General features: G+C 43.6%; 2 protein-coding genes across 3 annotated transcripts; both read left to right on the forward strand.

The window, feature by feature from the left end:
• Positions 1-31,486: 31,486 nt before the first annotated feature.
• On the forward strand, positions 31,487-160,400 carry LOC121278412 (prolyl endopeptidase). 2 transcript variants are annotated; one of them, XM_041188806.1, is made up of 15 exons: positions 31,487-31,598; positions 36,580-36,654; positions 44,482-44,615; positions 47,587-47,717; positions 56,293-56,502; positions 62,092-62,213; positions 67,085-67,190; positions 69,442-69,633; positions 83,247-83,444; positions 94,924-95,027; positions 121,048-121,184; positions 138,431-138,525; positions 152,115-152,246; positions 158,163-158,319; positions 159,854-160,400. In XM_041188806.1, the coding sequence occupies exons 1-15, from the start codon at positions 31,560-31,562 to the stop codon at positions 160,143-160,145; spliced, it is 2,124 nt and encodes a 707-aa protein (XP_041044740.1). In that variant the 5' UTR covers positions 31,487-31,559; the 3' UTR covers positions 160,146-160,400. The 2 variants fall into 2 exon arrangements, with proteins under 2 accessions (XP_041044740.1, XP_041044741.1); XM_041188807.1 differs by lacking the exon at positions 159,854-160,400 and adding an exon at positions 152,880-152,957 and having other exon boundaries at positions 158,163-158,299.
• Positions 160,401-168,097: 7,697 nt separating this feature from the next.
• Positions 168,098-242,448, forward strand: bves (blood vessel epicardial substance). Its single transcript, XM_041187347.1, has 10 exons — positions 168,098-169,477; positions 170,970-171,078; positions 171,939-172,201; positions 208,476-208,855; positions 215,979-216,103; positions 224,965-225,152; positions 227,261-227,369; positions 231,259-231,426; positions 236,986-237,127; positions 241,188-242,448. The coding sequence occupies exons 1-10, from the start codon at positions 168,990-168,992 to the stop codon at positions 241,301-241,303; spliced, it is 2,088 nt and encodes a 695-aa protein (XP_041043281.1). The 5' UTR covers positions 168,098-168,989; the 3' UTR covers positions 241,304-242,448.
• Positions 242,449-288,358: the final 45,910 nt, after the last annotated feature.

A 288,358-nucleotide genomic window follows, 5' to 3' on the forward strand; every position in this document is an offset into this window, starting at 1 on the left:
GGGAAGCCAGAAAACTAGACCATGACTGGCATAGTTATGAGAGGAAATTTACCGTGGGAGAGCCAGTATATGTGAAGAACTTCGGAAAAGGCCCAAGGTGGTTACCAGGTGAAATAAGTGCGGTGACTGGACCTCTATCTTACCACGTGGAGGTAGAAGGCTGGATTATTCGTAAACATGTGGACCATTTAAGGAAGGGAGAGACAAATCACCGAGATTTGATTCCACCAGCAATCATGACCGGGTCTGCGTTTTCTGTTGAGGAAACTCAACCCAGGACTGACATGTATGGTGTTCCTGTAAGAGCTGAGGATACATAACTGCAAGCGCCCACCGAAGCACCTGATGTTCAGGCAACTCTGGAAAAGGATGTACCTGACAAAGAATCTGAAGTTGTGGAGCTGCGACATTCCACATGTACCAGGAAACCACCTGAAAGGCTGAACTTGTAAATTCCTTACCCTGTGTAAATATTATGTTGTCTTGAAAAATATGTACTTAGAAATATAATATGTATAGCTGAGTTAAAGGAATGTAGTAATTATGGTTTTATTTAGTGCGTAATGTACCTTTAAGAATAATATGTTAGGCAAGATCACATGATCTGTAGTAACCAATTGGAGAATAGTAGGGGCTACCTCAGAGTCAGTATAGAGATGGAGTTGGAGTTGAAAGCACACGTGTAGTTGCTGCTGAGTATATTGTAAATAAACTTAAGTTGCCACCCAGTAAGTGACTGTAGACTAACTCTATCATTAATATTCCAACACGGCCACCCTACAGTGGTTCATATGTTCACGGCTTTGGTAGTGACTACTAGATTACCCAAGTAAACATTTTTTTGACTTGCACTATTTCCATTCTGTTCATTGTAATGTTGAACACTGGATTCAGGGGCAATAAATTCTTAGGTTCAAATCCTGCCATGGTTCATATATCCTATTAAAATGAATAAATAAAAAAATCAAGGCACTTAAAATAAGGATGGTGGGAACATGATGGTAGATGTAGAAATAGCATTGTTACAAAACAAATACTCTATTTAGAGAAGAATGTAGGTTGTGAGCTGTGTAAAGAGATTGAAAAGAGGCAAATGTTACACCTGTTCTAAAGAGTGAGAAGGGATCAGCCAGGCAATTATTAGTTGGTTTCCTTTGCTATATAGTCATAGGAAAATGACCAGAGATCATAATAAGAGATAAAACACATGAAAACTTTGAAATGAATAAGCTGATCAGAGATAGTCAACATGGATTTGCGAAGAGCAAATCAAATTAGCTGAAACTTAAGAGCATGTTGTAAGGAATAGAAGGGTGGAAAGTTGTCAATGTGATTTATATAGAATTTCGTTTTTGACTCTAGTTTTTAATATATAAAAGGAATATTATATCCATACATGTCAACCCGAAAAATGCCAAAAATTGACACAGCCTCAAAAAGCTGACAGCTCCAAAACAATCTTAAGTTCACAAACAAGAGTGGAGCCATGGAAAAGCATCCCATGGCTCCTGTGATACCGCCAATGGCATAAACATGAAAGGGCACTGTGACTTTCACTGCTGATGCTATTGCACTTTGAAGAGTTGACAGCCATAGAACTTTTTAATCTCTGTCACAGCTGTCACATCTCAGGCTGAAAGAACAATGCTCAAAGTCATGGATTTAACTGCAAGAAGAACATTATTTGACCTGCCATGCTGACTAATTGCTTAACATGCGCAACCTGACCTTCACCCCTCCAGGTGACCCCATAGTACCGAATATACCTTACAGAATCTTATCCATGTACTGTATAGTATCTAATACTCAAGTCCACACACACAATCAACTATCATCATGACAACCCTCCCTTATTTGACCAAAACCAGGTCCATGATTTTTCTCACACAAGGTCTGACAGCATCTGTGGAGAGAAAGACAGACTTAACATTTTGAGTCCATATGACTCTTCAAGTCATACGGACTCAAAACGTTAACTCTGTTTTTCTCTCCACAGATGCTGTCAGACCTGCTGAGTTTTTCCAGCACTTTTTGTTTTTGTTTTTGTTTCAGATTTCCAGCTTCCGCAGTATTTTGCCTTTATCCATGATTTTTTTGCTTGATGTATGTAGCTTAGGCATTATCCCTTACTGAACATACTGCAATAAATTTTGCAAATAAACTTAAATTATTATTTCCCAACTCACTGATTAAATTAATTTCTCTATTAACGAATGTCAGGTAAGGTCAACACATCACTGTGCAGTTTCTTGCTCAGTATTTTGCTTTTAGAATTGTTATTTCTCTTTCACTATTTAACTGTGGCATCCCCTATGATAATCATCAGTATGAAATTTGATTCTCCTCATTGATCCAATCCAATTGCTTTCTTATGTACATGCAAACATCACAAACAGGAACTTTAAAATCATGAAAGCAGCGTTCAAAAATCACAAGAGTAGTGTTTGGCGTGCACCCTTTTTGTTTCGAACATAATGACAACAAATAAAACTTCACATCTAGGCACATGCGTTGTGTCAAAATTTGCTGCTTTTCAACTTAAAATCACATAGTTTTAAGTCACAAATCATTGCTCCAAACTGATTTCCAATTTCATGTTCTGTCACTAAATCACACAAAATCTTCATATCACTTTGGTGGCCTCGTCTCTCATCGTGGTCTCTCTGCTGTCTCAGGAACTCTGGCCATTGCTTTAAGGTTAAGAAGTGTCGCCATCCACCCTGGAACCGATGTTTTTCCCTCTGGAAAGCAAACTGTCTGCCTGCTGTCAGCATTGCTGGCTTGGAATCCTGGATTGCAGGAAGTCAGCTTCACCTCAGCCCCTACATCTGGTTCACCTGCTCCTGCGTCTTTGTCACCATGATACTTTTTGACACATGAAGAAATTCTATCATGCAATACTCCTTTTGGCAACTGCACTGTCACACTGTTTCCCTTCTTGGGGATGACAGTGTACGTTTTGGGTTAAAATGGTGTAAACATCTTACTCGGACTCTCCCATCCAGCAATACTTCATCACCTGGCATCACATCCAGCTCTCCATCTGTGGTCTACATAAAACTTTGCAACACCCTTTTATCAGCATCATGATCTGATCCTCCTGAACAATGTTGATGCCCCTCAGCTTTGGATTCTTGCCGTGTATTTTGCAGCCAATTGGCAGCTCAGCTGCCGTAATGTGTGGAGTTGCTCTATATTTGGTCATATATGACAGCAACACCTCCCTTCCAATCTTTGCCCTCAGCCTGAGCAATCTTTATCTGTTTCTCTATTTGGGGAGAAGTTAGGGGGGTGGCAGTATGTGAATTGCCCCTAAAGAGAGCCAGCATGGACACAATGGGCCAAAAGGCCTTCTTCTGTGCTATGACGAATCTGTGATTGGTTTTGTTATTCCACTTCCCCATTTGCCTTTGGCCATTTAAGGGTCACTCTGTGATGGTGAATGCATGTGGCTTGCATGTAATTGCAAAGGTCTGTGAAATGAATTGTGGTCCATTATCAGAATACAGAGTGATTGGTAGACCATCCACTGTTTTCAATGCAGCTGCTATTTTCAAAGTGTTACCTCCTCTTTCCAGCAGCTTATGCTTCAACTTAACCAACTTGCAATGTTGGACCACCTGATCCATTATCTGGTTATTCAGATCCATTGCATCCATCCAATGCCTGCCTCTAATACGTCACAAATTAGTCTACTGTCTCCCCCTCTTTCTGTCTCATTTGATGGAAAACATGGCCTTTGGAACGTGCCATTTGGCATTGCCACATAATGGTCCTTCAAAGCTTTCATTGCACGTTCATAATCCACCTTTTCTTTCATGTCAGGCAACAACTTGAAAGTCTCCCTCACCAAAGCACCCGCACTGGACAACAATAAGGCTTGACACTGTGCTTTCTGTGCTACCATCACCCCATCCAAAACAGACCGCGACTGTCAGCCACGCTTTCTGGCATCACCTGTCGGATCAAACGGCTCAATTCCCCAGACTGCAGACATATCAGCTCCAGCAAATACCATGATACAATCCTAAATATCCGTATTTATCCATGTCACTAATGCCACATCTCAGGCTGAAAAGTAACACTCAAAGTCACACAAAGTAACTGCAAGGACAACATCATTTTGATCTGCCATGCTGGCTAACTCCTGAACATGTGTTATCTGATCTTCAGCTTCCCCCCAGGTCAGGAGGCCCCCATATGTTGTACAGAGTGTACTGTACAGTATCTTATCCAGATACCATATAGTATCTAATATTCACGTATACACACAATCAGCTGTCATTAAGCCTCATCACCCAATGCTTGTCCCACGTGCCCTTTTTAACCGAACCTGTTCCAATAGATGCTCTACCTAAGACAGTGTATTCTGTCAGCAGTCTGTCTCCATGTCCCATTTATTTCTACACTGTCCTCCCCTGTAATCCTGCTGCACTGAGCAGGCTAGGAATGCTCACCTCCACCATGCTGTGCAACAGAAGATGTCTCTGTTTTATATTCTACTATCAATCTTATGGTAGAACTTTGAAATTTTGGCCTTCATTCAGCAGGCAAATGCCAGGTGTGACCCGAGGTTCAATACTCACCCTTCAACTATATCACCACCACCTTCTCTCATCGCCTTATAATTCTCAATAGGCTTCTCATGATTCTTATAACTTTTAGTAAGTAAAAAGCCATTCCATTCCCACTCCTTTGCACTTATTTTGTTAACCCAGTTTAAGGGATATGCAGCGTGGTGTGAAACACGAAGAAGTGGCCTGTTAGCACTTTCGACCAATGTTACATATTTGTTTTTCTTATTTTTTCATGAGGTGTGGGTGCCACTGGCTGGGCCAGCATTTATTGCCCATCTCTAATTGCCTTTGAGGAGGTGGTGGTGTGTCGCCTTCCTGAACCGCTGCAGTCCACATGGTGTAGGTACACCCACAGTGCTGGTAGGGAGGGAGTTCCAGAAATTCGGCCCAGCGACAATGAAGGAACGGTGATATATTTCCAAGTCAGGATGGCGAGAGGCTTGGAGGGGAACTTCCAGGTGGTGATGTTCCCATGTGTCCACTGCCCTTGTCCTTCTAGATGGTAGATTGTAAATGGTACACACTGCTGCTACTGTTCGTCGGTGTTGGAGGGACTGAATGTTTGTGGTGTGGTGCTAATCAAGCGGGCTGCTTTGTCATGGATGGTGTCAAGTATCTTGAGTGTTGTTAGAACTGCACTCATCCAAATGAGCGGAGAATATTCCATCAAACCCTTGACTTGTGCCTTGTAGATGGTGGACAGGCTTTGGGGAGTCAGAAGATGAGTTACTCGCCAAAGAATTCTCAGCCTCGGACATGAAATCTTGTAGCCTCAGTATTTACATGGCTGGTCCAATTCAGTTTCTGGGCAATGGTAACACCCAGGACATTGATAGTGGGAAATGGTAATGCCAAAGAGAGATTGTTAGATTCTCTCTTTATGTGTATCTACCTTTTTGTTTGCTGCAGAAGAAAATGTGGCACTGTTTTTTGCTATGTGGTATTTTCTCCCATTAAGAATATGAGGGAAATTCTAGCCACGTTTAATGAGAATTATTCCAGGGATGAGGAACTTCAGTTATGAAGGCTGAATGGAGAAGTTAGAACTATTTTCTTTAGAGAAAATAAGACTGAGAGGAGATTTGATAGAGTTATTCAAAATCATAAGGAGTCTGGACAGACTAGATAGGAAGAAACTGTTCACACTCATGAAAGGATTGAAAATGAGAGGGCACAGATTTGAAGTAATTGGCAAAAGAAGCAAAAGTGATATGAGGAGAAATGGTTAGGGTTTGGAATTCCCTCTCTGATAATGTGATGGAGACAGGCTCAATCGAATCATTCAAAAGGGAATTAGACTGTTACCTGAAAAGGAGGAATGTGCAGGGTTACGGGGAGAGGGTGGGGGAATGGCACTCGGTGAGTTGCGCATTTGGAGAGATGACGCTGACATGATGGGCCAAATTACCTCCGTCTGTGCCGTAACAATTCTGTGATTGTGACATTTATTTTAATGTTGGCGCAGTATTCATTAACTGCCACTAGATGCTTCCAATGAGCTTCAGGAAAAAAATAGACATGCATTTAACAACATTTCTTGTTCTTTTAATTAAACAGTGCTGAGAGCTCTATCATTTTGTTTGATGTCAACTTCTTTCTTCAGCTTATGAAAATTTCATCTAAATAAAAATTGTATAGGCTACACACTCATGAGTACTGACCCTGTTTACTGTGTGTACACGAGGGGTGAAATTACAATTCAAATGGAGTATTACTGCCATCTTGTGTTTTGAATTGGCCAAACAGTTCTTTCTTACTATAATAAAAACAAAAAACTGCGGAAGCTGGAAATCCAAAACAAAAATAAAAATACCTGGAAAAACTCAGCAGGTCTGGCAGCATCTGCAGAGAGGAGCATGGTTAACGTTTCGAGTCCATATGACTCTTCAACAGAACTGTTGAAAAGTCATACGGACTCGAAACACTAACTGTGTCCCTCTCCATAGATGCTGCCAGACCTGCTGAGTTTTTCCAGTTCTTTCTTACTTGCAGTTATATTCCACACACAAAAAGGGCAGAATTTTCCGTGCCCATTGGCGTCGGGCGTGTGCGATGGCGTGAGCAGACAACTTGGCCAAAAATCAGTTTCACGATTCCGTGAAACCAGCTTGCAGTCGTCCACCCAGCCCATCGACGGCAGGCCACGTTTCCATCTTCAGCTGCTTCATCCATGATCTTCCTCCATCATAAGTTCAGAAGTGGGGATGTTCACAGATGATTGCACAATGTTCAGCACCATTCGTGACTCCTCAAATACTGAGGCAGTCCATGTCCAAATGCAACAGGACCTGGGCAATATCCAGGCTTGGGCTGACAAGTGGCAAGTTACATTCATGCCACAAAAGTGCCAGGCAATGACCATTCCCAGCCAGAATGAACCTAACCATCACTCCTTGCCATTCAATGGCATTACCATCACTGAATCCCCCACTATCACCATCAGGGGGTTACCATTGACCAGAAACTGAACTAGACTAGCCACATAAATACTGTGTCTACAGGAGCAAGTAAGAGGCTAGAAATCTTGTAATGAGTAACTCACCTTCTGACTCCCCAAAGCCTGTCCACCATCTACAAGTTACAAGTCAGGAGTGTGTTGGGATACACCCACTTGCCTGGATGAGTGCAGCTCCCACAACACTCAAGAAGCTTGACACCATCCAGGACAAAGCAGCCCACTTGATTAGCACCACATCCACAAACATTCAGTCCCTCCACCACCGACGAACAGTAGCAGCAGTGTGTACCATTTACAAGATGCACTGCAGGAATTCACCAAGGCTCCTTCGACAGCACCATCCAAACCCACAACCACTACCATCTAGAAGGGCAAGGGCAGCATTGGTGGTAATACCACCAATTGGAAGTTCCTCTCCAAGTCAATCACCATCCTGACTGGGAAATTTATCCCTATTCCTTCACTGTCACTGGGTCAAAATCCTGGAACTCCCTTCCTAACAGCACAGTGGGTGTACTGACACCACATGGACTGCAGCGGTTCAAGATGGCAGCTCACCACCACCTTCTCAAGGGCAATTAGGGATGGGCAATAAATGCTGGCCTAACCAGAGAAGTCCACATCCCCTGAATGAATAAAAAATATATATTTGATGTTGGGAACCTCATTGTAATACACCAGCATATCATTATAAGGCTAGACCGCCAAACACATCCCTCCCCGCTGGATCGTCCGCCCACACTGGCGAGAATGCACCCCAATGTGTTTCACAACAGCATATAAAAGGCGTGCACTTGCGGGGCTGCATTTTGGGAGGAACTCGGAGGTGAGGACACAGTAACGTTGCGGAGCGCTCACGAGGGACGCCTGTTGGACTTCAAGGTTGAGGTCTGTGGGGGTTGGGGCAAAGGCTACCCTATGGTTGAGGTGACTTTGTTGGGAGTGGTGGGGGGTGGGGGGTGAGAAAAGGCTGCCCTGCAGTTGAGGTAACTTTGTAGTGGGGTGGGGGTGGAGGGGGTTGGGGGGGCGGGTGGGGGGTGGGTGCAAATCTGCCTGCGGTTAAAGGTAGCACACAAGAATGTGCAGGGCAAGCAGGTGGTGGGTGAGGTAAGCAGCCACACATTAGGGACACCTTATATAAAGTGACCATTCCACTCCAGTTGAGACAGTTCAGGCGCAGCCACATTGATATAATTGGAGTCAGGCCACGAGCTTATTTGGCCACTCAAGCAACACAGAGGCAACAATTTGCCACCAAGTGCTCCACAGCTTTTCACCCCTCGGGCAGAGACTGCAAAATACTGAGTGTTTTAGTGGACTGCAGAACATTGGACAACTGGGTACATTGCACAATCTCTTTGCTAAAGCTGGCCATGGAGCAGACATTGCTGGAGCTGCTCACAGCCCCTTGCAATGTCATCATCCCGGTTTGACCAGTCTCCCTCACTGTTCAAGCTAACAGTGCAGCCTTGCACGCAGGCTAGGAAAATGCCTGCTCCTGAGCTGAGAGCACAGCAGGCAGTCCGATGGGCAAAGATGTCGCCAATCGGTCAGGTGCGGGGTGGAGGTGGTTGGGGTTTCAGGCGGCCATGCAGAACTTATATCCGGCCATCCAATTGGTGGCCAGCACTCTCTGGGATGCATTCAGGGGCTTTCAGACTTAACCAAGAGAGGTTCTTTGTATACCCAAGCTAACCCAGGCACCTCTCTCTTTCATCCTGCAGGTGGAGTACATCAGGGTCATAGAGCCTGGTGAACTATCTGTGTGCCTCGTGACGTACAGAGAGCGAAGGTAACGGAGAACAGAGTGACTGAAGCACCTGGCTGCACAGAGGGAGGAGCAGCACCGTCTGGAAGAAGGGGCAGCTGGGGCTCCTGCACACGCTGCCGAAGAGCCACAGTGAGCCATCGCTGGTCGGCGCCTAGCTAGAATCAGGGTCTATAGGCGCCGCCTTCTATTCCTGCAGATGACCAAGAACCAATGTCGCCAAATACTGCACAAGCCTAGGGAACTGGTCGATTACATCTGCCAGTTACTGCAGGATTTGGCATCACGGGGACATGGAAGGATTCCACTGCCAGTGGCTGTGAAAGTGACCACGGTGCTCAATTTCTAAGCCAGTGGCTCCTTTCAGGGCTCCACAGGTGACCGCTGTGGGATCTCACAAGCCTCCGCCCACAAATGCATCCTTGAGGTCGTGGATGCCATCTTCGCGCGGGCACACAACTTGTACATTTCGCCCGGGATCAGGAGAGGCAGGATGCCATTGGATTCACCCAGATCTCAGGTTTCCCACAGGTGCAGGGTGCCATCAACTGTATTCATGTCGCACTCAGATCTCTCTCGCAATAAGCGGTCAACTATGTCAACCACAAGCTGGTGTGCGACCACTACAAATGCATCCTACAAGTCTGCGCACAGTTTCCAGGGAGTGTGCACTACTCCTACATTCTCAGTTGGTCACAGATCCCTGACGCCTTCCAGGGGCCACAGGGGCTGCAGGGATGACTCCTCGAGGGCAAGGGCTCCCCACAGAGGAAATGGCTAATGACAACCTTCCAGCGGCCTCAGGCTGCAGCAGAGCAAAGGTATAAATGAGGCTCATGCTGCAACTCGGAACTTGGTGGAGCAGACCATCGGGGTGCTGAAAATGAGGTTCCAGTGCCTGGACCGGTCTGGTGAAGCCCTGAAATACAGTCCACAGAGGGTGTCACACATCGCCATCACCTGTTGCCCCCTTTACAACCTGGTGCTGCAACGGGGAGAAGAACTGGCTGAGGAGGAGATGTAGGAGCTGGAGGTCTCCTCCAATGAGGAGAACATCAATGGTGATGAGGGTGAGGAGGTCTTCACAGGTGATGAGGACGGCAAATGTGGCCCACGCACTGACCAGCCAAGGCAGGTGCACTCAGGAGGCCCTCATAGCTCCTAGATTTGTGGAGGATGACGACAACATGCAGTGAGGAGACACCATATATCCTCACATTGGATCAGTGAACACTTGGCTCCAATCTGGCTTATGTCAGTGCACATACCCTCTGTGATAATGTTCCTGTATAGGAGATGCAGTGGAGGCCCTAATAGTCGCTCGATTGCAGGATGATGGCAACATGCAGTGAGGACGCTCCATAGATCTTCACATAGGGATGGGCAATAAATGCTGGCCCAGCCAGCGAAGCCCACATTCATGAATGAATTTTTTAAAAAGCCTCTGAGAATATCTGACTCCTGTCTGGCCAAGGGCAACTCGCCTGCGCTCAGTGTTCAGGGATGTATCATAGAGACACTGCCATTAAGCTTTAAAAGTATCTACTCCTTTGTCAGCCTCAGCACCTGAGCCCTTCAGGAACACAGCATTACTGATCACAGATGCTGAAGAGATGGGGACCAGCCCCACCTTGAAGGTGCTGAGAGCACACAGAGAGAATGATGGAACTCTGTGACGCCTGCCCACAACATTCTGGCAGCAATGACAAGAACCATCGAGGTGTAGGCATCAGTAATGTGTCCAGGGAGCGTGATGCTGGACTATCACTTTGGTCTGAAGGTTGCACAAAGCACAGGGAAGAGGCCCGGGGCTGAGACACCTGCCTTTATCTTGTGCAGAAAGGTTTCACATCTGAGTGATACGAACACTGTTGGTCAGAACAAGGAGGTATAGACAAGGGGACACTCTTGGGAGTTCATTGACAATAGTGAACAGTATGTACAAGTGATTAATATCCATGCCCAGGTTATGCAATTACATCTTCTTAACCTTCCTAACTCTGCCACTGTGTCTTGGTGCTCCCTGGGCATCCACAGCGGAGGTGGAGGCAACATGCTGACCGCCACGCCCTGTCTGTGATGACCTTGTTGGGGTTCCTCTGGAGGGCTGAGACCTGGAGTCCTGCTGTTTGGCAGTGGCACCCTCTTCAGCCGGTGGAACTGGAGCTGCTGGGGTCACAGGAAGAGGAAATTTGGGTCGGCGGACATTCCCAGAGTCACCTGGATGGATGGCCCCGGAGTGTACACCTGCTGATCCTCCTCTCTATCTGTGCTCAGGGGCCCCTGGCTGACTCCTTGAGGAGAAGGATTAGCTGCAGTGAGATTGGGCTGCTCCGCACCCCTCTCGCGTACACACTGTTGGAGGCCAACTATGGCATCAGTGATGGAGTTGAGCCCACGCAGCAGTGCAGGAGCAATGTCCTGGACCAAGACCTCCATGGCAGCGGCCATCCTAACAGTGCTGACCTCGGTGCATTGGCATGCCGGCACTATCACCTCAGCCTGCAGGTGGACGGACTGCTCCATCGTGCCTTGCAATCTGATGAGTGCAGCAGACATCCCATCCTGATATTCCTGAGATTGCCTTTGCAGCTCCAACAATTGTGACATGACCGAGTCCAGAGACTTGTCATCTGACTCGGACTCAGCAAACTTCTGGCCTCTAGCAGTTCTCCGAGTGCCGGACACCTAGGAAGTCCCTGTCGCTGCCTGCTGTTGATCAGAAAGTGTGATGTGCTCACCAGACTGAGATTCCAAGGCTACTCTAAAGCTAGGTCCCGCTGAGGTGTGTTTCTCTGCAGTGGTGGAGGGTGTGGGTGAGCGCTGTGACGGGTATTCATTGAGGGTGCATTCATATTCCTCTTCAGAGGTTTCTTCAGGGCTTGATTGGAGGCCTGGTGTCATGGCTGCGTCGGCTATTTGGCAGATATGCCTGCGAAAGCATGGGGAGATAATTGGTGCATGGTAGTGGCCTGTGGAACAGGACACATCTCTCATGGCATGGTTATCTGATGGATGTTGCACTGCTGGACCCTCACTTGGTACAGCACCACCGACCTCATTATCAACACAGGAACAGTCCAGGTCCTTGCCGGCCAGCTGGATGGCTCAGTATTCAAAGTCCATGAGGGTGGAATTTTACAGACCCATCATGACAGGGTGAGGCTGTAAAATGTGGCGAACGATTCAAACGTCCATTGACTTTGGCAGGACCATAAAATCCCACCAGCTGGAGGGACCGTAAAATTCAGCCCAAAGGCTTTCAGGCAAATACATAACATACCCATAGCAAGTACTTATTTTCCATGTAATAATATAGAAGCACAGTATGATGTTTTACGAGTAAATGAAACTGTCATTTTAGGATTAAATTTGTGTAAACTCCAAATCCAGGAGCAGAATTTAAACTGCAACAATAACTCATATTTATATAGTGCCTTCTGCATAGGAAAATGGCTCAAGGAGCAATATCAAAAAAAATTTGATTCAAGTCACATAAGGAGATATTAGAACTGATGACCAAAAGATTGGTCAAATGTTAAGTAGAAAGGAGGAGAGAGGTAGAGAGGTGGAGTGATTTAGGGAGGGAATTCCAGAGTTCAGTGGCAACTGGCAGCACAGACACTAATTGTGGATCGATTAAAATAGGGGATGGACAAGAGGCCAGAATTAGAGGAGAGCAGATATCTTAGAGGGTGTTAGGGCTGGTGGAAATTACAGAGATAGGGAGGGGAGAGCCCATGGAGGGATTTGAAAACATGGGTAAGAATTTTAAAATCAAGGTGTTGCTTAACCAGGGGTCAATGTAGGTCACAATGGGGCTCTTTCTCTAGAAAAAAGGCTAAGGGGTTACCTAATAGAGGTCTTTAAAATTATGAAGAAGTTCGATAGAGTAAGCATAGGGAGGATGATTCCACTTGCAGCAGAGTCCAAAACTATGTGCCATCAATATGCTTGTTAACAAATCCAACAAGAAACACAGGAGAAACTTTTTTTGCCTCGGCAATTATTAGAATGTAGAAGTCATTACAACGTAGGGTAGTAGAGGCCACGAGCATTTATAGGAAAGTTAGATAAGAACATGAGGGAGAAAGGAATAGCAGGATACGTTGATAGGGGCTAGATGAATGAGGGTTGGGGGAGACTCATGTGGAGAACACCATCGTAGGCCAGCTGTGTCGAATGGGCTTTTTCTTTGCTGTAAGTTCTATGCAACTCCTGTACCAGATTTGCTGCAATAAATAAGATTCCTGATTCCTAAGTAAAACACCCACTTATCAGAATAAAAACCCTTCATTTATATAGTGTTTTCCATTTCCTTAACTTGATCCTAGGGCCAAGAGTCCCGATACCCATTCATTAATGGGAAGTCATCCAGTCCTTTTTCGGAGCTTCACATGCTTTCCTGTCCCACCGTTCCTGCTTGTAATCTGTTCCACCATTCTATCACCCTCATTTCGTTGTTTCCTTTGACACCCTAAACTTTAAACTGTGTCCACTAATCCTTGAATCTGACAGAGGAACTTTCCTGAATCTAAATTCTCCAAAACCCTAATTATTCTAATGACCCTCATTCATTGTCTCCCAAGAGTTTATATTTCTTGGATCAACATTTCTTGCATGGCCTGCCTCCAAGTTCAAGAATCAGCTTTGTAACTCTTCCCTGGACTCCTTCTAGTAACTCTACGTCCTTCTGTAATAAAAGGACCAGAGCTCAACACAGTGCTCCAGATTTAGGAACTCTTTATTGCCGGTCAACAATAGCCATAGAGGAAAGTCCCAAGTTGCATCTTTGTACAGCCGTGGACCATACAGACAAATTGGTTTCAGTGTCTTCTAGTTTAGCCAAGACATTTGCTTGCGACTGCTTCCTGACAATTCCAGCTGGAAAGTGTGCTTGTCCGGTTGTCCTCTAAAATTTGAGATTGGTTTCAGCTCTGGTGTCACCAAGGTTGAACAGTGCATTGTTATTCACCGGCAAAGTTCACACCATGAGGGACGTGACCTAAGCAATAGGAGCTGGGGTAGGCCATTTGGTCCTTCAAGCCTGCTCCCCCATTCAATAAGATCATGGATGATTTTCTCCCTCAACTCCATCTTCCTGTGCTATCCTCATATCCTTTCATTCTCCTAGTATCCAAAAATCTATTGATACCTGTCTTGTGAATATACTCAATGACTGCATATCCACGGTGCTCATTGGTGGAGAATTCCAAAGATTCACAACTTTGAGTGAAGAAATTTCTTCTCATCTCAGTCCAAAATGGTCAACCTCTTATTCTGAGACACTGACCCCATTTCCTAGATTCTCCAACCAGGAGAAACACCTTCTCAGAATCTACCCTGTCAAGCCCATTAAGAATTTTATATGTTTCAATAGGATCACTTCACATTCTTCTGAATTCTAGGGAATGTAGGTCAGGTATACTCAATCTCTCCTCAGAGGGCAATCCTGTCATCCCTGGAATTAGTCTTGTGTAGTAATTACAGCTTTGGGAAATGTAGGGCTGTAGCTTTAAGAATAATCTTGTGTTGTAAGATCACATGGTCTGTGTAAACCAACGTGTTAACAGAATTGGAAACCTCTACAAGAGAGTTCTTCTTTAGTTATGGAGTTTGATGCACACATGTAGTTGCTGCTGCTAACTTGTAAATGAAGTTAAATGTTTCCACTAAGGAAAGTTGTCAGAAGATCAACTATACAACAAACTGGCAATGAGGATAAATCCGATTCGGTGCTGTACCGCACCTAGCAATTGTGAGTACCTAAGTTCATTAAAAATAAAAAATAAACTCATCCAAAATGCCACAGTTTGGCAGAATTGATCCCTTTGAGCCAGCCACAGATGATTGATCTCAATACATAGAAGGTCTTGCATTCTTCTTTCAAGAAAGTGAAATCACAGGGGAGGGAAAGAGGAGAGTGATTCTCCTGAGTATTTGTGGGAGCAAGACTTACAGTTTAATTTGAAGCTTGTCAGCCCCCAATGCCCCATATTTGAAGACTTTCAGTAATGAGTAGACCTCATTAAGGGACATTTTCAACACAAGCCTTCAGTCACAATGTAGAGATTTAATTAATGGAAAAGAGCCTGGAGGGGGAGGGGGGGTGTGGAGAATTGCTACCTATGTGGCAAAATTAAAACAACTAATGGTATGTTGTGATTTCAGTGAAATCCTGAATGACATGCTCAGAGATTGTTTAGTATGAAAACACTATTCAGTGAAGATTGCTGGCTGAAGTGAATCTTGATTTTAAGAAAGCATTAGAAATAGTGCTGGCAATGGAAAGTGCTGTAAGGGATTCACAAGCAATTCAAGGGGTGCAAAATGGCTCCGTTCTCCTAGTCGGACAAGAACTGTCAGCCGAAAGTGGCACGAAAAACCGGGACTTCACCGCAAAGTGGGAAACAGTCCCCACTGATCGAAAAATGAGAGGAAACAGCTTAGCAACTAAATCAAAAAATAACTTTAATCGACTTGGAAACAATCAGTCTTCTAGCGACTGGCAATTAAAAAATGTAGAGTGTTATTTTTATCACAGAAGTGGAAGACAATGAGACAGTGCAAAGCGAGATTTAAACAGGCCTTCAAATAAGAAACGAAGTCCGATGAAGTCTAAAGTGTAGAAGAATCTGAAACAACCAATTCTGACATTTATTCATTATTCAACATGAAAGTTGGGAAGTCAGAACGAATATTTGTTACAGTGCAATTGAATGGTAAATCATTAAAACTGGAGTAGACACAGGTGCTTCTACCACTGTAATAGGAGAACACACTTTCAGATATTTAAATAAAGGTGATTAACAATTAAATTTGGAACAATCATCTGACAAATTGAAAATGTACACTGGCAAAGAAATTCAAGTAAAAGGTATCACTAGAACAACTTTTCATTATAGACACCAATTGGCACAGCTACCAGCGATGGTGGTTGAAGGTAAAGCCTTCTAGGGCATAATTGGTTGAAGGAGGTTAAATTAAACTGGTCCAAAATCTTCCAGTTGAGAGCAGCTGGACTACCAGGGCTGCTAAAATAATATGACACCATCTTCAACGATAAACTGGGAAAAATCCAAGGCCTATAGACTAACATTTACGTGGACCCAGGAGCAACCCCTTGCTTCTTGAAAGCAAGATCGGTGCCATACGCCCTGAGAGAGAAGGTTGTCGCTGAGCTGAACTGGCTAGAGAGGCTAGCTGTCATAAAAGGGGATCAGTATACTGGGTGGGCAATGCCCATAGCCCATGTCCTTAAACCAGACCAGACTGTCTGGATCTGTGGGGGCTATAAACTAACAGTCAACAGGGCAGCCAAACTGGACAGGAACTCTATTCCAATGATTGAAGATGTCTATGCCAAACTAGCAGGAAGGACAACATATACAAAGCTTGACATGAGTCACATAGATCAGCAACTGGAACTGGATGATGCCTCCCAGGAATTTGTGACCATAAATACCCACAAAGGATTATACCAATATATACGCTTGTGCTTTGGTGTTTCCTCAGCCTGTGCCATTTTTCAGAGGACGATGGAAAGCTTACTACAGGACTACCTCAGGTTGTGGTCTACCTGGACAATGTATTGATAACTGCATTCACAAAAAAGGAACACTTGGCTAATCTAGAGGAAGTCCTGAAATGATTTTTAGAAGCAGGAATGCACCTGGAGAAGGGAAAATGCACTTTTCAAGCAAATGAAGTCATTTATTTGGGCCACCGGGTAGATGCCAAGAGGCTACATCCGTTGAAGAGAAGGTTAAAACAATAAGAGAGGCACCTGCACCCAAGAGCACCTCTGAACTTAAATCATTTTTAGGGATGATAAATTATTATGGGCGATTTCTACCAAACTTATCCACAGTCCTAGCCCCTCAACATTCACTGCTAAGAAAAACCAGTGTTGGTTTTGGGAGGCACCCCAAAAAGATGCCTTCATGAAAGGAAATCATGTCTTACACTATTTAAATTTGTTAATGCCTTATGAATAGATGAAGGAATTGGTGCTAACTTGCAATCCATCCCCCTATGGAGTGGGAGTGGTACTATCTCACAAAATGAACAACAGTACAGAGAGGCCGATAGGTTATGTATCCAGGATGCTTACCACAGCTGAAAAAAGATATACTCAGGTTGAAACGGAAAGTCTGTCAATTATTTTTGGTGTAAATAAATTTCAACAATATGTGCACGGGCGACATTTCATGATAGTATCAGACCACACACCACATTTGGATCTGTTTTGCGAGGAAAAAGCTATACCTCCCATAGCCTCTGCAAGAATACAAAGGTGGGCCCTAATTTTGTCAACATATGAATACACCTTTGTACATAGACCAGGGATGCACATAGCAAATGTCAATGTCCTAAGTCACCTTCCTTTGCAAGAGAATGATGAACATGTCCCAATCCCACAGGGGGAGCTCGTGGTAATGAAGAACTTTCTAGATTCCTCACCAGTCTGCGCCAGGCAGATAAGAAACTGGGTGAATCATGATCCCGCCCTGTCTCAAATGAGTGACCGAGTGTTACATGCTTGGTCCCAGGAACCAGTCTCTGATGAATTGAAGCCACTTTGAACCAAAGACACGAGATGAGCAGTAAAGATGGTATTCTATTATGGGGTGCACAGGTAGGGAACCACTTTTAGCAGATCACCTGAATGAAGACAATACTGCAGAGTTATCTCCATGTGTACCTATACTACATGGACTGCAGTGGTTCAAGAAGGCAGCTCACCACCAACACTAGGGCAACTAGCGATGGACAATAAATGCTGGCCCAGCCAGTGAAGCCCACACCCCATGAATGAATTTAAAAAAATGAATAAAAATCTTTGGATGCCGGGGATGGCCAGCAACATTGAAAATGTGGTAAAACACTGCGTGCAGTGTCAACAGCTACAAAAGTTGCCATGGCAGCCCCATTACACTCATGGGAGTGGCCTAGTAGACCCTGAGTGTGGTTGTATATTGACTGCATCAGTCCTTTCCTTGTAACCATGTACCTGCTGATTATAGATGCTCATTCCAAGAGGTTAGACGTTTACGAGGTAAAGTTGCCAAAGTCTGGCGCTACCATAGAAAAACTACGCCAGAGCTTCACCACCCACAGATTGCCAAAGGTAATCATTTCAGATAATGGCACTGCATTTACGAGCAATGAGTTCCAACAAGACTGCAGCATACCATCCGTCATCAAACAGACTGGCAGAAAGGGCAATACAAACATTTAAGGCAGGAATGAAAACAGGTGATCTGTTGGAGACCAAACTTGCTTGTTTTCTAATTCACTACAGAACAACCCGTCACACTATGACAGGAGCAACACCAGCAGAATTACTGATGAGGCGCCGTCTTTGGACAAGACTCAGCCTAATAATTCGCAATGTGGAGGAGAAGGTGGAGAAAAGTCAAGGGAACCAAAAAATGACTCATGATTTGCATAGTCATGAGAAGCACTGTATGTAAGGAATTTAGGTGGAGGACTGAAGTGGTTACCTGGTAAAGTACATTTAGTTACCAGACCATTGTTGTACCACATGGAAGTGGAGGGGGAGGGCTGGATCATAAGCATGTGGATCATTTAAGAAAAAGAGAGATACCCCAACAAAATGATGTTCCACCTGTAACCATTACTGAACCAGTAATTCCTGTTGAAGTTGCTCAACCAAGGACAGACATGCCCAATATCTCTGTTGGAGTGGAAGACACCGAACTGCCTGTGCCTAATGAGGTACCTGATGTTAATATGGTTCCAGAAAATGTGTTTCCTCCAAAAGAATCTGAAGTTATGGAGCTACGCCGCTCCACACGGATCAGGAAACCATCTGAAAGACTGAACCTGTAATTTTGTGACCTTTGTAAATATTGTAATGTCATGAGATAAATCTCCTTGTAAATATAAAATGTACAGAAAAGTTAAAGGGGGAGGAATGTAGTAATTATAGTTTTGGGAAATGTAGGACTGTAGTTTTAAGAATAATCCTGTGCTGTAAGATCACATGATCTGTATAAACCAATGAGTTAGCAGTATGGGGAACCTCTAGAAGAGAGTTCTTCTTTACTTAAGGAGTTTGATGTATACGTGTAGTTGCTGTTGCTGTCTTGTAAATAAAGTTAAATGTTTCCAGTAAGAAAAGTTGTCTGAAGATCAATTCTATAACATCTAGTGAACATTCATTGCACACCAACTAAGGCAAGAATGTCCTTCCTTATGGAAGGAGGCCAAAACTGTACTCAGCACATCAGGGCCAGGATTTTTACCTTGTTGGTTGGGTGCAGCGTGAGGGCCCGGGAGTGGAAGTAAAGCCAACTGTTGCCCGCGGTCATCCCTGATGTCGGTTTCACGCTGGCTGGCCAATTAATGGCCAGCATGAAATGTACGCTGCTGCACTCAGCGCTGCCAGGGTGGGAGTGGGAGGAGGGCAAACAAGGAAATCAGCGCGTGTGCACAGGTGTGGGCACAGAGCTGCTTCAGGGAACTGAAGATTTAAAAACTCAAAAATAAAAAAGTTTCTACTGTTAAAAACATGTCCCCCACATGAGCAGGGACATGTTATGAATGAAATTTTAAAAATTTTATTTCATTTTTTATTGCTTTTGGAAACCTCATCCCGTCTGTAAAAAATCCAAAGGCCACTTGGCCATTTCACCTGCCCATCAACGTAAAGGTTGGATGGGCAGTGAAAAATTTAATTCAACTGTTACTTTAAAGGCCTTAACAGGCCTGTTAATTGTCGGCAGTAGCACTGCCGACTCCCACACGTGCCCAATAACCGAAATATTGTGCGATTGCGCAATGACGTCGGGACGCTCGCCCGATGTCATCGCGCGTCACTTTATGCTTAAGCGAGTCGCGCACGTGCCCGCCTGCTCAGCAAAAAATCCTGCCCCAGGAGTGATCTTATCAAGACCCAGCATAATTGCAGTAAGACTTCTTTACTCATATACTCCAATCCCTTTTTAATAAAGGCTAACATATCATATACCCATCCTAATTGCTTGCTGGAACTGCAAATGAACTTTGCATGATTTTTGTGCAAGAATGCCCAGGTTTCTCTGAATGCCTAATCTCTTAGGTTTAAAATAATGCTTTTCTACTTTCCTACTAAAGTTGATACTTCACACTTCCCCACATTATCTTTCATCTGCCAAGTTCTTGCACACTTTCTTAACCTGTCTATAATCTTTTACACTTTCTTTGCATCCACCTCACTGCTTACTTTCCCACCCAACTTTGTATCATCAGCAAACTTTATCCCCTCATCTCAGTCATTGATATAAATCGCAAATAGCCAAGGCCCAATTATTGATCCTTGTGGTACCCCATTAATTGCAACCTGCCAATCCGAAAATGACCAGTTCATTCTTACTCTTTGTTTGCTGCCCATTCCTGAACCTCAGTATAAAATAATATATTTCCTTCGATCCCAAGGGCCCTAATTTTGTGTAACAAGCTCTTGCATGGCACCTCATTGAATGCTTTTTGAAAATCCAAATACGTTACATCCACTGGATTTTCCTTATCCACCTTGCTAGCTGCAATATTAAAAAACTGGAACTGATCTGTCAAACACAATTTCCCTTTCATGAGTCTGTCTTGCTGCTTCCCAATCACGCAAAGGCCCAGGTCTCTTGGGTGATGTACAACATGGCTGGCAGAATCTGCAAAACTATATGACAGCTCAAGTCAGTTCCATAGCAGCAGGAGGAAATATTAGGGCAGATCAAAACAATTGGTGAATATTTAAATTTAAATAAAAACTATTTAAATTTAGAACTTACTACTTACTATGCAACATCAGCCTTTAACTTTCCTGTATTTCATTTTGTCTACAATCTCTTTAATTTTTCTAACGTGTGTGGATTTTCTTTCTTTTGATAAGCAAAATTCAAAAATCACAAGTGGCTGGGACTGAACCTCAAATTTCATGGTGCTTTTCTTTTTGATCACATCAAAAGTCAGACTTTCCGTTTTTATACATTGGTAAGTATATGTGTGTGGTGTAATTACACTTCATAAATTCTGCTGTTGCTATTTATTTCTTGGGTCCATATAACAGACGTACCCATTTATTTAACTCTCACTTTGCCAAATAAACAAGTGTCCCATACAGTTAACACAGCAAAATCTATCCAGCTCAAGGATTAATGTTGCTGTACATTAAAGGGACTTTTCAGGCTAGTAATTGAGTATTACTAACAACAGATCCTTATACATGTTGTTCATGAGAAACAAAGTCAAGCATCTTTCCCCCTTTGGTTTCGTTGTGTAAAGTATGATGTTTTCTGGAAGATTATGTATGATTTTCAAAGCTTGTATGAAGCATGCGGTGTGAATAATTGTACTGGCTAGAAAACTGATTTGAGATCAAGAGCAACTATAAAACTAATTTGAGATTAAGTCCTTAATATGAAAGGTTAAACTGGCATTAGGGAATACTCCATGGGCTGGATTTTATCGTCTCCCAACGGGTCTGTTTTCGGTGGGGGTGGGGGCGGTGCACATAAAATACAAGGGATGACAAGCCCATCACCTTCCTGCCCACCCCCAAGGTGTCATCCATCATACGGTGGGTGGGCAGACACAACAATCGACTGCCTGCGTGGCACATTTAAATAAATAATTAAAGTTCAATTGAGCTTGTTTACAAGCCAATTGACCAGGATACTATGCTGCCCATACCATAACATGGTTGACATGGGCAGGCAGGTGGAAGTGGGCAGTCAGTTCTTTGAGGCCAAGTTGGCAAAAAGGTGGGTAGGAAGGGGCCACATCATTCGGTAGGGCACCCTGTGTGCAGTGGGGGTACACCCCGCAAGATGTCACCCCCCCCCATCTGCCCTCCAAAACCCATTGCTTTCCCTCCCTGGGCTTTCCTCCCTCCTCCGCTCCCTGGGCTCTCAGATCCCTCACTGCCCTAAAAAGCCAGAGACATACCAGTCTCCTTGCAATCTCACTACTGAGATCTGGCACTGCTGGAACAGCTAGGTGGCCTGCAGCTCTCGAGGGTAGGACTTCCTGTTCATTGAGGGACGCAAGCCCCACTGTGAACCTGTTCAGCCAACCACCAGCACGTTATGGCTGTGGACGGGCTCCTTCCAGGTGCGTGGCTACTGGCTGACTTTCCTTCTGGGGGCAAGGACAAGCAGTCCCCCCTCCACCCTGTAAAATCCAGCCAATGTATCATTTCAAAAAAGAGCACTAGTTCTCTCAGTAAGCTGGCCAACATTCATTTCTGAACCAATACTTACAGATAGACGAGTCATTGGTATCATTGATGTTTGCAGGAGTATTGTTGGCATAGGTTGATTGTCAGAAATCTATGTTAGGATTTCAGAATGTGTTATGAGCAATGTTGGAAGCTCTGTCAATGTTATTAATCAGAAGAACAAGATATTGCACCAGGAGCACCAAGAGCAATGAACACAGCAAGATCAGAATTGGAGCTAATATGGTGATGAGATCAGGTCATGCTAAAAATTGGGTATTGGGTGACAATATTCTAAAGCAGCAATTTCCACAAGGAATCAGGCATATATATTGGCCAGGATACAGGGAACGTGGAGATTTTTTAATTTTATTTGTCTCCAGGGTGTGAGCATTGCTATCAATGCCAGCATTTTTTGCTGAAAAATAGCATGTGACCTTTTATGTCCACCTGGTGCCCCAGAACTTGCTGTGCCCCTAGCCAAGCTGTTCCAGTACAGCTACAGCACTGGCATCTACCTGGCAATGTGGAAAATTGCCCAGGTATTTCCTATGCACAGAAAATAGGACAAATCCAACCCAGCCAATTACTGCCCCATCAATCTACTCTCGATCATCAGTAAAGTGATGGAATGTGTCATCAACGGTGCTATCAAATGGCACTTGCTTAGCAACAACCTGCCCAGTGACACTCAGTTTGGGTTTCACCTGGACCACTCGGTCCCTGACCTCATTACAGCCTTAGTTCAAACATGGACAAAAGAGCTGAACTCCAGAGGTGAGGTGAGAGTGACTGCCCTTGACATTGAGGCCGCATTTGACCGAGTGTGGCATCAAGGAGTCCTAGCAAACGTGGAGTCAGTGGGAATCAGGGGGAAAACTCTCCACTGGTTGGAGTCATACCTAGCACAAAGGAAGATGGTTGTGGTTGTTGGCGGTCAGTCTTCTCATTTCCATAACATAACTTCAAGAGTTTCTGAGGGTAGTGTACTAGGCTCAACCATCTTCAGTGACTTCACCAATGATCTTCTTTCCATCATAAGGCTGATGATTGCAAAATGTTCAAAACCATTCGTGACTCCTCAGCTACTGAAGCAGGCCATGTCCAAATGCAGCAAGACATGGACAATATCTAGGCTTGGTTTGTCAACTGGCAAGTAACATTCGCCCCACACAAGTGCCAGGCAATGACCATCTCCAACAAGAGAGAATCTAACTATCACCTCTTGACATTCAATGGCATTACCATCGCTGAAACTCAGCATCCTGGGGGTTACCATTGTCCAGAAACTAAACTGGACTAGCCATATAAATACTGTGGTTACAAGAGCAGGTCAGAGGCTAGGAATCCTGCAGCAAGTAACTTACCTCCTGACTCTCCAAATCCTATCCACCATTTACAAGACATAAATCAGGACAGTGATGGGATACTCTCCACTTGCCTAGATGAGTGCAACTCCAACAACACTGAAGAAGCTAGTCAGCATCCAAGACAAAGCAGCCCACTTGATTGGCATCCCATCCACAAATATTTATTCCCTCCACCATCTACGAACAGTGGCAGCATCTACAAGATGCACTGCAGAAACTCACCAATGCTCCTTTGGCAGCACCTTCCAAACCCATGACCACTACCATCTAGAAGGAGAAAGGCAGCAGAATCATGGGAACATTACCACCTAGAAGTTCACCTCCAAGTCACTCACCATCCTGACTTGGAAATATATCACCGTTCCTCACTGTTGCTGGATCAAAATCCTGGAACTGCCTTCCTAACAGCACTGTGGCTGTACCTACACCACATGGGCTGCAGCACTTGAAGAAGGCAGCTCATCACCACCTTCTCAAGAGCAATTAGGGATGGGTAATAAATGCTGGCCTAGCCAGCAAAGCTCACATGTCGTAAATGAATGAAAAAATGGATGGGGCCTTCCAGAGACCCGCCCTGCCACCTTTAATAGAACTGAATCCTAATCCTAGCCCCTTTTTGGGACAATCCTAGATCAGGCATACTTCTCAGCTGACCACAGAGATAAAAGCAAAGAACTGCGGATGCTGGAAATCCAAAACAAAAACAAAGACAGAAATACCTGGAAAATCTCAGCAGGTCTGGCAGCATCAGTGGAGAAGAGCACAGTTGACGTTTCGAGTCCTCATGACCCTTCAACAGAACTAAGTAAAGATATGAAAGGGGTGAAATATAAGCTGGTTTAAGGGGGTGGGGGTGGTGTTGGGACAAGAAGAGCTAGGTAAAGGGCCAGTGATAGGTGGAGATAACAAAAGAATGTCACAGACAAAAAGACAAAGAGGTGTTGAAGGTGGTGATATTATCTAAAGGAATGCGCTAATTAAGAGTAGAAAGCAGGACAAACAAGGTATAGATAGCTCGAGTGGGGGTGAGGAATACTAAAAAGGCTAAAAGGTAGAGATAAAACAATGGGTGGAAATACATTCAAAAATAATGGAAATAGGTGGGAAAAGAAAAATCTATATAAATTATTGGAAAAAACAAAAAGGAGGGGGCAAAAAACGGAAAGGGGGTGGGAATGGAGGAAAGAGTTCATGATCTAAAATTGTTGAACTCAATATTCAGTCCGGAAGGCTTTAATGTGCCTAGTTGGAAGATGAGGTGCTGTTCCTCCAGTTTGCGTTCAGCTTCACTGGAAACCGCATTGGGAGCAACGAATGCAGTAGACTAAATTGAGGGAAGTGCAAGTGAAATGCTGCTTCACTTGAAAAGAGTGTTTGGGCCCTTGGACGGTGAGGAGAGGGGAAGTGAAGGGGCAGGTGTTGCATCTTCTGCGGTTGCATGGGAAGGTGCTGTGGAAGGGGGTTGAGGAGTAGGGGGTTATGGAGGAGTGGACCAAGGTGTCACAGAGGGAACAATCCCTACAGAATGCTGCCGGGGCGGGTGAAAGGAAGATGTGTTTGGTGGTGGCATCATGCTGGAGTTGGCGGAAATGGTGGAGGATGATCCTTTGAATGCGGGGACTGGTGGGGATAAGTGAGGACTTATCTTTCTGGGAGGGAGGAGAAGGTGTGAGGGCGGATGCGCGGGAGATGTGCCGGACACGGTTGAGGGCCCTGTCAACCACCGTGGGTGGAAAATCTCGGTTGAGGAAGAAGGAGGACATGTCAGAGGAACTGTTTTGAAAGTGGCATCATCAGAACAGATGCGACGGAGGCAAAGGAACTGAGAGATTGGGATGGAGTCCTTACAGGAAGTGGGGTGTGAGGTGCTGTAATCGAGGTAGCTGTGGGAGTCGGTAGGCTTGTAATGGATATTGGTGGACAGTCTATCACCAGAAATTGAGACAGAGAGGTCAAGGAAGGGAAGGGAAGTGTCAGAGATGGACCATGTGAAAATGATGAAGGGGTGAAAATTGGAAGCAAAATTAATCAATTTTTCGAGGTTCCGACGAGAGCATGAAGCAGCACCGAAGTAATCATCGATGTACCGGAGAAAGAGTTGTGGGAGGGGGCCAGAGTAGGACTGGAACAAGGAATGTTCCACATACCCCATAAAGAGACAGGCATAGCTGGGGCCCATGCGGATACCCATAGCCACACCTTTTATTTGGAGGAAGTGAGAGGAGTTGAAGGAGAAATTGTTCAGTGTGAGAACAAGTTCAGCCAGACAGAGGAGAGTAGTGGTGGATGGGGATTGTTCGGGCCCCTGTTCGAGGAAGAAGCTAAGGGCCCTCAGACCATCCTGGTGGGGGATGGAGGTGTAGAGGGATTGGACGTCCATGGTGAAGAGGTGGCGGCTGGAGCCAGGGAGCTGGAAATTGTTGATATGATGTAGGGTGTCAGAGGCATCACGGATGTGGGTGGGAAGGGACTGGACAAGGGGAGAGAGAAGGGAGTCAAGATAGCGAAAAATGTGTTCCGGGGGGCAGGAACAGGCTGACACAATTGGTCTGCCAGGACAGCCCTGTTTGTGGATTTTGGGTAGGAGGTAGAAGCAGGCCGGCCAAGGTTGGGCGACTATCAGGTTGGAAGCTGTGGAAGGAAGATCTCCAGAGGAGATGAGGTCAGTGACAGTACTGGAAACAATGGCTTGATGTTCAGTGATGGGGTCGTGGTCCAGGGAGAGGTAGGAGGAAGTGTCTGCGAGTTGACGCTCAGCCTCTGTGAAGTAGATGTCAGTGCGCCAGACAACAACGGCACTACCCTTGTCAGCGGGTTTGATGACAATGTTAGGGTTGGACCTGAGAGAACAGAGTGCAGCAAGTTCAGAGAGAGACAGGATAGAATGGGTGAGAGGAGTAGAGAAATCGAGACGACTAATGTCACGCCAACAGTTCTCAAAGAAATGATCAAGAGAGGGTAAGAATCCAGAGGGAGGTGTCCAGGTGGAGGGAAAATATTTGAGGTGGGTAAAAGAATCCGTTGAATGGGGAGAGGACTCCTGCCCAAAGAAGTGAGCACGGAGATGAAGGCTGCGGAAGAAGAGTTCAGCATCATGCCGAGCCCGAAATTCATTGAGATGAGGGTGTAAGGGTATGAAACTAAGTCCTTAGCTGAGCACTGAACATTCAGCGTTGGAGAGGGGAAGGTCAGGGGGTATGGTGAATACACAGCCAGGGCTGGGATTGGAAGACGGGATGCGGACAGAGGGACAGGCAGGGGTGGAGGGTCCTGAATGGGTGTTGGTGTCGATGAGTTGTTGGAGGTTGCGTTCCTTAGCACTTGAAAGAAAGAGAAAAAGTTTCTTGTTGAGGCGTCGGATGAGACGAAGAATAAAATGAAACTGGGGGCACGGGCAGCTTTGAAAAAGGGTGTGGCAGTGCTGCTGGAGGGAGAGGTTGAGTGTGTTCATATGGCGGCGCATGACACTGAGTGTGGATCTCAAAATGCAACAAGAACAGCAGTCCGAGAAATGTTTTAAGTCTCAGAGATACCTGTAATCCTGGGTGGGTTCGAAACTGAGGGATGGAATTTCAGTTGAAATCCACGTGGGGTAAGTCGGAGACGGAGACAGTCATTGAGAAAGGAGATATGGCTGTGAAAGCGGGTTTTAGTAAACACCTTGTCAAACACCAGGAGGGAAATGGAAAGCAATGAAAGTGAACAAGGCAAAAGAGAGATACCAAAATCCTGATGGAGAGTAGACCAAAACTTCTTCAAGGTAGGCGTTCCTTGAAGAGAAGTGGCAGTCAATTAAATACAGAGATAAAAGCAAAGAACTGCGGATGCTGGAAATCCAAAACAAAAACAAAACCAGAAATACCTGGAAAAACTCAGCAGGTCTGGCAGCTTCTTCTTCCTCAACCGAGGTTTTCCACCCACGGTGGTTGACAGGGCCCTCAACCGTGTCCGGCCCATCTCCCGCGCATCCACTCTCACGCCTTCTCCTCCCTCACAGAAAAATGATAGGGTCCCCCTTGTCCTCACTTATCACCCCACCAGCCTCCGCATTCAAAGGATCATCCTCCGCCATTTCCGCCAACTCCAGCATGATGCCACCATCAAACACATCTTCCCTTCACCCCCCCAGTGGCATTCCGTAGGGATCGTTCCCTCTGTGACACTTTGGTCCACTCCTCCATAACCCCCTACTCCTCAACCCCTCCCACGGCACCTTCCCATGCAACCGCAGAAGATGCAAAACCTGCCCCTTCACTTCCCCTCTCCTCACCGTCCAAGGGCCCAAACACTCTTTTCAAGTGAAGCAGCATTTCACTTGCACTTCCCTCAACTTAGTGTACTGCATTCATTGCTCCCAATGCAGTTTCCTCTACATGGGAGAGACCAAACGCAGACTGGGTGACCGCTTTGCAGAACACCTTCGGTCTGTCCGCAAGCATTACCCAGACCTCCCTGTCTCTTGCCATTTCAACACTCCACCCTGCTCTCATGCCCATATGTCCGTCCTTGGCTTGCTGCATTGTTCTAGTGAAACTCAACGCAAACTGGAGGAACAGCACCTCATCTTCCGACCAGGCACTTTACAGCCTTCTGGACTGAATATTGAGTTCAACAATTTTAGATCTTGAACTGTCTCCTCCATTCCCACCCCCTTTCCGTTTTTTTGCCCCTTTTTGTTTTTTCCAATAATTTATATAGATTTTTCTTTTCCCACCTATTTCCATTATTTTTAAATGCATTTCTATCCATGGTTTTATCTCTACCTTTTAGCCTTTTTAGTATTCCTTCACCCCACCCCACCCCCACTAGAACTATCTGTACCTTGCTTGTCCTGCTTTCTATTCTTAATTAGCACATCACCTTCAACACCTCTTTGTCCTTTTGTCTGTGACATCTTTCGGTTATCTTCACCTATCACTCGCCCTTTACTTAGCTCTTCTTGTCCCACACCTCCACCCCCCCAACTTAAACCAGCTTATATTTCACCCCTTTCCTATTTTTACTTAGTTCTGTTGAAGGGTCATGAGGACTCAAAACGTCTTCTCCACCAATGCTGCCAGACCTGCTGAGTTTTTCAAGGTATTTCTGTTTTTGTTGTCTCAGATGACCACTCTCACTTAAGGTTGTGAAAGAGGCTTCACAGATACTTAAATGGGTCTAAAGAACTGATATACCTTGCCCTGAATGAAAGGAACCACCAGAGTCTTCCAGATAGCCTTTTTAACAAGTTTTAGCAAGATTATAAGGGTCCGTGCATCTCTCCTCAATCATGTACCTCTCCACTGAAAAGTGTATGGAGATGATTCTCGAGTTCGTATACAGAAGCCCAAATAAGGCAATATATTTTCCAGATGATATAAAAGTTTATTAAAGAAGCAAACATTTGATGCCAACTGCAACATTGATAGTTCTGGGAAAAGAAAGTTTAATCTTGTTTCTAATAGAGAATCCACGTTTAAATAATGCTACAGGGAGATATTTATGATATCCATCAATACTTAAAGTATGTTACCTTAAATCCCCGAGTAGAAAGTTACAGAGTTTAGCAAGAACCTCTATCCCAATTAAGGGAAGTGAACTATTGCCACGACATTACAGTAGCTCTACCATTAACATGAGAGATGCTGGAGTAAGTCCAACATATCTAAAAATGCTACTGTGTGGTTCCAACATTTATACCTTTAAAAAGCTGAAGCAGCAGGAATATGTGAGCATACATGCTTGACAACATCCTTCATTTTAGTGAACACTCTTCAAGCTAACAGGATACTGAGGGAGGCAGGTTTTAACTTCTTGCTAAGCAATTACCTCTCAAGATTAGAACTCAAGTTTCCGGATTTAGTTGATAAGTGATTTAGGGGCATCCTTCAGGATTAGGATTATCCATTGTTAAATTTGTGATATCTTAGAATTTATCAATGCCTTACTGAGATGATGTATCCTTATTAATGCCTTACTGAGATGATATAGCCATGATTTTCAGGAGCCAGTTTCTGTTTTTTAACAACTGCCTTTTGTTGGAGGATATACCATATCTTATGCCACATGATTTTGGTGTCCTTGAGCACATAATTATGCTCAAATATGTTTATGAACTTCTGAACCCTTGTCCAGTAGATGAACTCTCCATTTTAATTTTTAATCCCTACTTCATAGGATCTCTCTTTTTAATCCATGTAATCATACTTTTAACTCTTATAATTGTTTTATTATAGCTGGATTCCTTCACAGGATGGTGAGCTTGGAGGCATCCACTTAGGAGTCGCCTCCTAGCAGATTGCGCCGCCAACCTCACTGCCAGCAAGTATGGGCTTGGGATCCTCATTTGGTCCTGATGTTGGGGTCCGAAAGCCCACAGCAAAGTCCAGCATTTTGGGTGACTAGTCTTGTAGAATGGAATCACACAAAAAAATACAAGTACAAAATTTAAGAATACACATCTAAAGAAAGGAACTCCAGAATTCAATTATACAAAAATATTAGAACAACTGTGTGAACCTGTTGCTTTGTTTCACTAGTGGTCTACAGGTGGCTGAATCACTGAGGTTTTACAGATTAAGTGTAAACTTTGGACCACTGGTCCAAACTTGCCTCTGTGATAGATGGTGTGAGTTTAAACCCCATATTCTAGGGTGACACATCAGTACAATAATAAGTGAGTGCTGCATTATCAGAAGGGCCATCTTTCGAAGATATTAAAGCCTGTTTGAATGTAAAGGATCCCATGGCAGGATTTACAAAACAGCACACTTGTACTTCAGGGTGATTTAGACAAGCTGTGTGTGTGGGCAAACACGTGGCAGATGCAGTATAATGTGGATAAGTGTGAAGTTATGTGCTTCGGTGTGAAAAACAGAAAGGCAGAGTATTATTTAAATGGTGATATATTGGGAAATGTGGATGTACAAAGGGACCTGGGTGTCCTTGTACACCAGTCAATGAAAGTAAACAGGCAGGTGCAGCAAGCAATTAGGAAGACAAATACTCTGTTGGCCTTCACTGCAAGAGCATTTGAGTTCAGAAGTAGGGATGTCTTACTGCTGTTATACACTGCCTTGATGATACCACACCAGGAGTATTGTTGCAGTTTTGGTCTCCCTGCCTAAGAAAGGGTATACTTGCCATAGAAGGAGTGCAGCGAAGGTTCACTAGGCTGATACCGGGGATGGCAGGACTGTCATATGAGGAAAGATTGGTTTGATTGGGCTAATATTCACTAGAGGTTAGAAGAATGAGAGGGGATCTGATTGAAACGTATAAAATTCTAACAGGGTTAGATAGGCTAAATGCAGGGAGGATGTTTCCCCTTGTTGGGGAGTCTAGAACCAGGGGCCACAGTCTCAGGATACAGGGCAGGCCATTTAGGACTGAGATGAGGAAAAATTTCTTCACTCAGAGGGTGATCAACCTGTGGAATTCTCTACCACAGAAGGCTGTGCAGGCTGGGTGACTGAGTATATTCAAAAAAGAAATTGATTTTTTTTTGGATATTAGGGGCATCAAGGGATATGGGGAGAAAGCAGGAAAATAATGCTGAGATAGAGGATCAGTCATGATTATATTGAATGGAGGAGCAGGCTTAAGGGCCGAATTGTCTACTCCTGCTCCTAGTTTCTATGTTTGACTTCTTTCCTACATCTAGCTAACTGCCCACGCTGTCAAAACAGAGATGCTGGTCAATTAAAAGAAAATTTTGCATTATGCCTTTCATGACCTCAGGACATCGCAAAATTCTTTACAGCCAATGAAGTGTGTGGGACCTTGCTGTGCACAAAAATTGGCTACTGCACTACTGGCCGTGAGACGTGGAAGACGTGAATGAATAATTGTAAGCTCTTTCTGAATTTGGGTGCCTGTGACAATTAACCTGTCAAAATTACAGTGCATGTCCCGGGAGGTTTGCAGGGTTGAGAGCTTTGGATGCGGAAACCTTGCATTGAAGAGGTTAAATAAACGTGTGGGAATGATAGCAGCCCACACGTGAAGCTGAGACGGAGTTAAGCCTGGGGAAGGGTGAGGGGACTCCGCTCCTCTGATTGATCGCCTCCTCCCGTCTTCTGGGCGGGCACTTCCGGCAGCGCGAACGGTGGGGAGGAAGGAAATCTGAGTGACGTGTCAGCGCGCAGCGGGTGGAGCGGCGGGCGGTTGGTGCACGCGGGTCCGGACAATGGCTCACAGTTACCCGGAGGCCAAGCGGCTCGAGGTGGTGAGTAGGGGAGGGGAGGGGGAGACTCGTGGCCGCCTGACCCCGGCCGCGGGGGCTTTGATCAACAACAAAGCCGCCGGCTTCCGCTGGGCAGCGGCTTTCCAGGAGCTGGGACTGGAGGCTTGAAGCGGATTGATGTTTACAGGAGGGGAGCATCGTCCCGGGGATGGGGATGGGGATGGGGGTGGGGGCCTAAGAGAGAGGACGGGAGGGGAGGAGTGAGGAGGGGGAGAGAGGGGAGGATAGGAGTGGGGAGGAGGGAGTGTTTTGTCCATCTGCTAATGTGTTCCATGCTTGGTTTCACACGGTAGATGGATTAAACACCAACTGTTGTGACCAGAAGGTGTTATTCCCTGTAGGGATTCCGTGTTCCACCCTCTAGTTGCACAGAACCAATTTTTCTTATGTCTTATTTTTTTTTCCCCCATTCCCCTTTGGAGCTGCCAGCATTTCGCTATGATGTGTTTCCGCAGACACTATCCGTGAGTAACTCAGCCACACAAACTCCCAGATGTGTTTATTGATTGATTAGTTCTGAGCTTGCAATCACAGCTGGATGGCAGGATGAGCATTATGATCTGCCATTGTTCCTGCTCCTGATGGTGACTCCTGCGGGAATTGTTACAGATACGGATGCTCGATGAGGGACAGATTGAATTCGGGGAGGATGCGTCTTGTTATTATCCTTGCTCACGTTGAATTATGATGACTACTTGGGTGAGATTGGCAGGTACCTACCTACCTGATGCTTATTCAGCTGCACTGAAGTAAAGTCAAAGTGGAGTTGAAGATGAAATCTTGATTTGTAGACTTAAGGAAACAGTTCAGATGCTGACGATTTGGAATGATGTCTGCCTGTGTTATGTGAAATCATTGATGAATACACTTATACAAACAGGCAACTAGCTGATTTTGGGAGAAAATGCTGAATAATTGTTTGGCAGCAAGAAATTTATGATCAGAACTGGGAGTAAGAATACTGGGAGTTGGAAGTAGAATGTGGCCTATTTTGTGATGTTGCTGGTTTTCCCCTCTGAAACCAATATGTGGAAAAAAACTTGAATTTGTAAGGTGTCATTGACAACTTCAAGATACCCAAAGCACTTTACAGTAAATTAAGTCTTTTAATGTAGCTGCAGTTGTAAGTTATTTCATTAAAGCCATACTAGTATTTCTCCTGAACAAGAATGTGGTTAAAAGTAGGAATGGAGGAAAAGAAATGCGGCAAGTTTATTTTGTGTACAGTGTCAGAGGAGTATTTATAATGTCATGTTAGAGAAATTGAGTGAACCTGCTTTTCAAGTCATTCCAGATCAATGGTTGAAAATCTGTTCTCCTACTAATTAGAACCTATAGTAAAATGAACTCCACCAGCTTTACTCCATTTCATGGAGTTTGTCCCTGGGCCAGTATTGTGCTTCTCATAATAACCAATCGAGCTGTAAAAGAAAAGGGAAAATGGATGTCAATTCCCATTAAAAAGCAAATAATAAATCCAGCAGGTAGTGGGTGCTGGAGAAAGGTGCAAAATGTTCAAAGAAAATATTAAGAGGTGCAAAAGGCAAATTAAATTCAACTCAGAAAAGTGTGGGCGATACATATTGATAGGAAGAATGAGATGGGATAATATATGCTAAATGGTAAAATTTTAAGGGGATGCAAAAAGAGTGTGACCTGGCAGTGTTTGTGCACAAGTCTTTGAAAGTGGCAAGACAGGTTAACAGTGCAGTTAATAAAGCATATGGGATACTGGGCTTTTTAAAATATAGAGTACTAAGAACCAGGAAGTTATGTCAAACCTATATAAAACACTAGTTTGGCCCCAGTCAAAGTGTTGTGTCAGTTTTTGGGCACTGCACTTTAGGAAGTTCTTGAAGGCTTTGGAGAGTGTGCAGAAGAGATTTACAAGATGGTTCCAGAGTTGAGGAATTAGTCATTCGGATAGACTAGAGAAGCTGGGGTTTTCCTCCTTGGAGCAGAGAATGTTAAGAGGATGTTTGATAGCAGTGCTTATAATCATGAAGGGCTAGATAGATGTTACCAGTAACTGAAGAGGCCACAACTTTGAGATTGGCAAAAAAAAATAGATGACAGGAGGAAAAATGGTGTTAATGCAATGAATGGCTAGAATTTTGAATGCACTGCCTGATAAGGTGGTGGAAACAGATTCAATAGTAACCTTGAAAAGGGATTTGAATAAATACACAAATAAAAATTTCAAGGATTTGGGGAAGGAGTTGGAGAGTGGAATTGACTGGATTTCTCTTAGAAAGTGCCAGCAAAGACTTGATGAGTCTAATGGCTCTGCTCTACTATTCTGATTCTTAAGAATCCAGAGGCTTCAATGCAGCACAAATATGCCTCCTGCAAAAATGATATATTTAAGTCAAAAACAGAAACAGAAATACCTGGAAAAACTCAGCAGGTCTGGCAGCATCGTTGGAGAAGAGCACAGTTGATGTTTCAAGTCCTCATGACCCTTCAACAGAACTAAGTAAAAATAGGAAAGGGGTGAAATATAAGCTGGTTTAAGGAGGGGGGGTTGTTGGGACAAGAAGCCAGTAATAGGTGGAGATAACCATAAGATGTCACAGACAAAAGGACAAAGAGGTGTTGAAGATGGTGATATTATCTAAAGGAATGTGCTAATTAAGGGTAGAAAGCAGGACAAACAAGGTAGCTCTAGTGGGGGTGGGGTGGGGTGAAGGAATACTAAAAAGGCTAAAAGGTAGAGATAAAACAATGGGTGGAAATAACATTTAAAAATAATGGAAATAGGTGGGGAAAGAAAAATCAATATAAATTATTGGAAAAAAACAAAAAGGAAGTGGGGGGATCGGAAATGGGGTGGGGATGGAGGAGAGAGTTTATGATCTAAAATTGTTGAACTCAATATTCAGTCCGGAAGGCTGTAAAGTGCCTAGTCGGAAGATGAGGTGCTGTTCCTCCAGTTTGCGTTGAGCGTCACTGGAACAATACAGCATGCCAAGGACAGACATGTGGGCATGAGAACAGGGTGGAATGTTGAAATGGCAAGCGGCAGGGAGGTCTGGGTAATGCTTGCGGACAGACCGAAGGTGTTCTGCAAAACGGTCACCCAGTCTGTGTTTGGTGTCTCCAATGTAGAGGAAACCGCATTGGGAGCAACGAATGCAGTAGACTAAGTTGGGGGAAATGCAAGTGAAATGCTGCTTCACTTGAAAAGAGTGTTTGGGCCCTTGGACGGCGAGGAGAGAGGAAGTATAGGGGCAGGTGTTGCATCTTCTGCGGTTGCATGGGAAGGTGCCGTGGGAGGGGGTTGAGAAGTAGGGGGTTATGGAGGAGTGGACCAGGGTGTCATGGAGGGAACGATCCCTACAGAATGCCGCTACGGGGGGGTGAAGGGAAGATGTGTTTGGTGGTGGCAGCATGCTGGAGTTGGCGGAAATGGCGCAGGATGATCCTTTGAATGCGGAAGCTGGTGGGGTGATAAGTGAGGACAAGGGGGACCCTATCATGTTTCTGTGAGGGAGGAGAAGGTGTGAGGGCGGATGCGTAGGAGATGGGCTGGACACGATTGAGGGCCCTGTCAACCACCGTGGGTGGAAAACCTCGGTTAAGGAAGGAGGAGGACGTGTCAGAGGAACTGTTTTTGAAAGTGGCATCATCAGAACAGATGCGACGGAGGCGAAGGAATTGAGAGAATGGGATGGAGTCCTTACAGGAAGCGGGATGTGAGGAGCTGTAATCGAGGTAGCTGTGGGAGTCGGTAGGCTTGTAATGGATATTGGTGGACAGTCTATCACCAGAAATTGAGACAGAGAGGTCAAGGAAGGGAAGGAAAGTGTCAGAGATGGACCATGTGAAAATGATGGAGGGGTGGAAATTGGAAGCAAAATTAATCAATTTTTCAAGGTCCCGACGAGAGCATGAAGCCGCACCGAAGTAATCATCGATGTACTGGAGAAAGAGTTGTGGGAGGGGGCCGGAGAAGGACTGGAACATATATATAATTAACATATATATGATATATTTAAGTATCCAATTTACTACACTGGAACAGAAATCTAGCTGATACATCATTACCTTTGTGTGTGATAAGGAGAGCTGTACTTTTGACTGTCACTGATCTTTATTTTTTGATGGAATGTGAGCATCACTGGCTAGGCTGGCATTTATTACCCATTCCTAATTGCCCTTGAGTAGGGTATGGTGAGCCACCTTCTTGAATCGCTGCAGGCCAGTTGTGTAGGTACTCTTATGGTGCTATTAGGGGAGGGCGTTCCAGGATTTTGACAAAGTGACAGTGAAGGAATGGCAATATAGTCCCAAGTTAGGATGGTGTGTGACTTGGAGGGGAACTAATCAGGTTTGTTTTTACTGACGAGTTGCTTTGTTACCTAATTTTATTCTTGTGTACTTGTTGAATGTTGATAATCAAATACATGTTAATGCATGGAAAGATTACATTTGTATTTTGCAAAATAATGAACACTGGCTGGTACATGGCTGCTTGCTTTTCAGCACTAATTTGTTCTGACTGTACCACATTTCTAGGCCCTGAGCATCCCAAATTGGAGAAGTCACATCTGGTAAGAGGAGTAACCTAGTTGAGTATTTGCTGAGGATTATAATGGAGGAAGTACAGAGAAAGATGGTGCAAACTTGACATAGGATTTTTCATTGCACACAGCAGTTCCTGTAGAATGTGGGATTCTTCTATATTTGTATCTTGATGAGTGAATGTAGATCAGAATTGCAGTTTGCACTGTCTCTGTTATGTGCTCTCATGTTATAGTTTATTGTGAAGACATTCCTAAAGCTATCTGAATTTACACTATCTGGGTGTATGGGTATTGTCCTTTACAAACGGAGCATAGGCACCAGCTGCAGTTGCAAAATTAAAATTTGTTTGAGGTATGTTTTCAGTACAAAAAGCAATCTCAAAACTAAAGTACTTAACATAGATTTTTGTTCATTGTAATATTATTTGTATTGTCAGATTGATGACTACCATGGCTATAAAATATCTGATCCGTATAGATGGTTGGAAAACCCTGATAGTGAAGACACAAAGGTAAATATATGTTTCTGTCACTTTTAATAACGTCCACAGGGATATGTTTGATATTTTGAAAAAAAATTCTGTAAAACTGGTACAGTTATATTTTCCATGATATAAATATTATACATTGTACAACTTGCTTACTGGACTTTAAATCAGGCAGAAAATACTGCTGCTTGAGGAAATTAGAAATGTAATTTCTAACCACAGTTTCCCTCTTGATCGATATTGATGTTTTTCCACTGAATTTCTTCCCTTTTTGCTGGAGATGCTGATTCTTGCTGGGATAAAGTTTTGTTGGCACCAGAATATCTCTGCATATCTAATCCAAGTGGACTTTCTTAATGTGAGAGACTAGACAGTGAAAAGTGGTTCACTCAGCAGAGTATTGCAGTCAGCCCAATCCTCATCACTTATTTACAGTTTTCAGCATAATCACTAAATAGAGGTTATATTGGGAGTCCTGGCTTGTTTTGATACATCTCCAGATTTTCTTTGCTCAGTGATGCTATAAGCCATTTACAGCTCATAATTGCTGTGCCAACCTGTAAAGAGTTCACTCAGCATGGACTGGAATTGGGAAAAAGGTCATTCAGTTTTCTTTAACTTAATACCATGCTGAGTATTGCCTTTATCCTGTAGACCATAAGATACTGTAATTTATAGAGTAAATCAAGAGAGATGTGTCCCTACAACCACACCCCCCCCCCTCCACCTCTCTGTCTCTCTATCTCTCCGCCCCCCACACACACACCTTAAACCAGCTTATATTTCAACTCTTTCTTGGACTCGAACTCAAGTTCTGTCGAAGGGTCATGAGGACTCGAAACGTCAACTCTTTTCTTCTCCGCTGATGCTGCCAGACCTGCTGAGTTTTTCCAGGTAATTCTGTTTTTGTTTTGATATGTTTCCCATGGCAGAAGAATGACATAGGTAAAGTCGATTGGTAAAAGAACAAGGCAGGATGAGGGGGAGGAAACGTTCTGCAGTGAGTTATTGGGGTCTAGAATGCACTGCCTGAAAGGTTAGTGAAAGAAGATTCAATAACTTTCAGAAGAGAATTGGATCATACTGGTGGGAAAATATTTACAGGGAAGAGTGTTCTAATTGTCCAGCTCTTTCAAAGAGCCACCAGAGGCATGATGAGCTGAATGGTCAGCTTTTATATGTCATTCTGTGATTTTCAAACCTGAGACTAAGGTCATGGCTAACCGGGCATCCGTGATCCCCGCACTCCTGTATTCTTCAGAAACTTGGACAACCTACAGCAGGCACCTCAAAGCACTGGAGAACTACTGTTAGCAGTGCCTTGGCAAGATCCTCCAAATGAGGTGGAAAGAAAGGCAGCGCCCTCTCCCAAGCTAACTTGTCCAGCACTGAGGTGCTAATCACTCAAAACCATCTCTGCTAGATAGGACATATCAGTCATAAGCCTGACACCAGACTCCTGAAACAACTGTTCTAATTTGAACTCAGTTGTGGCAGCAGACTTCCAGGAAAACAGTGGAAGCACTTTAGGGATATCCTCAGACCATCCCTGAAGAGCCCAAACATACCCATTGACTATGGGAGACCCAAGCTTGTGACTGGCCAGAATGGGGAAAGCGCATTTAGGAAGGCACCGAACACAGAGAGACTTTGGGAATGTGCAGAGCCGAAGTCAAGGCATTAGAGAGAGCGTGCAAACCTCCAACCAATCAATCTACCCAGCCCTTCAAGCACAACCTGCCCCACACTTGGCAGAGTCTGCAGATTGCACTTTCAACTTATCAGCCTTCTCAGAACCCATCAAGTCAGAGTGGAAGCAAGTCATTCTCAATCCAAGGAACTGCCTAAGAAGACAACATATTAGATTGTTTCTGTTTTATTCTGAGGTATGTTCCAACTGTAACCTGCCAACAACTGCCTTGTTGATTAGATGCATGAGCTCCTGTGGCAGCAGGCTGGAGGCAAGTCTGTGTTTCTTCACCAGGAAAACACCTAGATTTCAAATGATGCCATGCATAACACAGAGAAAACTATAACCTATTTCAATAAAATGTTTTCATGTCTCTTCTAAAATAGTGAAGGGAAGAATTTCAAATCAATGTGCTAAACTATTCATTGCTAGTGTCCCATTATGACATTTAACAGCTCTGGTTTTCATTTGTGCCTACCTGGAGTTAATATAGCTAAGATCAGAAATCAAGCTTATCACAGGTGGAAGGGGGTTTGTAGAGGGTTGAGGTACGTAGTGACCCATTGTTGAACCATAGAACCATTCTTCTCTACTGCAATACTGTACTCCAACTGCTCATTTGGGATCCAGAATTCACAGTATTATTTCTGAGTGGGCACAGTAAAACTTTTAGTATTCTGTAAACTCAGGTCAGAGCTGATCAACATTTTTAGCTTGTTTATTGCATGTACCGCAAATGTCATAGTATAATTCGACCTTTGAAGCCTCCAGAAATAGTTCCAAAAACTGGGTGGACTGATATGCTGAGTATAAAACGTGAACCATTGGTGTGGATGGTTTCCATTTTGAAAAGTCGGAGGGAAAAAAATACAACACCAGTAATTCAAACCTTCAAATTCAGTATCTTCAGCACCTGATGCAGAGTTCATCGAATTCATTGAGTCACTTTTGCGACGGCATCACCGTAAGGATCCCACTCTGGATCAGATTTAGCACTTTCGGTTTCAGAATGACCCCTCCACTACAAATCATCTTCCTCTCCATCCATTGAATCAGATATTCTGCATTTTCTGAATGCTCTGATAGTTTATGCACTAATGGCATCCAACGATTTGATGATGAAACTACACACATCAAATGGGGCGGCATGCATATTTCCATGCTTTGTGAAGGTTTTTTCTCTGTCAGCCACCTGTCTGTTCCATTCAGCATGAACATGATTCCTGAATGGCTTGTTGAGGCACACATTCTAAAGCTTGAATTATGGATGTTAGACCTCAGATATAACTGCAATGTGAGTGTTATTTCAGAATCACAGAAAATCACAGTGCAGAAGAGGCCCTTCGACCCATTGAGTCTGCACCGACACATGAGAAACACCTGACCTAACCCCATTTACCAGCACCTGGCCCACAGCCTTGAATGTTATGACATGTCAAGTGCTCATCCAGGTACTTTTTAAAGGATGTGAAGCAACCCGCCTCCACCACCTTCCCAAGCGGTGCATTCCAGACTGTCACCATCCTCTGAGTAAAAGAGTTTTTCCTCACATCCCCCCTAAGCTTCCTGCCCCTCACCTTGAACTTATGTCTGCTCTTGACTGACCCTTCAACTAAGGGGAACAGCTGCTCCCTATCCACCCTGTCCATGCCCCTCATAATCTCGTACACCTCGATCAGGTCGCCCCTCGGTCTTCTCTGCTCCAACGAAAACAATCCGAGTCTATCCAACCTCTCTTCATAACTTAAATGTTTCATCCCAGACGACGTCCTGGTGAATCTCCTCTGCAACCCCTCCAGTGCAATCATGTCCTCCCTATAATGTGGTGACCAGAACTGCACACAGTACTCCAGCTGTGGCCTCACCAAGGTTCTATACAACTCCAACATGACCTCCCTAATTTTGTAATCTATGCCTTGATTGATAAAGGCAAGTGTCCCTTATGCCTTTTTCACCACCCCACTAACATGCCCCTTTGCCTTCAGAGATTTATGGACACATGCCAAGGTCCCTTTGTTCCTCAGATCTTCCTAGTGTGTTGCCGTTTCTTTGCAGGCATCTCATAATCTTATCTGCTGAACATGTACCACACTTATAAGCTTCATTCTTTACATAGTCCGCCAGGATGCCTATTCTACGCATCAATCCATAACTTCACTCCATTCTCATCCATCCAACTGTTATGGGCATGCATAAAAACTCCTGCAGGGAACTTGATTTTTAGCATGTTTTTACATTTGAAAGTTGTCATAGACTTTAATTTCACTCCATTGGCCATGAAGTCTAGTATCACCATGAATCTTGTTGTCTTATGTCCTGTGGCTTTCACAAGAACTGGTTGTAAACCTTTCAATTCAACAAATCAAGTGGCTGGGCATATCGAAATTCATGGGCATTTCATCCCTGTTGCTGACGTGGCATGTTGGGGTTTTGTCGCTGTCTGATGATAAATCTCTGGAAACTAGTAATTTTGCCATCGAGGTCTTTTGGTAATCCCTGAGTGATCTTGGACTATTGCTGCAATATTAGACACTTTTTGATCCGTAAAATGACTACACCAGCTAGCTGTTGCTGGGAAATCTTTGCTGGACTTGATTTGTCCCATTTAAGTGCATATATATGCTGTGCATTGCATTTCTAGTTACATTGAGACCATTCTGACGATTTTCAAGGGCCCATTTTGATACATGCTTCTCAAGATCAGACCAGTGACTGGTCCTTGCTCTCGTGGTCTTGGGCATCTTCAGGGAGACTTCCTCTTATTCTTGCAGCAGTTTTTCACTAAAACTGAATTCTCTTGCTTCAGCACAATTATTTGACCAGTCAGCAAATGTTATAACTTTTAGCTCGAAACCATCTTCATACTCCATTTTGTTGGAAGGCTCATGTTTCTTTGTCATTTGCCACATGGGGTCTGCTCAGCACGGGCATGTCTTAAACTCCTGCACAACTTTCCAGTACAGCCCATATCACTTGCTCGATCCTTTGCATCCAGTTATAAGCTAAGTAAAACATGCATTTCTTGGTTGAAAAATTGAGACTGACTACTAATGTGAGCACAGCATGTTGTAGCTGAGAAGGGGGATCAACTTAGACAAGGTACATGCAAAATCATGATTTTTGGGGCTGGAAAAATGGGATTGCACGCTGGGTCAACTTTGCGCAATTTCTACGGTATGTTTTCACATGTTTAGATGCAGGTGTACTTGTGACTGAATGTAATTGCATATTTCAGAAATAAAATTCCATTCCTTCAAATTTGCGTGAATGTTATGGTTGTGATGTTATTATAAGTGTAATATAGCCCCAATGTCTCATCAGGCTCAGCCAGCAAATGGGGGTTCCGTACTTACTTATTTTTTCACGGGATATATGCATCGCTGGTTAGGCCAGCGTTTATTGCCCTCCCCTAACTGCCCTTGAGAAGGTGGTGGTGAGCTGTCTTCTTGAACTGCTGCAGTCGATGTGGTGTAGTTACACCCATGGTGCTGTGAGGAAGGGAGTTCCAGGAGTTTGACCCAGTGACTGTGAAGGAATGGCGATATAGCTCCAATTAAGGATGTTGAGTGACTTGGAGGGGAACTTGCAGGTGGTGGTGTTCTCATGCTTCTGCTGCCTTTGTCCTTGAAGGTGGTAGAGGTCATGGGTTTGGAAAGTGCTGTCAAAGGAGCTTTGGTGCGTTGCTACAGTGCACCTTGTAGATGATACACACTTCTGCCACTCTGCATTGGCGTTGGAGGAAATGAATGTTTAAGGTGTGGACGGGGTGCCAGTCAAGCGGGTTGCTTTGTCTTGGATGGCATTAAGCTTCTTGCATTGTTGGAACTGCACTCACCCAGGCAAGTGGAGGGCATTCCATCACAAACTCTTGACTTGTGCCTTGTAGATAGTCAACAACTTTGGGGAGTCAGGAAGTGAACTACTGTCTTCAGAATTCCCAGCCTCTGACCTGCTCTTATACCCACAGTATTTATATGGCTGGTCCAGTTCAATTTCTGGTGAATGGTAACCACTTCGTTCCCCTACCCCCCCTCCTCCCCTTCCAGCATAGTGACAGCGGGGGATTCACTGGTGAATAGCAGAAAGCTTGGCTGATCCCAACCAGGATGGCAGTGAGCATGCCATAATTGGCCTCTGGCATTTAAGAGAAAATTAGATGTGATTCCTGTTAATTACTACCCAGCAGTCCCTGATGGATGTGAAGGTGTTTGAGGATATGGTCACAGCCAGCAATGATGTCTCCTGTGGTTGAAGAGCCTGTCTATACTCATCACAGCGCACATGTTATTAACAGTGACTTGGGTGAGGGTTATTTGTAACCCACAAGAAATTGCCACCTTTCAGAGGAGAAAAGAAACTTGTTGGAGAAATAAAACAGCCTCATAACAAAATTATATTTGTGCAGCTTTATTTGCCGTAGAATCCAAGTCATACGATTTGTAAAGTATTGTCATCTATTTAAGATAGAAATGTTAAATGAGGGCTACTATACCTTTTTAAAAAAAACTTCAAAATAAAATCTAGTACTACATCCTAATTGCAGCAGAAGGAAATTATAAACGTGAGTCTGCTCAGCCCACATTAATTCACTCATCCATGAAGATTCTACAGTCCACCCTAATGCTACATTTATTTTTTTTAAATGCTTGCTCCCTTTCACCTCCATTTATTAAATCTGGAGTCAGTTCCACTTGTCAAACACTTGCGTGCAGACTATTTCCTGATATCAGCACTGCAATTGCCTATGTCCTACTCTTCCAATTACAAATGGGTATGAAATTACAGATGTCTGCTTTTCCTCTTTTTGTAAATAATGCCCTATTATCCTGTTTCAATCTACTCGAACAAATGCTCATTTATCCACATCTTTTTCCTTTTTTTATTATGCTCCAATTTTATTTATTCCACCAAAGTGAGAAATCCCGAAGGGTTCAACTGTTACTATATTAAGGTCATCATGCACATAATCTTTTACATTTTCAGGAAAGCACACCTTATTAAGATAATGTTGCTGACGTTGCAAATGAACACCTGGTGCAAATGTTTTGCATTTTGAAAATTGTGTGATACTATGCTGATGTATTTTGTTCGAAATATAGCCTGGGATGTCTTTGTTCCTTCCATTATTTAGTATAGCCATTTGGAGTGGAGTGTGTGTACATTTCAAATGTTTGTTTGAGTATGTGAAATTTAAATATCACTTTCAGCTCAAAATTTTTCCTTGGCTTGCTTTTGAACCTGTAATATTAGCTCTTTTGTAATGCTAGGTTATATTTTTGGGTATCGAATTCACAGAATCACACAGTGCAGAAGAGGCCCTTCGGCCCATTGAGTCTGCACCGACACGTGAGAAACACCTGACCTACCTATAATCCCACTTACCAGCACTTGGCCCATGGCACGTCATAACATTCAAGGCTAAGTGCTCATCCAGGTACTTTTTAAAGGATGTGAGGCAACCCGCCTCCATCACCCTCCCAAGCAATGCATTCCAGACCGTCACCACCCTCTGGGTAAAAGAGTTTTTCCTTACATCCCCCCTAAGCTTCTTGCCCCTCACCTTGAACTTATGTCCGCTCATGACTGACCCTTCAACTAAGGGGAACAGCTGCTCCCTATCCACCCTGTCCATGCCCCTCATAATCTTGTACACCTCGATCAGGTCGCCTCTCAATCTTTGCTGCTCCAATGAAAATGACCCAAGTCTATCCAACCTCTCTTCATAACCTAAATGTTTCATCCCAGACAACATCCTGGTGAATTTCCTCTGCACCCCCTCCAGTGCAATCACGTCCTCCCTATAATGTGGTGACCAGAACTGCACACAGTACCCCAGCTGTGGCCTCACCAAGGTTCTATACAACTCCAACATGACCTCCCTACTTTTGTAATCTATGCCTTGATTGATAAAGGCAAATGTCCTATATGCCTTTTTTTGAATTGACTACAGTTTGTTTTTTTTGTAACTCTAACTGCCCACATAAAATGTTAGAGATGCATAAGTTAAACTGTTTAATTGAGCACTTTTGCTGTCTATTTCAAAAGGTAAGATATGTATTTTTGTTCATGGAGAATTAAACTAAAAGGACGCCACATACATCTTATACGTGGTTCAATGAATTTGCCAAATTAAGTAATTTTCTGTCCTGAATTTACTTTAGGCTTACGTGGAAGCTCAGAATAAATTGACATTACCATTTTTGGAAAAGTGTTCAATAAGAGAAAAGTTCAAAGAAAGAATGACAGAACTCTATGATTATCCAAAGTACAGCTGCCATTTTCGAAAAGGAACAAGGTACAATATGTTACAAAACAAGGATATTTTTCAGTGCTAAATTTTAAATCTGCATTTTATTACCCAAAACAAATTGAGATAAACTTGACATTGCGCATTTGTATATTCAAAGCAATTTCAGTTTTTCAGCAACGCAAAAATATGCAGTAAATTTATAACTGAACACCAGATTTGCGTTTCAGCTTTGGGGCTATTTTCTTAATTGTTCTTTGCACGTGGATAATGTTGGCAAGGCTGCATTCTGTCCATCCCAATGTGCCCTGAGAAGATGTTGGCAGGCTTTTTTGGAAATTATGCTTCATGAGGGTGTTTAGTTTTCTCCTTTGTAGAGACTCTTTGTACAACTGAATGGCTTGAAAGACTATTTGGAAATTGCCTAGAAGTGCTCTGGACAATTGCACTGCTTTGGGAACCATCTGAAAACGTGATTTAAATCACAAACTTTGGATGGTTCTGCTGGGGTTATACCAATAGTTACCCAGAAAAGGTTAGAAAAATTAAAACCTCTTCCAACTTCTGAGTACCTATTGTAAAGACCCAGACTGACCCCACGGGACTCCCTCCACTACTCCCCCACCCCACCCCAATCCCCGGACCTCCGACACCCCTGGAACTCCAACTCCCTCCCACCCGCCCCCCTCGGGCCAACCTTCGCCCTGAACTCAAACACCCCAGACCTCAGACCCCCACGCATCTTGGAAACCCATCTCCCCCACCAGACCCCTTTATCCAAGTTATTAATATAGATCATAAATATTTGAGGCCCCTGTACTGATCCCTGTGGTACTCCACTAGTTACAGTTTGCCAACCTGAAAATTACCTATTTATCTTGACTTGCCATTTCCTGTTAGTTAGCCAATCCGCTATCCATGCTACTATATCATCCCCAACACCATAAGCAGTAACTTACGTGGCACTTTCTCAAATGCCTTTTTGGAAATTCAAATACACATGTACTGGTTCCCCTTTATTCATCCTGCTTGGTATATCCTCAAAGAACACAAATAAATTTTTCAAACATTATTCCCCTTTCACAAAACCATGCTTACTCTGTCTGATGGTATTATGATTTTCTAAAAGTCCTGCTATGCCCATAATAATGGATTCTAGCATTTTCCCAATGACAGATGTTAGATTAACTGGCCTAGTTTCCTGCCACTGTGCCCCACTCAGGTAACCTGTCCATATCACTTTGCACCTCCCTGACTTGTCCTCACAGCATGCATTCCCACCTAGCTTTGTATTTTCAGCAAACTTAGATACATCACTCAATTTCTTTGTCTAAGTCAATAATGTAGATTGTAAATAGCTGAGAACTCAGCTTGTGGCACTCCACTAGTCACAGCCTGCATGCCCCATTTACCCCTGTTCTTTGCTTCCTGTCAATTAACCAATCGTCTATTCATGCCAATGTTTTGCTCCCAGCCCCTTGAGCCCTTATTTTGTGTATTAATCTTTTGTATAGCACCTTATCGCCTTTTGGAAATCCAAGTATACTATGCCCATTGGTTCCCCTAGTTACTAGTTACATACTCAAAAAAACAATTTTTAAAAATTCATTTACGGGATGTGGGTGTTGCTGGCTAGGCCAGCATTTATTGCCCATCCCAAATTGCCCTTGAGAAGTGGTGGTGAGCTGCCTTCTTGAACTGCTGAAGTCCCTGTGGTGTAGGAACACCAATGTTGCTGCTAGGGAGGGAGTTCCAGGATTTTGACCTAGCGACAGTGAAAGAACGGCGATGTATTTCCAAGTCAGGGTGGTGAGTGGTTTGGAGGTGAACCTCCAGGTCGTGGTGATCCCATGTATCTGCTGTCCTTGTCAAACACACTTTTCCTTTCATAGAATCATGTTGACTTCGTCTGATCATACTATGAGGTCTTTGAAGATGAGAAAATGTGTGTTTTATCATGACTTTTTTTTCGGCATTCCTTTGAGAAAATAGTGCATTCATTTCAGTCGTTCACCAGACATGTCATGAGACCTTGATGTAATCCGTAGTTTCAAATCTTATACTTTTTTGAGATAGACCTTAACTGAAAAGAGAAACCAAAAAAAGAAACTGAGAAAGCAAGCTGACCCTTCCAATTTCTAAGGAAACTGAGATTGGAAACCAAATGGACACATGAGCCATGTGAGATGATGATGATGATGATTCCAGTGGTGCAGTAGTATATTGAAGAAGACAGAAGCTAGATACAGAAGCTGAGAATAAGCAAAGATACAATTGCTGCCATTGTTTATATTACTTGAAGGTAACATTGGTGGATCTATGCAATCCAGACCGTCGTAAGCAGAGTTGAGGTTCTGCAGACATGTGCCATTTTTGATAAAGACCATGATTGTGGAGCTCTGCTTTTGTTACTGTCAGTTGGGATCAGGCTAAATTCTAGAAGAAAAGGAGCTGAAATTCTTCATGAGGGAGACAGTTTTTTTAGGACTTTGTGACTGAGATTGATGACATGCTGAGTGAACTGCTGAACCAATTCACAAGATCTGTTTTAGTTGTATGTCAGTTAGCGTGTAATTTTTAATTTATAATTGACTGCAATTTGCTTGTTAATTCATGTTTAAGTTATGTTGATTCTGGGTTTAGAATACAAGAAGCTACATAAGATGGTATTTAGTATCTGTTTTTGTTTGTATAGTATAACTTGTTTTGTTTAAACCATGGAATCTTATGGCTTCATTCTTTGATTTTAAAAAACTGTTACTGGTCTCTACCAAGATTGTAACCATATCTATTCTTATAACCATCAGAATGACCTGATATGTTTAGGCTATTCAGTCTCTTGTCAAGATCTGAATGTAACCACTTTTTTGTTGCTACGAGACTTCCCACTCCTTGATTAGCATTAGCATCCATCTGCAGCAGTTGATAGACAGCAGTGGTGACTTTCCTTGATTATGTGTCAGAGTGAAGGTTTTGCAACATCTGAATTTTTTTCTTCATAAATTATTTTCTTTCACAGGTATTTTCACTTCTTCAACACTGGGTTACAGAACCAAAGTGTGATGTATGTCCAAAATTCACTCGATGATGCACCTCAAGTTTTTCTTGACCCCAACAAATTCTCAGATGATGGAACAGTGGCTTTGAGAGGTTGGTGTTAAACACCCTTGAGGTTACTTTTATTTACTTGATAAAATTATATATCTGTAAGAAACACAAGGTAACATTTTAACATAAAATGCTGTAAATGCATATCAGGCTAGACAGCACCTGTGGAAAGAGAAAGATAAGGTCAGTGTTTCAGTTCAATGACTTTGTCAGAACCATTTATACAATTGAATTAGTGTTTGCGTTATAATTGAGTTTTTTCATTCATGCAATTTTTATTTTAAATATAAATTTCCTGAAGATTAATTATCTGAAGTCAGCCTAGTGGTTTATGGATTGCTGGGATCTCATCTCACCTCTCCATGGTAAGTTGTGAAATCGGATTCATTAAAAAGTCATTTTGTAGGCTAGTGCTTGGAAATTGCAATGAATGATTGTTGTATCGAACCTACTGGCTTGCCATACTCCTTCAGGGAAAGGAATACGCTTCACTTGCCTGGAAGAGTGCAGCTGCACCAACATTTAAGAATCTTGACATCATCCAGAGAAAAGCTACCAAATTGATTGACACCTAATCCACCAGCTTAAGCATAACTCCCTCCACCTTTGGGCGCAGTGTGCCTGTAGGGTGTACCACCTACGAGAAGCAGTGCAGAAATTCTCTGAGGCTTCTTCAACAGAACCTCCCAAACCAGTAATCTCTGCTTTCCAGGCAGATGAGAAGTACAGGCACGTGGAAACTCCACCACCCACCACCGCTCAGTTCCCTTCCAAGTCTCACACTGTCTTCACTTGGGCATATATCATTGTTCCTTCATCATGACTGGGTCAAAATCTTAATTTTCTACCTAACAGCACTGTGGGAATACCTTCACATTGATTGCAGTGGTTCACGAAGGCTTTTCGGAGCAATTGGGATGGGCAATAAATGCTGGTGACGCTTAAGCCCCATGAATGAATAAAAATAAATCCACATCTTTGTCGATGTGCTCGCAGAAACGGTTTCTGAATTTAATCTAAATTGTTAAACCACCTCAAACAAAAACAAAAAATGCTGGAAAAACTCAGCAGGTCTGACAGCATCTGTGGACAGAAAGACAGTTAATATTTCGAGTCCATATGACTCTTCAGAGCTAAAGGAGAGTAGAAATGTGGTGAAAGATATACTCTTTAAGGGAGGTGAAACAGGTGGAGCTGGATAGAAGGCCAGCGATAGGTGGAGTCAAAAGAGAGCTTGCAAAAGATTTCATAAACAAAAAGTCAAAGAGTTTTTAATAGTGGTGGTACTGGCTAAAGGAGGTGCTAATGGTGACATTAAGAATGGAAAGTAAAATGTGATGATGGCAGGACCAGGACAAGCACTCTGGAAAGTGACAGAGGGTCCTAGTGAGGGAGGGGACGCTGGTGGGAACAAAGGTCGAAAAAGCTAAAAGCTGGGGATAAGACAATGAATAAAAATGGAAATAAATTTAAAAAATAATAACAATGAAAATAAGTAGGGGGGGAATAAAAAATTCAAAGTAAAAAATAAAAATGAATATAGAAAAAAGGGGGTGGGGATGGAGGAGGGAGTTCATGGTCTGAAATTGTTGAACTCAACGTTAAGTCCGGAAGGCTGTAAAGTGCCTAATCGGAAGATGAGGTGCTGTTCCTCCAGTTTGCGTTGAGCGTCACTGGAACATTGCAACAGGCCAAGTGGGCACGAGAGCAGGATGGGGTGTTGAAATGGTAAGCGACAGGAAGGTCTGGGTCATGCTTGCGGACAGACCGAAGGTGTTCTGCAAAACGGTCACCCAGTCTGCGTTTGGCCTCTCCAATGTAGAGGAGTCTGCATTGGGAGCATCGAATGCAGTAGACCAGATTGAGGGAAGTGCAAGTGAAGTGCTGCTTCCCTTGAAAGGAGTGTTTGGGCCCTTGGTGAGGAGGGGGGAAGTAAAGGGGCAGGTGTTGCACCTTCTGAGGTCGCATGGGAAGGTGCCGTGGGAGAGGGTTGAGGTGTTGGGGGTGATGGAGGAATGGAGCAGGGTGTCCCGGAGGGAACGGTCCCTATGGAATGCCAACAGGGGGTGAAGGGAAGATGTGTTTGATGGTGGCATCATGCTGGAGTTGACAGAAATGGTGGAGGATCATCCTTTGAATGCGGAGGCTGGTGGGGTGAAAAGTGAGGACAAGGGGGACCCTATCATGGTTCTGGGAGGGAGAGGAAGATGTGAGGGCAGAGGCGCGGGAGATGGGTCAGATACAGTTGAGGGCTCCGTCAACCACCATGAGTGGGAAACCTTGGTGAAGGAAGACATGTCAGAAGCACTGTTTTGGAAAGTGGCATCATCAGAACAGATGTAACGGAGGTGAAAGAACTGAGAGAATAGGAGGCGCATCCAAGGGCCCAAACACTTTTCAAGTGAAGCAGCGTTTCATTTGCACTTCCCTCAATTTGGTCTACTGCATTCGCTGCGCCCAGTGCGGTCTCCTCTGCATTGGAGGAACACCTTCGGTCTGTCCGCCAGCTTAATCCAGACCTTCCTGTCGCTTGCCATTTCAACACCCTGTCCTGCTCTTGTGCCCACATATCTGTCCTTGGCCTGCTGCAATGTTCCAGTGAAGCTCAACACAAACTGGAGGAACAGCACCTCATCTTACGATTAGGCACCTTACAGCCTTCCAGACTTAATATTGAGTTCAACAACTTCAGACCATGAGCAGTCTCCTCCATTCCCATCCCTTTTTGACCCCCTTCCCCCTTTTCTATATTCATTTTTATTTTTTAATTTTAATTTATTTTGTTTCCCCCCCACTTATTTTCATTTATTATTTTTAAAATTTATTTCCATTTTAATTCATTGTTTTATCCCCAGCTTTTAAGCCTTTTCGGTCTTTATTCCCACCACCGTCCCCTCCCCTGACCCCATCCCCACTAGGGCTCGCTGTCACTTTCCAGAGTGCTTACCCTGGTCGAGCCATTATCACATTCTGCTTTCCCCTCTTACTGTCACCATTAGCACCTCCTTTAGCCAGTACCACCACTATTAACAATCCTTTGACTTTTTGTTTATGACATCTTTTGCAATCTCTCCTTTGCCTCCACCTGTCACTGGCATTCTATCCAGCTTCACCTGTTCCACCTCCCTTAAAGGGTATATCCTTCACCACATTTCTACTCCCCTTCAGCTCTGAAGAAGTCATACAGACTCAAAACGTTAACTCTGTCTTTCTGTCCACAGATGCTGTCAGACCAGCTGAGTTTTTCCAGCATTTTCTGTTTTTGTTTCAGATTTCCAGTATCAGTATTTTGCCTTTATCTTAGTGCTAAACCACCTGCTTGCTCTGACTATTATTTACTCTACATCAGCTGCTATCAATATAAATTGGGCTCTTTCCGCACCACCTACTCTTTTGTTTCACAAACAGACAGCAGTTTCTAAAAGCAGACTCAATCCCTTATGAACAGAAACCTGTGCTGTGTGCTGCGTAGCTTGATCTAACCTCAGTTGCAATAAACTGTTTATGAAAAACCACGGACGCACACGACAAGTTGTATACTGATACATCACGTGGATGTTACATCTGGCAACAGGGTTAAGGACGTGCTGGAATGGGTGAATAAATTTAGGGGAAGGGAAGGAGAGCAGCCAAATTGTTGATGCTAGCAGTATGGTGGGAAATCAAACTCCTAGCCTTTGTTTTTCCATCCATTCATGTTCATGGATAGAAAATTTATGTAGATGTGTAGTTTCTTGCTATGTGCTTTTGGAGATGCAGAAGCAGAAAATGTATCCTTTTGTGGTTTAAGGCAGGAATGAAAATAAAGGAATGCACATGGAAGAAAACAGTGGGGAGTACATATAAGTGCAAAAGGGTCTGTGGATGGGTCAAGAAGTAGATTGATGGGCTAGATTGAAGTGGTAGGTTTTAAAGAGCCAGGAGATGAGCCTACTTATTGCTGAATTCCCAACTTCTGCCTTTCTCTTGTAACCATGCTGTTAATATGGCTGGTTTAGTTAAGGAGATGGTGGTGTAGTGGTAATATTACCGGACCCAGTAATTCAGGGGCCAATGCTAATGTTCTGGGGACATGGATACAAATCCTACCTTGGAAGCTGGTGGAATTTAAATTCAGTTAATTACTCTGGAATTAAAGAGCCAGTGTGATGACCTTTGACTTGAAATCAATGCAGTAAGAAAAAATTGTTATTTCTTTAAAATATCTGTGGAATCTCTAATTGCTTTTAAGAATGCTTAAGAAAGATTTTAAAAGAGTTTGTATCAATTCTAAAGGGAGCAATTGCATTTTACTTGGATGATAAGAAATAGTGGTCCATGGGACCTGGTGACCCTTGATATGGAAGCAGTACCAACAGGAAGGAAGTTAAGACTAGAAGCTGTGTGGCTGGAAGACACAAAAGAGAGCTGCACATACAAAGGACAGCTACAAGCAGAGGATTTTGAGGGTGAAGGAATAGGTATAGACACACACAGAAAGCAGACAGAGACAAAGAGGAACACTGAATTCTTGTGAAGAGAAGGAACAAATCACACTCAGAAAGAGGTCATTTTTTCTGTTCGTCAGAAAAGGGGAGACAAACTCTTGGAGGTACTGTGCCAGCTGGTTAAAAAGATCTAAAACCTAGAAAGCTACGTAAATAGCTCAGAGGCTAAAAAGCTGGATGTTTCCCCTGAAGTGGTCAACTGTAAACTGAGGTGTTATTAGTTGGTCAGTTGAAAAGGAACTCTGGAAAGCTACACTGTCAGGACTGTCATGACCCAAATGGAGAGGGTTTGTAGAAATATCTCTTGCCACAAGTAATCATAACTATGAAACTCAGAGGTGAAAGCTGTTGTCAGATAGGACTCCTGACCTACCCTGCATAAATAAAGAACAACGAATTGTATAGCTGTGTTGTCCCACATGTCTGCAGGAGTTACGTGGGTGCTTGCGGTTGTGTAAGGATGTATCTTTGGTGTACCAACTAAGTGAAATTTATCTTTTTATTTGAGGTATCATTTGCTTGTTAATTTATGTTTAATTTAAGTAGGTTCTGATTCGTGTTAAAGTAAAAATGACAAAACATGAAACCTTGGTAATTTCTTCATTTGGGGGTCGTTTGGTAAATTGGATTATTTTGGTTTATGGTTTCCTCAAGGGGATCATAACACTAGTCTCTGTAATGATGTTCATGAAACTCTTGGGATTGTCATAAAAATCCGATTGGTTCACTAGGGCTGTGGCCTTGGGATATGAGTTCAACTCCCTCTTCAGCAGCTGGTGGAATTTAAATTTAGTCTCAATAAAAATATTGGCAATCGAAAGCTAGTTTCAGCAATGATGACCAAAAAGCTTTCATTGAATGTCGTAAAAACCCACCTGCTTCACTTATGTCTTTTAGGAAAGGAAATCCGCCTTCATTACCTGACCTGCCCTACTTGTGACTCCAATATAGATGACTTAACTGCCCTCTAAAATGGCCTATCAAAGCACTCAGTTTATACCAAACCATTACAGAAAGTCAAAAAGGAATGAAACAGGATGGACCATCCTGCATTGAGCTAGGCACCGGAAAAGACAATGGCACACCGTGTCCAATCAATCCTGCAAAGCTCTCCTTACAAACATCTGGGAGGCTTTGGCCAAAATTAGGAGAGCTGTCTCACAGCATGGTCCAGCGATAGCATGTCATGGTCACATCACCAAATCATACCTTAAAACTAATGTCCTAGACACCATCATCACCATTCCTGGGTACATCCTAGCCCACTGGCAGGACAGACCCAGCAGAGGCAGTGGCATAGTAATACTGAGTTGGTGGGTAGTTGCTCTGGGAGCCCTCAACATTGTCTGCTGACCCTGAGAAGTCTGATGGCATAGGTCAAATACTGGAAAGGAGTGAAGATTATATCAAGTAGCTCCTTGTGTAAATTTCTTCACCACCTGACAGGCCCAGTGTTGTACCCTTCATGACTTGGGCCAGCTTGGTCACTGGTACTGCTGAGTTGCTCTTTCTGGCGGGTGCTGAAATTCCCATGGTGCATTTTGTGCATTTCCCTCAGAAGTCTTCCCCAGATGATGTTTAACAATGAGAAGTAATGATTTATCAGTTGAGGAGGATGATAGGTAGCGATCAGCATGAGTCTCCCTGACCTTTGTTGAACTGCAACCATGAGACTTCATGCAACACAGAGCTGATGTTGAAGTTTTTATATATAGTCATTCCAGGACTGTGAGCATTGTTGGCAAGGTCAGCATTTATTGCCCATCCCTCATTGCCCTTGAGAGATGGTGGTGAGATGCCTACAACTGAGTATTTATGAAATTTATTCTAGATTTTATTAATTAATTGAATTTACACCCTTCCAGCTGTGATGGTAGAATTTGAACTTGTCTCCAGAGCATTAGTCTGTGCTTCTGCTAATGTTACTTGAACAGTAACATTACCATGATGCTAGCATCCCTGATTCCTAGAGCCAAACCCACCCAACTATACAACTATGCATCTACCTTTGGTTGGATATGACTGAATGTGACTCATCCCAACTTGGACACCAGTTCCCAGATTTCAGATCCCTTAACATTTTAAGGACCTTAATTAAATCACCCCTCAAATACAAACCAAGTTTAAGTATTACTTCCTCACTTATATTCCAACTCCCTTGAGATGAAGGCCAAAATTGCATTCACTTTTTTGAATGCTTTTTATACTAGTGCATTAGTTTTTAGTAATTTATGTACATGGACACCTAAATCCTCATCGACATCTTAGATTTGGAGAGATGTTAAGGAAATATTTGTGTTTCTTTGGCCCAAGGTGCATAACCTCCATAGCTCTCCAAATTGAACTCCACTTGCCATTATTTTACTCAGTTTATCTATGTCCCTTAATCTGTTGCTCTCATTTACAGTGCTTATTGCTCTTCCTAACTTCATGTCATTTACAAACTTGGATATACACCTTTATAATAGCTGTGCAATACCTCGATAACTAACCTCAACAGTGTCCCAAGAGTGCCCTCTGCCTTGCATATTGCGCGTCTTCATTATGTCAAGTGATTGCTAAATTAGCACTAATACAGCATTTGAGAGGTTTATTTTTTGATGTCGATATAAAATTGCATCAAGAAGGTTCAATTTAATTTAACTGTTGAAGCGTGAACATATTCATTTTACTGATTTAGAGCAGTAGTCCCAGTAATGAAAGGGCACCATTTGATATACCTCCCCAATTAGACTTTAAAAATTCTCATTGAAGTTTTCCTTGTAAATTTACAGAATATTGCTTATTTGTATTGTGTAATTTAATGCTTAGTCTGTCACATCAGGTTTTGTCTGCTGCAGGTAATGTTCATGGCCAGTGGCTGCACCTATAGTATAATCAGTGCTGTGGATCAGTTCATTACCCAGTTCTCTGGAAAACTGTCAATTTGATTTATGATAACTATATTTGATCATCTTGAATCAGCATTAAAGGCTCATTTGGGCTTTGTTTTGTCCATTCTGACCAATGCTTTGTGTCCCCTTTAGGCATATCTAATAAACTAAATTGTGTTCTGATAATATGGTGGCTGGAGAATGGAGAGCAAAGAGTAAGAGTAAATTGATGTTTTAGAGATTGGTTTCAAGGTAACCATATCCCAACAATCTGATAATTGGGATCTGGTTTTATTGGAAACTTGGAGGCATGAACTTGGTAAAGATTGTTATTTATCAGTAGAAAATGGGACTTAATGAATCACTCTTTTGGAAAGTCAGCAAAGATGTGATGGATGAAGTGGTCTCCTATACTGTGAAGTTATATGATTCTATGAAATAATAACACCAGGAGTGACAAGCACTTGAATTCCTCTAAGCTGCTATAGAAACACATTCAGTGTCATGATCTGTGATCATATCATCTAAGAATGTTGTGTTGAAGAAATGTCACCTCTTGTCCTAAGTGACCAGGAATAAAACTACTATGGGCACTTTTGTCTGTAAAATGTAAATTGAATTTTGTTGGTTAGAATTTTCGTTTGTTAAAAAATGGCTTAAGTAAAATATTTGTTTTGACACAAATGTAACTTGCTTAAGTTATTCTATAGTCTTTTAAGTAAAGATAAAAATTCTAAGATTTAGATTAAAAGTACTTGTATAATGGCATGATAATTTAGTGAGTTTATTTGGAAAATAGCTGGGTATAACTGGGTATAGCTGGCTTGATTCCAAGTCTCGGCTGAGTTAACTGATCTCAGATCAGTGCTGCAGTTGGCTTCAACCTCTTTTGTTAGGAAGGGCAAATATATACTGTTCCCACTCCTGAGCACATTCGGTAACTATTGCTGGAAGTATCTAAGTGTGGACATCTGTCAAGGACAAAATTAGGTGTGCTACCGCCCCTTTAAAATAGCTTGAGGCTGTTATGAATAATGGTCATTTGGTAGAGATGTCAGAGTGCCCTCGGTGCTTGTGAATTTGTAGCTCAGCAGGCATGGTGAAAACTGGCCAAAATAATTTGGCTTGTTTGACCCTTTTTGAGAATGTGTATTTTACAAAATTCTTGAACATCTGCTGAATAATCAGTTCTGCATTTTAATCAGTAACTGCCGAAATAATCTAATCCTTTCAAGATTTATTTCCATCTGGTTTCAGGTTATGCATTCTCTGAAGATGGTGAATATTTTGCATATGGACTAAGTACAAGTGGGTCAGACTGGGTAACCATCAAATTCTTAAAAGTTGATGGTGCTGTGGAACTTCTAGACACCCTGGAAAGAGTGAAGTTCAGCTGCATGGCTTGGACCCATGATGGAAAGGGAATATTTTACAATTGTTACCTGAACCAAGATGGAAAGAGTGATGGTAAGTTGAGCTTATATTGGAAACTATTATTAAAATGGCAGAACAACTTAACCAAATGCTTTGTGGCCACAGGTATAAACATAGGATATATCTAACATATTTCAGAATGGTATAAATTAAATAGAAATAGCAGTGATTTAATGGAATGGTATGGTTAAAAATAAATTAGGGTGGTCACTCCATGTACTTTCAATTCAACTTGAATACCAATTAATGTGATGTCAGAAGGGAAAATTCACTTTTTTAATATGTATGCTTTACAGGATGTTGATAATGGGAGATTCAATTATGGTAATGCTATTGAACCTCAAGAGGCGATGGTTAAGTTCTCTCTTTTTGGGGATGGTCATTGCCCAGTGCTTGTGTAGCGCGAATGTTACTTGCCACTTGTCAGCCCAAGCCTGGATATTGTTCATGTCTTGCTGCATTTGGACATGGATTGCTTCAGTATTTGAGGAGTTGCAAATGGTGCTTAACATTGTGAAATCATCAGAGAACATCCCTACTTCTGACCTTATGATGGAAAAAAGGTCGTTGCTGAAGCAGCTAAAGATGGTTGGGCTGAGGAACTCTTGCAGTGATGTCCTGGAGCTGAGATGACTGATCTCCAACAACCACAACCGTCTTCCTTTGTGTTAGGCATGACTCCAACCAGTGGAGAGTTTCCTCCCCCCAATTTCCATTGGCTCCATTTTTGCTAGAGCTCCCTGATGCCACACTCGGTCAAATGCGGCCTTGATGTCAAGGGCAGTCACTCTCACCTTACCTCAGGAATTCAGCTCATTTGTCCATGTTTGAACCAAGGTTGTAATGAGTTCAGGAGCTGAGTGGCCCTGGCAGAACCCAAACTGGGTGTTAGTGAGCAGGTTATTGCTAAGTAAGTGCCACTTGATAGCATTGTTGATAACCCCTTCCGTTACTTTACTGATGATCGAGAGCAGACTGATGGGGTAGTAATTGGCCGGGTTGGATTTGTCCTGCTTTTTGTGTTCTGGACAACACGCCTGGGCAATATTCCACATAGCTGGGTAGCTGCAGCGTTGTAACTCTTGAGTCAAAACTAACTTAACAAATCAAAGGACAAATTAAAAGGCAGCCACTTCAAGGAAAACTGCAAAAACAAAAGACAAAGTTTAAAGGAAAATTACCAACATTAACCCAAAATGTGAATAAGAGGTTTGATAAAACACCCCAGTCCCGGAGGTGCCCACTGAGCACAGAAGGCCTCCACGGTGCCGGTGGACACCACGTGCTCTCTCTCCAGGGATACCCAGCTGCAGAAGAGGGGCAGACAGCCGGGTCGGACAACCCCTTTGATCACCCGCTGCCTGGACCTGTTAATGGCCAACTTGGCCAGGCCCAGGAGCAGGTCCACGAGGAGGTCCTCCTCCCTCCCGGCATCTCACCGCACCGGTGAGATACAGTGTTGTAGATGTACTGGAACAGCTTGGCTAGGGGGGTGGCAAGTTCTGGAGTACAAGTCTTCAGTACCTTTGCTGGAATATTGTCAGAGTCCATTGCCTTTGCACTATTGATTGCCTTCATCCGTTTCTTGATATCACATGGAATAATCAAATTGACTGAAGACCAGCATCTGCGATGCTGGGGTCGTCTGGAGGAGGAGGCTGAGATGGATCATCCACTCATTACAATCTTCAGCCAGAAGTGCCAAGTGCTTCAGCCTTTCTTTTTGCACTGATGTGCTGGGCTCCCCCATCATTGAGGATGGGGATATTTGTGGAACTTCCTCTTCCAGTGAGTTGTTTAATTGTCCACACCAAATTTACGACTGGCTGTGGCAGGACTGCAGAGCTTAGATCTGATTCGTTGGTTGTGGGATCGCTTAGCTCTGTCTATCACTTGCTGCTTATGCTGTTTGGCAGGCAAGGAGTCCTGTGTTATAGCTTCACCAGGTTGACACCTCATTTTTGGGTATGCCTGGTGCTTCTCCTGCAATCTTCATTGAACAAGATTAATTCCCCTGCCCTGATGGTAATGTCGAGTGGGGAATATGCCGGACCATGAGGTTACAGATTGTGTTTGAGTACAGTTCTTCAGTTGATGGCCCACAGTGCCTCATGGATGCCCAATCTTGAGTTGCTAGATCTGTTCAAAATCTCCCCATTTAGCACGATGGTAGTGCCACACAGCACAGTGGAGAATATCCTCAATGTGAAGGCGAGACTTCACCTTCACGATGACAGTGCAGTGGTCACTCCTACCGATATTGTCATGGTGAGGATGTGGTCAAGTATGTTTTTCTCCCTTGTTGGTTCCCTCACCACCTGCCGCAGACCCAGTCTAGCAGTTATGTCCTTTAGGTCAGCAGTAGTGCTACCAAGCCACTCTTGATGATGGACATTGATGTCTCCACCCAGAGTACATGTTGTGGCCTTGCCGTCGCCCTTGCTTCCTCCAAGTGGTGTTCAACATAGAGGAGCACTGAAGGCGGGAGGGGTGGAGTTTGCCCATGATGTTATAGTTAAGAAGGAAGAGTGTGATGGATAAACATTGTAAGAGAGGAGGTATTAAATGGCTTGAAATCTTTGAAATTTAATAAATCACCAGGCCCAGCTGAAATATATTCCAAGTTGTTAAAAGAGGCAGAGGAAATTGCAGAAGCTCTGACCATTATATTGCAGGAGTGGTACCAGGGAATTGGAGGACTGCTAACATTGTATCGTTGTTTAAAAAGAAGAAATAATGTCCATTTTTGCTCATTCACTTCTCAATCTAGCAAAATTAACCTTCCCCCAATTTTAGAACCTTTCCTGCTATTTTATCTTTGTACTTTCCTGTAATTGCTCTAACTGTAACTGAATTATGATCGCTACCATAAAAGTGCTCTCCCACCGATGCATTTTCTACCTGCCCAGCTTCATTGTCTAAAACTAAATTTATAATTCCCCACACCCCCCTTGGCTTGTCACATACTGGTGATAGAAGTTCTGTGAATTCAATTTAGGAATTCTTTGATCTCTGTACCTTTTACACTGACAGTATCCCAGTTAATATCAGGGTAACTGAAATCCCCCCCACTATTATTATTTTGCATTTGACAGAAATTTGCCTACAAATTTACATTTTTTCATCTCCCTCCTGCTTTTTGGAGGTTGGTACTATGCTGCCAGAAATGTGATTGCCCCTTTTTTGTTCCTTGCTTCAACCCACATGCCTCATTTGATGATCCCGCTAACATACCATCATTTCGCCTAGCTGCAATTGTTTCTTTAAGCAATATTACCACTCCACCTTTTTTATCCCTGTCTCTATCTTGCCTGAAAACCTGAAATAGATCTAACCAACATCATCATCCTAGGCAGTCCTTCGGGATTGAGGATGACTTGCTTCCATTCTGGTTTGATGGGTCCTAAGATGGCTGATAAGTCCAATGCATGATCTGCAGACTCTGCCCAATGCGGGGCAAGTGATGCTTGAAAGGTTGGATAGATGAGTTGTTTGGAGGTTTGTGCACTCTCTCCGACGCTTTGTCTTCATTTCTCTGCTTCTGACAATGTCTCTGTCTCTGTCTCCACTGCCTTTCCAAATCAACCTTCTCGATTCTGGTCGGTCACAAGCCATATTCTCCCATGGGTCAGCGGGCATCATCAGGGATGCTTTGAGGATGCTTTGCTGTTTGTCCAGGATCCTCATGCTATGACCGAATTCAGAGTAGAGTTGTTGTTTAGGGAGTCTGCTGTCAGGCATTCGAACGACATGTTCTGCCCAGCAGAGCCAATTTTGAGCGATTAGCCCCTCGATTCTGGACAAGTTGACTTGGGAGGTGATGTTGCTGTTGGGACTACCTTTCTTGCCACCGGATTTGGAGGATCTTGTGAAGGCACTACTGGTGGTACTTCTCCAGTGCTTCTGAGGTGCATGCTGTATGTTGTCCAAGTATCCGAAGCATATATCAGCGTGGTGATCACTGCTGCCTGAGAAAGCATAACCTGAGTCTTAATTTTAAAATCCTGGTCCTCAAATACTCTTTTCCTCAGTTGACCAAAGGCTGACCTGGCATATTAGAGGTGATGATGAATTCCATTGTTTTATGTCTGCCTTTGTCAAGAGTAGGTGCAAAGATCTGAAAAATGATCCACATTTTCCAGAATCTCTCTTTTGATCTTAATCAGGGTGAAGTGTTGTTCTGTGGGAGCTGGTTGGAAGAGGACCTTAGTTTTCCGGTGTTTAGTGAAAGGCCCTATTTCTGATATGCTTTGGAGGAAGAGCTGACCATAACCTGGAGTTCAGTTTCTGAGTGAGCATGCACACTTGTCATCTGCATATTGAAGTTCAATGACTGAGGTTGAAGTGATTTTAATTTTGGATTGAAGATGGCAAAGGTTGGACAGTTTCTCTTCTGTTCTGTGGATTATCTCTACACTTGTGGGTAGTTTGCTGGAGGCAAGGTGCAGTATTGCTATGAGGAGAAGGGAGTTGGTACAAAAACACAACCTTATTTGACCTCGGTCTTCACTGAGATTGTGTCTGTGGTGGTCCTGTTGGTAAGGATTACAGTTTACCTGTTATCGTGGAGTAGGCTGCACATGATGACTGCTTTCTGAGGGCAGCCAAATTTGAGGAGGATACTCCATAAGCCTTTGTGGTTCACACGGTGGAAGGCTTTTGTGAGGTTGAAAAGGCTATGAAAAGTAGTTGATGCTGTTCCTTGCATTTTTCTTGAATTTACCACCCAGTGAATTTCATGTCTGTGATGCCTCTTGATGGGCAAAAGCCCTACTGGGACTCTGATAGGAGTTCTTTGGCCATTGGAGGAGGCAATTGAGGAGGAATCTCAACGGAGCCAGTGACCTTCTGCCACTCTTAGCACGCCAGGACTTCTCCTGAGCCCCAATTACACAGAGCCGACTTAACAGCCATAATTTTGCTGCCTGGAGCCTGCTAACATCAGCATCTTATTGGTATAACCATTTTTCCCCTGCTGCAGAACATTCACTCCCCCAACAAACACACAGATAAATTGAAACCTTAGAATTTTCTTGAGCTCTACCCATCTACATAACCATGTAGCTTTCCAGGGCTCACTGCTTTTAAATCAATTGTAGCTCTAATTCCCAAAACTAAACAACACTCTGGGCTGAATTTCTTTGCAAGCAGTGTGTACATCTCCAATTCTCAAGCTAAGTAAGCCCACCTGCTTTTTTATGATCTTGCTTTTCTAGCCATTAACCCTTTAAGTTAACATGGTCCTAACCTTTTAAAAGTGTACTAGTCTCAAGCAGCTTTAGTTGCATTTATTCCATTTTCTACAATTAACTTTAATCTTGCCAGACTAAAAATTACCTCTAAAATATACTATGAAACATGAATTAGGTATTTATAACAATTCACTGTGTACATCTGTTGGTTCTCTGCTTACTGAAATGGATGTTTATCTCTTAGATACCCAAAGCATAATAACCTGTCATTTCTAATTACAAATGCTGACTGACTTGTTCCATAGTTTCTGTTTTTATTCCCAACTTGCTATTCTTTTTTGAATAAACCAAATGCTTTACAGGAAAGCTTTTCTTAAAATATGAAAATGATGAAGACAGATCTCTTATAATTGTTATTTTTCTTAACCAGGGACTGAGACTTCTATGAATCTTCACCAGAAATTGTACTATCATAAACTGGGATTTCAACAGTCTGAGGATATATTGTGTGCTGAATTTCCAGATTACCCCAAGTGGATGGGTGGAGCTGAGGTATCGCTAAATGATAGTTTCATCTTAAATACTACTCTTTGTTATAATTTGCTGTACTTTGATCACAGCTACACTGGTAACTCAGTTAGGAACTAATATTTTCAGTGACAGGAGGGAAGAGAGGACCTGAAGTGCAGTGCCATTTGATGACCTAAGTTGTCCTGTGCTAAAGTATTTGTCACCAGCCTGCCCAAGTACACCCCTCCATAAAGAAGTTATGTTAAAAGCTGTCATATTCCTTTATTAGTGCTTGACAGAGGATTTTTTGAGCAAATATAATACTGTATTCTTTTGGTAATTCAAAACTTAGCTGTGGAAATGACCTTGGATTAGTTTTTAGGCACTTGAAAAAAATTTTAAAAAAAAACTTGCATTTACGTAGCACTTTTCATGACCACCAGAACATCTCAAAGCACCTTATAACCAATGAAGTACTTTCTCAAAGGGGAAAAAAGACATGAAGTTTTTTTGTTGGTACAGTATTCTCAAATGTAATGAAGACATTGACCCATGGTGGTGTTCACAGTGATAGCTGTTCTGTAAGTACTGTATCCAGGTATCCATTCTTCAACTGTGACCCTACGCATTGAATGCTGGCTAGCTATTTCATCATGGGTGTGGGGGGGGCGGCGGGGGTTATTGCTTCTAAGCCTACTTCTGTTTGCATTTGATGTCTACAAAGATGCTCTTGCTGTAGGAGATACTAGAATTTCCTTGTCCTGTCCATAATATGGGGGCTCTCATTGCTAATGGTAGTGCACTGCTATCATAGAGTCATTATGGGCCGAATTTTATGGCCCCATCATAGTGAGGGCGGGGCTGGAAAATGCGGCGAGCCATTCAGCAGGCGAAGTGGCAAAATTCCACCCTATGGCACAGAAGGGGGCCATTCAGCCAGTCGAGTCCACTGGCTCTCTGTAAAGCTTTTCAGTTAGCCCTATTCCTGCACCTCTGAACATTTATTTATCTCAAGTGCTTATCCAATTTCTTTTTGAAATCATTTATTGCCTCTGTTTCCACCACACTCTTAGGTAGCGAGTTCCAGGTCATTGCCACTCACCACATTAAAAACTTCTTCCTCACATCATAAATGCATCTCTTGCCCAAAACTTTAAATCTATGTCCTAGAGTTCTTGTACCATTAAGCAATGGGAACAGCTTTACTTTGCCCTCCTAATCTAAATCTGTCATAATCTAGTATATCTCTATCAGAACTCACCTCAGCTCCTTTACTTCAAGGAGAAATAACCTCAACTTCTTCAACATAATCTTGTAGCTAAATTCCCTCAACTTTGGAACATTCTGGTAAATCTCCCCTGCACCTCCAGAGACTGAGGCTACCAAGAAGCAGTTAAAAATTTGTGCCAGATAATAATTGTCTTAAATAAGGAACATCTTGGCCAGCTTCTCCAGAACTTCAATGACACTACCATTGTTGTGGCCCCAATTACCATCTCAAAATAGAAGATTAATCAGAACCTTACCTGGACCGACCATATGAACACCATGGCTTCAGGAGCAAAGCAGAGGCTAAAAACTGAGGTGTGAGTGGCTCGCCTCCTAACTCCTCAAATCCTCTCTTTATTTACAAGGCTGAAGTCAGGATATATGCTCTGCCACAACAACCCTTAAGAAACTTGACACCATCTTGGAGATACCTGCTTACCTCAAGAATACCTCTGTCACCGGACTTAGTATCCATCCCTTCCACCATTGATGCACTGTAGCTGTAGCATGTACAAATCTACAGGATGCAATGAAGCATCTCACCAAGGTTATTTCGACTGCACCTCCTGCAACTCTACCAACATTAGGAACAAGAGCAATGGGATATCAATGACTTCTGAGGTCATCGAGTCATACTGAATCCTGAATTAGTCCTATCATTGATTGTTTATCATCAGGTTAACATGCTGGAATTCGCTACTGAACACTATCAGAAGAGCTGCTTTTGTTTGAGGAAAACGCTCCTCACATAACTTCCTTGGATAGCTAAGGATCATCATTAGATTTATTTTATACACTGGTCAATCTTTTACAATATTGTACACAGCAGAATCTGCACTTTTATTCTCTGATCCAGTGTTCTGTGTCATAAATGTTTTTTTGCTTGTTGACCTCATTCTGTGGGAGTTCATTAATTGTGACACAGGTTTTTCAGTCTCGAGAAAAGCACTGTGTTATGATCCGGTTAGGGACCAGTAACTTTTTTGCTTAAGGTTGACTAAGTTTGAAATCCCAGTTACCCCGAAGAGAATTATGCCACATTATCCCACGGTTTTAAACAAACAAAATAAAGTTTACTATACAAAATGAGAAAAGTAAAACAATCTACAATATCCATCTTATACGCTAACATTCAGAATTAACCTGAGGTAAATATGAGTTAACGGGCAAACTGTGGTTGAACACACCACATTGCACATTAGATGGAAGATGCGACCAAGATACATCCCATAGATTTCTCAAACGCTCCCAGATGTCTGAGTAGTGTGAGTCACAATGTTTCATTAAATTAACTCTTGCCTCCCTCGCGAGAGATTTCAACTTCAACTCTTTATTTCGAAGACCTAGCCTTTGAATTCCCTCAATGACTGTTTGCCTCCCAATGGTTGGGCCTCTTCTCTTGAGACTGCGTTCTTCGGGATTCACAAATCTGCACTCTTGCCTCTAATTACCTGTACGCTTGCAACTCTTTCGCAGACTGCTAATTTCACTAAACTGACACTGCCCCTGAGTTTCTCTGATCTCCAGTTTCCCGCCTGCACTGAATTATAAATGACTCCCAAGACTTCACTGAGCCCTAAATGTCTGGCACTGAACCAGTGATGTTCTGTCACCTCTCAGCACCCCCAGTAGTTCTCCTGAGCCCTAACTGCCTGGAGCCTGCTAACAACTCCCAGGGCTTCTCTGTGGACCACACATGTCCAAACTGTAGCCAATCCCCTCTCCCAGCAAATACAGATAAATTAAAACCACTGAACCTTCTTAAGCTCCATACATCTCAATGACAACATCGCTTTTCAGAGTTCACTGTTTTTTGTACCTAATTTAGCTCTAACTCCCAAACAAAACACCTTTCTGGACTGTACTTATTTGCAAGCAGTGTAGACTTAACTTCTCCAGCTAAGTAAGCCCAGCTGCTGTTTTGTGGCTCCATTTCTTATATTCTCCCTCTATTAAACAAACATAGGTAACCTTCTGCACTGCAGTTTTCTTTTAGGGTGTTCTGGCAGTCTCTAAAGCTCAGCATTTTAGTTACTTTACCTTCACAACAATAATCTTCCAAGAACTAAATATTTCCTCTAAAATATTAACATGCATCATGAACAAGATATTTGTAACAACTAAATAAACAAAAAATAGATTGTGAAGATTTGATTAATTTGCTCATAGAAAATGAATTACCTAATTTTTGACAAGTAGTTCAGTTGCTTATTTTTTTTTTTAATAATGCTGCAGTTACAGTTTCATTTAATTTCATGTTTGCACAGTTCATACAGTTTGAGGAAAACTAAGAAGTGAGCAAATGAATTTAAACCACAAGCAGAGTGATTAACTTGTTTGATATTCATCAGGTTACTTCCCAAATTATTTAAAGTTGTCATCTTGTGGATGGGAGATGATTTAACTTTATAGTGTCTTTAAATGAGACATTAAATCGTGGCCCTCTTTGCCCTCCCAAATGGACATAAAAGATCCCGGGGCACTATTTTGAAGAAGAGCAGGGGAGTTATCCCCAGTGTCTTGGCCAATATTTATTCCTTAATCAACTTAACAAAAACAGATTATCTAGTCCTTATCACGTCGCTGTTTGTGGGGTCTTGTTGCCTGAAAATTGGCTGCCGCATTACGTACATTACAATAGTGACTGCACTTCAAAAGAATGTTTCTTGAGATGTCCTTAGGCCATGAAAGCCACTATATAAATGCTAGTTTTTCGTTCTTTATAGACAGAACATCAGGTATAAGTGAAATTGTGAAGGCACCCAATTTCTTAAAACGTATAATCTATTAGTTTACTGGTAATAGAGGCAGAAGCATTTATTTAACATGTAGGATAATGGCTCAAAAGTTTAGGGTTGTTGATTCTCCAGGATTTAAAGATTAATCTCTTGAACAACGCAGCGAGCAGCTAGGAAGAAAAGTGTCCTTTGTTTTCAGCTATGTTTGAATGATTCTGTTATTACAGTAGTTATAAACATATTAGAGATGGGATAGGGAGTTTGACAATCAGGAATTATACAGTTGTGTATTGAAGAGTCTGTTTCCTATTAGTGTGGGACAGAAGTGCACTGAAGATCAGAGCAGGCGAGTTAGAAGGGCAACAAGATGTTCACTCTGGTTAAAAAGGAAATGGGGACAAGGGGTAGTATGGACTGAGGCAGATAATTGGCATTGGGTTTGAGGTTGGGTGACATGGTAGATGGTCTTTGTTGCAAATAAATGGAGGCCTGCAATTGCATTGCAGATGGGTAAGTATTCTGTCTCCCACTGACTTATTTGATAAGCATGTAAGAAGTACAAACTAAAGAATTCTATCTTTGCAAGCACAAGAAAGAATTTTTTGTAATGGATCAAATGGGGTTAATTTCAGACTTCAGGTGAAACCCAACCAAAGTTATCAAAATCCAAGTTTACATGTAATTTTCTCTTGGTTATTTATTATATGTTTTAAAATGATTATTTACACAATTATAGTTTTGGGCCAGTCAGAATTTGTCATTGTTAATTATTTTGACTTGATAACAGACATTTATTAATAGTTTAAGGAAAAGGCTTATTTTTTTTAAAACAAACTCACTTGGGTTACTTAACAGATGTTAATGGCACCTCTACATGTGACGATTCATTCATTGTCCCTGGTGTAGGTATCAGATGATGGACAGTATGTTCTCCTGTCAATTCGAGAGGGCTGCGATCCAGTCAACCGACTTTGGTATTGTGACCTGAAAGAGTTGCCTGATGGTATCAAAGGTAAATAAATCTGGCGTTTTAGTCTCTGCCACATACAATTGCAACTGTCATCGTAATGAGCTTGAAGTTAAGTGTCCCAGAATACTTCTAACTTGTTGACCATATCCTTTATTTATCATTTGTGTAAAGATATTCTATTGTAAAACAAGTACTACTGTTCTCAATGACTGAAAGCACTTAATGCTGTACACTGTTCCCTTCATAAGTATAGCTACCATAAGTGATGTCTTTGTTGAAATAGATTAAAATGTGAAAACAAAGTTCTATTTGTCTCTTTATGGAGACATTGTTGAAGATATAGAACTCCAATTTTGTCTGCAAGGTAAAAACTCTTGGTGTGCATGGGCATTGGCATTTTGCCCAAGTGACTACACTTTTTACTATCTATTCAATCGTGGGATGTGGGCATCCCTGACAAAGACAAGATTCCTGTTAACCTAAGATCTTTGTGGCTATCCATCTGATATCACAGGCCATTGACTTTGGGAGTGGACTCAAGTTGTTGTTTTTTGCTCTTCCCCCTTCTTTACAGTGTCACATCAACATGTTGCTATCTCTGCCAAAAGGACTATACAGTTAATCTATAACCAATTCCCAAGTCTCTTCCAATGTTGCAAAAAAGAATGATCACTGGCTAGAAGGGTTGCATTTGATGAAACGTTTTCAAATTTTAGTCTAAGTTGCATTTATAGAGCTGACACAGCCTTAGGCATAAGCTAACAGTGAAGATGAGCCTTCACACTCCCGCCCCTTCACCCTTTAATTGACCTGTCTGAATATAAAATGGAAATTTAACAAAAAATGCAGCTGAAAATAATGTACCTGCAACAGACCTCGAAGAGTGTTATAGCGCATGGGCGGCTTGGCCTAAATAGCCAAGTGGTTATGGTACTGGGCTTGTAACCCCAAGATCAAGAGTTCAAATCTCACAATGGCAAACTATGAAACAATGTAACTTCATCTGAATAGGAACAGATGGAAACGTGTTTGTACTCGAAAGAGTTATAGCGCATTGTCAACGGGCCCTAATTAGGCACTGCAGGACAGTTTGGGGGAGTGAGTTGGGTAACAGAAATGTTTATACTGAGTGAGATCAATAAGAGCAAGTAGAGAAGGCCACACAGCTGAAGGAGATGGAAATAAACAGTAGGAGAGGCGGAATGGAAGTGAAAGTGGTGAAGGGGGCCCAAGAGTTTTGAGATAACTGTGGGAAAGTAGGGTAGGGGGAGCAATATAAGGATGATGTGTTGATGGTGCAGCAAAATATATTATAATCTTGTAAATTAGTATTTAAAAGCAATAAAAAAAACTAGTAAAAGAAATAAAATAATCAAAGGAAAAGGCAGAATAGTATAAAAAGAAACTGTTGGGTGGAGTTCAGCCATTTGTACCACAATTTTGCCAGTGGTGTCAGGACTAAATTACCAGACTTGGTGTTGCTCATTTAAAGGGGTTAGTGTTACGTTTGAGTGTTAAGTGTAAGGGTGGGTAAATTGCCACAACAGAAAATCTTGATTTTAATTTTATACATGTTTTCATTAAAAGACATGTTACATATAATCTTTACTTTATTTGACAATCCTCCTGCCATACTTTTCAGTCACATTTCATTCTTAATCATATTCAAATTTCTTGCAACTATCCCCAAATTTATTCTAATCTATGCAAATTTACAGTGCTTATCTCTGATTCACTTAATGAGACGCCTGATTAAGTCCCACTTACACTTTCTGGGCAAAGCAACATCTTGACAACTTCCAGCCCTAATCAAGCAATCCAAGAATGTTTTCATGATTTTGCAGTCATCTGTATTCTGCCTATAGTTTGATTTCTGAAGTTCATTTGGTCTCTGAAATGCCTATGAATAAATGTACCTTGTGAAAAATTATGTTTGCACCTATTTTCTGTTCAAATAAATTACTTTTATCACAATTTTATGTCAAATCTAATCTTGAGGTTCCATAATGGAATTTTTGTTTGTAAACAGCTCTTGAATGCTGTAGGTACAGGCTGTATGTAGGTAGCTGCATTTACAGGCTCTGGCCATCAGGTGGGTCTGCAGAGCAATTTTTTTCAATTTTTCTGAAACCCAACTCTGCCATCTTTACCTGAGGACATTAAATAGACAAAACAGAATGTAACATGGTCTGTTACTTGTCTGTGCTTCTTTGTGTTTCACACAGTAAGATAATGTTTATTAATGCCACCTTCTGAGACAAATTGGTTAATTAACTAAGCTTTGTTTTCATAGGAATTCTACCTTGGGTCAAACTAGTGGATAACTTTGATGCAGAGTATGAATATGTCACCAATGAAGGGACAGTGTTCACATTTAAGACAAATCTCACTTCTCCACATTATCGCTTAATTAATATTGACTTCAGTGATCCTGATCCTTTCAAATGGAAAACCTTAGTTGCAGAGGATAAGAAAGATGTACTAGGTAAGTGTGAAATTTGCTTTCTGTACAATTTCTATTAATTTCACTTTGTCATGGTTTACTCCAACATTTCCTGAGGTGTGTCCACTTGATCCAGCTGCTTGAGGAAATATGAAGTACATCTATTCAGCTTAGGTGTACATGTAGCCATTTGGTAGTACAGAACAGGAGACAATTGCTGAAAAAAAGGGACATCGAAGCTTTTTGTTTCGTGCTCAAGACAATTCACAAGAAAATACAATGTCAGGGAAAAAACATAGTTATACTGTGTGACAAGAGAGCGCTGATTGATTGCCAAGTGGACTCTGGTAGAGGTACTTCCATGGAGAATGCACTAGAGGGTGGTGACTGACAGTTAACTGCCAAGCATTGATATTTAAACCAGGCAGCTTGACTCTGGTTAAGACATTGCCCAGCAAATGACTCACTTATTTTGTTTAGCTGAAACAGGTGTGACATGTGTACATGTTATTTCAGTCTGCAAAGAGCAGGACCCTATGTATGAATATATGTAGCTTTCAGTAAATACAAATGAACCATATTGTGAGCCCAACTGGCAGCATTAAGTCAGCATAATTTTTAGCACACTTAGGCTTATATAGCAAATGTTGTCCAATCGCAGAATCACATCTAATGTTGGACACTGTTTTGAGTTCTACAAGCAGGCTGGTTGGGAACGGTCTATACCTTGCCCGTTGCGAACAGAGGAAGGGACATAAACAGAAAAAGCTGGAAAAACTTAGCAGGTCTTACAGCATCTGTGGAGAGAAAGACATAGTTAATGTTTTGAGTCCAAATGACTCTTCTTCAGAGCTAAAGAGAAGTAAAAATGTGATGAGGTTTATACTGTTTAAGGGGATGAAGCAGGTGAAGCTGGACAGAAGGCCAGCGATAGGTGGAGACGAAGGAAAGATTTACAAATATGTCATGAACAAAAGGACAAAGGGGTGTTAATGTTAGTGGTACATGCTAAAGGAGGTGTAGATAGTGACACTAAGGTCAGAAAGCAGAATGTTGTAATAACAGGACAAGGGTAAGCACTCTGGAAAGAACAACATGAACAAGTGACAGATGGCCTGGGTCGGGGGAGGGGACGGTGGTGGGAAAAAAGATCAAAAATAAGCTAAGAGGTGGGGATAAAACAATGGACAAAAATGAAAATAAATAAAATAAAAATAAGTGGATAAAAAATAAAAATTAAAATGAATATTGGAAAAAGGCAATAAAAAAAGGGGTGAGGATGGAGGAGAGAGTTCATGGTCTGAAGTTGTTGAGCTCAATGTTAAGTCCAGAAGGCTGTAAAGTGCCTAATCAGAAGATGAGGTGCTGTTCCTCCAGTTTGCGTTGGGCTTCAATGGAACATTGCAACAGGCCAAGGACGGACATGTGAGCATGAGAGGATGGTGTGTTGAAATGGCTAGTGACAGGACGGTCTGGGTCACGCTTGCGGACAGACCTAAAGTGTTCTGCCAAGCGGGCACCCAGCCTGCGTTTGGCCTCTGCGATGTAGAGGAGACTGTGTTGGGAGCATCGAAGACAGTAGACCAAATTGAGGGAAATGCAAGTGAAGCACTGCTTCACTTGAAAGGCGTGTTTGGGCCCTTCGACGGTGAGGAGGGAAGAGGTAAAGAGGCAGGTGTTGCACTTTCTGCGACTGCATGGGTAGGTGCTGCGGGAGGGGGATGAGGTGTTGGGGGTGATGGAAGAGTGAACCAGGCTGCCCAGGAGGGAACGGTCCCTACGGAATGCTGACGGTGGGGGGTGAAGGGAAGATGTGTTTGGTGGTAGCACCATGCTGGAATTGACAGAATTGGTGGAGGATGATCCTTTGAAAGCGGAGGCTTGTGGGGTGAAACATGAGGACAAGGGGGACGCTATCATGGTTCTGGGAGGGAAAGGAAGAAGTGAGGGCAGAGGCGCAAGAGATGGGTTGGACACGGTTGAGGGCCCTGTCAACCACTGTGGGTGGGAAACCTCGGTTAAGGAAGAAGAAAGACATGTCAGAAGAGCCGTTTTGGAAATGGCATTATCTTTTATCTTAGAGGAAGGGACATGCTGTTTGATACAATCCGCCTGTCTTTTGGATGTACTGCCTACATACCAAGCATCACACTAGAACTGAAATTCATACACCACATTATTCATTTGTGTGATAGGAAGAATGTCTTTTTGGCTTGACAGCAGCATCCTGTTAGTGGTGAATACCACTTCTGTTGTTACAGCACAGTAGCAGAATGAAACAGCTAGCTTAACCTGTTGCTCAAATTTTTGAGGTACCTTGCACTTCCAGGGTAACCTGAGATAGACTAGGCACTTCTTGGGGCCAAAAATGATGCCCTTGGGCCTGTTCGTAAGTTTGTATGATATCAGAGCCCACTTGCCAACCAGTCAGCACTTTCTTCTCATACAGTATAAATATGTTGTTTTCCAACATTGGTATTTCTTGTGAATTACCCTGATGAATGTAAGATGAAAAGCTTCGACAAAAATGTCTCTCTTCTCAGTAATATTCAAGATATACATGTATGTTGTTGCATGCGCATGGAACGACTAAGATGACTTTGACTAAGCTGTCTTTGGAACTCCGCCTCAGATGGCAGTGGAGTTGGGGTTATTGAATATTTTTAAGGTGGAGACGGATAGATTCTTGTTAGGCAAGGGAATCAAAGGTTATCAGGGATAGATGGGAATGTGGAATTCAAAACACAAACAGATCAGCCATGATCTTAATGAATGGCGGAGCAGGCTCGAGGGGCCGAATGGTCTACTCCTATTTCGTATGTTTCAATGAGAACTTGCCAAGTATAAATCGCGCACCCTATATCTACATTGTAATCCAACAGATTGACACATCAGTGCATTGTGCCACCCTATTTGTATATTAATTTTTCCCATTATCTGTCTTCCCCATTTTTTGCCAGTTGTTTTGTAACCAGCTCAGGAGGGCAGTTACTTGCCTCATGTTACTATTTCCTTCCCTTTCTGTGGAGGGCAACCTAGGCTATTGAGTGGGCTGTGTGAGTGGCCTTCCTTCATCTTAGTGGGCTGCAAGATTGAAATCAGGCATGTTCACTAACCAGGACCCCATGATTAAGAATTTGCTGGGCATGCCGATTGAACTGTAGCAGCACTTTGATTGGACGCAGTCAATGTTGTGTGCAATCAACACGCACCTCACTTCACGCACCCTTGTTTTGTGTGCGTATCACTTGAGTAGTACTGGTAGGAAAAAAACAACTTGGAGGAAATCAGCAGAATCCGGCAACCCTGCGCATGGGCAACTGTCAGCAAATATACTACGGGGCCACACCCAGAATCCTGATGGCTGCATACAGCCCGCAAGCCGCAGGTTGCCTACCACTGCTGTAGGGAATTCCAGGAGTAAATCAGTTCCTTTGCAGCATTGGTGGTGTTCCACCAGTGTTATGGCACTGGGCCACTGTGTAACATTTTTGAATGCAATGCTACAAATACACAAATTCCACAAATTTTAATTTTCTTTGTGATGATATCGGTACAATTTTCAAACAATTCGTTTGTGTTTGAAAATGCCTGGCACAAAGTTCTCCAAAGAATTTAGAAGCTCTGCTAAATGTCCCTAAAATTGAAATTGTTTACATTGAGATTTACTTTGTAGCGATTGTGGAATGTTGCTCAGTCTTGCTCCAGTCATACTGGGTTTATTAATTCAAGTAAATCCCATTATATCCCTTGTCAATTTAAATGACAGGAAACAACATGCTACTGGACCTATTTATATCAGCTAAATGACTATATATGTAACTGAGGTCATGAATATAAACTGGCAAAGGCCTGGCATTAACATTGAGAACGTTTTGATGATAGTAGCTTTGTTGAAGATGACTTAAAATCATAATAAATAGGAACAGGAGTAGGCCATTCAGCCCATTGAGCCTGCACCACCTTTCAATAAGATCATGGCTGATCTGATTATAGCCTTAATCTAATTTTCTTGCTTGCCTGCCCCCTCCGCCCCCATAACCTTGCCTCACTTGCCAATCTAAATGGGATAGATTTCAAACAGATCTAGCAACTCAAGACTGGGAATCCATGAGGCTCTGTGGGCCATCAGCAGCAGCAGAACTCAACTCAAGCACAATCTGTAACTTCATGGTCTGGCATATCCCCCACTCTACCATTACCACCAAGCCAAGGGATCAATGCTGGTTCAATGAAGAGTGTAGGAGGGCATACCAGGAGCAGCACCAAACTGAGGTGTCAGCCTGGTGAAGCTGTAACACAGGACTACTGGCGTGCCAAACAGCATAAGCAGCAACAGATAGACAGGGCTAAGTGATCCCACAACCAGGGGATCAAATCTAAGCTTTGCAGTCCTGCCTCATCCAGTCGTGAATGATGGTGAACAATTAAACAACTCACTGGAGGAGGAGGCTCCACAAATATCCCCATCCTCAATGATGGAAGAGCCCAACACATCATTACAAAAGATGAGGCTGAAGCATTTGCAACAATCTTCAGCCAGAAGTGCCGAGTGGATGATCCATCTCGGCCTCCTCCAGAGGTCCCCAGCATCACAGATGCCAGCCTTCAGCCAATTCGATTCACTCCAAGTGATATCAATAAACGGCTGAAAGCACTGGATACTGCAAAGACTATGGGCCTTGACAATATTCCGGCAATAGTACTGAAGACTTGTGCTCCAGAACTTGCTGTGCTTCTAGCCAAACTGTTCCAGTACGGCTACAACACTGGCATCTACCTGTGAAAAATTGCCCAGGTATGTCCCGTACACACAGAGCAGGACAAATCAGGATGTTGCCTGGGCTGGAGAGTTTAAGTTATGAGGAGAGATTGGATAGGCTGAGGTTATTTTCCTTGGAGCAGAGGAGATTGAGGGGGGACATGATTGAGGTGTATAAAATTTATGAGGGGCATAGATAGGGTAGACAGGAAGGAACTTTTCCCCTTGGTGGAGGGATCAATAACCAGGGGCATAGATTTAAGCCAAGGGGCAGGAGGTTTAGTGGGGATGTGAGGAAGAATTTTTCCACCCAGAGGGTGATGAGAATCTGGAACTCACTGCCTGAAAGGATGGTAGAAGCAGAAACCCTCATAATATTTAAGAAGTATTTGGATGTGCACTTGCAATGCCATGACATACAAGGCTATGGGCCTAGTGCTGGAAAATGGGATTAGAATAGTTAGGTACTTGTTTGACCGGCGCAAACTCGATGGGCCGAAGGGCCTTTTTCTGTGCTGTAGACCTCTATGTCTCTAAATCCTACCCGGCCCATTACCCCCCCCATCAGTTTACTCTTGATTATCAGTAATGGAAGTGGTCATCAGCAGTGCTATTAAGTGGCACTTGCTCAGTAATAACTTGCTCACTGATGCCCAGTTTGGGTTCTGCCAGGGCCACTTAGCTCCTGACCTCATTACAGCCATGGTTCAAACATGGACAAAAGAGCTGAACTCTCGAGGTGAGGTGAGAGTGACTGCCTTTGACATCAAGGCTGCATTTGACTGAGTGTGGCATCAAGGAGCTGTTGCAAAAATGGTGTCAATGGGAATCGGGTAAACTCTCTGCTGGTTGGACTCATACCTAGCACAAAGGAAGATGGTTGTGGTTGTTGGAGGTCAGTCATCTCAGCTCCAGGACATCACTGCAGGAGTTTCTCAGGGTAGTGTCCTAGGCCCAACCATCTTCAACTGCTTCATCAATGACCTTCCTTCCATCATAAGGTCAGAAATGGGAATGTTCACTGATGATTGCACAATGTTCACCATTTGCAACTCCTCAGATACTGAAGCAGTGCATGTCCAAATGCAGCAAGCCCTGGACAATATCCAAGCTTGGACGGACAAGTGGCAAGTAACATTCACGCCACACAAGTGTCAGGCAACGACCATCTCCAGCAAGAGAGAATCTAACCATTGCCCCTTGATGTCCAATGGCATTACCTTCACTGAATACCCCACTATCAACATCCTGGGGGTTACCATTGACTTGTAACTGAACTGGGCTAGCCATATAAATACTGTGGCTAGAAGAGCAGGTCAAGGCTAGGAATCCTGCGACAACTAACTCACCTCCTGACTCCCCAAAGCCTGTCCATTATCTATAAGACACAAGTCAGGCGTGTGATGGCACACTTCCCACTTGCCTAGATGAGTGCAGCTCCCACAACACTCAAGAAGCTTGACACCATCCAGGACAGAGCAGCCCGCTTGATTGGCACCACACCCACAAACATTCACTCCCTCCACCACCAACACACAGTAGCAGCAGTGTGTACCATCTACAAGACGCATTGCAGGAATTCACCAAGGCACCTTAGACAGCACCTTCCAAACCCACAACCACTACCATCTAGAAGGACAAGGGCAGCAGGTAGATGGGAACAACACCACCTGGAAGTTCCCCTCCAAGTCACTCATCATCTTAACTTGGAAATATATCACTCTTCCTTGTCTATCACTGGGTCAAAATCCTGGCACTCCCTTCCTAACAGCACTGTGGGTGTACCTACACCACATGGACTGCAGCAGTTCAAGAAGGCAGCTCACCACCAACTTCTCAAAGGCAACTAGGGATGTGCAATAAATGCTGGCCCAACCTGAGCAGCCCACATCCCCTGAATTAATTTTTAAAAAATCAAAAAATCTGTGTAATCTTGAATATTTTAATGACTCAGCTTCTACTGCCCTCTGTAGAATAAATTCCTCTTCATCTCTGTCTTAAATGAGAGACCCCTTATTTTTAAACTGTGCCCCTTAGTTCTCGATTCCCCCATGAGAGCAAACATCCTCTCAGTATCTACCCAGTCAAGCCCCCTCAGAATCTTATATGTTTCAATAAAAGCACCTCTCATTCTTCTAAATTCCAATGCATATAGTCCCAACCTGCTCAACATTTCCTCATAAGAAACCCCGTACATCCCAGGAACCAGGGAACTCTCTCTGAACTGCTTCCAGTGCAAGTATATCCTTAAGTAAGGAGATAGAAAGTGTACACAATACAGGTGTGGTCTCATCAATGCCCTGTAGAGTTGTAGCAACTGCAATTCCCTACTTTTATGTTCCATCCCCCTTGCAATAAAGGTCAACATTCCATTTACCATTTCCATTTAATTACTCGCTCTACCTACATGCTAACTTTGTGATTCATGCACAAGGACACTCAGATCCCTCTGTACTGCAGCATTTTCTACAGCCTCTTTCTACTTAAATAATATTCTGCTTTTCTATTCCTCCTCCCCAGGTGGACAGCCTCAAATTTTTCCACATTACATTCCATCTGCCAAATTTTTGCCCATCCACCTAAACTATTTATATGCCTCTGCAGACTCCTCTGCACAACTCATTCCACCTATCTTTGTATTGTAGCCATATTTGCTGATGATACAGTGGGTCCCTTGATCCAAGTCATCCAGGGTACCTTCAACACACAGAATACAAGGAGACTAATATCTTTAATAAATAATAGAATGAAATGGCCTGAAAATAATTTCTCCTTTTCATGTTCATATATTTCAACCAGGTCATCTTTATTATCTGTTAACAGTTGGAAAGTATGGAGTCAGATAAAAGAAAGATGCATGAATTAGATCAACTGGCACTGAAACAACCTTCCTCGCCTAAACACTTCAAATTGCCTTCAAGAAGTAGACACCATGGAGGAATTGAAAGAATTTTGTTGTGTTGAGAAAACCAAATGCTTGGTCAAAGAGAGAGGTTTCTGGTAGTCTTTTATTGAAGAAAGATATGTAGAATTCATAATGCGGGGCATAATAAATAAATTTGTCACTGATGCTGAAGTAGTCAGGGTGGGGAATCGGGAATGGAAGCTACTGGCTAGAATACAAGGTGGATGAACGTACTTGTGTTGCAGCTCAACCATGATCTAAGTGAATGACGAAATGAGCTTGAGGAGCTAAATACCTATTTCTGCCCTATTTATGCGATTGAAGAAGATTTCCCAAATAAGCTGAGATGGGGCTTTGGAGGAATTTGAGAACAAGAGGAAAATGCACCAATGAGATAGTAGCAATAAAATCATTCATTGACCCATTACATTCACCAGTTTGTGTCTCAAACTCTCCGTGGCTCCCTTGGAACATGTAAATCACCTGTTGGGTAGATTACTATAGAAAAGTCAGACACCTTTGATGCCTTTAAAAATCTGTGCTCCTTCTGCAGAAAGTCACTAGATAGATGCGTGACTGATGTTGAGATTTTGAAACAAAAATAAGCTAGGAAAGTTTGTTGAGTTACTCTAAAAATCTTCAATCGAGGTGTTCCTCCCAGTAACAGAATTTGCTTTCATACCAATGGCTATTTATGTAATTATACCACTAGCTAATGAATTCAGATTGTGTAATATTGAAAACTTCAGTATTAGGCTGAAAAGGTTACTCATTGCAACTGAGCACATTGATCCCAGTACCATGTTTCTTTGCCTCTACAGCCTTGACTTGGTTGGTAGCACCCTTGCCTCTGACTTTGTTTATATTCATCTCTTAACCAACATAATTAAAGGCATTATCTCTTTGCTGTCTGTGAGATGATCTTGGGTGCAAATTGTATGCTGCATTTCCTGCATTGCAGGTGACTACACTTCAAAAGTACTTATTTTTATTCATTCATGGGATGTGGGCATTGCTATATGCCAGCACCTATTGCCCATCCCTAATTGCCTTTGAGAAGGTAGTGGTGAGCTGCCTTCTTGAACCGCTGCAGTCCATGTGGTGTAGGTGCACCCACAGTGCTGTTAGGGAGGGAGTTCCAGGATTTCATTGTCTGTAAAGTGTTTTGTGGCCTTGAGGTTGTGAAAGATGCCAAGTTGATTTCTTTCTTGTGATCTGCATCACATGGATTTGTGTATTATTGATCAACTTCTTTCTAGTCTCTTTGATGGCAGCAGTTGCTGACAGATTGTTTGACATGAATGAATAAGATACAGGTACAACTGTCTCTTTATTTGTTTAAAGGTTTTGAGACTCTGACCCCAGATGCTAGAAACTTTGCATGCTAAATATGAAATTTGCATTAACGCTCATTGACAGTTGCCATCATCAAAAAAAATCCTTGAGGAAATTGATGAGTTGAAGGTGTAGAAGCAGCTACATGAATCTCAGATCCTAGCACTCTATGTCCTACCATTATGAAATTTGTGTAGATAGCGCTAAATGTCTCGTTTGAATTCTGCTTAGAGTGGTTAGACCATCTTTTAAAGCTAAAAAGCCATGTGATCTGACTATTATTGCTTCTTCCTCTCTCCAAATAAGTTCATCTTTGGCAAACTAAAGTGGTGAGAGAACAGGTAATGCTAGATCAATGGGTTATCATCTCAGGTTTTAAGGAAATTGCGTAGTATAAGATCCAGACGCTGAGTTGACGTGGCAACATTGAAAGCTACATGCTTGTTATGTAATTGTTGAAGGCATTTTCTCTGTTTACTTGACTGTACTTTCATACATACTGTCAGATTTTCCAGTAATGAATAACACATCCACACTCTGACATGGAGTTTAAGCAAGATTAAGGAGATGCTCAGCAAGTGCAAGAGGAACAAGTAGGCAGTGAGCACTGGTGCTTATGGATTTGCTTTACAATCACTCCCATAGCCTCTACTGCTAGCAAGGGATTAATATAAATTCCTCTGTAAAATAATCCCTTTCTCAAATTCCCAGCAAACATCAGTGGAACTTGTGAATAGAAGGTTGATTCGAGTTCTGGAAAGGACTTCGATCTGGTATGCTGCCATTCACCATAATCAGCTTTTCTAAAGAATATCCACAGTTACTTTCTGCCTAGTGCTTTATATCTTGAAATTGAAATATTCTTATTCTTTCACTTCTGGATTGTTTATTTTCCTCCTTCCCTTGAGACTATGAAGCCCGTTGGTGAAGTAGGAAACCAGATGCCAATCTTTTACTTAATACTAAATTTATTTACAGAATGCAACATTACAAATGTCTGTCTTCTCTCTAACCCAGTGCTCCAGAAGCCTCTCTTAATACTCTTTGAGCAAAACAAATAATCAAATAAACTAATTAACCAAAGAACCACCCCTTACAGGGGCATAGGATACTATATTCAGTGGATGTTCAACAACAAATGTGAATTGTGGAACTTTTCCTCAGACTTAGATGAGCAAGTTTGTTTCTGCACAGTTTCGAGTTAAGGACTTTTCGCATGTAAATCGAATATGATGACCACTACACTACAGAAACGAGAATGAGAGCTGTTGAAACCAAGCATTGAACCAGGCACCTTTAGATTTTCTTGCAACTGAGCTGTTTCAGCCTCGACAAAGAGAAAGTGGTTATACAGCTTGAGGGGCCCCATGCCACATCAAGGGTGGGACAGGCAAGAAGGCAAGTCTCAAGTCCACCTCAGCCAGAATGGGAATTGAACCCATATTAGTGTTTTTCTGAACCACACACTTGCCATCTAGTGAACTGAACTAACCAGTTCCTGAAGCCTCTCTTTACACTCTTTTGAGTAATCAAATGATCAATACTTCAAAGGGGCCAAGTCTCTCTTTATACTCTTTTGCTTAAACCAATGGAACAAAAATAAACTAATTAACAAATGAACTAATTAAATTGATAGCCTCTCAGAGGGGCACTAAGTCTCACCTTTATAGACTTGTTAGAAAAACAAAACTCAATCAATTAAACAAAAATCAAGACATGAAGGAGTGACATCCCCTGGTGGGGCACTGCAACAAAAGATCAAAATTTTCAAAAGGAAACTTACAAAACCAAATCAAAATGTCATTTCTGGGGATGATGATACAGCCCCAAGTCTCTCTCTTTACATGTGCTCAAGGTAATTAATCAATCGCTACCCTCCATCTGTATATCCTTAACCGTAATAATATAATTTACATATCTTTAGCAAAAATGGTTTATTTCCAGACATGGCAGTTCTTTTTAAATAGAACACAAAACTCTATTCATACTTTTTAAGTATAATTTAATATTCTAGATAATATATATTGTAGAATTGTGATTTTAAAAAAGGAGTTTACTGTGGAAAAGCAACAAGCAAAGCACTGCTGTGACAATACACAGGCCTATCAACATCTGAAAAGGAAAAAGAGCAACTTAATGGCCCAAATCTTCCTAGAAAACTAGTGGTGAGTTCACAATACATGACGTTATTAAACGTGCAAATTAGCCAGTAAATTGTGGCGAAGAAAAGATAATGTCATGAGTTGCAAATTGCTATAACTTGCTGGTCAATTTACCCTGCTTCGTGTTCCTCTGACAAATGGTATCTCACCCTTAGGTAGCTGCCTTCCCTCAATTATGTTTAAGAATTTGCTAGATTTGCACGTTAAACTCACAGCAGAAAATTAGGCATGTGCTTAACTGTAATTAACTTCTTGTTAATGAAATGCTAATCAATCTTGTGGCCCAGAAAGTTGAACAGTTTAAATTGTTGAGTCACATTGCATTTTTTAAGAGATTTAAAATGTTAATGTTACTTTTCCTTTCTGCCTCTTTTCTCTCTCAATCCAATCCTTCTTTCCCTCTTTATTTCCCTTTCTGTGCTGATTTGACTGTGAGTCAACCACCTGATTCACTTTACTCTTTCATTCCTGTTTTTCTTTCTCAACCCTTACATTTCATTGAGTTAAGGTGTTACTCTGATGGTCCCAGATGTCCTACTGCCTTCACCATGCTGTTATGAATTTGCTGTTCTAGTGACTTATCGTGCAAATTTGGCTGAAGGATAAAGGTCTTTAACATTGCTATAAGATGTCTGGTCCAACAAAATTGGGGCCAATGTTTTGGATGTAAATCCTACATAGAAAGTGAAAAGCTGAAATAAAGAATGAAAAGAACCCACATTTATATAGAACCTTTCAATGATCCTAGAGCATTTACATCTAATTAAATATTTTTAAGTGTAATCACTGTTACAATATAAAGAAAGGAAAAGAAGCTGGAAATCTGAAATGAAAATAGATATGACTGAAAATACAGGAATTGGGCGACCTTGATTCCAACCAACCTTGGGGATACTAGGATGGAAGTGATAAAACCTTTAGCCTACAGTATAAAGGAAAGGATCACTAGAAAGTTCTCCTTCTCCTATGTCAAAAGGAAGGTCACAGGAGAGCAGTATTACTGACTGAACTTCAAATATCGGCTTCAAGGAAACAAAAACATTGTAGATCACCTGCACAATCAAGAGCCAGCCACCTTCCCTCTGTTTCTCGAGCTCATTACAAAGTTTAGTGGAAACATTACCCAAGATAGGCAGAAGGGTAGATTTTACAAGGGATAAATTACCCGGCCCCTTCCAACTGAAAAGTCCGTCGGCACCACACTGACCAGAAACCCAGCTGCCCTGAAGCGATGATAAGCCGAGGGCAGCCTTAATTGGTTTAGATTGGGTCCTCCACCCTTATCTGGGAGGAAGCACTGCCCTCGAGAGCTGTTTCTGTAGTCTCAGCAGCGCCAGAAATGAATAGTGGTCACTTCTGAATCTGCAAGCCGTCATATGGACTCAAAACGTTAACTCTGTTCCTCTCCGCAGATGCTATCAGACCTGCTGTGTTTTTCCAGGTATTTTTGTTTTTGTCCAGGAAAAGAGTGATCGATTCCCAACTTCAGGTAAATCAGGGACTTTTGGTCAGGCCTTCCCACCAAGTGGGGGGTGGAAGAGATTGGGGGGGGGAGTTTAGAGGCCGGGAGGGTTGCAGGTACAAGGGACCCCACAACAGCCCGCCCCTCCCCCCAACTCATCTTCCTGCCTGACAACAGCCCGCACATTGAAAGCTGCTGGTCTGCTTCAAGCGCCTCGTTCCTCAGTAGGCCTAAGTGCAGGCAGTCCACCAATTCTATTTTAGAAGGCCCCAACACGGCCTTCTAATGTGCTGGCAGGTGGTATAAAATTCACCCCAGCATTTGCAAGAGTTTCCTGAAGTTGTTAGTTATTATGCTAAACTTAAGCTTACTTTGTGACTACCTGAATTTTATACTGAATTCTAATCCCTTTTGTAGGGTATGCAACATTTAAGAATCTGAGTATGTACGATTTTTGCTATAGCTCACGCCTGCATGTTATTTTCTGATTCAGCCCATAACAGGAGATGCCAGAGTCTGCCCCAATAAATGGGCTGAACCAAATCCATTTGTTATTTCTTTATACACAGATGTTCATGCTATATTGGTCAAGTCACATCAGGTGAAGTCTTTCATACTAAGATTTCACAAAGTTGATTGTCAAAGTTTAGCTTCATTATGACAAACTTATAAAGCAAATCCTGAAAATCTTCAATAAATTCTCCTGCTATTAATTACTTTCAAAACATTTAAATTTTATACTGGAATTTTGCGAAGTATTTGATTAGCTTGTGTTTACTGTAGGCCTTGACAGGTGCATTTTTGTCATTAATGTAAAATGAATAATTGCACAAAGATCTCTGATTGTGATGAAATTATTGCACACTTGTGATAAAGGTGCACTAACATTTTTTTAGCAATACATGAATCATCAAAAATACACAGAAGGGTAATTTGGATTGTTGCCTTACTTGAGGTCAATGTTTATAATTAAATTTCTGTCATTTGTTTTTCTAATGTATTTACTATTTAAGTTATCTATGTTTTCAGAATGGGCAGGATGTGTCAAGAACAACTTTCTGATTTTATGCTACCTCCATGATGTGAAGCATGCTCTACAGCTTCATGAACTGGCCACAGGCGCACACTTAAAGACATTTCCATTGGACGTGGGCAGTATTGTGGGCTACAGTGGGCAAAAGAAGGACACTGAAATCTTCTACCAGTTTACTAGTTTCCTGACACCAGGTTAGTACAGAAATAGATTAATAAGTAAAGTTGTACCCCAAAGACTGGAAGAAATTTTTTTTTTAACAATGGGCTAATGCCTGGACTTTTTTTATCACTTTAACAATCAAACCTAAATCAAACATGAATTAATAGGCAAATTGTGGTCAATTTAAATTATAATTTACACATTAAGTAATAGATACAACAAAGATCTCATAGATCACTAAGCAGTCCACTCAGCATACATGGCACCAATTGCAGCCATCAAAGTCCTTCATATTTTTGGTAGAATTTCAGCTCCTTTTCTTTAAGCCATCAATTCTCATCCAACATCAGCTCCCAACCAACCCTAGTTCCATGGGCATGGGTCTTCATTTCTCCAGAACCACGTTCGCTCTTCTCATGACAGTCTTGATGGAATGGATCCACCAGTATTTATCCAAACCCTCAGTGGCAACCCTGTGCACTGTATAGCTAGGTCTAGTCAGTCAATAACTTTAACAGAAAGAGCTGCTACAATCTTGTATTTGCTTGTTGCCAACTCCTGGGCCCAGCCTTCATTTTTTTCACTATACTGCAACACTGAATGATGTGAACTCAGATGACTGTCTTTTATCTGGTTTCAGTCAGTTTCAGTGTCTCTAGAAACCTGAATTTTCAATTAGGGCCTGATTCAAAACATACAAGCTTTGAAACCAAAGTCAGTGTACCCAACAAGAACATTTGACAAACCATCACTTCAGGTAACAGCTCCTACACGCTCCCCTACTGGCCCCACAAACACACGGATTTCATCACACAGTACAGAAGAAAATAAAGTGGGGTGTAAAATGGATTTGCCCTACTACCGAAGTTGAATTTCACCCCAAAAGCCCTTTCCTAGGGATGAACTAAACAGAATGGAGAAGGGAACAACAGGCACCATTCTCTTTCTCCTTTCCCCAACCCACTTAGTACAGCCCTTACTCTTACTACCCCATTTCCAGCTCTGGTGAATCCTTTATTAATCCACCTTTTTCTCTTTATAGATGCTGCTGGAGCCGCTGTTTTTCAGCATTTTCTCATTTATTTTCAGCATCTGAAATTTCTTTATTCATATTTCTACTATCCCATTTTGTGATTTTTTTTGTTTTTGTTCTGTAACCTATATATTCGTAACCCATATATTCTCATCAGCCTGTGATACAGTTGCAATTAGTTACACTAAAATAGTTTGTGAAATGAAGGAGCATCTAGACAAAGATTTGTATACTTATTCCATATATCATGCATCAAACTATTACGTAAACATCTCAAATATGTGTTTTTCATTGTGGAAAAGATAGTCATTAGTTAGCTTCAAATGCGGGAGGACAACTGAAATGTTGGGAAGCTGATGATGCCATCAAGCACTTGTCTGTTTCCCTTGCCACTATTGTTCTCTGAAGGCTGACTGACGCTTACAAGAGTGCATGACCAATGTGGCACAAGTAAAATCAACATGTTCGCATGACTTCATCAGCACTTGGCACATTTTGTGCGGCTTAATTATTGTTTCTTTTGTTTAACTAGGAGTATTAGCAGCTGTGGAAAACCATGTAATACATGTTAATTATTGGCAGTAATACTAATTTTTTTCTTGCTATTTAAATCTAAAGCATTAAGAATTTGCTGCATAGACTCAAATGACAGACAAAATCAATTCCTTTTGCATATTCTTGAAAAAAAAACTAAATGACTTCTCTTTTTGAATGAATTGTTCTACTGAACACTGCTATTTAGATATTGTATCTTATTCTCAAACAATAAGTCTCTTGACGTATTATTGCAAAGTCAAATAGAGAGTTTAATGAGTATGGTTGAAAATTAGCTTATTACATTGAATTGGCCCTTTTATGGTTGAATGAAGCAAGGCAGAGTTAATTAAATTAAGATCTGTCCAGGATTTGAGAGTCTGTTCAGGATTTGAAAAGTTTGTTTTAGCATTTAATAAAGGGTTAGTTCCATATACAGTGTAGAATCTTTGTTCTTGGTCCTTTGGATTTGGGAGTTGTTTGCAATGTTCAGCTAAATGATCTGTCTGTGATTGTTTGGTCAGTGGCTGATCAGTGAACAAGGGTTACTCTAAGATGAACTTTTCTTTATTAATTAACAGGTTGTACCTAAGAATTAAGCCGTAATACTTTTCAAAATAATGATTTTACTGCGATTTTATATTTTGTAACATTGTTCTGAAAAATTTCTGGGTCATATTTATCTCCCTGCAAGACACACTACTGCTTCCTGCACAGCATGCTATTTTCCTTAATTACTACAATCCTTTCAGCAATGATAAAATGCTACAACTAAAAAGAGCAAATGAAACTTTTAAATGCTGTAATAATAGAATCTGAGACATGTAAATTATAATATACTGTGACATTTAATTTTACTTACATTGAATAGCCTGAGTTCTGAAATGTTTGTATAAACTATTAGTTGCAGTGTCAGCTTAGTTAAGGCTATCTCGGATCGTTGGCTGCCTGTTTTTAGAAGAAATTAAGCAAATTTTAAAAGGGGAATTATTTTCATGGAAAAACAGTTTCCAGATGTTTTTAATTGCTTGCAAACACATAACCCAATGGTATAAATTATAGATAAATACATCATCACACCACTTGTGTCTGATGCCATTGTGATGAAGATAATGTGCAGCTGCGTGGGCTCTTTTCCTTTACCAGATAAAGTAAGTATTTCTCAAACACATGCTTTCATTGGTTTGGATTTTCACTTCAAAAGCACATAGCGCAAGTTGGGAAATTTCCGGCTCAGCACACACTCCCCAGGGAAAGTACCCTGTTGGACCCAATTTTCGCTCAGGGTGGGAAGATGGAGTCAGGCCTGCCACCACCAGACACAGATCGGAGGCAGCAGCTGCTGAGGTGGGCTGTTCAAAAGGCCCACTTCGTTCGTCCCAGTTGCTTCCTTAAATTTTAGGCTTTCTGACCCACATTCCTCACCTCCCCAGCTGCCCCCATGACCCAATCTATGACCCAATTTATGCCCTCTAAATCACCCCAATGGTTCCTTATAACCCCCATGTTTATAAGGGGTTGACTTACTGCCAACTCATGCTAACCCATGTACCCCACCCACCACCTTACCCTCCATGCCAACTCATCCAGCATCCGGCATGGGAAGTCCTCAGGAGCCATGTTGAGAAGAAATAAAATAACGGCCTTAGTGTAGTTAAATGAAATCATGAAAACCCATTCAAAAATTTTAAATTCTCTCAAGTACGTAATCCTGTATAAAAAGACTTGTATTCATGACCCCACATCAAAGAACGATTTAATAACCTCTTTGAACTGTCGATTAAATTGTAAGTTACGACCTCCCTGCTGAGATAATCATAGGTTGTGGGATCAACTCCTGACTCCAGAAAGCCTGTCCAGCATCTACAAAGCACAAGTCAGGAGTGTGATGGAATACTCTCCATTTGCCTGAATGAGTGCAGCTCCAAAGACACTCAAGAAGCTTGACACCATCCAGGATAAAGCAGTCCACTTGACTGACACCCCATCCACAAATACTCACTCTCTCCATTACCAATGCAAAGTGGCAGCAATGTGTACATGTACAAGATGCAGTGCAGGAACTCATCAAGGCTCCTTAGACAGCACCTTCCAACCCACACGACCACTGCCATCTAAAAGGACAAGGGCAGCAGACACATGGGAACACCACCACCTGGAAGTTCCCCTCCGCGCCACTCACCATCCTGACTTGGAAATATATTGCCATTACTTCAATTTCACTGGGTCAAAATCCTGGAACTAACCGCTCCCCCCCCCCCCCATAGCATTCTGGGTATACCTACACCACTAGGACTGCAGCGGTTCAAGAAGGCAGCTCACCACCGCTTTCTCCTCAAGAGAAATTAAGGATAGGCATTAAATGCTGGCCTAGCCAGTGACGCCCACATCCCATCAATGAACAATGAAAAAAAATGATCACATTGCAATGAAACAAAAGTAATAAGTAAGAAAGAGCTAAATTTTGAGTGAGGACCTGTTCTGAAAGCACTTGACCCTTTCTTAGACTGAACCAGATTGTTCGCAACCTTGACATTCTATTTGATCCTGACCTCACCTTCTGATGCTATAACCTCTCAATCAGAAAGACCACCTGCTCCACTTACATATTATCACCTACCTTTGCCCCACCTTAGCCCATCTTATTTGTTTTAATAAATAAATATCTCTTATGTTCATTATGTTCTTCGGCCCCTGTCTCAGGTTGATCCAGATTGTTTGCAACTTGCTTATCTCTGCCCCGGCGTTTGTCACTTCCAGACCCAACTATTCCGAGATCCTCCTTTCCTCATTCTCCATAAATATCAGCTGCAAAGCTCGATTGCCAATAACATATCTCTCACCAAGTCCTGCTAATCAATCATCTCTGTACTTGCTGACCTCCTCAATCCCAACACCTCTCACAATTCTCATCCCTGTTTAAATTCCCCACCCTTCCCTCCCCTGTGCCTAGAACACATTTCAGCCTCTGAGAAATACATAGAAACTAGGAGCAGGAGTAGGCCATTCAGCCCTTCGAGCCTGCTCCGCCATTCATTATGATCATGGCTGATCATCCAACTCAATAGCCTGCTCCCACTTTCTTCCCATACCCTTTGATCCCTTCTCAACCCAAGAGCTATATCTAACTCCTTGAAAACATACAATGATTTGGTCTCAACTACTTTCTGTGGTAACGAATTCCACAGGCTCACCACTCTCTGGGTGAAGAAATTTCTCCTATTCTCAGTCCTAAAAGGTCTACCCCATATCCTCAGACTGTGACCCCTGGTTCTGGACTCCCCCACCATCGGGCACATCCTTCCTTTATCTACCCTGTCTAGTCCTGTTAGAATTTTATAGGTTTGTATGAAATCCCCTCCCTTCATTCTTCTGAACTCCAGCGAATATAATCCTAATCGACCCAATCTCTCCTCATTTGTCAGTCCTGCCATCCCAGGAATCAGTCGGGTAAACCTTTGCTGCACTCCCTGCAAACACATCCTTCCTCAGATAAGAAGACCAAAACTGTGCACACTATTCCAGGTGTGGCCTCACCAAGGCCCTGTACAATTGCAGCAAGACATCCCTGTTCCTGTACTCGAATCCTCTCGCTATGAAGGCCAACATACCATTTGCCTTCTTTACCGCCTGCTGCACCTGCAGGCTTACCTTCAGCGACTGGTGTACAAGGACACCCAGGTCGTGTTGCACACTCCCCTCTCTCAATTTGTAGCCATTCAGATAATCTGCCTTCCTGTTTCTGCTACCAAAATGGATAACCTCACATTTATCCACATTATATTGCATCTGCCATGCATTTGCCCACTCACTCCGCTTGTCCAAATCACATTGAAACATCTCTGCATCCACCTCACAGCTCACCCTCCCACCCAGCTTTGTGTCATCTGCAAATTTGGAGATATATTTAATTCCCTCATCTAAATCATTAATATATATTGTGAATAACTGGGGTTCCAGCACCGATCCCTGCAGTACCCCACTAGTCACTGCCTGCCATTCGGAAAAAGACCCATTTATTCCTACCCTTTGTTTCCTGTCTGCCAACCAGTTTTCTATCCATCTCAATACACTACCTCCAATCCCATGCACTTTAATTTTACATGTCAACCTCTTATGTGGGACTTTGTCGAAAGCCTTCTGAAAGTCCAAATAAACCACATCCGTTGGCTCCCCCTCATCAACTCTACTAGTTACATCCTCAAAAAATGCCATTGGATTTGTCAAGCATGATTTCTCTTTCATAAATCCATGCTGACTCTGTCCGATTCTGCCACTGTTTTCCATGTGCTCAGCTATTAAATCTTTTATAATGGACTCTAAATACCTTCCTCTAACTCTGGCAAACTTGTGCACCCTTCCTGCTTCCACGTTTTGCTCCATCATTGTCCCTTGCCTTCATCTGTCTAGCTCTAATACTCTGGAATTTCATCCCAAAACTTCTCTAGCTTTCTGTCTTCCTTAAGACCTCCCTTTAAAACCTAAATCTTTGACTAAGCTTTTGGTCGCTCTTCTTAAAATTGATTCTCTCTGGCTCAGTGACATTTATATGTTTGCACTTCGGTGAAGCATTTTGGGACATTATATGTTCAAGACACTGTATAAATGCAATCAAATCAAAAAATTGGCGGATACACTTAGCAGTTCAGGCAGTATCTGTAAAGAAGGAGAAACTGAGTTAATGCTTCAGATCAATTACTATAAATAAAAGTAATTCAGATTATTATAGAAGTGGGAATGTATGACTAAAATAGGAATTGAATTACATCTGTGCTGTGGTCCAATTATCCCTCTTTCTGATACAGCTTCACCTAAAGACTGCACGTGGTCTTGTCCCTCCCCTGTATATAATGTTGCTGGGGAATAGGCTAGTAATAATTGATAAGTCTTGTATACAGTGCTCACTTCCTTTTATATGTTACACTTGCTTCTTGTCTTATTCTGCTTTTCCCACTTTATTGATAACATCCCTAGAGGATGCACTCTTTAAAAATAATTTGCCATGGAAAATTTGTTAGGCATCATAAAAACTGGAGCATTGGGCACTCTAATAATTTATAGATGCAATGACACAGTCGGCAGGACGGGTCACGCAACAGTTGCATGAGAATATCTTGGCTAAAGGATTAAGATAGTGATATTACCGAAAGTATATGTTGTAAAAAGTTACATTGGACAGGAAGTAATAAATCTACCAACGAGGCTGATATGCTTTATTAATTAATCAGCTCATATCATTGTCCTTTTTCCTAAGTGTAACATATTTACATATCTTGTATTTCTTGCTGTCTTCTGTAAATATCTATACTATATTTAAAATCTGATGTACATATCAGCATTCTGTGCACAAACCACTTTTATGATGTTTTGCCACACAAGTAGTGAAATTTTTTAAATATTTGTCTGTTAGTGTTCATGATCCAATCCAATCAATCAATCAACATACTTTTTCATTTTAAAAAAGTTCCTTCTTAATACATGAATAAAATACTTTAATTTCTAATTGTTGCAAAGGGAGAGAGGAATTTAATTCAGGCATTGTGTACCAATGAATAATAACTTGTCTCAATAAATTAAAAATGATTTTTTTTTTGCAATAAAAGTGCATTCTTCATTGGGCGAACTTGGTTCCCTTAAAAATCATAGAAATCTGCGCAGGAGGAGACAATTCATGCCTACGCCAGCTGAAAAAGAGCTTTCCAACCTAACATCATTTTCCAGCTCTTAATCTGTAGCTTTGTAGGTTACAACACTTCAAATGCATTTCCAAAAACTTTTTAAATGCAATGAGGATTCTTCCTCAACCACCTTTTCAGACCCTGACAATTCCCTGGGTGAAAAAAATCCTCCTAAACTCCACTCTAACCCTTCTACGAATTACTTTAAATCTATGCCTCTGTTATTGACCTCTCTGCAAAGTGAAATAGGCCTTTCCTATCTGCTCTATTTAAGCTCCTCAATAATTTTATACACCTGAACTAAATCTAGCCTCAGCATCCTCTGTTCCAAAGGAAATAACTCTAGTCTATCCAATCTTTCCTCAGCAGCATCCTCGTAAACTACTTCTGTGTACTCTCCATTGTGATCACATCCTTTCTGTAATGTGATAAGTTGGACATTCTCATGTTTAACTTACATAACTGATGTGTACACAGCTGACAGTAATCTTAAATGTAACTCTCAAGGAGTCCTGGTAAACTGGCAGCAATAGAGCACGTAGTTGTATTTTAATAAGATACAGATGCTGGGGTGGGGAAGGTGAGAGAGAGAAAAAGAAGGAAGGGACCATCTTATCCCAGTGCTGAATTAAGTATGTTTTATTTTTAATCTACGTTCACGTAAATAATGGCAGCTTGTTTGAGGTACTATAAAACATTGAGTGCCTGTGAAACCACACCAGCAAAGAATCAACATTTTAAGAAAGGAAGGGGAAATATTAGTGCCAGGATGTTAGTTCAATATTTCAAAATGTTTGATTGTTTACATATCCATCCAGATCAATGCTTTTTTTGAAGAGTACTTCTGAGCATTGCCAGCATACAGTAAAGTTCAGGGGTTATGCTTCCAGGAAACCTCAACAGCAAAATCATGAACAATGAACATGCTTATTAGTGGGACTCAATTAAATAGGTTCCAGACATATGAGTTTAGCACATTGGTTTGGGCAGTTACTCCACAGCAAATTATGCTGCAGTACTTGTATAAGGCAGACAGGGCAGCCCCTGAGCAGTACATCGGTGAAGATTTCAAAACTGCACAGAGCTGGATTGAGAGGTTCAGACATTTTTTGGTTAACCCCTTCATTTGGGCTGCACTTCAGCTGCAACCATTCCAGTCTCCACTCTGTCATGGCTGCCGTCCTCCCAGGGAAAGAGGAGAGAGGGAGAAGCAAATGCGGATAAGGATAAATGAGGATAAATGCGCACACAGTGGGTCTGCTTATCATGTCCATGGACAGTCTATACATGGCCCAGCCAGAACAGGACACATTTTTGCGCCTTGTTGTTGAATTCGGCAAGATCTGCAACAGTGCAGGGTTTCTCTAGCGATAGGCATTGCAGGAGATGTTGCATAGTCTGTGGCTCAGTTCCACATTCACAAGTTGTCGGGCTGGTTGTATATCCCCATTTGCTTGGTGACACCTTTGAACGACCTACACCAGTCCTTAAGTCTGTTAAGGCACTTCCAGGTTGCCCAGTTGCAATTAGCTCCAGGGAGAAGGCTTTCATCCGGTAGAATTTCCATCACTGAGGGTTGTTTGAGACTGGCAAGCCGGTCTTTCCATAAGGCGATGCGGGCTTCAGATGGGGTTGATTGTAATGGAACAATACTATTCATGAAGCTCCATCCTTTTCACATGGTCCATCTCTGACACTTCCCTTCACTTCCTTGACCTCTCTGTCTCAATTTCTGGTGATAGACTATCCACCAATATCCATTACAAGCCTACCGACTCCCACAGCTACCTCGACTACAGCTCTTCACACCTCGCTTCCTGTAAGGACTCCATCCCATTCTCTCAGTTCCTTCGCCTCTGTCGCTTCTGTTCTGATGATGCTACTTTCAAAAACAGTTCCTCTGACATGTCTTCCTTCTTCCTTAACCGAGGTTTTCCACCCACCGTGGTTGACAGGGCCCTCGACCGTGTCCGGTCCATCTCCCGCGCATCCGCCCTCACACCTTCCTCTCTCTCCCAGAAACATGATAGGGTCCCCCTTGTCCTCATTATAACCCCACCAGCCTCCACTTTCAAAGGATCATCCTGTGCCATTTCTGCCCACTCCAGCATGATGCCACCACCAAAAACATCTTCCCCTCACCCCCCGGCGGCATTCCGCGGGGGTCGTACCCTCTGGGACACCCTGGTCCACTCCTCTATCACCCCCTACACCTCAACCCCCTCCCAAGGCACCTTCCCATGCAACCGCAGAAGTTGCAACACTTGCCCCTATACTTCCCCTCTCCTCACCGTCCAAGGACCCAAACACTCCTTTCAAGTGAAGCAGCATTTTACTTGCACTTCCCTCAATTTAATCTACTGCATTCGTTGCTCCCAATGCGGTTTCCTCTACATTGGAGAGACCAAACACAGACTGGGTGACCACTTTGCAGAACACCTTCGGTCTGTCTGCAAGCATTTCCCAGACCTCCCTGTCGCTTGCCATTTCAACACTCCACCCTGCTCTCATGCCCACATATCTGTCCTTGGCCTGCTGCATTGTTCCAGTGAAGCTCAATGCAAACTGGAGGAACAGCACCTCATCTTCCGGCTAGGCACTTTACAGCCTTCCGGACTGAATATTGAATTCAACGATTTTAGGTCATGAGCTCTCTCCTCCATCCCCACCCCCTTTCCGATCCTCCCCCTTTTTTCCCAATAATTTATATAGATTTTTCTTTTCCCACCTATTTCCATTATTTTTAAATGTATTTCCATCCATTGTTTTATCTCTACCTTTTAGCCCATTTCGATTCCTTCACCCCACCTCACCCCCACTAGGGCTCTCTGTACCTTGCTTGTCCTGCTTTCTACCCTTAATTAGCACATTCCTTAGATAATATCACCACCTTCAACACCTCTTTGTCCTTTTGTCTATGACATCTTTTGGCAATCTCCACCTATCACTGGCCCTCTATCCAGCTCTACCCTCCCCCCCCCCTTAAACCAGCTTATATTTCACCTCTTTTCTATTTTTATTTAGTTCTGTTGAAGAGTCATACAGACTCGAAACGTTAACTGCGTTCCTCTCCACAGATGCTGCCAGACTTGCTGAGTTTTTCTAGGTATTTTTGTTTTTGTACTGTTAATGAAGCTCTTCCTTGACTTTAGGCGGCTGGGTGTAGGTGTATGAGAGGGTGCCTCTCATCTGATGTTTGACAGAGTCGCTCTTTCTTGCTGGCTACCATTCTTCTTATATCAGGGGAGCGATATCAGCCAGGGTATATAGGCTCTTGGTGTTTGCTGTTTTAAACAACCTGTGATAAGTCGGCATCCATCTTCTTAGCATGAGTAGGTCTTTTCCATGCAGGGCAGGTGTATTCGGCAGTGGAATAGCAAAAAGCAAGTGCACTGGTTCGCAATGTTTTCGAGCTTGCTCCCAATTTTGTGTTAGTGAGCTTATTCAGGATGTTGTTTCGTGCGCTCACTTTTGCCTTTGTCTTTTCGATGTCATTCTTGAAGGTGAGGCATCTGTCAAGAGTGACTGCTAAGTAGATATGGTGCTCTCCATGCGTCAGTGTTGCTCCACACCAGGTTACTTTAAGCTGGCGTTTGGCTTCACGGTTTCTGAGGTGGAATGCACAAACTTGCGTCTTTGGGTTTGCGCGAAGGTGTTTTTCTTCATAGTAGGATGTTATTCCCTCCAAGGCCTCAGAAAGCGTTTTCTCCACTGTGTTAAAATCAGTGCTTTGAGCAGTGACACAGAAGTCATCAGCATATATAAAACGGCGTGTGACACAGTCCATAGGTTGGTCATTCGTGTAGATGTTTTACAGCAGCGGTGCAAGCACGCTTCCCTGAGGAAAATCATTGGGTGATGCGATGTATAAAGCATGGTTAAGTGAAAACGCAAAAGAGGGGGTCACAAATGGAGGGAGTTGACTGTATCTAGATTATAAGGATGTTTTGGTTTCATGTGTGATAGCATATTTTTCAGTGAGAATTGAAAATGAAAGTTGTCCACAGCAAGGGAATTTTAGACGTGCATGCATTATATTAGTATTCAGTTTTGTACTAGCTACAATGTGGCCTGCGCCAGTTTTTAAATCCTGGCATAGGTTGTGGCACTGAAGCAACTCAGGACTCTAAAACAAATATGTTTTGTTTTTGGAGCTGTGAGCAAACACTGACTCTCATTCTTTGCTATGCCACGTTGACGCTCATTTTCTGAGAATTCTTTTTAATCATATATATTGAAAATGTTTCACATGCAAATCTGTTTCAGGTATTATTTATTACTGTGATCTGACCCAAGATGATTTGGAGCCACGAATTTTCAGAGAAGTGACTGTGAAGGGATTTGATCCATCTGATTACCAGACTGTTCAGGTAATTAGTGAAAAAAAATTCTAATTATTTTAATGTATGCAAGCTTACGTAATCATTAAAACCAAATTGTTCAAAAATTATAAATCTATATTCAACAGAGAATAGCTAGTTTTGTTGAAGAAGGGGAGAATTTCAGATTTTTCCAAGTGGAGAGTGCGACAGAAGTTCAACTTTCAGGCTTCCATTTTGTGCCCTAGAAAAGGGCAGCCAGGAGCTAAAAATAGAGCACCTCACTCTGCTCATTGATGCCAAAGATCCAGCTGATGCCATATTCAGGCTAGCTTGTAAATGGACAAGCAATCTGCCTGCCTATGATTGTCACAAAGCCATTAGTACAAACCCATATCCATTTCAAACATGGCATAAGATGCTTTTGAACATTTGCTGCAGCTGCTGATGGCACTCATGATTTTAGAATTTTTAAAAGTTTTATAACATGTTTATCCTTCTTGGGCTTTTAAGAAGAGGACATGTCCTTTATTAGTATTCCCTTAGGTAATTCAGAATTTGGATACCATTTCCAGTGATCTCACTGTAGCTTTTTGTTTGTATTGGTGATCCACCAATGGTTGCCTCTTCAGTGCTAATTGCTACTAACCACCTGGCATTCCCAAGTGCAATACAGCAGTCAAATGAATTGATACCTGGAGAAAACTCACTCGTCTTGTCTCTGTCTACTGTATTGATCAGCACCAACTACGCTTGAGCAGAAGAAAACAGTATGATCAGAACTGATGGATGCAACTTTCTTAGCACTGCATAAAAAATAGGGTTTTGTACAAAAGGAGATTTGTGTTTTTCCAAATGTTGCAGAAATTCTCCTCCTCCCTGCTTGGAGGAAGTTCTGATTATTGCTCCTGCCCCAAACTCTATACTACCACTAATATAAAATACAGATGTAAAGTTTTTTTTGTTTTCCTGATGTAAGTGAAAACCCAGCTATCTCTCCTTGATTTTTAAAAACACCACCATCTCTAAGTCCCCCACTATCAATACCTTGGGGATCAACATTGACCAGAGGTATAACTCAAGCAGCCACACCAACCCATGGCTACAAGAACAGAGGCTGGGTTCTTTTTCATGAGTAGCTCACCTCCTGAGCCCCAAAAGCCAATCTATCAACTACAATGCTCAAACCAAGAGCATGATGGAATACCTCAAGTTACCCTGGAAAGGCAAAGTATCTCAAAAAGTTTGAAAAACAGGTTAAGTAAGCCATTTCGGGCTGCTATTATGTAGTACCGCCATGAGTGGTATTTTCCACTAATAGGATGCTACCATCAACCCAAAAAGATGTTCTGCTTACCACACAATTAAGTAGCTTCATGTATGAATTTTACACCGGGTGTATGGGTAATATTTCTCAACAATTAACTGATTGAATCAAACATGTTCCTCCAGCTGTTTAATAGGCATAGTACAGACCATACTGGACCAGCCTGTGCTTGCAAAACCCAAAACAAAACATCTGTTAGATGTGATTCTGCAATTGGGCAGCTGAACAATCCTGAGTGTGCTAATAGCTACACTAACAACCAATAATCAGTTGAGCTTCAAACATGATTCATATATGCTTGCTAGAAGCGACATACATTGACATGCAGGGACCCATTCTCTACAACCAAATGTGTTCAATCTTTCCACCTTTTTCTGAGTTAACTGGATAAATGGCAACACCTTAACCACTTAGAGTCAGCTTGCTAACCAATCGGCACCGCTTTTCTCCAGCAATATACATAGTTGTGATCGCTTGAAATTTGGCATTCTTGTGTTTGTCCTGATGAGTACAATATTAAAAGCTTTTGCAACATGTCTCTCTTTTCAGCAATATTCAAATAGCAATGTTATGAGAATACTATTTCCCTCCAAATCACTCACCTGGCTTGAACATATCTCTGATCCTTCACCGTTGCTGGATCAACATCCTGGAATTCTGTAAACAACACAATGACTAGTGGTTCAGAAAACAAACCCACGCCCCTTCACAGAGCAGCTGAGGATACTGCAGCAGCCACATCCCAAGAACAAATCAACAAAAAACATTGTGTAAAAAATCTTAGAGTTGTTATGTTAATATAATTTTACGTTGAAATACTCGTTCAAAACAAATCACTTGAGCCATGTTATAAACATAGGGCGGAATTTTCTGCTCCAGAGACTAAGTGCAGTGGCCAGTGGGGAAAGCGATGTGTTTCCTGCTGGCCGGCGTGGTGGATTTCCACGCTCGATCATCTGCTTTTCTGCTGATTATGTATGCATGAACATGAAGCGCATCGTATCTCGTGGAGCGGGGGGATGGCATTTGTCTGCCCCACCTTGACGTCATTGGTTCATCTTACTGAGCACCATATTTAAACTGCACCCGGACTGGTCGTGGCAAGTGATGGCCTCGAAAGCTAAGAAGCCCACTGCCCCCCAAGTTCAGCAGCAATGCACTCTGGTGGTCAGGAGATCCTTTACTCCATGATGCCAGAAGGAGGTCCACCAACCTCAGTCCACTTTGGAGCACATTGCCAGGGTGGTCAGCACCAACACTGAGAAGAGGACTGCCATCCAGTGCAGGAAGAGGGTGAATGATCTCATCTGCTTCATCAGGGTAAATCAACCTTCTCCTCACTCTCAACTCTCCTCAAGGCCATCAGACATTCTCAGGGTTACAGTCTGCAGGGATCTCTCTCTACCAGCAAAAAGGGGCATCACTACTGACTCTCTCAAACACACTTTGACATCTTCATTTCTTCTCACATCTTGTGCACACTCGCGTCCTCGGCCCTTAAACAGGCCCGCTCAGCACCCAAAGAAGGCAGGCATCCTTATCAATTGCCTTGGCATCCATCCTGCACATAGTCTGTCCATTTGTTTTTATGTAGGACAAGATCACCCACAACAAAAGGGAGAGATCCTAGACAGGAGTGGGAGGAATACCTGAGCCCAGGCTCTTCGCCTAATATGAAAAGCTTGCGGCTAAGCTGGTCGGTGAGGACTGGAACCGTGCCTGCACCAAAGGTGAGACCGGCATCTCCCAAGCCAGTGAGGACCAAGCAACAGTCCATCAGTCACCTGATGAAACTGTAAGTGCTTTATAATGTTGTTGACAACGCAGCCAACCATTAATTTTCTCTCCTCTCTTTACAACAGCAGCAAAAAGAAGAGGCCCACCAGCAGTCAGCCCTATCAGCCCCAGCCCCCAAACCACCTTGGACGAGGATTCTGAGGACACACTGGATGTTGACCTGTCACAGCGTTCACACGCACCCTCCACCAGCCTAGAGGCACACACTCAGTGGAACCTAGTTGTAGAGCAGGCATGGGTCACAACCTGGTGAGCACAGGACAGGTTTGAGTTCACAGCAGGCAGAGGCAAGGACATCGAAGGTCACTGGCACTCGGAGGACTGCTGGAGGCCAGCTCCTGCAGAGTCTGAATCAGATGATAAGCCTCTGTACTCAGTCCTAACACAGATGTTGGAGTTGCAAAAACAAACACGGGAACATCAGGCAGGATTGTCAGATGTCATCACCAGATAGCAACAGACGATAGAGGAGTCTGTCCACGTTCAGTCTAATGTTGTAACACAGACATGCCAGCGCACTGAGGTCAACACTGGTATGTTGGAGAATGCTGTGAACACCTTTGTCCAAAACATTGCACCTGATCTGCACCAGGACCTGCACTCCATTGCTATAGTCATAGGTGAGATTCATAAGTGGCTAGGCGAGAGGGGATGGGGCACCTTAACCTCATTCCAGATGCCCCTTCTCAAGGAGCCAGGCAGGAGTCCTCGGGCATCCATAAGGTGGACAACCATCAGCTGGACATCCTTGGGTCATCCACCCTGGTGACTCTGAGAATGTCCAGCTGATCCCAATGCCTTCTGCCTGTGACCCCATCATCTGCAGCTCCTCAGGCTGAGAAGGGGTGCACCTGCCCCACAGCAGGAGACCAAAGCAGGCTGGGCCCTCCAGAAGATGTTAACCAAGGTCATCACAATCAACAGGGTGTAGCAATCAGCAGCTGTCTACAGCTCTGCTGTGGATGTCAGGGAAGCACCTAGACTGAGCAATAGGGTAAGAAAAATTAAGAAATACTAAGAGCGCAAGGGCAGCACAGGTGACCACAATCTGTATAGAATTTGCACAAATGTAAATAGGTTTTAACTCATTCCACTTCTCATATTGTGCCTCTTCTATCTAATGAAATGCTCCATGGTGTCACAAGGTGTGCTTCAAATGCCGCAGATGTCCCATCATCTGCAAATTTGCATCCTGCCTACCCCTATAACCTATCCCCCCTTTGCTTAATACATAAAGGTGAGAACCACTGAGTGATGATTGTCGTCCTCAAGACACTTTGCCAAACTGTCAGGCATACTACTACGACATGCACTGAGGATTGCAGTGTCGCTCCTGCCTCTTGAAGGCAGTCATAGGCAGTGGAATGTTGGCGAGATGCTTGAAGAGGCTGCACTATCTCACCTCTGTGCGTAAAAAGACATGTTGCAGTTATGATCCCATAACAGGACACCTGCTCCCGAGGCTGTTGTACCTTTCAAGGATGAGGACATTGTGATGCAAGATTGTAATTCCTCATTCAGAATTGGATGTGCTACATTGACCTGCTTAGGATCGCAACCAAGGTGGTAAGGTGGACCCAGCATGGGTGGGCATGAATAGCTCCCATGAGCTATTCGTCATCCTCTTCCTTGAACCTGGTGTCTATAAGCATGTCACGTGCATGCCTACCTCGTCTGGCTTATGCTATGGGCTCTTCCTCTGGAGCCTCTGCTGCCTCACCCTCGTTGAGCTCAGCCCTCTTGACGTCCTCATCATCGAGGAGACATGCAGCTTCTCTATCTCTCGGCCTGGCAAGACATCCCCTCCTTTAGAGCGCCAGATTATGTAGAGTGCGGCAAGCCATGATGATGTGTGATACTCTCTGGGTAAACCCCCCCCTCAGTCAAGCCTTTGCCTCTGTCTTGTCTCAGTCCCAATCAAGCCTTCCGCCCTCCCTCCCGCCTTCCTGGTGGACTTGCATGGTAAGCCTTTGCCCTGACGCCTCCCCCACCCACCTTGAGTTCCCGCTGGTCTTGGCACAGAGCTGGAGCAGCCATGAGCACAATGCAGTGAAAGGTAGGTGAACATAAATCAAGGTCACAAGTGAAGTGCACTTCACCGAGTGCACATCACTTATAACTGGTTGTGAATCATGCTGGTCCAATGTGGCCATTTGATCTGGAGTGGGGGCCTGATTCTGGCAAGCTGCCTTTTTAATAAATATTCATGAAAATCAAATCAATTCAAATACATTGGCAGCCTACCTGACCTTTCATGAAAGCCGGGAGCAGAAAATTGCAACCTTTTTTTATAGCGGTGAGAAACTGTTTTGGCCATCTCCACATTTTCCTGTCCTGCCCACCATGACACTTGCTGCTAGAAAATCCCGCCCATAGTCTTATGTCTAGTGTGCTGCCCTTCATCCTTCAGATGCCATACTAATTGAAAATGCCAGAGAACCTTCTTTAAAAAAGCCTTTCACTGACCTTCAGCTTAACATTTTACAAACAGATGTGATTGGCAGTGAATTATCAGCAACGTTTAGTTAAATGTCTATTTAGTTACAAGTTAGCAGCTAAATATTGGAACTATGTTCTAGATCTCAGCTACCAGTGAATATCGTACTATTCGGGCTAATAAATGGTATATTGGAAACTGAAGAAGACCCAAGGAAATAAATCAAATGGGAAGAATTTCCATCTGACAGGAATAAAACAAATCTAATTTGTCACGTGTAATGTAAAGTCACTATCCATGTGATATTCCAAAAATGTGGAGTTTAGTGTACATTGCTACAGGTCCAAGATTGTGTCTGATGTAACTCGGATTATCTCAAGTGTTAGCAAGGCCTAGAACTTATGTATAATGTTTATTCTTCCCATGACCCATGTTTTTTTTTTACATACAATGGGAAACTGCAGCCACTAAGCCATTACACTGGCTTTCTCAGAACCAACCAGGGTTGAACCATTTGTTGCAGATACCAATGCCATTTTTTCCATGACAAGTGTGATCTCTATATCAAATGCCTGCCTCCTGATCATGCTATAAATCATTGTTATTCCTGCCTCACATTTTCATGTTGCACTTAATGGCCAAGACTCTCTTTGATTTTCTGAAATAGAGAGGACCATGATAAGGTTCAAAATCTTTAATTGTAAGTCTTCAATATAACTGGAGCTCAAACTTATCTCAGCCTTTGAATATGATTCAGCAGGATTTAGACCAGTTCCCAGTTTCACGCTGGCACTGCCAAACAAAAAGGCTTCCTTTAATTCTTATTAGCATTAGAAATATCCCTCCATCAGTAAATAGTAAATTGCCCTCTGATGCTGTTTTGTACATGGCCCTATTGGTGCCAAGAGCCTTCTTCCTGCTTCAAGACCTTCTGAAGTTGGCACCAACAGCACGTAGTCTATGACTCTTTTTGGTGAGAGCTCTGTTCCTCCTCAAAGCACCAAGCCTGCCACAATGATTCAGCTGTCAGCACACTTGATGCTGGGCTCACGTCCAAGTCCCTCCCACCTGCTTTGGCATGCACTGCTATCTTCTTTGAAACAGAGCAGGAAAACTAGTTCTACTTAGATTGTGAAGCAGTGGAATTGAAAGAGATCATGTATACCTTATGAAATAGGTTAGATAGGTGGTTTTAAAAAATTGATGAAGGGATAAAGAACCAGGGTAGTCAGATAGCATTAGAATTGATGCTTGTATGGAGAACAAACACTAACCACAGGCAAATGGCCTTTTTCCATGTTTAATTTCTGTAATTATCTAATTCTAGGCAAACAACCATTGTAAAGATACATCCTCGGCCCCTCAGTTTTTCGTAAAGCTGAAACATGGAGCAATCCCCACATACTTCAATAATAATAATTAGCATTTATATGATGCTATTATCATAGAAAAATGTTCCAAACTGCCTCAAATGGTGGTGCAAATGGATGTCAAGCCAAAAAAGTGATAGTGATAGCTGGTTAAAAGCTTGGTCAAATATGTGGATTTTAAAGAAAGGCTCAAAATAGCAAAGCAATAACTAATATTTGCATTGAAATTGCATATTTTAAGTAATAAGATGTGCCAAGATAATTCATGGGTATTATAAAACAAAATATGACACTGAGCCACTTGAGATATTAGTGTAAATGTTGAAAAGCTTAGTCAAAGAGCTAGGTTTTAAGGAGAATCTTAAAGGAGGAAAGTGAGGTGTAGAGACAGTTTAGGGAAGAATTGTATAGGGTCTAGACAGTTGAACGCACAGCCATTAGTGATGGAACAGTTATAATTGGGGACCCTCACGAAGCCGAATTCAGTGGAGCACAGATATCTTGGAGGATTGAGAGACTGGAGGAGCTTAGAGATGGGGAGGGTGAGGCCATGGAGTGATTTGAAAACAAGTATGTGAACTTGAAAATTAAGGTGTTGCTTAACCAAGAGCCAGTGTAGGTCAGTGAGCACAGGGGTGATAGGAGAACAGGATTTTCTGCAAGTTAGGACATGGGCAGCAGGCCTTAAATAACAAAGAATAGAATGTGGGAGACCAGCCAGGAGTGCATTGGAATATTCAAGACTCTAGCAGCAATGGCATGGATGAGGTAAGAGCGGAGTCTGGTGATTTACGGAGATGCACATACTTGGTCTTAGGGATAACCCAGGTGGAGGCAGGCGGAGAGACCATACAGTATTCTAACCTTTATTAATAGGCACCTAGAATATAAGGGCAAGGAGGTTATGTTGAACTTGTATAAGATGCTAGTTTGGCCTCAGCTGGAGCATTGTTCTGAGCACCACATTTTAGGGAGATTGTGAAGGCATTGGAGAGAGTGAAGAAAATATTCACAAGAATAGTTCTAGGATGAAGAACTTCAGTTATGAAGATAGACTGGAGAAGTTAGGACTATTTTCCTTCGAAAGAGAAGGCTGAGAGGAGATCTGGTAGAGGTATTCAAAATCATGAGGGGTCTGGACAGTGTAGATAGGGCAAGTCCATGGTGGGATTTAAAACATTTAAGACGAGGAACTTAGGTTGGATGCATTGTGGAAGCCAGTAGAAATCGTCAGGGCTTCGGGTGAATAAGACCTGGTCATGATAGGATATTGGTAGCAAAGTTTTGGATTGACCCCAAGTTAATGAGGGTGGGAGGCTGGCCAGCAAAGCCTTGGAATAGTCAAATTTAGGGATGACAAAAACGGATAAAGCTTTCAGAAGCAGATCGGCTGAGGTGGGGTGGCTGTTGAAACAGATAATAGTATGGAAGTTGAAGTAGGAAACCCTGGTGAAGAAGAGGATATTTGGTCAGAAGTTACGCTCGATGTCAAATAGAATGCCAAGATTAGAAAGAGTTTGGTTCACTCTGCGACCTTGGTCAGGGTGGCGGGTGGAATTGGTGGCAAAGTATTGGCAGGTAGGGGAAAAGACAGTGGCTTCAGCCTTAATGTTCAACTGGAAGAAATTGGGATTCATCCAAGGCCATATGTCGGACAAGCAGCCTGATAAAACACCTCCAAGAGGTGTTAAGAGACATAAAACTGGGTGTCATCAATGTATGCGTGGAAGCTGACTCTGTGGGCTGAATCTTAACTTCAAAAAATTGGTGGGTTGAGATTGAATTGAAGGTTTAAAATGCATGAAACATGGAGTTGGAACCAAATCCACTGCCATTTTGACCAAAGATGGGATGAGGAACAGTCGATAACTCACGGGAAGCTGGTTTGATATATAAATAAAATAAGGCTGGCTGCCTTCATTTTGACCGTCATTCTATTTTTAAGTACAGGCGGTGATGTTTCCTGGACTGCAGGAAATTGGGAAGCTTAAATAAGTTGGGCAGGGTTGAATCTATAAAACAGGTGCCTTAACACCACTGCTTCTGGGCCAAGAGGGGCAGGAGTACCTCCTCCAAGTCCAGAAAGTTCCCAGTAAATCCACCCCACCAACCAAATCTGTGTGCTTCCCCTTCCTCCAACAACTATCATCAGACCCTCCCAACTATCCTGCAATCAGGCCCACCCTGACCTGCAATTGGCCCCTTAATACATCCCTCACAATCAGGACACCCGCCCATCACCCACAACCGCCCCGAACCAAATGATCTTAATTTCTTCCCCAATACACTTTTTTATTCATTCATGGGATGTAGGCACCATAACATAAGAAATAGGAACAGGAGTATTCTGTTCTCCATTCAGCTCCTCGAGCCTGCTCAGCCATTCAATAAGGCCATGGCTGATCATCTTGTGTTTCGATTTCCACATTCCCATCTAACCCTGATAGTCTTTGATTCCCTTGCCTGACAAAAATCTATGTACCTCTGCCTTACAAAGATTCAATGACCCCACCTTCACCACCTTCTGAGGCAGGGAATTCCAAAGTCGCACAACCCTCTGAGAAAAAAAATTGCTCCTCATCTCTGTCCTAAAAGGGTGACCCCTACTTTTGAAACAGTGCCCCCTAGTTCTTGACTCATCCACAAGAGGAAACATCTTTTCAACGTCCAGCTTGTCAAGGCCATTCAGGATCTAGCATACATCAATCAAATCACCCCTCACTCTTCTAAACTCCAGTGGAAACAAGCTCAGTGTGTCCAACCTTTCCTCATAAGACAACCCACTCATTCCAGGTATCAACCTAGTAAACCTCCCTTGAACCACCTCCCATGCATTTGCATCCTTCCTTAAATAAGGAGACCAAAGCTGCACACAGTATTTGAGGTGCGGTCTCACCAATGCCCTGTATAACTGAAACATAACACCCTGACTTTTATGTTCAATCCCTCTTGTAATAAAGGATAGCATTCCATGGATTGTAGGATAAAGGATGGCATCACTGGCTAGGCTAGCATTTATTGCCCAATCTTAATTGCCCTTGTTCAGAGGGCATTTTAAGAGTCAGCCACACTACTGTGGGTCTGGAGTCACATGTAGGCCAGACCAGCTAAGGACAACAGATTTCCTTACCTAGAGAACATCAGTGAACCAGATAGGCTTTTATGACAATCAGCAATGGTTTCAGGGTCATCATTAGACTCTTAATGCCAGATTTTTCTTGATTCAAACGTCATTATCTGCCGTGGTGGGATACAAACCCAGGTCCCTAGAGCATTGCCCTGGGTCTCTGGAATACTAGTCCAGTTACAATACCACTACACCACTGCCTCCCCAATTGGCCTCAAGGCTTTAGCCCAGTGTTCAGGTTTCCAGCATGAAATGGCCTCCAGCCTGTAAGTTAAGCTGCTTGTGGATAGGAATCTCACAGAAAAAAACTGAAAGCAGCGAAGTGGTTAAATTCTGCAGGATGTTTGGAAAATTCATTCTTCCAGGTTTCCTGAACTCACTACAATCCTTCTTCATGGACCTCACATCAAGGCCTGGGTCTTTGGATGTTACCAAGAATCATCATGTAGATGGGAAAGAGGGCAAGGGCTTGAAAGTGGAGTCAACAGTGAAGGGATGGGAAGAAAAGCCATTTCTATAGATTCCCTGGTATGAACAGGTAATCAGGGAGCTAAACAAGAGCAGCCCCATTAAGTTAAACACAGGAGGAGAGGTGTTGAGGAAGGATTATGCACTGTAGTCGGACACAAAATACCTGAGATGGGGCAACCATTTACACTGTGAGCAAGATTACCTAACTTTCCTCCCAGTGCTTAATCAGCTTAGTGGGTTTGTTGGGAGTGGGTTAAAGGAGTAAGAAGTGAGTCTCATAAAAAGCTGAGCTTGGATGATCTTGAGGCCTGATAAGAGGGCAGCTAGAGAAAGATGTGGTTCAGGACTATGGAGTAGTGGGGGCTTAGAGTTTGTCTTAAGGGCTAAAGGATGGGGGAAATAGTACAGGCAGCTGAACATATCCACAAAGTCCTTGAATTTTTATAGGAACAGGAGTAGGCCTTTGAGCCTTTTCTGCCATTCAATGCGATCGTGGCTAATCTCTGACCTAACTCCAAATATCTGTTTTTGCCTCATATCACTTCATATTGACGAACAAAAACCTATCATTCTCAGTTGCTGTTTGCAGAAGAGTGTTTCAATCTTCTGGCACACACTGCGTGACGAAGTGTTTCCTAATTTCACTCTTGAGAGGTCAGGCTCTAATGTTTTGACTCTTACCCCTAGAATCCCAGCTAGTGGAAATAGTTTCTCCCAGTCTGCGTCACCTGTTCCTCTTTAATATCTTGAAAACTTCGATCAAATGGGCTGATTAAGGGCCTCCTGATTCATTATGACTCTTGACTCAAATCACCCTTTAACTTTTTATATTCCAGCAAAACAACCCTAGTTTGTTACTCTCTCCTCGTAGCTTAACCCTTGGATCCAAGTATCATTCATAGAATGGTTGCAGTACAGAAGGAGGACATTTGGCTCTTCGAGTCTGTGCTGGCCCTCTGCAAGAATAATTTAGCTAGTTCCAGTACCTGTTCTTTCCCCATAGCCCTGCAGTTTTTTTTTTCTTAAATTGTTAATCCAATTCTTTTTTTGAAAAGCATGATTAAATCTATTTCCACCATCCTCTGGGTCAGAACATTCCAGATCCTACTATCTCTGCATTAAAGAAAAAAAGTCTTCCCCTCACATTGCCTTAAATCTGTGCCTTCGGGTCCTCGATCCTTCCGCCAATGGGAACAGTTACCTGCTAACTACATTATCTAGACTTGCATGATTTTGGACAGTAAATTTACACTGCATGCCAACATTATCTTTCCTAATGTGTGGCACCCAGAACTGCTCAGAGTACTCTGGGCGTAGTCTAATCAGGACTTCGTATAACTGAAACATGTTTTCTTCCACTATTTTGATAAAAAGGCCAATGTTCCATCAGCCTTTTTTGATTATTTTCTGTACCTATTCATGACATTTTAATACATATTCCTGGAACCCCCAAGTCTCTTTGGACTTCCACTGTTTCTAACTTCACCATTTAGAAAGTAGCCTGCTCTATCCTTTTAAGTCCAAAGTGGATGCTCTCACATATTCCTACATTGGCAATCTAGTTGCATTATTTTGATGCTATGAGCAAAAGCAAAGAACATATGCCAATCCTGAAAAATTCTTTTACTTTTGTGACTCTGAATGCCTGTTTCCTGTTTATTGGAAGACATTCCAAACATCTAACAGTTCAACTGCAATCCATATGTTTGCGATATTGTATCTTGGTGAAGGCATTTTGCAGCTTTACTGAATCTAGGCATTTATCTGTTTCTAGAATTACTCTAGAGTACGCTGAGAGTCTGAAAATAATTTACTATAATTAGTGAATCCGTATTTTATTTACAGTAAGTTCTCACTTAAAATTGTAGTTGTGTTCCTGAAAAGCACAACTTTAAGTGAAACGACTTAGGCAAATCAGATTTTCCCATGAAACCCAATGTAAAAGCTGTAGTTAGGTTGTGTAGAATCTTTCTCATCAGAACAAAAATTGAACTATTTTACCTTGTAAGTTGAAAGACTTCACATTGCTAAGTTCCTATATTGGTAAATGAAATAACTTTTTAAATACCCTCCAGGCTCACGATCTCTCCCGCACCCTAACCCGCCTCCTCATTGCCAACTCTCTGGGCTCGCAACCTCTACTGTTCCTTGACCCCCCCTCTCGCTGATCATTCCTCTTGCCAAACTTTCCTGTTCGCTCTTCCTTCTTCTAAATCCTCACTGTGAGTGATGGTTCTGGGGATGAGTGGTGAGAGGCAGAAGGAGCAGATTCAAATCCTCTGGCCGCTCATCTCCAGAGACCTTGCAGTGAGGAGTCACGAGAATTTTGCAAGAGGGGAGGTTTAGGGAGCAGCAGAGGCCGTGAAACCAGAGGGTCAGCAGCAAGAGGGTGGATCAGGGAACGGGTGAGACCACGAGCTGGTGTATCAGCAGCGAGAGGAAGGGTCAGGGAGCGGGAAAGGCAGCAAGCTGGAGGGTCAACGGTGAGCAAAAGGGCTAGGGAGTTGGGGAGGTCATGAGCTGGAGGGTGAGCAATCAGAGAAAAGGTCAGGGAGTGGGAGAGACACTCCAAAATCCCCTAAGCGGGTTATGCAGCCCTATGTCGGACTGTACAAAACAACTTTAAAACGAAACCTGCGGCACTAGAGTACAGATCCCATTAAATGACCGACATTGAAGCGAAACAATGTAAAGGAGGGACTTGCTGTATCAAGTATAAACTTTTACTTTTCTGTATGAAAAAAGGTTGGAACCCTCTACTGAACTTGAATCAATAACAAATAAACTAATAACATAAATAAGCTTAGAAGACTGCATAATTTTAGATATCCCTTTTTGCTATAGATAACGGTCTCAATAGGTGATGCAAAGTACAAAGAACAAAGAAAAGTACAGCACAGGAACAGGCCCTTCGGCCCTCCAAGCTTGCGCCGATCATATTGCCTGTCAACTAAAACATTTTGCACTTCTGGGGTCCGTATCCCACTATTCCCATCCTATTCATGTATTTGTCAAGCTGCCTCTTAAACACCACCTCCTCTGGCAGCGAATTCCAGACACTCACTACCCTCTGTGTAAAAAACTTGCCCCGCACATCTCCTCCATAGTTTTCTCCTCTCACCTTAAATCTACGTCCCCTAGTAATTGACTCTTCCACGCCGGGAAAAAGCTTCTGACTATCTTACTCTGTCCATGCCACTCATAATTTTGTAAACTTCTATCAAGTTGCCCCTCAATCTCCGTTGCTCTAGTGAGAACAATCCGAGTTTTTCCAACCTCTCCTCATAGCTAATAATCTCCAGACCAGGCAGCATCCTGGTAAACCTCCTCTGCACCCTCTCCAATGCCTCCATATCCTTCTGGTAATGTGGTGACCAGAATTGCACGCAATATTCCAAGTGTGGCCTAACCAAGGTTCTATACAGCTGCAGCATGACTTCCCAGCTTTTATACTCAATACCCCTGCCAATGAAGGCAAGCATGCCATATGCCTTCCTGACTACCTTATCCACCTGCGTTGCCACTTTCAGTGACCAGTGGACCTGTACACCCAGATCCCTCTGCCCGTCGATGCACTTAAGGGTTCTGCCATTTACTGTATAATTCCTGCCTGAATTAGACCTTCCAAAATGCATTACCTCGTATTTGTCCGGATTAAACTCCATCTGCCATATCTCCGCCCAAGTCTCCAACCGATCTATATCCCGTTGTATCCTTTGACAATCCTCTTCACTATCTGCAACTCTTCCAACCTTAGTGTCGTCTGCAAACTTACTAATTAGCCCAGTTACATTTTCCTCCAAATCATTTATGTATACTACAAACAGCAAAGGTCCCAGCACTGATTCCTGCGGAACTCCACCAGTCACAGCTCTCCATTCAGAAAAGCACCCTTCCACTGCTACCCTCTGTCTTCTGTGACCAAGCCACTTCTGTATCCATCTTGCCAGCTCACCTCTGATCCCGTGCGACTTTACCTTCTCTACCAGTCTGCCATGAGGGACCTTGTCAAAGGCCTTACTGAAATCCATGTATATAACATCCACTGCCCTTCCATCATTGATCATCTTTGTCACTTCCTCTAAAAACTCAATCAAGTTAGTGAGACACGACCTCCCCTTCACAAAACCATGCTGCCTCTTACTAATACGCCCATTTGTTTCCAAATGGTAGTAAATCCTGTCACAAAGAATCTTCTCTAATAATTTCCCTACCACTGACGTAAGGCTTACTGGCCTCTAGTTTCCTGGATTATCCCTGCTACCCTTCTTAAACAATGGAACAACATTGGCCATTCTCCAGTCCTCTGGGACCTCACCCGTAACCAGTGAGGATACAAAGATTTCTGTCAAGGCCCCAGCAATCTCCCCCCTTGCCTCCCTCAGTACTCTGGGGTAGATCCCATCTGGCCCTAGGGACTTATCCACCTTAATATTCTTCAAGACACCTAACACCTTTTTTTTATCTCAACATGATCCAGGCTATTTACACACTCTTCCCTAGACAAATCGACCGCTCCGTCCTTCTCTTTGGTGAATACTGATGAGAAGTATTCATTTAGTATCTCTCCCATTTCTTCTGGCTCCACACACACATATTCCCACCTCTGTCTCTAAGTGGGCCTACCCTTTCCCTGGCTACCCTGTGGCCTATACATTGGAGAGACCAAACGTAAACTGGGCGACCGCTTTGCAGAACACCTGCGGTCTGTCCGCAAGAATGACCCAAACCTCCCTGTCGCTTGCCATTTTAACACTCCATCCTGCTCTCTTGCCCACATGTCTGTCCTTGGCTTGCTGCATTGTTTCAGTGAAGCCCAACGCAAACTGGAGAACCAACACCTCATCTTCCGACTAGGGACTTTACAGCCTTCCGGACTGAATATTGAATTCAACAGCTTTAGGTCGTGAGCTCCCTCCCCCATCCCCACCCCCTTTCTGTTTCCCCTTTCCTTTTTTTCCAATAAATTATAAAGATTTTCCTTTTCCCACCTATTTCCATTATAAAAAAAACCCACTAGAGCTATACCTTGAGTGCCCTACCATCCATTCTTAATTAGCACATTCGTTTAGATAATATCACCAACTTTAACTTTAACACCTATGTGTTCTATTGTACTATTGTCGTTGACATCTTTTGATGATCTGCTTCTATCACTGCTTGTTTGTCCCTACAACCACACCCCCCCCTCCACCTCTCTGTCTCTCTATCTCTCCGCCCCCCACACACACACACCTTAAACCAGCTTATATTTCAACTCTTTCTTGGACTTGAACTCAAGTTCTGTCGAAGGGTCATGAGGACTCGAAACGTCAACTCTTTTCTTCTCCGCCGATCATGCCAGACCTGCTGAGTTTTTCCAGGTAATTCTGTTTTTGTTTTGGATTTCCAGCATCCGCAGTTTTTTTGTTTTTATCTATACAATCTACTCTTGATTCAAAGTCAATTAATTCAAATTGCTTGATAATTCAATTTTCATTGCCAAATTCTTACTTTGCTCTGTTTACATTGCTTAATTCAAATTATAGAATATTCCAAGCTTTGGTTTAAAAAAAATTACTGAGTGATCTGGAATAGTATCCTGCAAACCCCACTCCACCTCCCCACAACCAGCCACACGAAGTTTGTTATAGTGTGTGTGTAGTAGTTGATATTGTTTGCTGAAAATGCTTCATTACACTTGAAGCAAATCTGTAAGTTATGCGCTGTACTTCTTTGAATAATAGGCGTGCTGGATGCCAAAACTTACATTTGTAAATATCAAAACTGCTTTTTAAGGGATTTCTACTTCATCCATCCAATTTCAATAGCTTAAGTCCATTTATCAATTTTCAAATTTGTTATTGTATCACTTATCTTCTGCAGTTGCTGCTTGGCAAATAAGTGTTGCAGTATTTTCTAAAAGCTAACTAGAAATACTATATGTCACAGAGAGCTGAAGCTATTTTATGTTGACCCCCTCTTTAAGCTTCACCAAGCAGGAGGCACTTCATTTTTGTAATGTTCTGGTGGGCTTTCATCCAGTTATCTTAGCAATAGCGTTTTCCAAATGCCACAGCATTTCATCTTAAAGGTCAGTTTAAAAAGTCACCGAGGCATCAGTAAAAAGATTAAAAATAAAGGAAATGAAATACATCTAATCATACTTCAGTCGTATAAACAAATGCACATAGCCAACTTATGCCACCTGCAGATCTTTCGATCACAAGTGGCCTTAGATTAGAGAGGGTCCCTGGCAAAGCTTAGTGTCCATTGGGTCTTGAAATTAATGACATTTTGGAGGGAGGGCAAAATTGAGACTGATTAGGAGGAGAAAGGAAATGAGTAGGACAAGTTACCCTTACCCACCCCCAAGGTCAAATTTCCTCTCTAGTTTGTGTTTCCCTGCCCCCTCTGCTCAAAGTCACCATATAGATGGAATTCTCAACTGGTCAGCAGCGCTGTTAAATTACTGCTGAAATGAGTATTTAAGTTACTCCAGTGTCTGATTATTCTTCAGATGCACAGTATTGAATATGAAAAGGGAATATGAAAAATGGCTTACAATGGTTGTCAAAGCTAACAACAAAGGAATTAGAAGGCACAGTATTGTGCAGGTAGGAGGAAAAGTTAAAAGTGGATATAGACTGTGGCAGATGGGTCTCAATGTGATGTAAGTGTGAAGACTTCAATTTTGGACTTTGTGTCAAATTATTAATGTTTTCTAAATAGGGAGAGACCAGGAATTGTGTTTTCCATGTGTTCAGATCACTAAAAGTGTACAGTGAAAATGAAATCAAATGGAATGTTGGTTTTTATCTGAAGAAATTAGAATGGAAAAGCAAGGAAGTGATCTTTCAGTTGTACAGAGCTTTGATTAGACCCATCTGGAGTCAGGGTGTTCATTTTTGGGCTTTGAACCATAGGAAAAATATATTAGCCTTAAAAGGGATACAGTGCAAATTCACCATAATGGATAGGGCTTCATGAGTTAAATTACGGAGATTGGTTGCATAAACTTGGCTTCAGTTTAGCAGGTTGAGGAATGGTCTAATTCAAGTGTCTAAAATGATTTAAAAATTTCACAGAATAGAGACAGAAAAATTATTTCATCGGGTAGAACAATCCATAACAAGACAGTGCAATCTTAAAATTAAACTAGATCATTTAGGAGTGAAATCAGGAAGCACTTTTTACACACACATGGTTGTAGAATTCTGGAACTTGTTCCCTGAAAAGGCTACGGAGGCTGGGACAGTTGAATTGTCAAGACTGAGATTGATGGATTATTGTTAATTAATCATATCAAAGGGTATGGAGAAAATACATGGACTAGCCATATAAATACTGTGGCTACAAGAGCAGGTTAGAGGCAAGGAATCGTGCGCTGAGTAACTCACTGCCTGGCTGCCCAAAGCCTGTCCACCATCTACAAGGCACAAGTCAGGAGTGTGATTGAATACTCCCCACTTGCCTGGATGAGTGCAGCTCCCACAACACTCAAGAAGCTTGACACCATCAAGGACAAAGCAGCTCGCTTGATTGGCACCACATCCACAAACATTCACTCTCTCCACCACGGACGCACAGTAGCAGCAGTGTGTATCATCTAGAAGATGCACTGCAGAAATTCAACAAGGCTCCTTAGATTGCACCTTCCAAACCTGCGACCACTACCACCTAGAAGGATAAGAGCAGCAGATAGATGGGAACACCACAACCTGGAGGTTCCCCTCCAAGTAACTCACCATCCTGACTTGGAAATATATTGCCGTACCGTCGCTGCAGCTGGGTCAAAATCCTGGAACTCCCTCTTTACTAGCACTGCAGGTGTACCTACACCACATGGACTGCAGTGGTTCAAGAAGGCAGCTCACCACCACCTTCTCAAGGGCAACTAGGGATGGGCAATAAATGCTGGCCCAGCCAGCGAAGCCCACATCCCGTGAATGAATTTTTTTTTAAATGGAGTTGAGGTATAGATCAGTCATGATGTGATTGATAACAAATCAGGCTTGAGGCATTATATGGCCTATCCCTGTTTCCATTCTTCTATAATAAAAACAAAATACTGTGGATGCTGGAAATCAGAAATAAAAACAGAAAATGCTGGAAAATCTCAGCAGGCCTGGCAGCATCTGTGGAGAGAGAAACAGAGTTAACATTTTCAGTCCATATGGCTCTTCTTCGGCCTATGCTTCTATGTTGATTTAACACTTCCACGATTGTCATAGATAATGTAATGTGGATTTTTTTTTTGAACAACTGAAGATAATCAGTGAAGCAAGAAGAACAAAATAAGTTTTTAGAGTGTTATAATTTGAGACTAGGGTCGAGATATAGAATCGGTTTGGGTGGAGCTAAGAAGCAGCAAGGGGCAGCAAAGATTGGTGGGAGTTGTTTTTAGGCCACCAAACAGCAGTCGTAATGTTGGGCATGGTATAAATCAGGAAATTAGAGCTGTATGTAATGTGGGAAATACAGTCAAAATGCTGACTTCAATTTATGTATATAGATTGGGTAAACCGAATCAGCACTAATGCTGTGGAGGATGAATTCCTGGACTGCGTACTAGATGGGTTTCTGGAGCAGGACATTGAAGAACCAATGAGGGATCAGGCTATTTTAGATTTAGTATTATGTAATGAGAAAGGGCTAATCAATAATTTGCTATAAAAGAGCCTTTCGGTAATAGTGACCATATAATGATAGAATTCACCTTAAGTTTGAATGCAATATAGTTTATTCTGAATCTAGGATCTTAAACCTGAATAAGGGAAATTATAAAGATACGAGGGGCAAGTTGGCTGTGGTGGATTGGGAAATTACACTAAAAAATTTGATGGTAGACAGGCAATGGCTAGTATTTAAAACACAACATGTCTACAACAGATATACATTCCTCTTCGTCACAAACACCCACTGTGGCTAACAAAAGAAGTTAAAAGATTGCATTAGGCCAAAGGAAGGGGCTTATAAGGATACCAGAAAAAGTGGTAAGCCTGAGGATTGGAAGCAATTTAGAGCATAACAATGGATGACCAAGAAACTGATAAAAGAAAGAACACAACATCAGAGTTAGGAGTAGGCAATTCGGCCCCTCAAGCCTGCCCTGCCATTCAAAAAGATCATGGCTGATCTGCCCCATGCCTCAACTCCTCTTTCATGCCAGCTCCTCATAGCCCTCAACTCCCCAATGTTTCAAAAATATATCTACCACCTCTTTAAATCCTTTCAGTGATCTAGCCTCTACAACTCTCTGGGGTAGAGAATTCCAGAAATCCACTACCCTCTGAGAGAAGAAATTCCTTCGCATCTCAATTTTAATGAGTGACCCCTTATTCTGTAACTATGCCCCCTAGTTCAAGATTGCCCCTCTAGTGGAAACATCTTCTCAACATCTACCCTGTCAATCCCCCTCAGAATCTTGTACGTTTCAATAAGATCACCCCTCCTTCTAACCGTTAATGAATAAAGGTCTAACCTTTTTAGCCATTCTTGATAAGTCAATGCCTTCATCCCAGGAATCAGCTTAGTGAATCTCTTTTGAACTGCCTCCAATGCCAGTATATCCTTTCTTAAATACGGGGACCAAAACTGCACGCAATACTCCAGGTGCAGTCTCACCAACACCCTGTACAGTTGTAACAAGACTTCCCTATTTTTAAACTCCAACCCCCTAGCAATACAGGCCAAAATTCCATTTGCCACCTTAATTACTTGCTGCACTTGCATGCTAACTTTTTGTGTTTCATGCACAAGAACACCCAGATCCCTCTGTGCTGCACTTTTTTGGAGAGTCTGTCCATTTAAATAATAGTATGCTTTTTGATTCTTCCTACCAGAGTACATGACCTCACACTTTCCTACATTAAATCCGTCTGTCAAGTTTTTGCCCACTCACTCAACCTATCCATAACCCCTTGCAGATTCCTTATGTCCTTATCACAACATGCCCTCCCACCTATTTTTGTATCGTCAGCAAATTTGGATATATTACACTCTTCCCCCTCCTCCCTCATTAATATAGGTTGTAAATAATTGAGATAATCCGAATGCAAGCTATAAAGAAACATAAAGGCGGACTGTAAAAGCTTCTTTACGTGCTTGAAAAGGGACAGAGTACATGGAATTGGGGGTCATATACTAATATGGATTGAGAATTGGTTAATAGACAGAAAGCAGAGAGTAGGAATAAACGGGTCATTATCAGGATGGCAGGCTGTTAGTAGTGGGGCACTGCAAGGATCAGTGCTAGGGCCACAGCTCTTCACAATCTATATCAATGATTTGGATGTGGGGACCAACTATTATTTCCAAATTTGCTGATGACACCAAACTGGGTGGGAATGTAAGTTGTGAGGAGGATGTAAGGAGGCTTCAAGCAGACTTGGACATGCTAAGAGAATGGACAAGAATATGGCAGATGGAGTATCATGTGAATAAATGTGAAGTTATCCACTTTGATAGAATAAACAAAAATACAGAATATTTCTTAAATGGTAAAAGGTTGGGAAGTGTTGGTATCCTAGCTGTTGAATCACTAAAAGCTAGCAAGCAGGTGCAACAATTAATAAGGAAGGCACGTGGTATGTTGGCCTTCATCGCAAGGGGGTTTACTACAATTGTAGAGACTTGGTGAGACCACACTTGGAGTAGTGTGTGCAGCTTTGGTCTCCTTATCTTAGGAAGGACTGCAACGGAAGTTCACAAGACTAATCCTTGGGCTGGCAGAATTGTTTTATGAGGAGAGATTGAGAAACTTGGCCTGTATTCTCTAGAGTTTCAAAGAATAAGAAGTGATCTCATTGAAACTTACAGGACTTACAGGGCATGACAGAGTGGATGTAGATAGTATGTTTCTCCTGGATAGTGAGTCTAGTACCAGGGGACATAATCTCAGAATAATGGGTAGGCCATTTAAGATTGAGCTGAGGAAGAATTTCTTCACTCGAGAATGTCGTGAATCTTTGAAATTCTCGACCCCAGAGGACGGTGGAAGCTTAGTCATTAAGCATGTTCAACACAGAAACTGATAGATTTCTGGAGGCTAATGACATGAAGAGATATGGAGGTAGCACAGGAAATTGGCTTTGAGGTAGATGATAGGCCAGGATCTATTTGGATGGTAGAGCAGACTCAATGGGCTGAATGACCGAGTCCTGTCCCTATGAGACAGCTGCAATCGTTTTTATCAAGACAATAACAATATTTGAGACTAAATTGATTTGTTTGTAAAAGTATAGGCTAATAAATGAAAATCAGCATTGATTTGCTCAAGGCAAGTTGTGCTTGAAGAACTTGATAAGTTCTTTAATGAAGCAACGGAGTGGGTTAATGTTCTGTATGTGAACTTTCAAAAGGCATTTGGCTAAGTACCACATACACTATACCCTTTCCAGTCTGATATGCTTGGGTCCAAGTCATTCCTTGATTTTGGAATTTTCTGGATTATACAATGATGTTGGAATGCCGGACCACAAGTGTGTGAAACAGAAGACACCATAGATGTAAATATTTACCTGAAACACACAACTGTGATAAAACATTATAACGCAGAAATAAAAATTGTTTTACTTATCCAGATACTGTACCTTCTAGGTTTCTGCTCCCAAAATGATGCTTGGATCTGCACAAAAAAATCTCTGAACAAGTGGTATTTCTGAACATTAGATTTCCAGACTGGAGAGGTTACAGCTTGATAGACTTGTTAACAGTGGGGCTAAAGGTCCAGTGGCAGCATGGATATAAAATTGACTGTTGGGGCAAAAAGCAGAGATTAGTGGTGAATGCTGTTTTTCAGACTGAAAGGAGGTGTTCCATAGGGTTTGATACTAGGGCCACTGCACTTTTTAATTTATTTTAATGACCTGGACTTCGGTACACAAGACATAACCTCAAAATTTACAGATGATACAAAATGTAGTAAACAATAAGGAAGGCATGGACAAACTGGTGAAGTAGGCAGACATAGCAGATGAAATTTAATGCAGAGAAGTGTGAAGTGATGCATTCTGGTAAGAAAAAATGACTTGATGGAGGCAATATGAACTGAATGGTACAATTCTAAAGAGGTTTAGGGTCAGAGAGACCTGGGGATGTATGTACACAAATCTTTGGTGGAAGGCCAAGTTAAGAAGGATGTTTAAAAATTGCTTATGGAATCTTTGATTTTATTAATACAGTAGAAAAGTAAGGAAGTTATGCTAAATCTTTATAAAAGACTTGTTAGGCCTCAGCTAGAGTGCTGTGTTAAATTGTAATATTTGTACTTTAAGAAGAATGCCAAATCCTTGGAGAGAGTGCAGAGAGATTCGCAGGAATGGTACCAAGAATGAGGGACTTCAGTTATGTGGAGAGCCTCGAGAAGCTGAGGTTGTTCTGCTTATAACAGAAGGTTAAGAGAAGATTAGATTGAGGTGTTCAAAATCATGAATGGCTTTGATAGAGCAAATGAAAAGTAGCTGCTTCCAATGTCAGAGGATTGATAACTAGAGGACATAGATTTAAGGTGATTAGCAAAAGAACCAGAGACGCCTTGAGGAAACATTTTTACACATCAAGGTATGATCTAAAATGCCACCCCTGAAAGGTTAGTGGAAACAAATTCAAAAGTAACATTCAAAAGTCTGTTGGATAAATAAACGGCTCTGGGAAAAGAACAGGTAAGTAAGATTAGTCATGGATGAGTCAGCACAAATATAATGGGCTGAATGACAACTTCCTGTGCAGTGTCATTGTGATTCTTTGAAGTATAAAATAAATAATAGACCAATATGTAGTAGTAAACCACATGGGTAAATCCAAGCAGCAAATTATTGAAGTGTGCAATGACACAACTGAGTTAAAAGTTTTTTTCTTTTAATTATATTTATAGATTTGTATAAACAAGCTTTGTTTATCCACTTTTACCCTGCTTCTGCATTATTCTTCAAATTGAAAGATTATAATGAACTACACAGTGGATTTATCCCTGTCCATCAAATAGACCACATGAAAGGAGGTGTGTGAATGAGGTTGTGACAGTGGATGTAAAAAAAAGAGGATAATTATAAGAGAGTGCTGCTCAAACCTGTACACCATGTTAGAGAGTGTTCCCTAGGGTTTGGTACCAGGGCCAAACCCGAGGGAACGTGCACTATGGACAAATTGTCCTCCCTGTTCTTTCAGGTGGATTGGGTTAAAACGATGGACCTGACTTGTATCCATTTTTCCCTGTATGAGCTAGTGAAATGTCAACATCACCGTGTTGTTACTTTCGCTCCTCTCATTACCTGCTGGTTGCTGAAGACATAAAAGATTAAAAGCATTTTGCACATTTTTTGATGCTTAAAGCTATTTTTCTATTTGGTGGATGTCTTTTTGCACATGTTATTTACTCTTAACATAAGACAAAATATTCATAATGGCTTAAATAATTCTTTGGATGAGGAATAGATGGAAAAAATGTATTTTATAGTTATGTAACTGAATTGATAGTTATGTAACTGAATTGATGTGAGTTCCAACATGACAGTATATTTGCAACTTCATTCCCATAAGCATGCACATAAACTAGCAACATGTTAAGCAGTTTTCTGCTTTTCCCTTGAATGGCTAAAGACCTTGACTAAATTTAAAAAGTTGTTGATTTATCCTTAACACTTTAGAGCAGAGAGAGTATATGTACTTGAATCATTTACGTAACTCTGGTCCCAAGGAATTCATTTGTTGCTATGGTTAGATTACTGCTCTAAGTGTTTCATTGTCTACTTGAAACGGTTCTGATAAATGTGGAACAGCAACACCCTTTTATGAAGAAGCTTTTTTGAAGGTTCTCTCAGTGATTCTAAAATTAGCCCTATCTGTGTAGTATTTCATTGCTTGCAGACATTCTTTCCTCTAGGGGCTGGTACTCATCAGCTTCTTTTAATCTTCAAAACTAGAGTCTGTTATCAGAGTACTGAAATAACTGGACAGCTACTGATCATTGCTAAGAGATGGTGTCAAATGAATTAACTGTTCCAATTTTTCTGTTTTATGTTTTGTGTTCTAATTTGGTTATCATTTTGTCATTTTATTCTGTTACTTTTTTGTTTGGTTGTATTCACAACTGAATAGGATGCTAGGTAAAATGATGACAGCGAGTAAATATGTTTTGTATCGAAACTGCTAACCACCAGCTTCCTTTCCTTGTCCCCAGTTTAGCCGATATTAACTGTTCCCTTTCCTCTGGCACTATTCCGCTCCCTTCAAATCTGCCATCATCACCCATCTCCTCAAAAAAACTACCCTTGACCACTCTGCCCTTGCAAACTACCATCCATCGCCAACCTCTATTCCTTCTCCAAAGTCCTGGAACATGCTGTCATCTTCCAAATCCATGCCTATCTTTCCTGGAACTCCATGTTTGAATCCCTCCAATCAGGTTTCTGCCCTTCCCACAGGACTGAAAAGGCCTTTATCCAAGTTACAAATTAAATTACATCCTGCTATCTGTGACCATGGTAAACTATTCTTTGCCCTGCTGCAACCTTTGTTATTGTTGATCACACCATCCTGCACCCACTCCTCTCCTCCATCACCCAGCTGGGTGGGACTGCACTCGCTTAGATCCATTCTCAGCTGCAATGAGAGAATCACCTCTTAAAGCTTCCCTTACTACTTCCACACCCTTACCTTTGGAGACCCTAGGTACCTATCCTTGGCCATGCTCCTATTTCTCTTGTACATGCTGTCAGACCTGCTAAGTATTTCCAACACTATCTTTTTTTATATATTATAAAATAAGAAATAGGAGCAGGAGTAGGCCTTTCAGCCTTTCAAGCCTGCTATACCATTCAGTAAGATCATGGATGATCATCTCCCTTATCTCCACCTTCTCACACTATCCCTATAACCTTTAATTCCCTTCAGCATCCAAAATTCTATCAATCATTGAATATACTTAATATACTCAATAGAGAATTCAAAGATTCACAACCTTTTGAAGAAATATTTCTCATCTCGGTTCTAAATGACTGAGCCCTAATGTGTGGCTGTGGCCCATAGTTCTAGACTTTCCAGCCAGGGGAAACATCCTTCTAGCATCTGCTCTGTCGAATCTCTTAAAAAAAATTATGTTTCAATGAGATCACCTCTCATTCTTGTGAACGCTAGGGAATATAGGCCTAATCCACTCGATCTCTCCTCATAGGCCAACCTCCTCATCCTAGCAACCAATTGAGTGAACCATTGTTGCACTTGCTTTAAGACAAGTGAAGTGCTTTAAGACTAAGAAAGTATACCGTTGTGTAAAGAGACTAAAACTGCACATTACTTCAAGTATGATCTCATCAAGGCACTGTACAATAGCAATAATTTGAGATATGTACAAATTAACAGGAAAGCAGAAGTAACATTGATATGTAACCCTCCAAAGCTGATACTTACCTAAGTGGTTCACAAAGGTAAAACACTATAGAAACTTTATAAAAGAATGTTGACTACTTATGTTGAGATTGGTAACTTGATTTTACATTTTAATGGCAAGCAGAATATAAAATACAATCCTATAATAATAGCATTATGACTTTTCTATGCAGCTCTTCTATCCAAGTAGAGATGGGACACAGATACCAATGTTTATTGTCCATAAGAAAGGAATCAAACTTGATAACTCTCATCCTGCTTTTCTTTATGGATATGGAGGCTTCAATATATCTCTCACACCAAGTTACAGGTATGTAGTAGACTTTGCCAGCACTTAGAAAAAGTCAGAGCTCCTGTAGAGTATGAGTCAGCGCATATGTGTTATATATTAATGATTTGGATGTGAACATGGGGGGCACGATTGGGAAATTTGTAGATGACCCAAAGATTGGCCGAGTAGTGGATAGTGTAGAGGATAGCCATAATCTCCAGAACTATATAGATGGGTTTGTGGAGTGGGCGGTAAAGTGGCAGATGGATTTTAACATAGAGAAGTGTGAGGTCATACATTTAGGGAGGCCAAACAGTTACAGGGATTACAAAATAAATGAGAGTATACTAAGAGGGGTAGATGAAGTGAGAGATCTTGGCGTACAAGTACACAGGTCCATGAAGGCAGCAGTTCAAGTAGACAAGGTTGTAAAGAAGGCATATGGAATGCTGTCCTTCATTAGCAGAGGTATAGATATAAAAGTAAGGATATAATGTTGGAATTGTATAAAACACTGATGAGGCCACAACTGGAGTATTGTGTGCAGTTCTGGTCACCACAATACAGGAAGGACGTAATAGCTCTATAGAGAGTGCAGAGGAGGATTTCAAGAATGTTGCCAGGGTTAGAAAAATGTAGCTATGAGGAGAGATTGGATAGGTTGGGGTTATTTTCCCCGGAACAAAGAAGGCTGAGAGGTGACTTGTTAGAGAGATACAAAATTATAAGGGAAATAGATAGAGTGGACAGGATAAAATAGTTTCCCTTGATGGAGAATTCTAGAACCAGGGGGCATAGATTCAAGATAAGTGGCAGAAGGTGTAGGGGGGACATGAGAAAGAACTTTTTTATGCAGAGGGTAGTGGGTGTCTGGAATTCGCTGCCCAAGTTGGTGGTAGAGGCAGAAACTTTAAACTCTTTTAAAAAGTTCCTGCATCTGCACCTAAAGTGCTGTAAGCTGCAGAGCTATGGGCCGGGTACAGGAAGGTGGGATTAGAAAGGACACCTGGGTGTCCTCGGGCTGGCATGGACAAGATGGGACGAATAGCCTCCTTCTGTGCTGTTACTTTTCTATGGTTCTATGTGTTGTGTTATCGCTGGATGGGTGGAATGGGGTTGTTTCCTTCAATCTGACATCACCTTGGCGGTGCAAAGTTGAGGTACACGGTTTGTCAGGACTATGGAGGGGGGAATTGAAGTTAGAATACTCGTCTCCAAAGGGGAAGAGATCCTCAAGTAAAAACTTCCATGAAAGCATGAAAGGATAATTCACTTATTGAATTTAATCATGTTATTGTGAACTTTAATTTTTGTTTAAAGAAATTTACATGAAATTTCGATTTCTAAGAGAAAGATAAAATGTGGACAAAGATTTCTTTTCCCATTAGGATTGGATTGATTTTTTTTCCCTTTTGATTGATAAGTTAATCGGACTGGTGCTACAGGGTTCATTGTTTTCAAAAGTCCTTCATAGTTTCTCATTAATAACTTGCCACATTATTACCTTATTTTTGAACTTCTTCTGATTTGCTGCTGTTTCACTTTGAGCCAACAAGCAAAGTTATAATGAAACATTGACTCTTTTCCTCATATAGAAGTTGACATTGTAAACTTTGACTCAAAAACTGTGACACAGGAAGTACATGCCAGATGCATGCAGCTCACCACCACTTCTCAAGGGCAATTAGGGATGGGCAATAAATGCTGGCCTAGCCAGCGACGTCCAGATCCCATAAATGAATAAAACAAAAAAATGCAAGACTTTAATATATTAGAGTGGATTATATTGTACACTATGCTATTATTAAGGAACAAAAGTTTATGAGGTACATTAAAAGAAACTTTTCTTGCTGAGGAATCCAGCACAAGGGAGCATAACCTTAAAATTAGAGCCAGGTAGTTCACGGGTGATGTCATCAAGAACTTGTTCATGCAAAGGGTAGTGGAAATCAGAACCTCTTTCTTGAGGGTAGGTCAATTGAAAATTTCAAAACCGAGATTGATGGGTTTTTATTAAGCCAAGGGTATTAAGGATTACAGAACCAAGGTTAGTAAATGAGCTGAGATACAGATCAGCCATGATCTAATTGAACGACAGTGGAACAGGTTTTGGAGGCTGTTTGGCCCATTCCCTGTCCCAGTCCTACCCAGCTGAATATGCTTGGCTCTCCTAAAGACCTATCCATTTGATTGTAATCCCCTGTCTTACCCCACATGTTTTTAACATTTTCCTTTTCAAATATTATTTTCAATTCTTCCCAATTTACTTCATTTTCTATTCCTTTTGCCTTCGGGCACTTAGCTTCCCCTTAGATGCATCTTTGCTATTCGCCTTAACTACTATCTTATTTATTGGCCCTTAGTTTTGGTCTCCATCCCACAAGTGGAAACATCATCGCTACATCTACCCTAACATCCCCACTAATAATAAAAACTTCTATTAGGTCACCTCTCAGTTTTCCCTTTTCTAGAATAAAGCGCACTTGCCTTATTTTACTATCTTGTTTTACTTTTCTCCTGCCTCCTTGCTAACTTCAAACTGTAGTACATGTGCATAAGGTTTCAGTCATTTGCAGGCAGTTTGGCATTGTCTAGTTATCTCTCAACTTCCAATGTAGTAGGTGTTGGGAATAAACAAGTATATTCCTAATTAAAGATGTGTAGTGGTACCACCAGTTATTCCAGCAGTTTGGAAAGCACTTTGTAGGTAGCTTAATGAGCTGTAAATAAATGTCTAAAGTAATGTCAAGCAGAAAGAAACTAATTAGATACACATATTTTGTGCATATAAATCACATTTATATGAGATCAGATTTACATCATTAATGCGTTGAGAGTGTAAGGATGCACACGATGATACTGGAGTAGCCTAACATCTGCATTTTTCAGGCACATCATTTAAAATTCTGCTGACTGTAATCTCATGGGCCTTAGTGTTATTCTACTTTGGATCATGATTGAAATGCCTGTCTTAGCTGGTGTAACAGCCATGTTGCCAGTCTAACGTGAACATATTTTAATTGATTTTGGGTTGCTGGTTGAGAGAGAGAGAGATATCACTCATTATCCTGATTATTGGCAGGTTGTAATTTTAAGAAGTTTAATAGGGTCCGAGCATCAGTAATTTATTGCATATTACAGTGACAGGCTTCTGCTATTAGTAACTTGATGAATAGTTTGAAAATACTACAAATGTTAGACATAGGTTATTTCCTTGACTTGCTTATTTGAAATGTAATCATGTTTGTATATTTAGCACCAAATGCACATTTACTTGTATTTCTTAATATTCTGTTCCAGGTTATTTAATTAATTTTTTTATTCATTCATTCATGGGATGGTGGGTGTTATTGGCTAGGCCAACATTTATTGCCCATCCCTAACTGCCTTTGAGAAGATGGTAGTGAACTGCCTTCTTGAACCGCTGCAGTCCATGTGATGTAGGTACATTCACAGTGCTGTTAGGGAGGGAGTCCCGAGATTTTGACCCAGCAGCAGTGAAGGAAAAGTGATATATTTCCAAGTCAGGATGGTGAATGGCTTGGAGGGGAACTTCCAGATGATGGTGTTCTCATGAGTCTACTGCCCTTCTAGATCGTGGGTTTGGAAGGCGCTGCCTTGGTGAGTTACTGCAGTGCACCGTGTAGATGGTATACACTGCTGCCACTGTACATCGGTGGTGAAAGGAGTGAATGTTTGTGGAAGGGGTGCCCAACAAGCGGAGTGCTGGGGCTGCACTCATCCAGGCAAGTGGAAAGTATTCCATCGTATTCCTGACTTGTGCCTTGTGGATGATGGACAGGTTTTGGAGAGTCAGGAGGTGAATTATTCGCCACAGCTTTCCTAGCCTCTGACCTGCTCTTGTAACCACCGTATTTATATGGCCAGTCCAGTTCAATTTCTGGTCGATGGTAACCCCCAGGCTCTTGACAGTGGGGGATTCAGCTATGGTATGCCATTGAATGTCAAGGGGTGATGGTTAGATTCTCTCTTGTTTGAGATGGTCATTGCCTGGCCCTTCTGTGGTGCAAATGTTACATGCCACTTGTCATGTAATATTGTCCAGGTCTTGCTGCATTTGGATATAGACTACTTCAGTATCTGAGAAGTCGCAAATGGCGAACATTGTGCAATCATTAGTGAACATCCGCACTTCTGACCTCATGATGGAAGGAAGGTCATTGATGAAGCAGCTGAAGATGGTTGGGCCTAGGACACTGCCTTGAGGAACTCCTGCAGTGATGTCCTGGAACTGAGATGATTGACCTCCAACTACCACAACCATCTTCCTTTGTGCTAGGTATGACTCTAACCAGCAGGGAGTTTTTCCCCCAATTCCCATTGACTCCACTTTTGCTAGGGCTCCTTGATGCCATACTCGGTCAGATACTGCCTTGATGTCAAGGGCAATCACTCTCACCTCATCTCTGTCCATGTTTGAATGAAGACTGCAATGAGGTCAGGTGCTGAATGGCCCTGGTAGAGCCCAAACTGAGTGTTAGTGAGCAGGTTCTTGCAAAGTAAGTGCCACTTGATAGCACTGTTGATGACCCCTCCATCATTTTACTGATGGTGGAGAGTAGACTGATGGGGCAGTAATTGGCCAGTTTGAATTTGTCCTGTCTTTTGTGTACAGGACATACCCGGGCAATTTTCCACATTGCCGAGTAGATGCCAGTGTTGTAGCAGTACTGGAGCAGGGGCGCGGCAAGTTCTGGAGCACAAGTCTTCAGTACTATTGCTGGAATAATGTCAGGGCTTATGGCCTTTACTGTATCTAGTGCCTTCAGCCATTTCTTGGTATCATGTGGAGTGAATTGATTTGGCTGAACACTGGCATCTGTGATGCTGGGGACCTCTGGAGGAGGTCAAGATGGATCATCCACTCGGCACTTCTGGCTGAAGGTTGTTGTGAATGCTTCAGCCTTATCTTTTGCACTGATGTGCTGGACTCCTCCATCATAGAAACATAGAAAGTAGGCGCAGGAGTAGACCATTCGGCCCTTCGAGCCTGCTCCGCCATTCATTATGATCATGGCTGATCATCCAACTCAGTAGCCTGCTCATGCTTTCTCCCCAAAACCTTTGATCCCTTTCACCCCAAGAGCTATATCTAACTCCTTCTTGAAAGCATACACTGTTTTGATGTCAACTACTTTCTGTAGTAACGAATTCCACACGCTCACCACTCTCTGGGTGAAGAAATTTCTCCTCATCTCAGTCCTAAATGGTCTACCCCATATCCTCAGACTGTGACCCCTGGTTCTGGACTCCCCCACCATCGGGAACATCCTTCCTGCATCTACCCTGTCTAGTCCTGTTAGAACTTTTTGTGTTTCTATGCGATCCCCCCTCATTCTTCTGAACTCCAGCGAATATAATCCTAATCGACTCAATCTCTCCTCATATGTCAGTCCTGCCATCGCAGGAGGATGAGGATATTTGTGGAGCCTCCTCCTCCAGTGAGTCGTTTGTTCAATTGTCATCCACCATTCACGACCGGATGTAGCAGGAATGCAGAGCTTAGCTCTGATCCTGTTGGTTGTGCGATCGCTTAGCTCTGCTTATCACTCGCTGCTTATGCTGTTTGGCATGCAAGTAATCCTGTGTTGTTGCTTCACCAGGTTGACGCCTCATTTTTAGGCATGCCTGGTGCTGCTCCTGGCAGTCCTCCTACACTCTTCATTGAACCAGGGCTGATCCCCTGGCTTGGTGGTAATGGTAGAGTGGGGGATATGCCAGGCCATGATGTTACAGATCGTCATTGAGTACAATTCTGCTGCTGCTGATGGCCCACAGCACCTCATGGATGTCTAATCTTGAGTTGGTAGATCTGTTCGAAGTCTATCCCATTTAGCAAGGTGGTATTGCCACACAACACGATGGAGGGTATCCTCATTGTGAAGATGGGACTTCGTCTCTACAAAGACTGTGCGGCAGTCATTTCTACTGATGCTGTCATAGACAGATGCATCTACGGCAGGCAGGTTGGTGAGGATGAGGTCAAGGATGTTTTTCCCTCTTGTTTCCCTCACCACCTGTTGCAGACCCAAGCTAGCAGCTATGTCCTTTAGGACTCTGCTAGCTTTGTCTATAGTGGTGCTACCCAGCCACTCTTGGTGATGGCCATGAGACTCTACCAACAGGTCTGACAGCATCTGTAGCGAGGGAAAAACAGACACTTCTAAATTATATGGACTCGAAACGAGAGAAACAGAATTGTCAGAACTGCTGAGTTTTTCCAGTCTTTTCTGTTTTTATTATGATAGAAGTTTATTTTGGCATGGCAATGGGAAGTTATGTTTGAAGAAAATGACAGCTAGGACAAAAGATTTGACTAATACTAAATAAATTGCAAATTATTAAAAGTAGACTGCAGTGCAATTGGAAATAGTCTTTGTTTCAATTTTTTAAAACTGAATCAGAAGCATAATTTGGAGTCGATGTTGTGGACTCCCAGGGCAACTCCCTCCCCACTGTATACCACTGTGCCACCACCTCTGCCCTGCCGGTGTGACAGTCAATTAAATCATTTCAGCCTGCTTCATGTTTTCCTACTTTTCCAAATATCCTGCATTTTCAAACAGCTTTGTATCATCTATAAATTCTATTTATAAGATTTTCATTAAAAGCATTTGGGAACATTATGATTGTTAGAGATCTTGGGACTAAACCCTTGTTGTAAATAATCAGTTAGCACTATTACTATAGATAACTTTCTTTTTCTTGTTACTTTGTAGGTTATTATCCCATATACTACGACTACATTTACATTAAGATTTTCCTTTAGCTATCAAATGCTTCCTGCAAGTCAAGTGAAAGTATGGATCATTCACCAATTCAGATTGCGTCCTCAAAAATTCCCAATGAATTTCTAGGCGCAACCTGGCTTTCAGTTGGGTCTCCTTTTGTAATCAATTGGAATGATTTTCTACTATAATTGCATATTAACAAACCTTTGATCCTCAAAATTATGCTTCTGATTCAGTTTTTAAAAATTGAAACAATGACTATTTCCAATCGCACTACAGTGCACTTTTAATGATTTGCAATTTATTTAGTATTAGTCAAATCTTTTGTCCTAGCTGTAATTTTCTTCGAACATAATTTCCCATTGCCAAGCCAAAATAAACTTCTATCATAATAAAAACAGAAAAGACCGGAAAAACTCAGCAGTTCTGACAATTCTGTTTCTCTTGTTTCAAGTCCATATAATTTAGAAGAGTCTGTTTTTCTGTCTCTACAGATGCTGTCAGACCTGCTGAGTTTTTCCAGCATTTTCTGTTTTTATTATGATAGAAGTTTATTTTGGCATGGCAATGGGAGATATTTTAAATTTCTATCACTTTGTTTTACATTTTTCCATAGGAAGAATCTGGGGGTGGAGGTGGGTGGAGGGCGAGTAACATCTAAATGTTGGTTTTGTTAAGCAAAGTATATTTTAAAAAGTGCACACTGATGTGATAGGTTGTTAAAATACTAATTTGTTAAGCTTTGATACTGTTTTCACAGAGGCTGTAAATAATCAATTTGTTAGCCTGTTCTAGCAATTGGCAAGCACCTTACACAGATTATTTTGGGAAGTCTCTGATCCCTTCTGGCTGTTCCTAGAAGGTAATTTTTAAAAAGTGGCCCAGAAAGTTGCGGTGGCAAGCTAAGAGCTTAACATTCTTGGAGGGTACATTGGCATAGGTTTTTCAGTCAGCAATGAAGGAATAATATTCATCACTCACTAAACTGACAGCTGCCCACAAGGATTTTGCAGCCTTTTGAGTGGAGATTAGCTCCAATCCAGTGAGGTGCCTTTTCAGGTAGCCTGTGGCACATGTGAGCAAGGCAAGAAACAGCAAGGCTCTTCAACCAATCAGATTGAAAATTTTCACTGGAACATGCAGAATCCAAGCCAGAAAGTATAAACCAGAAACTATAAATTAGATTTAATCATGTACAGAAAGCAAAATAAAAATTGGGAAAGAAAGATGCAGAAAAAATAAAAGAAAAAAATGAATGTTTAAAAAACTCTAACTTTTGAAAAAAAAATGAGGTTCCTCATTTATAAAATAAAATTTTCAGGCTTGGCAATGTTGTTTAGCAGCAATTTACCAATTATCACACCATTTAAAAAAAAGACTTACTTTTGAAAGCACCAGCCCTAACTTTTTCTGGCATGTTTGCTGGATAACTTATGGATAAGTATCCCAATTTATTACTAAGGCAAAATTTAGGCCAATATGTTTAAACTAATAACACAACCAACCACGAGGGCAGCATAGTGTGTCCAGTATTTTTGTAATGTAATATGAAGACAAGTACAGGTTTAAATTGAGTTTAATCATGTGTTAATCTGTATGTATACTTGCTGTAAATTAACAATTCATATTTTACCTCATCTTACCAAATGTTTTCTCAGTCCACCTTTGGGAAAATTGAGAAAGTACACACAAAAAAGATACAAATATTCAGTTCAGATTACAAAGGGATTTTATTGTTACATGCTGCAGGGCTGTGCTATGTGAAGTTAAATATTGGCATTATGGGCACATTCTAAGGATAAAATATTCAACTGCTTATGTGAGTAACTAATACTGCTGTACCTGAGTGCATATCTAAAGCAAGACAATAGGCTTGTAACATCTCCGTTGTCTATTTCTAAAAAAAATCCTGGAAGCGTTTTTAGTCACTGGTTGCTATGCCTTCTGCTGAAAAAGCAAATCTGCTTTTCAGAACCTCATAAAAAACATAAATCTAAAATAAATAAGCAATAAAGCTTAAAGTACCACCCTATATAAATGTTTGATGCACTATTTAAAAGACCTTAAATTTTTAATCAGGCAATTGCAACTAAGCAAACTATTAATTTCTGCAAGAAGTAAACAGACTGGTATTTGCATCAATGTTGTAATGTTTACTGAGGTTACCAGAAGGATTCACAGACCTCTACCTCTAATTCATTTCAAATTCACCATGAAAAAACATAAATCTAAAATAAACTTATAAAACAAATTCAGTACCCCAATTTGTTTAAAAGTATTTTACAGATGAATGTGATTGTTCCTTCAAATTATTATACAGAAACAAATGGTAGGTCCTATGAGATTAATTTCAGTCAGCCTAATGATGCTTCAAAAACTATATAAGGAACATAACTGAACATCCATTCAGTACCAGAAATATGAGGATTTCGACATTGGCCTTTTTTTGATTAGGTACAGTGGAAGTTATTCTTTTGAAAGAGGTGTTAATCATTGCTCTGAATATCAGTGGTTGATTTCAGTAACAGGTTCAAGTATTTTTTTAGCTAACTTTCTAATTGTTATATTTAAAATTTCTTTCTCAGACCCATAGTTGAAAATGAATAACATTCTTAAGTGGGAAATGAGAAATGCTACATTTTACATCTAACACCACAGAGACTAGGCACAATTACTAAAATGCACTGCATGATAAATTGCCATTACAAGGGGGTGAAGAGAGGTTATAATTTGTCCTTGAGCTTTTGATTGGTTGACTTCCAGATAGTTGGTTGCGAGAGGCAATGTCACCAATAGCTTGTGAAAAGCAAAACCCTGGAGAGTAATCACCTTTTTATAACTCGGCCATGTGACTAAGCAGACTATCTAAGAAATTAGCATACATGAGTGCTATATAAACTAATAAACACAGAACACACATAAATATGTTCCTCTGGTTTAAATTTTGTGAATAATGTTTCTATTCCAATATCTGATGAGCATAGTTAGTCATTCTTGAGTGTAAATCACGAGAAATCATATGAAAGGATACATTGACCTTGATTGTAACTTGAGGTGATCTGAAAGGCAACCTCCCCCTGAAGCTTAGCTGTACAATACCATAACGAAATAAAAGCTCTGGCGCTGTGACTTTGAATACAATCAATTTTTGAATAGTTATTGATATTTGATCAAACAAAGGTATAGAAGAAATTGAGGGAGAAAGTTTTCTGTTCACCATAATGTTTTCCTTTTAACCCCGTTATTTCAGCTTGTAAACTGGAGTTTCTGCTCTCTGTATAATCTGTGTATAGTACTCTCAAATTAATTATGTAAGTAGACTAACAGTCCTTCACAGTTTTAGAGAATATAAAGAAGGATGGAAGATAAAGAGAGAACATTTTTTTAAAATATAGTAAAGTAAGAGAGCATAGAAAATTGCCCTACAGAGGTATGAAGCACAGGATCTAATTAGAGAGAATAAAGTTTTGAGGGAGATATTACATCAATGGTGGAAGTGAGAATGTAGAGGAAGATGTAGAAAAATTGTTAGAAATAGCTGTGAAAAAAGGATGGTTTCTGAAAACAACAGCAGAACTAGAGATGAATAAGTTACTGAACACCCTGAGACACACCCTAAGCTCTTTTGGAAATTAGAGAGGCAATGGCAGAAACTCTGATCACAATTTTTCAGTCCCCCTTAGAGGATCGGGAGGCTCTGTTACGATCCCCGTAAAAAGGAATTTCCTATAAAAAGGAATTTCCCAGCAACTGACAGAACCAAAGCACAAAATTTTGCTTTTCAAGACTTTTACTGAAACAAACTAAACCGACCTTAATTAACAAGCAACTAATGCACCAAACCAAAGGTACTTTCACATTAACTAACTTACACAACTGGGTTATGTCTTTTATACAATGCCTCACTTCTGGCAGATATGTAGCATTCCAGGAACTGGCCCACAATCACTCCCAACTCTTCAGCAGAGGTTCACTTCTCCTCACAATGCCAGGTCAAAACTTCCAGTGCCCTTTGACAATCATTGCACTCCCTGTTCAAGTTTTCCAGATCCAGTTATCACTAGCAAAGCACACTTTAACGACTCCCTGTTCCTTAAATCTTCAAGAGCCCCTTTTGCTCCCTTTTTTAAAACAGAAACCAAACTTCTCAAGCATCCTGCTTGCTTGTTAACAGTTCTTCCCCGCTTTCCCACAGCAGTAGTCCTTTGTTTCTGTGCCTCAAACAGCAACTGTCCTTTTTCTGAGATAGTATGGAAAAGTGTTAAAACTGTCACTTTACACTTCATTGTGTTTCTATTTGAGTTTCTCTCCCCATGGCAAACTGATCACAGGGGCATGTATCTGAGCCGAGGTGTGTATTTGGAATTCTACTTTGAGTTAAAGATACCTTTCAAAACATAGCTATCTTGTAAAGTTCAGCATTCATGACACTTTTGTGCAGAATTGAACCAGTTAACTATAGATCACATAGCCTAATAATACAGCTGTAATATCCCCTGGAGTTTAGAAGAATGAGAGGTGACCTCATTGAAACATATAAGATTTTGAAGGGGCTTGATAGGGTGGACACTGAGCGATGGTTTCTGCTGCTTGGGGAATCTAAAAGACAGGGGCACGGTCTCAGGAATAGGAGATGATCATTTAGGACTGAGATGAGGAGAAATTACTTCACTCAATGGGTTATGTATCTTTGGAATTCTCTACCACAGAGGGTTGTGGATGCTCCATTGTTGAATACATTTAAGGCTGGGATAAGCAGATTTTTGGGATCTCAGGAAATCAAGGGATATGGGTAGAAGGCAGGAAAGTGTTGAATCCCAAGATCAGCATGATCATACTGAATGGCGGAGCAGGTTCAACAGGCCGTTTGATCTATTCCTGCTCCTAGTTCTTGTGTTCTTATGTTCTAATATTAAGTCTGAATAAACGCTTAGAGTCCATGCTTCTAAATCAAACTACTAAGCATTTAGTTCTGCATAGGATAACCAATGACACCAGTTGGGCTTGTTGAAGGCAAGTCATGTTTATCAATGCTGTGCTGTTCAAATTAATTCTAGCACATGATCTGCACCAATTGTATTCATGGTAAGCATGCTATATGCTACTGCTAAATTTGTTTTAAAACAATAAATTCTTAAGACCTGTCTTGGTCTGCATATTATATTCTTACTACTTTGTTAACACTACTGGTGCATTTTTAGGGCTCCACTAGATATTAATCTTGTGTTCAGCATCTAAAGCCTCTCCTATGCAAACTATCTACTTACAAGCCAAAGTCTGATTTTAACCATATAATACAATATAATGTAATACTGCCCAGGGATTGAACTAAAATTATCACTATAATTAGATGAGTGGAATTAGCCCTCTTGTGTTCTCCTAGGTATGCTATAAACTGCTGGTCAGCTTTGCTAAAATGAAAAGCTACACTGGAGTAGAAAGCCAAGGTGATTTATTTACAGTACTTATACAGAACTTGCACTTTCACAAGCACAAAAATGCATTAAATGTCCCTTGATATGTTAAGCGATAGCAAACCTGTACTAGTGTCCATCATGCAAACTTATAGATAAAGTTTAATTTATTTTTGCACATATCTGCATAGCAATCCATATGGAAGTAGACAGAAAGAATGGAATAGGTGCCTTAGGCTTTGGTGAGATTTACCTTCCTTCCCCTTTGAAGCAGAAACTGGATCAAAGGAAGTCAAATATATAGTTTTATTTCACTGTAAAAAGCTATCAATGTCCTGTAGGATTTGAAAAAATCTTGCCTGCTATCTGAATGTACACAGCATAATATTTCAGCAGCCTCACAGAGTAGACACAAATCACTTCACTGTTCATTCCATGTTATTTTGCCTCAACTCCTCATCTCAACAAAGCAAGGTAATAAAATGACAATCAAGATATTAGCATGTGAAGGGCAGTTTGTTTCACTCCATTCTATGCAGAGTTATATGTGGATTATCTCCCAAACAAAACAATCTCAATTCTATAAAGCCTATTTTAAACCCATTAAGAACAGAGAACAAAATATACCATGTATATAATGGTCCCAATCTTGACTGGGGAAGATTTTGAGAGTTGCTGTGTGAAATTGGTTTTGGTCAGTCACACGCTGCAGTTTTAATGTTACAGCATGCACCTTTTTTCCCAGCAGGTATCTTGTCTGGAATCCAACCTGATTGACGGTTTGGGTGCCCTGTCAGGTGGCTGTTTTCAACTGCAATTGGGCTCAGGGTATCTGATGGTGAACAAGGAAGCAGGTCAGCTTAGGAGGTCAGGGGAAGCACTCATACTCCTCCTGGCCCATGTACCTCCCACCTCTTCCACAAAGCAATCCTTGCCTCCCTTGAGCTGGGTTAAACATATTTAAATAAACAGCCGCTTCTTGTTTGTTGCCTGTGCGCACCCCACCCTCACTAATCCCAAATCTGTTAAAACTGGAAATGGGCAGGTTGGAAGTGGCTTGAGGTTGGGTTTGAGATAATTTCATTTCACACTCCACCCAATCCAAGCCTGCCAGTTCTTAGCGGTTAAAGTTCCCCCCAATTTATTTTTCACTGTTCATTCACACTTCTTAGAAGCTTTTAGTGGAGCATCAATTATCATGCCCAAATCCATTCTCTTTTTCACCTTTGGTGATGGATATCCTAGGATAACAAATAGCGTTAGCATTATGGAAAAAGAACTGGCTTGAAGAAGAACTTGTATGTTTATAAGCACCTTTTACACCCTCAGATCTTCCAAATAACTTAACAGCATTTTGAAATGTAGTCACTGTTAATGCTGGGAAAACATGTAATCAGTGTGCAAATTGATTTGTAAAAGCATTAGGAAAATGCCATAAGCAGTAATTTTTTTATTCATTCATGGGATGTGGGCAATGCTGTCTAGTCCCACTTTTATTGTTCATCTCCAATTGTCCTTGAGAAGGTGGTGGTGAGCTGCCTTCTTGAACCGCTGCAGTCCATGTGGTGCTGGTACACCCACAGCGCTGTTAGGGAGGGAGTTCCAGGATTTTGACCCAGTGACAGTGAAGGAACGGCGATATATTTCCAAGTCAGGATGGTGTATGGCTTGGAGGGAAATGTCCAGCTGGTGGTGTTCCATTGCATCTGCTGCCCTTGTCCTTTGAGGTGGTAGATGTCATGGGTTTGGAAGCTGCTGTCTAAAGCACCTTGGTGAATTCCTGCAGTGCATCTTGTAGATGGTACACACTGCTGCTACTGTGTGTCGTCGGTGGAGGGAGCAAATGTTTGTGCCAATCAAATGGGCTGCTTTGTCCTGAATGGTGTTGAACTACTTGAGTGTTGTGGAATCTGCACTCATCCAGGCAAGTGGAGAGTATTCCACCACATTCCTGACTTGTGCCTTGTGGATGGTGGACAGTCTTTGGGGAGTCAGGTGGTGAGTTACTCACCACGGGATTCCTAGCCTCTTGTAGTCACAGTATTTATGTGGCTAGTCCAGTTCAGTTTCTGGTCAGTGGTAATCACAGGATGTTGAGAATGGGGTATTCAAATCTGTTTTTGATCATGTTGGTTAGGAGGCGAATGTTGTCCAGGACACAAGGAGAATCCTCTGTTCCTCAAAATTGCATTATGGCACCTTTTATATCCATCTGAATAGGCTGGCAGTGTCTCAGTTTAAAGCCCTGCCAATGAACAGCACCTTTCACAATACAGCAGTATTGCACTGAAAGTGTTCTTCATTCAAGTGCTGTATTGGGGCTTGAACCAATAATTTTCTGACTCACGTGAAAGTGTGGGCATATAAATTAATGAAAAATGAAGGCATTGACACTATAATTAAAGCTAGGCATAAACATTTTCTTGTAACATTTCTGACAGTAACTCAGACTTTAACATTTTAAAGTCATTCGCTTTGGCTTTTTTAATGTTATTCAAAAGAAAATTCAGCACTGTATATTCTATATGTTAGACAGGTTTGATCTCTTATTAGCACTGGCATATCTAATGTTAGATAATCATTGAATGTGAATTCTCCTTTATGAGCTATTAATACGAAACATAGATTTCTCAGGAATATATTCATTGAACATCTTTGTACATGAAGTTAGTATAAACATTGACTTTAGTCTTCAAAGATATGAGGTAGTTTGAAGATTCTATGACCTTTTGAGAAAAGTATTAAAAGTTTCATGTGACATTTCCATCAGTGATATTCTCCAGCTGTCCATTATCTCTCTAGGGAGTATCACCAAAAGATTGCATAGTATTCCTTTATGTAGGTCTTCCATATCATCTTACCGTCCGAACGTCCAGATGCTAGTGAAATGCCAATGCATTTTGATTAACCGGCTTCCTTTGATATGCATGCAATAATTGATTTTTAATTTGTTTATTAAAATAATGCAAATTTAATATTTTTCTGTTTAAAAGAAAATGTAATTTAATGATGGCTTATGATTCCAGTTAAAGTATAGAAAGTTGTCAAGAATTTTTTTGTAAATTTTCTCCTCTTTTGAAATGTTTTGGGATATTCCACATGGCTGACAGCATTTCAGTACTTTGCTCATTTTTCACAAGATACGTACAGCTGAGCAAGGCCATTCATTCATTTGTTAACTCATCCATTTAGAAGATGGATCATGCTTTTCCTCCCATTGCATCATCTAACTGTATCTTGAGTGAATTTACTACCTGGCCCAGAAGATCATTCCAAGTGTTGATCATTCTGTGTGAAGAAATTCTTCCTGGAATCTAACCTAAATTACCCTTTCACCAATTGTTACACATTTCCCTCCCAACCTTATTCCAGTGTCTTGGCATACCTAGAGGTAGTGCTCGAAATTGGCCTTATTTCTGTTGTTTAATATTTTGTATATGTGCAAAGGTCGTCTTTCAGTTGCTACCTTTTAAGTCTGAAAGTGTCCAAGTTTCTCCAATTTCTCCTCAACTCAATCCCTTTGATGTCAGGTGCTCGGGTAATGTGTGATCATGGAGAGTGCTGGCAGATTCTGTAGCCATGGAAAGTATCAGTGACTTGTCCAATCCTGTACTTACACAAAATCCACTAGAATGCTGCCAATCTTTTTATGTTTTCATTTCTCGAACCTGGGTGTTGTTTTCATTTCTTGTGCTGCGGCATTTTCCCCCATCTGAAATCAGATAACAATATGGAAGCAAGAATCAAATGTGGAACCTTCCAATCTGCATGATGTCACTCACAATATAGACTCTCATATTTATGAAAAATGGACAATACTTTAAAAGCAAAATGGAGAATGGGCACTCTGCTTTTGAAACAAAATGGAGTTGAGAGGTTCTGTCAATATATGTGGAACTACACAAGGCCCTGGAAGCTAGCCTGCCTGTCTGGATAAGACATTAAAATGCAAGCGACCTTTCGGGACATTTCATTGAGCAAGCATTAAAATATAGTAAATCTTTACTGTGGATTAATGCCTGCCATTATCCAAATAGTTCCAAAAACTCATTCACAGTGGACTTGCGGACTTGTTGGCTTTGGAATGGAATTCCAAAGAATGGGTGAGAGAAGAACCTTAACACAAGGAGAATGTAAATAGGTGAAACCTGGAGCACCACTGTGTCAATGTTCAAGCCATCAGAGTCTATTTGTGAGGACAATGGAAAGCAGATACTATAGTCACATGACAGAAACCAGGTTTCTGATAAAGGACCCTTAAGATACATTTTTGAGAGCTCATACCAAAAAAGGAACAGGACCCTGCCTAAAATCCATCATGAGGCAGAGAATTTGGACTGGCCTTTATCTTCCTATTTGAGGAACCAAACCAGGTATTTGCTGCAGGGGTTCAGCTGCACCTCGACTGGAGTGAGGCATAGAAACCTGCTACTGAAAGCAGTAAGCCACTGAGAATCCATCTTCATAAATCTCCAATCTCTATTTCTTTAGTGGACCAAGAAGTGCATCACAGACCTGCAACACTTCAAGTCCCCATCTCGAAGGAAGCAAGCGTGACAGGTCTTAAATGTCCAAAAATTCACCGTGTTTGCTACCTCATTTGTAATCTCCTTTTCTTGTGGGGGTGTGTGTAGGTGCTGTTGTGAATACATTTTTGGGTTATGAATAATAAACATTTATCCTTTTTAAAACCCTATGAGAAAACCTGTCATTTGTCTGTTCTCGAGAGTTACAGCACTTGAGGTTAAAACAATTTTAAAATAACCTTCCTTCAGTCGAGAGGTGGAAAGGGGGGACCATCCTCCTATCTCTTGCCCTATCTGTAACAATGCATTGTGTCGCAACCAGCTTCACCTACACCACCAGCAGAGAATCTGGTTGGACAGTTCCTTTTGTGACTTTCTGTTTGGCACAGCCAGTAACTTCAGTGGAGGGTTTAATGGTTTGAGTCATATTTCCTTTTACTGGTTTTCTTTTTCAATATATTTATCAAGATGTCAGTACCTGGAAATGAAATTAAAATGTTGTTGAATGACATTTTTGTTTATGTAATTGTCAATTCTCAAAACAATGTAGCAAATGATGATAGAATTTAAGATGTTCTTTTCAACATTTACAGTGTTTCAAGGCTTATTTTTGTGAGACATCTGGGTGGTGTTTTGGCTGTTGCTAACATCAGAGGAGGAGGAGAATATGGAGAGAGCTGGCACAAAGGTAAGGCAGTCAGCATATGTCTAGGTATGGTGCACAAACTGTTCACATTTCAAATGCATTTTCTTTTTTTCTTGCATATTTGACTGATCTTTAATTCTTGTTTTTCATTATGCAGCCAACTTAATCCTTTATCATGTATGCAACAGATGCAGTATATGGAATACATACTAGGAAATATTGGACTGTGATTTTGAATAATATTAACGTGCCCTGCAGTTGGCATAAATCCAATTTGCTCCATCATGTCTCTTAGTGGAGACATATCCCAATTTATCTTCTTTTGATAAGCAATTCTGAATCTATCTAAACAATGTATCACTTTGTCCAATATCCTTAATCTTCTGAGTCTGAAAGAACTGTATTAAGCACCTTTTAAGGACCCAAGCAAGCTCCAAGATTACCTTTTCCACAAGCTTAGTTGCCATCTCAAAGAGTTTCAGTAGATTTGTAAGGCAAACCTATTACTTCTAAAACCATGCTGGGATTCCTATAGTCTTTTTAAATTTTTTATCTTTGACACCCCTTAAAATGCTCATAACCATTTTACCTCTCTGGATTTTAGTCTAATAGTATTCTAGTTCCTGGATTTGTAGCTTTTGAATATTGGAACTGCATTTACTGTCCTTAGGTATTTATAGAGGTGTGCAAAAATATCAATGAAGTAATTGCTGTCAACAGTATTTCTGTTTGGATTGCTTATTTGTTAGTTGACTTGTTTCCCTTTTTGAATTTGTGATGTTTTTTCATATTGATTATGCCAGCTATATTTGATCCTATTAGATATTTCTGCAAGCATTTATAAATAATTTTTAAAATATAGTAGTTAGCATTGGTGATTAGTACACCATTCTCTATTGATACTAGCTAGATGTTTTTCATACGTGGAAAAGTTTCTTTTCAAAGCTTATTTTGTTTAATTATATAACAGTACCAATTCAGAATTGTATGAAAACAAACCCCATCTTTTTTCAAAGACCAGAGCTGTAGGTTCAATGCAGTTCACAAAAATGACGGTTTGTCAAATTGAACGCGAGGAACTCTAAAGTAATGGCAGCAAGAGACTTCACTGTTCTGTTCTATCTTTTATTTTGCCTATTTTTTTTACAGTTTTCACAAAAAAACATAGTTTCCACTGCAAAATCTGGCCTATTGTCTGTGTTTGCTGTCATTACTACTCTGAAACGGACAGCAGCTTCTGGAGTTGACACACGCACAGAGTAACGTGAAAGCCAGAAGTTGCTGTCAATGATTCTACATTTCTCCAGAGGGTGTGCTGTTGAGGAACTACCCTGCCAGCAGAATGGAATCAATTAGAAATCATTGAATTGATGAGAATTTTCACTGTTATGCTATTAGTTTCAAATCTTAAATAATTGGATTGAACTTATTTATGTGTAACTATGTAGTCATGCAGTTATGCTTCATTTTATTTTAATTTATTTATGCCAGTGCCTAGTTTTCTACTCATCTTGACTATTTTACAATAGTGGCTTTTCTACATTGCAATAATGACTACATTTTAAAAGTACTCAATTGGCTGTAAATACCTTGGATAGGATATCTTGAGATTGTGAAAGATGCAATATAAATGCAAGTTTTTCTTCCTAATGCAATTCTACATGTAAGGGATTCCTGTGATCTTGTAATATTTCTGATACATTACATTCCCATTTATTGTGCAGTGCTGTAATGGAAAATCAATTTTTGTGGTATACTTAAATGTTCTAATTGCTATGCACTTTCCTTTTACTAAGCACCATGAAATCATTGAACAGTTCAATTAAAGGGCTTCTTATCCTCAAATGTACCACATATTAGCAAGAGTGTGGTATTTTCTGAGCAAATAGATAATAGTATTCCTTGGCCAATATTAACCGACTGTCTAAATTAGTATTGTTTTTCTCAAAATTCATAACGTTCGAGTTGCTTAAGACTTCAAACCTTCCAGATCATGATGCAATCATTCAGACAGCTGAGCTTTGTTTGACCTTTGAAGTTAAGAAATAGCTTAAAGAGGTGCTGTCTTAGAATTAGGAAATTACCATTAAGCCCAATAAACCAGTTCATTTTTCAAAAAGCCCTTCCACTCAAATTCAGACCATATACTTCAATCCCTTCCTTTCCCATAAACCTTGAACCTGTTCACAACTCATTGGATGAAAAATGTGTTCCTGATTTCCCTTTTCCTTATTTTAATGGGTGTTTCTTGTTCTTTGTATCCTTCACCATTGTAAATACTTTGCATGGATCATTTTGCCAATTCCTTTCACAATCTTGAAAAATGCAGTTGGAAACTTTGAAGTCACTTTTTCAGAAAACCCAGCTCTCACATTCCTTTTTTTCCAGGCCAATCTTTGTTGCTTACTTTTAGACCCTCACACCAGTAGTTTTCCTCCTTTGATCATTTGGCTGTAATTATCTTGGCTGGGATATCTTGAAATTGTGAAAGGTGCAATTTAAATAAGATTATTTTATCTCTTTTTACTGCTGTAATAAACATTATATTGTTATCATGCACTTACCCATTATAATCTTTATGTCCCATTCCTGACCAGTATGCTGTTCCACTTGTCACACATTTCTGCATTTGAGACCAGGTTGGCACCTTGGGTCCAGCAGGAACCTGGCTGCTGCATGATATTTGATAAGCACCAGCATCTGGGATTCAGATGGTACTGATTACTGCACTCGGTAGGGCAGAGACTGGGCTACTTCTGTGTTAAATCAGGAAGAGAGTAGCAGCAAAAAAGAAGCAGATCAAAGCAGAAGTCAAGAAGTGGGAAAATCTGGAAAAGCCATGTCAAATGATAAGGAGGGCTGGGAGGGCCTTGTCATGTCCTGAAACCAGAATTAACATAAGTTACATAGCAACATGCGTGCAGCTTGGAAACAATTGGAGGTTTAAACAAGTAACTCTGGAACAGAGTTGAACTGAAGTCCCTGAATCTGGAGAGTGAGCCAGACCTGTTATCAAAGTTGGTAAAAAAAAAAAAGTCCTTAAATATAATACACAGGTTTAGTGCAGTCTTTTTTAAAAGGAAAAGAAATATGTAGTTTTTAATGTGTTTTATTTTTTTAATTGGTGATTAGAAAGAAACACAGCACTTGGGACAACTTCAGGTGAAAAAATCAACATAACTGATTTTTATGTAGCGCTTGTAACTTTAAAAAATAGATTCAAGTCAAAAATATAGATGTTAAGCCAAAGGAGGAGGTATTGGGAGAGAACAAATGTCTGGTTGAAGAAGTGGGTTTTGAGGAAAAGTCAAGTTTAAGAAGGGAAATGCAGAGGGGCAGCTTAAGTGGCTGAAGACAGGATTGACAGAAAGAAAGACCTGCATTTATATAGCACTTCTCATGACCTCGTGATGTCCGCAAACACTTTACGGCCACTGAAGTAGTTTTGTAATGTAGGAAACCTGATAGCCAACCTGCTCATAGCAGTGTCCCACTAAAACCACAGTTTGATAATTACTAGATAATCTGTTTTAATGGTTACTTAATGAGAGAGAAATGTTGGCCAGGATGCCAGGGATAATTCCCTGTTTCATCTTTGAAGTACTGTCATGCACCTGAGAGAGTAGATAGCTGAATGTCTCATCTTTTAGTGCAGCATTGGAGTATTCCCTAAACTTTGTGATTAAGTCTCTGGAATGAGGCTTGAATCCAAAATCTTCTGACTCAGGTGAAAATGCTATTGTGTCACAGCTGGCAATGGTGGAATGAATGGTCATGGGGCAGAGTCAGAGCAACAGAGAGTTTGGAGGGAGATTTTGTAGTACTGAAAGAGGTTACAGAGAAAGAAGAAGCTATGAGGATGAAAATTCCAAATTTTGTAGGTCAGCAAGAACAGATGCAATTGGTGAAATATGGACAGCAGCATTTTGAGGAAGGTTTATTGAGGTTGAAAGATGGAATGTTAGCTATGGGAGCATTGGAATAGTTGAGTTTGGAGGTAAAAAGACATTAATACAGATTTCAGCAGCAAATAGGTTGAGGTAGAGTCAGAGATGGACAATATTATGGAGGTGCAAGTAAATTGTGATGGAACCAAAATGGGGTTGGTAGCTTCACTTTGTGTTTAATAGGATGCAGAGGTTGCTAACTGTCTTTCAGCTTGTGACAGTTCTTATCCATGCTATAATATGAGTCATTTGTGCTGTTACTTTGGGTGCATAATCATGATATGGTACTAAGATACAATGCTGGATTATCCTGTAGTGCAATAATATTGATGTACATTTACTGCCAGGTTACTGCTGACAAAGTAATGTGGTAATTATAGCTACTGAGCATTGTCCCTTAATTAAACACAACTCTAACAAAATAAAGTGAGCAAAACATTAATTAAAGCATGTAAATGGGGGCTAGATCTCGTTTGAATAAGCAGCCCAAGTATTGCATGTTTTTGTTTTTAGAAATGATAAAATATGTCATCAAATGTCAAATTAGAAGTAGGATTCAAACCTGTGCATGTTTCAAATTATATCTTTCAGTTAAGCATAATTCAGACATGAAACATTTCATTGTAGGGTTTTATGCTTCATTAAGATGTAGCAGAATCACACTAATTTAGAGTGTTTTTTAAAATAAAATTCCAATTCGAATTTTATGAGATGACACATTTGAGTTGAAGTTGTAACACTTGGAGTAATTTTATTGGTTTTTGCACATCAGGCAACATTTTGAACAAATTGGCAGCCGGCAAGACGCCTTCTACACGCATGTACTAAAGGCCAAGAGGCCAAAAAGGTGATAAAGCATTATGTCTACCAAAACATTCAGCTGTTACAAACAGCTTTTCCAACAACTGCATTATGTTGGTTAAAGATCAAAGAATTGGAATGATGTTTGTCAAACTGCACAGTGGTAAACAATCATAACCTTCAGTGTGGGATCATTGGGATAATTACTTTTCTCGGTATATGTATGTAAATTACTTGGACTTATGTCCTCTATACCCACTATCAAAATCTGCATACAAATTAGAGGTATGGTTATTGTGAAGAACTTCCTAAGTGAGTTCAGCAGAAGAAGAACAGGTTATAGACTGGATAAATAAGTATTGGATACGGTTTAATGCAGGGAAATGTGAAATGGTGTATTTTGGAGAGGAACAAAAGGGAATGAAATGTACCCGAATAAAAGGGGGGAAAAATTTACATTTATGTATGGGCAAGTTCATAGTAGAGTACGTAGAAATGTAGAAATAAATCATATACATACTTCTGGAATAGTGTTAAAATTGCTAAATTTGAAGCTGAAAGCGACCTCGCTGTCGTAATACACTCCAAGCTCAACATATCTAACCAATGTAAAGCCAATAGAATGTTGAACTACTTAATAAAAACAGTAAAATATGGCAGAGAAAGTAATGTACAAAGCTCTGGTCAGACCACACCTTGAACATTTTGTCCAGTTTTAGCCGCTGAGCTACTCAGATGCTGGAGGCAGTGCAGTGAAGAACTGAGAAGTTGATCCCAAATGTCAGCGGTATTAGGCATGAGGAAAGACTGTGGAAACTCGTGCTCATAGAAAGGAGGATTATGAAATGGAATTTTACAGAAGTATATAAATCAATTAATTTAAAATATTAGTTTAAGCATAATCGCGATAGTATGGCATGGGGGACATCGGTTGAAACTGGTAAACAGTAAATTTAGGACCAATAACAGGAGATTCTTCACAAAGTGACCAATGTAGGAAACAGAATTCCAGGTAGAGCAGTGTTGCATGCATTTCTGATTAGCAAATAAAAATTTAATAATAGACACAATTATTGTGCATGTAATCTCAATACTCATTTGCACGCCATTTGCATGTGTACTTCAACCCCATTTTGTCTTTGGAAATGCTTTACTTTCTTGATTATTGAATGGTGGCTGGTATTTAACTAAATATACCCATCTGATGTACAGTTACCTATATTGTGTGTGCGTATGTAAGGTGTATGTAACCAAAACAATTTTTTATCTGATGCCCCTTAATTCCAACAGACTGAACTGACAAGCTGACACTGCTCAACTTTAAATGGCTTCGGTACACAAGTCAATAAAAGCAGGAGAGCACGTTACTAACGCTGAAGAAAACATGGGAATCTAGGTTTTATAAGAGAGGCGAGTAGAAAAGCAAGGAGGTAGTGATAAATCTATACAAATCATTGGTTAGAAAATTGTGTCCAGCTTTCAGCAGCTTACCTTAGCGAGAATGTCAAAGTGAGGGTGCGTAAGAGATTCCTTATGATCGTCCTGAATTGAATGAATGGTTATGAGGAGAGGCTGGACAAACTGGGACTCTGTTTACTAGAATAAAGATTAAAAGGATACCTGATAAGAGTTGCTCAAAATCGTGGATGAGGTAAATGGGAATAAGTATTTCTGGTGATAATTAGAGCATATAAATTAAAGATCATCACCGAAAGAATGAAGGGAAGTAGTAAGGCGAATACTTTCTTATGCAGAAGGTCATTGAAACATGAATTGTCCTACCAGAAGCAGTGATACAGTCACAATAGTTTAGAAAAGACCAATTGGTTCATTTGGGCATGAAAAATTTTAAAGTATGTGGGGAAAGACCAGGGAAATGGGACTGGGTGAATTGCTCATTCTAGGTTGAGATTTATTTGTATGATAGCTGCCTAACCACCCCCTATCCTCTCATAATCACCACCATCTCCTCCTACATATGATGTCTACCTACAGAGTTTGGTTTGTAAAGGAATGTCTGATGCAGAACTGTAGCCGTATGACTAGGACATCACAGTTGGGATATATCCATTCCTTACTATATTTTCTAACAGATTGCTGGATATTGACTGAGAAGACACCTTGTCTGATTTTTTTATTTCCTCTTCCGTAATTAAGAACTAAGTTTAATTGCAGAGCCTATCTGTGTCCTGCGAGTCCAAGTCATTGGTCAGAACTAGGATTTTCCTAGCCTTTATGACTCAGTGCTGTATCATAAAAGAAATCGCTACACTCTACAAAATTGATCCTGTTTTTTGGGTGGGGATAAAACACAAGAACATAATCCCTTTGATATGAATTTAGCATTGCTGATGTGATATTAGCACATTGACTAGCTATTTAAAATGAAAAACAGAAGATCCTGGAAAATACAACACATTTCAGTATTTGTAAAGAGGGCGTTAGGTTTTGGGGGCATTTATTCCATTTTTATTTTGACTTTGGTTTTCCAGTATTTGCACGTCTCTTACTTTGTCCTGGATATGTTTCGCTTCCAAAACGTTACAGAGCTACCATCCCTACCATTGTCCTTTTTTCTGTAGTTGCCCTTGGAAAAGGACACTGTTGAACCAAGTGCCCTTGGTTTGTTGGGGCTAGAGGATTCGGGTTGCTTGCTTGTTTTGGTTTGGGTGATTGAGTTGGCGCAGAGACAGAGAACATCAGTAGATCATTGTTATAATAAATACATGCTGTTTATTTACAAACGAAACTCAGCAGCTACACTTGTGTGCTTACAACTCAAAACTCTGTCTTCACTCTTCAGTATCTAACTCAAGACTGTCCCACAGAGCCCGCACTACTCTGCTATTGGGTATTAAGATCATATGATCTTACATGACAACACTTGTTTTAAAGTTGTATTACACATCAGTTTACTACATCCCTCTCCCTTTACTGAAAAATACATTTCATAATTTTTAAAAAATCAGATTATTTACACAGCTCAATAATTTACAATGTCAGACTCCCTGAGGGTTTCCTTAAGCGTGTAGAAGTCTCAGCTCTACAGCTTCTTAAGTTTGATTTGGGGCCTCCTTTACTGGAGTTATCTGAGCATTTGGTTCTTCAGTAGATACCTGTAAATCTGTTTCTTTGACTCTTTCAGGCATAGTCGGCCCTTCAAACACATTTGTACTCAGTTGAGTTCTTTCAACAGGAGATGTTGATTCAAATTCGAACACTGGTGGAATCATTTCTGAGTATTTGGTTTCTCCTCCTCTTATGTAATCCACATGTCTCCTTATTACTCGATCTTCGACTTTTATGTGGTAGGAAAGAGGTCCTGTTACTGTACTTATTTCACTGAACAACCATGCTGGTCCTTCTCTAAAGTTTTTCACAGATACTTTCTCTCCTACATTAAATGTTCAGTCCTGACTGTGACAGTCATGTCCAATTTTCTGACTTCCCTGCCTTCCTTCTACCTTCTCTCCCCAAGTTTGGCGTAATTAGGCTCAGTCTCGATCGGACACAGCGCTTCATCGACAATTCAGCAGGTGTGACACCTATTGTCGTATGAGAGGTGGTTATATAATGGAAAAGAAGATGTGCTAATTTAATCGCTATAGAATCCCCAGATAATTTCTTCACCAGATTTGAATGTCTGAACTATTCTCATGAGTCCATTTGAAGAAGGGTGGTATGGTGATGTTTTGACATGAGCAGTACCATTGAGGCTTGTAAATCGGCTAAATTCAGCACTCGTGAATACTGTTCCATTGTCTGATACTAGCACTCAGGTAGTCCATTGGTTGCGAAACTTTGTCGTGGTTTGTCTATTGTAGCAGAAGATGTGGGCAACCTCACATTGTTTATGTCCATCCATTTTGAATGAGCGTCTACAATAAGTAGAAACATTGTTCCCATAAAAGGTCCCTCATAGTCGATGTGTACATGGCCTTCCTGGCTACTCCCAGGGTGTAACAGCTGTTGCAGGTAATTTTTATACATGTTGACACTGCATACAGCTTCTCACCAAGTATTCTCTCTTTCCATCCATTCCTGGCCACCAAATATGGCTGCATGCCATTGCCTCCATTTTGGAAATTCCAGGATGTGCACTGTAAAGTTCAGATGACAATGGCTTTTATTCTTTTGGAGGAACAAACTCTCAAGCTCCCCACAATAATATACCTTCTTGGCTGCTTATCTCATATTTTCTCTGGAAATACGGTTTCATTTAATCAGATTCTTGTTTTTGTGACCAACCATGAAGAACTTGATTTCTCATTTTGGTTAAGACTGGGTCTCAATTGTCCAATCTTTAATTTGTTTAGCATGTATCGGTGATGAGTCCAGGAAGTTCAATAACAAAACGAATTCCTGAGGAATTGGGACATCCTTATCTTTTACTTGCAAGGGTAAATGACTAAATTCATCTGCATTTGCAATTTGACTTCGAGCCTATGAATAAAAACACACTGCCAAGATCTGTGCCCATCTTTGTTCTCTTGCTGAGGCTATGGGGGGTAAAACCTTCGCCAAATAATCCTAATAATGGTTGGTGGTCCGTTAGGATAGCAAAATGACGACCATGTACAAATTGATGAAACTTCTTAACACCGAAAATGATTGCCAGGCCTCCTTTTTCTGTTTGAGAGTACTTTTTCTCTTCAGTGCTAAGTGTTTTCGACACATCCAGTAGGTCATTCTGATCCATCATCTATTCAATGGGAAAGCACTGCTCCCACTCCATAGGGTGATGCATCATACATTAATACCAACTTTTTTTTTGGGTCAAAATGTACTAAAAGTGTAGATGATTGTAACAAATGTTTCACTTCTGTGAAAGCTTCTTGTGCTTTTTGTCATGACCATCTCTGTTTTTTCTTGAGCAAGTACTACAGTGTTCCCAGTTCTGTCAACAAATTAGGCAAGAAGACAAGAGTAGATCATCTAGAATGATTTCAGTTCAAAATTCTTTGTCGCTGGGTCTTCTTTAATGGCTTTCACTTTTTCTTCAACTGGATGTAAGCCTTGTGAATCTACCTTGTGACCTAAGTACGTTACCTCTTTCGCATGGAATGCGCACTTTTCTTTTTTCAATCTCACTCTAGGCTGCAAAAAAAAAAAGTTTCAGAACTTCTCCCAAGTTCATCAAATGTTTCTTTTCAGTGAGTCCAGTCACGAGAACGTCATCCAAATAAACTACAACATGGGGCAACCCCTGTAGTAAACTTTCCATGGTTCTTTGGAATATGATGCAAGCTGAAGATACGCCAAAAGGTAAATGGGTGTATTGGTACAATCCCTTATGTGTATTTATGGTGACAGACTTCTGGATGCCTTCTCTAATTCCAGTTGTTGGTAGGCATGACTCATATCTAACTTCATGTAGGCCTGCCAATTTAGCATATAAATCTTCAATTTTAGGTATGGGATGTCCATCCAATTTTGCCACTTTATTGACTGTCAATTTGTAGCCCCCACATATTCAAATGCTTTGGTCAGGTTTGAGAACAGTTACAGTTGGTGCTGCCCACTCTGAAAATTGCACTGGTTGTATTGCTCCCAGTTTTTCTAATCTGTCCAATTCGGCCTCTACCTTATCCAGCAATGCATAAGGTACTGGTCTTGCCTTCATGAACCTTAGTGTTGCCTCTGGATCTACATGAATTATTGCTTGTAACCCCTCAATTTTTCCAAGTTCTTCCTTAAAGGCTGAGTCATTTTTTTTAGTAGCTCTGATAACCCATTTGTTCTTAGTTGGAAGTTTCCAGTCCATTCAAATTTAATTTCTTTCAGCCAGTTTCATCCAAGGAGACTAGGTCCCTCGCCCGTTACAACCATCGAGGATAATTTCACTGTTTGACCTCTGTAGTCTACTGTGACTTTACATATGCCCTTGACTTGTATGTCTTCTCCCATGTAAGTTTTTAATTTGCCATCAGTTTCTTCTAAATTCAGCTTGCGTTCTCCATGATTCAGGTATTTAAAAGTATGCTCACCAATCACCGTACTAGCTGCACCAGTATCTCCCTCCATTCTGATAGACTTCTCATTCACCCTCATGGTAACATAGGTTCTGTTCTTCCTCCTTTAAATTATGCAATGAATAGATATCAGAATCTATTACTTCAGGCTTTTCAACACTTAATCTCAGTGGGTTTTTGCTTTTGCCTGAAAGTCTGCCTGATTCTAGCTTTACAATGTCTCATGAGGTGTCCATTTTGATGGCAAAAGAAAGATTCAATCTTTATAAACTGTGATTCATTACAAGATTGTCTGCTTCCACCTCTGTTACTATCATGCCATGTTTTTGCTGCTAAGTTATCTCTTTTAATTTGTCTGCTAGCAGTTGCTGCTTCCCACTTCTGAGTAAAGCTCTGCACTTTCACGCTCTTTTTGGCTGGAGGCTCCCCACCCAACATAGGAGGGTGCCATTTTGCTTTCCTCATATGGCTTCTGAGCCTCGCACTGCACCTTCCATTACCAGAGTGATTTCCAATGCCTTCTGAAAACCTAACTTTGTTTCAGACAGTAATCTGTTCTGAATCGCATTTTCATTTATACTGCACACCAACCGATCTCTAAGGATACCATTGATAGATGTACCAAACTCGCAATATTCAGTTAATTGCTTCAGACATAACAGTTGCTCCCCCGCAGCTCTGTTTCTTGAGTTAAATTTAAACCGTTGCGTTGTCACCAGCTTGGGCTGTTAATGATTCTTTACAAGGTTCACCAAGTCATCAAACTTTTTGAGCCTGGGGCACTAGGCGCCAACAGATTTCAAATGAATCCATATGTCTTAGCCCCACACGTGGACTGAAGGATCGCGCACCTCTTCTCCTCCCCAACAATGCCGTACGCCTGGAAGAAGAATGCAAGGTGTTCAACAAAGTGAGACCAGTCATCCAAGGTTGGATTAAAAGGCTCCACTCTTCCAAATTGCAGCATGCTGTGAGGGGATTACTTCAACAATCAATAAGGAAATTTTCTTTTACTTACAACGACTGTGCGAGGTACGGTTTCAGTTCTTCTGATTTGCTTCATTCTTCCTCACTTTTTGCCTCATTTTTTTCTCTGGCTTTTCTTGCTTTCACTCTTGTCACCAGTTTGTTGAATCCAGTGTCCTTGGTTTATTGGGGCTAAAGGATCCAGGTTTTACGTTCATTTCGGGGTGACTGAGTTGGTACAGAGACAGAGAACATCAGTTGATCGTTGTTAGAATATTTATTTACAAATGAAACTCAGCAGCTACACTTGTGTGCTTACAAGCCAAAACTGTCTTCACTCTTCGGTGTCTAACTCGAGACTCGCCCAGTTGCAGAGCAGTGTGGGCATTAAGGTCATGTGATCTTGCATTACAACTCTTGTCTTAAAGGTATATTACACATCAGGTTACTACAGACGCTATTTGTAGTCATCGTCACCTTCAGGTCTCAAAGGTTGCAGCAATTTTCAGTTTATACATATTAATGATATTTATTTTGGATCAGTTCCTCTGGTGTGTAATAGGAACCAACTCTAGTTTGAAAACAGTGACCAACATCTTGGGACCACTTCCTAATATCAGTGTTAATGTAACATTTAGAGGCATACACGTTTTAATAAGTCTTGCAGCTGTACAACCACAGAGCTATCCAAGAGTGTCTCTGGCTTATTGAAGGAAATGATAAATTCTGTTGTAAAAAATAACATTCCCTTTTCATAGCTAGACTGAGTGGTTAGTTTCACTAGGGTGACTTCTTTAGCATTTAAAGCTGTAACGGATTTATCATTCTTAGCTTTCATTCTGATTTATTTAAAGCGGCAGTGACTACTTTAATCTTTTACTGAAAATAGGCAGGAGGTGGGGAGATGCAACCTGATGCAAATACCTAGGCCGCTGACTTCCTTTAAGACGTTAACTTTTGACAATGTGCCTATGTTGCCTAATTTTGCTTTTAAATGCTCCAATAAAGCAGCTTGAAATTTTTATTTTGTTAGAAGTGAAATGAATGAAAGTTGCTGTAGTGCCAGACGACCATGGGCTGCTCTATCATTAGAAAGATAACTGGTGGTGAGTTTAACCTGAGGGTCACCACACTTCAGGCAAGGGGTGAGATTGAGAAGGCTTCATGGATGACCTCAGCCGGTACAGCAATTGAACCTGCACTGTTGGCATCACTCTGCATCACAATCCAACCGTCTAGCCAGCTGAGGTTTAGAGACACTATATAAATTAGTTTTTTTTATCGGTGGTCTAAGCTACATTCCTAGCATCCAGCCACCTAACACCCCTCCCCCCGCCCAGGTGTGATTCACTTCATCATGCCTGCCCTTTCACCAGCCAGTACACCCAAGCATAATGCCACCAAAGCTAAGCTGTGCCTTAATTTATCATTTTAGGAAGAGTAGTTCTAATACAATACATTTCAGTCTTCTAAAAGTTTATTGGAACGATATTGTATTATATACTAGTACTGATACTAATGTCATTATGGTTGTAAGGTAGCAGGAAATATGTATTTGGATACATTTATGGGATGTGGGCATCGCTGGCTAGGCCAGCATTTATTGCCCATCCCTAGTTGCCCATGAGTAGGTGGTCGTGAGTTGCCTTCTAGAACCGCTGCAGTCCCTGTGGTGTAGGTACACCCACAGTGCTGTTAGGGAGGGAGTTCCAGGACTTGGACCCAGCGACAGTGAAGGAACAGCAATTTTTTCCAAGTCAGGATGGTGAGTTGCTTGGAGGGGAACTTACAGGTAATTGCGTTCCCATGTATCTGCTGCCCAAGTCGTTCTAGATGGTAGCGGTCGTGGGTTTGGAAAGTGCTGCCTATTGACTGGAGCATTGGAAACTGAACACCAAATTGATTATAGCATTTTAACTTAAATGTATTTGTGCCCTGTTTGTAGGAGGTATGCTGGAAAACAAACAGAATTGTTTTGACGACTTTCAATGTGCTGCTGAAGTTCTCATCAAAAAGGGCTACACTACTTCAAAGAAACTGACCATTAATGGAGGCTCTAATGGTGGTCTGTTAGTCGGTATGTTGATGTGTTTTTTTTATATATGGTTCGTAATCAGGTACATTGGCATTTAAAGATTTTAATTTGCTACTCTAGCACAAACAATACAGTGAAATTCCTACAATTTGAGGAGGAAGGGTGTCCTTTTGTTTTTCATCTGTCAGTTCCTTATAGCCTTTTTTGCGGGGGTTATGATTTATGACCACTCAAACTCAGTCATCAAAGTATCCATAAATTAATTGAGTTGAGACCTTTTTCTTCCAAATAATTGAAACATCCTTGACATTGTGCAATTACAGTACATGAAAACCAGTTTTATCTTTAACCTTCTGTTCTAAGAAGAGGTGTCACCTGTAAAATATTGAGACATGATCGCATGACAGATGTGCTGCCTAACTTGCTGAATGTTTCCAGCAGTTTCTGTTTTGTCTTTAACTCATGTAATTCTGGCATATAAGTTTACTGTAATTTTTTTTAAAGAAGTGTTATTCTTTTGCTTTAACCGCAATGGTTTCTTGGATTAATTTGTACATGAAGACGTATTTAAAATGAACTTGAAATATATTGTTTGCATCCACCTAGAGCCACCTAGCACAATTGCAAAATCATGTAAATGAATTTAAATTGACCACTTTCCCAATTATGTACCAGACTCCACAGGCCAGAGACAATGGAAGTCATGAACACGAGTACTTGTCTGCCATACATCAAGCCTGATGCCAAAGAAAGGTCAAAATAAATTTGTGTTTGTACATTTACCTTCTATTATAATACCTACAGTGTAAAACCAAAGTTTGGGGACTTTTGATTATCCACCAATTTTTATTTTCTAAGGAAGAATTGTCCCATTATACCAAATAATGGAGGTTCTATTTGCCATCTGGTCTTCCTAACTGATGTGGTTGAAACTAACATTCTAATACATTGAGTGGAACAATATTTAATACTCATTCTTGCTGCGTGTTTTATAGAGCAGCTCTGCATCTATATCATATGGCTCTATCATAGAAAAACGGAGTTCAACTGCTAGTGTAACAATAAAAATACTCCTAGAAATGTTTTACAGGCCTTTTATCTTTCATTAAAGAAGACAACAGAACCGCTGTTGAGCCCAATTTTAATTTTACTGTACAGACACCCTGCCAATACGAAAGTATCCTACATAAGAATATAGCAATTAGGAGCAGGAGCAGACCATTTGGTTCCTCAGGACTGCTCTGCTGTTTGATAAGATCATGGCTGATCTGACTGTGCCCATCTACCTCAGTAATCTTTGACTTCCTTGTCAAATCAAGAATCTATCCAAGGCCTTAAGAATGTTCAATGACCCTGCCCCTACTGCTCTCAGGGGAAAAGAATTATACAGATTAACAACCCTCAGAGCAAAAAAATTTTCCTCATCTGTCAAATGGAGACCCCTTATTTTTAAACTGTGTCCCCTAGTCCTGGTCTCTCCCTTAAGGGGAAACATCCTCTCGACATCAACCCTATGAAGTCAACTCAGGATCTTTTATGTTTCAATATGATCACCTCTCATTCTTCTAAACTCCAATGGATACAGGCCCAGCCAGTCTAACCTTTCTTCATAAGATAACCCCTTCATCCCAGGAATCAGTCAACCAAACCTCTTGAGCTGCTTCTAAGGCAATAATATCCTTCCTTAAGTAAGCAGGCCAAAACTGTACATTGTACTCCAGATGTGGTCTCGCCAACACCCTGAACAACTGTAGCAAAACATCCCTATTTTTATATTCCATTCCCTGGCAATAAATGACAAATGCCATTTGCCTTCCTAATCACTTGCTGTACCTGCATTCTAACCTTTCTGTAATTCATGTAACATGACACCCAGATTTCTCTGTACTGCAGAGTTCTGCAATCTCTCTCCATTTAATAAATATACTGCTTTTCTATACTTCCTGCCAAAATGGACAAGTTCCCACATTATACTCCATCTGCCAATTTTTTACCCACTACTTCCCCTCACATACTCCTTATCTCCTTTTCACAACTTAGTCTCCTACCTACCTTTGTGTTATCAGCAAATTTAGCAACCATAGGTTCTGTCCCTTCATCCAAGTTGTTGATATAGATTGTAAATAGTTGAGGACCCAGCACTGATCCTTGTGTTACAGCGTGCCAACCCGAAAATGACCTATTTATCCCCACTCACTACTTCCTGTTAGCTAACCAATCCTCTATCCATGCTAATATATTACCCCCAGGGGTACCCCCAACACCATGACCTCTTATTTTGCGTAGTAACCTTTGATGTGGCACCTTATCAAGTGCCTTTTGGAAATCCAAGTACACCACATCTACAGGCTCCCTTTCACCAATGTTACTCATTACTTCCTCAAAGAACTCTAATAAATTAGTCAAGCACAATTTCCCTTTCACAAAACTATATTGATTCTGACTGCTTTAAGATTTTCTAAGTCCCCTGCTGACTCCTTAATCATAGATTCTAGCATTTTCCCTATGACAGATGTTAGGTTAACTGGCCTGGAGTTTCCTAATTTCAGTCTCCTTTCTTGAATAGAAATAATCATTTACTATTTTCCAATCTGATTGGATCTTTCCAGAATCTAGGGAATTTTGGAAAATTAAAAGCAATGCATCTACTATCTCAGATGCCACTACTTTTAAAATGCAGGCCATCAAGTCCTGGGTTCTTGTCGGCCGACAAATCCTCAATGCGATCTTCCTAATGAAAACATCAGTTACCCTGAAAAACAGAGCTTCCATTGCAGAAGATTATATTTGGCTATGAGCTAAGTATATATAAATGAAGAAACTTTTTGACAGATGGAGAGAAATCTAATCTAAGGCCCATTAACTACTGAATTTTGAGGGCTTACAGTGACTTTGCTGTGTTTGTTGGTAATCTGGCTTATTATTGTACATTTGCAGTATCAAATTTTGAAATTAATGTGTTTCCTTAAATGTAGGCCTGGCCTTTGTTTTTTTTTATTTATTCATGGGATCTGGGCATCGCTGGCTAGGCCAACATTTATTGTCCATCCCTAATTGCCTTTGAGAGTGGTGAGCTGCCTTCTTGAACCGCTGCAGTCCATGTGGTGTAGGTACACCCAGAGTGCTGTTAAGGAGAGATTCCAGGATTTTGACCCAGTGGCAGTGAGGGAACAGTAATATCTTTCCAAGCCAGGATGGTGTGTAGCTTGGAGGGGAACTTCCAGGTGGTGGTGTTCCCTTGCATCTGCTGCCCTTGTCCTTCTAGAAGGTAGTGGTCGTGCATTTGGAATTGCTGCCTAAGAAGCCTTGGTGAGTTCCTGCAGTGTATCTTGTAGGTGGTGCACACTGCTACCACTGTGCATCGGTAGTGGACGGTGTGAATGTTTGTGGATGGGGCGTTAATCAAGTGGCTTGCTTTATCCTGGATGGTGTCGAGCTTTTTGATTGTTGTTGGAGCGGACTCGTCCAGGCAATTGAAAAGTATCCCATCACCACTCTGACTCGTGCCTTATAGATGGTGGGTAGGCTTTGGGGAATCAGGAGGTGAGTTACTCGCCGCAGGATTCCTTGGAGAGGATTTCCCCTCGTTGGGTGGTCTGCCGTCCGCGATCAGGCCCCGACCATGATTTCACACCGGCTGGCCAGTCAATGGCCAGCTAGTGTGAAACGCACGCTGGGAGCCTCAGCACTGCCAGGCTGGGGGCAGCGGAATCTTGAGCGCTAAAGTGTGTGCATGCATGGCACTGCGCTCAGTGAAAGCTCCCTGAAAGCACAGAGCTGCCTCAGGGAGCTGATGATTTTGAACATGATAAATAAAGATTTTAAAAATAAGGAAAAGATGCCCCCCACATGTGATTCTGTCACATGAACACGGACATGTGAAATATGAGTTTTAAAAAGTTTAATTTTTTTTTTAGTCACTGTTCGAAATCTCATCCCGCCCATGGATGAGATTTTGTTTAAAATGCAAAGGCCGCCTGGCCAAACGAACGGTTGGATGGGCATCAAAAAGCTTCAATTTAATTAGTTGATTAAGGGCCTTAATAGGCCCCTTAATTGTCGGTGGGCACACTGCTACCTCTCATGCACGCCTGCCGACCGAAAATGGTGAGAGTCGGCGACGACGTCGGGACACTCGCCTGACATCATTGCGCACTATTTCACTCCGATTCGGATCAGGCATACATCCAGCCATAGGAGGAAAAATCCTGCCCTTGATTCTGCCCTGCTCTCGTAGCAACAGAATTTATATGGCTAGTGCATTTCAGTTTCTGGTCACTGGTAGCCCCCAGGATGTTGATAGTGGGGGGGCTCAGCAATGGTAATTGAATGTCAGGGGGCAATGGTTAGATTTTCTCTTGTTGGAGATGGTCATTGCCTGGCACTTGTGTGGTGTGAATGTTACTTGCCACTTGTCAGCCCAAGCCTGGATATTGTCCAGGTCTTGCTGCATTTGGCATGGACTGCTTCAGTATGAGGAGTCATGAATGGTGCTGAACATTGTGCAATCATCAGCGAACATCCCCGCTTCTGATCTTATGATGGAAGGTCGGTCATTGATGAAGCAGCTGAAGGTGGTTGGGCTGAGGACACTACTCTGAGGAACTCCTGCAGTGATGTCGTGGAACTGAGATGATTGACTTCCAACAACCACAACCATCTTCCTTTGTGCTAGGTATGTCTCCAACCAGTGGAGAGTTTTCCCCCGATTCCCATTGTCTCCAGTTTTGCTTGGGCTCCTTGTGTGATATAATCGGTAGTCTAAATTAAGAATGAAGTGAAAACCTGATAATCACAATGGCCCAGTCTCCCAGTATCTGGATTGTCGGAGATTGGACTTAAGTTGGGAGCTGCGCATCAGGATCATGCACTGCAATTGCCTGGGAAGTTTTAACTTTTGATGGGCTGATTTCCATTGCCCGAGACCCTTCGTGAATGTCTCCAACACCGGGCTCGGGGTTGGAGAGTTGGGCCTAATAAGGGAGACTTATCTGCATACACACCGTGTTATCTGCATACACACCGTGGAAATGTTATGCTGGTTAATACCTGGTCAAACTCTGTGATTAGCCAGCAAAACTCAATGAAGCATCACAACCAAAGCTCCAAATCACCCCTTCAAGCCAACCCAACTACCCAACCCCCCTGACTACCCCCTCAACCTCCCTGATAACCAGCCAACTACATCGCCTCCCCGACCACCCGACTACACACCCACCTAGTGCCCCAACTAGACCCCGCCGACCACACGCCACCCGACCATCCAGCTACACTCACCCCGACCACTCGACTACACACCCCTCCAACCACCCAACTACCCCTGTTTACCACCCAACTCCCAACTACCCCTGACCACCACCGCCCGACTGTACCTTCCTGGACTACCCTTCCCTGATTGCCCCCTCCCCCGACTGCCCTCCTCCTTCCCCCGCCCCGACTACCCCCCCCAACTACACCACCCCCGACTAGCCCCCTCGACTGCCCTCACCCGACTGACCACCCCCCTCCCCTGCCCCGCCTTTCACTGACCCGCACCACCCCCCCCCCCGCACACACACACACACCCCCAACTACCCCTCCCATAACTGTCCTCGATTACTTCCCTGAGATCTCCCCAACTATCCTCTCCAACCACAACCTCCCCTATTGCACACCCCAAGTGCCCTTCTTGACTGCCTTCCCCGTCCTCCTCAATTGCGCCCCCCCCCACTGCTCCCTCAACTGCCCTCCCCCATCCATCTCCTCAACTACCCATCCCTTCCCCCATCAACAGCACACCCTCAACTGCACACCTCCAACTGCCCTTGCCTACCCACACCAATTGCACCCCCCCCCGCCCTTATCAGCTGCACACCCTGCACTATCACCCTCAACTGCACACCCCAGACTATCACTAGTCTGACTTTCATAAGTTAATTTTGACCATTTTCACGTTTCTTAATCTCTCCCATTTTACAGCGGCTTGCGTGAACCAGCGACCTGACCTCTTTGGCTGTGCTGTAGTGCAGGTTGGAGTCATGGACATGCTCAAGTTCCACAAGTTTACCATTGGACATGCGTGGACCACTGACTTCGGCTGTTCAGACTGCAAGGAGCAGTTTGAATATTTAATCAAGTAAGTTGTATATAGAAATTTTCTGGAAAAAATGTTCTTATGGCTCACCAAACTGTTAGTGACTGAACCATGTAGACCTGAAACCTTGCAAGTCCAGTCCACAGCTGGAGATGCAGTTGATCTCGGGTGTCCTGAATTTGGAAAGGGGCATTAAGGCAATTCCTTGCTGCTAATCATTGACCAGCATCTCTTGTCATAAATGCAGATGTGTAAACAAGATCAGTTCTCTATCAGGAGACAAATTGCCTACTGAAAGATCTTCATGCTTTTATAGTGATTTTTTTTTATTCTTGGGAGACATGAGAAATACTCCATAATAGATTTTGAGAAAGTAGAAGAGAAACAACTCTTTACAGTCTCTTTAGGGTATATAGAAAGAATAGGTAACTCCGAGAATGAAAAGATGTATCACTGGCTGTAAGAATCAAAACTGACTTGAAGAACAAAGATATTTTGAAATAAACAAGAAAATAAGAATTTAAGTTAATAACACAATACTACATTATCGCTGCAGGCAAAAATCAAGGCACAACATCCCCAACATAATTTTTAAATATCAGTATTGAACAGTGAGCTTCATGGTACTAAGTCAAATCCTTACCCTTTTCATCAGGGTTTGGTGTAATCTAATTCTTGTTAACTGAGCTTCCCCTTCCCTGGAATTTAACCCAGGGCCTTAGTGGCCTTGGGATTGTATCAGACTTCTATCTGTAAAAGCACATGTTAATCTGTCCAATCTAATTATTTTCCATCGCTGGATCAAAATGATAAAATAATACACAAGGAAGAAATTTGACTTCAAACGGGCTGATGGTTATTGAGCAATTGCTTGTATATTAGACTGCTGGTTTGAGGTCCAAGTCAAATTTAGTATCAGCCATTGTTTGAATGAAAGCAAGTTGGGAATTCCAAACAGGCACCCCAGTGCAGCTCTTTGGTTGGGCCCTGGTGAATTCCAACAAGGGACATGTGGGAATCTTACACAAACAACCTAATGTATTAAACTCCCATAAAACTTGAGTTGAGTTGCATCAAGAATGGGATAGAATAGTTTTCCTATTTGCCCCAAAAATAGATCTGATGTAACTTATTCATGATGTGAAAGTACCTGTAAACTACATTATTTATGACTATTTTTATTTATTCATAAAATAGTTCAGGATTATTTTCAATTTATATAGAGGTAGGAATTACTTCTACAAATGTATCAGTGACAGTGTGATAGATATGTGCCGTTGAAGTCATGATCCTAAGTTGCCACGAATTTAATGAATAATACTTAGTATTGAGAGTAAATTTCATGATATAATATGTAAATTTTCTCAGCAGTTTCTAATTTGTCACAGGAGTCTTAAATTCTAAATTATTGATTGCTGTTTAAATTGTGTATCTCAACTTAATTGTAAACCTGAATTCTAAACTTGACCAATTTTTTGGGATTTGTAAATGATTGCATTTGATACACAATACCTTGGTCTTGAATATCTGTATGCACAAGTATTGATGGTTATATTTGCATCTCTCTTCTTTTTAGATACTCTCCACTTCATAATATTAAACTGCCAGATGATGGCATTCAATATCCAGCAATGTTGTTGATGACAGCAGACCATGATGATCGCGTAGTTCCTCTCCACTCTATGAAATTCATAGCTACTCTACAACATGTTGTTGGCCAGAGCCCAAATCAGATTAATCCACTGTTTATCTATGTTGATACCAAGGCTGGGCATGGCGCAGGAAAACCAACTGCTAAAGTAATTCAAGAGGTCACTGATATGTATGCCTTCATTGCAGAAACATTGCATCTTGAATGGGTCAATTGAAACAGGCTTTGTTATCTGTGCATAAAATTGGTATTGAGTAGTTTTAAAATATGTAAACATTTAGAATACATACTAGACATTTAAGAATGGGACTATCATAAAGTGGTATGTTCTTTGGAAAGACCTTTTGGGATTGAAGGGTGTCTTCAGACCTCAATAGAGTGAATGGTCCTACAAAATAAGAGATGTTAAATAAACGTAGTTAACATTTAGCAGCTATGTGCAGCATTTTGAGAATAAATAAGACACTTAAGATTCCAGTGGTTATTTACTCCCATTAACAGAATTTCTCACTGGGCAGAATTTTTCGCTCGGCGTGCAGGCACGCACCCGATATGCTCAAGCGTGAAATAGTATGTGATGACATCGGGACAGCATCCATACATCATCGTGCGATATTTTGGTCGGCAGGCGCATGCCAGAGCTGGCAGCGTGCCCGCTGACAATTAAGAGGCCTATTAAGATCATTAAAGCAGTAACTAATTGAGATTTTTTGTTGCCCATCCAACGTTACGGCTGGCAGGCGGGCGAATCAGCCAGGCAGCCTTTGCATTTTTCAGGAAACGTCATCCACAGGCATTATTTAAAAAAAATAAAAATGTTTGGACAGAATTTTCATCACCCATCGTGCCTGATGCTGATGTGTGTGCATTTTTTCCCCGGTTTTTTAAATCTTTATTTTTTGAATTTAAATTCTTCAGCTCCCTGAGGCAGCTCTCTGCCTTCAGGGAGCTTTCATTCCACGCTCCACCACGCCTGCGGTGACTTCAGCACTCGCCCTCCTCCCCGGCAGCGCTGAGCCTTTCAGCACGCCTTTCATGCTGGCTGGCCAATTAATGGCCAGCCAGTGTAAAATTGTGATCAGGGGCTGATCACGGTTGGGGGTCTGTTCCCCAGCTGCTCCCAGGCCTGCCAAACTAAAAATCCTGCCCATTTTTATAGTGAGGTCCATTTTGCGTTTGTGTGTTTTCAATTCACATGGAATATTGTCATAATTGGCCACACTGGAGATTATTTTACATTATTGGACTTTTTTCACTTGCAAAGAAACACAAGCTAATGGGGCTCGACTTAAATACATAAATAGAAGATTTTTCAAATAAATGGCTGCAGTGATTGTCCATTTAAATATTCATATTTTCTACAATTCTGGTAGGCGTAGAAACATTTAACATAGTCAGGGTTCACTTTGCATTCAGTACAATTCAATACATTTCTCTTTCCTTTTGATCACCAGTCACTCATTTCTGCAGATACTTGAGTTAGAATGTTAACAATTATTTTCATTATTTAAACAAACTGATTGAAATGAATAATGTTAGGTTTTCCTGATGTAAATGATAGCCTCCCATAACTGTTCTCAGTTAATTTGTGACTTTTCATAACGGTCCATCCTACTAGATTAGAATATATTGGTTTCCATATGCTTGGCTATATATGGCTCTGCTTAAAGCTATTCAAAAGCATGAAAATTCAGGGACACAGTAAACAATAAGTTTGAACTGCTGTGATCTAATATAAGAGAGTCACACTTTTCTGTGTTCTGTTAGTTGTTTGTGTGCTGGATGTAAAAAGCCCAGTGCAACACATCTTGGATTTTTCAAAGCTTCTACTATTTTTCCCAGTAATGTGCAATTTCACCAGGTGGTAGGAGGAAAGAAGTTTGAGACTTTGTCCCGATGCATTGGATGCATTTGATAAATCATATGTGGTGACCCAGTAGAATTAAGTTACACTAATGCTAATTTAGAAGTTGTTTTTAAAGTGTAAGTAATGTAAAGAAATAGAGCGTAGGTTTATGAATTATTTTTCAGTCCCTAATTGATGTGCCACAAAGTAAGCTGCAAAAATATCATTTTAAGCTCATTTCAGACAGCCAGATGTTTTACCATGATTTCAGTGCATTTCAATTGCATTTGACTGTTAAACTAAGTAATTTTTACCTCAAATCTTATTGAAGAAGGCACTAGTGACTAATAATTCAGGTTCACTCCTTACATTAATTCAATATATCAGGGTTTCAGTACCTTAAAAAATAAAATGCAATTTGCCATACGTTTCTAAATTTCTGACTTTTATTTCCCATGCTACTAAGAATTATTTTTCTTTTTAATGTTGCTGTTCATTTCATTTCACAGCATTCATACTTAACTAGGAGTAAACCTAGCTCATTAACACAGGGAACCGCAAAAACAGTGGGGTTTTTTTTATTAATAACGATCATTTCATCTCTTTCCCTGCATGCCCCCTCCCCCTCTCTTGTTGACATATATTGTAGTTCCACAGGTGCTGGTAGTCTTCCAGTACTTGCTCAGATGTTCATTTTTCTTTTGTAAACCCAAATACTATGCATCACAAGGTAGTTGGATTATCCCTGGCATCACAGTAGGTGATAATAGCATAGTGCTTCCTGTCGGGTAGCCCGCTGGGCGGGCCTTAATTGGCCTGCCCACTCAAAATTGGCCCCGTTTCGCGGTGGGGTTCAGCTGCCTGTCGAGATAGGAATTCTGCCCTATCTTGCTAAACGTAAAAGGCCTAAGGATTTTTGAATGAAGCGTGGACCTTGGAACCAACTCATTGGCCTGACATCATTATGTTGGGCTGTGAAAAGATCACGCAAACTTCTGAGCTCAAAGTACAAACAATACTATAATCCAGTAAGAAGATTTGTTTCACATCTTTCAGTACTAATCATTAGTCCATTTTGTACTTGACCAAATACATAGTAGCTACCATCATGCATTAGTCATTGAGTAGATACTAAATCACAAAACTGCTCAATACTGACTTACAATGCTGAGATGTCCTTGACATTGAAATAGCTCAGGATTATGTCATCAACTTGTGCATCACCACTTTTGATAACTTATCACGTACCTAGTTCTCTGCTGACCCAAAATGCTGATGCCTAATATCGAGTTTCAGCACCAAATTCTATTCCTTAATATATTTTCATAACCTTTGTGGTTCGATTCATTCACCTATGAAATTGGTTTGATGTAAAGTTAATTTCTTCCTTGTAGTTGTGTCTCAAAAACATGCTAGAGATCAATAGAACTTGGGTCTTGCTTAAAGGTCAAGTATCTTTAGATATCTTCTGGTTTCAAAGTATTGAGAGGGTTTGACATGACGATTGATGAAGACAATCAAGAAGGTGGATTTCTGGATTGGAGCTTGCTTAACCAATTCGTGTTTTGGATGTACAAATCCAAAACTGCATTAAAGGAACTGACTGAATTATCTGTCTTCTATTTTCCTATCATATGCAATTCAGGATCTAAGTTGGGTTTGAGTCAAATCCTTCACTACAGTTCTACTGCCCCCAAAGCCAATGCTTTACTTTCCTAACAGGATTTTCGGTGGTTTTCAAATCTAGTGTAATAGTCCTACCCCAATGTTCCAAGTGGTGAATGAAATGGCTTCTGCTCTCAAGCCTTTATACACCAAGGATGACATCAGAGCTCACATAATTGTGGTAAGCCTATGAAGTTGTGCTTTCAGGCATTCTACGATCTCACTGGTAATCGTTGACATCAGCTTGTCTAACTCCTAGTAGTCCGAACAGTAGTCAATGGTGATGAGAGTCAGTTCCAAAGAGATTGAAGAGGTCTATTCCAAGCTTCACCCATGGTCTGCTTGTGATGTCATGAGTGGCTATTTAGCTTGATGTTCATTACAAGCAATGCACTGACTGATATGCTCCTTGACCTTATTGCTCATGTTTGGCCAGTAGAGCACTTCTCTTGCCTTTGTAAGATGAGATTGAATTCCTTGATGGCTCACGTTGATGCACTTCAGCATCCCTTTCCTTATCTCCTTAGGAATGATAACTCTAGTTCCTTCATACAAGAGGCCATCTTGGGCAATCACCATCCCTGTAAGCCCAATACTGTCTCATAACATTAGATGTGTCCTTGATGGTTTTCAGCCATCCTTTCATCACTACTTCCCGTAGCACTTAGAGAGCTGCCTGTCATTGCGTAGTTTGCTTGATCTGAGCAAGATGCTTGCCTGTCAGATTCAGTGTCTCTGCAGGGTTGATGATTTCTAAAGCATGTCATGCTGTTGCTTCCCACTGAATTCGGAAGATTTTGCACTCTGTGCTAAAGTCAGCAACTTTCTTCAAAGGGAATGCAGCTCTTGACAGCATGTCGGTGATGTACATCCGCTTCCCCTACTTGTACTTCACTTCCAAATGATATATCTGCAAACAAAGTAATATCCTTTGCGGATGCTTTGGAACAGATAGAAGTGGTTTGAGAAAGATCCTTTGAAGTAGCTTATGGTCAGACTCTGCTGTCACTTTGTCTCTCCCAAGCAGGTGCTGATTAAAAGGCACTCTTTCTCAGTCTTCTCATAGCATCATTCAGTTTGTGTTAATGCTCTGGATACAAATGCAACTGGTTGTCCTTGCTGCATATGGGTTTCTCCAAGTCCTATCTCACTGGCATCACACTGCAGGGTGACTTCATCATTAACATTGTAGTACCTCAGCACTGACGTTGTCGTCATTAGTTGTTTGATGCGAGTGAAAGCTGCTTTTATGTCCTGTGCCTCAATACCACTGAACATCATTTGCAGTGAGCTTGTGTAGAAGTTCACAGTCCTGTGACAAATTGGGCAAGAACTTTGCTAGGTAGTTCACAAATCAACAAAGCTTTGCACCACCTCCACATCAGTTGGTTGCTGCATCTCTGCTACAGCTCTCAACTCATCAGGATCGGAATGAACTCCTTTTGCTGTCAGTACATAAGCTATGTACTTGACTTCAGTCATCTTCAGTTGCAGTTTCTTCTTTTCAGCTTCAGGTTCATCTGGCAAGCTCTGTCCAGCAGCCTCACCAGATTCTGATCATGGTCTATGATGGCTTCTTCCATTATATCTCCACATCTATAGACCAACAGATCATCTATGATTGCTCCCACTTCTGGAAGATCATTGACTATTTCATGCTGTCAGTGTTGATACTCTTCCAGGGCAGTAGAAATGCTAAATTGAATTTGCAACTACTTAAGGGCTTCAATTGGCGGCTGGGCAAAAAGGCCATCCACAGGCCTTCCTCCCACTGACTTAATTGGGGTGGAGGCAGGAAGGTGGTGGGAGACCCACTCAGCTGATTAAATGCCCTCTGCCACCAAATTCACCATGGGGGGAGGGGGGGGGGAATTAAATTCTGCCCAGTATTATCCATTCAGAACACTTAAAAAGTCCAGTTCTGGGAACCATTCAGTTGATAGATCAATACTCTTCTGTAGGTTTATCTGTTGGGGTTATTCAAGACAGAATGGCTTTAGTCACATAAGTTGTTCTCAAGACATTGGGTAGAAATCTTTTGATCCAAGATAAAATTCCTCAATAAAAAATCCAGAAGTCATCACTCACTCTGGCTAGGAAGCTGGCTAGCCCCAGGATTATCATTTCTATTTGGCTCTTCACACGGTATTGTAAATGCCTTTAGATTTACATTCAAAGGGCAAACCACAAGTAAAAAGGATCATAGCAGCACCCAAAGCTTCCTTGAAGTGAATATCTCTAGTATGGGCCTATCCAAGACTTCATCACCTGCATAACTACAGATATTTAGATAATTAACTTATTTGGACTACCATCAAGAAAGCACCAACTTCCTGAAGGCAGTGGAGCTTTCAAATAAATTTAGAAAAGGCCCAAAAGAGATGACAAAGGATCACAAATTAATTATTTCTCTCAATTCCAAATTGTAACATGACAATGCAAATGGAAGCTCAAATCCCCATTTTTTTTTCTCAGCAGAGTGACTCTATATGATTGTTCAACTATTCCAGATTTTATGACTGGTCATTGTATGAATTTTAAGAGACCATTCTAAGATAACCTGCTGTTTCAATTATTTCCAGTGGTTTACCCAAGTTGTACTTAGAGCAGATAGCTAAGCCTTCATTTTTGATTCAGTCTGACTAATTAGGAACACTAACACTAACACAAGTTCTGTCGAAGGGTCATGAGGACTCGAAACGTCAACTCTTTTCTTCTCCGCTGATGCTGCCAGACCTGCTGAGTTTTTCCAGGTAATTCTGTTTTTGTTTAGGAACACTCTTTACTCTGACTCAGAAGGTTGAGAGTTCAAACTTGACTCCACTAAAGTGTTAATTTATTGAGGTGCTGTCTTTTGGATGGAATGTTAAACTGAGACCTTTTCTATCTCTTTAGGAGGAGTTAAAAGATCATGTAACACTCCTCACTGAGATGAGCAACTTTTATTATTCAGCAAATACTGCTAAGAATAACTGCCCCTTTACCTCACCTGCTACTGGAAGGATCGTGCTGTGCACATATTGGTAATTGTGTTTGCTTACACTGTTATTTCTGACAGATCCATCAAGACACAATACCCCATGTGTTTGAGTCGATCTCTTTATCTTTGCATTAGCGATGAAAAGAGTTCAATTTCTGCTCAAAATTCCTCCATTTCAATATGACCATATATTTCTTGGGTAATGCCATTTTATTTGTGGGTATGCGCAGAACAGCCAAAATATGGCTGGATTTCATACTGCCCTACTGTGCTGAGTTACTCAGTTGCTAGTCTGGTTGCTATGTTTTTCATCTGTATTTTTGTCATGTGTCATTTATGACTCTTCTCTCCCCTCCACCTCACCCACACCCCCTCCCCCTACAAAAAAGAAATTTGGAAAAGCGACAACAAGGAAGTTATGTTAAATCTGCATAACATACTGGTTGGGCTTCAAGTGAAGTATTGAGGCCTGTTCTGGGCACCACACTTTAGGAGGGATGTGAGTGGGAGCAGGGGTAATCGAAGCATTCAAGAGGGAATTGGATTATTATCTGAAAAGGAAGAATGTGGAGGGTTGATGGGAGAAAACGAGGGAGGGCCTCTACGTGAATTATTCCTACGGAGAGCCAGCACAGCCACTTCGGGCTGAATGGCCGCCATCTGTGCTCCAACCATTCTGTGAAGAGTTGAGCCGTGCTGCCTATCCGTTTCTAACCCCGGAGCTGTTCCAGTGCGGAGAATTGAGCCGATGACCGTCGCTTGAAAACCGGTTGGATTGCATTTTCACATGTTGTCTGCAGCTGTGATAGCGGTAAGGTGAGATATTTATTTGGAACTATTTTTAATACAGTAACAGGGCGGTTCATATATCTCGCTATATATAAAATGATTAATGTTGTTGCTAAATCTAGCTTTGGTGGTTTTAACCCTAGACATTTCTTAATGCATTTTGTTCGGACGAAATGTCTTAGTTAAAACTTGCGAAATACCACGTACAAAGTAATAAAGGTCACATATAATTCATAAATTCTAAAGCTCTGTTTATCAGTACACTTGGCCTTACAGAATTGATATTATAAAAATTCTGGCATCTAAGCTGGAGATGGGAAAGTTTTCGGTAATCGCTTGTAAATACGGTATTGCTGCTAAGGCCGATGTAACAAAAATGTGGTATCAAATGGAGGGATGGGTGGGTGTGTGTGGAGTGGCTGGATGTGTGTGGGGGGGGCTTTTGTTCAATGGTGGGTGTGTGTGAGGAGGTGTGTAGGGGGGAGGGGTGTGGGGGACTATTGTTCAATGGCTCCTTCACCCGGCTGAATTTCCCGTCATAGCCACACTGATGTGGGCAGCTTCCTTCCTGTAGGAAGGAATGAAGTCACCAGGCAAAGGTATACTAGCAGAGGATGCCTAGGAGCAGGCTGACTACCCACACCAAATGTGTGCCTGTTGAGACCGATGGAGGTAGAGCGAGGGTGAATATTGCCCACTAAAGGGCACATGGTTTGAAAGTTGGTCTTAAAATAACAGGGAGCAGGTAGCGGAAAACGGTTGTATCCAGAACAGGTCAGAGAAGCACCCGGAAGAATCGTCTTAGGATTCCTCGCCCTCGAGTCCTAGTTTTCCCACTGGCTCCTGTAAAGTTAATTCAGTAAGTGGTCGATAACCCTGAGTTATAGTCTCCTGTCTGCTGTCTGGCAGTTCCAGGAAAGTGCACTTAAAATGGATTTTCAAAATGTTACTTACTAATTTCAATGTTGGTCCTCAGAAACAGTGATTGAAGTTCTTCCAGAGGAAGCTATCGCGGAATCAGAATGTTTCATGGCAGAAGAAAGTAATTTCGATTCCCTGAAAGAACTCTTCCAATTCGTCCCGTCATTTGCTCTCTCCCCCTCCCCTTTTTACTTCGTTTGAATAATTATCCACTTTCTTTTTGTCCCCGGATTCTACTTCCACCACTGTTACTGCATGGACAGAACATCAAATCTCCAAATCTCTCCCTTTATTCTTTGGAAGAATGCTTTTAAAGTCATGGCCTTTGGTTAACATCCGTGGAAAGAAATCAAAAACCTGTCAAAATTGTTCACAGTGCTGCAATGCTGATGTCCTCTGGGTCTGTTTCCCTCTTTAATTCCTATTTGTCATCTCTACAACAAAAATAAGTACTGAACTAAAACACCTTTGAGTGACCGGGATACCCAGCTTTGAATATAGCCGCACTTGTTCTGTGTCCGCGACTCGATGGTCACTAGGACCCGCTATAATCTTAGCGCCAGCTGTCAGTGACTGTAGCACATGTTACTTCCACAGCACACGGATGTAAGTGGCCGCACCCCGGCACAGGGACTTCACTGAGTCGCTCCCAGTGCCGGCATTTTATTTTTTTTTTTTTTCTGAAATAAAAGCACCGAAAATAAGGGGCAGAAAGTGTTGCCCATAACCGGGAAGTGATGGGCCTTTCATGATTAACTTAACTCTCGCTCCAATCCCCTCCCCGGACCTCGGCTATTTCTGACCCTGTTTCCAGCCAGCTTTCACACGGAGCTCGGATCTGAGAGAGCGATCGCTCCAGGATGGGAAGCGAAAACACAACTTTATGGGAGACGTTGCTGTCTGGACACCATGCCTGCAGTGGCTGGAAGCAGGGCATGGAAGGCTCCGTCTACCATTTAGCCAACATCTTCTTTACTTTAGGCTACATGGGCGGCAGTGGGCTAGTTGGCCTCCTGTACATCAACCTCTTGCTGTGCTGTGGCTTCCTCTGCACTTCCATCTGGGCGTGGACCGACGTGTGCGCCGCCGATATCTTCTCCTGGAACTTCGCCCTGGTGGTCATCTCCGCCATGCAGATCATCCACGTTGCCTACCAGCTCCGGAGTGTCTCCTTCCAGGAGGATTTTCAGAACCTGTATGGTGCTGTCTTTCAGCCGCTGGGAATCCCTTTGACCATCTACAAGAAGATTGTCACTTGTTGCACTGTGGTCTCTTTGGAGAAGGATCACTGCTACGCCATGGCGGGAAAAACCCCAATCGAAAGGCTTTCACTCCTCTTGTCTGGGAGGTTCGTTTGTGTGTGTGTGTGTGTGTGTTGGGTGGGGGGGGGAATGGGCAGGGTGTGTGTGGGGGCGGAGGGGGTGTGAGTGAGGAGGTGTGTGGGGGGGGGGGGGGCTGGGTGTGTGTGTGGGAGGGAGCTGGGTGTGTGGGGGGCTGGGTATGTGTGTGGGGTGGGCTGGGTGTGTGTGTAGGGGTGCTGGGTGTGTGTGGGGGGTAGGTGGGTGTGTGTGTGCGGGGCTGGGTGTGGGGGGTGTGGGTGTGTGTGTGAGAGGAGGTGTGTAGGGGGAGGGGGTGGGTGGGTGTGTGTGGGGTGGGTGTGTATGTGAGAGGTGTTTGGGGGAGGGGGTGTGTGGGTGTGTGTGTGCGGGGCTGGGTGTGTTGGGGGTGGGTGTGTGTGTGAGAGGAGGTGTGTAGGGGGGAGGGGGTGGGTGGGTGTGTGTGGGGGGGTGCTGGGTGTATGTGTGAGGTGTTTGGGGGAGGGGGTGTGTAGGGTGGGTGGGTGTGTGTGTGCGGGGCTGGGTGTGTGTGGGGGGTGGGTGGGTGTGTGTGTGCGGGGCTGGGTGTGTGGGGGGTGGGTGTGTGTGTGAGAGGAGGTGTGTAGGGGGAGGGGGTGGGTGGGTGTGTTTGTGGGGGGCTGGGTGTATGTATGAAGGGTGGGTGGGTGTGTGTGTGGGTTGGGTGTGTGTGAGAGGAGGTGTGTAGGGGGAGGGGGTGTGGGAGGTGGGTGGGTGTGTGTGTTGGGGGGGCTGGGTGTGTTTGTGTGGGATGAGTGGGCGTGTGTGAGGAGGTGTGTAGGGGGAGGAGGTGTGCGCGTGGTGGGGGGGGGGGGGGGTGGTAGGGGGTGTGGGGGTCTATTGTGCGCTGCACAGTTTCCTGTGGCGAACTTCAGCTTGAGAGGGGTACATGGAGGAGGAGAGACCGGTTAGATCGGATGGGGTGATCCCGATTATTTGGAGAAGTGATTCAATAGGGAGACAAGCTAAATTTGACCATTAGTGTAAATTCGTGTTTTTTTTTTCGTTTAAGTTTCATTTTTAAACGCGGATGCATTACAGATAAATGAACTGCTGATAAATCTCAGGACGCAGCTCCCCCAAAATATTAACAAGCTACCTAAGGTAGACTGGCTGTTAGCGGATTGAATGTGCATTCGTTCGTTTTATTCATGTTAAGATGTTCATAACCTAAGTTTAGACCCGTTAATATATTTATTGCGATGCTGAATTGCGCTGGGAGCAGAAAAGCAGCAAATGGTGGAAATCCCCAGGTCAGGAAGCATCTCTGAGAGAGGGTCGGAGTTAACGTTTCAGATCGATGACCTTTCGTCAGAACTGAAACCCTAAATTTTTCTCCCTCCAAAGATGCTGCCAGACCTGCTGAGGGTCTCCAGCACTTTCCAGTTTTTGCTTTTGTTTATTCCAGATTGCCAACGTGCTCGGCACTTCCTTTCTGTGATGGTGCTCGCTTGCTCTCACTCACTCTCCCTGATTTGTTGGCAGGATTCGGGTGACGGTGGATGGGGAGTTTTTGCATTACATTCATCCCTATCAGTTCCTGGATTCTCCAGAATGGGATTCACTCAGACCGTCAGAGGAGGGGATCTTCCAGGTAAAGTGAGAGCTCAGAAGTAACTCTGTATGTGCCAAATTTTCGGGACATGGGGCACTTTAAAAAAACAAGTTCGTGAGCGCAATGCGTGCGATTTCTGATATTTTTAAAAATTGCCTTTTGACAGTGCTCCAGCATCGCGAGTTATTCCCTCTCTGCCTCCCCTTGTACTCTCAATAAAAGCTATTGGGCATCGTTTATGAAAACAATTCCGTTAGGCTGCAACCCGCTTACGTGGTTTCTACCGAGAGTCGCTTTCTTACCAAGCAAATGGGATATTACTTTTTGCGCTCACATTTATTTAGACTTTTCTTTTAGGATTATATTTAATTGTTAATGGCCTGAGGCACACGCCTTCCAAATCCGCGTTTCTGTGGTTGACACCGACAAAGGGTTTCAGGGAATGAAGTGAAGTCTGTCCTCCCTATAATTTGGTTCATATTTTACACCTTATGAAGGACTGAAGACTCTTTGAAGTCTTGCTCCAAGGCTTCCTCAGAGGTGTTAGCGAAGATTTTCAAGCCAAACCCCGAACCCGTTCTTTGAAGAACTGTTTACGTTGTTCCTTCAAGGAGATTTGCTATGACCCAACGATCAGTAAATAATTTCTCCCACTCCGCCGGGTTGGTTTTGAAACCATTCGTTTCCAGGATTGTCTCGCTGCCCTGTTAGTTATTGGGTGACTATTTAAATCTCGACTATTCGCTCTGGTTGGGTTTTTTGTGTGTGTGTGTATTTTTGGATGATTGGAAAGCTGAGGTGTTACAGGGTGGCATGACAAAGTTGTGGGACCAGTTATGGCAGCCTCTCGAGGGAACAATTGCTATTTTGCCTCACATCCCTCTTCTACTCCTATCCAGGTGACTCTAACAGCCGAGACCAGCTGTCGTTTTGCGGCCTGGAGGAGAAAGAAACTCTACTTGTTATTCGCCCAGCACCGCCGCATTTCCAGACTGTTTTCCGTCTTAATTGGAAAAGATATTGCCGACAAACTGTACTCCTTGAACGACAAAGTCTACATCAGCAACGGATTCCGTTATGATATTAGGCTGCCAAGCTTCTATTACTTGGCCGTGCCTGTAAGCGGTCTGTCGGAGATGAACCCCAGGCAGCAGCAGAGGTTGTGAGACGCCTCCCCCTCCCTCCCTCCCTCCCCCACAAAGGAAGCCCAGGATTGGCGGCGGCCCCCGGTTCCGGGAGGGGTGGGGGGGGGGGGTGGTGGTGGAGCTCCTGCACTCAAGGACGGGCGGGATTGGAAGCCGCATCCCTCCCCCACCCCTGGATAGAGTTTGGGGCGGAATAGGGCAAAACCCCAGTGCCTGCCGATTCAGTGATGATGTAGAGACTCTGGATGCGGCTGTGTCCCCATCTGACCCTTTTAGAATGTGTGAGGGGGACAGAAACAGCCGCGTGCTTTCTGCTAGACAGCACCTAAATAAGCCTGCACCTACCCAGCCGGGATACCCAAATGCCAGATCGTTTTAATCCGTGCTGTTTGCCAATAGAGGCTCCTGTAATCATTTACTAAAACGTTACCTTTTATGCTCTATCCATGAAATATGATAAAAGGAAACATATTCCGGCAAGCTGAGTTATTGTGCTTCCGAATCCTTTCGTCCAGCTGCTATCACCCAGACATTTCCAATTTCGAGTGCCTGCGGTGGACGCTGACTCTCAACCTGATACTTCTTTGCTGTGGGATTGCGTTTACCTGCGTGCCTTTGACAAACTGATTCTATCCGGTGAAAGACCGGTCGGAGTTACAGGTGACTGAAACAAAACCTCTCCGAACTTCCCAGGACAGGACCTACATTGCGGGGCGATAGTTAAGCGGGCTGCCACCGTGACCTTTGGGTTTAAGGGCAGTAGCAGATTAGTGAAGTGCACGGCCTCATGTTCCTCCCGCATAAATAACGAAAGGGGATTTAAAAAAAAAAATCTTCACCTGCGGCTCTGATGGATTTTCTAACTCGACATTGTGGTTTATTGTCCTGGGAGACCAGATGATTAAAGAGGTGGCGGGGGTGGAACGTTCTGCATTTGCACTGAATGCATACAACAGAGGAACAAGTCCAGTTTCCTTTAAAAGGAGGCATTGCCTGTTTAGTTGCTATCGATAATTACATTTACTGTGAACGACAAAGGCAGGATGTTTGATTTCTTTGTAATACAATACATTAATGGTGGTTACTGATATAGGCGTTCAAAGTAATCGATGTAATTGGCACTTTCTAGCTGTCTCCTGTTCAATAAAGATAGCGTTAAAGGAATTTGGAATAATGTTGCATCAATTCCCAAGAATGCCAATATATGCTTATAAATGTTTGCCGGTGGGCTGGCTATGTTATCAAATAACAATGGTTACTTCAGTCTGGAGAATTTATTGAACTGTAATCATCCTTCTTTCAGGAGAATCATTCTTGCTAGAGCTGCAGCAGACCCATCCATCAGCCATGCACGATATCCATCTCGCAGTTACCTAAAAACACAAAGCAATCAAATGTCTTATTTCCGGAAGCCTTAAGGGATAGAGCTTTTGGAAGCACAGTAATATTCGTAGCCAAAGAGCAAATAGGTTTCAAGACACAGCCCTGGAATTCACGTACAGCACTGGTGCATCAAAACTCTAGGGATGGCTGAGATCAGCTTGCTCAGGGGCATTTTTATTTAAAGTGAAAGACCAAGGTCAAAGGACAACATTTATGGTGACAGTAAGGAAGGCTATGCATCAGGAATTCGCTATCACGGTTGCAAGCCTGGAATTTCAAAGACCTGGAAACTAAGTGAAATGAAAAGACGGAGGGGAGTAAAGTAATCCACAGTTCTAAAGAGCTGGGGGAAGAACGGCCCAGAATAGTGAATTGCCACGACTCTTAGTTTCAATACCGTAATGATTATGCAGGATGGTATGCTTCAGCCTAGGAAAAGCAACAGCTGAACACTGGGTATCATAGCATCAATAACAGCAAGACCAAAAAAAAAGATATAATTGAGAGTTAAAAACTAAAGGTGAGTGAGGACTTGCCTACCAGCCCCTAAACCTGTTTCTTGTATCCAGAAATATGAGGGAGGTAGTAGAAGAACTTCTTCTTCAGATATGGGAGCAATATTGAATGCTCTGGGTCATCTTGGGCCTTAAAGAGAATTATTGGTTGCTGCAGAGAAAAAGAGGAAACCTAGCTAGATTTTTCATGGAGGAGAAAATGTGGGAGTTCCCTTTAAGGTCAGTGAAGGAAGGGAGATAAAGAATGCAGATGGATGGGAAGGAGTAACACCTAGGTGATCAAGGATACTGTGATTCCAGTGAAAAACAGTACTGAGCAATAACACAGATTAAATGAAATGAATCACATAATCTCTGATTGAAGCATGGGCCAGCAGCAGCCCAGAGCTGTTTGTGAAGCCAAGAAAGGTATTCCTGCTCCATTTGACTACACAAGAAAGGAAATTTCTCAATGTTTTGGCATCTTCTTGAGCAGCCTTTTGTGTTCTCTTTAAGAACTGCCGGTTTGGTTGCTCGACCCATTAATGCCACATCACACATCTGATTAGTCCAAATTTAAGAATTTGGCTAGTAAGTAAGGGCAGGAGCCTGATTCCAAGATGGAAGTGAAGTCTGCACTCATTTCAGTTGACCATTACAGACACCTAAAAAAAAGCCCTGAGCAATTTATCCAAAGTACTAATGCAGATTCAGCATTGGCCTTTAGCCTGTTATAAAACTGCAACCATTTTCTGCTTGTATATTTATGCCCAAATGTGATTTTGATGCTCTAACATAAAACAGCCCTTTCATAGGAGAAACACTGTAAAAGGTCAGAATTTATTTTGCTGATCAGAAAGGGGTTAAAGTTCATTAAGACAGTGATGAATGCATATTACGTCTGCTGAATTGGAGAAAAAGTAATCTTCACTGGAATAAAAAAAGAAAATGCTGGAAATAATCAGCAGGTCGAGCAGCATCTGTGAAGAGAAAAACAGATGTAACATTTCAGCCCTGTGACTTTTCATCACAATCTGAAATGCTAATTCTGTTTTGCTCTCCACAGATTCTGCTTGACCTGCTGAATATTTCTAGCATTTCCAGTTTTTATTTCATTTTTCCAGTATCTGCAGTATTTTGCTTTTGTACTAATCTTCACTGGACTTTACTTTGGGCGTTTGGCTATATGATGTAACTTTCAACCCCTGACAGGTTACTGTACTGTTCAGGCATGAGAACTATGAGAAACAATGAGACAATATTCAAAGTTCAAACTAAGCATTAATGTCTTTATTAAATTTGAACAATACAATACCCACATTGACAATATACCCGTCAGACACAAATACATTACAAGGAATTACCTAACTCCCTGCCAATTGTTCAGCAGTTGACACAACTTCAACATTTAAGGACCAAATCACTCTTTGCAATGATTTTTATGCCTTTCTTTCCAAGGTGGGCAGGATGTTTTGTTGACAAAATTATACGGCCCTATTAAATCCATCTTAAACTACAAGTGTCCATTGAGTGTTCACATTATGATATTTAAGATTGCCTTGATGATGCATATCTTTTTAATCTTCCTTAAGTAATTTCAACAGATGTAGATGTTACAAGTGCCTTCAAGATCTTTAACAGCAAATATGACAACAGCTCTCTTTTCTGGTCAAATGCACATTTCAAAACCACAAGTTAATTAAACAATGAGTCCCTTAAATTATTGACTTCTTACAAATTGTTGCTTGGAGAATTAAAAACAGAGTGTATCTGATAAAGATATAAACTTTTTGTGGAGTTAGGTTCCCTGCATTTCAAAAAAAAACAAACTCTGACATCATCAATCAATCTCAGTTTATGTCACTTGCAGTTTTTGAAATACTTAACTAAACAAACATTTTGGCTGTTAATAACATTTTAATAAAATAACATTTTGTTATTCATGTTCATGAAATTTCACCAAAGTTCTAACTTGATATTAAAGCAAAACATGCCTTTTGAAGTACGTCTATTTATTGGTTTTGACTCAATTTTACAACATTTGCGTTTTTTGCTAAGTATTCCATAAATAACTTTAAATTGTTTTATTCACCAGTGACTCTGTTTATCTGTAATGAAAATAGCCTACAGATGTTAACAGGTTACTTTGGTTTGAAAGGCCTTTTGGCCTTTGCAATGGATGCTGGACAAATTCAGTCAGTTTCTGTAAACTGCATACAGCCAACATTATTCTGTGTTTCATTCAAACCATTGATTTTCACCCCTAGATAGAACAGCTTTCACAAACTTCAACGACACATTTCACTTAACAACACGATTAAGTCAGTCAAAAATATTACAGTTTCTTACATGGCCTAAACTTAGCGCTAAGTAACTCTGAAGTAAATTTTTATCAATTATGTTTAAATTCAACAAATGTTATTGAAATGATATAAAGGCTATGTATCAATAGATGAAGTACATGTTTCTTAATCAAATTGCATGAATCTGTGGTTTGGTTGCTGTCTAGTCTAATCAATAATATGTTTTGATAAGTGCTGATGTTGAAATTGGAGTGCTAGTTTCTCTTGTGATGAATTGTTATGCTCTTTAAGGTGAAGGATGCCAGCATGAAGCATTCCTAAGTCAGATTTTGTAGAGTTGGCTGCTGAGTAAATGTACATTCTCTCACTTTCCACAAACTGCTTTTAGCCTCAATGTCAAAAGAATACCTCCCCCTACAGTAGTGTAATCTTTTCATTTCCTGCAAGAAACTATTAACCAATTATTGCTTCTAGACCCTGTCCATTGGGAACCGGATTGAGATTTCCCAATCATATTTTACATAGGAGCCTTAAAGCCAATAGAGAGCAGACATTTGTCCGATTACTTTGCGCGGAATTTAACACCAACAAGCAAAAATAATAGTCCATTGCACTACCAAATTGCCTTCAGAATTTAACCTTTATGATTAGATAGCAGTTACAGTATTGCTTATCCCTGAATGAAATTGTTACAATTTGGAACACTCTTGTTCTCAGTGTGAAAGGTAGCTATCACACCAGGCTGACTCATCTTATGACGGAAGCATTTTATACTTGTGGTGAATGGGATACATCATACCTCAGAGCAACAATTTACTCTTTTAGTACCGGGTTATATGGCATGTAATGTAGATTGACCAATTTATGCTTGTGTTCAGTTAAAAAGACACCACATTGACAGACCAGATAATTCAGACAAAACTATGAATCAGTTATAATAAGAAAACAAGTGAATTAAGCAGATGAAATCAGGACTAGAGTATAAAACCTAAAGCAGTATATCAACTGTTTAATGAATCAGAGACTAATAAATCATTTTGAAATTATGTTTTTAATTTCAGTCTTTAGAATAGTTTTAATGTCAATGAATGCCTCGGTGCTCACAGATTGTGGTCTTGTTAGAGTGACCTTGAATGCGGTCCACCTGACTGAACTAAACAAGCCATTGTCTTCCTCTATTTATCAAAGGCTAAAGAGACCTGCCAGCATAGAATTCAAAATCAAGCTAGGTTCAAAGGCACAATGGAGCATCTCAAACATGGAACTATTTAATTGACTATTTAATTCAGCCCCTTACACTTAGTTAATGCTGTCATGAGTCATAATCATAGTCTGGGAAACACTATTCTGTACCTGGCTAACTTTTAAATCCATGAAGAAACATGGAGAAGACAAAAGCTAAAAAAGATAAAAGCAAAATACTGCTGATGCTGGAAATCTGAAATAAAAACAGAAAATGCTGGAAAATCTCAGCAGTTCTAGCAGCATCTGTGGAGAGAGAAACAGTTAACGTTTCAAGTCCATATGACCCTTCCTCAAGCTCATATCTTCTAACTTTTGTCTATCTGGAATTTACAAATTAAAATATGATCTAGTAATATAATATAAAATGATCATTGTCTTCAAAGTATATAAAATTTAAGTATATTTTGAAAGGTCATCACGGCAATTGGAAGAGTTTTTTTGTTGCACACAAACATCCAAACACCCACACAACCAAAACAAACATCTTACAGCGAACAGTTAAAAGGAACCTATTTAAATTTAGCAAATTTGATTACATTTAAAAAGGTGTGTGGATGTATTTTCTATTTAGCAAAAGTCAACTACAAATGCTTAATTTGTTGAAATTACATTCCCACTGTGTACAATTTTAGGCAGGTGCCATCAAATGCTTTCTGAACGTTCAAGCATATTATATACACAGAATACCTTATTTCAACATTGTCACCTTCTCAAATAATCACAACGGAGTTGTGAGGCTGAATCACCCTTGTAACATCAATACTCTTTAGATGAACATTGATGTAATCTCATTAAAGATTCTCCAGAATTTCCCCAACAGCTGTCAGATTAATTAATCTATATTTACCCAGTTCAGGCTTCACTCTTTTCTAGTCATGGGATTAAATGTACCGTTTTCCAGCCCACCGGTACGCCTGAATTTATAGAAATAGTAACCACAGTCTCATCTACTTAATCATCCAATCCCCTCAGGATTCTAACCTGTGCTATATTTGTTACCGGTGCTCAGTAGACTTTAGTGTTTTGATTTTGTTTGTGATATCTGCATTACTAAGTTTCACATCCTTTACACATTCCAGAGGCAGTTGAATCAGGTCGTGATCATGTCTACCAAATTTCATTCTGTAGATTGAAATGAAGAACGCATTTAGTTTAACTATTTCCTGATTTTCCTTGCCCATATGCATCATATTGTCCCCATTAGGGGATCAGTCTGGATCTTAAAAATCTCTCTACTGGTTAAAAAAAAAACCTCACATTTATATCACACCTTTCATGAACATGGACATTCCATAATGCTTTACAGCCAATGGGATAATTTTAAAGTGTAGACACTGCTCTAATGTAAGACATTAGTCATATTTTACACAATAAGCTCCCACAAACAGCAATGTGATAATGACCAGATAATTTGTTTTGCAATATTGATTCAGAGATAAATATTGGCCAGGATACCAAGGATAATTCCCCTGTTCTTCTTTGAAATAGTGCAAAGGGATCTTTTATATCCATCTGAGAGGGCACAGAGAGCCTTAGTTTAACAGAGGTGAGTATGGTGGCCATTACCAAGGAGAAGATGCTAGGAAAACTAAAAGGTCTGAAGGTGGATAAATCACCTGAACCAGATGGATTACACCCCAGAGTTCTGAAGGAGATAGCTGAAGAGATAGTGGAGGCATTAGTGGTGATCTTTCAGGAATCACTGGAGTCAGGGAGGGTCCCAGAGGACTGGAAAATCGCTAATGTAACCCCCCTGTTTAAGAAGGGAGTGAGGCAAAAGACGGGAAATTACAGGCCAATTAGCCTGACCTCGGTCGTTGGTAAGATTTTAGAGTACGTTATTAAGGATGAGATTTCAGAATACTTGGAAGTGCAAGGTAAAATCGGGCAAAGTTAGCATGGTTTCATCAAGGGGAGGTCAAGCCTGACAAATCTGTTAGAATTTTTTGAGGAGGTAACGAGTAGGTTAGACAAAGGAGAGCCAATGGATGTTATCTACTTGGACTTCCAGAAGGCCTTTGACAAGGTGCCGCACAGGAGGCTGCTCAGTAAGATAAGAGCACATGGTGTTAGGCAAGGTACTAGCATGGATAGAAGATTGGCTGTCTGGCAGGAGGCAGAGAGTGGGAATAAGGGGGTCCTTTTCAGGATGGTGGCTGGTGACTAGTGGAGTTCCACAAGGGTCAGTGTTGGGACCACAACTTTTCACTTTATACATTAATGATCTAGATGAAGGAACTGAGGGCATCCTGGCTAAATTTGCTGATGATACAAAGATAGGTGGAGGGACAGGTAGTATTGAGGAGGCAGGGAGGCTGCAGAAGGATTTGGACAGGTTAGGAGAATGAGCAAAGAAGTGGCAGGTGGAATACAATGTGGGGAAGTGTGAGGTCATGCACTTTGGTAGGAAGAATAGAGGCATAGACTATTTTCTAAATGGGGAGAGAAATCAGAAGTCTGGAGTGCAAAGGGACTTGGGAGTCCTAGTCCAAGATTCTCTAAAGGTTAACTTGCAGGTTGACATGGTAGTTAGGAAGGCAAATGAAATGTTGGCATTTATTTTGAGTGGACTAGCATATAAAAGCAGGGATGTGCTGCTGAGGCTTTATGAGGCTCTGGTCAGACCACAGTTAGAATATTGTGAGCAATTTTGGGAAGGATGGATGTGCTGGCCCTGGAGAGGGTCCAGAGGAGGTTCATGAGAATGATCCCAGGAATGAAAGGCTTAACATATGAAGAACGTTTGAGGACTCTGGGTCTATATTCAATGGAGTTTAGAAGGATGAGGGGGGGACCTAATTGAAACTTACAGAATACTGAAAGGCCTGGATAGAGTGGATGTGGGGAAGATGTTTCCATTAGTAGGAGAGACTAGGACCTGAGGGCACAGCCTCAGAGTAAAGGGAAGACCTTTTAGAACAGAGATGAGGAGAAACTTATTTTGCCAGAAAGTGGTGAATCTATGGAATTCATTGCCACAGAAGGCTGTGGAGGCAAAGTCATTGAGTGTATTTAAGACAGAGATGGATAGGTTCTTGTTTGGTAAGGGGATCAAAGGTTACGGGGAGAAGGCGGGAGAATGGGGTTGAGAAACTTATCAGCCTTAATTGAATGGCGGAGCAGACACGATGGGCCGAATGGCCTAATTTCTGCTCCTATGTCTTATGGTCTTATTTCATCTGAAGGACAGCACCTCTGACATTGCAGCATTGCCTGCGTACTACACTGGAGTGTCAGCCTTGACTTTTGTGCTCCAGTGGAACTTGAACCCACCATTTTCTGACTAGGAGGAAAGAATGCTATCAACTGAGACACAGCTGACATATTGCACATCAATAATATATAATACATAACATATGTGAAAACATATGTTAGCAAATATTTTTGTTTGCACAACTTGATTTCCTGTTGTCATATTTTTATTATACTTCTTTTTCAATTAAAAATTCTTATGTCTCTATTTATTGTGGCTGGTGCTCAGGTAAACTCATTTTTATAATTGTGCAATCTGGCTGTCTCCCTTAAATTATTCAGGCTATTTATGATTATTCTTGTGCCATTTTTTGTCAGTAATAGAAATTTCAAGCAGCCCAAAAATGATTTTAAACAAATATACACAACAATTAATAACATATTTCATAGTAAAATAATTAAATTTATCGATTTGTCATTTGCGTCTTTTGATACCTTAACTGAAGTTTTTTCTTAAGGTCTCAACCTCTACCAAAAACCTGAGTTTGAACTTGATATTTTTATCCAGTCAGTAGTTATGAGTTGACTATGGAGTTTACAGTCTGAGTATGTGGAGGATATACAATTTCCCATTATGTATCTGTACCATTCAGTCAGTTGCAGTGAAGGAATATTGTACCAGTTTCTGCTCAACAACTTTTCAGAACTGCATGAAGAAAAGCTAGAGGACAAAGCTCAATTTCTTTATTCAGAAAAAAAATATATTGAGTGTTTCCAATAAATTAAGGTGTGTATGGTTTGTAAATAGGACAACTGTGTGTGTGTGCAGATATGCATCTGATTTAATATAAAAGGCTGACTATTAAGTACTTAGCTATATAGCTTTTTTTTTTCTGCTATAAAGACCTTCCCCCATAATAAGGTCAGAAGTGGGATGTTTGCTGAAGATGGCATAATGTTCAGCAGCACTTGTGGCTCCTCAGATATCGAAGCAGTCCATGTCCAAATACAGCAAGACCTGAACAACATTCAGGTTTGTGCTGATAAATGACAAGTAACATCGATGCCACACAAATGCCAGTGAGTTCCTTTCCCAACACCAACCTGGCTGCAATTTAACCAAACAAATTGACTGGCAGCTTTCAGAGGCAGGACTTCCTTCCCAGGTGAGATTGGAATGCCTGGCTCAAGTTCACTACTATGTTCCCACCCAACTTCAAACACAAATCTATCCCTCAATACAACTAACTCCCATTTCCTAACCCCAGCATTGCCAAACACCAGATTGCTTCAGCTAAGTTCTGCACCTTGCACAACACTTTTCTGTGCATTCTTAACTTTAAAAATGATGCAAGATAAAGATTAAATATTTAAGTATAGGAATGTACAAACCAACTACACATAGAGCTGTTTCTGATTATGACAGGTTTAGATAAAGTAGATAAAGAAAATCTGTTCTCATTGGTTGATAGTTTAAGGACTAGGGGCACAGATTTAAAGCATTGGGCAAGAGATGTGGGAGGGATTTGAGGAAGATGTGTTAATGACTCGGTACTCACTGCCCATGAGGCCAGTTGAAGTGGAGATGATCGATGATTTCAAAAGGAACTTGGATAGGCAATTGAGGGAAATAAACTTGCAAGGCTACAGAGGTAATGTGTGGGAATGGAATTGTCTGAACTGCATCCAAGAATCAGAAGCTAAATACCATCCACCTTATCACCTCTGACTTCAAGTAGAATTCCTGCAAATATTCCATTTTTAAAACTGGTCCAAAAAAAATCAGTTTCCCCTTTGGTGCTGGACACTCTTTCCCTTCAGCAATTCTTTCTAAAGCCCAAGCTGATCCAAGACTGAAATGCTACCCTTATATCTGGGCATAATCTCTCTTTAGCTCGGAGAAGTCACAGTAAGATGGTTTCTGACAGAGTTCTCTCCTTTTTGTCTTTGGGGCTTTTACTTTTTATTCTTTTTAAAAAATTTTTACATTCCAATGGAGTTTCTTTTACAAGTTCATGCTTTATTCATAATTGTACTTTTTTTGGCAATACAACACATTATTAATATATGACCTTAAAATGTAACAGGACTGTGCAATCAAAAAACATAAAATATATGTTAAGACTACACTTGAAACCTTGTACCTAAATTTTGCTTAATGTTGCAGGATTGCTCTGCATTAGGCTAATTTGGCCATGTAATTGCAACTGAAAGTAAGCATAAAACATCTCTAATGGATATCACTTCAATATAAGCCTCTTATGGAACCATTTTCTCTCTTTACAGATGCTGTAAAGACCTGCTGAGTGCTTCCAGCATTTTCTATTTTTATTTTATAAGAAGAATTAAATTGTCCAAGGTTAATATTTTGTTCACTCTTATTAAAAACACAAATTCTGATCAAGTGCTGACAATGTTCCACCTAAGTGTTCACTGTATTTAAATTAACTTATGCTGACCTTGTTGTGAATCATTCAAATTAAACAGCATTTTAATAATGGAATTTAACTGGGATTTGATTCAACTAATTGCTAAAGGCTGTGAAATAAGAGAGAACAAATACTGGAATGTCGTGTTCAAACTCAATTGCAAACGTAGGTTTAGATAGTTATCGAGCTTGTATTAGAAGCGGTTGTTTGATGCTGGCCTGATTCCAGCTCCATATAACTGTCCCTCTGCTGGTGTGTGCCTCCTTCCAGCCACTGGCTGCTTCACCTACAATTTGTAGGTGCCATAATACATTTTTTGTTTGAAACAGGCAGATATTCAAGGCAACCTAAACCAGGTTGCAATAAATGTTGCCATATGTCCCAGGATTAATTAAATCAAAGCCAGATACGTGTATATTTGATGTAGGGAGATATCTAATCTAGAACAAACAAATAGTTCACGTGCTGGGATAGCCATTCCTGTTGTAACAAAAACAAAAACAGAATTACCTGGAAAAACTCAGCAGGTCTGGCATCATCGGTGGAGAAGAAAAGAGTTGACGTTTCGAGTCCTCATGACCCTTCGACAGAACTTGAGTTCGAGTCCAAGAAAGAGTTGAAATATAAGCTGGTTTAAGTTGTGTGTGTGGGGGGCGGAGAGAGAGAGAGAGAGAGAGGTGGAGTGGGGGTGTGGTTGTAGGGACAAACAAGCAGTGATAGAAGCAGATCATCAAAAGATGTCAACAACAATAATACAAAAGAACACATAGGTGTTAAAGTTAAAGTTGGTGATATTATCTAAACGAATGTGCTAATTAAGAATGGATGGTAGGGCACTCAAGGTATAGCTCTAGTGGGGGTGGGGAGAGCATAAAAGATGTAAACAAATAAATAAATAAATAAATAATTTTTCTTTTTTTTTCTCTTTTTATAATGGAAATAAGTGGGAAAAGGAAAATCTATATAATTTATTGGAAAAAAAAGAGAAAAAAGGAAGGGGGAAACAGAAAGGGGGTGGGGATGGGGGAGGGAGCTCACGACCTAAAGTTGTTGAATTCAATATTCAGTCCGGAAGGCTGTAAAGTCCCTAGTCGGAAGATGAGGTGTTGTTCCTCCAGTTTACGTTGGGCTTCACTGGAACAATGCAGCAAGCCAAGGACAGACATGTGGGCAAGAGAGCAGGGTGGAGTGTTAAAATGGCAAGCGACAGGGAGGTTTGGGTCATTCTTGCGGACAGCCCGCAGGTGTTCTGCAAAGCGGTTGCCCAGTTTACGTTTGGTCTCTCCAATGTAGAGGAGACCACATTGGGAGCAACGGATGCAGTAGACTAAGTTGGGGGAAATGCAAGTGAAATGCTGCTTCACTTGAAAGGAGTGTTTGGGTCCTTGGACGGTGAGGAGAGAGGAAGTGAAGGGGCAGGTGTTGCATCTTTTGCATGGGCATGGGGTGGTGCCATAGGAGGGGGTTGAGGAGTAGGGGTGATGGAGGAGTGGACCAGGGTGTCCCGGAGGGAGCGATCCCTACGGAATGCCGATAGTGGGGGTGAAGGGAAGATGTGTTTGGTGGTGGCATCATGCTGGAGTTGGCGGAAATGGCGGAGGATGATCCTTTGAATGCGGAGGCTGGTGGGGTGATAAGTGAGGACAAGGGGGACCCTATCATGTTTCTGGGAGGGAGGAGAAGGCATGAGGGCGGATGCGCGGGAGATGGGCCGGACACGGTTGAGGGCCCTGTCAACGACCGTGGGTGGAAAACCTCGGTTAAGGAAGAAGGAGGACATGTCAGAGGAACTGTTTTTGAAGGTAGCATCATCGGAACAGATGCGACGGAGGCGAAGGAACTGAGAGAATGGGGTGGAGTCCTTACAGGAAGCGGGGTGTGAGGAGCTGTAGTCGAGATAGCTGTGGGAGTCGGTGGGTTTGTAATGGATATTGGTGGACAGTCTATCACCAGAGATTGAGACAGAGAGGTCAAGGAAGGGAAGGGAAGTGTCAGAGATGGACCACGTGAAAATGATGGAGGGGTGGAGATTGGAAGCAAAATTAATAAAGTTTTCCAAGTCCCGACGAGAGCATGAAGCGGCACCGAAGTAATCATCGATGTACCGGAGAAAGAGTTGTGGAAGGGGGCCGGAGTAGGACTGCAACAAGGAATGTTCCACGTACCCCATAAAGAGACAGGCATAGCTGGGGCCCATGCAGGTACCCATAGCCACACCTCTTATTTGGAGGAAGTGAGAGGAGTTGAAGGAGAAATTGTTCAGCGTGAGAACAAGTTCAGCCAGACGAAGGAGAGTAGTGGTGAATGGGGATTGTTCGGGCCTCTGTTCGAGGAAGAAGCTAAGGGCCCTCAGACCATCCTGGTGGGGGATGGAGGTGTAGAGGGATTGGACGTCCATGGTGAAGAGGAAGCAGTTGGGGCCAGGGAACTGGAAATTGTTGATGTGATGTAAGGTGTCAGAGGAATCACGGATGTAGGTGGGAAGGGACTGGACAAGGGGAGAGAGAAGGGAGTCAAGATAACGAGAAATGAGTTCTGTGGGGCAGGAGCAAGCTGAGATGATCGGTCTACCGGGGCAGTTCTGTTTGTGGATTTTGGGTAGGAGATAGAAGCGGGCCGTCCGAGGTTGGGCGACGATCAGGTTGGAAGCTGTGGGAGGGAGATCCCCAGAGGAGATGAGGTCAGTGACAGTCCTGGAAACAATGGCTTGATGTTCAGTGGTGGGGTCATGGTCCAGGGAGAGGTAGGAGGAAGTGTCTGCAAGTTGACGCTCAGCCTCCGTGCGCCAGACAACAACAGCACCACCCTTGTCAGCGGGTTTGATGATGATGTCAGGGTTGGACCTGAGAGAATGGAGTGCAGTAAGTTCAGAGAGAGACAGGTTAGAATGGGTGAGAGGAGCAGAGATATTGAGACGACTAATGTCGCGCTGACAGTTCTCAATGAAAAGATCAAGAGAAGGTAAGAGTCCAAAGGGAGGGGTCCAGGTGGAGGGAGAATATTGGAGATGGGTAAAAGGATCCGTTGAACTGGGAGAGGACTCCTGCCCAAACAAGTGAGCCCGGAGACGAAGACGGCGGAAGAAGAGTTCAGCATCATGCCGAGCCCGAAATTCATTGAGGTGACGGCGTAAGGGTATGAAACTAAGTCCTTTGCTGAGCACTGAACGTTCAGCATCGGAGAGGGGAAGGTCAGGGGGTATAGTGAATACACGGCTGGGGTTGGGATTGGAAGATGGGGTGGGGACGGAGGGACAGGCCGGGGTGGAGGGTCCTAGATGGGTGTTACACCCATATTTTTTTTTTTTGGATTTCCAGCATCCGCAGTTTTTTTGTTTTTATCTCTGTGTTTAATTGACTGCCACTGCTTTTCAAGAAATGCCTACCTCCTTGAAGAAGTTCTGTTCTTTTCTGTGACAAGATTTCCATTCCTCTCTTTTGCCCTGCTCACCTTCCTTGCTTTCCATTTCCCTCCTGGTGTTTGACAAGGTGTTTACAAAAACCCGCTTTCACAGCCACATCTCCTTTCTCAGTGACTGTCTCCATCTCCGACTTAGACCATGTGGATTTCAACTGAAATTCTACCCCTCATGTTTCGAACCCACCCAGGATTACAGGTATCTCCGGGACATAAAACGTTTTTCGGACTGCTGTTCCCGTCACATTCTGAAATCCACACTCAGTGCCATGCGCCTCCATATGAACACACTCGACCTCTCCCTCCAGCAGCACCGCCGTACCCTTTTTCAAAGCTGCGCGTGCCCCCAGTTTCATTTTATCCTTCGGATCATTCGACGCCTCAACAAGAAACTTTTTCTCTTTCTCTCAAGTGCTAAGGAACGCAAGCTCCAACAACTCATCGACACCAACACCCATTTTTTTTTCAGTGTGTGAGCTGGTGTCAGGACCGCGCGCTCTCCAGTGTGTGAGCAGGTGTCGGGGCCACGCTCTCTCCAGTGTGTGAGCGGGTGTCAGGTCTGCGCACCCTCCAGTGTGTGAGCGGGTGTCGGGGCCGCGCTCTCTCCAGTCTGTGTGTGAGCAGGTGTCGGAACCGCACACCCTTCATTGTGTGAGCGGGTGTCAGGGCCGTGCTCTCACCAGTGTGTGAGCGGGTGTCAGGGCCGTGCTCTCACCAGTGTGTGAGCGGGTGTCAGGGCCGCTATACGTAGAATGTGTGAGCGGGTGTCGGGTCCACGCTCTCAGCAGTGTATGTGTGAGTGGGTGTCGGGGCCGCGCTCTTTCCAGTGTGTGAGCAGGTGTCGGTGTCGCGCTCTCTCCAGTGTGTGAGCGGGTGTCGGGTGCGCGCTCTCTCCAGCGTGTGTGTGAAAGGGTGTCGGGGCTGCGCTCTCTCCAGTGTGTGAGCAGGTGCTGGGGTCACGCACCCTCCTGTATGTGAGTGGGTGTTGGGTCCGCTCTCTCTCCAGTGGGTGATCGGGTGTTGGGGCCGCGCTCTCTCTAGTGTGTGAGTGAGCGGCTGTCGGGGCCGCGCTTTCTCCAGTGTGTGAACAGGTGTCAGGGCCGTGCTTTCTCCAGTGTGTGAGCGAGTGGGTGTCGGGGCCATGTTATCTCCAGTGTGTGAGCAGGTTTCGGGGCAGCGCTCTCTCCAGTGTGGGAGCAAGCGGGTGTCGGGGCCACGCACCTTAAATTGTGTGAGCGGGTGTCGGGGCCGCGCTCTCTCCAGTGTGTGAGTGGCTGTCAGGGCCATGCTCTCTCTAGTGTGGGAGCGGGTGTTGGGACCGCGCTCTCTCCAGTGTGTGATTGAACAGGTTTCAGGACCGTGCTCACTCGAGAGTGCGTGTGAGTGGTGGTCGGGGCTGCCCTCTCTCCTGTGTGTGAGCGAGTGTTGGGGCCGCGCTCTCTCCTGTGTGTGAGCGAGTGTTGGGGCCGCGCTCTCTTGTGTGTGAGCGAGTGTCGGGTCTGCGCACTCTCCAGTGTATTTGTGAGAGGGTGTCGGGGCCGCGCTCTCTCCAGTGTGTGTGTGAGCGGGTGTCGGGGCCGCGCTCTCTCCAGTGTGTGTGTGAGCGGGTGTCGGGGCCGCGCTCTCTCCAGTGTGTCAGCAGGTGTTGGGGACGGGCTCTCTCCAGCGCATCAGCGAGCGGGTGTCGGGGCCGCGCTCTCTCCAGTGTGTGGACGGGTGTCGTGGCCGCGCTCTCTACAGTGCAACAGCGAGCGGGTGTCGGGTCCACGCTCTCTCCAGTGTGTGAGCGGGTGTCGTGGCCGCGCTCTCTACAGTGCAACAGCGATCGGGTGTCGGGACCGCGCTCCCTCCAGTGTGTGAGCTGGTGTCGGGACCGTTCTCTCTCCAGTGTGCATGTGAGCGGATGTCGGGGCAGCGTTCTCTCCAGTGTGTGTGTGAATCGGTACTGGGCTGCTCTCTCCCCAGTGTGTGAATGGGTGTCGGTGTCGCAATCTCTCCAGTGTCTGAGCAGGTGTCGGGGACGCGCTGTCTCCAGTGTGTGTGTGAACCGGTATTGGGCTGCGCTCTCCCGAGTGTGTGACAGGTGTCGGGGCCGCGCACTCTCCAGTGTGTGAGCGGGTGTTGGGGCCGCGCTATCTCCTGTGTGTGAGCGGGTGTCAGTGCTGCGCTCTCTCCAGTTTGTGTATGAGCGGGTGTCGGGTCCACGCTCTCTCCAGTGTGTGAGCGGGTGTCGGGGCCGCGCTCTCTCCAATGTGTGAGCGGATGTCAGGGCCGCGCTCTCACCAGTGTGTGAGCGGGTGTCGGGTCCACGCTCTCTCCTGTGTGTGAGTGGATGTCGAGGCCGCGCTTCCTCCTGTGTGTGAGCGAGTGTTGGGGCTGCGCTCTCTCCTGTGTGTGAGCAGGTATCGGGTCCGCGCTCTCCCCAGTGTGTGAGCGGGTGTCGGGTCCACGCTCTCTCCTGTGTGTGAGTGGATGTCGAGGCCGCGCTTCCTCCTGTGTGTGAGCGAGTGTTGGGGCCGCACTCTCTCCTGTGTGTGAGTGAGTGTTGGGGCCATGCTCTATCCTGTGTGTGAGCGAGTGTCGGGTCCGCGCTCTCTCCAGTGTATTTGTGAGCGGGTGTCAGGGCCGCGCTCTCTCCTGTGTGTGAGCGAGTGTCTGGTGCGCGCTCTCTCCAGTGCATCAGCGAGCGGGTGTCGGTGCTACGCTCACTCCAGTTTGTGTGTGAGCGGGTGTCGGGTCCACGCTCTCTCCAGTGTGTGAGTGGGTGTCGGGGCCGCGCTCTCGCCAGTGTGTGAGTGAGTGGGTGTTGGGGCTGCGCTCTTCCCAGTGTGTGAGCAGGTGTTGGTACCGCGATCTCACCAGTGTGTGAGCAGGTGTTGGGGCCGCGCTCTCTCCAGTGTGTGCGCAGGTGTCGGGACCGCGCTCTCCCCAGTGTGTGGGCTGGTGTCGGGACCGCGCTCTCTCCAGTGTGTGTGTGAATCGGTATTGGGCTGCGCTCTCCCCAGTGTGTGAGTGGGTGTCGTTGTCGCACTCTCTCAAGTGTCTGAGCGGGTGTCGGGGACACGCTGTCTCCAGTGTGAGTGTGAATCGGTATTGGGCTGCGCTCTCCCGAGTGTGTCAGCAGGTGTCGGTGTCGCACTCTCTCCAGTGTGTGAGCACATGTCGGGGCTGCGCACTCACCAGTGTGTGAGCAGGTGTCGGTGTCGCACTCTCTCCAGTGTGTGAGCGCATGTCGGGTCTGCACACTCACCAGTGTGTGAGTGGGTGTTGGGTCGGCGCTCTCTCCAGTGTGTGAGCGCATGTCGGGTCTGCACACTCACCAGTGTGTGAGTGGGTGTTGGGTCGGCGCTCTCTCCAGTGTGTGAGCGCATGTCGGGTCTGCACACTCACCAGTGTGTGAGTGGGTGTTGGGTCGGCGCTCTCTCCAGTGTGTGAGCGCATGTCGGGTCTGCACACTCACCAGTGTGTGAGTGGGTGTTGGGTCGGCGCTCTCTCCAGTGTGTGAGCGCATGTCGTGGCTGCGGTCTTTCCAGTGTGTGAGCAGGTGTCGGTGTCGCACTCTCTCCAGTGTGTGAGCGCATGTCGGGGCTGCGCACTCACCAGTGTGTGAGCAGGTGTCGGTGTCGCACTCTCTCCAGTGTGTGAGCAGGTGTCGGTGTCGCACTCTCTCCAGTGTGTGAGCGCATGTCGGGTCTGCGCACTCACCAGTGTGTGAGTGGGTGTTGGGTCCGCGCTCTCTCCAGTGTGTGAGCGCGTGTCGGGGCTGAGCACTTTCCAGTGTGTGAGCTGGTGTTGGGACTGTGCTCTCCCCAGTGTGCGTGTGAGCGGGTGTCGGGGCCACACTCTCTCCAGTGTGTGAGTGAATCGGTATTGGGCTGCGCTCTCCCCAGTGTGTGACAGGTGTCCGAGCTGTGCTCACTACAGTGTGTGTGTAAGTGGGTGTATGGGCCGCGCTCTCTCCAGTGTGTGAGCGGGTGTCGGGGCCGCGCTCTCTCCAGTGTGTGTGTGAGTGGGTGTCGGGGCCGCACTCTCTCCAGTGTGTGAGCGGGTGTCGGGGCCGCGCTCTCTCCAGTGTGTGAGCGGGTGTCGGGGCCGCGCTCTCTCCAGTGTGTGAGCGGGTTTCGGGGCCGCGCTCTCTCCAGTGTGTGAGCGGGTGTCGGGGCCGCGCTATCTCCAGTGTGTGGGCGGGTGTCAGGACGCGCTATCTCCAGTGTGAATAGGTGTCGGGCCCGCACTCAATCCAGTGTGTGACAGGTGTCCGAGCCGGGCTCACTACAGTGTGTGTGTGAGTGGGTATATGGGCCCCGCGCCCTCCTGTGTGTGAGCGGGTGTCGGGTGCACGCTCTCTCCAGTGTGTGAGTGAGCGGCTGTCGGGGCCGCGCTTTCTCCAGTGTGTGAACAGGTGTCGGGGCCACGCTTTCTCCAGTGTGTGAGCAAGCGGGTGTCGAGGCCACGCATCTTAAAGTGTGTGAGTGGCTGTCAGGGCCACGCTCTCTCTGGTGTGGGAGCGGGTGTTGGGACCGCGCTCTCTCCAGTGTTTGAGTGGCTGTCAGGGCCACGCTGTCTCCAGTGTGTGATTGAACAGGTTTCAGGACCGTGCTCACTCGAGAGTGCGTGTGAGCGGGTGTCGGGGCCGCGCTCTCTCCTGTGTGTGAGCGAGTGTTGGGGCCGCGCTCTCTCCTGTGTGTGAGTGAGTGTTGGGTCCGCGCTCTCTTCTGTGTGTGAGCAAGTGTCGGGTCTGCGCTCTCTCCAGTGTATTTGTGAGTGGGTGTCGGGGCCGCGCTCTCTCCTGTGTGTGAGCGGGTGTCGGGGCCGCTCTCTCTCCTGTGTGTCAGCGGGTGTTGGGGATGCACTCTCTCCAGCGCATCAGCGAGCGGGTGTTGGGGCCACGCTCTCTCCAGTGTGTGCGTGAGCGGGTGTTGGGGCCGTGCTCTCTCCAGTGTGTGTGAGCGGGTGTCGGGGCCGCGCTCTCTCCAGTGCGTGAGTGGGTGTCTGGGCTGCGCTCTCTCCAGTGTGTGTGTGAGTGGGTGTCAGGGCCATGCTCTCTCCAGTGTGTGAGCGGGTGTCTGGGCTGCGCTCTCTCCAGTGTGTGTGTGAGTGGGTGTCGGGGCCGTGCTCTCTCCAGTGTGCAAGCGGGTGTCGGGGCCGCGCTCTCACCAGAATGCGAGCGGGTGTCGGGGCCGCGCTTTCTCCAGTGTGTGAACAGGTGTCGGGGCCACGCTTTCTCCAGTGTGTGAGCAAGCGGGTGTCGAGGCCACGCACCTTAAAGTGTGTGAGTGGCTGTCAGGGCCACGCTCTCTCTAGTGTGGGAGCGGATGTTGGGACCGCGCTCTCTCCAGTGTTTGAGTGGCTGTCAGGGCCACGCTGTCTCCAGTGTGTGATTGAACAGGTTTCAGGACCGTGCTCACTCGAGAGTGCGTGTGAGCGGGTGTCGGGGCCGCGCTCTCTCCTGTGTGTGAGCGAGTGTTGGGGCCACGCTCTCTCCAGTGTGTGAGCGAGTGTTGGGTCCGCGCTCTCTCCTGTGTGTGAGTGAGTGTTGGGGCCGCGCTCTCTCCTGTGTGTGAGTGAGTGTTGGGTCCGCGCTCTCTTCTGTGTGTGAGCAAGTGTCGGGTCTGCGCTCTCTCCAGTGTATTTGTGAGCGGGTGTCGGAGCCGCGCTCTCTCCTGTGTGTGAGCGGGTGTCGGGGCCGCGCTCTCTCCTGTGTGTCAGCGGGTGTTGGGGATGCACTCTCTCCAGTGCATCAGCGAGCGGGTGTTGGGGCCACGCTCTCTCCAGTGTGTGTGTGAGCGGGTGTCGGGGCTGCGCTCTCTCCAGTGTGTGAGCGGGTGTCGGGGCCGCGCTCTGTCCAGTGTGTGAGTGGGTGTCGGGGCCGCACTCTCTCCAGTGTGTGAGCGGGTGTCGGGGCCGTGCTCTCTCCAGTCTGGGTGTGAGCGGGTGTCGGGGCCGCGCTCTCTCCAGTGTGTGAGCGGGTGTCTGGGCTGCGCTCTCTCCAGTGTGTGTGTGAGTGGGTGTCGGGGCTGTGCTCTCTCCAGTTTGCGAGCGGGTGTCAGGACCGCGCTCTCACCAGAATGCGAGCGGGTGTCGGGGCCGCGCTTTCTCCAGTGTGCGAGCTGGTGTCGGGGCCGTGCTCTCTCCATGTGTGAGCGGGTGTCGGGACCGCGCTCTCTCCAGTGTGTGAGCGGGTGTCAGGACCGTGCACCCTTCACTGTGCGTGCGGGTGTCGGGGCCGCGCTCTCTCCAGTGTATGAGCGGGTGTTGGGGCCGCGCTCTCTCCAGTGTGTTTGTGAGCGTGTGTCGGGTCCGCGCTCTCTCCAGTGTGTGAGCAGGTGTCAGGTCAGCGCTCTCTCCAGTGTGTGAGCAGGTGTCGGTGTTGCAGTCTCTCCAGTGTGTGAGCTGGTGTCGGGACCGCGCACCCTCCAGTGTGTGAGCAGATGCCGGTGTCGCGCTCCCTCCAGTGTGTGAGCGGCTATCGGGGCTGCGCTCTCTCCAGTGTGTGAGCGGGTGTCGGGGCCGCGCTCTCTCCAGTGTGTGAGCGGGTTTCGGGGCCGCGCTCTCTCCAGTGTGTGAGCGGGTGTCGGGGCCGCGCTATCTCCAGTGTGTGGGCGGGTGTCAGGACGCGCTATCTCCAGTGTGAATAGGTGTCGGGCCCGCACTCAATCCAGTGTGTGACAGGTGTCCGAGCCGGGCTCACTACAGTGTGTGTGTGAGTGGGTATATGGGCCCCGCGCCCTCCTGTGTGTGAGCGGGTGTCGGGTGCACGCTCTCTCCAGTGTGTGAGTGAGCGGCTGTCGGGGCCGCGCTTTCTCCAGTGTGTGAACAGGTGTCGGGGCCACGCTTTCTCCAGTGTGTGAGCAAGCGGGTGTCGAGGCCACGCATCTTAAAGTGTGTGAGTGGCTGTCAGGGCCACGCTCTCTCTGGTGTGGGAGCGGGTGTTGGGACCGCGCTCTCTCCAGTGTTTGAGTGGCTGTCAGGGCCACGCTGTCTCCAGTGTGTGATTGAACAGGTTTCAGGACCGTGCTCACTCGAGAGTGCGTGTGAGCGGGTGTCGGGGCCGCGCTCTCTCCTGTGTGTGAGCGAGTGTTGGGGCCGCGCTCTCTCCTGTGTGTGAGTGAGTGTTGGGTCCGCGCTCTCTTCTGTGTGTGAGCAAGTGTCGGGTCTGCGCTCTCTCCAGTGTATTTGTGAGTGGGTGTCGGGGCCGCGCTCTCTCCTGTGTGTGAGCGGGTGTCGGGGCCGCTCTCTCTCCTGTGTGTCAGCGGGTGTTGGGGATGCACTCTCTCCAGCGCATCAGCGAGCGGGTGTTGGGGCCACGCTCTCTCCAGTGTGTGCGTGAGCGGGTGTTGGGGCCGTGCTCTCTCCAGTGTGTGTGAGCGGGTGTCGGGGCCGCGCTCTCTCCAGTGCGTGAGTGGGTGTCTGGGCTGCGCTCTCTCCAGTGTGTGTGTGAGTGGGTGTCAGGGCCATGCTCTCTCCAGTGTGTGAGCGGGTGTCTGGGCTGCGCTCTCTCCAGTGTGTGTGTGAGTGGGTGTCGGGGCCGTGCTCTCTCCAGTGTGCAAGCGGGTGTCGGGGCCGCGCTCTCACCAGAATGCGAGCGGGTGTCGGGGCCGCGCTTTCTCCAGTGTGTGAACAGGTGTCGGGGCCACGCTTTCTCCAGTGTGTGAGCAAGCGGGTGTCGAGGCCACGCACCTTAAAGTGTGTGAGTGGCTGTCAGGGCCACGCTCTCTCTAGTGTGGGAGCGGATGTTGGGACCGCGCTCTCTCCAGTGTTTGAGTGGCTGTCAGGGCCACGCTGTCTCCAGTGTGTGATTGAACAGGTTTCAGGACCGTGCTCACTCGAGAGTGCGTGTGAGCGGGTGTCGGGGCCGCGCTCTCTCCTGTGTGTGAGCGAGTGTTGGGGCCACGCTCTCTCCAGTGTGTGAGCGAGTGTTGGGTCCGCGCTCTCTCCTGTGTGTGAGTGAGTGTTGGGGCCGCGCTCTCTCCTGTGTGTGAGTGAGTGTTGGGTCCGCGCTCTCTTCTGTGTGTGAGCAAGTGTCGGGTCTGCGCTCTCTCCAGTGTATTTGTGAGCGGGTGTCGGAGCCGCGCTCTCTCCTGTGTGTGAGCGGGTGTCGGGGCCGCGCTCTCTCCTGTGTGTCAGCGGGTGTTGGGGATGCACTCTCTCCAGTGCATCAGCGAGCGGGTGTTGGGGCCACGCTCTCTCCAGTGTGTGTGTGAGCGGGTGTCGGGGCTGCGCTCTCTCCAGTGTGTGAGCGGGTGTCGGGGCCGCGCTCTGTCCAGTGTGTGAGTGGGTGTCGGGGCCGCACTCTCTCCAGTGTGTGAGCGGGTGTCGGGGCCGTGCTCTCTCCAGTCTGGGTGTGAGCGGGTGTCGGGGCCGCGCTCTCTCCAGTGTGTGAGCGGGTGTCTGGGCTGCGCTCTCTCCAGTGTGTGTGTGAGTGGGTGTCGGGGCTGTGCTCTCTCCAGTTTGCGAGCGGGTGTCAGGACCGCGCTCTCACCAGAATGCGAGCGGGTGTCGGGGCCGCGCTTTCTCCAGTGTGCGAGCTGGTGTCGGGGCCGTGCTCTCTCCATGTGTGAGCGGGTGTCGGGACCGCGCTCTCTCCAGTGTGTGAGCGGGTGTCAGGACCGTGCACCCTTCACTGTGCGTGCGGGTGTCGGGGCCGCGCTCTCTCCAGTGTATGAGCGGGTGTTGGGGCCGCGCTCTCTCCAGTGTGTTTGTGAGCGTGTGTCGGGTCCGCGCTCTCTCCAGTGTGTGAGCAGGTGTCAGGTCAGCGCTCTCTCCAGTGTGTGAGCAGGTGTCGGTGTTGCAGTCTCTCCAGTGTGTGAGCTGGTGTCGGGACCGCGCACCCTCCAGTGTGTGAGCAGATGCCGGTGTCGCGCTCCCTCCAGTGTGTGAGCGGCTATCGGGGCTGCGCTCTCTCCAGTGTGTGAGCAGGTGTCGGTGTCGCGCTCCCTCCAGTGTGTGAGCGGGTATCGGGGCTGCGCTCTCTCCAGTGTGTGAGCTGGTGTCGGGACCGCGCTCTCTCCAGTGTGTGAGCAGGTGTCGGTGTCGCGCTCCCTCCAGTGTGTGAGCGGGTATCGGGGCTGCACTCTCTCCAGTGTGTGAGCAGGTGTCGGTGTCGCGCTCTCACCAGAATGTAAGCGGGTGTCAGCTCCGCGCTCTCTCCAGTGTGTGAGCGAGCGTGTGTTGGGCCCGCGCTCTTGCAAGTGTGTTAGCAAGCATGTGTCTGGGCTGCGCCCACTCCAGTGTGTGAGCAGGTGTCAGTGTTGCACTCTCTCCAGTGTGTGAGCGGGTGTCTGGACCGCGCTATCTCCAATGTGTGAGCGGGTGTCGGGACCGCGCTCTCTCCAGTGTGTGAGCGCGTGTCGGGACCGCGCACCCTTCAGTTTGTGAGTGGGTGTCGGGGCCGCGCTCTCTCCTGTGTGTGAGCGGGTATCAGGGCCGCAGTCTCTCCACTGTGTGAGCTGGTGTTGGGACCGCGCTCCCTCCAGTGTGTGAGCTGGTGTCGGGACCGCGCTCCCTCCAGTGTGTGAGCGGGTATCGGGGCCGCGCTCTCTCCACTGCGTGAGCGTGTGTAGGGGCCGTGCACCCTCCAGTGTGTGAGCGGGTGTCCTGTCCGTGTTCCCTCCAGTGTGTGAGCAGGTATCGGGGCCGCGCTCTCTCCAGTGTATGAGCGGGTGTTGGGGCCGCGTTCTCTCCAGTGTGTGAGCGGGTGTCGGGACCACGCACCCTTCAGTGTGCGAGCGGGTGTTGGGGCCATGCACCCTCCTGTGTGTGTGGGTCCGTGCTCTCTCCAATGTGTTTGTGAGCGTGTGTCGGGACCGCGCTCTCTCCGGTGTGTGAGCGGGTGTCGGGTCCACGCTCTCTCCAGTGTGTGAGCGGGTGTCGGGGCCGCGCTCTCTCCAGTGTGCGAGCTGGTGTCGGGACCGCGCACCCTTCAATATGTGAGCGGGTGTCGGGGCCGCGCTCTCTCCAGTGTATGAGTGGGTGTTGGGGCCACGCACCCTCCTGTGTGTGAGTGGGTCCGTACTCTCTCCAATGTGTTTGTGAGCGTGTGTCGGGGACGTGCTCTCACCAGAATGTGAGCGGGTGTCGGGGCCGCGCTCTCTCCAGTGTGCGAGCGGGTGTCGGGACCGCGCTCTCTCCAGTGTGTGAGCGGGTGTCGGGACCGCCAACCCTTCAGTGTGCGAGCGGGTGTCGGGACCGCGCACTCTCCAGTGTGTGAGCGGGTGTCGGGGCCGTGCTCTCTCCAGTGTGTGAGCAGGTGTCGGGGCCGCGCTCTCTCCAGTGTGTGAGCAGGTGTCGGGGCCGCGCTCTCTCCTGTATGTGAGTGGGTGTCGGCTCCCCGCGCTCTCCAGTGTGTATGAGCGGGTGTCGGGGACGCGGTCTCACCAGAATGTGAGCGGGTGTCGGGTCAGCGCTCTCTCCAGTGTGTGAGCGGGTGTCGGGACCGCGCTGTCTCCAGTGTGTGAGCAGGTGTCGGTGTCGCACTCTCTCCAGTGTGTGAGCAGGTTTCAGGACCGCGCGCTCTCCAGTGCATGAGCGGGTGTCGGGGCCGCGCTCTCTCCAGTGTGTGAGCGGGCGTCCAGGCCACGTTCTCGCCAGGGTGTGTGTGAGCAGGTGTCGGGGCCGCGCTCTCACCAGAATGTGAGCGGGTGTCGGGTCAGCGCTCTCTCCAGTGTGTGAGCGGGTGTCGGGTCAGCGCTCTCTCCAGTGTGTGAACGGGTGTCGGGGCCGCGCTCTCTCCAGTGTGTGAGCGGGTGTCGGGGCTGCGCTCTCTCCAATGTGTAAGCGGGTGTCGGGGCCGGGCACCCTTCAGTGTGCGAGCAGGAGTCGGGGCCGCGCTCTCTCCAGTGTATGAGCGGGTGTTGGTGCCGTGCACCCTTCAGTGTGCGAGCGGGTGTCGAGGCTGCGCTCTCTCCAGTGTATGAGTGGGTGTTGGGGCCGTGCACCCTCCTGTGTGTGAGTGGGTCCGTGCTCTCTCCAATGTGTTTGTGAGCATGTGTCGTGGCCGCACTCTCTCCAGTGTGTGAGCGGGTGTCGTTGCCGCGCTTTCTCCAGTGTGTGCGTGAGCAGGTGTCGGGGCCGCGCTCTCTCCAGTGTGTGAGCAGGTGTCGGGGCCGCGCTCTCACCAGAATGTGAACTGGTGTTGGGACTGCGCTCTCTCCAGTGTGTGAGAGGGTGTCGGGACCGTGCACCCTCCAGTGTGTGAGCAGGTGTCGGGACCGTGCACCCTTCAGTGTAAGAGTTGGTGTTGGGGCCGCGCACCCTACTGTGTGTGAGTGGGTCCGTGCTCTCTCCAATGTGTTTGTGAGCGTGTGTCGGGGACACGCCCTCTCCGGTGTGTGTGTGAGCGGGTTTCGGAAACGCGCTCTCACCAGTGTGTAAGCAGGTGTCGAGGCCGCGCTCTCTCCAGTGTGCGAGCGGGTGTCGGGGCCTCGCTCTCCCAGTGTGTGAGCGGGTGTTGGGGCCGCGCTCTCTCCTGTGTGCGAGCGGATGTCAGGGCTGCGCTCTCCCAGTGTGTGAGCAGGTGTCGGGACCGCGCTCTCTCCAGTGTGTGAGCAGGTGTCGGGACCGCGCTCTGTCCAGTGTGTGAGCGGGTGTCGGGGCCGTGCTCTCTCCAGTGTGTGAGCAGGTGTCGGTGTCACACTCTCTCCAGTGTGCGAGCGGGTGTCAGGTCCGCGCTCTCTCCGATGTGTAAGCGGGTGTCGGGGCCGCGCTCTCTCCAGAATTTGAGCGGGTGTCGGGGTCGCGCTCTCTCCAGTGTGCGAGCGGGTGTTGGGACCGTGCACCCTGCAGTGTGTGAGCGGGTGTCGTGTCCGTGCTCCCTCCAGTGTGTGAGCGGGTATCGGGACCGCTACACTTCAGTGTGCGAGCGGGTGTCAGGGCCGCGCTCTCTCCAATGTGTGAGCGGGTGTCGGGAAAGCGCTCTCTCCAGTGTGTGAGCAGGTGTCGGGACCGCGCTCCCTCCAGTGTGTGAGCGGGTGTCAGATCCACGATCTCTGCAGTGTGCGAGTGGGTGTCGGGGCCGCGCTCTCTCCAGTGTGTGAGCGGGTGTTGAGACCGCGCATCCTTCAGTGTGCGAGCGGGTGTCGGGGCCGCGCTCTCTCCAGTGTGTGAGCGGGTGTCGGGACCGTGCACCCTCCAGTGTGTGAACAGGTGTCGGTGTCGCACTCTCTCCAGTGTGTGAGCGGGTGTCTAGGCCGCGCTCTCTCCAGTGTGTGTGCGAGCGGGTGTTGGGTCCACGCTCTTGCCAGTGTGTGAGCAGATGTCGGTGTTGCACTCTCTCCAGTGTGCGAGCGGGTGGCAGGGCCACGCTTTCCCCAGTGTGTGTGTGAGCGGGTGTCGGGGACCGCGCTCTCACCAGAATGTAAGCGTGTGTCGGGGCCGCGCTCTCTCCAATGTGTTTGTGAGTGGGTGTCGGGGCCACGCACCTTCCAGTGTGTGACCGTGTGTCGGGACCGTGCACCCTCCAGTGTGTGAGCGGGTGTCTAGGCTGCGCTCTCTCCAGTGTGTGTGTGAGCGGCTGTTGGGTCCACGCTCTTGCCAGTGTGCGATCAGGTGTCGGTGTCACGCTCTCTCCAGTGTGCGAGCGGGTGTCTGGGCTGCGCCCACTCCAGTGTGTGAGCAGGTGTCGGGGCCGCACTCTCTCCAGTGTGTTAGCAGGTGTCAGGGCCGCACTCTCTCCAGTGTGTGAGCAGGTTTTAGGACCACGCTCTCTCTAGTGTGTGAGCAGGTTTCAGGACCACACTCTCTCCAGTGTGTGAGCAGGTTTCAGGACCACACTCTCTCCAGTGTGTGAGCGGGTATCGGGACCGTGCACCCTCCAGTGTATGAGTGGGTGTTGGGGCCGCGCACCCTTCAGTGTGCGAGCGGGTGTTGGGGCCGCCCTCTCTCCAGTGTATGAGTGGGTGTCGGGACCGCGCACCCTTCAGTGTGCAAGTGGGTGTCGGGGCCATGCTCTCTCCTGTGTGCGAGCGGGTGTCGGGGCCGCGCTCTCCCAGTGTGTGAGCCGGTGTCAGGGCCGTGCTCTCTCCATTGTGCGAGCGGGTGTTGGGTCCACGCTCTTGCCAGTTTGTGAGCAGGTGTCAGTGTCGCACTCTCTCCAGTGTGTGAGCGGGTGTCGGGGCCGCGTTCTCTCCGATGTGTAAGCGGGTGTCGGGGCCGTGCTCTCTCCAGTGTGTCAGCGGGTGTCAGGACCGCGCTCTCTCCAGTGTGTGAGCGGGTGTCGGGGCCGTGCTCTCTCCAATGTGTGAGCGGGTGTCGGTGTCGCACTCTCTCCAGTGTGCGAGCGGGTGTCGGGTCCGCGCTCTCTCCGATGTGTAAGCGGGTGTCGGGGCCGCGCGCTCTCCAGAATTTGAGCGGGTGTCGGGGCCACGCTCTCTCCAGTGTGTGTGTGTGCGGGTGTCGGGGACGCGCTCTCTCCAGTGTGTGAGCGGATGTCAGGATCGTGCTCTCTCCAGTGTGTGAGCGTGTTTCAGGACCGCGCGCTCTCCAGTGCACGAGCGGGTGTCGGGGCCGCGCTCTCTCCAGTGTGCGAGCGGGTGTCGGGTCCGCGCTCTCTCCGATGTGTAAGCGGGTGTCGGGGCCACGCGCTCTCCAGAATTTGAGCGGGTGTCGGGGTCGCGCTCTCTCCAGTGTGTGAGCGGGTGTTGGGACCGTGCACCCTCCAGTGTGTGAGCGGGTGTCGGGGCCGCGCTCTCTCCAGTGTGTGTGTGAGCAGGTGTCGGGGACGCGCTCTCTCCAGTGTGTGAGCGGGTGTCGGGATCGTGCTCTCTCCAGTGTGTGAGCGTGTTTCAGGACCACGCGCTCTCCAGTGCACGAGCGGGTGTCGGGGTCGCGCTCTCTCCAGTGTGTGAGCGGGTGTCTAGGCCGCGTTCTTGCCAGTGTGTGTGTCATCGGGTGTTGGGTCCACGCTCTTGCCAGTGTGTGAGCGGGTGTCGGGGCCGCGCTCTCTCCAGTGTGTGTGTGAGCGGGTGTCGGGGACGCGCTCTCTCCAGTGTGTGAGCGGGTGTCGGGATCGTGCTCTCTCCAGTGTGTGAGCGTGTTTCAGGACCGCGCGCTCTCCAGTGCACGAGCGGGTGTCGGGGCCGCACTCTCTCCAGTGTGCGAGCGGGTGTCGGGTCCGCGCTCTCTCCGATGTGTAAGCGGGTGTCGGGGCCGCGCGCTCTCCAGAATTTGAGCGGGTGTCGGGGTCGCGCTCTCTCCTGTGTGTGAGCGGGTGTTGGGACCGTGCACCCTCCAGTGTGTGAGTGGGTGTCGGGATCGTGCTCTCTCCAGTGTGTGAGCGTGTTTCAGGACCGCGCGCTCTCCAGTGCACGAGCGGGTGTCGGGGCCGCGCTCTCTCCAGTGTGCGAGCGGGTGTCGGGTCCGCGCTCTCTCCGATGTGTAAGCGGGTGTCGGGGCCACACGCTCTCCAGAATTTGAGCGGGTGTCGGGGTCGCGCTCTCTCCAGTGTGTGAGCGGGTGTTGGGACCGTGCACCCTCCAGTGTGTGAGCGGGTGTCGGGGCCGCGCTCTCTCCAGTGTGTGTGTGAGCGGGTGTCGGGGATGCGCTGTCTCCAGTGTGTGAGCGGGTGTCGGGATCGTGCTCTCTCCAGTGTGTGAGCGTGTTTCTGGACCGCGCGCTCTCCAGTGCACGAGCGGGTGTCGGGGCCGCGCTCTCTCCAGTGTGTGAGCGGGTGTCTAGGCCGCGTTCTCGCCAGTGTGTGTGTCATCGGGTGTTGGGTCCACGCTCTTGCCAGTGTGTGAGCGGGTGTCGGGGCCGTTCTCTCTCCAGTGTGTGTGCGAGCGGGTGTTGGGTCCACGCTCTCTCCAGTGTGTGAGCAGGTGTCGGGTCAGCGCTCTCTCCACTGTGTGAGCGGGTGTCGGGACCGCGCTCTCTCCAGTGTGTGAGCGGGTGTCAGGACCGCGCTCTCTCCAGTGTGTAAGCGGGTGTCAGGGCCGCGCTCTCTCCAGTGTGTGTGTGAATGGGTGTCGGGGCCGCGCTCTCTCCAGTGTGTGAGCGGGTGTTGGGGCCGTGCTCTCTCCAGTGTGCACGCGGGTTGCGGGCCGCGCTTTCTCCAGTGTGTGTGTGAGCAGGTGTCAGGGCCGCGCTCTCACCAGAATGTGAGCGGGTGTCGGGGCCGCGCTCTCACCAGAATGTGAGCTGGTGTTGGGGCTGTGCACCCTCCAGTGTGTGAGCGGGTGTTGGGACCGTGCACCCTTCAGTGTGCAAGCGGGTGTCGGGACCGTGCACCCTCCAGTGTGTGAGCGGGTGTCGGGACCATGCACCCTCCAGTGTGTGAGCGGGTGTCGGGACTGTGCACCCTCCAGTGTGTGAGCAGGTGTCGGGGCCGTGCTCTCTCCAGTGTGTGAGTGGGTGTCGGGGCCGTGCTCTCTCCCGTGTGTGAGCGGGTGTCGGGGCCGCGCTCTCACCAGAATGTGAGCTGGTGTCGGGGCCGCGCCCTCTCCAGTGTGTGGGCAGGTGTCGGGACCGTGCACCCTCCATTGTGTGAGCGGGTGTTGGGGACGCGTTCTCTCCAGCGTGTAAGCAGGTGTCGGGGCCTCACTCTCTCCAGTGTGTGAGCGGGTGGCGGGGCCATGCTTTCCCCAGTGTGTGTGTGAGCGGGTGTCGGGGACCGCGCTCTCACCAGAATGTAAGCGTGTGTCGGGGCCGCGCTGTCTCCAATGTGTTTGTGAGTGTGTGTCGGGGCCGCGCTCTCTCCAGTGTGTGACCGTGTGTCGGGACCGTGCTCTCTCCAGTGTGTGAGCCGGTTTTGGGACCGCGCACCCTTCAGTTTGTGAGTGGGTGTCGGGGCCACGCACCTTCCAGTGTGTGAGCGGGTGTCGGGACCGCGCACCCTCCAGTGTGTGAGCGGGTGTCTAGGCTGCGCTCTCTCCAGTGTGTGTGTGAGCGGCTGTTGGGTCCACGCTCTTGCCAGTGTGCGATCAGGTGTCGGTGTCACGCTCTCTCCAGTGTGTGAGCGGGTGTCGGGGCCGCACTCTCTCCAGTGTGTTAGCAGGTGTCAGGGCCGCACTCTCTCCAGTGTGTGAGCAGGTTTCAGGACCACACTCTCTCCAGTGTGTGAGCAGGTTTCAGGACCACACTCTCTCCAATGTGTGAGCGGGTGTCAGCACTGCGCTCTCTCCAGTGTGTGAGCGGGTATTGGGACGGTGCACCCTCCAGTGTATGAGTGGGTGTTGGGACCGCGCACCCTTCAGTGTGCGAGCGGGTGTTGGGGCCGCCCTCTCTCCAGTGTATGAGTGGGTGTTGGGGCAGCGCACCCTACTGTGTGTGAGTGGGTCCATGCTCTCTCCAATGTGTTTGTGAGCATGTGTCGGGGACACGCCCTCTCCGGTGTGTGTGTGAGCGGGTTTCGGGAACGCGCTCTCACCAGTGTGCGAGCGGGTGTCAGGGCCTCGCTCTCCCAGTGTGTGAGCGGGTGTCGGGACCGCGCATCCTTCAGTGTGCGAGCGGGTGTCGGGGCCGTGCTCTCTCCTGTGTGCGAGCGGGTGTCGGGGCCGTGCTCTCCCAGTGTGTGAGCCGGTGTCAGGACCGCGCTCTCTCCAGTGTGTGAGTGGGCGTCAGGGCCGTGCTCTCTCCAATGTGCGAGCGGGTGTTGGGTCCACGCTCTTGCCAGTTTGTGAGCAGGTGTCGGTGTCGCACTCTCTCCAGTGTGTCAGCGGGTGTCAGGACCGCGCTCTCTCCAGTGTGTGAGCGGGTATCGGGGCCGTGCTCTCTCCAATGTGTGAGCAGGTATTGGGGCCGCGCTTTCTCCAGTGTGTGAGCGGGTGTCGGGGACGCGCTCTCTCCAGTGTGTGAGCGGGTGTCGGGATCGTGCTCTCTCCAGTGTGTGAGCGTGTTTCAGGACCGCGCGCTCTCCAGTGCACGAGCGGGTGTCGGGGCCGCGCTCTCTCCAGTGTGTGAGCAGGTGTCGGTGTCGCACTCTCTCCAGTGTGCGAGCGGGGGTTGGGTCCACGCTCTCTCCATTGTGTGAGCGGGTGTCGGGGCCACGCTCTCACCAGAATGTGAGCTGGTGTCGGGGTCGTGCACCCTCCAGTGTGAGAGCGGGTGTTGGGACCGTGCACCCTTCAGTGTGCGAGCGGGTGTCGGGACCGTGCACCCTCCAGTGTGTGAGCGGGTGTCGGGACCGTGCACCCTTTCAGTGTGCGAGCGGGTGTCGGGACCGTGCACCCTCCAGTGTGTGAGCGGGTGTCGGGACTGTGCACCCTCCAGTGTGTGAGCGGGTGTCGGGGCCGTGCTCTCTCCAATGTGTGAGCGGGTGTCGGGGCCGTGCTCTCTCCAGTGTGTGAGTGGGTGTCGGGGCCGTGCTCTCTCCAGTGTGTGAGCGGGTGTCGGGACCGTGCACCCTCCAGTGTGTGAGCGGGTGTCGGGACTGTGCACCCTCCAGTGTGTGAGCGGGTGTCGGGGCCGTGCTCTCTCCAGTGTGTGAGTGGGTGTCGGGGCCGTGCTCTCTCCAGTGTGAGATTGGGTGTCGGGGCCGTGTTCTCTCCAGTGTGTGAGCGGGTGTCGGGGACGCGCTCTCTCCAGTGTGTGAGCTGGTGTCGGGGCCACGCTCTCTCCAGTTTGCGAGCGGGTGTCAGGGCCGCGCTCTCTCCAGTGTATGAGCGGGTGTTGGGGCCGCGCACCCTCCTGTGTGTGTGTGGGTCCATGCTCTCTCCAATGTGTTTGTGAGCGTGTGTCGTGGCCGCGCTCTCTCCAATGTGTGAGCGGGTGTCGGGAAATGCTCCCTCCAGTGTGTGAGCAGGTATCGGGGCCGCGCTCTCTCCAGTGTGTGAGCTGGTGTCGGGGCCACGCTCTCTCCAGTGTGTGAGCAGGTGTCGGGAACGCGCTCCCTCCAGTGTGTGAGCAGGTGTTGGGGCCGCGCTCTCTCCAGTGTGTGTGTGAGCGGGTGTCGGGACCGCGCTTTCTCCGGTGTGTAAGCGGATGTCGGGGCCGTGCTCTCTCCAGTGTGTGAGCGGGTATTGGGACCGTGCACCCTCCAGTGTATGAGTGGGTGTTGGGGCCGCGCACCCTTCAGTGTGCGAGCGGGTGTTGGGGCCGCCCTCTCTCCAGTGTATGAGTAGGTGTTGGGGCTGCGCACCCTACTGTGTGTGAGAGGGTCCATGCTCTCTCCAATGTGTTTGTGAGCGTGTGTCGGGGACACGCACTCTCCGGTGTGTGTGTGAGCGGGTTTCTGGAACGCGCTCTCACCAGTGTGCGAGCGGGTGTCAGGGCCTCGCTCTCCCAGTGTGTGAGCGGGTGTCGGGACCGCGCATCCTTCAGTGTGCGAGCGGGTGTCGGGGCCGTGCTCTCTCCTGTGTGCGAGCGGGTGTCGGGGCCGTGCTCTCTCCAATGTGCGAGCGGGTGTTGGGTCCACGCTCTTGCCAGTTTGTGAGCAGGTGTCGGTGTCACACTCTCTCCAGTGTGTGAGCGGGTGTCGGGTCCGCGCTCTCTCCGATGTGTAAGCGAGTGTCGGGGCCGCGCGCTCTCCAGAATTTGAGCGGGTGTCGGGGTCGCGCTCTCTCCAGTGTGCGAGCGGGTGTTGGGACCGTGCACCCTCCAGTGTGTGAGCGGGTGTCGTGTCCGCGCTCCCTCCAGTGTGTGAGCAGGTATTGGGGCCGCGCTTTCTCCAGTGTGTGAGCGGGTATCGGGGCCGCGCTCTCTCCAGTGTCTGAGCAGGTGTCGGGGCCGCGCTCTCTCCAGTGTGTGTGTGAGCGGGTGTCGGGGACGCGCTCTCTCCAGTGTGTGAGCGGGTGTCGGAATCGTGCTCTCTCCAGTGTGTGAGCGTGTTTCAGGACCGCGCGCTCTCCAGTGCACGAGCGGGTGTCGGGGCCGCGCTCTCTCCAGTGTGTGAGCAGGTGTCGGTGTCGCACTCTCTCCAGTGTGTGAGTGGGTGTCGGGGCCACGCTCTCACCAGAATGTGAGCTGGTGTCGGGGCCGTGCTCTCTCCATTGTGTGAGCGGGTGTCGGGGCCACGCTCTCACCAGAATGTGAGCTGGTGTCGGGGCCGTGCACCCTCCAGTGTGAGAGCGGGTGTTGGGACCGTGCACCCTTCAGTGTGCGAGCGGGTGTCGGGACCGTGCACCCTCCAGTGTGTGAGCGGGTGTCGGGGCCGTGCTCTCTCCAGTGTGTGAGTGTGTGTCGGGGCCGTGCTCTCTCCAGTGTGTGAGTGGGTGTCGGGGCCGTGTTCTCTCCAGTGTGTGAGCGGGTATCGGGGCCACGCTCTCTCCAGTGTGTGAGCAGGTGTCGGGGCCGCGCTCTCTCCAGTTTGTGTGTGAGCGGGTGTCGGGGACGCGCTCTCACCAGTGTGCGAGCGGGTGTCAGGGCCGCGTTCTCTCCAGTGTATGAGCGGGTGTTGGGGCCGCGCACCCTCCTGTGTGTGTGTGGGTCCATGCTCTCTCCAATGTGTTTGTGAGCGTGTGTTGTGGCCGCGCTCTCTCCAATGTGTGAGCGGGTGTCGGGAAATGCTCCCTCCAGTGTGTGAGCGGGTGTCGGGGCCGCGCTCTCTCCAGTGTGTGTGTAAGCGGGTGTCGGGACCGCGCTTTCTCCGGTGTGTAAGCGGATGTCGGGGCCGTGCTCTCTCCAGTGTGTGAGTGGGTGTCGGGGCCGTGTTCTCTCCAGTGTGTGAGCGGGTGTCGGGGCCGTGCTCTCTCCAGTGTGTGAGCGGGTGTCGGGGCCGCGCTCTCTCCAGTGTGTGAGCGGGTGTTGGGGCCGTGCTCTCTCCAGTGTGTGAGCGGGTGTCGGGACCGCGCTCTCTCCAGTGTGTGAGCGGGTGTCGGGACCGCGCTCTCTCCAGTGTGTGAGCGGGTGTCGGGGCCGTGCTCTCTCCAGTGTGTGAGCGGGTGTCGGGACCGCGCTCTCTCCAGTGTGTGAGCGGGTGTCGGGTCAGCGCTCTCTCCGATGTGTAAGCGGGTGTCGGGGCCGCGCTCTCTCCAGAATTTGAGGGGGTGTCGGGGTCGCGCTCTCTCCAGTGTGTGAGCAGGTGTCGGGGCCGCGCTCTCTCCAGTGTGTGTGTGAGCGGGTGTCGGGGACGCGCTCTCACCAGTGTGTGAGTGGGTGTCGGGGCCTCGCTCTTTCCAGTGTGTGAGCGTGTGTCGGGGCCGCGCTCTCTCCAGTGTATGAGCGGGTGTCGGGGCCGCGCTCTCTCCGGTGTGTGAGCGGGTGTCGGGACCGCGCACCCTTCAGCTTGTGAGCGGGTGTCGGGACCACGCACCTTCCAGTGTGTGAGCGGGTGTCGGGGCCGCGGTCTCTCCTGTGTGTGAGCGAGCGGGTGTCGGGGCCGCGCTCTCTCTGCTGATGCCCATTTTAGTCGATGCTGGGCGCTGCTGTGGGACGGGGTTTATTTTAAAGCATCTCCCGGGTCTTGTTGCAGTTTCACATCGCGGACACATTGTTACTCACCCCTCCCCCCCCCCCCCCCCCCCCCCCAACCTCCAGCAAAACCCCTCGGCCCGTGTCTGGGAGCTGGCTGCCGGCGGCGAGGTAAACTTGTCTTGTTTCTGTGGAAGTAAAGTTTGGAGCCCCCTCCCCATCTGCAGTGAGTGTGGAGTTCCCAGCAGCGTCTCGGCGGATAGATTGCGAGGGGCCGGTAAATGATATTTTCCTTTGGAGCCGAGATGGGAGCGGGGCTGAGGGCGGCAGGGATGGGGGCTGATGGTGGGTCTGCAGTTTGTGGCGGTGAGTCAGAGAGAGAGAGATAGCGGGGGGGGGGGGGGGGGGTGATATGGAGAAGCTGCGAATGGTTTTGTACAGAGCCCATGTCGCGAAGGGCGGCGGTGGCTCTGCCCGTCTGTCTCCCCCCCCGTCTGTCTCTCCCCCCGACCACCACCCACCCCCCCGTCTGTCTCCCCCCCCCACCACCCCCCCGTCTGTCTCCCACCCCCACCACCCCCCCGTCTGTCTCCCACCCCCACCACCCACCCCACCCCCCCGTCTGTCTCCCACCCCCACCACCCACCCCCCCGTCTGTCTCTCCCCCCCGACCACCACCCACCCCCCCGTCTGTCTCCCCCCCCGACCACCACCCACCCCCCCGTCTGTCTCCCCCCCCCACCACCCACCCCCCCGTCTGTCTCTCCCCCCGACCACCACCCACCCCCCCGTCTGTCTCTCCCCCCCCCACCACCCACCCCCCCGTCTGTCTCTCCCCCCCGACCACCACCCACCCCCCCGTCTGTCTCCCCCCCCACCACCCCCCCGTCTGTCTCTCCCCCCCCACCCCCCCCGTCTGTCTCTCCCCCCCCACCCCCCCGTCTGTGTCTCCCCCCCCCACCCCCCCGTCTGTGTCTCCCCCCCCCACCCCCCCGTCTGTGTCTCCCCCCCCCACCCCCCCCGTCTGTGTCTCCCCCCCACCCCCCCGTCTGTGTCTCCGCCCCCACCCCCCCGTCTGTGTCTCCCCCCCCACCCCCCCCGTCTGTCTCTCTCCCCCCCACCCCCCCCGTCTGTGTGTCTCCCCCCACCCCCCCCCCCGTCTGTCTCTTCCCCCCCCCACCCCCGTCTGCTGTTTCCCCCCCCCCCCCCCCCCCGTCTGTCTCCTCCCCCCCCCCCCCCCCCCCCGTCTGTCCCCGGCCGGCTCTCTCTCCCCCCTCCCCCTCCCTCCTCCCTTCCCCTCCCCTGTCCCCGGCCGCCTCTCCGCTAACTACCTGCCCCCTCGGTTGAACATCTGCAAAACCGCCCGCATCAACCGGAGAGGCTTTTGCAAACTGATCACTGTCAACACAGTCGCCACTGTGCAATGGCCAAGCGCGTTGCTAAGTTGCAGCTATTTGCATGGACAGAATTCTTTACCAGGCCTATTTTTTCTTTTTTGAAAACCCAGCTTCCAGCTTTTGGCACCTTTGTTCTATGTTTTTGATGCAGTAACGGGCAGCCCCCCGGGTGCTGGGCGGTTTATGCTCAGAGCCCCGGACTGTGCCTGTGCCCCCCGCCCCCCGGACCAATAAACTCCGAAGTTGATGTATTTCTGTTAAATGTTTTCAGGCTTTGCACAATGAACGCTACGTCAGGTAAAAGCCCCTGGGCTTTCCGCTCCCTTTTGGTGAACACCACCTTTGCTACTTCGGATTATGGCTTCAGCAATTGGGTGGACCCGATTTCCAATCAGACCGAAAGCTGCGACAACTGGAAGGAAATCCATCATTTAGTCTTTCACGTCGCCAACTTCGGCTTCGCCGTTGGGCTGCTTATTCCCACCACCATTAAGATCCACATGCTACTTCTGCGCGCTATGATGAGCGTAGGTAAGCCGCGAGTTGCAGAAAACACGGGGCGGGGAGAACGTTCTGGGAGTTCGGGGTCAAAGCCCACTCTTGAGATTGTATAGTGTGATACAATTATTGGTAGTAACAATGTGCTTTAAATCCAATGGAGTTGTGCCGACCTGTAATAATGGATAATATATATGAGCTCTGTGGATTCTCTTTTCCACCTTGTCTTAGGCTTCTTTCTAAAATAAGGGTACCACAGGCTGCACTTAAGGCTGCGGGCATAGTCGGTCATTGGTTCTGAAAATCGACAGCTTTGGGTGTGGAGAAAAAAGATTTGCCTCAAAATTGGCTTAAGCAGTTCTATATAAGGACTGGCATTGAGTAGTGTGCCAGTGGGTGCAATGTAGAGTGACAAAGTTAATATTTCAAGTATTGGCATGCTTAGAATTTGAAGGTTACGCTAAGGGCATTGGGTGTATCTGAAAGACAGATTAGAAGGATATGCGAGGAATGAAGACAACAGGGGAATGAAGGGAAGCCAGATCCCAGAAGAATGCAAGCTGAAGAAAGCCAGGCATGTGGGATGGTGAAAATGACATGGGGAAACTAGACAAAGCAGATGGCTAAAGGAAATTGAATAACATGGAACTTAAAAGAAACTATAAAACATTATGCAATCATAGAACAGCACAGAAGGAGACCATTCAGCCCATCATGTCTGTGCCGGCTCTCCGAATGAGCAAATTCACCTCGTGCTATTCCCCCACCTTCTCCCTGTAACCTTGCACTTTCTTCCTTTTTGGATAATAATCCAATTCCCTTTTGAACGCCCCGGTTAACTCTGCCTTCACCATGTCCTCAGGCAGTGCATTGAAGATTGCAACCACTTGCTTTGTGAAAAAGTTTTTCATGTCTCCATTGCTTCTTTAACCAATACCCTTAAATCTGCATCCTCTTGTTCACGATCCATCCACCAGTGGGAACAGTTTTTCCCTATCCACTCTGGCCAGATCCCTCATGATTTTGAATACTTCAATCAAATCTCCAGTCAGCCTTCTCTTATCCAAGCAAAACAATCCCAACTTCTCCAATCTATCTGGGAACTGAAGTTCCCTAACCCTGGAACCATTTTCGTAAATCTTTTCTGCACTATCTTTAATGACTTCACATCTTTCCTAAAGTGTGATGCCTAGAATGAGACAGAATACTTCAATTGAGGCTGACCAAGTGTTTTATAGAAGTTTAACACAACTTCCTTGCTCTTGTACTAGATGCCCCTATTAATAAAGCCGAGGATACTGTATGCTTTATTAACAGCTCTCTCAACTTGCCCTGCCACCTTCAATGACCTATACACCAAGCACATATATACCCAGATCCCTCTGCTCCTGCACCCCCTTTAGAATTGTACCCTTAGTTTATATTATCTCCTCATTCTTTCCTACCAAAATTTTTTTTTCTCTTTATTCTTTCATGGGATGTGGCATCACTGGCAAGGTTAGCATTTGTTGCCCATCCCTAACTGCCCTTCTAATGAGTGGCTTGCTAGGTCATTTCAGAGGGCTGTGGACCTGGAGTCACATGTAGGCCAGACCAAGTAATGATTGCAGATTTCCATACCTGAAGGATGTTAGTGAACCAGTTAGGATTTTATGACAATCAATGTTAATTTCATGGTCACCATTACTAAGATGAGCTTTCCATTCCAGATTTTATTAATTGAATTTAAATTCCATCAGCTGCTGTGATGGGATTTGAACCCATAGAGCATTAGCCTGGGCCACTGGTTACTAATCCAATGACATTACCACTACACTACCATCCCCCCGTAAATGAATCACTTCACATTTATGTGCATTGATTTCATCTGCCATTTTTCCATGGTGGCATATTAGGAATGAAGCCTCATGGCGTCAAGTCAAGCATAGGCAAGGAAACTGTGTGTTGATTACCACCTAATCCCCACCCCCCAAGCTGATGAATCAGTCCTCCTCCATGTTGAACACTACTTGGAGGAAGCAATGGGGGTGGCAAGGGTGCAGAATGTACTCTGGCGTGGAGGTGTGGGGATTGTTGGGGGGAGTGGGACCACTTCAATGTCCTGCACCAAGAGTGGCTTGGTAGCACCACTACCAAACTATTATCCTAAAGGACATAGTTGCTAGACTAGGTCTTTTATTTTATTCATTCATGAGATGTGGGCATGGCTGGTTAGGCCAGCATTTATTGCCCATCCCTCGTTGCCTTTGAGAAGGTGGTGGTGAGCTGCCTTCTTGAATCGCTGCAGTTCATGTGGTGTAGGCACATCCACGGTGCTGTTAGGGAGGGAGTTCCAGGATTTTGACCCAGCGACAGTGAAGGAACGGTGATATATTTCCAAGTCAGGATGGTGAGTGCCTTGGAGGGGAATATCCAGGTGGTCATGTTCCCATCCATCTGCTACTCTTGTCCTTCTAGATGGTAGCAGTTGTGGGTTTGGAAGGTTCTGTCTAAGGAGCCTTAGTACGTTCCTGCAGTACATCTTGTAAATTGCACTGTGCGTCCTTGGTGGAGGGAGTGAATATTTGTGGATGGGGTGCCAATCAGGTGGGCTGCTTTGTCCTGGATGGTGCCCAGCTTCTTGAGTATTGTGGGAGCTGCACTCATCCAAGCAAGTGGGGAGTATTCCATCACACTCCTGACTTGTGCCTTGTAGATGGTGGACAGGCTTAGGGCAGTCTGCATCAGTTGGCGAGGGAACCAACAAGAGGGAAAGACTAACTTGGCCTCATCCTCACCAATCTACCTGTTGCAGATGCATCTGTCCAGGGCGTATTGGTAGGAGTGACCATCACATAATCCTTGTGGAGATGAAGCCCCATTTCACATTGAGGATACACTCCACTGTGTTGTGTGGCAGTAAAGCCATGCTAAATGAGATTTCAAACAGATCTAACAACTCAAAACTGGGCATACATGAGGCACTGTGGGCCATCAACAACAGCAGAATTATATTCAACTACAATCTGTAACCTCATGGACTGGCATATCTCCCACTCCACCATTACCATCAAGTCAGGGGATTAACCCTGGTTCAATGAAGAGTGCAGGAGGGCATGCCAGGAGCAGCACCAAGCATACCTAAAAATGAGATGTCAACCTTGTGAAGCTACAGTACAGGATTACTTGCGTGCCAAACAGCATAAGCAGCAAGTGATAGACAGAGCTAAGCGATCTCACAACCAACAGACCAGATCTAAGCTCTGCAGACTTGCCACATCCAGTCGTGAATTGTGGTGAACAAAGAACTAACCAGAGGAGGTTCCACAAATATCCCCATCCTCAATAATTGGGGAGCCCAGCACATCAGTGTGAAAGACAAGGTTGAAGCATTTGCAACCATCTTCAGCCAGAAGTGCCGAGTGGATGATCCACCTTGGCCTCCTGAGGTTCCCGGCATCACAGATGCCAGTCTTCAGCCAACTTGATTCACTACGTTTGATATAAAAAACAACTAAAGGCACTGGATACTGCAAAAGCCTTGGGCCCTGATAACATTCCGGCAATAGTACTGGAGACTTGTGCTCCAGAACCAGCCACAACCCTAACCAAGGTGTTCCAGTACAGCTACAGCACTGGCACCTACACAGAAATATGGAAAATTGCCCAGGTATGCACTGTCCACAAAAAGTAGGACAAATCCAGCCTGGCCAATTACCGTCCCATCAGTTTACTCTCAATCATCAACAAACAATGGAATGGGTCATCGACAGTGCTCTCAAGCAGCATTTTCTCAGCAATAACCTGCTCACTGATGCTCAATTTGGGTGCCAGCAGGGTCACCCAACTCCTGACCTCATTACAGCTTTGGTTCAACATAGACAAAAGAGCTGAACTCCAAAGGTGAGGTGAGAGTAACTGCCCTTGATATCAAGCCAGCATTTGACTGAGTGTGGCATCAAGGAGCCCTAGCAAAGCTGGACCCAATGGGAAACGGGGGGAAAACTCTCCACTGGTTGGAGTCATACTTAGCACAAAGAAAGATGGTTGTGGTTGTTGGAGGTCAGTCATATCAACTCCAGGACATCACTGCAGCAGTTCCTCAGGGCAGTGTCCTTGACCCAACCATCTTCATCTGCTTCATCAATGACCTTCCCTCCATCATAAGGTCAGAATTGCACAATTGACCATTTGAGCCTCCTTAGATACTGAAGCAGTCCATATCCAAATGCAGCAAGACCTGGACAATATCCAGGCTTGGGCTGACAAGTGGCATATAACATTCATGCTATACATGTGCCAGGCATTGACCATCTCCAATAAGAGAGAATCTTACCATCTCCCTTTGACATTCAATGGCATTATCTTTGCTGAATCCCCACTATCAATATCCTGGAGGATATTGACCAGACACTGAACTGGACCAGCCAAATAAATACTGTGCCTACAAAAGCAAGTCAGAGGCTGGGAATTCTTTGGAGAGTAACTCACTTTCTGACTCCCCAATGTCTGTCCACCATCTACAAAGCACAAGTCGGGAGTGTGATGCATAGTGGCAGCAGTGTGTATCATCTACAAGATGCACTGCAACAACTTATCAAGGTTCCTTTGAAAGCACCTCCCAAACTCTTGACCTCTACCACTCAGAAGGACAAGGGGGAGCAGATGCATGGGAATGCCATCATCTGCCAGTTACTCTCCAAGCTGCACACCATCCTGACTTGGAATTATATAGTGGTTCCTTCACTGATGCTGGGTCAAAATCCCGGAACTCCCTTTCCAATAGCCCCTACACCACATGGTTCAAAAAGCTGGCTCACTGCCATCTCAAGGGGAATTAGGGATGGGCATTAAATGCTGGCCTAGCCAGTGGCACCCACATCCTATGAATGAGTAAATAATAAAAAATTAAACCCTTCACGTGTATGAATTATCTCCTCTTTCACCAGGATCTGGGCAGCAGCATCTTCCTTGGTAATGACAGATGGAAAATATTCGTTTCATACCTTGGCTATACACCCTGTCTCCTTGTGTAAATCCCCTTTTTGGCCTCTTATTGCCCCCACTCCAAAAACCACCATTTTACTATTAGTGTGCCTACAGGAGATTTTGAATCTCCTTTTTTATGTTAGCTGCCAGTCTCTTTTCATATTATCTTCTTTGCTCATCTTATTTACTTTTTCACTTCCCCCTGAACCTCCTACATTCAGCCAGGTTCTCAGTTGTGTTATCCACCTGACATCTGTCATGAAAGCACATTTTTTTTTCTTCACCTTGATCGCTATCTCTTTTGTCATCCAGGGAGCTCTGGATTTGTTTGCCCTACCTTTCACCTTCATGGGAATATACCTTGACTGTACCTGAACTATTTAAAGACAGCACCTTATTCAGTTACAGTTTTGCCTGCCAACCTTTGACTCCCAATTTATTCAGCTCAGATCCATTTGTACTCCATTGAAGTTGGCTTTCCCCCAGTTAATTATTATTACCCTAGGTTGCTCTTTGTTCTTTTCCAACCTAAACCTTACGATACAATGATGATTATCCCCTAAATGTTCTACTGATATTTGATCTTGTTGGCCCACCTCATTCTCAAGAACCAGGTCTAGCAATGCCTCCTTTCTTGTTGGACTGGAAACATACTGCTGGAGAAAATTTTCTTGAACGTGCTCCAGGAACTCTTGCCCCTCTCTGCCCTTAACACAACTACTATCCCAGTCCATATTTGGATAATTGAAGTTCCCCCATTGTAAATACTCTATAATTTTTGCACTTCTCTGTAATTTCCTTGCAAATTTGTTCCTTTATATTTTTCCCACTAGATTATCTCAACACATTTCCTTCTTTCATCATTGCTGCTGTGATTTTAATACTTGTGGTTCTTTTATTCTCATATCAAACATGGATGGCCTTTTTCTCAGCATGGTTACTGGAAATTGTCCTTTCCAAGGGATGATTCGGATGGTGCACATTGTTTGCTGATTAACTATGAACAAATACAACATAGGAACATACAACAGCTTTCAAAGCGAGTTGATAACTATTGGAAATAGCGTTTAATGGAATTTTCACCCTCATTCAGTCATGTGAACCCCTAAATTTAGTAATATTAAACTTGTATAGAAATGGCTTCTATAGAAATTTATTGAGGTGTTTTCACTGTTAAAGCTGTGGAGCTAAGTAATTCCTGTGGACTTTGACAGTGTGGAAATCAAAGAACCTGGGAGTAGAACCTGTTTCTATCAGATCTGCTGCATTTTTTTACCCTGAATCAAAAATCCATTGTGCGTGGGCATATTCTGCTCTTTTTTGTGATGGACAGTGGGGAAGAAGCTATCCTAGTAGGATGACATTGACGTCCTAAATCCTGCTTCATTTGGTCCAGCATATCGTAAACTCACTTCTTGCAGGCACTTCGTTCCAGTCGGAAATGGAGCCCAGCAACTTTTACGTCTTTTCTTTTTATAAATATGTAACTCCTTCTCGAAGTGGTAAATTGAAAGTCAAGCTTTGTGAGCAGCATCTGGCAGGGCCAGCCCTGGTATGATCCGGCAAATGCCACAACTAAGTTCCTTCCACACCCACTCACTGGAATAGCTGCCCTCGTTGGGTACCGATCCTGGGATTTCAGATACGCCGAGTACTGGAGCCATATGACACACCAAAATTTTAACCCACACACTCCTAGTGATGCAATACCTGCCAAATGATATTATAATGCAGCCTCTGGTGATTTTTTTTTCAGTATTTCTATGACCAAATTATGTATATTAAGAAAATTGCAGATGTACAATAGTGAGTTTAAGGTAGTAATTAAAGCCTAGAGCTCTGATAACAAGAAATATTAACTTTCATGGTTTATGATGTAACAAGAACTGCTCAAATGAGCTACTTTCATCTAAATTAGTGCCAGCCATCTAGTATTCAGTACAGCCTGGAAATGACTGCAGGCGATTTTGTCATTTATTTTAAATGGGTTACTTTTTAAAATAGTAGACAGATGAGTGCCTTAGTCTGTATAATTGTCATTTACAGTAATTTATAGCAATGTATCTTCATATGTTCTTCTTCAATTAGGACCCCCCCCCCCCCCACCTCTCCGTACTTGGCACCTGTATAAGACCGTTTCTATGACAGGGGCTTTTAGGTTGACTAGTTTTGATTTTTCCTTTCACAGGTTGTGCACTCTTCATTGTGTGGGCAGTGCTTTATCGATGTGCTTTAGACATATTGATCTGGAATTCCCTGTTTCTTATTCTCAACATGTTGCATTTCCTCTATCTGTTGTACAAGAGGAGGCCTGTAAGTATGGAACAATTTCTGAGGTTTATTTTCCTCTGATAGTGCACTGTTAATGCATTCAGCTGAAACCCTGTTGTATGCTATTTTAGGATAAGAGCAGGTTAACAACTATCTTAAAAGGGTGCATAACAAGTATGCTAGCAGTGAAAATTACACTCCTTGGCAGTTTGCTTCTAATCTTTTAAGTGCAGTAAAATTTTGAAATTTTACTCTAGACATCTAGAGTAAAATATTGGTAAGTACCCATTGTAGACCAGAGACATATCAGAGGGACAATCTCTTCTGGTTGGGAAATGTGTCATGATGTGATCAGCTGTCTCATTGGTGTGGATGTTTGGATTATCCCCAGCAGGTCGAAGAACTTAAACCAAATTTTTGAACTCCATTTATAGAGAAATTGTATCACTTAAATGTACATTTTTTGATTAATACCCCTCTCTTGGAAAAAAATGGCAAGATTCTGTCTTGGAAAACTGTTCTTACTTGGAGTATAAAGTACAACTATGCTAATGGTAAGAATTTTCAGTTAATACATCTTGGCCTGGATTTTGCTATGGCTATGTTGTCAGTATCACTATAGTTACTCCACTGAAACCGACAGCAACATTGGGTGTCTGGACAGGCACAGAATAATATGGAAATCCAGAAATTACTGCCATTGAAAAACCCCTGAAAAAGTTGCACCTTGTTGAACGAGGTGTAACTGGGTTTTTTTTTTATGGTGTATTAACTTCATAATTATTGCTGACCACCCATATTGGCCCTGAGAAGCTAATTTTATATTTGTAGAAAGTCAAATTTCTCCACATGATTTACGTTTTAAAAATAAAATTTCTTTCTAAAAGTCTGTTTATCTTTAGATTCTATCTTAACACAGTCAATCATTTGTTTTGATGTATGAAAATTTAAAAGGGAAGGAATTGAGGTGCTTTTAGCCTGCTAGTTTATTGTGTGTGAATGCTTCAGTTGGATTGGTTATCTCCCTGCCTGCTGATATCACTGCTACTGCATGCTAAAACATCCTGTGACTTGGCGCCAGACTTAAACTGCCATTGGGAAAGGGGAAATCCCCATCAAGGGACATCACTAGATCTTTGTGGGTAGCTTTCATTTGAGGTCTTGCTTCTCCACTGGCTGCAAGGTCTGGGCCATTGAATTTATGATACTCTAGCAGCACCTCATTCAGTGCCCAGGGCTCTTAATAATACAGGTGCCTGCTTCCTTGAAGTGGAACCATCGAATAGAAATGCAGCAGGGGAAAGCTACAGTACTCAATACCGAAATGACAAGATCTAAGCTTGATTCTCCATGTGGCGATATTTTGCTCTCGTAGGAATATAGGGCGGGATTTTCCACACCCGTCCGCTGCTGGGATCTTCCGGTCCCGCCGCAAGTCAATGGACTTCTGGCTGGGGCACCGCCTCGCCCACGACGGATCCCACCCATGATGGGGCTGGAAAATCCCAGCCAAAGGAACAGGAATCAGCCATTTAGTCCCTTAAGTCTGTTCCAACATCCAGTGAGCTCCGATCTTTGACCAACTCCAAATATCTGCCCTTCAATGTGTGCTTGTCATTTTGACCATGCTGAATGACCAGATGCTGTCCTTCAAAGGAGGACAGTCATTTCTTGTTGGAGGAGTTTTTTGTTGCTCCCTCTTGAAAGTGGGAAATAAAAATGTTATTTTTTTTTTAAAAATGATTTACTTCTGTAATTTATAAAATAATGTCTACCACTCAGCAGCATCTGCGGCAGCCAGACAAATATATCTTTGCGGTTTGCATGGGAGCTTTTCTATTTCTATATCTTGGTTTGTACCTGTTCCAGCAGACTCTTTTGCTTTAAAAAAAAATCTTGTCTATTGCATCCGTTTTGATCAGTCTGAGGCATCTCAAGCTGGCTTTACCTTTGCTTCTAATTTCTGGATATCCACTGTTGGAGTTGCTAAATGTACTTTTATTAAAAGGAAGTTCTTGTTCACTTTCACCCAATAATAAAAGGTTATTCCTCTTGCCCTTCTAAATATATCTCTGTTGCTTTACATCAGTACTTGCTAAACTGTTGAAAGCTGCTGTTAACTGTCACATTATACATCACTTTGAAAGTCCTGGCATAATCATTCCACTGGACATCATGGTGTTTTTGCAATGCATATCTGCAACTCTATTCTTGTATAGTTAAACGAAACATCTGTCATTGCCTTCAATATCACTAAAGTCTTAATTGGGGCCTGGCATCATACACTTTTTAGGCTCATTGATGTAGGGATGCTCATAGGAACAGGCATATGTCATTTAACCCCTTGAGCCTGTTCTGCCCTTCAGTGAGATCATGGCTGATCTGTGACCTAACTCCACGTGCCTGCCTTTATACCATTTCTGTTAGATTTCTGTTGATCAAACATACTATCAACAGAAATCCATCAATCCCAGATTTAAAATTAACAATTGACCTAGCATCAACTGCCATTTGCAAAACTTGTACCACCGTTGATAGTGTCTCCTGACATCACTCCTGAAAGCTTTGGCTCAAGGAGAGGTCCTGGAATCTCCAATCAGTAGAAATAGTTTCTCTGATGGAAGGTCATCGATCTGAAACCTTAACTCTGTTTCTCTCCACAGATGCTGCCTGAGCTGCTGAGTTTTTACAGCATTTTTGTTCTTATTTCAGATTTTCAGCATTCACAGTATTTTTGGGGAAATGGTTTCTCTCCTCTTAACCCATCAGTTCCCCTTAATATTTTGAAAACTTAAATCAAATCACCCCTTAACCTTCTGAATTTCAGGAAATCTAACCCTAGTTTGTGTAATCTCTCCTCATAATTTAATCCATGAAGTCCTGGTAAACCTACACGACAGTAGGTGGAATCGTCCCAGATTTGCACTAAGTGCGGTAGCAGGCGGTACCTGCCAGCCGCAATGGAGGCTTCTCACGCTGTATCATCCCAAACCCGCCGTATTAATTATGCGTTGCCGGGAAACACGCCGTTTCCATGGTGGGCAGGCTCTCATTCGCCTGCCATGTCGTCACATCGCCGCTACATTGTGCTTAGTGCCACATTTAAAGTACAGCCATCTGCACACCTCTCAGTGCTTCCAGCCCATGACTGCCACATGGCACCAAAAGGCAGGAAGACTGCAGCCCCCAGGTTTAGTGACACGTCCCTTGAGCGCCTTTTGGACCTTGGAGGCCCGCTGTGATGTCCTCTAGCCCCGCTCTGGCTGCAGCATTACCACTCCGGCTTGATAAGTGATGGCAGTGGTGATCAGTGTCAATACTGTGCAGAAGAGGTTGGCCATCCAGTGCAGAAAGAGGATGAATGATCTCACCCGTGCTGTCAGGGTAAGGCAACTGTCTCATCACTCTAAACTCTCACACTCAAGCCCATCACACGATCACTGGCATCTCACTCACTGCCAGCTCAAGGGACATCACCACTCACTCTTTCACACACCCTCACCTCTTCATCTGGCCTCATCTCCTCTGGAGATTCCCTCCTTAGCCTTCACCATCTTGAAGTCACTTGCACAGATCAACTTATGCCCCCACACAAACCCCTTCCCCAGAATAGCCCCTCACCCTGAAGGCCACTTCTCCCCCTTCCTCAAGCAAGCCCTAGCCCTGCAGCCGTACAAAGACACCCCTTATGGCTGGTCTGGTAGGTAGAGACCTGCCATGAACCCCAACTAAAAGTGTGGTGTGGTGCCGCTTGCGAAGCCTAGCACTGAAGACTGAGAGTGCTGACCAAAGCAAGATAGGCAAACAAACCTCGAAGTCCTGAGTGAACTGCAGCTCGCCAAGAGCACGTCACTTATGTGCAGTTGTGAAAAATGTTGGCATGGTGGGGATAAGTCAGCGGTCTGGCCTTATAATGATATGCAGATGTATTACAATGAGGTTCCCGATGGCAGGAAACATGGCCCGCAATCGACGGGCTGAGCGGGCGATTGCAAACTGGTTTCATGATGTCATGAAACCAATTTTTTTGCATTCTCGCCAATTGTTCGCTCATGCCGCCGAGCACGTCTGTCGCCAGCAGGCAGGGACAATTCCGCCCATTCCCTCTAGGGCCAGTACATCCTTCCTAAGGTGTGGCACCCATAACTGCTCTCAGCATTCCAGATGTGACTTAACCAGTACTTTGTATAGCTGCAGCATGACTTCTATCCCTTTTATACCTAGAGGAATATAATGCAAAGCCAGCATTCCATGAAACCATTGTCAATTGTTGTAAAAACCCATCTGGTTTGCTAATATCCTTTAGGGAAGGAAATCCGCTATCCTAACCCTGGTCTGGCCTACATGTCACTCCAGACCTACTGCAATGTGGTTGACTCTTAAATTCCCCCTGAAATGGCCTAGCAAGCCACTCAATTCTCAAGGGCAATTAGGGATCGCGATAAATGTTGAACTAGCCAGTGACGCCCACATCTCATGAACGATTAAAAAAAAATATCCATTCACCTTTTTGATTTATTTTACATCTGTTCATGTTATTTTAAAAATCTGTGTACCTGGACCCCTAATACACTTTGGACATCACTGTTTGAATCTTTAGAAAGTACTCTGATCTATACTTTGCAAGTCCAAAGTGGATGACCTCACACTTGGCTATATTAAAATCCATTTGCCATTGTTTTGTCCATCTAAATCTATTGCTATCTCTTTGGTATTTAATGCGTTCATCTACATGGCTTAAGATGCTACCCATCTTTGTTTGATCAGAAAACTTGCATATATAGCTCTCTATCTCATAATCTCTATTCCATAACCCTAACAGCACTGTGGGTGTACCTGCACCACATGGACTGCAGAGGTTCAAGAAGGCAGCTCACCACCACCTTTCAAGGGCGATTAGGGATGGGCAATAAATACTGACCTAGCCAGTGAAACTCTTGAATGAATAAAAAAAACTAAGTCATTAATACATACAGCAAATAGCTGAGGCTGCAACACAGATCCCTGTTGGATGCCACAAGTCGCATCAACTAATTAGAGTGCCTACTATTATCCCTAATCTCCTGTCACTCAGCCAATTTCTTAACCAGGTCAATCATTTGCCCTTGCTTCTGAATTTCAGCTTTACCTAACAATCTCTTGTGAAAGACGCTGAAATTCTATTTAAATAACACGTACAATTCCTCATGCACTACTGTAGTCACCTCTTCAAAAAATTCAATCAATTTGGTTAGGCATGACCTACCATTTACAAATCCATGCTGGCGCTCTCTGATCAGCTGAAAATTTTCAAGGTGTTCATCCATTCTACCCTTTATTAAAGGCACTGGTAATTTCCTGACAGCAGATGCTAGGCTCACTGGCCTGTAATTCCCTGGTTTTCCTGTCTTTAAGTAACGGAGTGCCTTGCAATTTTCCAATCTAAAAGAAGGAATCCTGAGTCGAGAGAGCTTTTGAAGATCAAAGTTAGGGTGTCTGCAATGTTCACACCTGTTTTCTTTAATCCCTGACGTGAAAACCATCTGATCCTGGGGATTTGCTTATGCTAATTTTGTTGTGTCCTGTCCGTGATTCAGTATTAGTCTCTTTGGATTTCCAGTGTGCTCACCTCTTCCTCTACTGTACATACTGACGCAAAGTTATTATTCAACATGTTTGCCATTTCCTTATTTTCATTGATATCACCATTGTCATGGGGCCCACATTGTTCTTAACCCACCTTTATTTTCTGACATAATTGTAAGGTTTTTTTCTGTTGATTTCTGTTGATCCCTTGCAGTTTCTTTTCATATTCCCTTTTTGTAGCTCTTACCATCTGTTTTGACATCCTTTGTTATTCTTAGTGTCTCTCCCATTCACCAGGACTAGTGCTATTTTTCACATTCTTGTATGCTTTTTCTTTTTTGGCACAAGGAGCTCTTGCCCTTTAGGGGTATGAACTGGTTCTGTATCACATTTTTTTTGAACATCTCCCACTGATCTTTGTCAGTTTACCTAGCAACAGATTTGCTCAGTTTACTGTCAACAGTCTCTGACTCATCCCTTGAACTTGGTCTTAGCCAAGCCTGTAGTCTTATGCATTTTTCCCTTTCAAACACAACATTGAACTCAATCATATTATGACCATTATTAGAGAAATGGTCATGCAGTGTTAAGCTGTTAAATAAATCTGTCTCAATGCTCATTATTAAATATTTTATGCCCTTGTTACTTCTTGAACATATCGCAGGAAACTATCCTGAACCATCTCTCAATCTATTGCCTATCTGACATGGGTTCATCTGCTTTTTCTAATCCATATGGAAGTTAAAATCTTCTTTTGAAACCATTCTGCTTTTACTACATGCTTGTCTAATCTCTGCATTAATATATTTTGCTGAGTAATGGAAGGCTTTTTACTTCAGGACTCAGTGGCAACATCAAGCACTCCCAGGTCAGATAAAGCACCATTACAGTGGTTCAGTCATATCAGGAGAATACCACTATGGCGTTTTTCCATTTCCCTCACCAACTATGTTTGAGTTTGCTAACATTGTCAATTGGTAGCAAATTAACTTTGTGCCAAATGCCCATGTTCACTGGATTGAGTCTGGCTGGACACCTAGGTGCTTGATAGCTAACAGAGGGCACTATTATCCCTCTAATCTGGGCTAGATTGGAACCCTGGTCAGAAAGATGAAAGGCAAGTGTATGCCCAAGCCCTTTTCTAAGCATACTTCTAAACAGATTATGATGATATGGCCTCCCACCAAAGGTTGGTTCATGACTATCTAGTTTCCTCTCAAATTACTGTTTGTGCTGTAGTTCCTCTATCCCTTTTTTATTGACGCTGATTACCGAGGGCTCTTGTTATCCCTCCCAGTCAATTCCTTCATTTCAATGACTATCTACATGTTTGCAATAATTCCACTCTACATAGCTTTGTTTCTTCATATGATTAGTGCTTCCGCTTCTACCTCTTTGCAGTGACTGGCTTCATCATTACTTGATTTATTTTTTCCTTCCCCCTTCAACTGGGTATTGAAAATTTGGGAATAGAATTTTTGTAGTAGGAGGGAATCCCTTGATCTCAAGATTGGTGGGAAACCAGGTGAAACAACATTTTTGGCTGTTTTTTGTGCCACTTCTCTGGGGTTTCTGCTGAAGTTATTGGCAGAGATTGGAAAACCCATTGGAAGTTACTGCCGTTTGTTTCTTCCAATTCTCTTCCCTTCTCTTGGAAGCCTGACAAACATCTACCATCCCTGATCTTCAGTGGATTCAAATTTAACCCTTCTTCAATTATCAACTGTCTTAATTTATTGACATCGGTGGCTTTTAAGACCCATCTCAAAATTCCTGAATCGGATCTACAAAAAAATATGCTGCTCATAATATCCATTCACTCCCTGTCACATATTTTCTTGTCACACTTTCATTTTGTAGATACTATTGTGGTAATTATTTGTTTTAAGCTCCAGTTACATCATCCTGCATTCTTTTTCCCTTCTACCATTCCACTCCTGAAATAAAAAGTGGCATTTTATGTTATCACCATCAACATCCACCCCCACCCCCCCACCCCCCCCCCCCCCCCCCAAACCCCAAAGGAGAGGGGTGTGGATAAAATCAAGTAGCATGAGAAGGGCACCATGCCCATGGTGTTCCTGCCGCCACTGGAATTTTGGCAGCAGCGGGGGAGGCATTGGATGCCCCCTCCCTGCCCTTGGGCCAAGTGAGGCCCATAAGTAGTCAATTAATGGTCACTTAAAGTAGGTGTCCACACCATGTGGCAAGGCTGTCAGGTACACTCTGTTCCACCCCCTCACCCTCCTGATTCCGCCACCAGCCCCACTCATCTTATTATCCGACAATCGTCATTAGGGATTAACTGCAGTCCCAGCAGTGGCCACTGCTCTCAGTGTCACTGCTGGGACTAGAGACTTGTTGGCCATTTGATTGCCTCTGGGCATCCCGGCTGCGTGAGGTAGGTTCCCCCTGACTTTTAAGCTGGAGGGTGAGGGATCACTGCCTCCACGTGGAATGCCACCCAAAGACTCTTTGCATAGTTTACTCATAATTTTTCACCAGGATTTCTAAGCTGCAGAACTTGTAACTTTCTTCAGCCTTCCATTACTCCTACAATGTCCAGAGTTTTAAAGATTGATGCCATATAATCATTATATCCTTATTTACCTCCCTATGTCTCTTATTATTTCTTATACTACAACTTTGTCAGCTTCTAACACTGAGCTTTTGTCCTTTTATATTATTCATTCAATAAAGGTAAATTAGTGGAATGCTTTTCAATACTTTAAGCAGTAACAATCTAATTTGGCTATTAATAAATCAAAACCTTTGCACTTATGGCCTTTAAAGTACAAGCCTGAGACTATAAACTTATTCCTGCCAGTGCCCATCTTTCCTGGAATAAATATTTGTTTCTTATTTGGACCATAAGTGTGGAGGCCGGAATGACTTCTCAAATTTAAAAGCCCTCAGATGTCCCCATTAGGCACCCCATTACCTAGAGGGAGTTGCTCATGACTTTTAACAAGGAAGCCAAATCTGGTCCTCGGGGGAAAATTCACATCAATATTATACCAACCAGATTTGACAAAGTGTTAACTTCAATCTAGTCAGTAATATTTTTGGGGGTCATGGGAGATAAAGCCTGAGACCTTTTGAATAACAAGGTTTAAAAAGCTTATCAATTTTTTAAAGAGAATTGTACAATGCTTTTACAGCGAATGCCCCTTTATCATTTTAATTCTAAAGAAGAACATATTGTCAGTACTATCAAAAATCATTTTGTGCCCAAATATGCCAAAAAGCCTGAATGTTGTAGTCATATCTAGACTTGTCCACGTGCTGCACTGAAATCAGTAAACTATATTGCAACTAATCATATTATTTTATTCCAGATTAAGCTTGATAAGGAGCTCAAGGTGCTTTACAGGAGAATGTTTGAGCCACTTCATGTCCCTCCAGATTTGTTCCAAAGACTGACTGGACAGTTCTGTAGTATTATGACTCTTAAAAAAGATCAGACCTATGCTGCAGAAGATAAAACGTCTGTTGATGATCGACTGAGTGTCCTGCTAAAGGGAAAGTAAGTCAAAAAAACGTTCTTGTTTTTGTATTTTTAAAAAAACTTGAATTTACATGTTGTTTCATGATATTCTCAGGACATCTCAAGGCACTTTACATTCAATGAACCATGTTTTGAGGTAGTCACTATTGTGTAGACAAGAGCAGCAGCCAGATTCTCAAAGCGAGGTTCTGTAAAAGCATTTGTTCAGTGACATTGGCTGAGGGAGAAATATTAGCCAAGATATGAGCTGTCTGCTCTTCATCAAACCATGATGAGATCTTAAACACCTACCTGAACAGATATACAGTTCAATGTCTCATTCAGAGGATGCCACCTTAAACAGTGCAGTGCTTCCTCACTGGAGTAAAAACAGAAAATGCTGGAAAAGCTCAGCAGGTCTGACAGCATCTGTGGGGAGAGAAACAGAGTTAACGTTTCAAGTCCGTATGACGTCTTCAGAGCTAAAGACAAGTAGAAATCTGATTAAATTTATACTGTTTAAGGGGTGTGGAGCAGGTGAAACTGGATAGAAGGTCAGCGATAGGTGTGGGTTAAGAGGGATTGACAAAGGTGTCATGGACACGAGACAATGAGAGTATTAATGGTAGTGGTAAGGGATAAAGAAGGTGCTGATGGTGGCATAAAGGTAAGAGAGGAGAATGTGTGAATAGCAGAACAAGGGTAAGCAGCGCAGTATTTTGCTTTTACCTCAAGTGTTGGCCGAGATTATGCTGTCAAACTGTGGAACGTGACAGTAATCTTTTGATTAATGGGCAAGAGTGCTGTCAGCTGAACCAAACTGACATTATACTCTGTGTCCAGACCCACCAGGTGATTTTCATCTAGTGCAGTTATTGTAACTATTCTAATTTATTCAGTTTCTGCTGCCAACTGTTCAGGCTGTCCACTTTAGAATGTATATGCAAGTGCAGCAGTGATGTGATAAAAAGGCTTGGAGTATCGTCAACAACAAGGTGCAAGTAGGAATGATCTCAAATATAGAAAGTGTCCCATGGTTCTTCACAGAGAACCTGTTGCAGCTGTAATCATGAATTTAGTTTACCCTTTTCTTCACAGATCTTGTTCCAAACTTGTGCTCGGCAGCAGCCAATGAATTTTTTGCACTTAAAAAAAATACAAGTTCTCCATACTGTGCATGAGAGAGACTGCCCATTTCTCTCATTCTTCAGTGTGTTTCAGGAGTTTTTTCTTCAGTTGTGTCTGCCCTGGCTTTCTGCTGCAAAGTGTAAAGTAACAAGCTGGTATGAAGCCAAAAGTTATAAATAATAGCCACTCCTTTACTAGGATCAGTTTGTGACCTTTCAGCAGTTGGTTGATAAATTCCACACTGCACCATGTGAAATATTCTTCTTGTTTTCTAGTGCCAACTCCAGCACACACAAGCAGTAATGCAGTGAAACCTCTTCACATGTATCTCCAGTTAATGCATCATGCTCATCTCCATAGTAGCAGAAATATGGCAAGTCTGAATATTAGCTCAGGATCACTGTCCAATTGAGGAAGATTGGATTATGAAGTTTGATGTTGTTGAAATATTTACAGTACTTCAGAGGTTTGACTCAACTGAAAATCTTACATTCTGCGACCCATGAGTTTTGCCCCTCTCTGTCAGATACTATCAGAGAGGCCTTCAGCTATAAGGGAGCTAATGAGTGGAAAAACCTGTGGCAGATGAAGTTCATTGTAGGGAAGTGTGAGACATACTTATGTCTGAGAAAGAAAAATCAGAATATTTTCTAAATAAGGGTTATGGAGGAGCAAAGGAATTTGAGCGTTCAGTACACAGATTACTAAAAGTTAGTGGACGGGTACAAAAAGTAATCAAAAGGCTCATGGAATGTTGGTCTTTCTTGCAAGGGTTTGGAATACAAAATTCAGGACCTTGTGCTTCAGTTATATAATGGGGAGAACATTATTTTCAATCCGTATGGTCTCAAATAATTCTCTTGATATGTTATGAACAGGAGCTTCTGCAGAATTATTGATGGACAGAAATCTCATTTTAGGACTCAGATGATTTTTCCTCTGAAACATGATGCGATTACCCTCCTTGGGTATCGATTGTTCTCGTGTGATCTTTCTACAGTAACTTCTTTACTTGACAGGATGAAAGTTTCTTACCGTGGGCACTTTCTGCACAACATTTATCCAACTTCTTTCATCGACTCTCCTGAATTTCGATCAACTCAGATGAACAAAGGAGAAAAATTTCAGGTAGAATTATGAGGAGCGCATTTTACCAGCTTTGGAATGTACATAGACAATGCATGTGAAACCATTGGGCTCGATTTTACCAGCCCTCAACAGATAGGCTAGGAGGCAGGGTGGGTGGAATGGGAAGGGGGGAGCCATAAAATGGGATGCGGAGGCTGCATGTTGCCTTCCTGCTGTTGTGAAATTTTACAGTGGCGGAGAAGATGGAGGATAGCCTTCCTACTTAGTGGCCAATTGAAACACTGGCCTGGCTAATTAAGAGCTTGTCCTGCCACTGCTGGCATCTTGCCAGTGGTGGGTGTGTCCTCCACCGTGGGGAGGCCACTTGGAGACGATGAGGGATCTCCTAATCAGCCACTCCATGGCCCATGGAGAGGCCAACTCAGCAGCAGCGGGTGTCCCAGCAGCAACCATGCCCCCCGCCCCCCTCCCATCATGCCCCTCCTCATCAGGGCTTTCCTGACTAGCTCCCTCAAACTTCAAACTCCGCTTATCTGGTTGGAAAGGTGGCCCGTTCCCATGGCATCCTCTTTGCCAGTGCCACTTAAAAAAAAAAATCATTCATGGGATATGGGCATCGTCCGCTAGGCCAGCATTTATTGCCCATCCTTAATTGCCGTTGAGAAGGTTGTGGTGAGCTGCCTTCTTGAACCGCTGCAGTCCATGTCGTGTAGGTACACCCACAGTGCTGTTAGGGAGGGAGTTCTAGGAATTTGACCCAGTGACAGTGAAGGAACGGTGATATAGTTCCAAGTCAGGATGGTGAGAGGCTTGGAGGAGAACTTGCAGGTTGTGATATTCCCAGGTATCTGCTGCCCTTGTCCTTCTGGACAGTAGTGGTTGTGGGTATGGGAGATGTTGTCTAATGAGCCTTGGTTAGTTCCTGCAGTGCATCTTGTTGATGGTACACACTGCTGCTACTGCATTTTGGTGGTGGAGAGAGTGAATGTGGAAGGAGTGCCAATCAAGTGGGCTGCTTTATCCTGGATGGTGTCAAGCTTCTTGAGTGTTGTGGGATCTGCACTCATCCAGGCAAGTGGGGAGTATTCCATTACAATCCTGACTTGTGCCTTGTAGATGGTGGATAGACTTTGGGGAATCAGGAGGTGAATTACTCGCCTTATGATTCCTAGCTCCTGACCTGCACTTGTAGCCACAGTATTTATATGGCTAGTCAGTTTCTGGTCAATGGTAACCCCCAGGATGTTGGTAGTGGGGGATTCAGCAATAGTAATACCATTGAATATCTAGGAGTGATGGTTAGATTCTCTCTTGTTGGTGATGGTCAGGCGTGATGGTCATTGCCTGACACTTGTGTAACGCGAATGTTACTTATCATTTGTCAGCCCAAACCTGGATATTGTCCGGGTCTTGCTGCATTTGGAAATGGGCTGCTGAGCTGCTGGCTCTCTGATTGGCAGCTCTGTGGGATAACGCCCATCCTTAAAAGGGACAAGAGCCCCAACGGCTGAATAAGGTGGCTAGAAGTCAATACAAATAGTCGAGGCAGGGTTCCCCTTGGCTTTTAGGCTGCCGTTCAGGCACTCACCGTTGTGACAAATTACTGACCATTGTGAATAAGATCATTAGTGAAAATGGGAGTATGTCATTGTTGATGAATGGAGAAGTGGAACTTGTCATTAAAGCGGTTACATTAAACAACAATGCCAACGTACCTTTGCTATGTGCAAACTGTATTTGGGAGTAATGCATGCTTTTTTTACACACTTATTGAATTCCTATTATCTCTTCTTTATCTTTGTTTTTTAGAATACAACATGTTAGTAATACTAATACTAGCTGTCACCCACATCCATGGTTTCCCTAATAAATGTTCTGTTTTAATTTTTAAAATTTCTCTCTCTGTTTTCCCCATTTCTCTTGCTCTTACACCCAACCCTTACTCAACAGAGCAGACATATGTTCACAGGCCTCTGGTGGTCTAACTCTGTTGCTGACAAGTGGCTGACCAAAAACAGCCCTTTCTCCCTTCTCTATGTGGAGCCACTTGGTTCCCATGCAGTCTTGAAGCCCCGGGTGAGGTGGCTTGCCCCATTCTTCGCTTCCTTTGGCCCACCCAGAACGGATGGATAACTCAACCACAGCATAAAAACATCATGGGCTGAGTCTGCCAGCTGGCGTGCAGGGTCAGGCCTGACACGCCGACGTGTGAAATGATGCTCGATGACGTCAGGCGTGTGTCATTTCGATATTTCATTCAGCAGGTGTGGGCAGAGGCGGCTGCGCGCCTGCCAAAATGTCAGCGTCCTGTTAAGGCCATTAAAAAAGTAATTAAACCAGTTAAGAGCGCTGCCCGTCCACCCTTAAGGTTGGCGGGCAGGCAAAGAGCCCAAGCGGCCTTCGCGTTTTTCAGGAAACCTCTTCCACCAGTGGGATGAGGTTTCCTGAAGCTTTTATAAAAGAAAGAAATAAATTTTCCGAACTTCACAAACATGTCGCAGCTCATTTGACACTGTCACACGAGGGGACACGTTTAAATAAATTTCTACTTTATTTATTCAAAAGTTTTCTAATCCATTCAACCTCCCTGAAGCTCGGACATTGCTGCTCTCTTTTGCGCAAAAGAGCGCAGGCCCCGACTCTCCCTTCTCCTCCACTTCCCCGCCTCGCCTGCATAGGTAGCACTGAGTGCTACTGGCCTCGCGTTACGCTGGGTGGGCCTTAATTGGCGCTCCCATGCAAAATGGCGGCGTGCAGCCTATCGCGGACAGTGATCGGCTCTTCACCCGCTCCCATCCGTCATAGGAAAAATTCTCCCCCATGTCTGTTGAGCTATAAATTGATTAATTTCTAGTCCTCTGGGGATCACTGAAACTATAATGTGTTCAGTGTCTGATTCGCTTTTGTAGTTTGAAGTGCAATTCGAGAATACTGGAAGCAGAGAGATGTGTCCTATTTTGATTTGTGGATATTCAGTATCAGTTTACAGGATTCAGATTTTTAATACTAGGAATTCACAGAAATAAGAGCTTTGTTCCCACATTGGATGTGTGCTGTCTTGTCTGATTCATTCCCCTCGATCTAGTCTCTGTGCTTTCATGGTGAAATATACATCCATTTTAGAGGATCAGTGCTGGTCTTTCCCCATCCCTTTTAAGGAATATAAACATTTTGAGTAAGCTTAACCCAGTTCTTTCATAGTTACAAAATGGATATTTTCTGTTTTGTAACTTGGATCTGTATACCTTAGTTTTGACATTCTGAAGTTAAATTACAAAAATTCTTAACTTTGTGTTAGGGTAACATATTGCATTCATCCTTAAAGAACTGGTTACCGACATCTGTCAGATTGTTTTTAATTCGGACTGTTATGTTGCATGCACCTCTTCCTGAAGAGGGAACCAAACAACCTGATCCCAGGGCTCAGCTACTTTGAAATTGGATGCTAGGCGGAAAGGGAGAGCAGGCTTTGGTGATTTATCAGTTTTTTTCCTTTGTGTTCCTGTGGAGGTGAACCTGGTCTCTACCTGACATCTCCCACAGCGAAGCAGATGTGGTTGGTAATTGTGCACACAGGAAATCAAGCAGAACATCATGCTGGGCCACTCCATGGTACATCCCGGTGTAGAATTTTGAGCTGCTGGTTGGGTCACATGGTGTCTTTATAGTTTTAGAGGAACAGAAATCTGATCACCTTCTCTGCCCCTGGGATTTCCTTACAGACTGAGTTGAAGGTATAATAAGCTTTAAACAATCATTAGTGGAGAAGTGGCCAAGAGTCCCTCATGGTTGGTAGATTCAATTAATACCATCCGCTGGGACTGAAGCCATGTGCGTTTAGCATTTTTACTTGAGATCAAGGTAGTTTTTACACTTTGCAGTGCCTTGCACAGCTATGATGCCTCACAATAATATCCTCTCTCTTCAGGTAACCATTGTGGCTGAAGATAACTGCAAGTTTTTGTGCTGGTCCAGAGAGAGGCTAACTTTCTTCCTGGAGACTGAATCATTTCTTCATGAAGTGTTTAAGTATCTAATTGGCAAAGATATCACGAACAAGCTGTATTCTTTGAATGACCCAACACTAAGTGACAAAGTAGGTATTAGACTTGCTGAAGTTTAATATTATATAAATTTCCTAAGAGAATTGGGAATTTGAAACATTAAAATTGTCCAGTTGTAAAATATTTTGCATGAAGAATATGTATTGAGAATAAAACTTCTTTAGAGCAGCCATTTAAAAATATATTTCAATATATGCACTTATTAATTGATCTCCCAGGTGTTGCACATAATGAGCCATTATTAAGTTTAAGTATGAAAATAAACTTGTGTACAATATATAGAACATATAATGAACAGGCTGTGATGTGATTAAAAAGAAAATTAAGTGGGCTTTATTGTGTGATTGTTTTTGACCATTTTGTTTTTGGTTTCCATTTTTTTTTAAACCTCTATCTCTTTCGAAGTAGCAAATCATACTTGGGTTTGGTCATGTCGGTGCCAGATCTTGTCTGACACTCAACTATTCTTCATGTGTGAGTCTAAATATTAAGTAGTAGCCGATTCTACCATACCAGAGCCAGTTCCTGTTCTCACCCAATGTCCACATATTCCACCATGGATCAATGGGTAGCAATTGGGAATAGGAATCCTGGCTGATTTTTTTTTTTTCCCCTGCCTAAACTTGGGTTGTCATAACACTCAAATACTATGCTGGCTGAGTAATCAGCATAAACCATAGACCGAATGTGGAACCCATTGGACCTTGTGGGTTGGTCCTGCATTGGGTGGTTCATGAACCAATTGAGGAGCTCTATTAACCTAACCCAGACTTTTTATCAGCCCTTTTGTTGAAGTGTACCTGCAATATATTGTCACTGATTATCTTCTAACTAAAGACTTCATGTTATGTACACAAAATGCATCAGGAAGATAATTCACAAAATGGACCCTTTTCAAGTCCAACAACATTAAATGCAAACACAACTTCACAGCACTTAGAATACAGTGCAGATGATGAGCTTCTATGGAGGTATGATCAGGAAAATGTTTGCATTTAAGGTTTTAATGTTTGACTAACCCATGTAGACACTGCAACCTGAGAGGACAGAGTTAAGCAAATCAAACAGTCTGAGTACAATTCTGCAGGACAATAAACTGTTAGAACACAACTTTTAAAAATGTGTCCAGGACATTCATTAATGAGGCCGACTAAACATTTCAACAGACAAATAATCCTTCAAAGAAAATGATTCACCAAGTGCAATATTTCTGTCTAATTTGCCTTGTAGACAATATATTATGTTTCATTAGAGTGCAGTTGCTGTTGTGTTGTTTTTGTAGTTGCTTATTGTGATCTCCAGATGTTTTGCACATGCAAACCCGATGAACACTTGGCTATTTAATGACATAATATCACCCATGCATTTCATTTGTGCAGAATGTTTAGGAGCTATTTGAAAGGTTCAAGTAACCCATAACCTTTTTAAAAAAAAAAGGTTTAAGGATGTTAGATGAGCATTAAGAATAAATTTTAAGCCTTGAATACCTCTGTGCTATTTCAATTACAAGTAGTGCCAAATTGGCATGGAAGTCAGTGCATTTTTAAAATTCACTTGCGGGATTATTTTATTCATTTACGGGATTGGGCGTCATTGGCTAGACCAGTATTTATTGCCCATCACTAGTTGCCCTTGAGAAGGTGGTGGTGAGGTGCTTTCTTGAACCACTGCAATCCCTATGGCGTAGCTACACTCAAGATGCTGTAAGGGAGGGAGTTCCAGGATTTTGCCCCAGTGACAGTGAACGGTGATATATTTCTAAGTCAGGATGGTGGGCGGCTTGGAGGAGAACTTCTAGGTGGTGTTTCCATATATGTGCTGCCCTTGTCCTCCTTGTCCTGGGCTTAGTAGGTACAGCCTAAGGAGCCTTCAGTTCCTGCAGTGCATCTTGCAGATGGTACACACTGCCTCTGTATTTCGGTGGTGGAGGGAGCGAATGTTTGTGGAAAGGGTGCCAATCAAGCGGGCTGCTTTGTCATGGATGGTGTCAAGTCTCTTGAGTGTTGTTGGAACCGCACTCATCCAGACAAGTGGAGAGTATTCCATCACAATCCTGACTTGTGTCATGCAGATGGTAGACAGGCTTTTTGGAGTCAGGAGGTGAGTTACTCACTGTAGGATTCCTAGCCCCTGATCTGCTCTTGTAGCCACAGTGTTTATATGACTAGTCCAGTTCAGTTTCTGATCAGTGGTAACCCCCAGAATGTTGATAGTGAGGTATTCAGTGATGGTAATGTCATTGAATGTCATGGGGTGATGGTTAGATTCTCTCTTGTTTGAGATGGTCATTGCCTGGCACTTGTGTGGCGTGAATGGTACTTGCCACATGTCAACCCAAGCCTGGATATTGTCCAGGTCTTGCTGAATTTGGACATGGACTGCTTCAGTGTCTGAGGAGTCACGAATAGTGTTGAACGTTGTGCAATCATCAGCAAACATCCCCAATTCTGACCTTATGATGGAAGGAAGGTCATTGATGAAGCAACTGAAGGTGGTTGGGCCTAGGACACTACCCTGAGGAGCTCCTGCAGTGATATCCGGGAGCTGATATGATTGACCTCCAACAACCACAACCATCTTCCTTTGTGCTCGGTATGACTCCAACCAGTGGAGAGTTTTCCCACTGATTCCCATTGACTCTAGTTTTGCAAGAGCTCCACACTAGGTCAAACGCAGCCTTGATGTCAAGGGCAGACACTCTCACCCCACCATCATAAATAGAGAATCCAGCTACCATTGATGGGAAAGATGTTGTTCAATTATTTTACAGTGTTGATTTGTAAAGGAAGTAAGCTGCATGTAATGACATCTGTGCCTGTATCTCAGTAATGAATGAAGATTAAGTTAGACTGACAAGGCTTTGTTTCTTGTTGAAATGGAATTGGCCAAATATAATGAGAAACTTCAAAATATTGCAAGCTGACCTTCATTACCTGTTCCTGCCCAGATGTTTTTCTATTTGTGTAATCTCTTGCATAATTAACAAGCAAGTCTTGAATGAGCAAATTTGTTATCTGGCTGTGTCCTTCATTCTGCAATCAGTTGGTAAAACTGAGCAAAGAAACTGTGTCTGGATTCAGTTAAATCACAGTTAGTTTTGTAGCAGTCCGATCAGAGTAGTGGAAATGTAAGTCCTAAACCTCTATGAAGCAAAGTTAATAATCCTGCAATAGTTATTCTGGATTTGCCAGCCCAAAGATCAACGGAAAAGCTACAATGGCTAAGAACATTACATAAAATTCAAGGGGAGGAAGTGTTTTTCTTTTAATCCATGTGTTCTTCCACCCCCACCCACATATTGCTATATTGCTGACACCATTACTAAGCCATACAGACCACAGGGTCTCCGGTTTGATCCTGATCATGGTTTGTGTTAAATTACTCAGTCACCTAAGGGCAGCAGAGTAATGTAATTGGCCTGAGTCCCTGGGCTTGAGAGTGGAAAAACAGATTCCCAGTTGTGATCACTGTTTATGTGTGTCTGCATACGTTAGACAATGGCAGGAAATGGATGGCTGTGATGCCCTTTTGGTGGAATAGTCTGTTGACTATGACTCACACATGGAGAATGGAAAGTTGATGATTCGGGAGATGGTGGCATTGCGGCAACATCACTGGACTAGTAATCCAGAGGCCCAGGCTAATGCTCTTGGAACATGGGTCCAAATCCCACCATGGCAGCTGGTGAAATTTAAATTCAATTAATAAAATATTAATTTTGAATATAAAGCTAGTCTCAGTAATGGTGACCATGACAACCGTCATTGAATGTTGTAAAAACCTATCTGGTTCACTAATGACCTTGAGGGAAGGAAATCTGCTGTCCTTACCTGGTCTAGCCTACATGTGACTCTAGACCCATAGCAATGTGGTTGACTCTTAACTGGCCCCTGGCAAATCACTCAATTCCAGGGCAATTAATGATGAGCAATAAATTGTGGCCTTGCCGTTGACACCCGCATCCTATGAAAGAATAGAGAAAAAAACAATTGTCACTGACTTGAGGTGAAAGGGAGGGAGGGAGCCAATGGAGACCAAGTTACTGAATGAAGTGACTGTTTAAAGACCATGAAAATGTAAAGGCTGAGGGCAGTAATAGCATGCTCCAATGCATATTTTAAAATTGTGACATGATCTTTTTCTTCGTCTATTCTGTTATAAATCAATACTGAGTTTAGTTCAGAAGTTGTGGCCCAGAATTTCCTCAGACCAGCTCTTGTTCTGCCATGTAACTGTGGGAAGTGTAATGGAAATCCCGTTTACATATTACTGTCACACTTTAGGAAAAGTTATATTTCCAATAAAGTATACGCCTGCAGCCTTGTTTAATGCACAATTACTGATTTAACATGTTTATTCACTGAATATTATGTATTTTGGACCCCTAACCTTCCCCCCCCCCCATCCTCTCTTCCCCAAATGTTGTTATTTTAAAGGAATGCTTCAATCCATACTTTGAGATTTAAATTGGACTTTCTAGTAACAGACGAGTCTGCCGAGCCCTCTGGAAGGTTAGTTCCCTTATTGTAAAGCACAGCAAAGGTAGATCATAGTACATGTTGCCACTGATCTTAACATGCCTCATTTGAATATTGTATTCTGAGAATGGATGTAAAATATTCCCTATTATGTTATCCAATAACAATTTAGAGGGAGATGGGTTCAAGTAAGCCAAACTTGGTGCAAGTATCCAGTTCAGACTTAATGCGTGTTACAAGGGATTTTTTTCCCCCAAACAAAGCAGAAAGCTAAACAGAGGAGGACTTTGCAGACAATCTATCTATTACCAGGCGCACTTAATCAAATATTAAAAAAATCCTTATCAACACATAACCTTGGACACATAACCTAACTTGTATACATTATTTAACAATGAAACCAGATAAATCATTTTCCTAAATAAGGTGGGAAGTGCACCACTTAATGGTGAAATCTAACATCTACATTTGAACTGGAATTGATGATGGTGCTTTCTGTACTTGAATTTTGTCATGGAAAGGAGAACTGAATCAGCAGGGGCTCAGCTATTGCTGGTCATGGGGAATTGTTGAACAGCCCAATGCATCTCCATGGAAGGAGTGTCTTTTTGTGAACTGCTGCCTTGTAGCTCAGAGCTTTTAGTAGGGAGCTATCTCAGATATTTACCCTCAACAGAGAGGCCACCTAAGTCACCCTCCTCTACCAAGAATCTGAAATTGGCCCTGATTTCCAGTTTCCAAGAATGGTTCTCTCAATTACAAGATCAGAATGGGATAAACTAACTTTGTTTCAGGGATCTAATATTCTTTTTACTGGAGGTTATATTAAAATAATTACTATTTCAGGGCTACTCACAGTCCAAAAATATATATAGCAGGGCGGGTAATCCTAGTTCAAAGTTGAAAATATTGTCTTGAGTGGCGCTTATGTGGTACTTCCTTTCTATTTAAGATAGGCCAAATTCCATAATAGCAACTGTCCCAGAAAAAGTGAGTGCTGAGTAAGGTTCCTTGAAAAAGATTAATGTGTAGGCATTCAATAGCAAGTGATTCATATTGAGAAGCAATGTTCTGTTTATCTTATCTCTGAAACTCAAGTTTCCTTTTTTACAGGATGCCAAAAAGCTTGAGCGACAGCCAAGTTTATGTTCCCAGCTTTCAATGATGAAAATGAGAAACAGTATGACCAGCACAAGCGATACAGAAGATGGACTATCACATTTTCTACATGGAGGTTCCACTGCTTCGTCAATCCGTGAGCATCAAATAAATGGCGCTTTTCTTCCACTTTCTTGCATGTATTAAGAAATTGTGACTTTCAGCATACAGTCAAGCACCGTCAAACTAACTGCTCAGAAGTATGAATCAGGCTTAACCAGGAGGTTTGCGTAATTCAAACAAAACTAACTCATAGTCATCAAACAGGGCTTTCCTCAACTATGTCTTCTGCCAATACATCCTAAATATATCCTAAATTCCTTAAGGTGATACCTTAACATTCTCTATAAAAGGAATTTAACGGAAACCACAGTCCTTAAAGCTGTAATCACTATTGATACATGTTCCTCTCACAGTCCAGCTCATATTCCATTCCCCCACAAACTAATACTCCATGCTTACCAAATAATTATATCCTATATCCAGTTATGTTTCTTGTAGGCCATAGCCATACACACTTCAGATTGACTCTGATGTCTAACCAAGAAACACTTTTGACACTTTTTAAGGATACAAGAAAGCATTGGGAATTAAAATGTCTTTCAGTTCACCAAACCCACCCTTTTCGCAGATTATATCAAATGATCTGTGTCTCAAACTCCTAACCTGCCCATTAACTCTTCTGAGGAAAGTTTTAAACTTTAAAGTTTTAAAGTTTCTTCTTGTCACTTAAACAAAGAAAAACTACGGAATATTTTTATATATTTCCTACCTGATAACAAATAAACTTTACTTTTCTTGGACTAGAATAGTAAAATCTGGTGTAAAACTTTCAAAGCAGATTCATCCTTTTTGAAGCGACCCAGCAGACTAACCTCAGTTGGTTCTATATCTGACCTAATTCTGCACCCAACTGTATGAATTCAAGGTTGTGACGGTAGCTGTGTGCTCCCCTGTGTGCCTGTGGATTTTTTGTGCCTGACGTTAACATTTTGTGTTGTTTTCATTTTGTAAAAAGGAACTAACCTGCAAGACTGCTCTAATTTGTCTGAAAGGAGTCAACTACTGCATTTTGTTCATGCTTGGTCCGATTGCAACTAACTACATGGTCCCAGGTACTGGAAGAGAAAAGTCAGTACGTTATTATAAACCCAAAGTTATTTTTTTCTTAACTATGGAGAAATCCAGATTAAATTACTCGGCCTTCAAAGGAAAATTAATTTATCAAAGTTGTTGTGATGACTCAGGTTAACTAGAACATAGTTGAGCAATATCGTATCAGAATATTGTAGGTTGAAGCACTGCTCCAGGATTTGGACACGTAATCTAGATTAAAATTTTAGTACAGTATTCATGGAATTCTGTATTGTCAGAAATGGTGTTTTTTTTTAAGTAAATGCTGCTACTTGAGGAAGAACAGGATGATATTGTGGTGTGTACACAGTAATAGAACATATTGTCCCTTTACTGACCACAGTTTCAAGCCTATACTTGCATTAGAAGGGTTACAGTTGTAACAAATTTGATATGGTAATAGTGCGAGATTTAACGTATTTAGCCTAAATTGTAGCTCTCAGTTGTAAAGTCATTTGGCCATTGGCTGCTTTTCTGTATTTTCCCTACAACATATCTTGTTGTGACCTTTCTCGAGTTATAAGGTAGCCTCCTGTTCCGATGGTGGAATCTTAACCAGATTTCAGTGCCTAGCTGTTGTTTTCTGATGGTTTTGTAGCGATGTCTAAATTGCAAAATTCTGTTCTGCAGTGATACAGGCGGAATAACTAAGGCCATTAACTCTTAATGACTCATTGCATAAATGTTCCTTGCCATTTGCTACTGAGCCGTATAGTCCAGAAAAATCCCAAATTGATGCATGGTTTGAGTCATTTCCATGCAAATGCTGCAGTTGCCCCCTTAGCCTTTGGGAGAGGAATGGGTAAAAGAAGAAAACCATCCCACACTGTCACAGTAGCAGTGACAGATACATGTAGGTTAGCAAACACGCATTTTAGCATGAGCCTGAAAAAACCTTGTGTGACATTTAAGAGTTGTCGATCTGATGTAATTATTGGCCAGGGATATTTGTTGTGTGACTAGCGGTGAACATCCAGATTGTTTTGAAAATTTACAATTAATATCTATAATTTGGATGGTTTAAAACGGTTTCTGTTTCTTGGGCCAAAAGAAGCATACACCTTTTTGTTCCTTCCAACAACAAAACACAAGATACCCTGATGAGCATAAACACTGACTGTTTATTGCTTGCATACAACTGCTTGATTCTGCATACGGGCAGAATGGGAACAGCTGGAAAAATGGAACCCTCCATGTACGATAAGATGGTTCTTAAGATGGTAACAAACCACATTGAATTTGGTATCACCAAATCTTCCTTGCTGGTTGCTCTTTCAACTTCATTAAGATGAGTAAAAATATAGATTTCTTGTATCATTTTCAAAAAAACATTTGTCCATCTCTAGCATTTGAGCATTGTGCACATAACTACATTTTGTGTATCCTTTCAATCTGCACAAATGCTGCTGTACCAGTGTTAATATCCTAACGTAAGAATATAACATTGGCTGGTATTAACCACGTATATTTAAATAAAACAAAGCTCACTAATGGAAAACTTTTTCTTTGTTTCCCAAGTTTTCAGGTAAACTGTGCATGATTTTTGATAACTTTGAACAGTAATTTACTCGAGTTTTCAAAGAGATGCAGCTGATTATAAGTTGAAAATGGTTGATATTGAAGGATGGATAAAACAAATGTATAGCTAAAAGATGTCTTATAGTTTTAATAGGCCTATGGGGCTGGGCAAGAAGTAGTTTCTAAGGAGGGATAGACAAACTTTATCATCACTTTCTGCAAATACATTCTTAGCACTGTTTAGTTTTATGTTATGTTTTAATTTACAAGACCTTTTATTTTCAACATAACATCTTCAGTTTTATTTCAATAAGGAAATTTTAACAAGAATAGTTTCTTAGGATTTGCTCGGTAAATTAACTTGCATGCTGTTTGATGTGATTATTGTAATTAATTATTATGCTGAGAGCAAGCTAATTAAGTGATTTTCCAAAAAATATGCAATTGAGAATCAGTGCAAAATTGAAATAGCGAGTAAATCAGAACAAATACAGTTATAAGCAACCATATAAATTAACACTCATTTATTATTGGTCGACTTTTGAAATTTAGATAGGAATACAGCGGGCAATAATTTTGTGGCAGGCATCTAATGGCATCTGCCATTAGTTCAACTTGCCAATACACGTACAGGTTTTTAAATTTTTTACATGGCAAGTTGCTGAAAGCATGATCTTTGCAGTGAGAATGACAGGGTATCTGAGACCTGAGTAAACAGGACAAGTAACTGTGCATGTCTTTAACCACCAAATTGAAAGATTGTGAAATGAACAGCCCAAGGATAGAGATGGAAATATAAATTAGTGTTAGAATTCAATGCCTTATCTGATGCAGAAAGAGAAAGATTGGATTAAGAAAGTGAGGGGGAGAAAAGAGAAAAAAATTGAATTTGACATTTTATAAACTCCAAGAATAATTAAAACCTGAAGGCATGAGACTCCACACTTGTCAAAGTTAATTTTCAATGCCAACAAAATTGACTGGCAGTAATTTGCAACTATTACACTGTTAAAAGGGAACTCAAATGGACAACACCTCACTTTCTGTGGTGCATTTAGCTTGAATCTACTGTGCAAATAACAACTTCATATTGTTCAATGCATTTCAATAGTAAGCTAAACAGCAAATTGCTATCTTTGCAAAGATATGGCAGAGCAGCACATCTCATTGAATCTTACAACACAGGAAACCATTTGGCCTGACATGCCTGTGCTGCTGCTTTAAAAGAGCAATCCAGGCAGTAACTTTGGATTTCCAAGTTTAATTGGACATTTTCCCTCACCTGAAGTTACTGTAGCATTTGCACACAAACCTTGCCATTACATTGTCAATAAACTATGGAGGGCATTAGTTTCTATTTTGTTTAGAGCTTCCATCTCAAAAATAAGCTAATTAAGTTTGTAATAAAGAAAGACTTTATGCATTATTGACAATTAACTTGGATGCAAACAACTTTGATTGCAGAGATTTTTATTTTTGTTTCTGTTTTCTTTTAAATACAACAGAGAGGTCCCCATATACTAGGACTTCAGGGAAAATGAAACCCATTGAGGAGACTATTGAGGATGATGTCTTTGAACCACCTTCACCAGTTGCCCAGTTGGCCCCCAACTGGTCCTGAGCAAACAAAATGGAATGTTCCTAGCAGAGAAGAGCTCTTGTCTGCTGGAAAGTACAAGCATCTTACAAATAAGTCCTGTTGCTTTTAACCACTGAACCACCATTACACAGCCAGCTGTGGCAACTGTATAAAGTACACAGAGGTCCAGGATTTGGCATGTGTTCATATGCTTTATCACTCTGTCACTTTTCTGTTCCTTTCCTAATTTTGTTATGGACTGTGAAGTGTGAAACAATGCACCACAATTCACATTTTTGTTCAAAATGTGTAATTTTATTAAAGGTAAAAGCAGGTTAGTTCCACCCCACTTATGTTTTAGTAAAAAATTTAATGATTAGAATTGCTGGGCAAGGATCAGTGGGAGAGCTGTTGCTTCCATTTTAAAATGAGTTTTTAAAATTAAGATTTGGTTAAATGCCTGTGCTTATATTCAAGTCAAGTTGGAAGTTATTTGTTAAGATTCATCTTCTGCTTCTTGGAGAGTACGAGCCACTAAAAATCACCTGACCTAGAAAAGAGCTGACTGTCATGGGCCCCTTGATGCACTGAATAAGGGCACAGTGATGCTGAACAATGACAAGATATTCAATGACAAGCTAGATTCCCTTCAGCGCTATCTTCTCTCACTCACCCTTTTAGTCATAAAATAATGGGTTCTCCTTATTATTACTGGTCATCTAAAAAAATATATCCAGGCCCATTTTACTTGAATGCATTCAGCTGGTGTTTTTTTTTTGTGAAGAGAGTGGTGGGGTTGCTATGAGTTTTCTGGAGTACCAGGGGGCAAGTGTTATAACAGAATTTGGAGGCACACTCACATATAAATCTGTCAACAATGAATTGACATCCTTCAAAACCTCAGTGCACCCAGGACAAATTACGTACCTAAGAGTGTCAAAATTATAAATTTAAAAATGATCACAGGAAAATAAAAGTAATAGTAGTGAAAAGTGATTTGTAGAGCTTGAAAGAGATGGTGACTGTTGGGCTGAATTCAGCATTATACAAGAGCAGGACATATAAGAGAGCAGACTGCCATAAGAAACTGGAAAGGGATATAGGGAAGGAACACTGATATATTTCCAAGTCAGGACAGTGAGTGACTTGGAGGGGAACTTCCAGGTGGCGGTGTACCCATGTATCTGCTACCCTTATCCTTCTAGATGATAGCGGTTGTGGGTTTGGAAGGTACTGCCTAAGAAGCATCGGTGAGTTTCTGCAGTGCAACCTCTGGATGGTGCACACTGCTGCCATTGTTCATTGGTGGTGGAAGGAATGAATGTTTGTGGATGGGGTGCCAATCAAGCGGGCTGCTTTGTCTTGGATGGTGTCAAGCTTCTTGAGTGCTGTTGGAGCTGCACTCATCCAGGCAAGTGGAGAGTATTCCATCGCACTCCTGACTTGTACCTTGTAGATTGTGGACAGACTTTGGGGAGTCAGGAGGTGAGTTATTCATCGCAAGATTCCTAGCCTCTGACCTTGTCTTGTAACCACAGTATTTATATGGCTAGTCCAGTTCAGTTTCTGGTCAATGGTAACCCCAAGTTTGCATATTGAAGAAGGGTAACAGAATCTTACCTGGTGACTACATTAACTTGATCATAAAATTAATCAAATAACTAACTAGAAACAAAGCACTTGCATGAACATAGCCTAATAAACTAAGGGCACCATGACTTTTAAAGAGGTAAATCTTGCCTAACAACCTCTTGTTTGTTAAAGATGGGCCATCAAAATGTAACAAATGAAAATCATAGGTATACTGTGTTTTCCTTTACCAACCTGTTTCAATAAAGTATCACATTGAATAGCTGAAGGATATCATGGCTGAGTCATGGATGTGGATCAGTAACTGACTAAAGGGGATAAAGCAAAGCAGAAGTAAAGGGAGCTACAGTGCAATGGGATAAGTATTTTGCCAAGTGTTGCAGGAATGTGTGTTTATTTCTGGTGAACATAAAAGACCTTGGATCATCTCTCAATGATGATTGAGTGATGATAGGTCGGTTAGTAAATTTGCAGATGAAATCAAGCTAGGATGGAGTTAGAGGTTGAACCTAAGATGTTACAAATACTTAACAAGATTGCAACTAGGCTGATGAGTGCCAGATGAAGTTCAGATAGAGAGGAGGAGTGTGAAGTATTAGATACAATAAGCATAGTGAGAGAGGAAGTACTGGAGGGACTGGCATCATAAAGGTGGATAAATCACCAGGGTTGGATGGATTGTGCCTCAGGCTGTTGAAGGAAGCCAGAGAAGAAATAGCAGATGCTCAGGATCATTTTCCAATCCTCACTAGGTGCAGGCAAGGTCCCAGAGTATTGGAGGCCTGTGAACGTGGTACCATTATTTAAAAAGGGTACGAGGGATAGGCCAGAAAATTATAGGCCTGTCAGTCTGACATCGGTGGTGGGCAAGTTACTGGAAACAATTCTCAGAGAGGCACGGATTTATCAGGGATAGTCAGCATGGTTTGTTAGGGGATGATGGTGTCTAACTAACTTAATAGAACTTTTTGAGGAAGTAACAAGGAGGATTGATGAGGGTAGTGCAGTGGACATTGTTTACATGGATTTCAGTAAGGCATTTGACAAGGTCCCATAAGGCAGACTGGTCAGGAAAGTGAGATCTCGTGGGATACAGAGGAAGGTGGCAGGTTGGATCCAAAATTGGCTCAGTGACAGGAAACTAAGGGTAATGGTCGATGGATGCTTTTACAAATGGAAAATGGTTTTCTATGGGGTTCCACAGGGCTCAGTGTTGGGGCCCTTGCTATTTGTATTAATGATTTGGACTCAAGTGTGGGAGGCATGATTGGGAAATTTCCAGATGACACAAAACTTGGCCGTGTAGTTGATGGTGAAGAGGATATTTGTCGACTCCAGAATGATATCAATAGTTTGGTTGATTGGGCAGAGAAGTGGCAAATGGAATTCAATCTGGGAAAGTGTGAGGTAATGCATTTGAGGAGGACAGACAAATCAAGGGAATACCCACTAAACGGGAAGTTATTGAAAGGGATAGAGGAAGTGAGAGACCTTGGAGTGCATGTCCACAGGTCCCTGAAGGCAGGACAGGTAGATAAGGTGGTAAAAAATGCATATGGAACGCTTTTGTTTATTGGCCAAGGTATTGAATACAAAAACAGGGATGTAATGATGGAACTGTATAAAATGCTGGTTAGGCCACAGCTGGAATTTTGTGTACTGTTCTGGTCATCACATTACAAGAAGGACATAATTGCTCTGGAGCGAGTGCAAAGGAAAATTACATAAATGATGCCAGGGCTTGAAAATTGCAGTTATGAGGAAACATTGGATAGGCTAGGGTTGTTTTCCTTAGAACAGTGGAGGTTAAGGGGTGACCTAATTGAAGTGTACAAAATTGAGAGGTCTAGATAGGGTAGGTAGGAAAGACCTGTTTTCCCCTACCTGATGGGTCCATTACCGGGGACATAGGTTTAAGGTGATTGGTAGAAGGATTAGAGGGGACATGAGAAACTTTTTCACGCAGATAGTGGTGGGTGTTTGGAATTCACTGTTTAAGTTGTTGGTTGAGGCTGAAACGTTCAGCTCATGTAAAAGGTACCTGGATCTGTGCCTGAAGTGCTGTACCCTGCAAAGCTATGGACCAGATGCTGGAAAGTGGGATTAAAATGAGCAGCTAGTTTCTTTTTTCTCTTTTTGGCTGGCGCAGACACAATGGGCTGAATGGCCTCTTTCTGCACTGTAACTTTTCTAAGTTCTACAGACAAATACAAGACGCTCCGAATATTGGAAAATAAAATTAGAATGTATATGTTGCTTATTAGTTTATTTGCTGGCCAAAATGGAAGATGAAAGAGACCTTGGGCAGTTGATTTGTCACTGACTGCTTTGAGGTAGAAATAAAGCAAATTGTAAATGGAATGCTCTGTGTTTTAATCCCCAGAAGTTAGGCTGAAGCTTCTCTACAATGCGCTGGTCAGACTTGGAGGATTGTAAACAATTCACTGTAAAATTAGTGGGCCATCCAGGTCCTGGAGTCGATGTCTTTGTCTTTGGCTTGTAGCACCCACTATCAATTTAGACTATAACTAATCATGTGTCTCTCTCTCTCTCTCTGCCTGTCTGTATACAGCTCTTTAGACCTATAACACTTATGTTCAGCTTCACATTTTCTAATGCACCCAATTTGTATATGTGGTACAACAGGATTTGGTAGTTCATGGTGTCAGGTGTAGCTTGTTTTACTTAAGTGCTCTACCAATAATGTGAAGGATATTTCCCACACTCTTTTCCCATATGTTGCACATGCACCAGGTATTTTTGACATTCTCATCTGGCAGCTCAGCTGTTTTTACTTTGACCCTTCTTGACATACGACGATCCCACTTCATAGGAGATTAGTGACCACAGCATTCAAGCAAAACCGGTGTTGCTTTGCAGCCTATGAACCTCAAATCAACCTCCTATTGTGCTTTCAGCTGCTTTCTTCTATCTCTGCCAGTTATATTTTATATTATCTTCCCTGACTTTTTACAGACTCTTGATACTGTAGGGAAAGGATATACTTGCATTAGAGGCGGTACAGCAGAGGTTCACTAAATTGGTCCCTGGTGTGACTAGGTTGTCCTATGATGACAGGCTGAGTAAATTGGGCTTATAATCTCTGAAGTTTAAAAGAACATGAGGTGATCTCATCGAAACCTACAAAATTCTGAAGGGGCTTCATGGGGTGGAGCTGAGAGATTGTTTCCACTGGTGGGGGAGTCTAAAACATGGGGCACGGTCTCAGGATAAAGGGCCAATCATTTAGGACTGAGATGAGAAATTACTTCACTCAAAGGGTTGTGAATCTTTGGAATTTTCTACCCCAGAGGCTTGTGAATGCTGCATTGTTGAGTACATTTAAGGCTGGGAAGGACAGATTTTTGCTCAGAATTAATGGATATGAGGAGCAGGTGGGAACATGGAGTTGAAGTCCAAGATCAGCCATGATTGGATTGAATGGTGGAGCAACTCAGCAGGCCATATGGCCTACTCTTCCTATTTCTCATGTCCTTGTTGATACACTCCCTCCCACCATGAATGAGCCATGCTTTGTGACCCCTTCCATCAAAACAAATAACTGCTTTCCTCAGCTTGAAAGTTACCAGTATCCACTTCATGAGTCCTTCCATCTTTCCAACACTTCCAACTGTCAAATCATCCATAATATTCTCTATGTTGCCAGTTCCATGATTCTGTCTCTATATTTGCTCCACTTCCCATCACCATTTGCTGATACAGCTAACAGTGATGGCAGTACCTCACTTGCCAATCTCACTTTAAGCTTTTCTTATTCTAACATGTACCTTTTCAGAGATGGACGCATCTTAATGTTCAGATTACCAGCTCAACATGTTCTAGTATTCAATCTCAGTCACTGTGTGTAATATTGAGTTGTAAATAGTAGCTGCATCCAACCACACATCTACGTCCTTCCTCTCTTTACTAATCTGTTGCTTTCTCAGATTACTTGAGATTATTCCATCCAACCTGGTTTAAGTATTGATGTAGTCAATATTCGACGGAAAGTCTGTCAGTGCTCCAAAAAAAAAGATTTTTTTACCCATATTCAGCAATGATTGTTCAAGAATGAAAAGGGGAATTGTGAAAAAACTGGGAATATCTAGCAGCTCAGTTACTATCTGTACAGGTTATGATATTTGACGTGTATCTTTCATAATATGTGATGAAGGATGTACACCTGAAATGTCATAGTCTGTATCTGTACAGGTTAGAGGTCGTGTTTCCACCAATTTCTCAAAAATCTTTTTGTGATGTCAAATGATTCTTTGCTGTGTCTCACTGTAGGAATTTCTGAATCTGCCACTAAACCATATGAACCTTTGGATATCCTCTTCATTTTTGTTAATTTGAATTTAGATGGATAAGGAAAGAACTCAGTTTGCTGGAGAATCCATTTTGTCCAGGAAAGTGTTATGCTCTAACTTTCTTCACAGGTTCTGCCACCTCTTGCCTCTTAGTTCATCCTAAACAAAGTGAAATCAGAGGTTCGGTATTTTACACACCATGGAGGGTTCCTGTCTTTTGACATTTTGACTTAATTTGACTATGTTGATATTGGTGCAAAAAAAGCTGACAACAGTAACAGGAGGTGATAATTTGGGACTATGTTTAAAGACAAGTTCAATTTACAGAAAAAGCTTTGGCCTTCCAGCCAAGCTGTCGTGTTGTAAAATGGGCCGTCTCTGCTGATGACTCCATTAAAGAACTGAGGAGACGATCCAGAATGAGGCTTGTTAACATGGAGTGCAGATAATTAAGTTGTAAAAACACAGTATTCTGTAATTATCCCTTTCTCCTTCCTGACCTATGGCTTTTCATAGCATCATAGACAGAAGGAAACCAAACAATCGACTGTCTGGAGAATGAAAGAGTCACAGCAGAGCAAATATTCTGTTCCTATTTTGTCCCTATAGCCATTAATATTTTTACTCTGTGTTCATTTAATCCTTTTCAATGTTAATTTCAGTAGGTTTTTATGGTGGTCTTTTCCATGGTAATCCATTGCCTGAAAAAAAACTTCCAACTGCAGTTATACTCCTAGTATTAAATGTAAATTTATACTTTCCAATACTAACTATTGGAAATAATCTTCCAGTGTTTACCCTCTCAAATCATTGCAAAACTCCTCCATCACCCCCTACTCCTCAACCCCCACCTATGGCACTTCCCCATGCCCACGCAAAAGATGCAACACCTGCCCCTTCACTTCCTCTCTCCTCACCGTCCAAGGGCCCAAACACTCCTTTCAAGTGATGCAGCATTTCACTTGCATTTCCCCCAACTTAGTCTACTGCATTTGTTGCTCCCAATGCGGTCTCCTCTACATTGAATAGACCAAACGTAAACTGGGCGACTGCTTTGCGGAACACCTGCGGTCTATCTGCAAGAATGACCCAAACCTCCCTGTCGCTTGCCATTTTAACACTCCACCCTGCTCTCTTGCCCACATGTCTGTCCTTGGCTTGCTGCATTGTTCCAGTGAAGCCCAACACAAACTGGAGGAACAGCACCTCATCTTCCGACTAGGCACTTTACAGCCTTCCGGACTGAATATTGAATTCAACAACTTTAGATCTTGAACTCCCTCCTCCATTCCCACCCCCTTTCTGTTTCTTCCCCCTTCCTTTTGTTTTTTCCAATTATTTATATAGATTTTTCTTTTCCCACTTATTTCCATTATTTTTAAATCTTTTATGCCCCCCCCTCCCAACTAGAGCTGTACCATGAGTGCCCTACCATCCATTCTTAATTAGCACATTCGTTTAGATAATATCACCAACTTCAACACCTCTGTTCTTTTGTCTGTGACATCTTTTGATTATCTGCTCTATCACTGCTTGCTTGTGCCTACAACCACACCCCCCCTCCACTTTTCTCCCCCCCCCCCCCCCACCCCAACCACCACCTTAAACCAGCTTATATTTCACTCCTCTCCTTGGATTCACCAAGTTCTTTTGAAGGGTCATGAGGACTCGAAACGTCAACTCTTTTCTTCTGCGCCGATGCTGCCAGACCTGCTGAGTTTTTCCAGGCAATTCTGTTTTTGTTTTGGATTTTCAGCATCCGCAGTTTTTTGTTTTTATTGCAAAACTCAGTCCACTTCTGGTCACACCCTCTTTAGCCTGTTCATCTGAAGTGAATACAATTCTAATTTCCCTCATACCAGGTATCATCCTATTAAATTTCCTTTGGACATTTCTTCATGGTTCTAATGCCCTTACATTTTACACCTTCAGTCACCTTTTTTTTTAAACAAAAAGCCTGTGTGTGTGTGTAGCCCCAGACCTGTTCCTCCCACCTTGAGAATTTTACCTTTTGCGGAATAATTTAATTCCCCGTTTTCTCCCAAAATTTGCAACTTTAACGCAGGTTTGTAGCGTTGTGGTCATATTACTGGACTGATAACCCAGAGAGCCCAAGCTAAAATGCCATCATGGCAGTTTGAGAATTGGAATTCAGTTGAAAATTCTGGATATAAAAGTGACCATGAATCTGATTGTCATAGAAACCCAGCTGGTTTACTAATGTCATTTTAGGAAAGAAAACCTGCCGTCCTTACCTGCTTTGAACTATAGGTGACTCCAGGCCAACGTCAGTGTGGTTGAATTCTAGCTGCCCTCTAAATTGGTAATAATCCTCTTTTGTTGTATCAAACTGCCACAGCACACAGGCTGTGGCAGTTGAAGGAGGCAGCATTACATCACCTCGTGCTAACTAGGCATGGGCAACAATTGCAGACAGACAACAGCTGTCAGGAACACCCACGTCACAAGAATGAAGAAGGGGAAAAAGATGTTTAGCAACATTGAGTTTCGTTCCTCAGAATATTCTCTCTGTTAAGCTGCCTATATCCTCCCGCTGCTTCTAGTGTTCTTCTTCACAGTTTGCCAAGCAGTCTGATTTGGCATTGTCTTCAAATTTTGCATAATTATGTCCACACCCTATATATATTTGGAGATTAATGAGAGATTCCAATGTTATTAGCTGCATTTTGATCATGTCCTTTCTCCTGTTCCCTTTCAATTTTTTTTGTTTTGACTTTATCACTAAAACTGAGATCTGTAACCCTTGCAGCCCTTATGTAGTACTTTTTTTTAAAGTACTTGGATGGTGCCTATTGAAGTAAATATTGACAAATTGATATTCCCTCAATTTTGGATGTCGCTCAAACTGACATACAAGCAATTAGGCAGCAATCACTTAAAGGGACACTTCAGATGGATTGCAACATAATCCTGAAGGTTATGATGGGAGGTGTCCACTGTTACCACTATCTCTGTCTTACCTTATTCCTGTATTTCAGAAAATTATGATTGCCTGAGAATTAAAATACTGTTCCAAGTTTAAGAAAAGGCATTATCTGCAACCCGTCATTTCATAAGTGACTAATTTTACTGTTCTCATTTGCAATGTGTCTCGAGAAGGAAATAAAATACTTTATTCAAAGTGTTAATAATATTTGGGTTTGCTGTTTCCCAAACTTAATGGTTTAATGAGTGCAGGACAGAAATCACTTGGGTGTGTGTGGAAAGCCTAAAGGAATTGTTTACTTTTTTTTAAGAAAGTGTCCAGATGCCTACAAATACTTCAGTTTGAAGTGGACAATCAGGATGACATGGTAGGTTAGAGTATTTGATATACACAGTGCTTTCACGGGGTCAGTTTCCTAACATAATTTTCCCTTAGGATTCACAATCTCACTAGCACTTGGGAGAGAGGTGTAGGAAGAGAAGAGCTACTTTCTTTACTAAGGGAGATGTGCTCTGGTATGGTGGTGTGTGTGTGTGTGTCTCAGCAACTAGCTGAAGAGTGGCATGGACTGAAAAATATTCTGGGGGAGAAACCTGAAAAAGAGGAGGAAAAGCCAACCAGGTCATACAACGTTTAGACCAACTGAGCAGATTAATGTATGGAACAAAAACACAGGAGCGAAGAAATATATTTCGAAGTGAACTGAAATGGACATAGTTCATCTTCAACAAAGCTGTGCAGATAAATTAGTAAAAATAATAAAACACAGATGAATGCTTCAATAATTGAAATTAACGTGAGGAGCCCTCTGGGATTGTTCTTGCACCACATTGGTTGTTCCATGAAATCTCTAATGTTGCCCTATAGCAATTCTCTTGGAATTATATACTAATATGCATGTAGATTTTCAATTATTTGGCTGCCATTTTATTTGTTATTAACTTGTTTATTTTAGTAGATTAAATGTCTTTAATGTTTGCATAGAAGTTCCATTTCTCTTGTTATATTTAAAATCAGAAGGAACAGAACTGATTAATTGGAATTTTACAACTTTGTACTGTTCACGTTTTTCACAATAAACACAATTATACCATTGTTTCTTTCAAATTTTCTTAGTTTTATAATATGATGTAACAGTCTACATCTGAGATAAATAATCATGTTTTTGAAATGATGAAAAAGCACAAAGTCAAAAGTGCCAGTATCTGTAGTTCTCTGAACTATCTGTTAACCACATTCCAAGTTGCAGATGTATAACAATAAATGATGGCTTACCCTTAACTTTTCAATTAACTTTTGCATTATACAATTTCAATATTGGCATAAAATGGTTTTACCATGAATGGTAGATCTTGAAAAGCGTTGGTAAGAGGGAATTGCCTTCTGTATTGTCTTTTTTTATTCATTGAATATATTCCTCTTCCTCCTGTTAAGACAAGAGTTTGCACTTTTATTATTTTCTTTTCTGTGGAAGAATAGGCGAGGTCCTACACTTTGGCCTTCAATAATATCGTTGTGTAGCTAGTTTCTCTGTATGTGTTTTTCTTGTTTCCTCATTGTTAAAGTTGTACATTTATGATTGTCTTTACGGAGAATTGCAGTATAAACACCCACATCTGAACGCAATTGCTACATAGGATAACCTATTAAACCTGGGGGTTAAATTGGGCACGAAACCTCTATTTCTTCTTTTGGCACTACACGGCCAGGTAATGTTTCAAAATGGTTTCCGAGATGCATGTGCCCATTTTCAACAGGAAAGGTGCTGGTTGCCATCTCAGTAAAGAGGTTTGCAAGTGCTTAATGACCATACAGAGCAGGCAGTTCATGGCATGAATCGGTGCTTGCTTGAAACCATCACTGCTAATTTGGAACTCCACATTCCAGCCAATGCCTTGTATGTGACACAAAACATTACCAGGACTATTTAAAGGCATCATAAAGCATTTGCAGGTTAGTTGCTGGATTATTTATTCTGCTTGTGCAGCTTTTACATGTTTCTGTGGGTTTCCTATACTTGTCTAAGTTTCAGTGCTCCACAGGGAGTGGTTTGGCGTGCATTACATTTTGTGTCATTAAAAATCTTCTGCTGAAAGCAGTTGTTTTCAGTCATAGGTGGCCAAGTAAGGGCTTCCCTTTTGGAATTGAAAAGACTGGGACAATGAAGTTGGAGTGATCATTACCGTTTCTGCACCCCCACCCCCCCTCCCCGACTGGGATGGATCCAGTTTTAGGGTATCATAAATGTAAAAGGAGCAAGGATTGGGTTGCGGTGAGGGCACAGTAAGAAGTGTGTGCTTTTGCCATCACAGCTTGTGACTCAAACAATTGTGGGATGAGGGAAGACTAGGAAGAGAGGAGAAGGATTGGGATTGCAGAGAGCTTCATCATTGATCCCTTCAATCCCCCCAGCAGCCACTGCCTCTGTGATGCCCTTTCCCATGATGGCCATGCTGTCTCCTTCATGTGGGTTAAAACAAGCAGGCATTATTTGTTCTCATTCAGTTTTTTTTTCTGCTGCCTTCTGCAATGTGCCACCATCTCCTGCAAGAAAAAGGGAAGTATGTCTGTCATTTGTTATTCAATATGTTTGAGTAATGTGCTTGTCATGGTTAAATAGCAGCCAGAATGGAGGAGAGTTGAGAGTTTGGGGTTTGCAAGAGCATTAAGTGTGAGGATGAGATAAACAATATAAACTGAAGGGATAAATACTGATTGATAGAGGTGGATGAAGAGGGTGTAGTGAATAGAGCAGTTGGTAGGCTATGGCATTTGAAGATTGAACTCACTTTTTTTGTCATTTCTCCCTGCACTGCATCAGTGTTCTTGGAGTAATACTCTTGGCATTGATCTCTGCAGCTACTTCCTTCCAATGTCTCCTGAACATCTGTCTGGAGAACCTCCTGCACCCCTCTGCAGCTGCAGGATATCTCTCCTCTCCACATGTTGCAGCAAGCGCTCCAGTGCCTTGTAAGAATGCTCTTGCATGTTCAGCCATTCCTCAACGTATCAGGTTGAATTTCCAAATTACTCCCACCCCTCCAGCTATAATGCACATCGCCTTTTAAGAGGTGCAAGGTTGACTTTAAGTAACACTGGCCACACATGATATCAGGCCACCTGCTCCAGGGTACTGCCAATAGATAGTGCAGGGAGTGCTAGCTGCTTGCAAGAATCAAGTAAAATAGTAGGCAGTACAAATTTATTGTGCTGTGTGCATAGCCAGTGAACAGACATGTGTTAATCAGGTACCATAATCCTCACATCTGTTTCCAATGGTTACCCAGTTTTAACCTTAGCATGCTGCGTCAGGAGCATTTTGGAGCTGAGAATCCAAGCCGGAGAATGAATGACTGGGCTATTTTTGTTTATGCAGAGCCTCCTATATACAGAAGAAATGACCATGTAAATAATAGTTCAAGCTCCCAAGAGCAACAAATGTGAGAAGCCCTATTCAGGAAGTTTGTGAGATTTCCCCAACGTCCAAAAACTCTCATTCCCATACTTTGAAATTCCAAATTCCACATAAACAAAATAATTCCTTTGTTCTGTGCCAAAACTTGAAATATTTAGAAATCTTCACTCCAACTCCTGTACTGTCTGGGCCTGGAGGGCTGCAAATAGGTGGATTTGTGATTGGTGTGGACAGTGGCTCCTTGATTGAGCTACAACCCAGTAAGTTTGAAGCTGAGCCAGAGTTGGTCCCTGGGTTAGGTCCCACCAGTACTGTGCACCGCCAGTGCCAACCTTCAGCTCAGTTTACTTGTGTTCAGCAGCATATAGAGGAAGCATTCATTTAAGTACATGCCCTTGGAAACACTAGTATTTCTAATTAATAATGACTTGGGCCTGGACATCTTCTGCTTCACCTTACATCAGCATGACCTCTGACTTATCACCTCCTTGGGTGTCATTGGTGCAGTGTGGGTCCCCAGTGAGATTGATGCCATGAACTACTGTCGAGAGAAACATGGGAGTGCTGCAGTCGGACACCCCCTGGACTATTTGGAGCTATTAGGGAGAAAGGCAAGGCCCCTTTTTGCTCCTGTCCCTCCCACCAACAGACCAGGGTATTGCTGTCGCCATCGCCGGGTCTCGGCATTCTTGGGTTAGTGATAGGAATCAGAAAGGAAAGCAGGCAGCTCAACAAACTCGTAAGTCCCCATAGACATTTACATTTATTGGGGTTGAAGGGTGAAACCAGGAGCCTTTCCAGCTAGTGTGGGGGGAAAAGAAATCGAGATTGGAGTGATTTTCCCACACGTTCTCTCACTATCCTGTCTGGGGAAATAGTTCCACTATCGTGGATGAGACATTAAGATGAGGCCTAATCTGCCTTACCAAGTGAATGGACTATGGTACGATTTTAAGAGCAGGGGAGTTGCCTTGTCATTTTAAAAAAAAATATTCATTCATGGGATATGGGTTTCACTGGCTGGGCCAGCATTTATTACCAATTCCTTGTTGCCCTTGAGAAGGTGGTGGTGAGCTACCTTTTTGAACCACTATAGTCCATGTGGTGTGGGAACACCCACAGTGCTGTTAGGTAGGGAGTTCCAGGATTTTGACCCAGTGACAGTGAAGGAACAGTGATATATTTTCAAGTCAGGATGGTGAGTGATTTGGAGAAGAACTTCCAGGTGGTGTGTTCTCACGGGTCTGCTGTCCTTGTTCTTCTAGATGGTAGTGGTCATGGGTTTGGAAGGTGCTGTCTATGGATCCTTGGTGAATTCCTGCAGTGCATCTTGTTGATGGCATACACTGCTGTTACTGTGCCTCAGTGGTGGAGGGAGTGAATGTTTGTGGATTTGGTGCCAATCAAGCGGGCTGCTTTGTCCTGGATGGTGTCAAGCTTCTTGAGTGTTGTTAGAGCTGCACTCATCCAGGCAAGTGGAGAGTATTCCATCACACTCCTGACTTGTGCCTTGTAGATGGAGGCCAGGCTTTGGGGAGTCAGGAGGTGAGTTACTCGTCGCACGATTCCTAGCCTCTGACCTGCTCTTATAGCCACAGTATTTATATGGCTAGTCCAGTTCAGTTTTTGGTTAATGGCAACCCCCCTTGATGTTGACAGCAGGGGATTCAGTGATGATAATGCCATTGAATGTCAAGGGGCAATGGTTAGATTCTCTCTTGTTGGAGAAGGTCATTGCCTGGCAATTGTGTGGTGAAATTGTTACTTGCCACTTGTCAACCCAAGCCTGGATATTGTTCAGGTCTTGCTGCATTTGGACATGGACTGCTTCAGTATCTGAAGAGTCGCGAATGGTGCTGAACATTGTGCAATCATCAGTGAACATCCCCACTTCTGACCTTATGATGGAAGGAAGGTTATCGATGAAACAGCTGAAGATGGTTGGGCCGAGACACTACCCTGAAGAACTTGCACAGTGTTGTCCTGGAGCTGATTACCCTTGATCTTATTTTAAATAATATTGTTTATCTGGTTTATCATTTTTTTAAAAATTATCTGGTAATTTATCTCGTTGCTGTTTATCATACTAAGATCATAATAACACAAATTGAATGTTGTATTTCCTAAATTAAACAGCAACAACACTTCAAAACTATGTCATTTACTGTGAAGTGCTTTGGAGCATGCTGAAATCATGAAAGATGCGAGTACATTCCTTTTTAGTATATGATATCCTCATATATTGGGACCTCAGTGATGCTCTGTTGCATGTCTAATGCACTTGTGATGATCCTTGCAGATAACTACAGGGATAACTGTTAAAAATAAATTCAAACTTCCAGTTGATAGCTGAAAGGATAACATGGTAAGATTTCATATTTTAAGACCTTTACTGCAACAGTAGACTAAAAGCACTCCTAATTAAACACTTTTTGTAGGTAACTTATACTTCACCAAATACTGTATGGCAGTAGCCCAAATGGTCCTGAGAGATGTCAACCCTTGGCATTAGAATTCTATCATGCAAGGAGGAAGCCACTGCATATATCCCTGGAGTTATGATGTATTCCATGTTGGATTGCAGTTTTTATCCAATGTGTTAAAATCTCACACATCTGGGCTATGAAGTCTTCCACCTGAGCTGCTGTGCTGTAAGCTCCTAGGCACATGCCAATGATGGTAGCAATCCTTCATGCTCAGAAAGCATCCTCCTTTTAAGGCCAGGGGCAATAGGAGCACACCTATCTCTTCATCATGTAAGACTGAATGTGAGCTCACTCCTTAGCTGGCTGACCCCTCCTCCTATGGGACTGTTACCTGTTTTTGTTAACTTATGCTGTGTGTATCAGGGCATTCTCCCTAAACTTACCAAAATCCAGGGAGTGGATTCTCCTGAGGTAGTGTTTCACAGGGTTAGTCAGCAACAGTGCCATTTCAGAGGCATTGCTTCCTGCTCCTTGTTACTTACCATGCCTAAAGAAAGAGAAGATAAACCAGTTTTCATATGTTACTTCAATGATACAGGTCACATTGCTTTCTAGAGAATGGCTGGCAAGGACCTGCTTCCCACTGTCCACTTTGGTTCCAGTAAGTAAGGCACTGAATGAGCAGAATAAGCTGGGCACAAACCCTGAATTGGAACCAGGCCCCCTGCTTTCTCATCCAGGGATCACCACCTCCTATCCTTTGCCCTTGGCATGGTATTCAGTGACTATCCACAGGAATAGGGCCACTCTCTCCTGCTGCACAAGCAAATAACATTCCCCTAACTGCAGCAGAAACCAGGGGTGCTCTGTTGCTCTCACAACTGCAGGATTCTCCTTCAGCTTTCTGCAGTCCTGCAACAACATCCTTTTGAAGTGCTTTAATAATTGCAGCAGTGCATGATTTCCTGACCACTCGGCAGGTGAACTGTCAATCAGAGGGTTTGATGCCCTCCTGTACTCCACTTGCAATATGTTAATCTGAATATTCAGGCAGGTGTCAGTGTCTTTATAACTGCCTGCTTCCCACTCGCTGGGAGTAATTTTTTAAAAAATTCATTTATGGGATATGGACGTCGCTGGCTAGGCCAGCATTTATTGCCCATCTCTAATTGCCCTTGAGAAGGTGGTGGTGAGCTGTAGGCCCCATGATGTAGGTACAGCCGAAGTGCTGTTATGGGGGGAGTTCCAGGATTTTGACCCAGCGACACAGTTAAGGAATGACTATATATTTTCAAATCAGGATGGTGAGTGGCTTGGAGAGGAACTTCCAATGGTGGTGTTCCCATGTGTCTTCTGCAGATGTCCTTCTAGATTGTAATGGTCGTGGGTTTGGAAGGTGCTGCCCAAGGAGCCTTGATGAGTTTCCGCAGTGCATCTTATTGATGGTACACTCTGCTGCCACTGTTCTCATTGACTCTTAGGAGTGCAGGAATCCTTTGTTAGCCTTGGCAGTGAATATTGGCTGATTATTCTGAGCCTGGAATTGGGATGTTGGTGCCAGAATCAGTGAGGAGTGACCTGTCGGAAATTTCAAAGTTCCCATCTCCTCTTAATAGGCACCAGGTGGCCTATGGAAAATGGTTTCAGGGAGCTGACCCTAACAATTAATAAGGTAGCTGAGCCAGCTTTTGATTTAATTTATTTTTAAAACATTTTGAATGCTCCAGTTTTGTTCTGGTTAAAAGGCAGATTCCAGTCTCAGAGGTCCTTTGATGGTGGCAGAAATAACTGGGGTGATTTGACCTTGATTTGTGATGGCAATGGACCAAAATTACTTGGACTGAGTTGGTTGGGTCTGCAGGCTGCTTTTGCTGTTAGGTTTAGTTGCATCTCCCTACAATTGATGTTTATCAATAGGGAAAGGCAGTGGAAAGAGACGAGAAGCCTTCAGGAGGCTCAATCTCAGTGCTTCTGACTAGCAACCATGAATTGAAAAGAATGTAGTCCTAACCTTTAAGAATTTGCAGATGATGTTTAAAAAAGTTTCTGTATTGAGCGACAAAAATAAAGACAAAAAATAAAGACCTGAATGGGGAACAGTTCAGACAATTACGGATCCAAAGAGAAAGGTCAAGGCAATGGAACAGTATAGCAATGTAGATAAAGAGAAGCAGAAAAGGGGCAAATAAGGTCATTGCAGGAAATAGAAGTAAAAACGAAATTAAAGGTTCTTTATCAGAATGCACAAAGTATCTGCAATAACATAGATGAACCTGTGGCACAAATAGAGATAAATGGTTTGGATTTAATTGGCATTATAAAGACATGGTTGCAAGGTGAGCTGGTGCAGACAAAATGGGCTGAATGGCCTCTTTCTGCACTGTAACAATTCTGTGATTCTAGAAACATAGAAAGTAGGAGCAGGAGTGGGCCATTCGGCCCTTCGAACCTGCTCCACCATTCAATATGATCATGGCTGATCCTCTATCTTAATGCTATACTCCCACTATCTCCCCATACCTCTTTAGAGCATAGAAGTCTATGTATTTCCTTCTTAAATATATTCAGTGACTTGGCCTCCACAGCCTTCTGAGGTAGAGAATTCCACAGGTTCACCACCCTCTGAGTGAAGACATTTCTCCTCAGCTCATTCCTAAATAGCCTACCCCATATCCTGAGACTGTGACCCCTTGTTCTAGAATCCCCCAGCCAAAGGAAGCATTATCCCTGCATCCAGTCTGCCCATCCCTGTCAGAATTTTATACGTTTCAATGAGATACCCTCTCATTCTTCTAAACTAGGGTGAATACAGGCCTAGTCAGCCCAATCTCTCCTCATATGACAATCATGCCATCCCAGGAATCAGTCTGGTGAACCTTCGCTGCACTCCCTCTATGGCAAGTGTATCCTTCCTTACGTAAGGAGACCAAAACTGCATACAATACTCCAAATGTGGTCTCATCAAGGTCCTGTGCAGCTGCAGTAAGACATCTTTGCTCCTGTACTTAAGTCCTCTCACAATGAAGACCAACATACCATTTGCCTTCTTAACTGCTTGCTGCACCTGCATGCTTGCTTTCAGTGATTGATGTACAAGGATGCCCAGGTCTCTTTGTACATTAACATTTCCCAATCTATCACCATTTAAGTAACAGTTTGCCATTCTGTTTTTCTACCAAAGTGGATAACTTCACACTTATCCACGTTATACTGCATCAGCCATGTATTCGCACCCACTCAACTTGTCTGAATCGCCTTGAAGTCTCTTAACATCCTCCTCACCATTCACATTCCCACCTAGTTTTGTGGCATCAGCAAACTTGGAAATATTACATTTGGTTCCCTCATCCGAATTACTGTCATATATACTGAATAGCTGAGGCCTAAGCACTGATCCCTGTAATACCCCATTAGTCACTGCCTGCCATTCCAAAAAAGACCCATTTATTCCTACTCTCTGTTTCCTGTCTGCTAACCAGTTCTCAATCCATGCCAATATATTATCCCCAATCCCATATGCTTTAATTTTGCACACTAATCTCTTATGTGAGATTTTATCAAAAGTTTTCTGAAAATCCAAAAACCACATCCACTGGTTCTCCCTTATCTATTCTGCTAGTTACATCCTCAAAAAACTCAGGTAGGTTTGTCAAACCAGATTTCCCTTTCATAAACCCATGTTGACTTTGTCTAATCCCATTGATATTTTCTAAGTGTCCTGTTTTCACATCCTTTATAATAGACTCTAGCACTTTCCTTACTACTGATGTTAGACTAATTATGTAATTCCCTGTTTTCTCCCTCCCTCCTTTTTCAAATAGTAGGGTTACATTTGTCACCCTCCAAACTGTCAGGACTGTTCCAGAATCTACAGAATTTTGGAAGATGACAACCAACACATCCACTATTTCCATGGCCACCTCCTTTAGTACCCTGGGATACAGGTTATCAGGCCCTGGTATTTATCAGCTTTCAGTCCCATTAATTTCTCTAGCACTGTTTTTTAGTAAGACTAATTTCCTTCAATTTCTCCTTCTTACTAGACCTGAGGTTCCCTAGTATTTCTGGGAAGTTATTTGTGTCTTCTTTCCTGAAGACGGAACTAAAGTAGTTGTTTAATTGCTCTGCCAATACCTTGTTTTCTATTATAAATTCTCATGTTTCGGACTGTAAGGGACCTACGTTTGTCTTCACCAATCTTCTTCTTACATACTTATGGAAGCTTTTACAATCCTCTTGTATGTTACTTCCAAGTTTACTCTTATACTTTATATTTCCCCTCTTAATCAATCTCTTGGTCCTCCTTTGCTGAATTCTAAACTGTTCCCAATCCTCAGGCTTGCTACTTTTCTAGCAACTTTATATGACTCCTCTTTGGGTCTAATGCTATCCTTAATTTCTTTTGTTAGCCATGGTTGGGCCACATTTCCTGTGGTATTTTTTGTGCCAGAAAGGAATATATAACTGTTGCAATGCATATACTCATTCCTTAAATATTAGTCATTACCTATCCACCTTTTCATGAAATTCTCCCATCTATCCTAGCCAATGCAAGTCTCATACCTTCGTAGTTTCCTTTGTTTCCGTTTAGAACCCTAGTTTCAGATTGGACTACTTCATTTTCCAACCTAAGGAAGAATTTTATCATGTTATGGTCACTGTTCCCAAAAGGACACCGCACAACATGATTATTAATCGACCTCTTCTCATTGCACAAAGCCAAATCTAGGATAGCCTATACCCTAGTTGGTTTCTTGATGTACTGGTCCAAAAAAACCATCTCGTACAGACTCCAGGAATTCACCTGCCACAGTATTATTGCTAATTTGATTTGCCCAGTCAATATATAGATTAAGATCACCCATGATGTTACGTGCATCCCTAATTTCCTGTTTAATACCATCCCCTACCTTACCACTATTGTTTGGAGGCCTATTGACAGTTCCCACTACTGTTTTCCACCCCTCATTGTTTCTTAGCTCCACCCAGACTGATTCTACATCTAGGCTTTCTGAGCCAATATCCTCTCTCACCAGTGCACTGATTTCATCCTTAACTAATAATGGCACCCCACCTCCTTTTTGTTTTTGTCTGTCCTTCCTAAATATCGAGTACCCTTGAATATTCAGTTTCCAGCCTTGGTCACCCTGCAGCCATGTCTCTGTAATCACAATCATATCATAACTGTTTACATCTATTTGTGCTGTTAATTTGTCTACCTTATTGCAAATATTTTGTGCATTCGGATACAGTGCTTTTAGACTTGTCTTTTTACACATAGTACAAAAAACAATGGCCCTATTTGCTGCTAGCCCCTGTTTCCTCTGGCTTCCACTTTTGCTTTTTACTTTTCTGTCTTTCATTTCTATCTTTGTTTCCCTCTCTTGTGTCTCCCTGCTCAGGTTCCCATCCCCTACCACTCTAATTTAAACCCTCCCCTACAGTACTTGCAAATACTCCTACGAGGATATTGGTCCGGTCCTGCTAGGGTGCAACCTATCCAACTTGTACAGGTCCCATCTTCCCCAGAACCAGTTCTAATGCCTCAGGGATCGAAATCCCTCCCTCCTACACCATCTGTCCAGCCATGCATGTATCCAATCTATTCTCCTATTCCTGATCTCACTTGCACGTGGCACTGGGAGTAATCCTGAGATTATTACCTTTGAGGTCCTGCTTTTTCATTTATTTTGTAGCTCGCTATCTTCTGCTTGCAGGACCTCATCCCTCTTTTTATCTTTGTCATTGGTACTGATATGGACCACGACCTCTGGCTGTTCATCCTCCCCCTTTAGAATGTTCTACAGCTGCTCAGTAACATCCTTGACCCCGGCACCAGGGAGGCAACATACCAAAACAAAAACAGAATTACCTGGAAAAACTCAGCAGGTCCGGCAGCATCGGCGGAGAAGAAAAGAGTTGACGTTTCGAGTCCTCATGACCCTTCGACAGAACTTGAGTTCGAGTCCAGGAAAGAGCTGAAATATAAGCTGGTTTAAGGTGTGTGTGTGGGGGGCGGAGAGATAGAGAGACAGAGAGGTGGAGGGGGTTGGTGTGGTTGTAGCGACAAACAAGCAGTGATAGAAGCAGATCATCAAAAGATGTCAACAACAATACTACAATAGAACACATAGGTGTTAAAGTTAAAGTTGGTGATATTATCTAAACGAATGTGCTAATTAAGAATGGATGGTAGGGCACTCAAGGTATAGCTCTAGTGGGTTTTTTTTTTTATTTTATATAATGGAAATAGGTGGGAAAAGGAAAATCTTTATAATTTATTGGGAAAAAAAAAAGAAGGGGGAAACAGAAAGGGGGTGGGGATGGGGGAGGGGACTCACGACCTAAAGTTGTTGAATTCAATATTCAGTCCGGAAGGCTGTAAAGTCCCTAGTCGGAAGATGAGGTGTTGTTCCTCCAGTTTGCGTTGGGCTTCACTGGAACAATGCAGCAAGCCAAGGACAGACATGTGGGCAAGAGAGCAGGGTGGAGTGTTAAAATGGCAAGCGACAGGGAGGTTTGGGTCATTCTTGCGGACAGACCGCAGGTGTTCTGCAAAGCGGTCGCCCAGTTTACGTTTGGTCTCTCCAATGTAGAGGAGACCACATTGGGAGCAACGAATGCAGTAGACTAAGTTGGGGGAAATGCAAGTGAAATGCTGCTTCACTTGAAAGGAGTGTTTGGGTCCTTGGACGGTGAGGAGAGAGGAAGTGAAGGGGCAGGTGTTGCATCTTTTGCGTGGGCAAGGGGTTGTGCCATAGGAGGGGGTTGAGGAGTAGGGGGTGATGGAGGAGTGGACCAGGGTGTCCCAGAGGGAGCGATCCCTACGGAATGCCGATAAGGGGGGTGAAGGGAAGATGTGTTTGGTAGTGGCATCATGCTGGAGTTGGCGGAAATGGCGGAGGATGATCCTTTGAATGCGGAGGCTGGTGGGGTGATAAGTGAGGACAAGGGGGACCCTATCATGTTTCTGGGAGGGAGGAGAAGGAGTGAGGGCGGATGCGCGGGAGATGGGCCGGACACGGTTGAGGGCCCTGTCAACGACCGTGGGTGGAAAACCTCGGTTAAGGAAGAAGGAGGACATGTCAGAGGAACTGTTTTTGAATGTAGCATCATCGGAACAGATGCGACGGAGGCGAAGGAACTGAGAGAATGGGATGGAGTCCTTACAGGAAGTGGGGTGTGAGGAGCTGTAGTCGAGATAGCTGTGGGTGTCGGTGGGTTTGTAATGGATATTGGTGGACAGTCTATCACCAGAGATTGAGACAGAGAGGTCAAGGAAGGGAAGGGAAGTGTCAGAGATGGACCACGTGAAAATGATGGAGGGGTGGAGATTGGAAGCAAAATTAATAAATTTTTCCAAGTCCTGACGAGAGCATGAAGCAGCACCGAAATAATCATCGATGTACCGGAGAAAGAGTTGTGGAAGGGGGCCGGAGTAGGACTGCAACAAGGAATGTTCCACATACCCCATAAAGAGACAGGCATAGCTGGGGCAACATACCATCCTGGTGTCACATCTGTGGCCGCAGTATTAGCTATCCGTTATGATAGAATCCCCAATCACTATTGCTGTCTCACTCTTTTTCCTCCCCCCCACCACCACCCACCACCCCCCTCCCCCCCACCCCCCACCCCTCCATGCAGCTAAGCCACTTGTGGTGCCACAGACTTGACTTTCACTGCATTACCCCAAGAAAGCATCTCCCCCAGCAGTATCCAAAATGGAAAATCTGTTAGAGAGGGAGATGGACCCAGGGGACTCTTGCACTACCTGCCTACTGCCTTTACTCTGTTTGGCGGTCACCCATTCCCTTTCTTTCTGAGCACCCTCTACCTGCGGTGTGACCACCTCATTGCATATGCTATCCATGAAGGTCTCAGCCTTGCAGATGCACCACAGTGACTCCAGCTGCTGCTGCAGATCCAAAATACAGATTTCAAGTAGCTGCAACTGGAGAAACTTTCTGCGCATGTGGTCACTGTGAACACTGGAAGTGTCTCCTGACTTCCCACATTGCACAGGAGGAGTATTCCACATGACTGAGCTGCCCTGCCATGACTTACCCTTAAATTACTCCCTTTACTTTTACTTCCTCTAGTTTAAAGAATATTTAGGAGAGTAGAAAAACTCACCAAGTCGTACTTACCAAGGCTGCTGCTCTTCTTTCTGAGGATAGTGGAAAATGAAAGGATCACTTTCTCCCCTCTTCACCGAACTCCCTCTATGAGGTGATCAAGGTTGGGAAATGAGTATTCCAGGGTACACAAAATTTTGGAAAGACAGGCAAAATGGCAAGGGAGAATGGGTAGCCCTGATAGACTCATAAACATCTACAGCACAAATGGAAGCCATTCGGCCCATCGTGTCCATGCCAGCCAACAAAGATCTGGCTATACTAATCCCATTTTCAAGTGCTTGGCCATAGCCCTGGAGGCTGTGGCAATGCAGGGATAGTATAAGATGACATAAGGACATTGGTGAGAAAAGATCTGGCCTCAGGTCATGAAGTTGAATCAGTATGGGTGGAAATTAGGAATAACAAGAGTCAGAAAATGCTGCTCAGAGTAGTTAGATCCCCTAATAGCAGTTGTACTGTTGAGCAGAGCATTAAACAAGAAATTATTGGAGATTGTAACAAAGGCAATTGTAGAGGACTTTAATCTTCATATAGACTGGGATAATCAAATTGACAAGAATCATCTAGAAGATGAGTTTGCAGAATGTTTTTTATGACAGTTTCCTGGAGTAATATGTTGTGGAGTCAACTAGGGGTAAAGCTGTCATAGATCTTGTATTGTGTAATGAGGCAAGGTTAATTAGTAATGAGGCAGTAAAAGATCCACTGGGAAATAGTGATCATAATACCATTGAATTCCATGTTAAATTTGAAAGCGGCTTACTCCAATCACAAACAAGAATCTTAAACTTAAACAAAGCCAATTACATAGGTATGGGGGAGAACTATTAAGATTGATTGAGTAAATAGATTAAATAGTATGTCAGTAAATGAACATTTAAAAAACAATTCAAGATGTTCAACAAAAATACATCCCATTATAAAATAAAAACTCAGCAAGAAAGATTCATTTATGGCTCACTCAGGAAGTTAAGGATAATATTAGATTAAAAGAAGAGGCTTATACTGTTGCAAAGAAACAATAGCAAGTCTGAGGATTGGGAATGTTTTAGAAACCAGCAAAGGGCCTCCAAAAAGTTGATAAAAAGGGAAAAATTAGAAAATGAGAGTAAACTGGTTAGAAATATGAAAACAGAGTAAGAGCTTTTATAACTACGTAAAAAGGAAGAGAGTAGCTAAAGTAAACATTTGTCCCTTGGAAGCAGAGACAGGAGAAATTATCGTGAGGAATGAGGAAATGGCAGAAACATTGAACAAATATTTTGTGCCTGCCTTCACAGTTGAAGACCCAGGTTACATACCAGAAATATAGGGTAACGTAGGTGCTAACAAAAGTGAGGAAATTAAGAAATTTAAGATATAAGCAAAGATAAAGTACTGGAGAAATTAAGGAACTTAAATCCTACAAATCCCAAGGGCCTGATGGTCTACACCCCTGAGTTCTAAGGAGATAGCTGCAGAGACGGTGGATGTGCTAGATATTATTTTCCAAAATTCCTTCAATTCAGGAATGGTCCCACCAGGCTGGAATTTGATGAATGTAACACTGCATTCCAAGAAAGTAAGAAGAGAGAAAACAGGGAACCATACATCAGTTAGCCTAATATTAGTCATTGGGAAAGTGATGGAATTTATTATTAAGGAGGTCTTAACAGTGCACTTAGAAAAATATAGTATGATTAGAACAAGTCAACATGGTTTTGCTAAAGAGAAAATCCTATCTGACAAATTTATTAGTTTTTTGAGATGTAACTAGTACAGCAGATGAAGGGGACCTGTAGATGTACTACGTCTGGATTTCCAGCAGGCATTCAATAAGGTGCCACAAAAAAGGGTAATAGGCACATTAAGGGCTCATGGAGTTGGGGGTAATATAGTTGCATAGATAGACGACTGGTCAATGGATAGAAAGCAGAGAGAGGGCATAAATGAGATGTTTTCAGGTTGGCCGGCAGTGAATAGTGGAGTGCCACAAGGATCCTTGGTTGTTTGCAATCTTTATTAATGAGTTGAATGAAGAGACACAGAGTAATGTATCTCAGTTTGTTGATGATACATAGCTAGGTGGAAAGGTAGCCTGTGGCGAGGAGTCAGAGAGGCTGCAAAGAGATATAGACAGGTGAAGTGAGTGGGTAACAGGAAGGCAGATGGAAGATAATGTGGAGAAGTGTGAAGTTATTTCTTTGCTCATAAGAATAAAAATGCGAATATTTTTTAAAAGACGCGTAACTTGTAAATGTTGATGTTCAAAGAGACTTGGATGTGCTTGTAAAAGGCACACAGAGTTAGCATGCAGGTACAGCAAATAATTAGGAAGGCAATGCCATGTTGGCCTTGTTGCAAGGGGTTTAGAGTACAGGAATAAAGAAGTCTTGCTGCAATTGTACAGGGAGTCGGTGAGACTACATCTTGAATACAATGTGCAGTTTTGATCTCCATATTTAAGAAAGGATATACTAGCATAAGGAAATGGCAGATGAAATAAACAAATATTCTGCTTCTGTCTTCACTATAGGGGATACAAAAAACATTCCAGTAATAGTTATAAATCAGGAGATGGAAGGGAGAGGGGAACTTGGTAAAATTCCAATCGCTAGGGAAGTGGTACTGAGCAACTGATGGAGCTGCAGGCTGACAAGTCTCCAGGTCCTGATGGACTTCATCCTAGGGTCTTAAAAGAGGTGGCTAATGAGGTAGTCGATGCGCTGGTGTTACTTTTCCAAAATTGGTTAGACTCTGGAAAGGTTCCATTAGAGTGGAAAGCAGCAAATATAACTCTCTATTCAAGAAGGGAGGGAGGCAAAAAAACAGGAGACTATAGGTCAGTTTTAGCCTGACGTCAATCATGGGAAAGGTGTTAGAATCAATCATTAAGGAGATTATAGTTGAGCAGTTAGAGAAGCTCAAGGTAATTGAGAGTTCCTTGTGGATAAAGGGGAGCCTATAGATGTACTGTACTTGGATTTCCAGAAGGCATTTGATAAGGTACCAATCAAAGTTTATAGCAGAAAATAAAAGCTCATCGTGTAGGGGGTAACACATTAGCATGGATAGAAGATTGGTTGACTGGCAGAAAACAGAGAGTATACATAAATGGGTCTTTTTCTGATTAGCCGGATGTAACAAGTGGAGTCTCACAGGGATCTGTGCTCGGGCCTCAACTTATTACAATTTATATCAATGACTTAGATGAGGGGAGTGAAGGTATGGTAGCTAAATTTGCAGATGCCACAAAGATAGATAGGAAAGAGGACATAAGGAGGTTGTAGACGGATAAAGATATGTTGAGTGGGCAAAATCCTGGCAGGTGGAGTATAATTTTGGAAAATGTGAAGTTCACTTTGGCAGAAAGAATAAAAAGCAGGATATTACTGAAACAGAATAGCTGCAGAACTCTGAGGTGCATGAGCCACAAAAAAGTTAGTATGCAGGTGCATAAGTAATAAAGAAGGCTAATGGAATGCTTTCCCTTATTACAAGAGGAATTGAGCATAAAAGTAAGAAGGTTATGCTTCAGTTATACAGGTATTGGCGAGACCATATCTCGAATATTGTGCACAGTTTTGGTCTCCTTGTTAAAGGATGGATGTAAATGCATTGGAGGCAGTTCAGAGGAGGTTTACTAAACTGATACCTGAAATGAGTGGGTTGTCTTATGAAGAAAGGTTGGACAGACTGGGCTTGTTCCCACTGGAGTTTAGAAGAGCGAGGGGTGACTTGATTGAAATATATAAGATCCTCAATGGTCTTGACAAGGTGGATGTGTAAAGGACTCTTGTGGGTGAATCCAGAACTAGGGGGCACTGTTTTTAAATTAGGGGTTGCCCTTTTAGGACGACAGAGAAATGAGGACAATGAGGAGAAATTTTTTCTCTGAGGGTTGTGTGACTTTGCCTCTGAAGGTGGTGGAGGTGGTGTCATTGAATATTTTTAAGACGGAGGTAGGTAGATTCTTGTCAGGCTAAGGAATCAAAGGTTATTGGAGGTAGATGGGAATGTGGAATTCAAAACACAAACAGATCAGCTATGATCTTATTGAATGGCGGTGCAGGCTCGAGGGGCCAAATAGCCTATTTCTGCTATTTCATACATTCGTATGCATTGGAGGAGATACGGTGAAGGTTCATTAATTTAATTCCTGAGCTGAGGGGTTGTCATATGATGAGAACTGAGTAAATTGCATCTATATTCTCTGTAGTTTAGAAGAATGAGAGGTGACCTCATCAAAGCGTACAAGGTTCTGAAGGGATTTAAAGGGGTAGTTACTGAGAGATTGCTTTCACTGGTTAGGGAATCTAATACGTGGGGGCTGGACAAGGTGCCACTCATTTGGGACTGAGACGAGAAAATACATCACTCAAAGAATTGTGCATCTTTGGGATTACCTACCCCAGAGGGTTGAATACATTTAAGGCTGGGATAGACAGGTTTTTGGGAATACATTTAAGGCTAGGCTAGATAGATTTTTGGTGTCTCAGGAAATCAAGAAATAGGGAGAGCGGTTGGGCGGGTAGAGTTGTAGACCAAGATTAGCCAAGATCTTAGCGAATGGCGGAGCAGGTTCGACCGGCCTCATGGTCTCCTCCTGCTCCTGTTTCTTGTGTTCTAATGTAACTATGAATATAAGTGGCAACATCACCATCTACACGATGCACTACTCACCAAGCCTCCTTCGACAGTATCTTCCAAACCTGCAATTATGACCACCTGGAAGGGTAAGTACAGCTGACACATGGGAATACCAGCATCACCTGCAAGATCCCTTCCAAGACACAAACTATCCTATGTGGAACTATATTACCGTTCCTTCACTGACGTTAGATCAAAATCCTGGAACTCCCTTCGCACTGTCACTGTGGCTGTATCTACACTGCAGACTGCCGTGGTTCAAGAAATCAACGCCACCTTCTCAAGGGCAGTTAGGGATGGGCAATAAATGCTCATCTTGCCAACGACACTCACATCCCATGGATGAATAAAATTATAGAATTTTCAGATGCTATGCTGTGGGGTCAGGCAAACTGGCTACATTAATTTTCAGAATCTGTACATACTACTGGCATCCTCTGCTGGTTTAATGTAGTAAATGCAAGTCTGAGAAGTATCTTTGGTTTGATGCACAGTCACATTTATTCTCCACCTAATTTTATTTCAATTTTCCTGAAGATTCAATTAATAAATACACTTTCCGGTAGAAAACTGAGCTTTATCATTCAGGAGAGGCCCAAATCTGACTCCCTATCTCTCATGCATTTTCAGTTCTTCCATACATTATAATTGACCTCAACACCCCTGGACAAGGAGGAAAAATAAGGCAAGTTTTCTGTTCTTGTCTTCTGACATCTGGTGACTGTTGCTGAGAAACGAACATGTTAGACATCAAATAAGGATAGGTCTGACATGGTTATCATGCCAACCATGATCAAGTAGCCAGTGACGCACGTTGGTTAACCTCACATGCAGAAAGTGGCCACTTTGACTAGTTACCACACGCTGGAACTTGTACGCCACTGTTAATTAATGCCTCCAGGAGGGGAGGAGAGTTGCAATTAAAAGACTGTTCAATACTTGTGTGTGAATATGTGTACACAAAATTTACAAGTAAAAAATTAATACTGATATTGACTATAATCCATCCAAAACATATTCAAATTCAAAAATGTTGAAAAGTTTCTTGTCCCACTTTGGTACGGAATAGTACTTGCAAAACAGATATTCAAGTCTGAATCTTTTTAACTCCCTTTATGTTGAGCAAAGAGCTTCCTAGAGATCCACATGGTACTTATGTTTGAAGCCCATTTTTGTTTGCTAAATTATGTTTAATTTGTCTTTTTAAAAGTCCAGTATTGTTTCAAATCTTCACTGGTTTCCTATGTTCTTTATTCCTATCCATAAAAAAAAATCCCAAACAAAGTTCTGTGCTCTAAGTGATATTGTCCATTACCCTTAATTCATTGTGTGGTTTCTCATCAATCAGGAGTGATGGCTGTAGTTGCACATCCCTGAGTCCAGTCAGAGAATCATCAGCAAAGGGAATACACCACCTTGGTCTCCCTGGTTGCATGTTGTGTTGCTCAGCAACCACCAGTCTGAGCTCGAGTGTTTATCTTGATTTACTCACCCAGAATGGTGGAAACATGAAGATGATTAGGTCTGTGCTCGATGCTGATAGTTGGTGGAAGAAGTATTCAGTTCCTTACCAAGTCTGTTATTTCCAACCATGAACAATCCAAATTGCAATGAAATATGAACCATGAGGTAATTATTTTGGACACTTTATTGCCTTAGACCACTGATGCTTTGATGTGAGGCATTCGTTCTCCTGCACATGTTGACAGATTATATTTCATAAATTGAAAATTCAATCATCAGTGTATTGAGAAGTTCAAGTAAAATTCTGTCTTTATTGGCAAAGTTTTAATAAACACCACAGTGTGTATTATTATTGCAAATGAGGTGCTGAGTTTCCTACATTACAACAGTGACCGAGCTTCAACAAAAGTACTTCACTGGGTGTACAGTGCTTTGAGATGTCTGGTGGTCGTGAAAAACACCATTTTAATGCAAGCCTTTCTTTTCTTTATTGATTGAGAGAGAAATGTGGGTAGTCTTGAAATATTGAATCATCTTTTCTGTAGACATTGCATGTAAGGATTCTGACAGTCAGCAAATATCGAGAAAGGGAGAAGTGTTTAAGTGATCTCCAATTGATGTTAAGTTGCCTGACCAGAATAACAGGGGTGCAGTGTTCAATTTAATAATAACAGAGTGTGTGGTTTCAGATGTTGCACTTTGAACAAGAACAAAGAGACACACATTAGCTTTTCACATCAGAATCTTGTCACAGCTACCAAAAACTAGATTTGCAGAACGACCCCTTTAATTCGCTGTTTCCTGGGAATTTTACTTCTAAAATTAGACATTTTCATCTCCCATGCTGATGCTGGGATAATAGAATGCGGTCAGTATGGAATATTGCTGCAGTGTATTCATCAAATATTTTAAAACCTTTAAGAGGAACTGAACGGTTTTTGCTGATTTTTTTTCCCCCACTCTCTTATGTTTTTATCCTGAGGGATCTGATAGGGGACACGGTCCCAAGTGCGACAGCTAGCCTTCAGTGGGTGGGTTGTCGTGACAGGAAATGCTTTATCCCATTGTCATTCCTGACTCTCACAAACAATTTCCAGCAGGGGTCACTGCAAGTTCTTTACTTTAAGGGCTAGCTCTTTGTATATGTAAATTGCAGCAAATAAAATACATCTTATGGATGCTTTATCGATGGAAACGTTCATATGCTTGTATTGTGGCCTGAAATGGTTGGGTGAGCATGCAAGTTGTGAGCAGCACAATAGGACTTTTGTTGCACCCCATCAAGAATGGTCGCCTGCTCCATTATTCAAGTGTCCTGCCACGCACTGCCCCCACCCCCCCCCCCCATCCCTATAATTAGGGGCAGCGCCATGGCAAGGGCAAAATGGCAGGCAGAAGTTCTGCCATGTCACACTTCAACCCATTCTGAAGGGCCCACGATTTTGCCAGGCTCAGATGTTTTGTTAGCCCAGTGATGAGGAAAGGGATCAGGTACTCTAGTCATAAAAATTCTGGTACAACTTTGTTAACCCTGAACTCAAACCATTGACTGCAACAGAGAAAGTGACAGTTAACCTGAACCCTTGTTGGATGTTATGGCACAGTGGTTAGTAAATGCTTAGCTGCTGAAATCCCAGAAGGAAACTTGAAGCAACTGCCACAACTCTTTTGCAATTTGTATTTTTATTTTGAGGTGTGTGCCTTGAATTCAGTAATAATAAATCCACCGAGTCTCAGGTTTTTTTTTTTTACAAAACTAAATTAAACATTTATTAATAAAATAAATCATTTTAAGCATACACATATGTCTACAAATTACTACTATGATAACTTCTAGCTTCCCTAATTAATCTGACCACCAGTTACACCCATGTTAAGGCAACAGTAAAAACAAAATAAATTTTAAAAGACCCAGGCAAAGCACACAATACCCTGGACAGGGATATTCACAGTGAATTCTCTTAACTTCAGTTCCTATGGACAGCAGTTTTGTACATAGAGGCCGGAGGTTTTTCATACTTAATAGATTTTACAATGCCTTCTCCTCTTACACATAGCCTTTTCTTCTTTATACATACTTTATCCTTTGAATGCAAATTTCATTGCTTAAATATGTCTTTGGACTTTACCTTTCTAATAATTAAAATCTTTTATTGCACCAATTTTATCAGCAAGCTTTGGGAAAAATAAACACATTGTTTGACCTTTTCTGGCTAAGTGTAACATTTCACCCTCTCTTTTGAAATTCAAACTACTCTGGTTTATCTAAAAATGCAAATTTTCCTTTACACCTTACATTCTAAAACTTTAGCCATGTTTATTTATTTAGCATTTCAAACCTAGCTTCTCTTCTGATACATCAAAGCCTTCAGACCAGCTGTCTTTAATTCAATTCACACACACACAGACTAACCAGACCACATTATTCCTACTTTACAATAAATCCCAATAACATTCTGAAAGTTATTATATTTCCATGACAGGGGTCACAAGTGATAGGACCTGACTGGACTAGTTCTCAAGGTTCAGAGGGAGCTGAGAAACACATGGTATTCTGAGGATAATAGAGGGCAAAGCCAGCTACAATGTTGAGAGAACCACGCAAACACAAGAGGAAATATGGCAAGAGTTCAGTGTGTCATTTTTCAGCTGAGATTAATCTAAAAAAAAAAGACACATTGCTATACAAAAGGCATTCCAAGAACGTTTTAAGAATGTATTTTTAATTTTTAATTCCAGCTCCATAATGGTGGGTTGGGGGGGTCATTGTGTTCCTTCAATGTACACTCTCCTTCATTTTCATCTTGTGAAAAATTGCAAGTCAGGCAGCAGGGATGTGCACAACTCCTATGGAGTCAGCCATGGTTCAATGGCAACACTCTCACCTCCGAGTCAGAAGGTTTTGGGGTTTAAGTCCCACTCCAGAGACAGAAGCACAAAATCTGGTCAACGCTGGAATGTTGCGTTGTTGGCGAAACTACTCTTCAAAGAGCAGAACTACGAGTTATAAATGGGTAACACTTTTAAAGAGCCAGGAGAGGCATGATGGACTGAATAGCTTCCTTTTGTGCTGCAAGATTCTATGGTTCCAGCTGGATTTCCTGATGCTAGGCTGGTGCCAGGTGTTGAAGTGTTCTAGGCCACTCCAAGCCATGCTGCAGCCAACACTGGTGTCCCAAACATGCCTTGGCCCTGGCAGAAATTTACACTGACAGGGGAGATGATGGTAAAAGATTCCATGGCACAATGAAGAAGAGCAGGGGTGTTCTCTCCAGCATCCTGCCTAATATTTATCCCTCAACTAAGGTTCAAAACAGGTCATCATTATCACATTGCCACTGCTGCGACAAATTGGCTGCTGTGTTTCCTGCGTAACAACAGTGACTACACTTCAAAAGTTCACTTGCTGTAAAGCATTTGGGATGTCCTGAGGCTGTGGAAGGCCTCATAAATGAAAATCTTTCTTGCTGCTCATCCAGCTATGACATGACAACCTAATGGTGAAGCAGCTTTTGCTTTGCCCACATCGACCTCTCTATTTTTGGACATCTTTGGATGTTCCACTATACTTGGTGACTAATTGCTAACCAAGTACACCTTTATGAAGGGCTAATAGAAATGACCCGAGGATCAAATGTTTTTTTTGCTGTCATTTCATTCATGAAAACATTGTAATTAGTCCCCATGCTTCACTTAATGGCTGTAAATTCCACAGTTTCCTGTTTTCACATATTAACCTTTGTTCCTAGCAAATGACGATAAATGTTATCACCTAGTTTGCTGCATTTTCACAGAAAATGTTTCACTGGGTTGACTGTAACGCTGAAAGCAACACTAATATTACACTAAGAAGCTACTCCAACACTAGCAGAGCGAGCAGAGTTGCAGTGAGCATTGGGCACGAGGTTAAAACAAATGGAAAATATTGTCAGCGCAAGTAGGTAAGTATAACGTACGCGAATTAACACTGAAAGTGTTAGCACAAAGTGGGTCTAGAGGAATTAATTAAAATGAATAGTTTATAAAAGATGGTAACTAGATTCTAAAAGAGGAAATAGAGACTTTTTAGATCATGGATGAATATCTGGGATATGGGGCTTGCAATTCCTGCACCAGAGGAGAAACTTCAGGACATGTCATGTGTTTTGGGAAACTATGTATTTACAAAGCATCTCCAGTTACTTGATCTCAAGCTCAGGATTTCCAAGTTTCAGGGGCAGCTGAAGCCATTGTAGGATATCAAGGAAAATGAGAGTTTCGGGATTGTATGTTAGTTCCAGGAGGTGGCCACTCCACAGGCAGGACAATTCCAGGAACTACATTGGTGGCCATCTGGAAGAGTAGGAAGAGGCAGGAATTTTATTTTTTACTCATTTTTAAAGGATATGAGCTAGGCCAGGATTTATTGCCCAGCCCTACTTGCCCTTGAGAAGGTGGTGGTGAGCTGCCTTCCTGAACCGCTGCAGTCCACATGGTAATGGTACACCATTACTGTTAGGGAGGGAATTCCAAGATCTTGACCCAGTGACAGTGAAGGAATATATTTCCAAGTCAGGATGGTGAGTGACTTGGGGGGAACAACTAGGTGGTGGTGTCCCATGTGTCTGCTACCCTTGGCCTTCTAGATGGTAGCAGTTGAGGGAAATGCAGCAGTCTTCAGTGTGTGTGCTATTCTCAAACTGATACTCAACGTTGCAGACTGCTAAGCGTGACAAAAATTTGAAGCAGTGCAGTCCAGACCATGGCATCAATGGACAAGTGACTGCACAGGACTGAACAGCAAAGAGTAGAAATGCAATTATTATAGGAGAACATAAGAACATAAGAAATAAGAGCTGGGGTAGACCATACGACCCATCACACCTCTTCCACCATTCAATAAAATCATGGCTGATCTTGGTCTTCACTTTCCCCCTCACTCCCCATATCCCTTGATTCCCTGAGGGACCGACAATTTGTTTATACTAACCTTACTAGGTTTTTATATAGCTAAATCCCAAATGATCAACCCCTTATCCTGAGACAGTTCCCCCTTGTTCTAGATTCCCCAGCCAAGGGAAACATCCTCTCAGTATCTGCCCTGTCAAACCATTTCAGAATCTTATATATTTCAATGAGATCACCTCTCATTCCTCTAAACTCCAGGGTATATAGGCCCAGCTTACTCAGTCTCGGACAATGGGACAACTCCCTCACGCCAGGGTTCAGCCCAGTGAACTTTTGCTGCACTGCCTCCAATGCAAATATATCCTTCCTTAAGTGTGAAGTCCAAAACTACACACAATGCTCCAGGTGTGATCTCACCAAAGCCCTGTACAATTGTAGGAAGACTTCTTTATTCCTGTACTCCAATCGCCTTGCAAGGCCAATATGCCATTTTCCTCTTTAACAATTTGCTGTACTTGTATGTTAACTTCCTGTGTCCAAGCACCACCCAAGTCTCACTGAACATTACCATTTACAACTTTCACACATTTGAAACAATAGTTCCATAGCTTTTCTATTCTTACCACCAAAGTGAATAACATCACACTACCCCACATTAAACTCCATTTGTCATCCCGTTGCCCACTCACTTAACTTGCCTATATCTCTTTGCAGCCTCCTGTGTGTCCTCCTCACAACTTGCAGTTCCACCTAGCTTTGTATTGTGTACTTAGATACATTACTGTCTGTCTCTTTGTCTAAATCCCTAATATAGACTGTAAATAGCTGAGGTCCCAGCACTGATCCTTGAAGCACTCCACTAGTCACAACCTGCCAACTTGAAAATGCCTCCCATTAATGCCTACATTTATCCCTACTCTTTGCTTTCTCTCTGTTAACCAATCCTCTATCCATGCTAATATATTATCCCCAACTCTATGAGCTCTCCTTGCCCATCAACTTTTTGTGTGGCGCCTAATCAAAAACCTTTTGTAAATCCTGCTAGTTACATTCTCCAAAAACTCTAATAACTTTGTTAAATATGACTTCTCTTTTATAAAACCATGTTGACTTTGTCCGATCAGGGCTGGATTTTAGGGTCCCAAATTGGGCGCAATGCCCCCTCCGCCGATCCCCTCTCACTGACAAAAAATTCAGCATGATGACATCAGGTTGGCAACCCGACATCATCACTAATAATACAGAAGGTGGGCAGGCACCGAAACTGGCAGCTCATCCATAATTTTGAAATCATTAAGCTTGTTAACAACCCACTTATCCGCAATATTTCGTTGTCCACTGCAAGAAAGTGGATACTCTGGCTATGATTTTCCAAAATTCCCTAGATTCTGATAATGTCCGAGCAGATTGGAAATTAGCAAATGTGACACCTCTATTCAAGAAAGGAAGGGGAGAGACACCAGGGAGCTACAGGCTAGTTTGCCCAATATCAGCCATCGGGCAAGTGCTCTATTATTAACAAATCACAGGACTGGAGTTTGCATTTTTCAATGGGGTGAGGGAAGTCGAATGGAAATTGAGGGGTCCACTGTCCCCTGCCCCCACCAGCTCAGTTCGTATAATCAAGTGTTGGATGGCCAATTACTGGTCGCCCACCAGGAAGGAGGCCAGTTATTGGAAGCTTGCTGCCCAACCACAAACCCTTCCTCTTACTCCCTTCCAACCTTGCAGTTATTATCAAGGCCAATGTTTCTCTTGCCTATTTTTTGATGCCACATTTTGGTCAAGCCCTTATGACTTTGAGTTACTATCAAAAGTAATATAAGGTAGAATTTTTGTTGCAGTTACATTCACAGGGGAATATGAATTGCACTTTGGTGTGAATACATAACTTGTGGGTTCTGAGAAACTGTTGTGCAAAGAATGGCTCCGAGCCCAAATGGCACTATTGGCCAGATGTCATGTGGCAGAGGTGTAATGCCGCATCACAGTTAGAAATGTAAAGGCCCCCTGCTCTCAGCGCAGTCTTTATAATTCATTAAAGGTGCAAAAAAGATTTTAAAAATGTTACTAAACAACATACAGATGCTTCTATCTGCTGCTACATTCAGACATGGTCCCAGTGGCAGGCCTTTCCTTCCGCCTTTGTGCTGCCTTGTCATAGCTGCAGTAAAACACTCCCAAACCTGACCAATGCAGTGGGCAATGAAAACTGGTGGGCTATAGCTTGTTAATCAGTGATTTCAAAACGGCAGGTCTACTATCAATTCCCACACCCACTCGCCTTCCGAATTTGGGAGAATGGCGTGGCGACACTGTATTGCGAACCCAAGGTCATCACACCCTATCTTACGCTCGCATGGGGTTGGGGGGAAGGGGTAGTTTGCTCACCCGATTTGCAGCTGTAAATGCAGCCCGTGCTTATTTTTCAGACTGGAGTATAGTAAACAGGGGTGTTCCTCAAGGGTCAGTGCTCGGGTCACTGCTTTTTTCAATATCTATGAATGGCTTAGATATTGGAATATAGAGTAAAATTTCAAAATTTGCCCATGATACCAAACTTGAAGGGTATGTCAAACAGAGAGAATGATACCAATCCATTACAACAGGACGTAGATAGGCTAGCACAGTGTGGTCCAACATATGGCCCGGGGGCCATGGTCCAACATTTCAGAGACAAGAGCGGGAAATGCGGATCAGAGGCAGTACAGCTTGAAATGTGGCAGGGGCTTGCTTGGTCACATTTCCACCTTCATGTTGCTGGCAATAGTATGAGCAAAGACACAGCATGGTTCTCTGTAGCTGTAGCTGCCATGCCCACACTCAGAGGTATCAGTCGGTAATCCCTTCGGCTGGCGGCCTGGATCTTACAGAGTACAGGTGAGGCAGAGCACAGGTGGGAGCAGGGCCCGGGACAAGGTGGGGGAAAGGGATTAATCTTTCACATGTTGGTTTGAGGAGCAAGTCATATTTCAGAAGCTGAAGACAAATATCACTAGTGAGAAGATGCAGGCTTCTGTTAAGACTGCAGGGTGCGAGAGTGGGGGATGGGCAAGAACGTCATTAAATTTTTAAAAGTGTGAGCATGGCAGCTACAGCTCTGAATCTCAGAGAACCGTGCTGTGTCTTTGCTCATACTATTGCCAGCAACACGAAGATGGAAATCTTATTGAGTTACCAAGCAAGCTCCAGCCACATTTCAAGCTGTACCGCCTCTGATCCACCCTATGGGTGAGAAAAAAATTGAAATGTTGCCCCTCTTGCAAAAAGATTGGACACCCCTGGGCTAGCAGAATGGGCAGACAAGTGGCAGATGGAATTTAAAACAGAGAATGGTGAGGTGATACATTTTGACAGAAGGGACAGGGAGAGGCAATATAGACTTAATGGCACAATTCTAAGGAGTGTGCAGAGGGAACTGAGTGTTCATGAGCATAGATCTTTGAAGGCAGCAGAGCAAATTGAGAGAGTAATTAGCAACGCATATTGGATCTTGAGCTTCATAATTTGAGGTATTGAATACAAAAGCTGGGAGGTTATACTGAACCTTTTTAAAGCTCTGGTTAGGTTACAACTAGAGCATTGCATCCAGTTCTGGTTATCGGACTTTAGGAAGGATGTGAAGGTCCTTGAGAGTGTGTAGAGGAGATTTACTGGAAGGGTTTCAGGGATGAAGGATTTTACCTCCAAGGTTAGACTGGAGAAGCTGGGGTTATTCTCCTTGGAGCAAAGGGAATGGAGGGGAGATTTGAGTTGTACAAGATGGCAGGTTTAGTTAAAACAGACATAAAAAGCTGTTCCCATTAGCTGATGTTACAGACTAGGGGACATAGATTTAAGTATTTGGGAAAGAGGAACAGGGAGCATGTGGGGAAGAACTTGTTTTATGCAGTGAGTGTTAATGACTTGTAGTTCGTTGCCTACAAGGTTACTAGAAGCAATGATGATCAATGATTTCAAATTGAAATTGAATGGGTGTTTGATGGAAATAAACTTGCAGACCTACGGGGATAGAGCAGGTTAAAGGGACTGATCGGATTGTTCTACAGAGAGCCAACAAGGACTTTATAGACTGAATGGCCTCCTTTTCCACCATAATGACTCCTATGATTCTATGAATAGGTGTAACCATATTATTGTAATTTGGGCACCAAATTTTAGTGTGGGCTTCATGACCCCAACATCTGGACCAAATGGGGGTCCTGAGCTTGCACTTGCTGGCTATGAGACCAGCGGAGCAATCTTTCCAGAGGTGGCTTCCTAGTTGGCTGCCTTTGCACTGGCGACCCTATTAAGGATGGCGGCTGAGTTCTCAATACGTCTGGCCCAACCAGAGAAGTGGCAGTTCTGGACCCTCAGCAGCTTTACTGCAAGAGGCGGACACTGCTGAGGTAGATTGGAAACAGCGAGGACGAAGCAACATGGAAGTGCCCTCAGTGGTGTGGACCTAAAAGAAAAATTATGAGTGGTGGGGAAAGCAATAGACACCTCAGAGCAGAGGGGAAGCCCTTACTGGTGAATTATTTGTGAATACTGCATGTCGCAGGTGCGGCCCCTCCTTCCTGCAGCCCTCTCTTTGAGCCAAAGAGCTGGCCCATCTGCCCCCCAATCCTCGACCTGCCACAGGACAGTTGGGTCCATTGAGCTGGCGGCCCCCCGACACTGGGGGCTGTTTCGCTGGCAGCAAAATGCTGGTGAGCTCACAAAATCACTCCTTGTGAGGAGTCCTTAAACATCTTATGTGTGGAGCGAGTAGCCTGTCCTACTCCCAGCCCATGTCTGGGAAAGTTCCTCAGCAGCGGGAATGCATCTCCCCCTTATTTTACTGTCCCGCTGTCCCTGCCTCCAAACCTGCCACTCTAGGGCTGGGAAAGTTCAGCCCAATAACTAGGTTAGAAAATTAAACATCTAAACTACAGTCTTTTGAAATGAGTGGTTTACACTTGACCTGTGTCCACCGAGTCATCATTTCTTCCTCCTACTCCTCACTTCTTCCCTTGTCAGTTCCTGTCCTGGTTTTAACTTTAACTTCAACTTGTCTCTTTTCAAATTTCCTCTCACCTATTCACATCTATTCTGAGCTCTTTAATGCCACTTTTTAAAAGGTTTTATGTGTTCAACTTACTTTTCTCCTTTCTCCCTGCTTGGTCGATCGATTTTAATTGAGGTTGAATTTTTAAAGCTATATTGCATGTGTGATTAAGTTTGGCAGCCAGTTACTAGGCTAGATAGCGAAGATGAAGACAGTTACAGCAACAAGTCAATATTTGATTCAGAAATGGTCTGTGAACACAGAAATGGTCATTGCCATCAGAGGTGCATGTTGACACCTATAAGGTGACAAAATTGGACTTGCCTTCGGCATATAAAAGATTAATAGATACCAGGCCTGGACATTTATTGTCAATCTACCCATCTTGGTAACTCAAGTAGGAGAATGCTGGATCACAGAACATAATCAATTCAACATCAATTCAACTCTTTTGCGCTTAATGAGAAAATGTCACTGATTTTTAATATCATTTATAATGCAAATTCATCTTTTTATATTGCCCTTTGTGGGGCATGCCCTCTGTCATATAATTTCCCTGGCAATGGGGACAGACCAGAGGCTTCCACCCAGTTCTCATCAATACTGCCTTAGATATAGCAAGCGACTAGAAGCTCGGCAACAGTGACCCATGATGACCGGCCCTCCAGTGTCCTCTCCAGCTGCAACTCCAACTCCATTAAGTCAACCACCTAAAAGACTGGACAAGAGTGGTGTTACTGATGAGGGTATGTAATTAGGATAGGAAGTCATAATTATAAGCTTGGTGATCCGCATTTGCTGCAGCTGTAACATGCTGCTCTGACCCTGTTAGCATATATTAAAGCTGTTACTACTTGAAAATGGCTATTAAGTTGCCTCATTAAAATCTGCTTCTGTTCCTGTAAGAATATAAATGGTGGTTCAAACGTAACTTACCCGTTCACTTCTGGGTTCAGCAAGCAGTTCATTTATGGATTAAAAACTCCTTTGTCAACCTAGCAATTAGTGGCTAGTTAGAAATATATAAATTGATGTTACATAATAGATTTCAGACGAAACTTAGCAGAGTAGAAAATGCAAAGTTTAATAGCACCCTGCTCCAACAATATGTCTCAGGCCCAAACGCAGAAAAGCAGCCTTTGCTACAGCAGTTGACTTTTCAATTGCCCACTCCAACCATCTCTGCAGCCTCTCTGAAGAGCTCAAGTATGAGCTATTTGATTCTATCACCTCAAGCCCAAGAGCAACTTAGCAGAAATCAGTTCTTATAGCTAGCGGAAAGTTTTTCCAGCAAATGTGTCTTCAAATTTGAAGAATTTCATTATTTACCTATATTAAATGTTCTATTTATTATGTATCACAAGTTACTTCCTGTAACATCTCCCCATCATACTTTGTTGATAATGCTCCTTTCTAAAAATGTTTATCCTGTGATTTAATGCGAGAGATATAATGGTGGCCACATACTTGCTGTATGTATAATATGTATTATGCATGTAAAACAAATTATATTTGACATCATACATAAATAAAAGCAAACGAAATCTTTTAGCTGAGACCTTTTTCAAAAAATGCGGAAAACCTAATGAGACAGATAAAAATATATGTGAATGAAGTACCTTTTCTGGATGTGATTTAGGTTGGAAATAATAGATTTACTATTTGATAAACACAATTAAACTGAATTAATAGCAGTGTGTGAAATGTGAAGACACATTTGCTGGAAAAACTTTCCGCTAGCTATAAGAACTGATTTCTGCTAAGTTGCTCTTGGGCTTGAGGTGATACAATCAAATGGCTCATACTTGAGCTCTTCAGAGAGGCTGCAGAGATGGTTGGAGTGGGCAATTGAAAAGTCAACTGCTGTAGCAAAGGTTGCTTTTCTGCGTTTGGGCCTGAGACATATTGTTGGAGCAGGGTGCTATTAAATGTATTTTCTACTCTGCTAAGTTTCGTCTGAAATCCATTATGTAACATCAATTTATATCTTTCTAACTAAGACAATAGCCGGCAGCGTCTGGCTTCCCCACCCGCTAATGCCATGAGATTCTATTGGTTGGTTGGGTGACACTTTTTGTTGTAGGTTGGAAATAATAGATTTACTAGTTTACAAATACATTAAATTTGAATTAATAGACAATGGCAGACAATGTCTGGCTTCCCCACTCACTAATGCCATGAGATTCTATAGTTGGGTGACAACTTTTTAACCCATTTCACATTTACAAAGTCATGGCAAATAAATAAAAAGTACTGACAAGGTATGAGACTCCTTGTCAATTGGAGCCAGTAACAGGAGATCCATGAATAGATGAAAAGAAAAAGAACGCAGCAAATCTTAAAAAGTTGGCATGAAACCAATGATGCTGGAAATACGCAGCAGGTCTGTCAGCATCTGAAAAGAGATAGATTAACATTTCAGACAGCTCTGACAAAGAGTCTCCACCCAATACATTGAACTATCCTCCCTCTATTCAGATGCGGACAGACCTGCTGCGTACTTCCAGCTGTTTCTGTGTTTATGCTGCTGAAGCTAGTTGTACGGTGTGCCTCTGGTTAACTATGCTGCATTTGATGCTCCCAAACATGTTTCAATTCGCAAGACATGAAAAGTAACACCTGTAAAAGATCAAGATGTTTTATATTTTCTCTCTTACGGGTACTCTGTGCAAAATTGAGGATATTTTTTTCAATCTGTTGGCTTTCATGAATACATCAATGACTTTACCAATAATGGACATTTACTCACTAAAGAAGAAGAGTCATATGGACTCTAAAAGCTAACTCTGTTTCTCTCTCCACAGATGCTGCCAGACCTGCTGAGTTTTGCTGACATTTTCTGTTTTTATTACCTTCTCACTAAATATGGGGAAGACACCAGATTCTTATGCTTATTTCTTATAATGGATTGTAATTTAGGGAAAGGGACACATATAAATGGATTGCAATTCAAGCTGTAAAAAAAATCACAGTTTAGATGAAACAAAGCTTGGCTGCCAATGTTGCTATATTTCATTCAGGACATCCATCCAACTCATCCAAGGATGCCTGTCTTATTAAGAAGGGAACCATGATATCTTGCCTCACTATCAAAGGGCATTAGTTTCCCCACATACAGTAATTATGAAGAACATGGCTTAGCATGAACTAAAACAATTAGATTGCTTTCTCTTGAAAGCACAAAACACTGTTGTCATTAACTAGAGCTCAGTTGTCCCTGTCTGATATCATCTGCAATTGGAAAGTGGGGTAGATTGCCAATTTAAATATTGTTTTATTCATTCATGGGATCTGAGTGTCGCTGGCAAGGCCAGCATTTGTTGCCCATCTGAGTGGATGAGCAAACTGACCATGGCACTGTGGTGCAGAGAGCTGTTCAAGTGGTGGGAGTAAATAGCAACATTGTGGTAGTAGGGGACAGTGTAGTCAGGGGAATAGACACAGTTCCCTACAGCCAAGAGCATGAGTCCAGAAGGCCGTGTTGCCTGCCCAGTGCCAGGTTTCAGGACAACTGCTCCCAGCTGGAGAGGAACTTGCAGTGGGAGGGAGAGGATCCAGCTGTGCTGGGCTACGTGGGTACAAACGACATAAATAGGACTAGGAAAGAGGTTCTGCTTTGAGATTATGAGCAGCTAGGAGCTGAATTAAAAAGCAGAACCATGAAGGTAATCCCTGGATTACAACCTGAGCCACGAGCAAATTGGCACAGAGTCAATAAGATTAGAGAGCTGAATGCATGGCTGAAAGATTGGAGTGGGAGAAATGGGCTTTGATTCATGGGGAACTGGCAGAAGTACTGGGGTAAATGGGAACTGTACTGTTGGGATGGTCTGCACCTGAATCATGCTGGGACCAGTGTTCTGGCGAGTCATATAACTAGAGAGGGTCTTAAACTAAACAGTGGGGGTGAGGGATCATGTGAAGTGAGAGGTGGTAAAATTAAGCGAAAGGGCAAAGCGATAAAGCAGGGTAGTGACATGAGTAATAATAGTGTGACAGAGCATATAAACTTAACAGTGCATCAGCAGATAAGCCTAGAGCTTGGAAGGATGGTGAAAAGACAGAATGAAAGGCTCCGTATCTGAATGCATGCAGCGTTCATAACAAAATGCATGAATTGATAGCGTAAATAGAAATAAATATGTAAGACCCAATGGCCATTTCAGAGACTTGGGGCGGAATTGTCTGTGCCCGCTGGTGTCGGGCATGTTCAGTGGCATGAGCAGACAATATATCAAGAAGGCTAAAAATCCATTTCATGACATGGAACCAGTTTACGATCGTCCGCTCAGCCCGTCGGTGGTGGGGAACACGGCCTGCCCTCGGACATTGGGAACCTCTTGTAATACATCAACATATCATTATTAGGGCTCATCCCCGCCAGCTGGATCATCCACTCATATCAGCGGGAAAACATATCGGTGCAGAACACGTCTTGACAAATGTGACGTGTGACGCAGAGTGAGGCGGTAGGGTGAGAGGGTGAGTGCTCGAGGGTAGGGGTAAAAGGGGTGAGAGTGGCTGGTGGGGTCTCAGGGGCAGACACGGACCCTGGGGGTGGGAAGGAGGAGGCCAGGGAGATGAAGGTAGATGGAGCATTGGATTTTTTGGAAGGAAGGGAATGTGCACATTCACCTGGACATCCCCGAAGGAAAGGGTTGTGGCTGGTAGGTCATGAAGGGGAGGTGGAAGGTGATGCCAAAGGGATCATCTGTGGTTGGGGAAAGGGAATGGGTGACTGGGGGAGAGGCAAAGATGATGGGAGGTCAGCCAACAAAAAAAGCCAATCCAGACCATTCTGTCCAAATCGAAAGTGAAACGACAGTCATGGTGGGCAAGATCAGGTGCTGCATGGGAGTGCGATCATTGGGTGGGTGGAGATGCAGATCGGTTCAGATGGACAACTAAAAGCGAATCCCAGCAGGCAGCTTTCAAAATGCTCAGGACACTGAGGTGACTACGATACTTGAAGGATCTGCGTTAATCAGAGAGTGCTTGGACGAGGCTCTGAAAGGCCCTGCCACACACACACTTCTTCCTCCAGAATCACTCGATGGCCAGCTGCTCCCTCTGCGGTGACAGGGGATGAGTTTGAGAGACTCTCAGGCAAAGGAAAATTGGAGGGAGAGGACAGACTCTGAGGTTCCTGAGTGGATGACCCAGGGGTGTCCAGCTGCTGCCCCTCCTCCCTTCGGGTGCCCGAGGGCCCCTGGACTGACTCCTTGAGTGGAAGGAGCACCTGGAGGGATGTCAAGGTGCCCTGTTTCCCTCTTGCGTTGCCACTGCTGGAAATCATCCATGGCTTCCGCGATGGAGTGCGGGCCTGCGCACATCGCCGCGTTTGGCTGGACCAGTCTCCATGGTGTTCGCCATCCTCTCCATGGAGACGCCCATACATGTGGGCACCACTTCATCAGAAAGCAGGCGGACAAACTCCTCTGATTCACATGCCACTCTGTTCAGGCTTCCAACAGCTCTGTGTGATGTTCTCACGCCTTCTGCTGACTCTCCAGGATGAGTTGGAAGGCTTATTCTAGAGGCTCGCCACCTGGTTTGGACGTCACAGGTGCCTCTTCCCCAGAAGTCCTCCTCTGCTGAGCCTGCTTCCTCTTACTGCGGCCATGTGTCTGTGCAGTGACCATCAGATTGTGAAACCAAGCCTGCTCTAGATCTAGGTCCCACTGAGATGTATGTCTCTGTGCTGGTGAAGGGTGTGGGTAAGCGCTGTGTGGGTCTTCCAGGCTGCTTATTTCCAGCTCTTCAATGGAGAAGGTGTCCTCTTGGCTGGAGGTGAGGACGTGGATGGAGCTGAGGGACTGGCTGTCTGAAGTTGTGGGTTGCTTGGCAGAGTCCCCTATGAACCAAAGCAGAGATAAGTAGTGCATGGCAGCGGAGTCAAAAGCAAGAGACAGAGCACTCACAGTCACGTTGACAGAAGGATGATGTGGTGCAGGATCCTCACAAGGGTGTTCACTACCGACCTCAGCATTACAACAGGCAGGGTCCACGTCCTCACCAGTCAGCGCAATGGCACGCTCCTCAAAGTGAGTGAGGGGCCTAATGTGGGCCACTTTAACCCCAGTCTGGGACCTCTCCCTGCTGATGTAAACAGGTTTCTCTTGCATGAAAACAAATGGAGAGAGTGTGAGCAGGAATCACGGCACCGCGTGGAATGTTTTGTGTGGTGAGTGGAGCCATGGACAGGATGAGGACATGAGCTGCAGAGGATATGAGCCTGATTGAGATGTGAGGGTGTGTGTGAGAATTAGTGGTGTTGTCCCTTGAGATCCCTGTGAATGTGTGGTGGGTTCGTGAGTGTGTGAGTCGAGGGTGATGAGAAAAGTGAGTTACTCTGGCAGAACGGGTGAGACCATTCATCCTGTAGTGGCACTGGATGGCTGCCCTCTTTTGCAGGGTATTGGCGCTGACCACTGCTGCTACCACCTCCCATGCTGGGTTGCTGCTGCCCCTCCTGCGATCAGAGTCCCTCGTGGTGGGCCTCCATGTCATCCAAAAGGTGCTCGAGGGATGCGTCACTAAACCTGAGGGCTGCAGTTTTTTTGCCTTTCGTGGCCTGTGTACAGCAGTTGTGGGTTGGAAACGCCTGAAAGGTGTGTGAGCGGCTGGACTTTAAATATGGCACCCAGTGTGTTGAAGCAATGAGCTGATTGTGTGGTGGGCAAATGAGAGCCCACCTGCCATGGAAATGCATAATTAATGCGACGGGTTTGGGATGGCGTGGTGTGAAAAGCTGCCATTACTATCATGCTTAGTGCAAATCTGGGAGAATTCTGCCCTTGGTTGCAAGTTGACCAAGGCTGGGACATAAATATTCAAGGGTATTTGACATTATGGAAGTACAGGAAGCTAGGAAAAGGTGGTGGGGTAACTCTATTAATTAAGGATGACAGTGCAGTAGTGAGAGATGATCTTGGTTCAGAAGGTCAAGATGTAGAATCAGTTTAGGAGAGATAAGAAATAGTAAAGGTAAGAAGTCACTTGTGGGAGTAGTTTATATGTCCCCTAACAGTAGCTACACTGTAGGATAGAATATACAGGAAGAAATAGTTGGGGTTTGTGAGAAGAGTAGTGTAATAATCAGGGGTGATTTTAATCTTTATATTTGGCAAAAGTAGCCCGGAAGATGAGTCCATAGAGTGTATTTGAGATAATTTCTTAGAATAGTATGTTCTAGTACCAACTAGGTAGCAGGCTATTTTAAACCCGGTAACGTACAATAAGGCAGGTTTAATTACTGACCTAAATATAAAGGAACCTTTAGGTAATAATGATCATAACATGATAGAATTTTGTACTTAGTTTGAAGGATGAGAATTGTGGGTCTAAGTAAAGTGTCTTAAACTTAAATAAAGGCATTTACAAGGAAGTGAGGACAGAGTTGGCTAAAGTGAGCTGGGAAAATAGGTTAAAAGGTAGGATAGTAGAAAAACAGTTCAGACTTTTCAGGAAATATTTCATAACTTTTAGCAAAAATATATTCCATTGAGAAAGACTCTGAGCAGGATGCACCATCCATGGCTAACTAAGGAAGTTAAGGATAGTAACAAATTGAAGGAAAAAACGCACAGTACTGTGGAGGTTAGTGGTTGGCCAGAAGATCAGTCAGATTTTAGAAACCAGCAAAGAATGTCTGAAAAAAAGTGAAAAATTAGAGTACGAGAGAAAGCTAGCTAGAAATATAAAAACAGATAGTAATTACTGAGTTTCTACAGGTATTTAAAAAGGAAAAGAGTAAAAAGTGTTGGCCCCACAGAGGGTGAGAATAGGGAATTAATAATGGGAAATAAGGAAATGGCGGAAACTCGGTCGGGTAGTTTGTTTGTCTTCACTGTAGAAGACACAACAAATATCTCAAGAATACTTTAAAATTATGATGTAAAAGGGAGGAATGAACTTAAAACAAACTAGGGAAAGGTACTGGGGAAACTGTTAGAACTAAAGGTCGACAAGTCCCCTGGACCTAACGGCTTACACCCTAGGGTTTACAAATAACTGTAGAGATAGCAGATGCATTGTATATGATCTTTCGAATTTCTTAGATTCTATAAAGATCCGAGTGGATTGGAAAATTGCTAATGTAACACCTCTTCAAGAAAGGAGGGAGACAGAAAGCAGGAAACTATAGGTCAGCTAACGGAGCATCTGTAAAAGGAAAAATGCTAGAACCCATTATTAAGGAGGTAATAGCATGACGTTTAGAAACTCATAATATAATCAGGCATTGTTTTGTGAAGG

This window comes from Carcharodon carcharias, chromosome 5, assembly GCF_017639515.1.
Source record: "Carcharodon carcharias isolate sCarCar2 chromosome 5, sCarCar2.pri, whole genome shotgun sequence".
Taxonomy (NCBI): domain Eukaryota; kingdom Metazoa; phylum Chordata; class Chondrichthyes; order Lamniformes; family Lamnidae; genus Carcharodon; species Carcharodon carcharias.

Excerpts from the sequence above, each read along its gene's own strand:
- bves (XM_041187347.1), top strand. The coding sequence starts at position 168,990 with ATGGGAAGCGAAAACACAACTTTATGGGAGACGTTGCTGTCTGGACAC. Across the intron at positions 169,478-170,969 it reads TCACTCCTCTTGTCTGGGAG|GATTCGGGTGACGGTGGATG; the intron begins GTTCGTTTGTGT and ends ATTTGTTGGCAG. Across the intron at positions 216,104-224,964 it reads TGTTGTACAAGAGGAGGCCT|ATTAAGCTTGATAAGGAGCT; the intron begins GTAAGTATGGAA and ends ATTTTATTCCAG.
- LOC121278412 (XM_041188806.1), top strand. The coding sequence starts at position 31,560 with ATGGCTCACAGTTACCCGGAGGCCAAGCGGCTCGAGGTG. Across the intron at positions 56,503-62,091 it reads CCAAGATGGAAAGAGTGATG|GGACTGAGACTTCTATGAAT; the intron begins GTAAGTTGAGCT and ends TTTCTTAACCAG. Across the intron at positions 95,028-121,047 it reads CTGATTACCAGACTGTTCAG|CTCTTCTATCCAAGTAGAGA; the intron begins GTAATTAGTGAA and ends TTTTCTATGCAG.